The following is a 203,980-nucleotide window of genomic DNA, read 5'->3' as shown; positions in this document are numbered from 1 at the left end:
CTGTTTTTTACTTATAAATGGACTTAGTTTTTCTGCGGGGAAACATTACATTCACTCTGTGGTTAAAGTTTTTAAAATTTGAATATCTTTCTTAAACTATACTGGATTTCTACCAAACTTGGACAGAAGATTGTTTATGATCATAAGATAGTATCCAGAAGTAAAGTTTGCAAAAATAAAATTCCTTTTTTTCTGTCTTTTGCTTATAAATGGACTTAGTTTTTTTCTGCGGGGAAACATTACATTCAATCTGTGGTTAAAGTTTTTAAAATTTTAACAACTTTCTTTAACTATCATGGGTTTGTACCAAACTTGGACAGAAGCTTGTTTATGATCATAAGATAGTATCCAGAAGTAAATTTTGTAAAAAAATAAATCCAGTTAACATAAAATACAGTCTGCACTTTAAGTTTTTAAAACATCTATTCGATTCATAAACTATCCTGAAATGTATACCAAACTTGGACAGAAGCATCTTACAATCAAAAGATAGTATCAGTAGGAATATTTTTATTGATTGTTTTCCTCATTTTTGTTGAGCCTGGGAGTTACAGCAAAAGTAGGCGAGACACTGGGTTCCGCGGAACCCTTACGAATTTTAAAATATTGCTATTGAGATTAATTTTACAAAGCCAATATTAGTTTAACCTATTATCTAAAGAACAATTTTATACCACCTACGTCACTATTTTTACTGTAGGAATGTACTTTTCAAAATTGTTTTGAAAAAAGGAAGGAGGCCAAATACATACCCACCAAAATCAGGTTTTGTGATTTTTATGCCTGACAAAGACTCCATAATTGGTTTAATAAAAATGGATAGGTGATGGGGTCAATAACATTATTTGTCAATGGGATGCAATGCCTGCATTTAAATGCCATTAACTTTTTATTTAAAATACAGTTATGTTTGTAGGTTACCGCATTTGGTTTTTGGACTGAAAATTTATTTATAATTTTTATTATTATATATTATATACAGAGTGTGTTGTCCTCAATCAAAAGACATATACTAAAATTATGTACCCAATTATTTCCTTATGATACAAAAGGCTTTTGTATTGATATTTGTCAAAAACTCTACATCGATGACCTCTGAAGCTATTTTAGATGACCTCTGAAGCTATTTTAAATCAGTTTGGCATATCAAGGGGAGATCATTTGAAGAAATGAACGAACAAGGAAGTCGTTATAAATTATAATACTACATTGTCAAGAGTGTCTTGTTAACTTCGGAAATATTTCATAATATATTGGGTCGATTTAAAAGAAAGAACCAGGTGACAATGGAATTCTGAATAGTTCATCTTCCGTACAGTTTGAAAATGGAAGGGATACTAGAAAAACCATCTGTAAGTTATCTATTTAATAAATTTATTGTCAAGGTTCAGATTGGAATAAAATATGTGCATGAATAATGCACTGTGAGTGTGCAAGTAATTGAATACAGTATAGTATATGTAATAGATATATTGAGATGAAAAGTTTTAGGTTAATATACCGTGAAATATATTTATAACATTTCAGCTGTAATAGATTTTAATATGCTATTTACACTTTTCTTTTGTATCTACAAACGCAACAAATGATTGTAAGACTCTTTTGAACGACATAACAAGAGAATGGTCAAAAGTTTTTGTGGGTTTTTTTTAACCGAAAAGGGAGGGGGTAACCGTTAAATACTTTTCCTGGAATTTGAAATCATTTTTCTTTGAATCTACGAAAGAGAATATCTTCTTGAAAACACGTGAATATGAAATTTAAATCTCAATTGTAAATCTTACATTACTCAGTTAAAAGAGGCGCTTGCATTTATAGGTGGAGACCAGAAGAACTCAGTTACTCATAAAACGGATGGTCGATTTTATATTTGATTTTTGCCGAAACAAAATTCTCACATGATTGAACCTTTAATGATTATACATATCAAGTTGTTTATTTATTCGGGAAGGAAAGTATTTTTAATCCAATACACACGGAAGGTAAGTCTTTGTGTATCCTCAGGTGTTTAATAGTTAAAATCTATTTAAAAGTTGTGTCTGAATGATAGGATCGAGGTCGTTGAATGGTTTGACATGTACTTGTTAGCAGAACAAAGCATCTTACAAGGTATATACGATCATGTATCTTTAAAATATATATGTACAAATTGTAACGTGTCTTTAACGAGAGGGACTCAGATCAAGACCATTCAAATAGCAAGTAATGCAAAAAAGATATCTTTATTTTTAGACAGATTTTTATTTATCAAATAAACTTTCCTGGTATTAAATCAAAAGAATGTTTCTTATATTGAATTTTATCCCAAAGTTTATTCTATGATCTTAATGATAAACAGCTTATGTATCACTATAGTATATAGGTATGAAAAGAACAGATTTGCTGTGAGCACCAATTATAAAAATAAAAAGATGTAGTAGTGTTGCCTATGAGAAAATTCTACACCACAGACTAAAAGAGCGTCGAAGTTAGCAATGTCCATGTAGTGTATTTTACCCTCAAAGTCCTTTTGTTTCTAACTAGAAAATGCACAATGTCAGTTCCTAAAATCTCTGATGATTTTAATACAAATCCATCAGTTGTGATCATTTAGGGGAAGACCATTTGATATCCTTAATTTTATTGTAAAAGATGAAAATATATAACCTTGCAGAAGACAAGATGAAAATGAATATTCTGCAAGATAAAATGTTGATATCACTCGTGTTCAAAGCATAGAAACAAATTAAGCTTGCGTAGCAACAGATGAAAACTTCATCCTAATCTCGGTCATTATAACTGAACAGGTTCATATATATATATTAACCTGGTCAAAAGTCCATAATTGATAAATTTCTAATATCAGTGTGATAGTTGTGTAATTTATGTATAGTTTGTTTTCCATTTGTTCATATGGGCTTAAAGTGCTGTTCGATGAAGTAAAGTTTATATACTATCGTTACATAATATCATTTGTCATTTTATTAAATAAGTGTCATACTTAAAATACATGTACAAATGATGATAATTATTAGTCATTTAGTACACGTGAGGATTAATAAATCATTTACAGAAAACATGAAAAGGAAAGTGAATGTTAACAGGACTGAGGTTATTGTTTTCAAATTCGCATGTATGCATACGTCATTAGTGTATATATTTTATTTGCATTCATATCACGTCTCCTTATTTTTATATTGAGTATAATCACGGTGGGTATGGTTGTCCTGCGAGAGAACGTACTGTGCTGGTGATTCGGTCCTGACGGGTGCTGGTGGGTCCTGATTCTGTGCTGGTGGGTTTGTTTACATTGTATCAGAACGGCAATAAAACGACTGTTTTGTTGCTTAATTTTTCTCTGATGCGTCACAAGTACCATGCAAAGTATATTACAACAATATTATATTGCAAAAGTCGTGCAAGTTCGTTTAATGGAATTGTCCTGACGCGGTGCTGGTGATTAGAAAAACGGTCCTGGTTCTGTGCTCCGATGTCCTGGTTCTGTGCCTTTATATTTTAGTTAAAAGTGGCATATATTCAAGATCATTGATGCTGTACTGTTATTGACTAATTAACTGTTGCCTGCTTTCTTGAAATTGACATTGTTTTGAATCCGTTTACTGTTATTATGCAAGAAAAAATACCCCTATTTTTTTTAATTTTTTTTTTAAATTAACTGTAATCTTATTTATTGGCCTGTTAATGGAACCCTTCTTGTCCCCTTTTAAGATAAGAAAATATGTTTACGATTTTTGGGATTACGATAATTTTGCAAGATCACCAAAATACGTTGTAATTTATACAATACTTATATAAAGTAGATGATGTGGTATGTTTGTTGTCAATGGACAAGTTTCCTTAAGAAACCAAAGGAAGTATGTGTTAATAACCATACGTCATCGTAATACCTTCAACAATAACCCATTAAATAAAAATGTAAAAGGTTACCGTTTTGCATAAAAATGGTGAGAAAAAATATAGAACAAAGAACTTTCTGAGCGTTTGAATCATATGTCTTTAGCAGCTTAAATCACATTTTTATGTTTAAAATCTATTTAAAAGTATTTGAAACTAACGTTTGCTTTGTTAATTGTGCATTTCAAAATTCCCCAAGGGTTACTGGGAAATAGAAATATGGTCACTTGGTCTTCTCCTGACCGGCAGTAAAACGCTTGTTGAAGTGGGGCGTCCGTTTAGCTGTGCGGGATGTATCAAGTTTGCAGTCGCGTCCGGTCAGAATGGGGACGTTAAATCCGATATCTCGTGTAAAGAGAGTGCCACGCTCTTTGCACGTTAATAACCCTTGCAGCAACTCTTTAAGGGGTCCGTAGGTGGCCTGCTGCAAGGCAAAATTTCTGTTGCTATCCAATACATTCTCATTTTCCAGTGGCAGTCCAAAATTCCACGACTATTGGCCTCTTTTATGACAAGACCTACCTATTGTATTTATTGTGAACTTGTTCTCGTCCTGAATATGCATGAAATATTTGCCACTAGACGTTAAGCAACCAACAATCAATCAATCAATAGCTTCATACTACCAATTGAGTTTAAAAAAGAAATTCTTAGATTAAACACCTACATTTAACTTTAAAAGGTCATAACAGTTTAAAACAATACAAATCTACACACACACACAAACTGGCTTAATTTCAAATGGTTATCAACCTGAATCGCTATAAGATCATATATAAGCTCACCTGTGTCGAGGGGTCGTGTGAGGTTCATATATTGTCTTGTTGTCCGCAATTACAAAAAAGATCTTTTTTGAAATTACTTGACCAAATCAAAGGACTTAAATTATATACGTCCCTGACCAAATGTTACCAAATGATTTTTCAAGAGTGAATCTAGGAAAAACAATATTCATCAACAAACATGACCACTGTCTGTTAAAATGTATTCGAGGTTTTAGTTACAGCCGATTCCATCGAGTATATAGGCAAACATAATATCTTTGGTTAGCTTGCTTGTAAGCTAAACCGTACCCTCCTTTCGAAGTAGCCTGGTCCTACAGACAGAAAGATGTGTCATTTGTCGGACTGGTATACTCTTAAAGTAGGGTAGTTTACATAACCTAACTATGACTTTTCTGTTCATCGTGCAATATAACCAAAGATATTCCCTTTGTCTTCACACTCATTGAAATCGGCTTTAATATTGCAAAAGTTCAAGCAATTAGGGCAAAACTTTCCGAGTAAAAAAAATCAAAATGTCTTTCCACCTTGCACATTTCAGAACATCCAGATCAGATAACGAAACTGGGTCCAGCAACATTTATAAGCAATTTAAGATTTTGACCCTCACAGTTTCCATTCACCTTCCATTCATGATAATTAAATTGAACTGTAAAACATTTCTTGGTACCTTCTTAATTCCTTTATAAGTCTCATGTAAACATAATTATGACAATAAATGTTGTGAGCACAAGATTCACTGCACACTTGTAAAGTTCTGCTTCATCAAACGTTAAAATGTGAACTTAAGTTTTGAGACTTTTAATCGACACGATTGAGATTTTTGTATATGAGAACATGGTTTATCTATTAGTTGAAAATGCGGCATTAAACTAGCTTTCAGTACCTGCGAGCATTCGTTGTTCAATAATGTGTGTCTTTGTGTAATTATTTAATGTGATAAATTGTTGTGTTGGTTCACCACTGTAACAATGAAGGAAGAAATGAGGAGGGTTGGTTGGGCAAAAGTGGGGAGGGGTATGCGGAGCGCTGACAAACATGTCTATGCGGCATGGGCTTTGATCATTGTTGAGGCATCAATGTAAGGGGCATTTAATATCTTAATAAAACTATTCTTATTTTAGATACTATATATTGTTCTCTGATATTGGACGAAAGATGTTGCCCTTTTATGTAATTATGTTATACAAGTTACGATCATTTGAAAACACATATTAAACAGCCAAATGGGCTAAATAGGAGTAATAGATCCTATTGACAACAATTAGCTGCCCAATTTTATTGATTTTGTAACATTTGTTTCAAATATGACCAACTTCTAATCCAAAATCACCAGCACCGTATCAGGACCCACCAACACAATGACAGGACCCACCAGCACAGTATCAGGACATGAGTAAATTGAGAAAATGCTAAATTTTTATAAATTGCAATGTTTTTTGACAAAATAGTTTTGTCGTGTGGATTGCGGTATAGAAAGCGGACTCTATGAGCATTTTTGTTTTATTTTTTCAGTTCGAGATTTTCTGAAAATGAGCATTTTTGTGTTACGCTTACTGAAACAGTTTAGAGGGTCAACTTTTCAATGGTTTATATATGAACCCATAAGAAACAAAATTGAAAAATCTCAACTGTTTTCTTCCATTTTTTATTAGTGAAAACGTCAAAAATCATCATTTTCGTCTTTGTTTACATTTTTTCATTGATCACCAGCACCCGTCAGGACCGAATCACCAGCACAGTACGTTCTCTCGCAGGACAACCATACCCACCGTGATAATAAAAGTAAAGTTTTACGGTTGTATGTATCTATTGGCATACTACTTCAAGTTGGCTTTACATGCGTGTACCGTCACTGTGAAGTAAACTGGGGTGTCCAAATCAAATATCAGCTGAAAAGTCGGCTATTTCTTATGTCATACAAATGACCATGTCGTGATGAAATTTTGAAATTCGGGTGCTGATCATTTGCCTTGGAGTGAACAAACCGTGGTGATTGTCTCCAAATAGTAAAAAATTCCGACCACTTAAGTAAAGTCATCGTTGCTTTTGTAAGGTTTCTCGTGTCAACAAGAAGTGTAGATTGGGTTCTTGCATTTTCACAGCCGTTTTTTTTAGGTATTTTAATTTCATGTTACATTCATTTGTTATATAATTTTGAACTGGCTTTGCCAGGTACTAGTAGGACATATTAGGAAGCTACCATTTGATTTTTATGGAGGGAGGGGGGGGGGGCCTAGTATGAAATTTGAAAAACAGGCAGGACAGGAGTTTTGAGTAAAAAAAAAGGCAGGATGAGCAATTTCGTCAAAAAAAGAAGGCAGGATGACATTATGCAAAAAAGTCAGGATAAACTAAGAAAAAAAAAAAGCAGGACCAAAAAGAGTGAAAAATAAAAAGGCCGGACAGAGATTATAACTAAAAAAAATGCAGGACAGAATTTTTCATCCTAGGCCTGCACGGCCATAAAAATCAAATGGTAGCTCCCTTATTCTTAAGAGTAATTTGATATACAACTCTGAACCACAAAATTTCAAAATAATTGCATATTGGCCATCATTATTATACGTATGGTTTTAGGATAATATTTAGCTAACTTTACTTCCTAACAGGAAAAAGACTTTGAGATCATATACATCACATTTCGATGAAGTATCAATAAAATCAATTTTATCTCATTTCAGTTAATTCCGGGTAAAAAAACTAAGGTCTGGAGCATTCTGGATGAATCTACTCTTTCTTTCTTCAGGGAAAACAAGGTAATTTGTTTCTTTAATCTAGTAAAGTGTTCAGGGTCTTATGACCCTTTAATTTAACCCATAATTAATGTATATAACATAGTGAAATTTGGTTTATGGAAGAATATTACTCAATTTTTAGAGAAGAGTTCCCGGAGTCAAAAGTAATAATTCCTGATCTTCTTAACCGACTTTGAACTATTCATGTTAAAAAAAAAAAAGACTGAAAATATCGAACCCAAAAGTCAAAAAGAGACCAATAATATCACGAAAAAAAACCCGAAAACGTCGAACGATAGACTTTGATTTTTGGGGCCCTTTATAGCTAGCTGTTCGGTGTGAGCCAAGCTGTTTACTTTTATAAGTTGTGACTTTGATGGAGAGTTGTCCCATTGACACTCATACCACATATTTAAATACTTACTTTTCATTTCTTTTTAGAGATCTTCATGTATAGGTTCGATAGACCTTTCAGATATACAATTTGTCAGAATAGCAAGTAACTGCCAGTTTGAAATTAAAACAGAAAATAATTCACAAGTATATGTAAGTAACATGTGCATGGCGTTGTCTCCTTTAGGTTTTTTTTTGTGGTTTTTTTTTTAAAACATTTATATTTTGGCTATCGCTTTCCCAGAAACTATCATAAGTACTAGTAGTTACACGCTGTGACATAAACATAGATGAAAGTCAGGTCACGATCGCTCAACCGAGTTGACAGTTTCTGGGAAAGAGGTAGCCGGTAAAAAATAGTCTGTGGTTCTTTAAGCGCCGGTAGAAAATGACACGTATAAACTGTAAACGGGATGAAGATGTTTTCAGATTTTCAAATACTTTCATTTAGTTAGGGGGAAATCGTACATGTTAATGACAGCAGGACACACGGGGAATTTTAATGGTATGTTCTGTTTGTACAAACATGATTACATAAATAGAATTTATACATGTGTGTACCACTATAAAACTAACAATCGATTTGTCACGACATACTAGTAAATCGCATTTGTTCATTGTCTATTAACTTGTCATGAGGAAGTTGATGTAATGTCAGGGTAGTTTTTTTTAAAACACATTCCATTGAGAACATTTGCCATATCTATTAAAAAAAATGTACTTAGTTTAATTTATGAATTGCAAAAATCTTCGTGTACCTGTATAACGATTTAAATGTGTTGTAATATTGCACGATCGCAGTAAGTATTGTCTTGAATGATAGATGAACGCAGTGTTTGAGACGATAAAACTTAAAGTGTTTATTTTTCATTTAGTTATATAAAAATGATACATTATCAAGCGACATACAGATACGGCACGATGAAAAGAAAACAAATTAAAAAGGAACCTCAATTCATAATTTACAAATTATATTTTGTGTGATTTTGTTGCTTTTTATGGTTATTAATATCCTTTCAAAAATACACAAGACGACACAGAATTGACTGGTCTGGTATACAAGTAACAAGTCATTTTACATCATTTGTCAATCTTTTATTCTCTTTAGTGAATTTGGTTGCTTGATAGTGTAGTGACAGTTGTGTTAATTAAGTTGTATACAAATACATAACAAACAAATAACTTATATAGGCACTAGCGGTCATAATATTTATTATTCACTATATATGTGTAAATGACGAGATCTGACATGGTTAATAGCAGAAGTCAAGTGCTTGATTGGTAACAATTTATGCTGAAGTTCGTCAAAGTAAATCCGAAAATGAGTCCTTTTTATTGGACCACCTCAAATTAAAAATTAAAACAACAGCAGCAGACATTATAATGTGGTTTGTTACCAGGGGAGGTGGGAGGAAACTTTCAACTAACATAAAACTTAAGGGAGGCCTGATTAACGCAAGTGTGTAGCAGACATTTGAAATGGTTGGATACCAGGGGAGGTGGAGGGAAACTTTCAACTTACCTAAATCTCAAGGGAGGTCTGATAAACGCAAGTGTGTAGCAGACATTTGAAATTGTTGGATATCTGGGGAGGTGGGAGGAAACTTTCAACTAACCTAAAACTCAAAGGAGGTTTGATTAAGGCAAGTGTGTAGCAAACATTTGAATGGTTGGAAACCAGGGGAGGTTGGAGGAAACTTTTAACTATAAAACTCAAGGGATGTCTGATTAACGCAAGTGTTAAATGTCGCGCGCGATAAAAGCTGGAAACCAAGAAACGGATCCCAATAAATGGTTTATATTTTAAATGCGAAAATGAGACCAAGCGCAGTAAATTAATTTGCAATTTTCAACAATCAGACTGATTTAGATCTTCACATAATGTGTAGATAGTTTTTTTAATAATAAAAAAACATAAGTTAACCTCAATTTGTCTTTTGTTTTTTGTCGTTATGTTGCCAGCTCAATGACCTAGTTACTTTAAATATTTGATATCAGTATTAAAAGAATGATCGTTGTGATTACTGACGCGACCATACATATTTCATATATTAAACAAGGAAGTAAATCGTTCATTTTAATTAAATTCAGTTTTACTAGTTTTTTTACGTGCGGTGAAAATCGATTGTATTTTATTCTTCTATTAAATGTACTGAATGTACATATCGTTTTACTGACAAGGAAAAACTTATTACCATTTGAAAATCATCGCAGCTACATTAAGGCCGTTTTCACACTACTTTCGACAAGGGCAGATAACTCCGTTCAATCTCATTAAATATTCATGCGTCGTTGTACACGCCGCCATGATGGAGAAGAGAAAATGTCCAGTTTACCATCTTTTGATGAAGCAGCGTTGCAGCAATCGTTGCCTTAGGATGCGGAATGGTCCAAGTCAGGGTAATTATAGAAAAATTGTAAAAAGTCATGGATAAATTATATGATTTAGGCGATTTTCTGTCGAGTATTAAGCCCCGCCCTCTACGAATATTTAGCCAATCAAAAAATACCTGCTTCATTTAGAAGCTTGCATCAATATTTTTCTCGAGCACCTGTAATGTGACGAAAAATAGGAAATATGGACAGAAATGTGGAATTAGTGTTAATCTAGATAGATATTTAGTAAGAATTAACCCAACAACATCACAAAAAATGGAAACGGTAATTTTAAACGGAGTAGTCTGCAAATCTCAGGCCTCCGACTTGTGATGTTGTGCCTCCGACAGTGTCGGGGGTATAACTAGCCTAATTTATGCATTCTCTCGGTTAAAAGAAGTTATTTGCACTGATCCAATCTATTGTTTTCACATTTTTGTTGATTTTAATGAATGTTTGATGCATTTCCTTTACAAATGAAGATATACACAAAAAGGGGGGGGGGGGCACATTTGTTTCAAGATGGTGAAATTATACCCCCTTATCATGTTCATATAGTCTGCAAGCCAGGAAAGTGATATATTTATACCAGAATTGGTGCAGTTATGCAGACCATCTTGCTGAATGTGTGGTCAAGCCCTTTCAGTCATTCATTTTGTGATAGCTATATATGCAGCAATTAACTTAAAGCTCCTCTAGAAATTCTAAAAGTTATCGTTTAATAGGCGTAGCTCAATATTATCCTCGTCTCTTGGTTGTTCTTGCCATTAAGAATTGTGATGTCACGCTTTCAATGCTTGTTATTTTTACTTTGGCACTTTCCTATGACCGATTGGAATAGACTTAATGATTAGTTTAGTTAGCATATGTTTAAAATAGTTATCAAAGGTACCAGGATTATAATTTAGTACGCCAGACGCGCGTTTCGTCTACGCTGTACAGTATATTGAGTCAGTAGTTTCTAACGATAATGATAATTTGAGATACATGTACATAAGTTTTCATCTCTAACTGTACTTTTGCTTGTATGTTTAGGATGGCATTTACTTCCACACGTTTATATCTTAGCTTTTTTGCATTTGCACGTCTTGGTTGTGCACGAATCTTTTTATTAACATCTTGTGCATGTTTTGCTTGTAAGTGACAATTAAACTAGCATTCTTTGCAGCTGCGTGCAGTGATATCAAGGTCTCGGGCTATACCGATGTGTCTGCAGTGTCTTTAAGAGGCTCTAGATCTTCAATATTGTAACATGACTGCAGTACACTTCTAGTATATTCACAGAAAAAATATTTATAAATTAACTTTAAACTATGGTCCTTGGCGGTGATGTCATCTACTTTACACAATAAACGTGGTAAATCACCAGACGCCCTGCCCTGTTAACCACCGATATGCGCAACATAACAAAACTTCATTTTACAATAAGTGCAATTGATTTTTGAGATCTTCTTATTGTTCTTACAAGTAGTCAGTAAACTTCAATGTGTGAAACTGCTTTTTTAAAAAAATATAATAAAATTACCATTTTAATGACATGACAACTAGAAGGGTCTGACATACCTTACGAAGAGTTTAGAAAACGTGTTAATTACCCAGATCATATGCGTACAGTTGGACCATATGAGTATTTATCTTACCTCCTATACATTTCTAGGAATATGATCGGTTAAAAGCGTCCTCGTGGAGACTGTGTATATTTGATATCAGGTTAGTAGGGAGACGTGGCTTATTTCATACATGGTTAGTAGTGGTGTTTTGTCCCTGAATACTCTATATTAGGCAAAAGGGAGGTGGGGCTTATTTCATACATAGTTAGTAGTAGTCGCTTTATAAAAACAAAAGGTACTGAGAAAAAATCTTAACGGTTCAACAGCTACTAAATTGATGATTAAGATGGAAATAAATTCATGAAATGCATTTAAACCTAACAAGTTGTTATTATATACATGTATATTGGCATCTGTCTTTGTAGGATCGCCAGAAAAAGGTTCTTAATGCTAACAGTATTGAAGACTTGCTCATTTTGATAGTAGTCTAAATTTCACACGTTAAGATAGTCGCTAAGATAAATTCGTTACATAGTGTGCTAGTGACGTGATACGGTATATATGGGGTCAGTAAATTCAATATGGGGAGTCGAGCCTCGCTCTCACCCCATATGGAATTTACTGACCCCATATATTTCGTATTAGGTCACTACATGTAGCACACTATGTAACTAATAATACCCATATAGTCATGACCATACTCGTATGGTCCGGAACATATATATATATATATATATATAGTCAGTTTGAGTAATAATTATCACATAATACCCTATGGACATAATGCTTTTCATATCATCATTTTTGAATGCGTTTTATTTCATACTGGATACAAAAATTCAATATAATGTACATACAAGACATGGACACATATATGCCAGAAAAGAAGTCATGTGCCAGATACTTTGTATATACATAAACATTAATTAACATTTCCCGTCATCTACATTGTATGTTAAAATAACTTTAATATGGACATATCTCTTATTGTCATGTCATGATGTCACTATTAGAATGACTCGGTGAGAGCTTCAGTCCTTTCACTAAAACTGGGTACAATTTTACTATATCCAGAAATTGCATGCCAGAAAGGTAGGCAAGTGAGAAATAAATATTAAAATTCAAATGTATGCTAAGTTAGCCAGCTATGTTGACATGTCAGCTTTCAGTTAAATACATTCATCGTACATGTACGTACATTTGTACCAACATACATTTGTACATGTACATCTTGAATATAATAAATTTGAAGCCGGTTCTGGATGACTACCAACTTACTAAAATGATATAGTTATTTAAGCAAGATATTATATACAAAAAAGAAAATGTGATATGATTGTCATTGAGACCGCTCCACAAGAGACCAAATGTAACAGAAATTAACAGCTATAGGTCACTTTACTGCCTTCAACAATGAACAAAGCCTATACCTCATAGTCAGCTATAAAACCATATAGGTGTTCCAGACCACATGAGTATTTGGACCTGACCATACATGTATTTAAATCATTGATTGATTGATTGTTGGTTGCTTTACGACGCATTTGGGTTAAATTGAAATAAAGATTTATTTTTAGTTTTAAAAGTTGAAATTATTACCATAAGATGGATAAAGTGAACAAGCGAGCAATTGAAATTAGACATTTGATTAATTGTAAATCTGAATGCTATTTTTGTTCTCTCGCCCAAGGTAACACTTGCTACCACAAGTAACGTAATATTTTTTTATATTAACATGTTGCAGTTCATGCATGATCCTAAGCATTTGCACTTTTTGTAAAGTTGCTAAATATAATAAAACAATTGCCCTCCCACATTATATTTACTTCCCATAACTTCAATTTCAGTGGCCATAATTCAAGTGTCAGATGAATTACTGATCGACATGCTAAATATAAGAGATTAACAGATTTAATAAGCGTGACTTTTTTTAAATAGTTTGAATATAAACTTCTTATTTCAATTTCAATTGAACTTTTATATTAATTTGAGAGTAAATTTATTTTGATCTGTTATATGCATTTGTATCCAATAAACTTGACTAACTTCTTAATACTAGTCAGACTGTTCGCGTACGGTCGACCATATGAGTATTTTAAAAAAGTATGCATACAGTCCAAACGGTACGCGTACAGTCCAATAACTCATACGGTTTGGTACATAGGCATTATATAGTTTTTCCACTTTTGTTTATATTCATTATGTTATTTAGTTTTGTAATTTAATGTCGTTTGCTGATGTCAACTTTTTTATTCAACAGGCACATGCTATTTTTACTTTATATATAGCTTCCTAGAAGATCAGGCAGGGTATATATAGCTTCCTAGAAGATCAGGCAGGGTAACTCTTGGCATTATGCCATATTACCTGGCTGGTAACTGTTTATGTGCTATTTACATTAAAATTGTAGCACTTTACAGTTGCTGGGTAGGTTAAAATATCTCATCATTAAGAACATGGCAGCAATAAAGAAGATGAGGCATGAAAAAATGAAACTGAAATGATGAGTTCCTTGGGTCATTGCCTATTTCAATTGTTGATGTAAAAGAAGTCCATACTGACCATGTACTTGTAAGTTTTACTATCTGGAATATGCTGTTTTACTTATATTATCAGCACTAACTTATTTAAGACTGTATGAAGTCATATAATTGCTTATCGCCACTTCATTTTCTGTCTGATCATGTGTGGCAATCATACCACATCTCATTTTTGTTGAGTCACCGACTTTTGTCATAGAAGGGAGACATCACGATTCTACATTGCATTGGCAACGGCTTCCACAAATATTCACTCTGCGGTTAAAGTTTTGTAAAAAAGAAACTTGATTATCCCTATTTTACTTATAAATGGAGTTTTTATTCTAGTAAACATTACAAATACTCTGTGGTTAAAGTTTAAAATTTTAATAACTTTCTTAAACTATCCTGGATTTGTACGAAACTTGGACAGAAGGTTGTTTATGATCAAAAGCTAAAAAAAAAAGTCTTATGGAGGAATTTAAATAGAGAAAAATAGTCAACAAATGACCGAACAACGCATTAATTTTATATCACTTGGAAACCACGGTAATTCATTGTAAGCACTGTAATAAATGTATTCAATCGTAGAAAGCATCATACATTCAAAATTAAAATTAAACTGAAGAAGATATGTGTGAGGAATGAAAATTATTTGTTCTTATTGCTGACAATAAAAAATTATGGACCGTTATTTAATATGACAAAACACTATAATCCCTAGGTCACTCACGCTTTTTGCATTTTAAAAGTAAGTGTAACAGATGTTAAATTTAATATATTTGTACATTATTTTTTTATATGTAACCTTTAACTGTTACAATTGAGATACTTGTAAGTTCATATCATTTTAATTTAAACCAAATTATAGGACCATGATAGTTTTTTTATATCCAAACTTAAAAAACATATTGCTTTGATTCACTTTACCAATATATCAAAGATATATTATGATTTAAAAGATGGTTAAATTCGTGCTTATAGCATAAATTTGTAACAATATTATTTCATAAATTAATTGTAAATTCTTGCAATACAATCTTACCATGAGATTTTAAAATAATAAAATATACAATTAATGGGTGCAAAATTCATTCTATAACATTAAAGAGATGTTAAAGATATATTTATCTCTATATTTTGTTTAGTGTTTTTATGTTGCAAATATGTCAATGGTTGATTTTGCGGTCACAATTTAACAAATAGAATTTCTGTAAATTTATTCTTGCATATCTGACACTGAATACTGGTATAAATGGGGTTGCAAAAAAGGGTTATATTACTACTGAAATTTGGAGATTTTGTTATTGCATTGTTAGATTTGTAAGATCACAGACTGAAAACTCATAAGTTTGTAAAAGTAAAATCTATTTTTGTCTAACATTTGTCTAAGTTCATTACAAAATGTAGAGTATTTTTTCTTCCTTAATTTCTGTTGGAATATTATGCTTGCAATTTTTTTTCAGATATATCAGAGTATACATGGTACATTGTATACACTTAAATGTATCTTGTTAAGTTTAAAGATTATAGGTTCTTTTAAAATGAAAAGTCACATGTTGACAAAATTGTATTTAACATGATCATTGCAGATACATGTAGATTGAAAGATTTGCCGTTTTTAGTTAATCAATATAAGGTCCCATAAATAAAAACGGACACATCTTATATATCTTGAGTACTTTTATTCACTCACACAAAGTGTAAATATTCTTATAAATTTTAAAAACACCGGCTTTTATATTTAAAAAACGTATTATATCATCTCTCATTAAGCGCGGAAACAACCCTCGCTTTTCCCGGTACCGATTCAAAATCGTTATCTTTGTTGCGCTTTAAAATATTGCCGACAATAGAATTTTCGTTTAATTTTCAATATTTTGACCTAGCACAACCTTTTAATCTCAAACAAATGCCACCAACTGAGGAAAATTATTTTAAGAATTTAAATACGATCATGAATCTTGCTGGGGGTTTCTCCAATTTTGTTTCTGAGAGTCATACGAGGTAAGCAAAGATGACAAAATCACGGAATTTGACCTTCAAAGACGTAAAATCATTCTAAATAAACATTTTTAACAAACTGTTCTGACCCCCAGCACTTTTAAGTGACACTGGTAGTTGCTTAACCTATTGTTAAAATTTGGATGAGAATGGTGAAGGGTAAAAGGTTGTGCTCGAGCCAAATACAGACGACAGTTTTAACATTTGAAAATGGCATGTCACGTGACAGTGTTATGGTCACGGGGTCATATTTTTATGTTCAGTGATGAGAAATCAAACGGCCTTTCGTTATTGTCCATGTACGACTATGAAATATTTGACATTAAGCCGATTCTAACAATTCCGTTTTCACCCCCCTTTTTTCGTCAAATTTACAAAATTGCGTCCTTAATGTAGCTGCGTGTATATACATTACATTTAATGAGAAGAATATCCGTACATACACGTCTTACTTAGCTGTGAAGACGGACGTATTTAGTTTCACAAAAAGTCGAGTAATTTCTTATAAATCATTTTCATGGTTCAGTTGTTAAAGTTCAGTTTTTTTGTGTTTGTCTGTTTTTCTAATAATGTTTACAATGATTCAATTATATTTTATGTACTTTGGAATGATTATAAGGTGTATATGTCTGTCTGAATGATATCTGTTAACCTTGGCCTAATTTCTATGATTCATTGGTCAATGTAAAGTTTTCAGGCTTTGATCTGTTTCTTGTATACTATATAAGCAACAAGTCAACTATATCCGTTGTATGGAATGATTGTTATATATATAGGTGAACATGTATTTTTGCTTTGATTTTTCTGACCTTGACCTCAATTCTTGGGTTATGTTAAGTTTATGTGATACTTGAAGTAAAGCTTTATTTTAAAGGACTATCAGCATAACATCAATGGTCAGTAAAGCAGGCGGAACATTTCAGCGTGTTACTTTTGTTTTTCTTGATATGCTATTTTAGTTTGATGATTTAAGTTAGTAACTTGGTACTTAGTACCTGATTTTGGTGGACTCGTGTTGCTAAGTCTATGTTTTCTATGTTGTGTTTTGTGTACTGTTATTTGTTTCCCTTTTCTTATTCATGGCGTTGTCAGTTTTATTTTTAACTTATGAGTTTAAATGTCCCTTTGGTATACCTCTCTTTTAGAAAATCTTTAAAGGTTTCAACACGAGACAGCATTGGATATCGCTGAATATCAACTAATAAGAATAATGTCAGTCGTCCACCGATCTTCCGACTAATCTCCAATTGCTACATTAGCCTTGATATGCTGTAAGCCGCTAGAGGGTTCATAATTATTCGAGTTAGATATTAAATGGAGTTATTCAATTTCAATATGATAATAAACGAGCGTTTGACGAGTTCATTATTACTATTTAAATGAAATAACTAGAACGGTGGATATCAAGCGATATGCAATTCTCACACGTTTTGATACCTTATTCTAATATGGTACACATTTTCATGTTGTTAAAAATATCTGTTATTCTAGTCTTTTGAACATACCATTATGACATCATATGTCCTGTTCCTCTAGTCCTTTGAACATACCATTATGACATCATATGTCCTGTTCCTCTAGTCTTTTGAACATACCATTATGACATCATATGTCCTGTTCCTCTAGTCTTTTGAACATACCAGTATGACATCATATGTCCTGTTCCTCTAGTCTTTTGAACATACCAGTATGACATCATATTTCCTGTTCCTCTAGTCTTTTGAACATACCAGTATGACATCATATGTCCTGTTCCTCTAGTCTTTTGAACATACCATTATGACATCATATGTCCTGTTCCTCTAGTCTTTTGAACATACCAGTATGACATCATATGTCCTGTTCCTCTAGTCTTTTGAACATACCAGTATGACATCATATGTCCTGTTCCTCTAGTCTTTTGAACATACCAGTATGACATCATATGTCCTGTTCCTCTAGTCTTTTGAACATACCAGTATGACATCATATGTCCTGTTCCTCTAGTCTTTTGAACATACCAGTATGACATCATATGTCCTGTTCCTCTAGTCTTTTGAACATACCAGTATAACATCATATGTCCTGTTCCTCTAGTCTTTTGAACATACCAGTATAACATCATATGTCCTGTTCCTCTAGTCTTTTGAACATACCAGTATGACATCATATGTCATGTTCCTCTAGTCTTTTGAACATACCAGTATGACATCATATGTTCTGTTCCGATGTCAAAATTTCACAGACGGTTTTAAAAACTTTTTAATCTCGCTGTACGCTTCAAAAAGTAATAAAATTTGACAAAAAGGAGATTTTCATGCGAACATTGTGAGTGTTTTGTATAATATTGAAGAAATCACAGATGTCCATTGCCATGAACGAAATGTTACTGTACATCGTCTTAAGGGCATACGATACAGTTTTGATCCTGTATTTACAAGTTCATGAAATTTTGCATATAAGCTATTTTTTACCTGATTAAATCAAATATGTAATAAAAAATATACCTTTATGTGCTACTTTTGGTGTAAAATCAGGTCGAAATTTTGTATATTTGCTCGAAATTTAGATTTGTGGCCGTAATTTCTTTTTCGAAAGAAAGACATAACTTATTTGTTATAAAAGATAAAAACAAATCTTTTTTTGTTAAATAATCGGTAATTTCTGTATTTTATAAATATCTTTAAAAAATATGCAATTTTTTATTCAGAAATTACTCATGTTCATCAAATGTTCATGAATTGAGGAAAAAACGTAATTTTTATAATCCTGGTACTTTTGATAACTATTTACTGCATGTTTATCACAATTAAAAAAAATCCTCTATTTACAGTTTAATAAAATTTGGGTCGAATAATCTCCATGCAAAATGAAACCAAACTCCGTTTTGAAAAATAGGGGTCCATGAACTCGTTTTCAAATTAAATCAGTCTGAACGATAAAAACAGTCGAAAAATGCATCTTTTCCCGATATGTCACAGTTTGACGTCGCGAAAATAACAAATTACGTTAGCAACGTCATTACCTTCCCTGTAACTGTATCGTATGCCCTTAACCCTCTTGCTGCCGGAGGGACACATATGTCCAAACCGGCAGTGCCGGAGGGACACATATGTCCATGAATAAATTTATGCAAGCTTCTTATCAATGCTGTATCTCTTTCAATTAAAATACAGAAGATTAAACAGGGTCATGTTTTTCTCCAATTGGTCCCAAATGTAGTGGTCATTTTGTCGTGACGTCATATATCGAATGACGTCGTTGTTTGGCATGTTACGTCACAGACGTTGAGCTGTCGTATTTTCCGGCATATGAAATGCAACCTTGAAAAACGGTTGGCAGCAAGAGGGTTAACGGTTGAAAGTTATCAATGACCTCATAAAAGGCCAATGGACATGTAAAATCGTCTAATGATACTGAATAAAGCCAATCAAAATAATGCATATCTGTACAGTGTGATACGAGATATATATCTCTTCAAAATAGATAACAGTCCACAAGCATATGAGAAACACTTGTAAGAATGCCGGAATTTACATTAGCTGTCAAATTCATGTTTACCCATGGTGTAAAATAGTAAAAAGTGTTACCAAAATATAAAAATGGTCTATACGCAATCTAATTAACCATTTTGGTGACATCCGAAGACTGCCGACGGTCATATAAACCAATATAAACATAAAAATTGATAAAAAAGATAGCAAACACGTGCATTGTATTTTTATAGGTCTGTTTGATTTTGTATTGAAAGTTAAATGGAATACGTTAATTGTCGATTTTACCTGTATAACAATGAGTTTTTGTTGATCAAATCAGTTAAAAAATTAGTTAATGTTTTCAATCAATCTTTTCCTGTTAGTAGCTGAACACACCTTGCTTATGTGTAAAACATCTGTAACTTAGGATTTATATGGAAGTTCACATGAATACGGATTCAATGAGTTCGAATTATTTTCACTGCAAGTGAATTATTCATTAGGCGATATTTCTTAGCTTATTTTGAATGTTCAACAAATAAATCATAGTTTCCTCTTATATCTTGTGGGCTAGCTAAGGCACATATTAATTAGGCCGAAAGTAAGATCACACATATATATTTGAACTATACCTATCCTGTTTCAGACTGCAGAATCGAATGAGAAATGCGATGAATGGGTGCAAAAATTGACAGAAAACTCAAAATGTACCACAACTTATAGTGAGCCGATAAAGAGGTAAGTGTTGTTGTGTCAAAGATTTGCAGATTAGTGCGCAGGCATACTTAATTTTAAATCATTCTAATTAGGGAGAAGAAATTAAGGCATGAAGTAATGTTAAAACCACATTGACTAATGACACAACCATATTGGTGAAACCACATCGAGTACTGACAAAACCATATTGAGTAATGACAAAACTATATCAAGTCAATAAGAAACCATATCGTGTAATATCGAAATATTATTAAGTAATGACAATTCCATATTATGAGTTATATTAAAACATCATTACGTAATGTCAAAACCATTATTGAGGTTTATGTACCCTTCTGTAGCCATTTTTGTACGAATTTTTCAAACATCAATTGTATCAAAACTACAGATATAATGAATAATAGAGACAGACCATTTTATGACATATACTAGGGCGAAACTTGATGCAAAGCATTATTATTTACTGTTGCATAGCATTTCAAAGAAAAAGAGTACTTTGTGGCAAATAAATCAAGATTTTTATAGAAAATCCACAGCCTTTAATACAGAGATTTTTGTTATAAGATTTGAAACATAGATTACTCACTTGCTTTTCTATGATGTGCTAGTGTTTATTTTTTGCAAAAAGTTCTAAACAACCTGTAAATTCCAAAATACCTCGTGCTGAGTCACTAAAGTCAAGCGCACCCTAAAAGGTGTACTTGATTTGGTCCATATTTTTATTTGTTCTAACCAATAACTACATTAATAAACTTGTTTTAAGGAAATCAATGCTAGCACTGCATGCAATATTCCTATATATATCGGTCATCAAATTGCCAAATATGATAGAACAAGGATAAAGGCTGTGAATTTTCTATAAAATTTCCATATGTTTAGCATTGAAGCAACACAAGGGTACATAAATATCATTACGTTATTATAGAGATTTCCAATAAAATGACTTTACTCGACATAACCGACCTAACTCAACGTATTTCGTCCTACTGCCTTGAAGCATGACGGAGGGGAGCATACACTGCATGCATGTTTTGCTCTTTTTACATGCATTGTTGCTGGAATATGCCTTCAGTAAAAATCAACCCCAACTATTTTGTTTACTCTTTAAATATTTTGTCATTAAACTTTGAATGATTTTATTGACATAAATACTATAATAGAACAAGTAAATTAGCAACTTGTAATCAAACACACCCATTATTTCTTGTCATTTCACTTGACCCATATTTCAGTTCTTCTCACATTATGAATTTTAAAAACTACCAAGACGGCATTTAGCATACACATATTAAAATAACGAGTTCCGAAGCGAGAAGGTTGCCTTTTTATTCTTTAAAAAGATTTTACGTTTAAAGTTAATTCCAACACACCCGAATGTAAAAGGTGTACTCGACTTTTAAAACAAAATAATATTTTTCTATAATTTAAGGTGGTAGACCTAGGTTAAGGGAAATGACTCTTAAAATCAGCAGTACGTTTGTGTCAGCCATATTCATAAAAATGTTTTAAGCTTCTAGGATACATAGATTATTTTCAATCTGGTTCAGGAAAATGCTTAAAATACATTTATAAAACTTGACTATTACAAACGCATCACTGAATTAAAGAGTTATCTCCCTGTTCCAAGGTCTACCCTCTTAATTGAAGATAATTTGATGGGCAGAAATTCATATCAATGATATATTTTTCAGAAGTACTTTCTCGTCTTTACCTATACCAAATTATGGGGCGAGGTTTTTGTTTAAGTATACCTAAACTTGCATCCGAGGATACAGGGGTAGACAGCGTACCCCCCCCCCCCTTTCCGATCGCTAGAAACGTCACGCACGCTGTTCCTACAACCCCTATGTTTTAAAACAAAATCTTCGAAATTTCCTCCGCAAAAAAAAAATTAAACTGTTAACAAGTTAACAAACACTAACCACTATAAAAACTAATTCATTATATGTTATTCTTTATGTTTTTATGGCTCTTGGTCATATGCTTAGTAATATCTAGTATATTTGAGGATTAAAACAACAAAGCTATGACGTTACGCACGATATTGCGTCCCAATTGGTAACGTCATTTGACGTTTTACGTCGGTAATCGAGTATACTTTGTTCGTTTTGATTGTAATCATTTTTGATTGATATGGTCAAAGTCTTGAATATGTATGAAATATTTGCTACTGGTAGATACGCAAGCAAATGAACTTTTCGGACTTCTAATTTGGCTTGTGTTGTATTTTTCTTTATGTTCATTGTAACTTTTATTTTTTCGCTCTTTTCTTTTTAGTTTCTTTATCTCTTTACAATATTTAATTCTCTCTGTCTCGGATATGAAATTCTTTTGTTCTGTAATTAATATTTTACCTATTTAAAGTATTTATTGACAAATTACCATATTTTTTTTTTCGTTTTAGATAGTTTTTCTTTTTCTATTAGATTATAACTACTTTTATATATTGCAGTTCTTATCGTGGTTTCTATGATTCTATCTATTTTCGAAATTTGTAATTTGGTTATTTTGTTTTGTCCTCTGATCTTAAAACATAAAATCGGACCGTACTTGTTATTTAAAAACAATGCAATATCGTTCATATATCATATGATAATACGAACTGCTTTCAAATTCGATGGCCTAGGAGGATGATTGGCCTAATGAGTTCATATAAAGTGATAAAAAGCATGGTAATTTTAAGATACGCTCGTGGCAAGATTTGTTCGACTCCGATCCTAATCGACAGTTATTGCAACTATTTTAACTTAAGGTCGCCTGATGTTCGGCTTCTCCTACCATAAAATACAACAAATGTCGCTTATACATGTAGTGGTGTTTAACACCAAAACAAAGAACAAACTTTTAGAAATAATTTGAAAACACATATATGTATAGCGTCCCGAATCGAAAACGTTCAAAACGTAAGAAAATTGCTCAGTGGACAAACTTGCAAGACATTTGATTTGTTAAAAAACGAAGTCATTTCGACTTAACAGCTTATCAAAAAGTATGTTATCGTATTGTGGGGTGAAAGCACAATTACGAAAAAGCACTGTTTTATATGCTACAAATTGAATATTTTATAAAATGACGTTGAAACTGACAGTGTTTTTGTAAAAAGCGGCGATTTCGACATTGGACAATCTTGCAAGACATTTTCCCGAGGCCAATGCGTTTTTATTTGTGGTGCGAGTGCTGTAAAATTCCGGATTTGAAATGGTCTATCTAAGCACATTTGTAGGAATAATTTATAAAAACAAAATTTTTTATCATCTGATATTTTAAAAAGCGATAAATTTTGATAACTTAGCATTTTCAGAAACCTGACCATGGCGAGGATTATTCATTTTTGAAGAAATAAATTTTTACCGTTCGATCAACACAAAAAAACGCAATGGCGTCATAAATAATATTAGACGTTTATCATTTATGCGAATTTTCGCGGATTTTAAACTTTTTATTAGACCACAAAAAATCCCGCAAAAGTTATTTTGCGAATAATTTGTTACGTCTGACACGCATATTTTTGACGTTTTTGGTAATATTTGTATCATTATTTGAAACTATTATAAAAGGTAAAGAATATTTTTAATATTTTTGGAAACAGTAATACCTGCCTCATCTATGGATATAAATTTCATAAAGCTGAACTAGTTAGTTTTCATAGAAAGACTATTTATCAAATTGCTCTGTCGCATTTCACGGCATTGACGCAATAACGTGCTTAACGTCTATGTGAAAAAAACGGATGTCCAACGTTACTTTTTTGAACAACTGTCTTATCTCTTATGTATAGTGATCCTCTTTCTAATTCTCTGATCTTCCCGAAACTTGGCAGAAGCAACGAAGTGGGTCAGATCTTGGTTAAATTAAAGCCTTTCTTTTGTCGAATTTCGTTTGATTCGATGGCTGCATATTAAGCTGGAACAAGAAAAATGTCCAATGACGTTTTTCGTTGACTTAACGGCTGAAATGTAGTTTTAGAAGTAGACATAGCTAAAAAATTCTAAAAATTGTGAGATAATTATACCATCTACCGAAAGAACAAACATTTGCCTCTTTGTTCGTGAGTTCAAAAATTCTAGATTCTATAAACCCATCACTACACAGTCGTTTTTCAAGCGGTAGCCATTTTGTCCAAGTTGATATTTCATTTGTCCAAGCAATTAATGTGGGTTTTTTACCGGATATTTCAATAAGTAATTTATAATTTACCAAAACAAAAGTTAGATACACGAAAAGAACATAAAGTCTAGATTATTTTTTTATCAACTGCATGTTTGGGTCTTACAGAAATAAAATGCTACGAAACATTACAAAACGGTAGCCATTTTTTCCAAACGTCGAAAAACGTCGAAAAATCCAAACAAACGGGTTTTTTTCGACGTTACATATGCAAAATTTGTTCAATTGTATATTGAGAGGGGATAGGACCTCGGGAATTCGGGTTTTTAAACCCGGGATTTCGGGATCAGGACCCCTCCTACCCTCCCTCTATATTCCTGATACTTAAAACGAATCGCGTGGTGAAATTTAAAAAAAAAGAAGACAAAAACAGTTTCATAATAATTTCATTGAAATCATGCAACACCGTATTATACGGACGATTCAGAAGAAGATTAGTACATTTTAAAAGCAAGCAACTTCAAATGACTTGGAAAATAATTTTCAAGATCGGGTTATAATAATTTTATTCAATGGTTGTATTTCGACAAGTTACGTGTCAAGCAAATTTTTAATACAATTCAATTCAAATTGATCAAGGGTAAATATGGTTTTATTTACTTGCAGAGTGTCGGATATATTTGTATTAGGGTTGAATCAAGATATAAAAAAATTACAACGATATGCAACATGCAATTTAAGCAGCCTGTGATTAAAGTTTTGATATAATTTATTTATTGAAAACCGTATAATTTTGTGCCATTTTTCCTTCCTTCAAGTTCATTACTTACGGCAATATAACATTTTAAGGTGAATTAAGGGTAAAAATTATTTAATCGATTTCCACAACTTGAGGTAAATAAATTCATGGTAAATAGACATCACAAAATTAATAGAGACAGATTTGGAATCAACCAACTGCATAAAAAAAAGCAAATGAAACTTGCAAATTGAATAAATGAACGTCAAAAGTTTCAGAAAACTCTCTTCGACGTCGTGGTGTTGTAACGTCGTGTTGTAGGAACATCGTGCACAACGTTACTAGTTTTAAAGTTTTAAAATCTCATGTTTTTTACAATATTATTTTTAGCGTATAATTGTTCAAATTGTTTTTTGCATCGCTTCGCTTGTCAGTGTGAATTCAATTATCAAAAACTGCACCCTCTTTCAAATATCTTGGATCCGGCCATAATCACGAACTGTATTACACGAAAAAAAATCCTCAATAAATGATTGTCGTTTGACTTTGATAAATACTTTTTAAAAACAACAATGTCTGAACGTCAGGCATCTCGCATGTGATTTAAAAGTTTAAGACTACAAACTGAATAAGATTTTTCCCTTGATTTAGTAGCTTACTGAATACAGAAATGTGATACTAACGTGTAATCTAATGGACACATGGACACTACATAAAATCTTCTATACAATTATGACCACTAATGGTCCTATAGATACTTTGTACTTTTGACATGACAAAAGGTCTCGCTTTTCTAGTCTGTCTATAATTTATTTATTCTTAATTTGTGATATATTCAAAAATCAAGATGTAGTATGATTTTCAATGAGACAACTCTTCACAAGAGAACAAATGACACAGAAATTTTAACAACTATAGTCCCAACGAAGGGGTTTCAACAATGAGCAAAGCCCAATCATACAGCATAGTCAGCTATAAGAGGCTCCAAAATGACAAATGTAAAACAACAAACACTAACAGCCAAATTAATGTTAAAAATAAATCAACGAAAACACAACAACAAACGATAAGCACTGATTTAAAAGCTTCTGACTTGGGACAGTCACATCCGTACTAGGACAATGGTGTAACAGTACGAAATCATTATTATAAACGGGATAATTATTCTTTATTTATTAGTTGTAGCTGTTTTAAAGATAGTGTTCAGCAGCTGTGGATACTTATCATTTCGGTACATGGAGCTTATTTGGAAATACTAGAAATGGCTAGCTGTTTTTATGCTTCGTTTCAATCTCACGAGTCAATCCCTTTTTATCTGTTTTAAGTGTGATCATAATCATTTGATAATTATACTTCTATGATCTCCATTGGCTATAACTTGGATATTTATAAAAACTATGTATCATAGATATGCATGCGTAAAATAAGTTCTCGACATAAACTGGCTAAAATATAAAATAAGAATTAAACCTCACGTTATACTTACGACGAAGAAGCCTCCAGCTATATATAATACATGTACAATGTACTTACGACGAAGATTATGCCTCAAGCTATAGTACTTATTATGATGATGATACTGATGTATGTCTTATATCCAGCGACAAATATTACATATATATTGAGGATGATGAAAATTAATTATAATGATAAATACATATACCTTTTTAAACATGCCCGACAATTAAGAGTCGCATTTTCATATGCTAGCTAACAAGAGAGCGTTACCACTATAAAGCAACACTTGTCTTTCTACGAGTAAACCAATACCTGCTCTTGCTCGTGAAAGCATCATGCTTGGTGGAGAAGCCGAAAAATACAGCCTAAAAGTCATTCGATCAGGGGGTCCAACAGAATAATTGAATTTGTATTCGAGGCTAGCCTGCTACCATGCAGTCAATCCCATTTACAAGTTTATAATTATGAATATAAAATGTGTTTTTTTTTCAGTCGTGTAACACCTTCACTGGAGATCCTGTTATAGGATCTGTCGCATAGTTGTCACTTTTGTATATACCTCCAAAGCGAGACAAAGGTTGAAACATTTTGCTCAATCAATATATGCGATAGCTTTAGAATCTACTTCTAATTGAATAAATACGAGTAAAAGAAAATTCACGTAAAGACTGAAGTGACATTATAGTTGTCTCAAAAATGTAGCAACTATGTAAATTGACATTTTCATCCACTTTTAATTAGAAATGCTGGGAGACAGGATATTTTTAGCCAATTACTATAATAAGTTGATAGTTTACTATCCACAGTGGTCAATGCAGGTTATTAGTCATCCAGTGATAATCAAGTACACTTTCTAAATTACAATCTACTAGAACACACCCGTGATATCGCGGATATACTGAATTAAAGTATATAACTATGCGCAAGCCTTATTTTAGTATTAGTATTGTCATGATACTCATCTGATAAAGTTTATGCCGATTATAAGATATAGTTTTCTCTGCTTTCAAATTTTTATGTTTGAACCCGTGGAACTGGAACTTATCAATTATTGGTAATATTAATTATTTGGAAAACAAAAGGTCCTGGAATGGAGTATTTTTAATCAACAGCATTGTCCTATATTAGTTATAAATAAAGTTGAATTCTTTGATTCGCTGTTTTACGTCATGCCCGCTAAATTTATTTTTAGTATTCGTATTGTTATCTTAGAAAGTCTTACTGATTAAAATACTACAATAGGTAACAATTTGACAATTTAGTCGTGTCAACCCTGTGATTATGACCCGTGTATATAGCATATTAATCCTGAATACACCGTTTGTTGGTGCGCCTGTCAGATGCGGTACGTACAGATAAGGTAATAGGTAACAGGTGAATATACTATTGGTATCGGTATCGGACTCAACCCGGAACTTCTTAATTATTGGCAATATTAATTACGTGGAAAACAAAAGGGCCTGGAGTGGTGTAATTTTTAATCTACACCTTTGTACTATATTAGTTATATATAAAGTTGAATTCTTTGATTCGTCGTTTTTACGTGATGACGGCTGACAAATTGGACCTCGTAATTTTAGTATTATAGATATAAGGAATTGGTGTACACATTTATTTAAACACATTATTATCAACTACAATTTTCTTTCTTTAATGTTCGTTGACTTTCATTTGAAAGAAAAGTATATGTCAACTACTTAAATTTAAAGAAGTACATGACCTGTAATGTTTTTTTTTAAATATTCACTTCCCGTTGACGTACGTTTTTCCTGTTGAATTTGTTTTTAGAAGATTGTAAATTGAGGAGATTAAGTGCAGAAGAAGAGAACGTTTGAAATGATACTTAATAAAGTATGATGCAATCCCAGTTTTCAACTTTAAACTGAGACACGTTCTGATTAACATTTTAAGTTCATTTTTTTCTGAAATTACGACAAAATCTATATAAATTAATACCCACGGAAATTAAATATTATAAAACATTAAATCGAAAAGAATAATCTATCTGATAACGACAAACAAACTCAATACAAATATCAAATAATAGGTTCATTAAATTTTGCAATTATATCTGAAAGTCAAAGTCATTGTCAAAACCATGAAAGACAACTCCAATGATAGGTAAAGATACGTATTTATACGTGGTCCTATGACAGTGAAGTTTAGGCGGAAATCTCAATAAGCACGTGATATATAAAAATCATGATTTATTTCGTTTTTCATCATCTTAGAAATATTTGATATTGATAAAATTTATTATGATTGGGTTTCATAGTTAAGGAATACTTAGTTAAAACTTATGTAACGCATTTAATAAAATTAATTGGTTAGCAATAACCGGTCCCGTTACGTGCGTACGTCGAGTTAGGTACGTATGTCATTTTATAGGAAATCTCTAATATTAAAACAACATAAAGGAATATCAGAATTCCACATAAGACAGCTATGGCGTTCAATACTACAGGCCAAACCTTGTTATATACAAAAAGTTTCCTGATTTTATAAAATGTATGTAATTATACATAGTGTCAAAAAATAGACGAAGCTTGTTTGTTTAGCGAAATATTGCTTCAAAGTAAATAAATGCTGATGTAAACATATATATAAATGTTTTTGTCGAGCGATACATATATTAAGCGATCATACATGTCGTCGTCGGTCTCCACAAATGTTCACTTTGTGGTTAAAGTTTTTGAAATGTTAATAACTAGCCTGGATTTCTACCAGACTTAGACAGAAGGTTATTTGTGGTCATAAGACAGTATCCAGATATACATTTTGTAAATTAAAAATCCTGTTTTCCTGTATTTTACTTATAAATGAACTTAGTTTTTTTTACCAACAAACATTACATTCACTCTGTGGTTAAAGTTTTTAAAAGTTAATAAAAGAGGGACGAAAGATATCAAAGGGACAGTCAAACTCATAAATCTAAAACAAACTGACAACGCCATGGCTAAAAATGAAAAAGACAAACAGAAAAACAATAGTACACATGACACAACATAAAAAAGAATAACAACACGAACCCCACCAAAAACTAGGGATTATCTCAGGTAATAACTTTCTTAAACTATCTTGGATTTTCTAACAAACTTGGACAGAAGCTTGTTTATTATCATAATATAGTATCCAGAAGTAAATTTTGTACCAAAAATACAACCTTTTCTCCGTATTTTACTTATATATGGTCAAAGGGTTTTTTTCTGTCAGGAAACATTATATTCACTCTGTGGTTAAAGTTTTTAAAATTTTCGATAACTTTCTTTAACTATCCTAGATTTGTAACTGGGACAGAAGCTTTTTAATGATCAAAAGTTAGTATCTTTGAAGGAAATTTTGTTAAAATTTTGTACTTGTTTTCCCGTATTTTACTTATAAATGATCTTAGTTTTTCTTCCAGATAACATGATTACATACAGTCTGTAGTTCTTGTTCAATATAAGCGCATACTTTTCCTATATTTGCACATTTTTTAACATATATAACTTGAATATTATATAAGGCATTTATATTAGGAGATATCTTATGTGCGTATTTGCAAAATGCTAGACAAACTACACTTTTAAAATATTTTAAAGAATTATATTAATAAAGATCTGAACTTTTAGTTGAAAAGGTTTAGAATAAAGTTAAGTTAATAGTCGAATAAAAGTATTTATGTTTTGTTTCAGCACACCAAGAAAGAGTTCCATATTTAACAACAAGGAAGCACCAGGAGAGCATACAGTGGAGGTCAGAGCAGCTAAGAATATTTTTGAAAAAATAATGAACGTGCCTCAAAATAAGAGAGCTGTCTCGAGCATTCTCACTAAACCTTCTCAGGAACCACTTAAACCATCCAGAAAGTCGGATCCCACTAAACTCCATCCATGGTCCACTATAACGGAAGCAAAAACGCACCTGAATCATGTTAGTATTGAACGAGAAAATAAAACGGAATCTTTCTTAAAGACAGAAGCTACACTGAAAAATTCTGTAGATACCAAAACGAAGATAACCACAGATTCAAAGCCTAACGAAAGTGTTCAAAACAATAGTGGTCATAGTTTAAAAGCCACGGAGTTTGGCAGTTTGGAACCTGAGCCTGAGGCGAACGTTACACATTCGCCGAATTCTTTGAAGGATAGCGTTGACGACAAAATAACAACAAATATTACAGATGTAAATTATGAAAATATTGAAGAGAAAGATAAAAATGAAGACTCGAAAACCACTGTTTCAACCATTTCAGAAATGGCGTCTGCAAGTAATAATCCAGGCGTTTTAAAAACTGAAAACTCTGAACACAAACGGGATTCTGGTTACAGCACAACCGTTGGTGAGGGTGACCGAAATAGTCATGAAAACAAAGTCGACGAGTCTGTTTCTTCTGAATTTAAACAAGAAACAGAACAAACCCATAATAGCAATTCATCTGTCACCGAAGAGACAAACAACAATCAAAATGATATGAACACTTCTGAGCAAACGATCGACCATCAAGATGTTGACGAAGAACCAGTACAAACTAGGGTTGTCATGCGGAAGTCTAGATCAGTTGTTAGTGTTAGTCATGATGATACTATTTCTGTTATCGATATTGATGATCAAGAATACAGGAGTACAGATAGGAGAAGGACTGGTAAAACGACACAAGAGCAAAATCCTAGCGAAAATAAAGACATGAAATACGAACCGTCCATTGACACTGTCGAAAACTCTGAAACCAATACACTGCCGAACTTGCGTAAGAAGAAAGAAGTTCGGGAGATAAACAATACAGGTGGAGACGCTGTGGATGGAGGAGCAATTGGAGAACAAGTTGAACCTGTTCCACTGCGCCACGAAATTGTCGAAAATTATATAGATATTGATAAAATAATTTGCCCAGGAAATTTCCCAAATGTTCCAGTGCTGCCAAATAATGCTCCTAATAGACATGATCTCGTGTCTGTTCAAGAACTTAAAGATTTTTTGGAAAGTTATGATGAATCCAGTGATGAACATTCGGATATCGACTCAATAACCAGTGCTGAGGATCCAATCCAAAGACTCTTACGAATGGTTGAGGTCTAACGGGTTTATTTTAGACGGAGGACTTCAGTTGAAAGCTCTTAGCATAGTGGTCTCATATGTGGGTGTTTTTTAAAATGCAAGAATTATAAAGAACTGTTCATTTATATCTCAAGACTTGAAAAAATCCTGCAATTTTCGTTATTTTAACTTTTATTTGATATTTTCACTTTATGTTGATAGCAATACCATTGTATACTCTCTTAGTTTTTATATGTTGACATATCAATCTGAAAAAAAAAGATACGTCCAAAAAGGCAACTATTCATTACATGTACTTATGTGATCTAAGGTAAAATTAAATAAATCAAGAATTCAAAATTGTAACTTGAAAATGGAAGAGTATGAGTTGAGGATCAAAATAAGCTAAAAATACTCATAGGTCATGGAGCTCCTTTTCGAGATATTTGATTTATAAAATATGGCGGGAAAAGGCTGTCGGACTTTTACCTAATATTTTCATTGTTATTATTTGGGTCTCAAATCAAAAGAAAGAAAATCAAGAATCTGCTTAAAGGAGTATGTTCGATAAGGTCCTAAAATGGCCCCCTTTTTTAGCGTAAATTTCAAACACGGATTTATCGACCAACATCACGAGAAATTATAGCTAATACATTGACTAGCTAGGATATAAACCATTTTGTTGAAAATTTTACGTTTCTGCGTTTCATTATGACGTCACAAGTTGTTATCATGTTGATTTTTAACGAAAAAATGAATGAAAATGGGAAAATTACCATAGATTATTGGACAGGAAACATAGAGCGCATACGTCGACAACAAAGATCTTTTAAAATAATGTTTGTGAAGACGTTTCACATGTCTTATTTGAATTTTAAGCTTGTCGACGCCTGCGCTCTATGTTTCCTGGTCCTTTATTTGGTTGAAATCTAGCTGATTTTGTCAAATTTCACCGAAATCCCTTAAATTGACCTTTTATGGATGTAAAAATCAACGTGTTAGAAATTAAACTTTGACAAAAACTGTTCTGTTTAACTTTCTAACATGTCTTTAAGGCAACTTAAAGCATGTATTGTCATGCAACTATAAACTTTATAATTGGGGCCAAATATGGCCCTTACCGAACTTACTCCTTTTATCAAATGAACTGTTATGTGCTATTACGTCTTATATTATAACACATACTACAACTACGTTGATATTCGTATTGTTGATGTTATGTAGTAGTATTTTGGATCCGCAGAGTTAGTTGTTCTTTGTAGACCCCATACTCTCAACAGAAGAATGACTGTGAGAGTTGGTACTTGATTTTTACATGTTGTGGGGAAACTATCTGTGCTGACAATGCCTATGATGGCGCATGACAATGCTGTAGTTAAAGAGGCAGGCCGGGATCGACTGACACCTAGAATATCAAGAAACTCGCTATTTAGTTAATAAACAAAAACATCAAAGTAATTACAATATAATTTCAAAGTACACATTTTAAAGTCAAAATAAGTTGAAAACAATGGTAAAATACTACAAACCTTTTAAGTTAAATACCAAATAATAACAATAATATTTACTGTTAAAAAAAAACTCTGAATTAAAATATTGGTTACTTATCATACCTTTATTTAAATTTTTTCAAAATAAAATTAAAAGAAAAATAATTTTTAATCTAAATTATTTTCAAAACCAAGAGACTAACCTAGAATATCAAGAACGATTTATGAGCATTGCTTTTAAAACTTTACATGTGTCTTTGTTATATTAATCTTAAGATCTGTATATTTTTTGGAGATGATTCAAAATATTATTTTTGAGTTATCGAGTATTTTGCTAAACAGGAGAGAGTTTTTTTTACATGTCGCGCAGTATCTCAAAAATAATTTATGATTATTGCTTAAAACTTTACACACTTTTTTGTTATATTAATCTGAAGATCTGTATACTTTTTGGTTTTGATTCAAAATTTAATTTTAGTGATATTTAGTTGGGTTTTTTTTTAAAGGTTGGGGGGGGGGGGGGGGGGGGGTCACATATCCCGCCGTGTCTCAAAAACAATATATGGTTATTGCTTAAAACTTTCTCAGATACTATTTATGATTATTGCATAAAACTTCCACACAAGATGTCGGGCGTATCATGCATTCATGGCGCAGCTGTTTATTTACTCCAGTGAAGCTTAGATGTTTATATAGCTCGGTATATAGTTCATGAAACTTGTCCGTCCATTTTTTTCCCACAAAAAGTACATTTATTCTGGGGTCTACAGTTCCATAAGAGTATAGTACTGCCATAGACTGCCTGTTCAAGAATTCAATGCCCTATTTATATTATTGTGAATTCATTTTTTGTTGTACGACTAGTAATATGATCTGCAGAACATACAACAAAAAGTAACTGTATTGGCAAACAAACAAGCTTTACAATTTGTGGACGGTTAAATACAAGTGTAGATGTTGGATATACAAGCGATTATACAGACGTTTTGAAATATTTGATGTTCTGCTTACTTATCATTTTAAAATGCAATTATGTAGTATACTTTTCTACATGAGTATATATATGAATGTAAATATTATTTTTATGCCCCACCTACGATAGTAGAGGGGCATTATGTTTTCTGGTCTGTGTTTCCGTTCGTCCGTCCGTCCGTCTGTCCCGCTTCAGGTTAAAGTTTTTGGTCAAGGTAGTTTTTGATGAAGTTGAAGTCCAATCAACTTGAAACTTAGTACACATGTTCCTTATGATATGATCTTTCTAATTTTAGAGCCAAATTAAACTTTTGACCCCAATTTCACGGTCCACTGAACATAGAAAATGAAAGTGCATGTTTCAGGTTAATGTTTTTGGTCAAGGTAGTTTTTTATGAAGTTGAAGTCCAATCAACTTGAAACTTAGTACACATGTTCCCTATGATATTATCTTTCTAATTTTAATGCCTATTTATATTTTTTTATCCAATTTCACGGTCCATTGAACATGGAAAATGATAGTGCGAGTGGGGCATCCGTGTACTTTGGACACATTCTTGTTTTCATATATATTTCAAATGAATAATATATATATATATATATAATAAACCTATACATTATAAAACTTTATTTATCGACTTAAGATCTCAGTTGAATACCAACACTCTAAAGAGGAAGATTAATTTTCCCCTGCATTTGCTTCATTCACACGGTCTAAATCTAAAAGTTATCAAATACTACTGATAACCGTTTATGTGATTTCACAACTTTTCACCACTTTACACATGATTTCCATGAAATATACAGTTGTTCAGCGATAAGTGTTGCTGTTGAATGAATATTAGTACTTAATTGCAAATTGCTTTCTTGAACTTAAAGTTTGCATAGAAAGACAATGCGTACCAAAAAGTAAAAGAGCAAAAATACCGAACTCCAAGATAAATTAAAAACGGAAAGTCCTTTATTAAATGGCAAAATCAAAAGCACAAATACATCACACGAACAGAAAACAACTGTCATATTCCTTACTTGGTACAGGCATTTCCTTGTCACGGTATAAATTGTTAGATTGAACCTGGGAACAGTATATCTAATATATATGTTTCCGTTTGAACCTTATTTTATAGCTAGCCAAAACTCTCAAATGTATGACATTCGCAGAGAATTCCAATATTGGCAACAATGAGTGAATAAAACAGAGACATATGATAGGTGAATTGTCAAAAAGTGGGGGACAGCAATCACAATTGTGTTATATTCTTAATCACTCTAACAAATAACTAGTTTAAAAAAGACACAAGACACTTTATACACAAAGTATATTATCAAAATGAAAGACAATACAAAACAAAAACAGCACAATAACTAAATGGTGGGATGTATAAGTGCCGAGGCTGAGTCATGCTAAAATTATAGTAATGGTTATAAATATATAAAGACAAATACAAGGACAACGTCAGTACCAATAATCTATACTTGAAGACCATCATGTATTATTTGTGAAGTTGATACGGAATAATTATTAACCAAGTCTTGGTAGCTTCCGATGAAATTGTTAATTTTTTGGTTTTGAAAAATACGTTCTTTAACACAACCCTTGTTTATCAACTTTCTACTCCGAAACTGGTGACGTTTTATATAGTCTGAGTATCAGTATAGCCGCTTTGCAAGCTCTTGAATGATACCGAACAAGTTGGGAAATGTACGCAAAAGACAATACACAGTTAACCTATTCAACATAATTTTGGTTTAGATAAAAGATATCATTTTACATTTTTTTAAGTAAATTATTATTTTAAATTTCACGTGTGAAAATGAAACACCGAAATCTAAAAAAAACACCCAAGTATTGCTGCCTATTATAGATTTTATGATCTAAAGGAAATTCCTTTCCGGTAAATCTAGCAGCACAATAAAAGAACTCTTGATTATTAAAAGAAAATAAGATCATCAAGGCAACATTGGGTGTTATTAAATTTATTTATAACAATTAGACGAATCTTTACGGAGTTCGACAGAGAACCGATCGATTTTGGATTTCTTTATCAACATCATATGGTCCTTACAATTATAGTCCCTAATGTTGTGAAGCAGAAAGCTCGATAGTGATCCGGCGGCAGCGGTGTTAGCTAACTTCTTTAAAAAAAGCTTTATATTTTAGAAGGTGGAAAACCTGGATGCTTCATACTTTGTATATATATATATATATATTATGTACACAGCCATGTATCACCATCATTGATGGCGATCCGATGGATACATCTGTTGTAGGGTTGTCACTGACTCAGACGTACTTATTAATATAATTATTTTCTGTGACTGTATCTTACATTAATTTGTAGGATCCTTTACTATAGATACTTTAGCTGATCTGTAACAATAACATCTTCATGCCTTATATATCATGTACTGTAGTACGCCGCTAGATTAAAACTGACGTGGAAAGGTAACACATGGCCAGCGAAAGCTCTTTTTTGAGAGCCCAGGTGGTCGTGTGGTCTAGTGGGACGGCTGCAGTGCAGGCGATTTGGTGTCACGATATCACAGTAGCATGGGTTCGAATCCCGGCGAGGGAAGAACCAAAAATTTGCGAAAGCAAATTTACAGATCTAACATTGTTGGGTTGATGTTTAGACGCTGATATGGGTCGAGGGATGATACCCAGGCTGATATGGAAAAGGCCATGTATTAATCGCTTAATCATATACTTCCGACAATAGTTTTATGTAAGGCAAATAAACTGTTAACAAATGCAACAACTAGAACAGTAAAAAACTTTATAAAGAAGTTAAGTTATGAATCAAATATATATTATAATTGTCCAACAACAGCATCTCTACCTCCATATATATGTATGGTAACATTTTGAAACATTGAAAATTTAGAAGAGTTTTATGGTCATTATTACTCCAGGTTTGTTGTACTACATGTACTATACAATGATTCATAATTGCCAATGGCATTTGTTAACAAGTACTTAACCAGTAACTATCCCCACAAAAGTTCACGTTAATTTTGACGTCGTCATAAAAATTATCTGACGTCACAATGGCAAAGTAAACAACCGGTACCGGAAAAACCGGAAGTAATTTGCACGAGAAGCACTGTTATGGGTTTTTGCACGAGACGCCCCTGATATGGGTTATCAGACCGGGCTGATATGGGTTATCAGCCTGGGTGGGAAATTATGGCTTGTGTACTTCCGTTCGTTACACATATGCAAAAGCTATCATATTAATGCTATGTATATGATAAATATACAACTCGTCTAAACATCAACCCAACAATGTTAGATCTGTAAATTTGCTTTCGCAAATTTTTGGTTCTTCCCTCGCCGGGATTCGAACCCATGCTACTGTGATATCGTGACACCAAATCCCCTGCACTGCAGCCGTCCCGCTAGACCACACGACCACCTGGGCTCTCAAATAAAAGAGCTTTCGGTATATATAGATGCCTCATATTTACGAAGTTTCCGTCAGTCACATGTCCAATGTCCTTGACCTCGTTTTCATGGTTCAGTGACCACTTAAAAAAAGTGAAAATATTTTGAGATGCTAAATTCTCTCTTATCATATAAGTAATAGAATAACTATATTTGGTATGTGCGTATCTTGCAAGGTTCTCACGCCCGTTCACTTGACCTCGACCTCATTTCATGGATCAGTGAACAAGGTTGAGATTTGGTGGTCAAGTCCACATCTCAGATACTATAAGCAGGAACATGTTAGATATATTGTTCCCAGCTATCAGCAATAGGTCTAGAACATTCGGTGTATGGAAGGACTGTAAGGTGTTCATGTCCAATTGGCAGGTGTCATCTGACCTTGACCTCATTTTCATTGCTCAGTGGTTATAGTTTTTTTTCAAAAGGGCTTGACATGAACATCAAGATTTTTTCGCATGGTTTATTGTGTATTTTCAGTCTGTTTCACAATCCTAGTATTACAAGGCAAATTAAGACGCGGTTTTTTTTAAACATTTTTTAAACGGTCAAACTGTTCAAATCAATTTTATCGAAATTATGTTTTGTAAAAAAAATCTTTTTATTCCGACATCTAGTTAGATAAATGTCAACGGTTTTAGAAAAAAAATGTCACTCAAATGGATCGAATTTATACTTTAGACCATAGTTTCTACTATTAAATGTATAAATAAAGGCAACAGTAGTATACCGCTGTTCAAAACTCATAAATCCATGGACAAAAAACAAAATCGGGGCAACAAACTAAAACTGAGGGAAACGCATTAAATATAAGAGGAGAACAACGACACAACACCGAAACGCAACAGCACACAGAAACGGACCAAGCAACAGACAATTATGTCCTCGTAAATTTTCATCGGGATGTCGCACGTTAGACGCGGACAGGCTTCCACGGGTCTCTCGACCAACCAGGCCGGCAAACTATACCCTCGGTAAAAAATGTTTACGTTACACCACGAGAATAACAAATATAACATCATAAAACACCCGTCAATAATTCCTGGACCTATAGTGTCGGTATGGATGTGATATGACTTTCAAAAATACACAATAAAACATGTGAATTACTATCTTTATGTTCATATCAACCCTTTTAAAAGTTATAACTTATGTATATATAATTCTAATTCAGCTATCTAACGTCATTACAAACAAACTTTCTTATTGGACAAATTCACCTGGGGTCGAATTACAAAACATTACTCCTAAAAGAGGGACACAGTCAAACTCATAAATCAAAAATAAACTGACAACGCCATGGCTGAAAATGAAAAAGACAAACACTAGTTCACATAACACAACATAGAAAACTAAAGAATAAGCAACACGAACCCTATCAAAAAACTAGGGGTGATCTCAGGTGCTCCGGAAGGGTAAGCAGATCCTGCTCCATATGTGGCACCCGTCCTGTTGCTCATGTTATAACAAATCCGGTAAATATTCTAATTCGGTAGGTCACATTCATGAAAGGGAAGGGGATTGTAGTTACGACGCAAGGAACATATCCGATTTCATTTGTGAAGCGGTTATTCTATAACGGTCAACTAACTCGTGATGGCGTCCGTAAAATTGACGAAGGGATGATTTCAACTTCACCATTTGGAACTCTGGGTTTAGTAGCTTCCTTGTGAGCAGCAATCCTCTATTAAGAAAATCATGATAGGAAATGCAAGCACGGGAATATCGTATCAATAGTGGGAGATATATTTATACTCCGTATGCAGGTGTTGCTGGGATGTTGCTACTTAGAAATGGAAAGTTCCCAATTGGAAAGCTGCAATCATCTCTTTTGTCGTAAAGTTTTGTTTTCAACCGACCCTCAATGTCAATTTCTAAATGTAGGTCATTTATCTCTAGTTTGATGGGATGGATGCGTTCAACATAGTCACCAAATTTTAAATTATTTAGTAAGAAAACATCATTTATATAGCGGAAAGTAAAGATAAAGGATATCTCTCTTCATACATATCAGTCGACTGGCAAAAATCTCAAATGCTGTTTGTCAGTAACTTCGCCATATATTTCAAGTAAAAACAATTAAAATAAACGTTTAATGAAAAATAAACAAAAATTAAACTACATGGGGGGTCATTTGGGATATTCCCACTCAGGGGCACCCCGCAAAGGGTATCCTGTCCACAAGTACCTGTGTAAACAAGGAATTGATAATATGCGTTCATCCTAAAGCTCCCTAACCTTCAAAACTGTGCTACCAAGAAAAGAAGAAGATATAACTTTAATCTCTACAGCAACTGAAACAGATTTCATCATACATGTATTACCTGGGACTATTATTAGGCTGGTCACAAGGCCGTAACTAGGCATATTATTTTAGTGTGGCAAATTAATTGAACCGAGCGAAGCGAGGCGAAGCGAGGCGAAATTTTATTTTGGAGAGTATGAAATGAATGGTGCAAAATCCTACATTCTAGGCATTTCACGAGAGTTTGACAATGTTTAAAATTTTGGCACTTTTTATATAAATTTTCATATGTAAATACTTTTATTAAGACCAGAAGCAACTTGATTAAATCAGAAACATATAAATACAATATACATGTCTCTGATTACAATTAAATTTTAAATTTGTATGTTAGATAATCATCTAAATATCAATTTGTGTCTGTCGGCAGAACATAGAACAAACATCGATTCAGTAAAGTTTGCCAAATTTTTCTACGGCTGGTTTCGTCAAATCATTTCAGAATATTTGGTCTGCTGTCATCCTTATCGCGTGGAACATGGAACATGACAAGACCGCACAACTTATCGCCACGCATACATGCCCTTTTCTAAGTTTTACGTCGTTTCAGGGTATTCTGAGTTTCTAGCGGTAGCACGCTATTGATCAACACAATAATCGACGTCTTCTTCTGATTTCTTCTCAATCCGCAATTCGGTAGCAATATCGGTACAGAGACATATATTTATCTTACCTCCTATACATTTCTAGGAATATGATTGGTTAAAAGCGACCTCGTGGAGACCGTGTATATTCAATATTAGGTTAGTAGGGAGGCGGGGCTTATTTCAATATTAGGTTAGTAGTGAATTTGCGACTTAGGCACTGTTTGATTATTTCAAATATTGAAAGTTCTTTTTAATATTGTTATATCAAGGTTGTTTATTATAAATATCTATCGTTTACATTAGTTTTTTTAGTGCATATCAATTGAAGTAGGTTCTTAAAATTGAACACCTGAACACTTTAATACAGAAATAAGGAGATGTGTTATGAAAGCAAATGAGACAACTTTAGTCTAAATTCAACACATAAAGATAGTCGGTAAGATAAATTCGTTACATAGTGTTCTAGTGACCTAATATGATATATACAGGGTAAGTAAATTCCATATGGGGTTCGAGCTTCGCTCTCACCCCATATGGAATTTACTGACCCTGTATATATCATATTAGGTCACTAACACACTATGTAACTAATAGTATTATATGTCTCTGATCGGTAGTAACAGTTTTGTTTGCAAAAGGGAATTAAGATTTCCTGTAAGCACCATCATACAGTCGCAGTTCCAAAATATTAAACTCGCTTTTATGCTGACAAAGATTAAACAAACTAGGGATAGAATAAGATAAGATACATGTATACCATTTCTAAAGTATGATATGGGTATAGGGGAATTGAAATGGTGTTTATGCCGTTTACATGTAGTTCCGTAATTTCAAATTATTTCTGGAAATAGTCGGTGGTGTTTTAGTTCCAGAATCTATAAAGTTAGAGTTAGGGGTTGGGGAGTGTCCAATTCGGAAACCCAGAATATAAAGACACGAAATTCCGTAGTCCCGAATAAATAAGGCCGAAATCTCGTTTTAAAGGTCCTACCGTTCCTCAACCAGTGTCAAATTGGAATATAGGATGTTCTTTCAATTTTTAAGTTGAAAGAAAACATTGATAAAAACTAATCCATCATCATGTTTCATATTTTTTATATTTTAATTATCTGTAAAGAGAAACATTAAAGTTGGCCGGAAACGGAGAAATGAACATGAAGACACTTTCAGAACTGTCCCCTTTCGATGCCCAGTACTTGATTTGTCAGTCGTTTTTGGATTCGTTCTAATAAAGTTATATTCAATAGTCAGGCTCTGTTCACTAAAAAAAGTCTACTAGAATTATTCCTTCTTTACCTTCAGTATCACTTTTCTGCAAGAGTCAGAAATCCATGATGATCACCGTTACTAAGTTAAATTGCAATCGAGAAACATCACCCGTTAACTTGAGATGCCGAGTTAAATCCAGGAAGAATAATTTAAAGGGAATGATGACAAGTTATAGAAAATAAGGATGAGGCAGAATGACAATTATATTTATATATATATATATATATATAAAAAAATATTAGTGTCGAAATTTTAGTGCCTCACTGACTTGCCTCAATGGTAGTTACGGCCTTGTATAATGTCATATATATGTTCCAGACCATATGAGTATTTGGACCGTATACGCATACTCGTACGGTCCGACCATACGCGTACGGTCGGACCGTATGAGTATACGCGTACGGTCCAGTACGAGCTGACCATAAATGCCGGGTTATTTGATCATATGGGTTAAATTAAAACAATCTTTATTTTTAGTTTTACAAAATGTTATTGATAATTTATTACAATTACATAGATAAAATGAACAAACTAACAATTGAAATTAAGTATTTGTTTAATTGTATATCAGAATCCTATTTTGGTATTCTCGCCCAAGGTGACACAATTCATGTATTAACGTAATATTTTTTTACATTTTCGTGTATGCATTTCATGCATGTTCCTTTGCATTTGCATTTTTTTGGTAAAGTTGCTAAATATTCTAAAACAATTGACCTCCCACATTATGTTTACTTCCAATATCTTCAATTTCAGTGTTCATAATACAATCTGATACATGCATTTGTATCTAATAAACTTGACCAACCTTTAAATATTTATTTAGTCAGACCGTACGCGTACGGTCCGACCGTATGAGTATTTTGAAAAAGTACGCATACGGTCCAGACCGTACGGTCCAAATACTCATACGGTCTGGAACATATGTCATATATTATATAAATTTCTTGATTCGTGAACCGTCAGTGAGCAAATAATTTTACAGGCGGGAAAACAACAACAACTATAAGATTATTGAAAATGATATCGGGTAATATTGTCCATCTTATAGTTTTCTAATAATCCTGTGGGGTTTGGATGTTTATAGAGAGATGAAATTCGTTTGATAAATAGATCAGCGATTTTTCGACAAAACAACCCGTTCCGTGTATTAAAACAAGGGACATAACCAAAATAGTGTTGTTCAACAATACAAACACTGAAATATAACAGTTTAACAGGTCCTAAAGAAGAGATGAAAAAGTCTTAAACATACATGTAAGAAAGAGTGCCCCAATAAATCCAGATTTTAGAAAAATTGTCTGACAAAGGTGAAAGCTTTTAAGTTTTACAATATTGCATATTTTATAAAAATATTTTTTGTAGTAAACTCTTTCTAACAAATTTGCTGTCTATATTGTAATTGAGGTGTGTTACACATGGCATAAGGTTTGAAAAAACTCGTAAAAAATGGCTACAGAAGGGTACATAAACCTTAAGGGGCAGCCAGTGGGCCCCCACTTATGAAAATTTCTAGAGTCTGCCACTGGTTTGTAAACACTTGAGAAAACCATTAATATATTGGATGTACACTGTGAATGTTGTTGATATTGTCAAACCTTTAATGAGCACCCTTGTAATACCAACATTGATTTCCGCTATTAGTCTGTTAAATATTTTGTCACATTTCAAAAAATTGTGCAGAATTTATTTTTGTTTAAAATAATGAAATAATTGATATTGCAGACACAATTTCACATAACATTTCCTTGCATATAAAATAATAACCATCACTGGAAGTTAACATAAAATGTCCACCCCCTTTTTCCCCTGTTTGCACGCTTTACTTACTATGCTTGTCACATATATAATGCTCAAGTTATCTTAAAAATTTTAAAATAATTCTTAATTGCAAAAAACGTGAAACCCTGGTGGCGGGTTATAATGCAAACATAGTACAAAGAAACATAATACATGGTCCGAGACCACAATTGTCGTCCCTTAATTTTCCTTGTTCACAAATATAGTCCCTAGTCAGAAGTGTTGACAGTGGGTTACTTGGTATTAATTTTTATACCCCTTCCAAATTAATTTCTCCATGTTCAATGCCTCAAATTGCAAGAAGGGGGGTGAAATTACACTGTAAAAAAATTTGAGTCCAGAATGTAAAACACATTGTAAAAGTTTCTTTGTGAAAGCGCAGGTGGGATTTTTTTTATTTTCATTTATGTTCTAAAAGAAATGCACTATGAAATAATTGTGGTCTCGGACCACATGATAAATGTTTTAAACAAGTGAAGTTGATATTAATAACATATATATATGATCTATGATGACCATGTGGTAAACAATGTGCACTATGCTCACATTTAAATGAAACCAAGGTATTTTGTGACAACACCGGCAAAGAATATACCATTCAGGGACAAATAAATTGTAAAACCGTAGGCGTGATATATGCGATTAATTGTACAAAATGTGAAAAAGTTATATATGTAGGACAAACGGGTGATACACTATATCAACGAATGCTATTGAACTTTTCAAAAATACGAACAAAGAAAACAGAAGATCCAGTAGCCAACCATTTCATTCAGAACAATCATTCAATAACAAATTTAAAAGTTACCGCCATAGAAAAAGTATTTGGGACAGAAACTTACAGAAAAACTAAAGAAGCCTTTTGGATAAAAAAATTAAAAACTCTAGAACCTGAAGGACTCAACACAATGTATGAACGATGATAAATATATTTATATTGAAAAAGCGAAAAACGCGGCAAATGAACGTCATAAAAGTTATTATAACGTAATGTATCCAAGTGATGTAATTGTTGTTTCAATATTGTAATTTATTCCAATGAAGAAGGCCGTAATGGCCGAAACCTATGGTAATTTTTGTTATAGTTTTTATTAATATATATATATATATATATATCATGTACTGTAGTACGCCGCTAGATTAAAACTGACGTGGAAAGGTAACACATGCCCACCGAAAGCTCTTTTAATGAGAGCCCAGGTGGTCGTGTGGTCTAGCGGGACGGCTGCAGTGCAGGCGATTTGGTGTCACGATATCACAGTAGCATGGGTTCGAATCCCGGCGAGGGAAGAACCAAAAATTTGCGAAAGCAAATTTACAGATCTAACATTGTTGGGTTGATGTTTAGACGAGTTATATATATATATATATATGCACACGTATAAAAATTGCGGTTTTTATCCAACGCAGTCATAGGTTTGAACGTAGTTTTCAATTTAGACTCGTTTATATATATATATATATATATATAATAAAAACTATAAAACAAATTCCCATTACATTGCTTGGATACATAACGTTATAATAACCTCTATGATGTTCATTTACCGCGTTTTTCCCTTTTTTAATATAAATGTTTTTATATATATACAACTGTATTGACAAATGTGGACCTTATTTCCGCAATTCCATAAATTGATTGATGTAGTCTACAACACTAGACAACATATCTTTATTGGGATCTAGAATAGTTTTAAGTTTAGAGTTTGAGTCCAGCTGGTTACAATCCAGCCATTTTAAAAAGAGGGGTTTCCTAACCCAGGACAGGGGGGGGGGGGGGCAACTACATTTCCCCTTTCAAATGCATTGATCTGCCTCAAAATAAGGGGGGGGGTTCCAGTTCTAGATTGTGCAAGTAGTCCTCCAATTTAATTTCATTTTTGTCGAGCCTGCAACTTTTGTTGCAGAAAGCTCGACATAGGGATAGTGATCCGGCGGCGGCGGCGTTAGCTCACTTCTTAAAAGCTTTATATTTTAGAAGGTGGAAGACTTGGATGCTTCATATTTTGTATATAGATGCTTCATGTTACGAAGTTTCCGTCAGTCACATGTCCAATGTCCTTGACCTCATTTTCATGGTTCAGTGACCACTTGAAAAAAAAGTTCAGATATTTTGTAATGTTGTTATTATAAGTAATAGGATAACTATATTTGATATGTGCGTACCTTGCAAGGTCCTCATGTCTGTCAGAACGGTGAACATTTTGAAAACGTCTGGTTTTATAATTGCAATGTCTATGCCAAGCAGCAGGATGGGAGTAGAATTAGATTTGACTTATTTGACAATATTGAACAAAAACTGAAAAACAAAAACAAAAAAGGTCATTGAAATTCATTTCCTTATTTGATACATTGCTTAATGTTTCATCACTGTAAAAAATGAAAGATAGTACATGTAATAAGATTAAAACAATCTGGGCTGTGCATATTATCAATTTATTTACATATAATGCATCTCTCTGAATTTGATTTAAATAATTTGAATTCATATTTGATTGAAAGTACTTTTTTTTATATATATAATTCTATTTATTTTTGTTTGTGTGAACCCTTCTTAATTTGAAGATAACTGTATATTTATTGAAGGGAGATAACTCAAAAAAAATAATTACAAATCAAAGGGAGATAACGAAAATCTTTTATTATTTTTACTTATCATGAATCTCTCAACTAAATATATATACTAATTAATACATTGTCTTTAGAAAACAACTATCTTTATATGGTAAATAATTAAATGCCATACTGTAAATGAAATTTTGTTGTACAAAAATGACTTTACAAGTATCTATGCCAAAGTGTCATCTTATTGTTGAATGTGTGTATGATTGTATAAACTATGATTGTGTATTGTTTTTTAAGTTAGAATTTATCTGCTCAAGTTTGAAATATTGTTTTGTTTTATATGATAATGGATAATATTGTAACAGTGTTGTCTATGAATGTAAGGGGTCTTTTTTCTAATTCAAAAAAGAGAACAGATGTTTTTGATTGGGCGAAGGGCAAAAATGCTTCAGTAATTTGCTTTCAAGAAACCCCTAGTAATAAAGATATTGAAAAAAAATGGGAAGAGGAATGGGGAAATACATGTTTTTTCAGTCATCATAGTAACAAAAGTGCAGGTGTCAGTATTATGTTCAAATTAGGTCTTGATTTTGAAGTGCATAATTCTATTATTGATATAGATGGTCGTTATATTATCTTAGATTTATCCTTGTCAAGTCAACGCATTACTTTTGTTTGTTTGTATGGATTTAATACTGATGAACCTTCATTTTTTAATGACATTTATAAGAAAATGGTATCATTTTCAAATACTAGCTTTTTATTATGTGGGGACTGGAATGTTGTACAAGATACAAACATAGACACTTACAATATTATTCATAATAGAAACCCAAACTCACGAAAAAAGATTGAAGAAATAGTAGAAAGTCTTGAGTTATTAGATCCTTGGCGGACCTGTTATCCAAACGATAGAAAATATACATGGCGTCAATGCTCACCCATAAAACAAAGTCGGCTTGATTTTTTTCTAGTCACAGAGGATCTGTTTTCACTCATGAAAAATACTAACATTATTCCTGGGTATAAGACAGATCATTCTGCTATAACTTTCACCTTTTCTGCCAGTTTAGCAAAGCGGGGAAAGGGATATTGGAAATTTAACTCCCAACTGTTGCGAGATTTAGACTATATCAAAAAAGTTAAAACATGTATAAATGAGAGTATTTTAGAATATTATGAATCAGGCAACATAGATGATCTGTTAAATGTTAAACTCTCATGCAATGATCAAGTATTTTTTGAGTTGATAAAAATGAAAATTAGATCTTTGTCTATTGGTTACAGTATTGAAAAAGCTAGAGAGGAAAAAGCTGCAACACTTTTACTGGAAAATGACATTCAAAGTTTGGAAAATCATATGAACATATCTCCTGATGGTCAAATTCATGCAGCTTTAAACCAGAAAAAGTTAGAATTAGAAAATATAAGAGAAAGAAAAATTGAAGGTGTTTTTTTAAGATCCCACGCTAACTGGCAAGAGAATGGGGAAAAGTGTTCAGAGTTTTTTGGTAAATTGGAAAAGAAAATTTTTATTAAAAAAACGATAACTGAGCTCATAGATGAAAATGGAAAACATATATCAGATCAATCTAGAGTTTTACAAGAAGAAATGAATTTTTATAAAACATTATACTCAAGTAAAAATCTGGAATGTGATGATGATTCCTTTTTCAAGCACAATGTTAAACTCACAGAAGAAGAGAAGGATTTGTGTGAGGGTAATATTTCTTTTAAAGAATGTGCAGAATCTCTAAAATCTATGTCAAATGGAAAGAGTCCAGGCTCAGATGGGTATACTGTAGAATTTTACAAAGTCTTTTGGCGAGATATTGGACCTTTTCTTTTTAGATCATTATATTTTGGCTATGAAAATGGGGAATTTTCTAAATTTCAGTATCAAAGTGTCATTACGTGTATTCCAAAAGAAGATAAAGATAGACGTTATCTAGCTAATTGGCGCCCAATTAGCCTTATGAATACTGACACCAAGATTGCTTCTGCAGTTATTGCTAATAGAATAAAACCTGTTTTACCATCTATTATCAGTGACTGTCAGAAAGGCTTTATTAAAGATAGATTTATGGGTGAGAATACACGTCTATTGTATGATTTGATGCACTATTTGGAAAAGCATAACAAAACTGGTCTTTTACTACTAGTAGATTTTGAAAAGGCTTTTGACTCTATTGAATGGTCTTTTTTGAAAAAAGCATTGAAGAGTTTCAATTTTGGGCCATCTATATGCAGATGGTTTGAAGTATTTTATTTGAAAGCATCAAGTTGTGTTATAAATAATGGCCATCTTTCAAGCTTCTTTAATTTGGAGAGAAGCTGTAGACAAGGTGACCCCCTCTCCCCTTATCTTTTTATTATAGGTGTTGAGTTACTTTCTATGAAAATAAGGTCAAACCCCCAAATAAAGGGAACTTTTGTTCATGAAAATGAATCCCTTTTGAGTCAATATGCTGATGACACTTTCCTTGTTTTGGATGGAACTGAAACATCTTTGAGGGAGACTTTAAATTGTTTCGACTCATTCCAAAAAGTATCTGGGTTAAAAATTAATTCTTCTAAAACTAAAGCTGTGTGGGTTGGGAATAAAAAGTATTCAGATCTGATTCTCTGTCCTGATTTAAAACTTCAGTGGTGCTATTCAAATTTTAAACTTTTGGGAATTGAATTCTCTTTAGATCTTGATAGTATGCCAGAAATTAATTTCTCCAAAAAGATAAAGGAAGTGTCAGGCATTCTTAAGAGTTGGCAACATAGAAAATTAACCCTAATGGGAAAGATTACTGTTATCAAGACTTTGGCACTTCCAAAATTAATTCACCTGTTGACTGCACTACCCAACTTGCCAGAATCAAAATTAAATGAGTTGAATACTTTATTCTTTCAATTCATATGGAATGGAAAACCTGATCGAATTAGACGAAGTACTTTAATCGGAGATATTCCACAAGGAGGTTTAAATATGATTAATATACATAATTTTTAATATATACCTTAAGATTGGCTGGATAAAGAGGTTTTCATCCAATTTATATGGTAGTTGGCAATCATTATTATTAAAAAACCTTGAACAGTATGGTGGAGAAAGGGTATTGCATTTTCAAAAGGAGAAACTCAGAGAAATCTCTGATAGTCTTAGCAATCCTTTTTGGAAGGATGTATTTTTTAGCTTTCATGTAGCAAGGCCTGCTACCAATATTTCTGTTCAAGATATTTTGTCATTAGATATTTTAAATTTTGCACCTCTAGTAGATTTTCCGTATTTTATTCAGTGGCATAGAAGGGGAGTGCAGTCTTTGTTTGACCTTATTAACTTAGAGACTAAGGACTTTTGTAATTTTGATCAGATAGGACCAAGACTTCAAACAAATAATTTTTTAAAGTATTATGGTCTCATTGCTAACATTCCAAAGTATATGAGAGAATATATTAAAGAAAAGATTGCTCATGTAAATTTTGAAACTTTTAACTGTATTGATATTTTTTTGGAAAGATTATTGTGTAACTAAAAGGCAAAGTTTGTATACAAAGATCTTGTTGACAGAAATGTGCAACTGCCAACAGAAAAGTTCTTACAATGGGAGGAATCACTAGGTATTGAAATTGCAGATTGGTCAGAATATTATGTTATTTTAAGAAAATCATGTAAAGACACTTATTTAAGAACTTTTCAATATAAATTTTTACATAGAATAATTGCAACTAACACTTTCTTATATAAAGTTAAACTTAAAGATTCAAAGCTTTGTACTTTTTGTAAGGTTTCTGATGAAACCATGGAGCATTTATTCTATGAATGTCCAATAACACATTTTATATGGCAAACTTTTTCACAAAAACTGAAAAGATATTTTGTGAACTTTACATTATCTAAGAAGCACATTTTTCTTGGTCTTCAAAATGAGAGTTTACTGTTGAATTTGATTATTATTATTGCAAAGAACTATATATACAAATGTAAATTGTATGAAAAGAAACCAAGTTTTATAGGGTTATTAGCAAAAATAAGAAAATATCAGGAAAATGAACATTATATAGCAAAGAAAAATGGTACCACACCTTATTTTCAAAAATTCTGGGCCCCATTAGATTACATTTTTACTGATTAGTCACCATTACTTTTGATTCAAATCATATAAAATAAAAAATGAAACTTACAGTTCATAAAGAGCAGATCTTTACAAAGATAAAATTTTTCTTTGCAATACACAAGTTGATTTATGTTATGTTAATGCAAGTGCGAGAGTGTGTGTATGTGTGTGTGATTGTTTCTTTTCCACTTTTTATTATAATGTTAATATTTAAATAATATATATTCACATTTGAAGAAAAAAATGTAGTCAATTTTTTGTTGTATATATATATATCAAACGGTATTCAAACCTCTTAACACCATAGTCAGGTGGTGATGTAAAGGGATTGTAAAAGCCTGACTACTGAAAAAAAAAAAAAAAAAAAAAAAAAAATGTCTGTCAGACAGTTTTCACTTGACCTCGACCTCATTACATGGATCAGTGAACAAGGTTAAGTTTTGGTGGTCAAGTCCATATCTCAGATACTATAAGCAATAGGGCTTGTATATTCGGTGTATGGAAGGACTGTAAGGTGTGCATGTCCAACTGGCAGGTGTCATCTGACCTTGACCTCATTTTCATGGTTCAGTGGTTATAGTTAAGTTTTTGTGTTTTGGTGTGTTTTTCTCATACTAAATGAAACAGGTCTACTATATTTGTTGTATGGAATGATTGTAAGGTGTACATGTTAAGCGGGCAGATGTCATATGACCTTGACCTCATTTTCATGGTTCAGTGGTCAAAGTTAACTTTTTAAGTTTTGGTCTTTTAATCTAATACTATATGCCATAGGTCAACTATATTTGGTGTATAGAAATATTTTATGATCTTTATGTCAGTCGTGCAGGTTTTATTTGACCGTGACCTCATTTTCACAGTTCATTGCACAGTGTTAAGTTTTTGTGTTTTGGTCTATTTTTCTTCAACTTTAAGTAATAGGTCAACTATATATGTTGTATAGAGGCATTGTTAGCTGTACATGTTTGCCTGGCATGGTTCATCTGACCTTGACCTCATTTTCAAGGTTTATTGGTCTTTGCTTAGTTATCTTGATTAATGTTAAGTTTATGTGACAGTTGTAATAAAGTTTCAACATAATATCAATGATAAGAACAGAAGGCGAGACATTTCAGCGTGTGCACTCTTGTTAAATTTACTATAAAAATAAAGTTTTGAACTGTTATCAATATTTGAAAGTTTTTCAAGAGTGATGTTATTATACTTTTCCTTCACAATATATGTTTAAAAAAAAATTTGAGTGAATGTTTTATAAGTTTAAAAGGTTTATCAAAATCAACATATTCTTCTTCATCAATATTAAAGGAACACCAAATGAAAAAAGAATGGTGTCATACAATGAAATGCAGGATTATCATTTTTACAAACTGTACTAACACTTTACTCTTCTCTACTATTAGACTAAATATAACTCACCTGCTGTCATCAATATCATCCATAATTTTTACATTTATCTGGATTTAAATATCTCACCAAATCCTCCAAAGTTCTTAATAATTTTGAGATGGGGCCAGATTGACTTGGGACGAATCTACTTTGGCAGCATCCTTTTGAATCGGATTGACCTGATACTATTTAATTATTTTTTCTACTGGCTGTATACCTCTCAGTAACATGCTATTATCCTTTACATATACAGCTTGATAAGAGAAAGTTTGGATCAAAATTCAGCAAAGACTTTTTAGCTTAAGTTACTAAGCAAATTCAAACAGATCTTCTACTGTTGTAAACATTGAAGATAAACAAAAGGGCCAAGATTTAAGTATCATGATGTCACAGGACACAGGGCAACAGATGAAGATTGAGTCAAAAGAGTGTCATGGGACACTGATTTGAGAAAAGGACATAAATTTTGACACTTACATATAAGTTACATATAATATACTTATATCCTTATAATATTTATATATCTTTATTCCTTTATTTCATACCATAATAAAATTTGTAGGCTTATTGTCCATTAACACATGACTACAAGAAGGCATCATGATGTTAAATCTTCTGTGACATATATATACTGTTGGTAAGATACATAAAAGGAGTGAATACATACTTTCAGGCTGAAGTGTATGAACTCCCACAAAACTAGCATCAGTTTCCAAAGATTATTGGATTTATTCTATATTGAAATAAATCAAATTATTACACAATATCAAATTCTGAACCACCTTGAGGATTTCTTTTTGTCCAGTATAAAGTATTGAAAGTGAGGATTGAGTTATAAAAGTGAGTATAGAGTAACCAAAAGCGAGTATCAGGTTATAAAAAGTGAGTATCAAGAAGCAAAAAGTGAGTATTGAGTGATAAAAAGTGAGTATCAAGAAGCAAAAAGTGAATATCAATTTATAAAAGGTGAGTATCGAGTTATAAAAAGTGAGTATCGAGTAACTGCATGATATAAAAATCTGACCAAATATTTTAATGAATGGCTATTATTTATTTTGAATTTATTGAACCATAAAACTAATTATGGTTCAATAAAATCAAAATAAATTATTGCCATTCATTATAAATAAATTTCTATCAAAAAATAAGACTCAAAGAACTTTTTTATATTATTTATCTTGACAATAAGAAGGTACACACATGTTGGCGTATGAATACATAACGTCAGAGTGGGCGTGTCACCATCAAAATTGATAACATTGGAAATAAAACTAATAATTTTAACCAATCAGAAGACAGTAAATACACAAAATTTGTTTATAACAAAATGAAAATTAAAGTATGAAAGGAAATCCTGGGTAATATGAACTGAATTTGATATTTTCACTTCAATTTTTTAGAGGAAGTGATATAAATAATGTGGACATTTCTAGACCAATCTGGTTGTACAGTTGTATTAGAAAACTGAGTTATCTCCCTTTAACTGTTATAATATTTATCTGAACTAAATTAATACTATATATCAAACATTTTTGATTTTTGTCGAGCCTTCGACTTTAGTCGAAAAAGCGAGACTAAGCGATCCTATATTCCGTCGGCGTCGTCGGCGGGGTCAACAAATATTCACTATGTGGTTAAAGTTTTTGAAATTTTAATAACTTTCTTAAACCATACTGGATTTCTACCAAACTTTGACAGAAGCTTGTTTATGATCATAAGATAGTATCCAGAAGTAAATTTTGTAAAAATAAAATTCCATTTTTTCCGTATTTTACTATAAATGGACTTAGTTTTTTCTGCGGGGAAACAAAACATTCACTCTGTGGTTAAAGTTTTTAGAATTTTAATAACTTTCTCCAACTATCCTGGGTTTGTACCAAACTTGGACAGAAGCTTGTTTATGATCATAAGATAATATCCAGAAGTAAATTTTGTAAAAATGAAATTTCATTTTTTCTGTATTTTACTTATAAATGGACTTAGATTTTTCTGCAGGGAAACATTACATTTATTCTGTGGTTAAAGTTTTTAGAATTTTAATAACTTTCTTAAACTATCCTGGGTTTGTACCAAACTTGGACAGAAGCTTGTTTATGATCATAATATAGTATCCAGAAGTAAATTTTGTAAATGAATAAATTCTTTTTTTTCATATTTTACTTTTAAATGGACTTAGTTTTTCTGCAGGGAACCATTACATTCACTCTGTGGTTGAAGTTTTTAAAATTTTAATAACTTTCTTAAACTATCCTGGGTTTGTACCAAACTTGGACAGAAGCTTATTTATGATCATAAGATTGTATCCAGAAGTAAAGTTTGTAAAAAGATTACTCCGTTTTTTCTGTAATTTACTTTTAAATGGACTTAGATTTTCTTACAATCATAAAATAGTAACAAGAGGAATATTTTTATTGATTTTTTTCCTCATTGTTGTTGAGCCTGCGATTTACAGCAAAAATAGGCGAGACACTGGGTTCCGCGGAACCCTTACAAATTTTTATATTATGGGGATGAAGATAGTAAAAATAAAAACACATTCATGTCTACCTTGAAAGACAGTAACCCTACAGACATACTTTAATAAATTGTCTCATTGGCACTCATACCACATCTTTCTATATCTATATAATGTTTGAATCTATTTTCCATCATATTATTGTTAATTTTCTTGTTTTGAGTTAAACAATAAATGTAAATAGAAAATTAACAAATAGAAGGATTTGTATATATATTGAGCTTGAAATTTGGCTATTATTTTGTTTATGTAGCCTTTGACACTATTGTGTGCATTAATATTTAAAAAGGCAACCCTTCCCCCCACCCAAAAAAAAAATCAAAAGCAAGGGGGTCTTGATCTGTTGAAGAGCTTTCAAAAGATTACTATGGGCAGTTGGCTTTCACAACAAATTGAGCTACTGACTATCATGAGATTCTGAATATAAAAAATGGCAGTGTATGTATTATTACTATTAGCATTGAAATTTTGATATATATATATATATATATATACAACTCGTCTAAACATCAACCCAACAATGTTAGATCTGTAAATTTGCTTTCGCAAATTTTTAGTTCTTCCCTCACCGGGATTCGAAACCCATGCTGCTGTGATATCGTGACACCAAATCACCTGCACTGCAGCCATCCCGCTAGACCACACGACCACCTGGGCTCTACAAAAATAAAGCTTTCAGTGGCCATGTGTTACCTTTCCTTGTCAGTTTTAATCTAGTGGCGTACTACAGTACATGATATATAAGGCATGAAGATGTTATTGTTACAGATCAGCTAAATTATCTATAGTAAAGGATCCTACAAATTAATGTAAGATACAGTCACAGAAAATAATTATATTTATATATGTATATATATGTAAGAGCCAAATCTATATCCAGCCTCAAATATTTGTGTTCTTCTTGTCCTCAGGTCTTTGTCCTATAACATCATGAACTAAAATATATGGCGCTGTGTTCAGCCTAAAATCTGTGCCCTGAGACTTGTCAGATCATGTCACTACAAGACTTGTCAGATCATGTCACTATAATCCTTGTCAGATCATGTCACTACAAGACTTGTCAGATCATGTTACTACAAGACTTGTCAGATCATGTCACTACAAGACTTGTCAGATCATGTCACTACAAGACTTGTCAGATCATGTCACTACAAAGTGTGGCTGTTGTTTGTTCAAAATCTGTGTCCTATTCTTAAAATTGAATTCAGTAGTGTGACTTGACTTTGGACAAGTGCAAAGAGATATAGAAGGTTTCAGCTCTACCCTTTCTTATAGACTGGTCAGGTAATGTGACTTGACTTTGGACAAGCACATATAGATATAGAAGGTATCCACTCTATCCTTTCTTTACATTGGTCAGGTAATGTGACTTAACTTTGGACAAGCACATATAGATATAGAAGGTTTCTACTCTATCCTTTCTTTACATTGGTCAGGTAATGTGACTTGACTTTGGACAAGCACATATAGATATAGAAGGTTTCTACTCTATCCTTTCTTTACATTGGTCAGGTAATGTGACTTGACTTTGGACAAGCACATATAGATATAGAAGGTTTCTACTCTATCCTTTCTTTACATTGGTCAGGTAATGTGACTTGACTTTGGACAAGCACATATAGATATAGAAGGTTTCCACTCTATCCTTTCTTATACAATGGTCAGGTTATGTGACTTGACTTTGGACAAAGCCAGAATCTACAAACAGGTCAACATGGGCAAAATTATATCAATCAACTTCTTATTGCTCATTGTTAAAGGCCATATGGTGACCTTTAATAGATGTTTACAATTATGTCAATTGGTCTCTTTTGGAGAATTGTCTCATTGGCAACAATACAACATCTTATTTTTATATTCTTTGAAATAACATCTCATACATGTATATATCTTTAAGAAACATTGATTTTGGCCCATAACGTTTGCGCGCATTCCATGATTAAAATGTTTTTGATTTACATGTGTGCGCATTCATTTTGTATGTACAGGTAAAATAAAGATAATTCATAATAAAAATGACTTTAGTTATTATGAATTTTGAACATTTTTATAAATTTAGAATTATCCATATTGAATTCTAATAAAGTATATATAGTGATCATAAGGTATTAGTTTAAGATTCCCTAATTTTTTTTTAGATCCTTGGGCATCACTACTTTCAGGGGAATGCTTAACAGTCTACACTTAAGGAAAGGAAAACACATCATTGTAAATTGAAATTGTCTTGAATTTTCCGTTTTGATGTTTTTTTTAATGCATTATATAAGACTCTCTATGAGCAAAGATATGAATTGATAATTTTTAAATGCATATTATTGCTGTATATTACAGATAATTGATATATAATTATCACCCATGGAGAAGTAATTACAGTCAGACTGCCATGCTGTAATGTCAACATATGATCATCTGTAAACAATGGTCATTCCTGGTGAAGTACTGACCAGTGTACATGCATTAGAGATATAAATACTATAGGAAAAAGGTATGTATCATGAACAATTGTTATAAAAAGAATTGGTAATTAGGTTCTCAAATCAAGAATGCAGGAGCATCATTTTGTCTGTCTGTCTGTCAGTCTTCAATTTTTGTAACAGAAAAAGAACGAAAAGTATAATTTGCTGTTGTGCATACTTATAGCAAGGAATTATACAATTCCTTGATAATAGGTAAATGTGCATGTCATATTTTTTGACATAAGGCTCAGGAATGTTTGAGATAAACAATATTACCCACATTTTAAAAGAAGTCCAAGTCAATGTCAGAATAGTTAACTAAAGAAACTAGCGTGTCGCTTATCATTCTAGAGTTATGCCCCTTTACAACTTTTAAAACTGAAATGGAACAAAAGCATTCAAAATGATGAGTTGTGCATAATGTCTATTGCCATTAAAATTGTAAGATGTCTTAAAATAGGACTTCTTATTTGTTCCTAAAACAACAAGGGACAAATAGGTAGGTAGGTAGATGACTGTAATTGAGTTATCGCCTATACTTGTATGATTTTGCATAAAAAGTGGCCATTGTTGAAGGTGCAGGTGAGCAGCATAGTCTTTTGCTTTTTATTCCAGAATTATGGGTCTTCACCTTTTAGATTGAAGGTAATTTCAAATATCACACAACTCTCAGCACTTTATGTTTGGATATAACATCTACAAATTTTAGACTGCTGTTTAGATTGGAAAATTTAGGCCCCCTTTCAATATGAAATTTTTAAGTCTGATGTTCCAGTCTTATTGGACTTTTGACAGTTATATTTTAGGCTGATTTCTAAGTATTTCTTTGACACTAAGCTGTAAATATTACAGTTTATTGGATCAATACAAAAGTAAGAGGATTTGAAATTGAATAACATATGCTTTGACAGTTATCCAGTAAGCAGACTATTCTTACTTTTCTTATATAATTTTTGCAATAAAATGTTGGATTGGTTTTTTTTCTGTTCAGGAGTTCAATTACTTTTATAAATGTAATGAATTTAAAGTGTTTTAAATACACAATGTTTCATTCATAATAAAGAATAATTTTGTGGACTTCTTATTTTTTTGGCGGTGAAGGTAATGTGAAGTTTACTGAACAGGAAGCAAATTTAATGCTCTAAGGAAACTTTATCTCCAAAACACTGAAAAATGTATTATCAACCGGATCTTCTTGGGACCCCATGTAATACATGACTTTTGTGTTAGAGAGTACATTCATAAGATGAATGTAATTTGTTTTCATAGGATACTGACAGTTGTATATACTTAAGGGTTACAATACCTATTAATTGCACATTTGTAGAAATATTAGATTTGCCATAAATAGATTTTATTAAAAGCAAAGTATAATGTTACTGGAGGATTCTATCCATCTTTTTTTTTACAAATCTGGTGGTAGACTTAAGCATTATCTAGGAAAATAGGAAAATGTAAACCATATACTGTTACTTAGAAAAAAAGTCAACTGAAAATCTTTTCAGCCAGCAGCAATTGATAATGATTCATTTGTTAGAAAGATTATGTAAATATTCATTGCTTTTTAGTAAATAATCTGAACCTAATTCCCAGTTGAGGTTTGCCTTTTAAGAGCAGTAATGTCAATGAGACATTTTGTGGGAAGCTAATTGGTTCTAACTATTAAGAATGTTGTAATGTGAGATAATTCAAGGTCTTTCAACTTCCAATAACTAAAAACTTTATACATTTTTATTCTTGAACTAGAAGAGTTCTCATACCAGACAATTTTATCAACAATTTTACATAAGACTGGTTCCTTGAATATTAAGTTTTACAATATATATATAGTGACACACATTTCCTTTAGTAGTGAGTGCCACAAAATCAATGGTATCTATAACTAGCTTTTCCCAGTTTTTTCACTATTTTTGACAAATTTTGCTATTTTTCACCCAAAAAATCCATTATCCCACTCTTGGTAGACTTTTAGTATGTAACAAAGAAAGCCTTTTAGAAATAAAAAATATCAAAACAAATTCTGTTGCAATTTTTTTGAGGTTGGCCTCTTTTTTCATCTATTTTGACTAGACTACTAGGTAACTTTAATTTTACATTAATCCTCTAAAATTCTTACCCATAATAAATGACTCTGCACTGCTTGAACATGATTGGTTCATGTGGTCATGCTTTTATCTCCTGATTAATAGTGAAGTTGTGAATTTTAAAACTAATGAATTCCATATAATATCAGACCTTATGATATTGATAGTTTTCTATGAACATTATGATAGACATGTAGACAGAGAGGATTTTGAAAATAAATAACTCAGCCTTGATACATAATCACAAAAATAAATAAATAAATGGTTTGTTCTGTGGTAGTTTGAAAATAAATTACCTGACTTGCAATGTATTGAAAATAAATAACTCAGCATGTCTAATGGAAAGTATGAGATGGCACCAGATTCTTCATAAATTCATCTTTTTTTCCTCGCCGGGATTCGAACCCATGCTACTGTGATATCGTGACACCAAATCGCCTGCACTGCAGCAAATATATATATAACTCGTCTAAACATCAACCCAACAATGTTAGATCTGTAAATTTGCTTTTGCAAATTTTTGGTTCTTCCCTCGCCGGGATTCGAACCCATGCTACTGTGATATCGTGACACCAAATCGCCTGCACTGCAGCCGTCTTGCTAGACCACACGACCACCTGGGCTCTCAAAAAAAGAGCTTTCGGTGGCCATATGTTACCTTTCCACGTCAGTTTTAATCTAGCGGCATACTACAGTACATGATTTATAAGGCATGAAGATGTTATTGTTACAGATCAGCTAAATTATCTATAGTATATATATATAAGTACGTCTGAGTCAGTGACAACTCTACAACAGATGTATCCATCGGATCGCCATCAATGATGGTGATACATGGCTGTGTACATAATGTATATACAACTTGTCTAAACATCAACCCAACAATGTTAGATCTGTAAATTTGCTTTCGCAAATTTTTGGTTCTTCCCTCGCCGGGATTCGAACCCATGCTACTGTGATATCGTGACACCAAATCGACTGCACTGCAGCTGTCCCGCTAGACCACAAGACCACCTGGGCTCTTAAAAAAAGATATTCAAGTACGCCACTAGATTAAAACTGACGTGGAAAGGTAACACATGCCCACCGAAAGCTCTTTTTTTGAGAGCCCAGGTGGTCGTGTGGTCTAGCGGGACGGCTGCAGTGCAGGCGATTTGGTGTCACGATATCACAGTAGCATGGGTTCGAATCTCGGCGAGGGAAGAACCAAAAATTTGCGAAAGCAAATTTACAGATCTAACATTGTTGGGTTGATGTTTAGACGAGTTGTATATATATATATATATATACGAGTCTAAATTGAAAACTAAGTTCAAACCTATGATTGCGTTGGATAAAAACCGCAATTTTTATTCGTGTGCATGTCAAACAAATTTCGGTGTAGAAGGATCTAAAAACAGCACAAACAACATTTTCCGAAAGACCAAAAACGTGAAAAAGTATATTTAAACAAAATGCATTTGACTAACAGGTCGAACAACTGATGTTCTTAAAATATATATATATATTGTTCTAAATAGTTCTTAAAAAAATAAGAAATGAATCATAATTCAATGTGCTGTCACTTCTATTTATACTATCTCAGATAGATAGTTTTAAAAAACCTGTGAAAATCAAATTTGCAGTTGCAATCACCCATCTTACTCATCAGCTAACAGTAAAACAAAACTAAAAAATAGTGGACTTGGGAATAAAATTAGATTTTTACTGAAACCTGATGCATATTTATTGGAAATACTATTTTAAAGATGAGAAGAATCCATTAGTCCAAATGAGTATTGTCAACCTAGTCAGTACAATGTTACGATAAACAGCTATACTTACATTTCACTAATACTATTATCACATATTGTTGATGATCTCACTAACTATTTTCTAGAAATTAATTTAGTACATGTAACACTTATCATAGAAATAAATACAATCAAAATTCACTTACACTTTTTTAATTATCTAGCTCTGTTGCCCATCCCTGAAGAAAGTAATTATCATTATTATCATGATTATAGAAAACATATGACCAATGTCGGTTGTTTGTCCCAGTCTATTTACTTTCACAATTGTTTATCTTTCCTTAGAAACTTGGCAGGATTTATGTTTGAAGAGTCAGATGAAAAAAAGTGTAAGTTTGACAAAGCTTATTATTTCATTCACACTTTTGACATTATGAGAGCAATTATATCATGTCAGTACTGTGGCATGTAGGATGACCTTTTTTGTCATAAACTGATTAAGGTCCAAAGTGAAATCGCTAAATGTTCTTCTATTTTCTATTAAACATTCAGGCTTTAAATTTTCAACAAAAGGAAAGCATATCACTGCTTATGGGGTATATATCTCTCAGTTATTAACTTATTCCAGAGGTTGATGTTTTTAACTAGGGGTATAACGTTCTTAAAAGATAAATGTAGTTGTTTTAAATGTCTTTGAAACCCCATCATGACTTTGTTGACTGTTGAGTAAATTTGTGTTAAATTTTTTTTTTTATTATCCACAATTCCATTCTACTTTCCTTTCAAGCTATGAAATCAGAATATGTCTTTATCACGGAGAACTGAGATTTTGACTCTTTACCAATATATACCTTATAAATTTATTGATTTTGTGCAGTATGATGCCAATAGCTAAACAAAACTAAACTTTATAAAACATTAAATTCAGAAATGTTTGTGCTGTTTGTTATTATTTCGGAACAGTTAGTAGTCGTGATTTTTTTGTCACTCTAAAAAAAAATCAACTCAAATTTAAATTTGATAGCTGCATTAATTACGTCAAATCGCAATTTGTGTTTGTTGTTCAACAATAATGGATGCACCCCAAAAAATCTGAATTTACAGTTTAATATTCCATTTCTTTTACACAACTCATAAACTATATTGATTCAATATATATATATATATGCTTGTTGACTGTGGATTATGTCCTATATATTTGGAGAATTATTGAGATTCCAGCTATTATCTAAAAGAATAAAAACTTTCCCTTACAGATTGTCAGAACCAAATTAAAGTAACCTATAGCTTTGCATCAGAATAAAGAATTAATTGAACATATTCTTGCATATATCTTTCAAAACAGATCAATTTGATTACCAGTGGAACAGAAATTGACATACTCAGATAGACATATTGAAATCAATTCCTGTTATATACATTTTGTCTTTTGAATCATACAAGATATCATGTGATTCTGTATAATAGATGAAGTTTTTATTGGAAGATGTTATGTTGAGTAAAAGTGCATTATATATGTGTCAATGATTCACTGTTCAAGGTCATTGCTTGTATTTATATTTTTTCAGACCAGTTAAAGATTGATTAGTACTGAAAGGGATGAAGAATTGATATTGGATGGTTTAGTTCAGGATATTTTTTTTACCATACAGTCGAATAGCGATGTAGACACGATTTTGCACATTTCTTTTGGTTTGTTATCTAGAAACAATAAGAATTAATAGAAATGAAGTAAATTAAGGGGTTGTAATCAGGTTTCAAGCTGCCTTTTCAGAAACTAATTATTTGAAAAGTTTAATTAATATAAAATGAGACCTTGTGTAGACACATCAAAGATTTTTAAAACAATCAGTAAAACTTTTGTTTTTTGTGAAAATATCCAAAAATCATCAAACTTTAACAGGTGTATTTACACTTGTATGCAAATTTGTCCTCCATTACTTAAAATCACAAAGGTTCCCATAAACTTTGACATCATAATTCAAAACATTTGACGTCACAATTAAAAAGCGATTGTTGCTTGACTTCAAAAGGTGATTTGGAGTAGATCTAAGGTCATTGGAAGGCAAAATATAGCTTAATACCAATAGTGTGAATACTTTTATTGTTTGCTAGTTCCCAAGTGTATAGCAATGATTAAGGTTTCTTTTTTGCTCACCTGGCACACAGGGCGAAGTGAGCTGTCTTTTGTTGTAGTTTCTTTAACTTTTACAAAATTCTCCTATCAATCTACTGAGCCAATTTAAACCAAATTTCAGACACAATAATCATTGGCCTATTTAGTTATCTATAACTTTATTTTAAGGTGTGCCCAATCATCCTGCCTGTCAGCAAGACAAGACTTGAAAATAAATCAACATGACCAAAATTGCCAAGAAACTCTTTATAGTGATATGATTAATTGCCCTTATATGACAATTTTTCCCATCCAATATTCAGTTTAAATTTATAATACAAATATAGCCAGTCTATTTTAATTTCTTTTATTATTAAACAAAAGTCAATGGAAGAAAAATACAAATTAGATAAACATACATACCATAAAGAATATTCATTGACTAAAATAATGCTATCCATATATAATGAACATGAAAATTCTATTGACTCCACAAAAATAAAACCATAAAAAAAAACCAGGAGTAATGGGGTAATTTGAAACACAGTGTATTTTGTTCCGAGTATAGTTTCTAGTTCTTATAATTATGTAGATTGGACATATATATTTCATGAACAATAAACTTTCAAGTTCTGAATTTTGGACTATTTTAAGATTCCCTGATAGATTTTGTTGACAAAAGTTTATTTAACTATGTCGATCATTAACAGTTAAACTTAATATTTCAAATCACTTCATTGTTATAATTTTAAAGCATCATTTTGATTATTTAAGCATGCAATGATAGAAGATTGAACACAGAACAATCAAGAATTTGATTTGCCAGAAGTCAAAGAAACAGCAGACACAAGGTAAATTCAGACTACAAAATGTTATTCTGTTTACTATATAGTATATATCCTGACTGAATCTTAACTTTATTAAACAGGGGGTCAAAACATTTTGTTTTTCAAAACTGAAAAAAAGCACTCTACCAAACACTCATTGAAAATATTTCTGATACCAGAAAGATGATTTTAGAATTAATCTGTTACATATTATTTATTTATGCTATGCTATTTATATATATTTATAGCTGGTTATAGCTGTGTACAAAAGGAACTGTATTTTATACCAATGTTTTCACAACAATAAATCAGGTGTAAATAATTCACAGATTAACAATGGTTAGTAGCTATTACATAGAAATTATGATACTAATAGTGTATCAAAGATCTTGTGGTATATTCTTTGTTGGGATAAAAGTGTGGGTAGATTTATGGTCAGTTAACATCAGGGTTCAATCTGTGGTTTAACTTTTGTAGTCATCAAAAACATTGTCAAACTTGCATGATATTTTGTGAAACTTGAACAGAAACTTTTTTTATGATTGAGAGAGAATGTCCAAATCCATTTTTTTTTTCATTTTTTTTCTGATAAGTGGACCTATTTATTCTTGGCAATTTACATTCATATAGTCTCAGAATCAATAAATTTGTTAAACCTTTAAATGGCATGTATCCAAACTTTGAAATAAAATTTCCAAGATCAGTAAATAGCATCTGAAAAAAATGCTTGTATAAATATTTTTAAAAATGAAAGTTAAATCTAGCCAATATCTGATTGTTAATTTATCTTCAAAATGTCACCTGAACTGATCTATTAACCAAGAGAATTATGATTTCAAAAAGTTTGTGTTATTTGAATATGCAGGTAATGAACAGTTTGACTGGTGTTGAAAAATATGTTTTAAACAAATTTTATTTTATGAAAAAGATTCCTGTTTAAAAATTTGAGCAGAAATGGACCAAAAATCTGTCACAGTATAAAATGTGTTAATTTTTTTTTACCTAAAGAAAAACTTTTAAAAAAATATTTCATAATGAAAATGTCAAATCTAGTATTTCTATACATAAATAGCGAATACCTTTATGATGTCAAATGTGACCTTAAAGTGAATAGAAGAGAGATTATTTTGTAAAGTACATTTATGTGTAGTCTATCTAATTTATGAATGGAACCACCTAATCTCCTTCTCAATCTATTACCAATGACAAACACCAATGAATACAAACATTTATGTGGTTTATACTTACCTGTAAATAGTTGTGGTCAGATTATACAAAATCTCTCCAAAGACAATTTGTCTGTGATTATGTATAACAGGTGTTCAGGTGAAATTCCCATACAAAGATTAGTGGACCTTGTTTCATGGAATAATGATTTTTTTGTGAAGGATTTATTACTTTGAAGAAATGATCAGGTACCTTAGATATGTACATATATGTATGTCAAATGATAGAAACTTTTCTTAGGTCAGTCAGCAGTGTAATTTTGGGATGCTGATTTCAAAGTTCCTATTTAAACTTTTAATAGTCATGCCCCTATGAGTTTGAGAAATTATACAATATTTGTAAGACATGACTGTAGGAACAGATTGAATTGATATCATTTGAAATTTAGAATGAGTATGAATTAAGTGAATAAGGATATCAAGTCCATTTAGAGGGGCATTTGATCTATGATCATTAATCTTAAGATAGACATGTGCATATGAGAAACCATATGTGCTGGCCTGCTAATTTTTTAAAAGCATAATCTGTTTCTTACTGCAGTATTGAGACAAATATAAATTATGAATTTGGTACAATGAAATTGGATAATGTATATTTCTTATTTATCTCAATAATGCTTTCAACTTCTCAAATCATTCTAATTAAAGAAAACAGGAATTAATAACTTATATTCCTCCCCCGCTCTCAGTAAGAAAAGTTATTCTGAAGAAGAAAAAGGGAGATAATGATACAGCAATCTAACACGAAGAAGAAAAGAGATAAGAAAGTTAACATTATGTCTTATATAGAGAAACCAAAATCAAAGGATTAGCACATCTATAGCTTTTATTGCTGTACATCATCTCAAAGTCACAATGATGCCTTCAACAAAGAGCAAAAACTCACACGTCACTGCATGTTGAAGACAACCTTTGGCATATTTTCTTTACAGAAAGCAGAAAGAAAAAGTAAAAATTGTTGTATAATAAGTTCATTATTGATGAGAACAATTAAACCATAACATAAATATATTCTGAATGAAGACATAATCAATGAAGTTGAAATTTTTAGGATATAACTAGAAAACAATAACTCTGCTATCAGTGTGTGATAAGTCACATTAAGTGTGTCCCAATATATAGTATACATATAACATATACATTCTATAGATCATTATCATGTTGTAAAACTGTTATTTTTTATAATAAAAGTGACAGTCATAAAGTTCTCCATCAAAATTCCACAGGAACTCATCAAAATATGCCAACATGCACAAACTTATAGTAAAACTTACATATGCTTTTTTAAAATACTTAATCATCTCTGTCATTGTCTGTATAATAAGATAATTAGGGAGATAGGGACAAGATGAGTAGGAGAATAGGGACAAGATGAGTAGGAGAATAGGGACAATATAAGTAGAATAGGGACAAGATAAGTAGAATAGGGACAAGATAAGTAGAATAGGGACAAGATAAGTAGAATAGGGACAATATAAGTAGAATAGGGACAATATAAGTAGAATAGGGACAAGATAAGTAGAGTAAGGACAATATTGGTAGGAGTGTATGTGGAAGTTAAGCAGGAGAACAGGGACAAGATGAGTAGGAGAATAGGCACAAAAGATAAGTAGAATAGGGTCAAGAAAGGTAAGAGAATATAGGGACAATTTCAGTAGGAGAATAGGGACAACATAATTAGGAGAATAGAGACAAAACAAGAAGAATAGGGACCAGATAAGCAGGAGAATAGGGACAAGATAAATAGAATGGGGACAAGATAGATAGAAGAATAGGGGCACGATAAATAGGAGAATAGGAACAAGATAATTAGGAAAATAGGGACAAGATAAGTAGAATAGGAGCAACATAATTAGGAGAATAGGGACAAGATAAGTAGGAGAATAGGGGCAAGATAAGAAGGAGAATAGGGACAAGATCAGTAGGAGAATAGGGACAAGATAAGTAGGAGAATAGGAACAAAATAAGTAGGAGAATAGGGACAAGATAAGTAGGAGAATAGGGACAAGATAAGTAGGAGAATAGGGACAAGATAAGTAGGAGAATAGGGACAAGATGAGTAGGAGAATAGGGGCAAGATAAGTAGGAGATTAGGGACAACATAATTATGAGAATAAGGACAAGATAATTAGTAAAATAGGGACAAGAACAGTAGAATAGGGACAACATAATTATGAGAATAAGGACAAGAAAATTAGTAAAATAGGGACAAGATCAGTAGGAGAATAGTGGCAAGATAATTAGAATAGGGACAACATAATTAGGAGAATAAGGACAAGATAATTAGTAAAATAGGGACAAGATCAGTAGGAGAATAGGGACAACATAATTAGGAGAATATGGACAAGATAAGTAGGAGAATAGGGACAAGATAAGTAGAATAGGGACAAGATAATTAGGAGAATAAGGACAAGATAATAAGTAAAATAGGGACAAGATCAGTAGGAGAATAGGGACAAGATAAGTAGGAAATTAGGGGCAATTTAAGTAGGAGAATAGGGACAAGATAAGTAGAATAGGACAACATAATTATGAGAATAAGGACAAGATAATTAGTAAAATAGGGACAAGATCAGTAGGAGAATACGACAAGATAAGTAGAATGGGGACAAGATAGAGAGGAGAATAGGGACATGCTAGTTAGGAGAATAGGGACATGCTTGTTAGGAGAATAGGGACAAGATAGATAGGAGAATAGGGTCAAGCTAAGCAGGAGAATAGGGACAAGATAAGTAGGAGAATAGGGCCAAGATCAGTAGGAGAATATGGACAAGATCAGTAGGAGAATAGTGGCAAGATAAGTAGGAGAATAGGGGCAAGATAAGTAGGAGAATAGGGGCAAGATAAGTAGGAGAATAGGGACAAGAACAGTAGAATAGGGACAATATAATTATGAGAATAAGGACAAGATAATTAGTAAAATAGGGACAAGATCAGTAGGAGAATACGACAAGATGAGTAGAATGGGGACAAGATAGAGAGGAGAATAGGGTCATGCTAGTTAGGAGAATAGGGACATGCTAGTTAGGAGAATAGGGACAAGATAGATAGGAGAATATGGTAAAGATAGATGGGAGAATATGGACAAGATAAGTAGGAGAATAGGGACAAGATAAGTAGGAGAATAGGGACAAGATAAGTAGGAGAATAGGGACAAGACAAGTTGGAGAATAGGGGCAAGATAAGTAGGAGAATAGGGACAACATAATTAGGAGAATAGAGACAAAACAAGTAGAATAGGGACCAGATAAGCAGGAGAATAGGGACAAGATAAATAGAATGGGGACAAGATAGATAGAAGAATAAGGGCACGATAAATAGGAGAATATGAACAAGATAATTAGGAAAATAGGGACAAGATAAGTAGAATAGGGGCAACATAATTAGGAGAATAGGGGCAAGATAAGTAGGAGAATAGGGGCAAGTTAAGTAGGAGAATAGGGGCAAGATAAGAAGGAGAATATGGACAAGATAAGTAGGAGAATAGAGACAAGATAAGTAGGAGAATAGGAACAAAATAAGTAGGAGAATAGTGACAAGATAAGTAGGAGAATAGGGACAAGATAAGTAGGAGAATAGGGACAAGATAAGTAGGAGATTAGGGGCAATATAAGTAGGAGAATAGGGACAAGATAAGTAGAATAGGACAACATAATTATGAGAATAATGACAAGATAATTAGTAAAATAGGGACAAGATCAGTAGGAGAATATGACAAGATAAGTAGAATGGGGACAAGATAGAGAGGAGAATAGGGACATGCTAGTTAGGAGAATAGGGACATGCTAGTTAGGAGAATAGGGACATGCTAGTTAGGAGAATAGGGACATGCTAGTTAGGAGAAGAGAATAAGGACAAGATAGATAGGAGAATAGGGACATGATAGTTAGGAGAATAGGGACAAGATAGTTAGGAGAATAGGAACAATATAGTTAGGAGAATAGGGACAAGATAGATAGGAGAATAGGGACAAGATAGATAGGAGAATAGGAACAATATAGTTAGGAGAATAGGGACAAGATAGATAGGAGAATAGGAACAATATAGTTAGGAGGATAGGGACAAGATAGTTAGGAGAATAGGGACATGATAGATAGGAGAATAGGGACATGATAGTTAGGAGAAGAGAATAAGGACAAGATAGATAGGAGAATAGGGACATGATAGTTAGGAGAATAGGGACAAGATAGATAGGAGAATAGGGACAAGATAAATAGGAGAATATGGTCAAGATAAGCAGGAGAATAGGGACAAGATAAGTAGAATTAGGATAACATAATTAGGAGAATAGGGACAATAAAGGGGGAAAATTACCAAGGAGCAATCAAAACTCATAAGTTAAAATAAACTATAAAGACTGATGACTGATGAAAGTAACAACCAGACATCCTTAAAGCACTGCACAAATAGCTAGGGCTTTAGAAACACCAGCCCTACCTATAATGTGGGTTTACTTAGGTGCTCTGGAAGGATCAATAGGTAATTTAGAGACATAAAAAAGGAGACAAAAAATAAGTTTCACATGCCATGTTGTATTCTTCATGAATGGTTTGATAAACAGATTTACTTGAAATGACAGTATAATAACAAATGACATAAGGAAATAATTATTTAATTTTCGTGTTAGTGACGCAGTAAGAATAAACTGAATTAAATTAGAAATTCAGGTGTACACGTTACATGTTTAGTATATTAAACTATCAAAATATAACTAATGAGTTATGAACTCAAAACTTGCACAGGTAACTACTATTATTGATACATAGCTTTCATACCAGGTAAACAAGGTTTTACTATAAGATTAAAAACAAACAATCATATACTAGTACACAAAACATAGGTAAAGCTATCCCAGGTGTACCAAGATTGGGTTATTACAATGACTTTTAGATGTTTGATAAGGGCATGACTTGAATACTGGCCAATTTCAATTTTAGAAAGAAACATTATTGTTTCACTATGGAATTTTATAATTGGATGTATAATATATTTCTATAAGGTAGGGTTGTTTTGAACATATTCTTTAACTTTACACTTCTCTGTCAATTGTTTTTGATTTACTCAAAATCCGCAATGTTTTGAAAGTATTAATGTAAAATTTATTTTCTGGTTTGAAGATAAGATAAAGGTCAAGAATGAAAGGTTACCCCAGAGTTCACTTTAGAAAACTTCCTTCTCAAATTTTACAACCATTAAAATGGTAAACAATTGGATTCTTGTATATATTATTGTACAAATATAAGAATTTTGTTTAAGTATAACTAGTATCATCATTAAATTTTGTGATAATGTGTTCAAAAAGGACAAAATATACCAAAGTGTTATATATACTATATCTGTGTGTGTCATTAAATGATAACCATAAGATAGTAATGTTGGGACACTCCAATTTATGATAAAATCTCTTAAACTTTAAAAATATTTAAACTTAAGCACTCCATTTTTGATACTTTGTCCTTGTTTTAATCTATGGAGGTTGATTTGGACCATTCAGGTAGTTGATAATGTATAGGATGGTTGAGATTTTGTTGATTACATTTTTGCAATGTTGCTATTTATAAATCTGAGACCATTATTTGTATATGTACTGCATTTGTCCATAAGTTTAAAAATGCAATATTGAATGCATGTAAACATTTCTGAATTTCTTTTATTAACAAGGCAGTACCTATTACATTCACCTTTTTAAAGTACTCTTCTTGGAACCACTAATGAAATTTTTTCAGGCTTTTAAACTTTCTGTATTCAAACTTTAAAAATATATATGTTTGTCAAACCTGCCTCCTGACTGACCCTAATTTTGATTGTCTTTCAAAAACATTATTCAAGAAATGGCATTTGTCTACTTTCAGTAGACTAATGATTCCTATATTGGCTGGATTGTTCTGTCGGATCTGAATAAGACTGCCCATTAAGTGAAAAAGTTGTCACAAATGTACTACCATGCATGTATAAATTACCAGGTGAATGCTGTAAACAGAGTGTGATTAGACATTGGGAATACTTTAAATTTTCCTGGACTTTTATAACTAAATGAGAAACTGTATGTGAAAGGAGTAAGTGCCTATTTTGGCCGCAAATTTCAGGTTCATCTGAGGAAAGATTCTTGACACTTTTTAAACACTTACATAACTTTGACCATGAGCATCACTGAAGAGACATGTATTGTCGAAATGCACATCTGGTGCAGGAAAATTAGTACCCTTAATGTTATTACTACCACTGGGTTGATGCCTCTGCTGATGGACTGTTATTCCCCGGGGGTATTACCAGCCCAGTAGCCAGTACTTTGGTACTGACATGAAAATACGGATTTTTTTTGTGTTATTAAAATTTGCTGTTACAAAATGTTAGAAATTATTTTAAATTAAGGAATGTTTCTCCATTATGCAAAGCTCTGATTCCTTTCATGGATTTGACTATACTTTTTGGAACTTTTGGATTATAGCTCTTCATCTTTTATATAAGCTTTGGTTTTCAAATATTTTGGCCACTAGCATCACTGAAGAGACATGCATTGACGAAATGCGCATCTGGTGCAGGACAATTGGTACCGTTATTAAAAGTTATTAAAAGATTCAATTAATATATGTGAAAGATTTGAACTGATTTAGTCATTAAAGACGCTCATATTCAGGCTTAAATATTAAAAAGCTATCATATATGCCATAATATGTCACTTTTCAGATGTTTTTTGTCAAAAATGAAAGTGGTAGCATCCGTGTTCATCCTCAACCTTTATATATATGTTAAATCATCAAATACAATTTACATTTAAATATTTAGAGTGAACACAAATGTCACTGCCCGGCCAGGCCACATTCATTTAAGACGGAAATTGTGTAAAAATTAAATCAAATGCTAAAACTGTTAAAGATTTCAGTAATTTAGAATGACTATGATGCTAGCACCCGATACATGTGCCAAAAACAGCCCATATTTATGTAACAGAAGTATTCTACTTTCCAATAAATACCTTAAAGATTACATTTTAATAATTTTGTAAAACTGCTATATTTTTTGGCAAAAAAGGGTTCTTACTGAACCTACTCCTTTGTTTTTTGCTGTAATTAATGATAAAGCTGGGTTTTAAGTGCCTCTTTTGTCAAAATATTTATATTATAAGATGTTTGAAGAAATTGTACGCAGTATCCTACTGTACCATGATTTGATTGACAGAAATTCACATCCGCCAATTGATTCCCACCCTGGTTAATCACCTTTAAATCTCCATTGAACACCTGTTTTTTTTCTAATTTCTTTAATCTTGCACAATGCCTTCAGGTTTCACTGTGTAGGTGTTCATTTATGTAAATTACCTGAATTGTTAACATTTCACAAATGTTTTTGATAGATGATATATTAGATAATATCAGCACATAATCAGGTATACTTACAGACTTAATAATCATATTGTTAAATATTTTGTTAAATTGAATATGATTTATTCTTATATGCTTTGACTTTGTTAAAGTACATGTAAATAGTCAAAAATTCTTTGTTTTGTTTTTTAAATTGACCTTTGCTTTGTATATTGTTTATTGATGTGAAATTTGCCAAAAATCTAAAAAAAAATAAAAAAAATATTGTTTTAAAAATCTTTCATGATGATTGTTTATCATCCATTGGGTTATGAAAAAAGGCAAATGATAAATCATCTGAACATATATAAGTCTTAAATTTGTAAAAAAAAATCATTTTAGGAATTATAAGTAGGTATTTAACTTGGGGTAAGATGGACAATATTTGATATCTGTGTGTAATATAACTGCAAATAACTTTTGTAATCACCCTACTGAATAAAATCTAACAAGGATTATTTCACTCTTTCCCTTGTTTAGACATTCTGTATTCTGTAATTGTTTGCTCTTCAGATTCCTGGTAGAAACTGAGGAATTACATATTTGTAATCTTTATCTTTCCTTCTTCTGATCTTTTAAGGTGATTTCCATCAAAGGATGAGCACTTTTTAGCCCACCTGGCCCAAAGGGCCAAGTGAGCTTTTCTCATCACTTGGCGTCGTCCTGCGTCCGGCGTTAACTTTTACAAAAATCTTCTCCTCTGAAACTACTGGGCCAAATTTAACCAAACTTGGCCATAATCATCATTAGGGTATCTAGTTTAAAAATTGTGTCTGGTGACCCCGCCAACCAACCAAGATGGCCGCCATGGCTAAAAATAGAACATAGGGGTATATATATTGGCTTATAATCAAAAACCAAAGCATTTAGAGCAAAATTGTTTATAAGGTTAAGATCTATCTGCCCTGAAATTTTCAGATGAATCTGACATTCCGTTGTTAGGTTGCTGCCCCTGAATTGGTAATTTTAAGGAAATTTTGTTGTTTTTGGTTATTATCTTGAATATTATTTTAGATAGAGATAAACTGTAAACAGCAATAATGTTCAGCAAAGTAAGATCTACAAATAAGTCAACATGACCAAAATGGTCAACTGACCACTTTAGGAGTTATTGCCCATTATAGTCTATTTTTAACCATTTTTCGTAAATCTTAGTAATCTTTTAGAAAAATCTTCTCCTCTGAAACTACTCAGCCAAATTAATTGAAACTTAGCCACAATCATCATTGAGGTATCTAGTTTAAAAATTGTGTCCGATGACCCAGCCAACTAACCAAGATGGCCGCCACGTCTAAAAATAGAACATAGGGGTAAAATGCAGTTTTTGGCTTATAACTAAAAAACCAAAGCATTAAGAGTAAATCTGACACGAAGTAAAATTGTTGATCAGATCAAGATCTATCTGCCCTGGAATTTTCAGATGAATTGGATCATCGGTTGTTAGGTTGCTGCCCCTGAATTGGTAATTTTGAGGAAATTTTGCTGTTTTTTTTGTTATTATCTTGAATATTATTATAGATAGCGATAAACTGTAAACAGCAATAATGTACAGCAAAGTAAGAACTAAAAATAAGTCAACATGACCAAAATAGTTAATTGACCCCCTAAGGAGTTATTGCCCTTCATAGTCAATTTTTAATAATTTTCACAAAATTTGTAGATTTTCACTAACATTTTCCACAGCCACTACTGTTATAGATAGAGATAATTGTAAGCAGCAAAAATGTTTAGTAAAGTAAGATCTACAAACACATCACCATCACCAAAACACAATTTTGTCATGAATCCATCTGTGTACAATGTTTAATATTAACATAGACCAAGGTGAGCGACACAGGCTCTTTAGAGCCTCTAGTTTTGTAACTACTAGAATTTCTAAACAGGGATCTGCAGTTTTAATGAATATTCATTTGGTTGATAAAAGCTTGACATCCTTTTAAGTTAAGGTTATTTGGATGATGATGGCTTAACATCAATTCAAGGAATGGTTATTTGGTTAATGGCTGGTTATCATTCATTTAAATGAAAAGGTTGTTTGATTGATGATTGCTTTTTAGGAAAGTTTGTTTTTGTTTCATGGCTGCTTTAAATCCATTTAAGGAAATACTATTTGGTTGAGGACAGCTTGACATCCATTAAAGCAAAGGTTATAAGGGCCGATCCATATAGTGATAAGTCTGTCTGTAACAAATTGTGTCCACTCTTTATCTAGAGAAACCTTATGATTTCAAAGTTTATACTTGACATGTATATAAAACAACACCAGAAGGTGTGTCATAATTTTTTTACAACTTCCTAGGTCAAAGTTCAAGGTCAAAAACTTTGGTTTCAGTTAACAACCCTATGTCCTATGGTAAAGGTTGTGTCCGCTCAATATCTTGAGAACCATTTTGATTTCAAATGTTTATACATGACATGTATATAAACCAACACCAGAGGGTGTTTTATAATTTGTGCACATTTTCCAAGGTCAAAGGGGGACCTTAAAGGCCGAGTGGTCTAAGTAGTTACTAGTAACTTACTACTGTAATCACTAGCCAGTCAACACTGGGGTTATGAGTTCTAACCCCACTGATGCGGGTTCACTCCACTTTAATCTTAATTGACTAAGATTGTCAGTTTTGCTATCAGAGGTCGTTGGTTTTCTCGGGCACTCCGGCTTCCTCAACCAATAAAAAATGGTCGCCACGAAATAGCTTAAATGCAGTGCTTAAAAGTGCAAAAATCAAAAAATCAAAACCAAAGATTAAATACTGTGGTTTCTGTTGACATTTCCTATTGTAAAGATACAAATGTTTTACCACACATTATTTTCGGCAGGGCTCACAGAGATGGCTCTCATCTCAGTGATATCAACTTTGGTTGATGGCTGCTAAACATCCTATAAAGCAATGGTTGCTTGGTTGATGATAGCTTAACATCAATTTAAAGAAAGTTTAGTTGATTGATGATGGCTTACCATCAATTTAAAGAAAGTTTAGTTGGTTGATGATAGCTTAACATCAATTTAAGGAAAGTTTAGTTGGTTGATGATGGCTTAACATCAATTTAAAGAAAGTTTAGTTGGTTGATGATAGCTTAACATCAATTTAAGGAAAGTTTAGTTGGTTGATGATGGCTTAACATCAATTTAAGGAAAGTTTAGTGGGTTGATGATAGCTTAACATCAATTTAAAGAAAGTTTAGTTGGTTGATGATGGCTTAACATCAATTTAAGGAAAGTTTTTAGTTGGTTGATGATTGCTTAACATCAATTTAAGGAAAGTTTAGTTGGTTGATGATGGCTTTACATCAATTTAAGGAAAGTTTATTTGGTTGATGATGGCTGAACATCAATTTAAGGAAAGTTTAGTTGTTAATGGTGGCTTAAAATCAATTTAAGGAAAGTTTGTTTGGTTGATAGCTGCTTAACAATCAATTAAAGAAAGTTTAGCTGGTTGATGATGGCTTAACATCAATTTAAAGAAAGTTTAGTTGGTTGATGATGGCTTTACATCAATTTAAGGAAAGTTTAGTTGGTTGATGATAGCTTAAAATCAGTTTAAGGAAAGCTTAGTTGGTTGATGATGGCTTAACATCAATTTAAGGAAAGTTTAGTTGGTTGATGATGGCTTTACATCAATTTAAGGAAAGTTTATTTGGTTGATGATGGCTTAACATCAATTTAAGGAAAGTTTAGTTGTTAATGGTGGCTTAAAATCAATTTAAGGAAAGTTTGTTTGGTTGATAGCTGCTTAACAATCAATTAAGGAAAGTTTAGCTGGTTGATGATGGCTTAACATCAATTTAAAGAAAGTTTAGTTGGTTGATGATGGCTTTACATCAATTTAAGGAAAGTTTAGTTGGTTGATGATGGCTTTACATCAATTTAAGGAAAGTTTATTTGGTTGATGATGGCTTAACATCAATTTAAGGAAAGTTTAGTTGTTAATGGTGGCTTAAAATCAATTTAAGGAAAGTTTGTTTGGTTGATAGCTGCTTAACAATCAATTAAGGAAAGTTTAGCTGGTTGATGATGGCTTAACATCAATTTAAAGAAAGTTTAGTTGGTTGATGATGGCTTTACATCAATTTAAGGAAAGTTTAGTTGGTTGATGATAGCTTAAAATCAGTTTAAGGAAAGCTTAGTTGGTTGATGATGGCTTAACAATCAGTTTAAGAAAGTTTAGTTGGTTGATGATGGCTTAACATCAATTTAAAGAAAGTTAAGTTTGTTGATGATGGCTTCACATCAATTTAAAGAAAGTTTAGTTGGTTGATGATAGCTTAACATCAGTTTAAGGAAAGCTTAGTTGGTTGATGATGGCTTAACATCAATTAAGGAAAGTTTTTATTTGGTTGATGATGGCTTAACATCAATTTAAGGAAAGTTTAGTTGGTTGATGATGGCTTAACATCAATTAAGGAAAGTTTTTAGTTGGTTGATGATGGCTTAACATCAATTTAAGGAAAGTTTAGTTGGTTGATGATGGCTTAACATCAATTTAAGGAAAGTTTATTTGGTTGATGATGGCTTAACATCAATTTAAAGAAAGTTTAGTTGGTTGATGATGGCTTAACATCAATTTAAGGAAAGTTTTTAGTTGGTTGATGATGGCTTAACATCAATTTAAAGAAAGTTTAGTTGGTTGATGATGGCTTAACATCAATTTAAAGAAAGTTTAGTGTGTTGATGATGGCTTAACATCAATTTAAGGAAAGTTTTTAGTTGGTTGATGATGGCTTAACATCAATTTAAGGAAAGTTTAGTTGGTTGATGATGGCTTAACATCAATTTAAAGAAAGTTTAGTTGGTTGATGATGGCTTAAAATCAATTTAAGGAAAGTTTAGTTGGTTGATGATGGCTTAACATCAATTTAAAGATAGTTTAGTTGGTTGATGATAGCTAAACATCAATTAAGGAAAGTTTTTAGTTGGTTGATGATGGCTTAACATCAGTTTAAGGAAAGTTTAGCTGGTTGATGATGGCTTAACATCAATTTGAAGAAAGTTTAGTTTGTTGATGATGGCTTAACATCAATTTAAGGAAAGTTTAGTTGGTTGATGATAGCTTAACATCAGTTTAAGGAAAGCTTAGTTGGTTGATGATGGCTTAACATCAATTAAGGAAAGTTTTTAGTTGGTTGATGATGGCTTAACATCAATTTAAGGAAAGTTTAGTTGGTTGATGATGGCTTAACATCAACTAAGGAAAGTTTTTAGTTGGTTGATGAGGGCTTAACATCAATTTAAGGAAAGTTTAGTTGGTTGATGATGGCTTAACATCAATTTAAGGAAAGTTTATTTGGTTGATGGCTGCTTAACATCCTACCAAGGAAAGGTTGTTTGGTTGATAATGGCTAAACATCATTTTAAGAAAGTCTTTGTGTTTTTTTCCTATCCAGCTAATTGATATTCAAGATAAAATAATTTGTGTACATATAAGAATTGGGATCAACCTGATATATTATCCTTCTTGTCTATTTCCTTATTCTTAGAGATGACACCTTTAAAAGATCATAAATAAGGTCATATTTGTGACATTTAGACATTTATGAAGTTTAACCTTAACAAATAGTTGCCTTAAAGTACATGTATCATTAATTAACATCAACTCATTGTTTTGTAGGATTTTTGGTGATTTTAAGAAAAAGACAGTTTTTTTTTATTTATGACAGTGAATAGACTCCTTCTGATGTCATGAATAGAGGATTGGAAAAGGAAAATGTGACATAAAATAGGAAATTATTGAGATTATATTAGTATCTCACTGATTAAACTGTCACGACAGCATTAATTTTGACTGAATACTCTCTCTAATGAATTATATTGATTCTGTCAGGTACAAGAAAATTGATACTCTACCCTACATCACCACCTTAAGGAGTAATATAACCACCTTTACTATATTCCTCTATTAGTCTTTGTTGAGTTGGAATTTTCAGAAGTTGTGCAGAATTTGTCTTTGTTTCAAATATATAGAACTACTTGGCATGAGTAAAGTTTGATCATGTAGCCATGAGTTTCCAAAATATTTTATGGAAGCACCAATAAAGAATGGTGCTTTGAATCCCAAAGATATATTAATGAATGTCAATAAACTACAGTGACCTATAGTTGTTAATTTCTGTGTCATTTTGATCTCTTGTGGAGAGTTGTCTCATTGGCAATTATACCACATCTTCTTTTTTTTTTATAGGTATCAATTTGACAATCAGTGCTTATTCAGTAATATATGATCCTATAGCAACATATTTATTGATCTGGAATATCCAAACTATCAGACCATTGGTATCCATTTTCTTGACATACTCTCAATATTATAACTCATTCTAGCCAATAAAAGTATAAGCCACACCAATAAGCAACCTTTAAGAACTAACTTGTTCAGTAATAATTTCAGTACGGCATGTATGTCAGCTGAAACTGATAACTCTAGCCAAAAGGATGCCAATTTACCTACTGTAAGTTCAGAAATTATTGAGATATTTTTATTATTAAGAAAAATGCGACCGGGTAATCGCAATAATTTAACTCGCATTTTGAAATTTTTACATGAATTAAACAGGATTTTTCTCAATTTCCAAAAAAATAAAATCGCATTTTAGTCAAAAATGACAAAATTGCAATAATAAATGCACCCAATAATTTCTGAATTTACAGTATATTTTTTGTCAATCTATGTACAACTGTACTGGCATCTCAGGCTCGATTGTGCCCTTGAAACTTCATAATATAAATAAATTCTAAATGAAAAAGTGCTACAAATTTCACAAGGGTCACAGATTGTTTATCTAACAAAGCATAAACAACTGAATTCCAGGTTTGCATGTGGATATTAGGGTGGAGACGGTTGCATTGTATTTGGACTCTTAGTGACCTTTTCTAAGCATTTTATTTTAGACCCTCTTTGTACTGAATATACAGATCAAAGAAATATGTTAATCCTATTTGAATAGATTGCTTTTTCATTGGATTTTATTTGAATACACACAAGGTGTATAAAGTAATGTCAATATTTGTAAATAATTGTTTAAACCACAGTAAAAATCTGTTACAGTGGTAACAAGCTCCACACAACTCTTTCCTATGCCAGTTTGAGACTTTTTTTCCCTTTATTGTGTGTGTCCATTTCTTTCCTTCATAGAAGTATATCGTTTGTCTGTAATCTTTGAATTAGAATGAAGTAAGAGATGCTTGCCTATTCTATGATAAAAGAAATTTTCAACATTTGTTTTAAATGGTCATACAATTTTATCAAGGAAATTACTTAATTATGTATCCAAGAAAATACCATTAAATGAAGAATGTAGTTTTAGTCTACATTTAACTTCAAATTTTAATGAAAACTGCACATTTGTATTTATACATGTATTTCACATATTTTCATGATTATTAAATGTGTATTTTTATAAGTTTTTTGAAAATGCAAGTCTCAGGTCTATATATTAATTTTCATTTCTTTCCATCATACACCAAAAACAAATTTCTGCCATCATCCTTTAGTTCATGAGGTTTGATGTAAATAAGAATTACGTAAATATTGGCCATAGGTTAATGGAAGAAATAATGAATTGATTCTTTCAATCGTTTGAGGCAGTAGGGTCCTTTGATTGTTCAACATCAAACTGATATTTTTCTCTTACTTGTATAGAAATTTATCAAAAAACCTGACAAATTGTCAAAATAAGAGGAGTTGTCCTCTTTCTTTGTCAGAAATAAATTGGTCTTTTTCCAATCTATCGTAAAACAGTACCTGTTTACATTTTTGGCACTGCATTTACAAAATAGAGAGATAAAGTTTGTAGTCTGGAGAGATTTAAAATGTATTTTTATTTGTTATTAACAACAAGTAAAAATGCATGTCTTATTGTAGTAGTAATTTCCAAAAAGGAAAAGATTAGCCATTTAACACATGTTCACTGGGTATACTGATCGGGAAACTGCTGAAGTTTCTTAATCCTGAGGAATAATAAATGAAAGTAACCTATTACAATGGAAGAATAGGGCTCCTTGAGAATCAGATCCAAATTTTATTTGTCCCGTTTTTGATTTATGGTTACATGATTTTGCCATGTTGTAAATAGACAAAATAACATAGAGATCAAATAAAAAAGTAGATGAATGAAATAAAAAAGTAGATTAAAGGATTTTTAAATTGATTAACTTAAATTGCCTCATTTTTAAAATTCTAATACAAGAAATTGTTAGTCAATTAATATACCTGTTTGAAATATTTAACTCACAACTGCCACATTTTCTATCCTTTTGATGTTTTTATGTGACAATAATATAATATTTATAATTACCAAACTGGATTAAAATTCATCAAATTATTGAGTTGCTCAATTAGATATATGCTTAATTAAGTAAGATTTGATTTACTTTTTACAGCTTCAACCTATAATTATCAGCTGATAAACAAGAAATCATTGCCATAGCACTGGATATTTTTCATGGATAATATTACTGGAATTTATTCAATGGAAGTAATAACATATTCATAACAGATTTTTGAGTGTGGAGTTTATAAAAGTTTTAACAAGGAGTATTGTATTCAAAAGTGACAACCAAAGTTTGAAAACAAAGGGTATGTACAGTTCAATTATGGGTAGGAGATTGTAAGTTGATGATTGTTTATACCAAAATAAGGAACAGTTGATTTCATAATTATTGTTCAATTTATTCCTCTCAAAATTTTAATAGCTCAAAGTTGAAATGTAGATATATAAATATAATATATATATGTGATAGCTTTATGGCAGACATTCTTTATTGGATAAGTCATGGTTATACTATGGAAGTATTAATATTATATTGATATAATTTATATATGATACTTCAATGGTTATAAAGATAACACCTGATTGTCTCAAATTAAGCCTAACAACTTTAGTTCTGCATGTTCTCGGCTCAGCAGTATTCAAACCCTTGTTTTTGTGACATTGTGGCTTTACCCTGTCTGCATGTATATTGTATTCTTAAGTGCATATAAAAAAATCAAAGAAGACATACCTTTTGTAGAAATAGATTATTTCTGCAAATCTTTGATACATTATTTCCTGTGACAAGGATATAATACATCATAATTGATATGATTACTAATTATTTTGATAAATATATTAATATTAATATATGTATTACATGAGTTGATTTTCCACCGCTAAAGCAGGATATTAAAGACACGAAAAATACAATCTCAGTAAAAAGGACTTACTTACAGGTTAATAGTATTGCAAGAATGGACAAGGGGTCATTCTAAGTAATTTAAGTTATGGTTATATATGGTAAGTAATTATTTTGGGAAATGCTTTTTATGTGATGGCAAGTAATATTTGCCAAATATTTCTGTATTATAGAATCTATTTGTGTGTTTAATGAGTTCTTTTTCAAAAAAATACTATCCGGTGTATAAATTGTCAATTTTTTCATAAATATAATTTACAATATATGGCATAACAGATGTCTGCCATATGAAATTAGATTGTATGATATACTGTAACAATTACACCTTATGTAATATGTAATAGGTCTTTCTTTAAGGGGATTACTTTAAATATGCCTGGACCAAGTGAGGGATAGTTGTTATATATTCATTCGTTTGATGTGTTTAAGATTTTGATTTTGCCATTTGATTACAAACTTTTAAATTTTCCTCAGAGTTCAGTATTTTTATGAATATTTTTTTTTAAAGTTACATTAATTTGTTGATTGAGAACTATTTCATTGATATAGTGACAATTTTCCTAGATTTCACAGCTAGCTTTCAACAAAATATAAATTTTACTAAATAGCTATTGCGTTGGGTTGTTTGCTTTCAATTCAACCTACATGACCTACTGAAAGCACTTGTATTATAATTCATTTTTATGTCAACAAATTAAAAAAATATCACCAGCTTTTCATTAATATTTAAACTTTCTAAAAATTATTTGATCTATCGATGGAAGTATTATATTTCATAACACTTCCATGATGAAACAGAATCAAGATGAATTGATGCATTGTCATTTGTTTGTTACATGCCAAGTCTAAATCCAGGAATTTAGAAGCAATAAACCAATAATCTTCTTCAAACCATATAAAGTGCAAAAATATACATTTTGTACTGACAAGATTATATATAATCTTTTGATCCCCCTTTTATGTATGTCTTTGGAAATTCTCTCAACTGCAGGGGTTTTCAAAAGAAAATTTCCTAAAATACATGCACATGATTAGCATTATTACAAGAAAGGATGATCAGCATGACAGACTCTGGTTTAAGATGTGCAATTAAAGCAAAACACCAAAGTTTAATTAGAATAAACTTAATCAAATGATTTCAACTAGGTTTATCAGATAATAAGTAGGCTCCATGCAGTGGCAGATCCAGAATTTTTTGTTAGGGGGGAGGGGGGAAGGGGGGGCTGCTGACTGCAGTCATGCTTCAGTGATTCCCAATATAATCAACCAAATTTTTCCGACAAAAGGGGGGCCTGGCCTATGGTAGCTGATACAAATTATCTTTCACTCCTTAAAATTATCTCTCTGTCAACGGTCTTAAATAACAGCTTTGTTGCAATATATGAAACACTTAAAAGTTCAGGTAGTATAATATGGGACACATCAAAATTAGTACAGGAACTAAGGAACTTTATGACTTCAGTGGTTGAAAAAGTTGTTGTTTCATGTACAGAAATCGAAATTGTTTCTTTTATTTGAAAATTATTCCATAGAAAAAAGTTGTTTAATTTTAAATGACTTAAATGGAAATTATAATTCACATGGTATAAATGGCAATACTGGGATGTTTCAAATTTGATTTTTTGCTTATTTTAAAAAAATGGCCAATTCAACATTGAACATTATATCAATTTGTCATTTTTTTGCAAAGTTTCCCTTTAAACTATACAATTTTTACATCTAGGCTCTACATTCTACAGATACATTAGTTTAGCTGAACAAGAAAACTACTGGTTGAAGAAGATAATGATAGCTTCACAGTATCAGTTACATTTATCTTCTGATTTCTATTTTATTTCTATCAGTTATTTATTGTAAAACATTCAGAAATACTTGACATTTCATGCTATCAATGGTTTATCTATGTGTTACCTATGAATTGCACCTCATCAATATCAGTAAATAAAATAACAGGTTCTGTGATGATTTCAATCAGGAAAATAATTTTGATGCTGATCACACTTGGTTTAGTTTGACCTTGGAACTAATCATTTGCTTGCTAAAAAGTCAGTTGTCTGTTTATAACAAAATTGAGCTGTTTCCAATTTCAACAAAACTGTAAGTATATATTTCAATTTCAACAATACTAAAAGAATACCATATGTATACATGTTCATATCATTAAAGATACATTTGCTGACCTGAACTAAAACAAGCTTGTTTGGAATGATTAAGGGGGGATAACTCTACTTATTTAACAGTATCAAGGATGTTGATGTTCAATGAGACAATGACATCAGTCAAATATGACAGCTCCTTTAGAAATCTAGTCTGACCTTTTAAAATTTAATTTAGAAACTTAATAATTTGAGCAATCAGTTTCTGAAAACATTTTTTTGGTTTTGGATTGGTCGTATAAAGAAGAAGGTTTTGACAGATATTTCTAACTGAGTGTGCAGAATAGAATATCATTTTTGAAATGTTGTCAGTTTCGATGTAAGAAAATGTGATATTTTGTGATTAGTCTGCAGTATCTTCTATTGACATGGACATACATTGTACATAAGATTGATTTCAGTATAATGGTAAGAATTAGGATTTCTTATTAGATTTTATTGAACATTTCTTTACAAATGATATCTTCAATGACAGACAAACTTTGTTAAGAATGAAAACCAAGTTTGCATCAGCATTTTTTTTAAAGATGCATCTACCAGTAATATTTTATCTAAATTGATTCAACAAACATTTTTCTAAAAGTTATTGGAAATTATTACCCTTTCACTAAGCCATGACATATACATGTTCAATATGTTACAATGAAGTTGTAAATGAGAGGAAATTTTACCTTTGCTTTTATCAGCTTTTGAAATGTTATTACATAAATTGTTTACATAGTTACATGTAATATGTATTTTTTATATGAGTGGTAGCCATGATATGATAGATTTCTTTACATCTTGATGAAATTCTTGACCGGACAATTCAAATTCCATAGTGCTAAAGATTGAAACCTTTCAAATATGTACTCCGACAGTGCTTCACAAAATCTTGGGATGCTTAATTTCTGTTAAATAAATAACAACACAGGTAGATCATTTTCAGAACACATTTATTTAACTGAATTGAATGCTGGCCAACTTTTATTTTGGGTGTAAACATTTTAACTGTTAAGTCTAATTTACAAATGAAAGACAAATCTGTGTTCCTAATTAAAGATTTACTGTTTAAATTTTGGTTCTAAATATCTTATGTATATATGTTTGATTAATTTTAATAGATTTAATGAATCAATATCTTAAATGTTAAGATACCCTTTAATCAAAGTTCAAGTGTTAAAGTTAACTTGTCTTCAGTTTTTGAATACTTTGACAGTAAGATCATTATTGTCTGAACTGCATGTAGCATGAAATGGTTCACAAAACAAAATTTACCCTTCTTATACTTAACTTGATATGTATGGAGAAAAAGTTGTAAAAGAGAGGAGAATAGTCTTTATATACAGTCTGAACTTTGGGAGAAACTCAAAATAAAGCCTTAATTGTGTTGACTTGATATATTACAATTAAGTGAGAATGCATTAAATATGAATCCTCATTTGTTACCATTTGTTTTTTAAATTTCAATAGCCTTTAGGTAAAGGGTGTAGCTGCAGAATTCAAAGTTTGATTGAGCCTAAGCTTAGAGCATATGCTATTTATTTTCAGAAATGATGAAATGTAAAAAATGATTAATACTGGAAATTTAGCAACTTTTATAAATAATCAGTTCTCTTATAACATGAAAGATCAATGAAAAAGTGCAATATTCAGACATGCATGACTATAGATATTACTGTGATTTAAGATATGATAAGGTCAAACTCAATGAAAAGGAAACCCAACAATATTATACAATCAAAGATGTTTTGATTAATACTACGAGTGTGGAGGTTGAGTTCTTAATCTTGCCGCAACCTAATGTGTCAGTCTATGTCTATTATCTCTTATGTTGGTTTTTGTCCTTTAAAGAATTTTGGTGTTAATGGGAAATTTTCTTGAATCAGTTTACTCCTTTAAAATTATTTGCAATTTGGATGACTTTGCATTTGACCATTTGTTGACCTCTAGATTTCATTGTGTGTTGTTAGGTTGCTGTCTCATTGGTCTATGTCATATATCTCTTGTTTATCATATTTGAAGGTTAAAATACAGCTTTCAATGATAAACAAGAGGTCGTACCATTATGTCAAGGCTCTAAGTTACATAAAGTCTACAATGTTTTATACCATAAGTCAATGCTCCAATCATAGGTGATAAACACCAATAAATACAAAATAAAAAAATTCCAGAATCAGTCCTACAACTGAAGAATTGGGAGACATTTTACTGTATCCTCTCAGTACTGGATGATAGATAAACAAATCATTAGCAAGTGGTAACATCACATGTCTTATCTTGATTGTAATGATTGAAGATAATGTCTATCCTAAGGTTGTATTTCATCAAGATAGAGTCTTTGATAAATTAAATTTTATTTAAATGTTCAAGGCTTCATTAGCTTCAAAAAGGTTTATTTATTAATCTAATAATATAATCTGATATTCCTGTATACAAATAATTTTGCTTGATATAGGCCTTATATTCTGTTTATGATTTACTGTGTACATCATAATCAGACTATAAATAACTTTCATATTTAGAGAATTTTTGTTTATTTCCAAACTGGTTCTGATTCTAATAAATGCATTTCATTTTATTTACTTGAGGATTTAGAGCTTGCCATACTCTGAAGCATAAATAGGCATCTTTTGTTTAGACTGTATGTTGCCCTATAGCTGTCTTTCAATTATACATGTATCAGTGGCGGATCCAGATATTTTCATAAGTGGGTGCCCACTGACTGAGCTAAGAGGGGGCCCGCTCCAGTCACACTTCAGTGATTCCCTATATGAGCAACCAAATTTTTTCCTGAAAAGGGGGGGCCCCACCCCTTAATCCGCCTCTGTGTATCTGTCATTTGGTTTCTATCTCATTGATAGATACCCATATTTCCATTCACTTCAAGCTCTTAACTAGTTAACGAGAAGATAAGCTTCATAAGAGAGTTTTACATATATTTTGATATAACAGTAAATAAACCACCTTTATTGAGTTTTACCACTGTGATTTAAGTAATAAATCTAGTGTTTTATATAACATTTTAAACTTTGGCCAGCCAGATTATGTTTGAATTATAATAGTATATAATAAGGAAAGTGATACTTCATTTTATGTGGTTAATCTGGAGCCATGTCTAAAATGATGATTACCTTGAGTCCTTGACCCACAGAAAAGTTAAATTGACATAGAAATTGAATGAACTGTGTACTTCATTGATTCAGACCTTTCATTGAAATTCAGATCAATTGATCTTTTTACAAATTCAGTGGACACATTATTTATTTATACTTTCTTCTCCTGTGGTGAAAATAGTCAGCTTGAAAAAGGTTTTAAAATAATACTACCATCTTTTATTAGATGTTAAAAGTTCAGTTTCCAATATAAGGACTTAGCTCTATATTCTTTTCCAGAATGAGATGGTAAAGTTTTGTTTTTGTATTTAGATAATGCCATGTTTAATAAATACCTTAATTATCTATTTTGTTAACAGAAACTAGTTGTACCATCTGCCCTGTAACCAGTGCTTTTTAAATGGCATAATTTTAATAATACATGCAAAATTTGAATTTTAAATGATCAGTATATGAATCATGCAATTAAACTACAATGAAGGATTCAAATCCTTCAAGCTCAGATGACTGATAGGCTTTTCTGTTCAGGCCTTTATGGTTTTGAAGCTCCTAGAAATGGTATATATTGGACTTCCCAAACATTTGGTGTCAAACACATCTCCTGGTAAGGGATGTTATAAGCTGTGCATGAATTAATAGGATTTTTTGGGTGTTTTCACCAAAGGAAAAATTGAACCCCTGACAAAAAAGTATCTGGATTAAGGATGGATTTAGGAATCTACATCCACAATGCGGTAAAAAATATATACTGTAATTTAGAACCTTCCAAAATATCCTTTTGATAGATCAACTCTTACATATCTATATCATTGGACAGTCTAAATTTCCTTGTCATTGGACAGTCTAAATTTCCTTGTCATCGGACAGTCTAAATTTCCTTGTCATTGGACAGTCTAAATTTTCTTGTCATTGGACAGTCTAAATTTTCTTGTCATTGGCCAGTCTAAATTTCCTTGTCATTGGACAGTCTAAATTTCCTAATCATTGGACAGTCTAAATTTCCATATCATTGGACAGTCTTAATTTCCTTATGACAGTCATTAAAATAACAAAAAGGCATCTGTATGCAAAAACTGAAATTAAGTGGGAGAGTAAGCAAGGATTGTTTCAAAGTATTAAATAACACATTTGAATAAATTAGTCTAAGATTAATGTCTATGTTTTTACATGTAAAAAATTATTTGATAGGTAAATAAGTATGTAAAGCGTAAAAAGTAAAGGCTAGGTTTGACCTAATTATGATTGCAAGATAAAAGGATTACCTTTAGGGTAGATTCATTATCTTGTAAAGAAGAGACATAGTAGATCACAATCTAAACAAATTACAGGAAATATACTTTTATGGTAATGATACCCCTAATTTTCTTTGGGGAAAAGTCTTTGTATAGATTAATTATCTCCAGTCTTAGATCTGGTTGTCAACCAGGAAATAGCTAAAGTCAGACAAGAAAAAGGTATTTATTATCAGTAATTTCTTCTAATCCTATTTTGTTGGCTTACCTAGTATAGAAAACAAAATGAGGTAATCTTGTGAAATATAGTTGATCTAATGAAAGAAAGTTGATATATCTCAATTCTAATGCAAAAATAGCAACATACTTAATTTAAGACATTATTTCTGTTGTAAAATTTCATTAATTAGAAATTTTGTGAACCATTGTTATTATACTTGGAATGGTATGAGGTTTAAGCAATATTTTACAATTTCAGATGTTAAATTAACTCCAGGCAATTACTAAGGCTTTGATTTGTACTCTCAAAAACGAAATGAATAAAAAAATAAAATCATAATCATCGTTAGGTTATCTAGTTTAATAAAAGTGTCTGATGACATGTCCTGTCAACTGGTATAGCAAGAAATAGAACATGATGGTTTTATGCAAGTTTTGTCTTTTATATTGAAAGTCGCCATATTAAATTCAGTAGGTTCTAACAGTGGCAGAAATGTCACATAATTATGTGAGATCTACACATTGTTCATTTACATTAAAACTGTCAGACCACTCCTTATAGGTCTATAGTAGGAGTTATTGAACCTTGCTGTAAATTGACTTTTCATTTTAAGAATATAATATCATAAGTCTCAAGTGTGAAGTTGTGACTTTTAAATCCAGATAGATACTTGTATTGGTCCTGTAAAATAATAAAAAAAATGAAAGTTGTCTAAACAAAGGATGCTGACTCAAATATTCGCATTTTTTACCCGTAGTTAAAGAAAGAAATTATTTCTTTATATTGGTTTTCCATGAATTTTGTGCTTATCCCTTGTGCTTATAAGAAGATGAAAGTTTTCAAGTTCCTATCCCATCACCTAAACACTTGTGTAAGCGTGCACTACTTTTAAAGTTAACGGAAGCCATCAAGTATTTCCTATCCCCTCAAAGGTACGTAGTATTCATAAACAAAAAATATGTTTTACTTTCATTCATACATGATTTGAAGGTATGTGTGTATCAATATACTTCTTAAAAAAATATGTTTAGGACAGATTTGATATTGGATGTTGCATGTAAAAAGAATTTGAAGATATTTTAAAATTGTAAGATTTTTTTTATTTCACCAAAATTAAAAGAACACTTATTTATATAACAAATAAGATGAACAAAATTAAAAAAATATATAAGTTAAAAGACAAATCAAGATGTAATAAGTTGAATTTTAACTCAGAATCAATTTTGATGTTATTATTCAAACAAGGAAGCTTTTAATGTTCTTGAAGTAATGAACTCTATACTACTAATTATTTTCAGAAGTTTGAGTATCAATTTTTTAACAAGTGATTTGTTTTGATGTGATTTTTAATAATTTATTAAAATAAATATTAACTTTGCCATTTATATTATTGAACTTTCAAAGTGCATACTATAAGCCAATATTTAGCTAACTACCCAGCTCTAACCTCTCTTTTTGAATAGTCCTTTCTTAAAGTCTTTACTTGATGTACACCAGATTTTGATGTGAGTTACTCCCCCTTTGGACTGGCTTGGAATTGTTTGCTGCAACGAAGAGTAAAGGTAAAAATCAAATACAATATATATTACCGTAACACTATAGCAAAACATAAATGTGTTTGGCTATTACCATTGATTGAAAAAAAAGTATAACTTATCAGTTAATCCCCCCTTTTTTTTGGAAAATAAAAACCTTTGAAGTAAAACACTTGTTTGGAACCTCGCCCCTTATCCTTGGTTGGGAAACCCCAACCCCCTTTTAATAATGTTAGGATCCACCCCTGACCAAGCATTGATAAAGTTAATACCTGTGCATCATGTAATGATTCAAATTGTGATCTTCAAGTAGCTTAAAATTAGGTATTAAAACACTGGACTATGCACATTTTTGTTTTGATAATAGCTTAGGTAGTTTAAACCAAATTCTTTGACTGAATATAGTTGTGAATTCTAAATTGTTCCTAACACTGAAACTTGATTCCTTGATATTAAAGCAAAGAATAAAAAAGCCTTGCACATATGGTTTGCTAGAAAATGGTATAATGCTATTAAATATTTACTCAATAATTGTATTAGCTTTTCCTATGAAAATTATAACAATTCGGAGGATTATAAATTGATTTTGGTCCTTAAATAACAAATAAAAGTTGGCATTAATATACATAGAAACATTTGCCGTATTTACCTTTTTGCTTGAATTATTAATAGGCATTATAATACTGCCCAGTGATGCGCAATATTCATAGTACTACGCTTTATTGTATGTGATAGACACATAGTAATTAAATTCATCTTCTCGCTGCTTGCTTGGTTAGCATATATCCAAATAAGAACTAGAGATACTTGTATAATTGATATATAAATGTGTAACTGGATGTACTTTTTCACTTAAGGTAGGAATGCTTTTAATTTTTTTCTTATTAGATTATTTTGAAAGTCCAATTATTAACCTTATATTGCAAGGACTGTGTAATTCACCTTAATACAAAGTAGGATGACATTACTTCAAGAAATGTTTGTGTGAAATATGATGTAAACTAATCTTTTGTATAAAAATGATAGAGCATATATACTGTAGCTTTTCTATGATTGGAAATTTATTCAGTTAATATTATAAACTGGACCCAACTGATGAATATCCATTTCATAAGTGGAAAAAACTTAACTTCCCTTTTAGGCTACATCAAAGAATCAAAACTTATATTATCTTAGTTTGATGAACATATTTTGAATTATGTTTGAATGGCTCATAAAGCCTGAACAGGTTACGGCTGTGTTAAACAGTATTATTTGCAAACAATTCTCTTCTTTTTTACCTAAGTAAACTATAATAACACACCACCACTATTCTCTGCCATGTTTCCTAAATGACTTCCTTTAACATTTTGCACGGCGAATGACCTGAAATACGTTACTTATTATTAGAAGTCCTCTGATACAAATTATCGTCTTAAATGATGCTATGATGATCTGGTATGAAACAAAACACATGAAAGATGGAGGTCAGGAATCTGACCAGATTTAGGGTTCTTTTTACTGTCCTTTTAAAGGAGTAGATGATTTTTACATGTATTTCTCGCAGAAAGAACAAAAAAGCAACCAAAACTTTTTTCACAAATTTGTTGCAAAACATTGATATTCATCTGATTTTGGAACATTTGATGTGGCTAATTTTTACTTCAATGGTGTAATTTAAAAAAGAACTGAATGTTTGTTCAGAAAGGGAATTGCATTAATAATAGTCAGCTAGACATGGAGGTGTTGAAACTTCTGCTTTATCATTTGTCCATTGACAGAACAAGCAAATCTATATTTATTAGATATTACTGCTCTTCATCTATAGTATAATTTAGTGTTTCCTCGTTTTCTCAATTCTTTGAAATCTGCTGATTTAAAAAAAAAAGAGGTTTTCCCCTGCAAAGAGAGATTTCAGCTTGTATTAAGAGATTGTATGGTCAAGGAAACCTGATTTTGTCTTAATTATTATGATCCAAAGTTGAATATTTGAAAAGTTGAAATGAAGAAGGTAATTTTCAATATTCCAGAAGATGAATGGGTAAGGAACCCAGTACAATGTTTATACTATCTATTATTCATGTATAAAAATATCCTTAAAATGTCACATTTTCTACAATCCATAAAATATCTAACCTACTCCAACTTAAGAAGATGCCATATGGAAAGTATCTTCTAACTAATTTCATATTCAATCTCCTATAAAAAGGAAATATTATTAAATCATATGGGATTTGCAGTCTTTTATTGAAGATATGATATTATTGATGAAAACACTGTTTTCTTTATAATTTGAAAATAACAATAATTGAAAAAAAAATAATGTGTTTATTAGTCAGAATGAATACGAAATGCACATCAATCTTTTGTTTTATACTCAGGGGGTTTAGGGTAATTAGTTTCTGCAGGTATATACAAAAAATTAAAATGACTGATTATTGGTTAAATAAGTGCTCAATATTTGGAAACGGCAAAATATTTACCCCAAAACTTGATGCATTACTCATTCCATGGTCCTAAGAAAGCTTGTTCAAAACATACCGGATATCATTGACTCTTAACATCTACCGCTTCATTTAAGTCTGTGCCTTGGATGCATTTTCAACACTCTTGTCAAATACTGTATAGCCTGATTTCACCAAAATAACTTGATTTATTTCTGATGAAGTGTTCCTTTTTATCATTGCTGTGCCCCTTGCAAACTAAATTGGAAGGGTATATAAATATAGGAATCATCTTGTCTGTCTGTCTATTAGGATTCATGTCTGGCACATAATTTTTGTGCCATGGAACTTAGGTTGATTAAATTGAGTATGCAAATGCATCATAGACTTACATGGGGAGCTGTTATATTCCATATCAGTTAATTTTGACCTTGACCTTGACCTTGACATTTGACCGTTATCAAAGTATTCATGTCAGGTTCATAACTTTTGAACTGTAAAACTTTGGTATGCAATTGCATCTTGAGGGTTAGGTGTCTCTTATACAAAGGTCTTGTCACTCTGCCCTCATCTTTGATCTTTGACCCTTATGAAAAAACCTTGCCTGATTTGTGTCATGCACATCACTTTTGTACCTGAAGAAAATAAGGGCTATTTCCTTGATTGCTTGTTATTTTCTAGCATTTTTTTATCCTGTTTTCATGTAAGTCCTTGTCCTGGATATGCATGAAATATTAATCACTGGACTTTATGCAAAACAAGTCTATCATCATATATATCACCTCATGTATTTTTCAATTTTATGGACTTTGCATAGTTTATTGTGCTTGAATTTTTTTTTATAAATTCCATGTTTATTCTGTATTTTAATGTTCAGTGCTGGGCACAACACTTTCAATTACAAAGAAAGTAGCAGATTTTCAATAGGAAGTACTGTGCTGTTCATTTACACTATCTATACAAAATACATTGAATGGAAAGTATTATGCACCGCTCAAAACATTATGATACAGAAGAAGCATGGCATTTATTAAAAACTTAACTTAAAGTACAAGAAATTATGCAAATTCCATAATTAAAAATAATTCCAAGTTTAAATAATAACCTGCTATTTGTTGAAGTTTTAATTTTTGTCTGTTTATAAATGAATATTTAATTTGAAATTTAAAACTAAAAATTAATCATTAAAAAATATTTATTTCTCACCACAAAAATGTATCTTCACAAAATCTATTTTACCACAAAACTTTTACTCACACAAACAACAAAGTTTAAAAATATTTACATTTTATCGATGATTTAGTTGGGTTCATTAATCCAATCCATTTCAGTTACACCATTTCAAGATATTAGAAAACAGTTTATTGTCTTGTTTTAGTGGAAAATGAAATAAGAGAAATCTATTAGAGTTTTTTATCTAACTAATTCGAGCATATACATGTTAACCACATTAGATAGTCGAACCTGTCTCTTTGAAAGGCACATCATATTCACATTAGGAGGAATACTTAATGGCAGATATTATTTCAGCTTGGATTATGAAGACATTGATTTTGTAAATTTATAATATAGTCGGTTAAAAAAAACAGCATTCAAATTGAAAATGTCTAATTTAGCTGCATGTATTTGATGGTTTTCTTGCAGAAGGAACCATATTTGATTTTTATTTTATTCATTTAATTGATGCATGCTAATCTTTTGCTTTCATACATCAATATTTAGTTTAAGCAGTGATTGTGTTTTTTTTCAAGACAGTGATATGTCTAGACTAATTGACATTTGCAACAAAGATATTGTAAAACATAGCTGAATATTTATTAATGAACTTTTCCTGTAATGAAATGGGAGATAACTCTAGTTATATGAAAAATGAATTTATCAATTAATTGTTGGTTTCTTATGCTAAAGACATTTTCATGACAAGGAAGAAAGACAAAAACACAAAAGTTCTGACAATTGAAAAGAAGGGCATTTTAAGAATTTTGAATAACCAAAGGGTACCTTTGAAGGGACTGCTCATGAACAAGTTTATAATCTTTAACCTGTAAATAGTTTTGGAATATTTTTTCATTGGGCATTTATTTTTATTTTGATGGCACATTTCATACGTACCTGATAAAAAGAAAACAGAAAGTTCTGTAAGGAGGATTTTACCTTAGGTCATGTACCCAAGAAACTCAAGGGACCCTAAAGTTAATTGTTTCAAAGACAGGAATATACAGTGATATGTAAATTAAGCAAAATCAGTACTTTGCTAAAATTCAGGTTTTGATCATGCAGTCAGTGAAAAATTTACACAGGCTTTTCTCATGTAAGGTGCATTTATAAATATATTGTACTCGGAACAGCTTTGATGAATATGAATTAGCATTGATTTCCATGCCCATCCTATCTTCATTGATATTGACTGCACCTATATTACCTCAGGACCGTTCTATGTACCTGTAATGTACTATGCTAATTCCACAGTCTGTAAAGGTTAATACAATATAATATATAGATTTATTGCTGGAAGGGGAAGGAAGCTCGTAATGGAACAAATAACATAAAGTTTACAGATCAGTTCTCAGATTGCATAATATTATCAACAATTAGGCCACAATTATATTATTTGTTTAAATTAATCAGACAATAGGGAGAAATTGGGGTTGTTAAGGTTTTCCTGTAATGAAATGGGAAATAACTCGTTATCTGAGAAGTGAAATTATCAATTAATATTATTTTATATAAACAGAAATTTGCTTTGTCATTGCTTTTTGTCTCAACATTTATACTTGGAGGTCAGCTCAATTAGATTTCTTCCTGTCTTAACCTTTTTCACCATTATGATGCCTTTTGACGCCACACCTTTACTCCATAATGATGAATGACGCCTGTGTAGTGCCTCAGTTGAAATCTCTTACCTACGGAAAAACTTTGTCAGACTTAATAGAATTTGTATCTAATATAAAAAGGATATTCATGATCTGACTGGAATTTCACTGATGAAATATTAGTTTTCGCAATGCATTAATACCTTAAATCTGATGATTTTTTTTGAAAAATTCCTATGCAAATCAAGTTTGTAAAAAAATAAATCCATGGGGGAAAGGGTAGACTAGTGGAAGAAAAAAAAAGCTGTTAAATTAGTAACTTTTTAATCTAGATTCCAAATAATGAAGCTTTCTGTTCTGAATATACGCTACAAATCTGGATAAAAGGAAATATAGGCTGATAATCTAAGAATTAAAGCATATTGGCCTTACTACAATTTTCATTCATAAAACTTGTGTATAAGTGTGGGTGGTTGGAATGTTTGATTTTGAATTGCATGTAACCACAATAGTATAAATTTAGCACTGTAGATTTCATGTCAAATAAAAAAGATTACCAACAGGTTTTATAGCATTGATTTCTCATAGGTAACTCTGTTAATTTATTGAAATTCCTGATGAAAGGTTTTATGAGCATTGAGTATTAGGAATATTGAATTCTTGTGATCTGATGACTGTACCTAGGTTTATTAATGGTATTCCACCTTATTAAAGCTTTATTTTCAAGTAACAAATTAAAAATGATGTGGGCTATATAAATGTGAATAAGTTAGCGACCTAAAACCCAAAATAACCCCAAATCATCTACAAGTCAACCATACAGACTATAACAATGTACAGGGGGCTAGCATATAAGTCTTTATAAGCTATGCCCAATATGTACAGATTTCATCTTGATTATAGTATAAAAGATAACAGTTTTTTTTGGCAAATAAAGATAAAACCTTTCACTCAACCTGTACTCATTTCTCTCAGTCAGAGATGGACAAAGATAATATGGGATAGGGACATTCACAATATTTATGGTTTTATTTTTAATAATTAAAAAATATGAATATATATGTGATTTGTAGGGTTAAATGTTAATTAAAAAGAAAGCAACCAACCCTTATCAGTTTACTACAGAGAAGACTATGACTCCTTTACAGTTACTCCCTAGAATGTGTCTTTGGTAAATTATTTTTTTATTAGTTGTTTTAGCTTGGATCTAACTGCATGCACAATTTATATGCTACCAGTACTTTGTGTCTTTCATAGTGTATTTGTTAGTAGTTTGTTTGGCTTTTTATCAATCTGATGTGTCAAGCCTTTTTCAACTGATTTTCATAGTTTTTTCTTGTGTTGTGCTGTTGGCCCACTGTTCCAGGTTAGATGTAGGTTGGGCTGCCACAAACATGTTTAAGATTGCTATAATATGGATATGCCTGTCCCTAGTCAGGAGCTTGTAATTCAGTGATTGTTGTTTGTTATACAGATCATATTTGTATTTTTGTTGGTAGTTTTTGTACATAAATCAAGCCTCAAGTTTTCTCATTTGAATTGGCTTTTGCTCATTCTTGAAGGCAACCTAGAGTTGCACACATTCAAGTCAGTTGGTTTCTGGTGGATAGTTGTTTTTATTGGCAATCAATACCACAGTACTCCTTTCTTTATATTTTAAACATGAGCCTGTAAATTCAGTTGTTGTAGTTTGTTTATGTGTTACATATTTGTTTTTCATTTATTTTTTTACATAAATATGGCCTTTAGTTTTCTCGTTTGAATTGTTTTACATTGTCTTATCGGGGCCTTTTATAGCTGACTATGCGGTATGGGCTTTGCTCATTGTTGAAGGCTGTACGGTGACTTATAGTTGTTAATGTCTGTGTCATTTTGGTCTTTTTTGGATAGTTCTCTCATTGGCAATCATACCACATCTTCTTTTTTATATTAAACTGCAAACATCCATCTTAGGGGCACAAGTACAAGTTTACTTATCATTTTGTTAACTAGAAATTGAGTCATGTTGATGAATAAATTCAGCAGTAAAATTTTATAACAATGCAAGCATTGACCCTAAGAATTTATGTTGTGATTAATTGTAGTTGTTTTCCAGAGAATAGTTCTAATCTGGAAATGTGAAATTATACATTCTTGTGTTTCTATAGTTGGCCTGTATACTGGTATATATTTGAAGTAAAATTTCTCTGAGAAAATTTTCTTCACACTGTTAGTATATTCCTGTTTCTCATTATCTTTCTCATGTCCATTTGTACAGAAAAGTTGATTCAGTACAAGTCTAAATTTTCCAATATCAGATAAGGCTGCAGTCGGATGGATAAATCTCAGTAAATATTGAACTCCAAAACTGCTGGTGTAAGTGATTTTTTACTAGATCGATTAATGTTGAAAAGATAGGATTGAAAATAGGAGTGATTGAAGACTGATGGGATGTTAGTCATTTATACATAGCTAGATTCCAGATAACTTGTCATTGACTATACTTGCTGTTACTCAGGCAGCAGAAGTGGAAATTTTGAAGCAAATCAGAAAATAAGAAAGTATACATTTCTTGATAAGCCAAGGAAAAGTGTTTTGAATTCTTATGTTCTTTGTATGGGATAATCATCATATTCACTTCCCCAAAATCACATAATACCTTTGACAATCATAGTTATCATTAGATATTACAGTGACTTGACTGTACGTGTTGCTCTCCAACTATTACAATCTGATCAGAGCAATTTGGTGAGAACTTTGAATAAGTTGTAATAGGTGGAGAGGAACACTAACAGTCAAGTCACAGTAATTATTTGTTTGCCTCTTGAGCCTCAGCAGCCTTTGTTTTCAGTTTTTGTTTAGAACATGAACAAGTTAAGAAAACAGCTTGAACCATTCTCAAACCAAACTGGATACTTATAGGAGGCTTTTCTTAAGTTAAATTGTGGCAAGCATGCTGCATGCAAACCTCTTAAATACTGTAAATTCAGTGCATTATTATTGCAATTTTTTTTAAGTTATAGACATAACTGTGAGATCAATTATCTTGTTTTCAGCAAAATCAGCATATATATGTCGTGTACAAGTTGCGATTTTGTACAGGTTATAACATGTACAAAAATATTGTACATGTTATAACTTGTATGATGCAAAAATACAAGTTATAACATGTACAAAAGTACCTCATACATGTTATAACCTGTACAAAATATTGCTTAAAAATGGTTTTAACTTGTACAAAATTTAAAATAAATCTTAAAGAAGTAAAATATACATTTAAATTCACCAATGCATAAAGAACAACGATAAATAGGCCAGAACGTGTCTTTTTCTGTAAAGGACAATGATCACAAAGTTTCAGAAATATATGTTTCAGGAATAATGTTGGTAAAATGTGTTTTCATGTAATTGTATGTTTTATGCAGTCCATTACTAGACCGTTGGTTTTCCCGTTTGAATGGTTTTACACTAGTAATTTTGGGGCCCTTTATAGCTTGTTGTTCGTGTGAGCCAAGGCTCTGTGTTGAAGGCCGTACTTTAACCTATAATGGTTTACTTTTTAAATTGTTATTTGGATGGAGAGTTGTCTCATTGGCACTCACACCACATCTTCCTATATCCATCATGGTTTAAATAAGTGTGAAACTATTTACCAAAAGCTTGCATTCCTCAATTACATTAGATATATACTAGTTTCTAAATTCTTCCAAAATATTTAAGAACGATTTTTAATAATTTTGGGAAATACTCCTCCCTCTCGTTTTTATAACATGCAAAGACTAAAACAATGTCTTATATGCTTACTCTGTAAAAGCAAAAAAAAGTTGAAATAGGTTTCATTGGACCACACTTTATTGTCAATATCTTTGGATCTACTCTTCCACATTATTGGCCTTCAGCATGACTTATGTAAATTTATAAGTCACTTTTTGTTTATAAACTATAAGATCATTGCATGAGGCGAATGTCATTTTGATGTTTTAAATATATATCCTCTACTTTGAAAGCATTTATTTGTAGCCTTTGTATGTTGTCTGCTCCATTAGCGGGTTGTTGTCGGTAGACACATACCCGATTTCAATTCCCAATATCCTTTTATGTCTTTTAGTGTCAACTAGAATGAAAGTATTTTACTATTGCCTTCAAAGTGGACACTCACAATTATAATTCATCAAATAAAGATATGTCCATAGATAGTCATAATAGGATCATAAGACATGTCCTAAGATAATATCGTAGGACAGGTCTTATGAATGCTTCGAAATACCGACCCCTGGACATTAATAACTGTATCAAAAAAGGACAAAACACACTAACATGAAGGAATAATAAAAAAGTTATGAAAATGTTATTGAGGTCAATATCATCTGTTGCGATAAAAGAAAAATATCCTTATTTTTCGATTTTGTACAGGATAAAACCATTTTTAAGCAATATTTTGTACAGGTTATAACATGTATGAGGTACTTTTGTACATGTTATAACTTGTATTTTTGCATCATTCATACAAGTTATAACATGTACAATATTTTTGTACACGTTATAACCTGTACAAAATCGCAACTTGTACACGACATATATATTGGTTGTTTTCTGTCATAAGGTCAGGTTGTTGTCTCTTTAACATATTCCCGATTTCCATTCTCTCAATTTTATATATCAAATTCAGAGTAGGAGTTCTTATTCTTATTGCAGTATTCACCTGATTGCATTATTGCATTGATAACAAACTTGTAATAATTTAAAATTAAAAAACAATATTAAATTCTGTGATTCTAGCTAGGAGCAATCTAGTAGATGATTGACCATGAACAAGCAAAAAGTATTAATGAAAGCATTTTTTTTTCAAATTTTTTCATGTCCATTTTGGGGAAAAACAGTCTAGGTCTTAAATCTATTAAGAATTTATGGATTTAAGTATTTGTCAATTGTATACGGAATATAGTGTTAATATGTATTGTTTTTCTTTCAGAAAGGCTGAAACCCAAACTAGACACATGAGTTGAAGAATGATTAAGAATTTACCTTTGGTTATAATACTGGGATTCTATGTTTTAATATTCACAGGTAATTATAATATGACAAATATATAATTACACCCTATGCAACAAAGTTATGGTTAAATGTTTTTTTCAAGGGTTGATTTCAATATCGTAGCAGCTACATTATTATTTAGCGCTACAAAGATTTTGACTACTGAACTTGAAGCTAGCCTAGCTGCTATCTAGACCTATTTAGCAGCTCGGCTATAGCTACATGTTCAGTAGTCAAAAATCTATGTAGCCCTTTGAAGCTGCTATGATATTGAATGCAACCCTGTCCTGATTTTTACCCATCCATCTGTAATCATTTTGTTGCTGCATGTTATAACACCTCCATCTTGTTTAATAACCATTTATAAAATCAAGACAAATCTAGATGAGAATTTAAGTTTACATTTAAGTTAAATTGTCTTCAATTTTTTTGTAAAGAAATTGACAGAATTGTAAAACTTACCTTGCACTTTTTCTTTATTTTGAAGAATTATTCTTGCATTGATGTTCAACTTTTCTATATGAAGATAAGAAGATATGGTATGATTGCCAATGAGACACTTTGCTCTCAAATGCAAAATAAATGAAGCTTAAATACATATATAGTTTCTAAATATAGATTTAAAAAATGATATGAAACTGATTACTTTATAAACAGAATTTATCATCCTGCAAAAAAAATATTTATTTACAGATTTTACCAATTAGCACATAATATGTTAGTAGTTGATCATTTGCACTTTTCTGCACATTATGAAAAACAGTCATCTTTTCGATTTTTATAAAAGTAAAATAAAAATAAAAAATTATGTATGGGCAACATTATTAATACTTCCTCCATCCTTCTTTGCTTTAAATCGCCAAGTTATGCAACATACAATCAAAGTTTCAAAATTTAGGCTGTCTTATCATTAGATGGGTGTCTTAAAAAGGTATAATATAGGTGAAAACTTATCTGGGAAAAGGGCAGTAACGTTCATATTCCCAGGATAATAAAGTATTAAGCACTTTCGGAAATTAATCATTAAACTTTAAACTGAAAGTCACCTTGTTGTAAATTGTCTTCAAAACAATCCTCCTAAAATCTGAATGTACAAGTTGTAAAGTAAGATAGAAGTTTTCTTTGAAATTAGCTACACAGTAATTTGATGGGCAAAGAAATAAGAAAATGCCTGTACCAAGTCAGGAATATGACAGTTCTTATCCATTCGTTTGATGTGTTTGAACTATTGATTTTGCCATTTGATTTGGGACTTTCCTTTTTTCCTCAGAGTTCAGTATTTTTGTGTTTTTAGTTTTTATGCTTAATGTCCAGTGACAAGTTAACATGCATATACAGTATCAGAACAAATGAAAAATACATTCAGTAGGGAAGTCAATTCTGCAAGTTGTTCGATCAGAATGAAAGGGGAAACAACAAAATCATCCATTGAAAACAGATAGAGTTTAAGGGTTGATACTGTAAAGTACTTTGATGATGCTAGTCACATATGACCATTACACCCCGTCACACTAACATGAAATAATAGTATAACATCACAACAGAGAAACATACTATAAAATATCAATTGAAATGGCTTATCTCAATAATAAAAAACATATTAACAAAAACAAGTAAACATATGAAAAAAACCAAATTTGATCTATGTCACAATGTAAATACAATATTAATATAAAAAAAAAAGGGGGGGATTTTTTTTTATATAAAATTATCATTTCAACCCATAAGGAAACTTGATTATTACCTGTTGCCAACCATAAGTGTCATCAAGAATGTTTTTTAGCAAAACTTCAATATTTTTATCTTGTACCATAGTCTGTGAAAACCACATTAACTCAACATATTCTTCTTCCTATCACAAACTAGATACATAAATACTCAATGAAATCATTATGGGCCTTTTTATCAACAAGTTTAGAAATTCCACGACAATCTACATTCTAAACCTTTTTTAAACCACAAAAATGTATAAAAATTTTAAAACATTATTTGTTTTATTAGTAAAGATATTCTAAAAGTTATTTACAAGATTTTTACAATTGATTACCTAAGCTCTTTTTCATTATTGAATTGTTAGAGTAAATACTTGACATTAGGTGTTAATTCGATTTCATTCAGTCAAATTGACGTGAAAATGATTTTGATGTTTTGATCAGTTTCAAAATATTGATTGCTGATTCATAAGAATATTTGCTCATTCATTCAGATGACTTTTTCCATGGCCCATTTATGATCATGACTATAGAGAATTAAGTCAGTTAGATGTATGCAATACTTTGCTATATATACTATGGTAGTTTTGATTTTTGGAAAATATTTTTGAAACTAAAAAAAATGAAGATTTTTGATGATAATATAAGCTTTTGGATACTAATATTTTTTGAGAAAGTTTTGTTTTGTGCTGGAAGAGGTATTGGTATTAACTGTAACCCCTTTATAGGTAAGACATTTAATGTGATATATACTTTGGTATGTTTACATATGTATATACATGTATATGTATTTGTTTAAATATATTTTTTCACTTTTTTGGTCTTTTGGAAAATGTTATTTGTGCTGTATTTAGACCCTTCTACAACGAAATTTGTTTTACATGCACACGTATGAAAATTGCGGTTTTTATCCAACGCAATCATAGGTTTGAACATAGTTTTCAATTAGACTCGTTTATACTTTTTCGTTTGGGCTTGTATCATATTTCCCTCCGGTTTATATGATCCGTTCATCCTATATTGACTCTTGAAATTCAAGAGTCAATCTAAAAATGAGGGTACATTTTATATGGCCTTTCAAATACCGTTTCAATCCCTAACATCACTGAAGAGACATTTATTGTCAAAATCTGGATCTGGTGTTAAAAAAAACCCGTTGACACCTTATGTTTGTGGCATAACATAATGGCCAAAAGTTAATTGTTTTCTGTTTAGTATTAAATTTATATTAAGATCCATTTTGTTACATCTTGTGATCAATTTTATTTTGCAATCGCCAAAAAGCAGGGTTAAAGGACATCAGTTGTTCGACCCGTTAGTCAAATGTGTTTTGTTTAAATATATTTTTTTCACTGTTTTAGTCTTTTGGAAAATGTTGTTTGTGCTGTATTTAGACCCTTCTACAATGAAATTTGTTTTACATGCACACGTATAACAATTGCGCTTTTTATCCAAAGCAATCATAGGTTTGAACGTAGTTTACAATTTAGACTTGTTTATATATATATATATGTATATACAACCTGTCTAAACATCAACCCAATAATGTTAGATCTGTAAATTTTTCGCAAATTTTTTGTTCTTCCCTTGCCGGGATTCGAACCCATGCTACTGAGATATAGTGACACCAAATCGCCTGCATTGTAGCCGTCCTGATAGACCACACTACCACCTGGGCTTCAAAATAAAGCTTTCGGTGGCCTTGTGTTACCTTTCCTCGTCAGTTTTAATCAAGTGTCGTACTACAGTACATGATATATAAGGCATGGAGATGTTAATATTGTTACAGATCAGCTCAATTTTCTATAGTAAAGGATCCTACAAATTAATGCAAGATACAGTCACAGAAAATAATAATATTTATAAGAACGTCTGAGTCAGTGGCCCAATTTCTGGCTGCATATGATGACACCATTTATAAAGAAAATACAATATAAAAAAGAAGATGTGGTATGATTGCCAATGAGAGACAACTATCCACAAAAGACCAAAATGACACACACATTAACAACTACAAGTTTCCTTGCTCATAACAAAACATGATATACTGTGATTTAATTTTTTAATTGATACTAATTTTCATGGATATTTTAAATGTTCTACAAAGTACACATTTTCTAAAGGATTATATACCAGCTGGTAAAACCCCAAAATTAAATTACAAATGTAATTTCCTTGTTTCATGAAAAAATTTGTATCCATGAAAATAAAAGAAATCCACAGTAGCCAATTTGTAATTTGTCCAATCCAAATGAAATCCTTATAAGTACTCCCTATAACATTTAACAATACATTCCTAATAAGTGTTTGGTAGCGACATGATCTATTTATTACACAAATGTTTTAATTTATGGTTGATCGTTTCAAGTGGAATGTTATAATAGTATTTTTGAGTGTTTTTCAGAGGGCTGTGGTAGAACTCCTTCTCAACCATCACCACCAGTAACTACTCCTGGACCAAGTGAAAATTCTACAATACCAGAGAATCACAGATTATCATGTACAGAGAATGAAACTTATCAGACAGCCTGTCTAAACGGTGGATCATGCTTTGCCACATATGTAGAGTATAGGACAATACAGTGTGCGTAAGTAGTTTTTAAAGAGTTTCATTACCCGGTATGTGGAATACAATTTTTCTGAGAACAAGACACATACATGCAGTACCAACTGGTTATTATACCCCCGCTTTAAAAAAAGGGGGGTATACTGTTTTACCTCTGTCTGTCAGTCTGTCTGTCCCATGAATATTTTTTGTCGCATTTTTCTCAGGAACTACAATACAAGGATTTCTGAAATTTGGTTTCAGGGCTTATCTAAGTCAGCTATACCGTGTGATGAGTTTTCAGATTGATCACTTGACAACTTCCTGTTTACCGAACACTTGTATGATATTACACATGATAGCCAAGTTGAAATTTTTCGTCACATTTTTCTCAGGAACTACAATACAAGGATTTCTGAAATTTGGTTTCAGGATTTATATAAGTCAGCTATACTGTGTGATGCGTTTTCAGATTCATCACTCGACAACTTCCTGTTTACCGAACACTTGCATATTTTTACACTATTTATATTATCCACTTGCGGCGGGGGTATCATCAGTGAGCAGTTGCTCGCAGTTTCACTTGTTTGAGATACAGTCAATTGATACTAAAAAAAACTGATACATAATGCATTATTGTATATAATTCTGAAAAAGTTGCTAATTGCTGTTATGTTGTCACTTAAACTACTCAGCGTCTAATTCATATGGTTATGTGTGTAGTAATTTCTTCCCTATTCAAACCAACTATTAATATATCCTGCCAGGTCAAACAAACACTGATGTATCAATGGTCTTACTGCTGAAGAGGAAAAGTCTGTCTACAACATAATAGAACACTTCTATATCCATAGTGAACCCTTTTAAAAAGAGTTCAATTACATGCAAAGAAACAGGACATGAAAATATGATTTTAAGTATTATCAAGAAAAGAAAGTATATTTCAAAAGCATATTGACAACAGATATGAGGTAAAGAAATAACAAAGCAGAACAGAATTATAATTGCTTCATCTAAAGGGTCAGACATTACTCTTTAATCCTGAATGGGAAGCATGTATCTCTAAGTAAGTGACTACCATTAGCAGAACATGTCAGTAAACATTTTACTACATAAAAAAAAATGTTTATTTTCTGAAGATGTTTGGTCTCTTATTCAGTTTGTTGTATGACTTTCAGGTGTCCAAAGAAATATGTGGGTGACCGTTGTCAGATGATAGACCCTACCATTATATTTGGTAGTAAGTATAAACTATTTAAGTTGTTGACAAAGGATATGATAATAATCATTTTTTTTTCTATGGCCACTTTAAAACATATGTTAACTTTATATGATTTGAAAAGCTAAAAATGAAACAAACTTACTTCACATTACAAATTCATGTAAATAAAACGTGTAGGTTGGTTCAGGATTTTCCAAAAAAAAAAGTTAGATCCTGAAGGGACCTATCTCAACTGTTTGTCAAAAATGATATGATTGAGTGGTCATTGGAAGAATGAAAACACAATTTAACAGTTTCAATTGATAATCGTCCCCCCAAAATTTATTTTGATGATTTGGGCCAATTTATTTATTGATTTGATTAAATAATTTGATTTTGACTAAAAAATGACCTGACAATTAACACAGTCATACTTGATTATTGATTTTGTATAGTTAACATCAGTTACTAAATACATCATTATGTGTCAGGTATTGTCTTGACCAATTTATCTGAAAAACTATAAAATTGATGAATCAATTAAAGTAAAAAACCTGGGTGGGGACCACACATGTAATAATGTACTTTAGTATGCTTGTCAGACACGCTCAATTAATTGAACATTTATAAAAAAAAAAGTAATAGCAAACATGCAACTAATTGTAAAATAGGTTGTTTTTAATCATACATCATGTAACTTTCAGTTATGGTCAGGTGAATTTTAAAGAAACATGTGATGAGCTTCAAAACATAGTAAATCATATCAGACAGCATGAAGGAAGATTATTTTCTGAAACTTGTTTTTAGTAAACATACATACTTACCTCGCTTCAATTTTAATGAATGAAGTATACAGAGAAACAGAAATATAAAAAAGAAGATGTGGTATGATTGCCAATGAGACAACTGTCAACAAGAGACCAAAATGATGCAGAAATTAACAACTATATGTCACTGTACAGCCTTCAACAATGGGCAAAGCCCATCCCGCATAGAAATGTTTATTAACCACCCACTTTTTATACATCTCTCAAAATTATGTTATACAAATGTCCGTGTGTCCGTCTATCCATCCCTCTGTCTGTCCGTCCATCTATCCGTCTGTCTGTCCGTTGTAAACATGTCGCACCGTAACTTGAGAACGACTTATCCAAATTTCATGAAACTAATATCATAGTTTTTTCTTATGATGTTCAAATGATCTGTTTACTTTTTGGTGAAAATTAAATTAAAACTTTTTGAGTTACGGCACTTTGTAACTAAAACAAGGGGGTGTTTTTTTCACATGTCGCACCGTATTTCAAAAACGATTTATGATTATTGCTTAAAACTTTACACACTTCTTAGTTATATAAATATTAAGATCTGTATACTTTTCTGTGATGATTCAAAATTTCATTTCTGAGTTATTGAGTATTTTGTAAAAAAGGGGGAGGTTTTTTTTACAAGTCGCGCCATATCTCAAAAACAATTTATGATTAGATTATTGGTTAAAAATTTACACACATCTTTGTTATATTAATCTAAAGATCTGTATTCTTTTTGGGGATGATTCAAAATGTTATTTTTCAGTTATTTAGTACTTTTTTTAAAAGGGGGAGGTTTTTTTTTACATTTCAATCCGTATCTCAAAAACAATTTATGATCATTGCTTTAAACTTTACACTCTTCTTTGTTATATTAATCTAAAGATCTATACTTTTTTGTTTTGATTCAAAATTTTATTTTAGTGATATTTAGTTTTTTTTAAGAAAAAAAAAGATGGGGGGGGGAGGGGGGTTTCATATGTCCCTCCGTATCTCAAAAACAATATATGGTTATTGCTTTAAACTTTCTCAGAAACTATTTATGATTTTTGCATAAAACTTTCACACAAGACGACGGGCTTATCATGCACTCATGGCACAGCTGTTTATTTTCAGATGCAATAAACAGATAAATTGTTGCTATGAAATTAGTCTTGATGCATAATATGAATAAATTAAAAAGATGTACAGGTCATTTTCACTTTTAAAAATGGTCAGACATCAGCTGCACTTCTAGTTATTACAAACAATTTTGAATTAATTTTGAAAATTATTTAATACAATATTGTATTTTATCAATAAATTGGTTTTTTTTAATATTGTAGGAGAAAATGAAGAGAAGGTGACAAAAGCAGGCTTAGCTGCAGGATTAACTGCTCTCATCTTATTTTTAACAGTATTAATATTTATACTCATCTGGCACAGAAGGTAAGTGCTGAGAATGTACCTATATGAGAGAAAAAAAAGAAACTGAAGTTTATTTGTTAAGACTTCAATCTAAAAACAACTTGATATTTTTTTATCTGACAACCCTGCATACCATCTGGTAGCCACTAAAGGGAACTCTACAAGCACAAAACTAAAGAGGAGTTGCTTCAGGAGGGAGCTCTTTATTTAATTATCTTTTAAGAATTATAAAAATAAAACATGGTAAAAAATGCAAGAAATATTTATAGAAGCAAAACTGCATGGTATAAGTAATGAATACAGAGTGATATGACAATTGTGAAATTTTGAGCATGAAAATCTCTATTTTGACTGATTTAGGGTATTTTAATGGCATTTATTTTCCAAAAACTTGAAGGACATCTATTTCAACACCATGAACCAATATATTTTTGGTCAAAGGAGTTGTCAATGTTTCTGATTTCCCATTTCCATTCTCAATTTTATTCTGAGAAGGAAATAAAAATCTTTTACATGCTTTGAAACAGCTAAAGCTGGAATAAGATGGAATTGGAGCTTTAACACTGTTCAGGGCAAATAGAAAGTAGAAAAGCAATTGCTTGATATTTTAAAATCAAATGATTGCATTTTAGCTCAAAGAAGATATAGCTAAAAAACTTTAATGCTAAATTGAAATATCTGTAACCAGTACTCCTTTTTCTGTTGAATAATGAAAAACTGGTATTTATTGCATATTGTAAGAATTACATGTAGATAATATGAATATTTCATAAAAAATCATTCTGTTTTTCAGATACAAAAGAAGAAAAGATAGAGAAAAACAAAACAAAGAAGAACAAAGGATACAATATAATAATGGTGATCTCAATAATGGCAATTACAAGGTTTGTTGTTAATGTACATGTACAATTTAAGAGTAAAACCACTGATCTTGGTCTTTATATACTGATAATTCAACTTGCCTAATGTTTGAGTCTACTCAATTATGTAATTATATAAGATAAATTTCTAAACTTCAGCCTCATTTTTCTGGTGATGATATAGATACTTGTCATTTGTTTTAAATAAGAAAAAGAACTCTAATGTGAATAAAGGATTACCTACAGATTTATGCTATCCAAATGAAACAGTATTAAGGACTTGGCAAAATATTTGGACTCTTAATTGTCTATTTACCATGAAAAATCTTCAAAATGATCCAGAGACACAAAAATAAATAAAAAAAGTGGAACACATATGAAACAAAATTAAAAAAAAGAAAAGTTTTTTTTAGATAATTAGAGCTATAATTTCCATAGGGTACCAGTGAAGTCCCATATTTTATTACTTGAAGAATAAAAGACTAGGAAAATATTGATAGCCGGTCCTGTTTTAGAAATGTTTACATTGTATTACATTCCCATAAGATATATATGGTCATTTGGCAAAAATTTGTGTTAAATGCAGTTTGAAATATAAAAGCATCTATTTTAAATAAGAAAATCAGTTTATGAAGGCCCCTTCTAAAATGCATTGAAATATTTCTCGTTGGTTAGGTATATGACTTTAATTTTCTATTTTTTTTTTTGCCTAACTGAGCTCTCAATAAAAAAAAATCCAACCTTGTATTGTTAGCTCACCTGGCATAGCCATGTGAGCTTATGCCATCACTTGGCGTCCGTCGTCGTCCGTCGTCGTCGTCTGTCGTCGTCGTAAACTATTTCAAGAATCTTCTCCTCTGAAACTACTAGACCAAATACTTCCAAACTTTAACTGAATGTTCCTTAGGGTATCTAGTTTATAAATTGTATCAGAAGTTTTGATCCATCAACAAACATGGTCGCCATGGCTAAAAATAGAACATAGGGGTCAAATGCAGTTTTTGGCTTATATCTCAAAAACGAAAGCATTTAGAGCAAATCTGACATGGGGTAAAAATATTCATTAGGTCAAGATCTATCAGCCCTGAAATTTTCAGATGAATCTAACAATCCAAAAACTTAATTGGTAATTTTAAGGAAATTTTGCAGTTTTGGTTTATTATCTTGAATATTATTGAAGATAAAGATAAACTGTAAACAGCAAAAATGTTCAGCAAAGTAAGATCTACAAAAAATTTAACATGACCAATGTTGTCAATTGACCGCTTAAGGAGTTATTGCCCTTTAAAGACAAATTTGCTCTATTTGTTCATCAAACTTGCTTAAATTAAAAAATCTTCTCCTCTGAAACAACTGGGCCAAATACTCTCAAACTTTAAATGAATGTTCGTTGGGGTATCTACTTTCTAAATTGTATCCGAAGTTTTGATCCATCAACAAAAATGGCCGCTACGGCTAAAAATAGAACATAGGGGTCAAATGCAGTTTTTGGCTTATATCTCAAAAACGAAAGCATTAAAAGCAAATTTGTCATGGTTAAAAAGGTTCAATAGGTCATGATCTATCAGCCCTGAAATTTTCAGACGAATCTAACAATCCATTGTTGGGTTGCTGCCACTAAATTGGTAATTTTAAGGAAATTATGCAGTTTTTGGTTATATCTTGAATATTATTAAATATAAAGATAAACTGTATTCAGCAGAAATGTTTGGCAAAGTAAGATCTACAAATAAACAATATGATCAACATTTAAATGGCATTTTAAAGCAAAAATAATAATTGTGAAAGGTTTAAGCCAAAGGTTTCAGGTGAGCGAATCAGGCTCTTGAGAGCCTCTTGTTTAATAAAGAGTTTGACAAATATCTGAGTACAGTTTTGTACCATCTTTGCCATTAAAAAAAATGTAATCAAATAATTGCGCTCTTGTACCCTCATACTTACTTGTGGACAATTTATTGCTAATGTTTTATGATACTAACTTATATTTAATTGACAAGTTGTTTTATTACAGCCTGCCTTAACTAGCAGAAACAGGGATAGTTATGTTGAATCAATACCATTAACGTCCTTACCTTATAATGTAAGTACATCTCCTAAGTTAGAATCTAGAAAATTTCATACCTATGTTATTATTAAACTCAATATGTAATAACAGCAAAACATAGTGACTATAAAAGAGGGGCGAAAGATACTAGAGAGATATTTAAACTCAAAGATCGAAAACAAACTTATTTTTTAAGGGTCCAGCTGAAGGACACCTACAGGTGCAGGAGTTTCTCGATACATTGAAGACCTATTGGTGGCCTTCGACTGTTGTCTGCTCTATGGTCTGGTTGTTGTCACTTTGACACATTCCCCATTTCCTTTCTCAATTTTATTACAATGCCATGGCTAAAAAAGAAAAAGACAAACAAACAAATAATAATACACAAGACACAACATAGAAAACAAAAGACTAAGCAACACAAACCCCACCAAAAACTGGAGATATATAAGATTGCCAATTAGACAACTCTACACCAGAGAATAAAGGACAAGGACGTTAACAACTATAGGTCTTCAACAATGAGCAAAACCCATACTGTTTAGTTAGCTATAAAAGATCATGAGATGACAAAATGTGAAACAATACAAATGAGGAAACCAATAGCCTGATTTATAAAGATTTATAAATTCCAAAAAGAAATCCAAAGATCTTTAATTTAGTGTATTACATGTATAAAATGACAAGAAATGGGATAGATAAGAGAAGAATCTCAAAAACAAAAAGTTGAAGCTCACTTGATGAAGATTGGCATTAACACACATTAGATGGAGACTTTAAGAAGGTTACAGTGTTTAAAGCCAAGTAAAACAAGAAGAAAAGACAACAAGATGTTACAAATTCTTGGTTGTAATGTCTAATATGAAGTTTTATTGGCAATTTGTAAATTTTCTCTTTGATCTTACTGCCTAATATTTCTAAGATCTTGTACAGGACTTGATACTCGAAAGTATAAGTCAGTGATATCATGTATCAGTGCAGCTACATCACATGATCAAGTCCATCCTGTCAATTTATTAATAAAATGCATGTGACTCCATTCATACAACCTATTACCTATCTCAACATTTTGTATGGGTAAAAGTTGCTTACAAACTATTTAATTTTACTTCATTTACTTCATTTTGTTTACTTAACCTTAAAAAAACATACAGTAAAGACAAATTGCCAATAAAAAGCATTTCATTGTCCTAGTGGGCTTGCTTGATATTCTTGCTGAAAAAGTCAGTATCAAAAACAAAATGCCGCTATTCTATATCTCACACCTAAGGATAGTTATAAGTTATAACATAAATATATATTTGATAGAATGAGTAAATTGTAAGTATAATAGCTTGTTGATCAATTTCACATATTGTCTGTGTACATGTAGATGTCACTGAAAGTGTGTCTAATAGAATTGCTGAACTAGAAATGCTGTGCATATTAAGGTTTATTCACTTTGTTATCTGTTTTTTAATGACAATAATCTGTTCTTTAAAATTTGCAAAAACACATGACGATCTTCTTATGTTTTCTTTGAAGAAAACAACTTGTTTTAAATAAGTGGGTGTTAATTGTTGTGTTCTAAGCTTGAAATTATGTTATGTAATTGATCATATTGAAGATGATAAAATGACTAACATTGAATTGGAAGCTTTCTAATTAAAAATACTGCACATCTGTAATGGTGGTCATCAACCAAATAAGGAGAGATTTTATAATGTATCTTTTGAAAGATTGAGCAAAACAAACAAATTTTTACATTTGCCAGTAGTCAGCTCGATACGACTGTAAAACTTCATGACTCAATATATACATAACTGGTTCCAAAGCCGTTAGCCTTAATATAACTTAACATGAAGCCTCATAAAACTTTCACACTGCTATATTTTCTAAATATGAATTAAACATTGAGTTGTCTTATCTTTGCTTTCAATTAAGAATTGAATTTTATCAGGGTTGTGTTGACAGAAGAACATTTTGTATGAAACGTGGTGTGCTTTGTCCTAAAAATTAGGCATTCTTATACAAGCTGTAAAAAAGGGCATTATTGTAACATTGATGTAGAAACCACATGGGGTCAACAAAAGTGCATTTTATTGGAACACAAAACATTATATTGAAATGCCCCACAATGGTTGCATGGTAATCAAAGTTTCATCATTTTATGGTTGATTGATAGTTGGTGTTTAATGCCATTTTCAGGAACTGGAGTGCCTGAAGAGAGTCTTGAGATTATTTAACACCCTTACTTTTTGAATGAAGATATGTTCGTTTATGCTTTTTCTTTGTATCTAAAAGTGCTCACTTTTCTTTTGCAGCAAACAGAAGTAACAGAAGAAATCCATAAAGAAGAAGAAAAACCTTTACAATTAAGTCAAAACTCTAGTTTTTCAGACAGTGATAGTAGAAAATTATTAGCATCTATTAAATTCATGGATGATGATGACAGTGGTGCTTCCCCAGAATTTGTATAGCATAACAACACATATAACATTTCATTGGATCTGAAGCGTGTCATGTGATATCTGCATTTAATTCATTCTCCGTTTAATATCTACAAGTAGGTTTCATGTGTCAAAAGCAATAGTAATGTATGCAACTTTATGATTTCATATCAAAGTTATTTATCCTTTATGAGAGGCAATATTAACATCTTAACTAAGCAACAGTATCAAGGGAGATAATTCATAGATGTTCATGCAGGGAGATAACTGGATATTTTACTAACTTATTAGTATGGATTACAGATATTCATTTGGCAGTGAAAGTGATATACAGAAAGAAATTTCAACAGTGATAGAATTGTTCCTATGGTTGAATTACGTTTTAATATTGCACTAGAAAATGTTATGTTTCTGATTTAAAAGTGAACGAAATCATATTTAGATATATTTTTTATTTGGTGGTTATCTGTATTGGCACATTGTAAACATTAATATTCTGATGAATTTCTGAAATAATAGATAAATAATGTGATCTGTGAATTTTTGAATGTCTACACTTGTTTATTTTACTGTGAGTTATGAAAAAAACACTTAATATAGCAGTCATTTCATTTTAATTCAATTCATTATAATTTATTTTCATTATATATTATCATTTCATTTCATTGTAAAATAGTCATGGTTTATATTTAACAAAACATTGTACAATGAGCAATTTTATCAATAGCATTTTAATACAAAGTCACTGCCATAGATTCTGATTAATATGTTAATATGCATTTATTTATATCCATTGTTTTTTTGTACAATCTATGTTTGTTTTTAATAAAATGTCTTTGTAAAAATTATTATTAAAATCATTAGCTCATCTGTCCTGAAGGACTGTGTGGGAAATTTCATCTTCTTCTAAATTTTATATTAAAATTCACTCAAGACTCTCACGATCTCACACAACTTGTTTTGGAGGAAGTATTTTGCAAGGGATGTATTTTTGTGTATTTCCAGAGTAAGCTAAACTCACTTGTTTAGATCTGATCTCAAATGAATATTAGTATCAGGGATAAGAAGAAAAAAAATAAGAACCTCTAAACCCAGTGTTTAGCCCAGAAATCTTGCCTTTCTTGAATACTTTAATAAATAGGGATAATCTGAATTTAACAAACATCAGTAAGATTTACAATCAAGGGGACATTGGCTGAAATTATCATTTAAATTATTTCCTTTATTGACGAATTTTTCCAATTTTGCATTTTTTCTTACAATCGTCACATTTATAATAGATAGTCTGGAAATTTAAAAAGCAAAAATAATCAACAGGAAAATACTTTTAATAGGCTTTCATGGCTGAAATCTTCAGTTGACTCAGTATAGGAGATATTGCCCTTTAATGCAGATTTATTTTTTGGCATGTTTTTGTCTATATCTTTACAACTATAGAAGATACAAATGTAAATCAAAACTTAATAAAACAAAAGTGATTAGCATAACAAGATCTACAAATATATCTACATGACTGAAATGGTCAGAGTTACTAGTAATGGCCTTTCATGATGGTTTTTACAAAAACATGGTTGTTTTGGAAGATGCATGTAAGCGACACAGGCTTATTAGAGCCTCTAGTGTTTTTTTTTTTATGTCAATGGACCTAGGACAAAGAAATTTATAAAATATCAATGTATTGTGACACAAAGTTCAAAGTTCAAAATTGAATTTTCATTGTTAAATCTGTAATAATTTAATCAATAAGTAAACTATATTTGGTGTATGGAATAAGAATAAGGTTTACATGTCTGTCTGTCAAGGTTTATCTGACCTTGAACATATTTTTATTGTTTCTAGGTCAAAGTTTTTTTTCATGGTTATATCTGTTTCTTAGATTCTATAAGCAATAAATCAAATTTATTTCGTGGTTTTGAATGATTTCATGGTGAAACTGTTGTATGGCAAGGTTCATCTGACCTTGACCTCATTTTTGTGGTTCATTGGTTAATGTTCAGTTATTGTAACAAGGTCTCTGATTTAAGCTAATTGGGCTCTCTATATTTTGTGTAAGGTGTACTGTCAGGACCTAGCATTGACCTCATTTCCATCAATAATGTGAAGTAAATGTGATATGTGTAGGAAAACCTTAAAATTACAGAATTACAAAATAAGTTCCTTCACAGTGAATACAAAACCTGTACACTCTTGTTAATCTTTATAAAAGCATTTTAATTTAATCTATGTTCCCTGATTTCTAATCTCACTATTTTCTGTAAAAAGACTTAACATAATTATTTATTATCAACATTTTGTTTTTTGGCATACAAATTTTTACAACCAATTAACAAATGTATAACTTGTGTTAATCTCTCCCAGCTTACAGTCATACATTTGTTTTAAAAATCTACTTGAATTTTATTAGACAAATAAAGTTGTACAAACTATTTTTTTGAATATTTTTTTGTATGCAGTGCAATTTGTTTAATACATGGATATCATTTTGTGATGTCCTGTATTTGTTATCACAGAATATTTATATATTTTAAAAAATGCATGTTACTGTTCATTTCATGTTAATTTTGGTCTCTCTGTACAGTCTGTAACACAAGCAGCAACAAGGTTTACTTTTCTATGGGAATTGAAAGAATGATTTATTTTGTATCTTGACATATAAAAAGCTGATAGAAAATATCATATTTGATGGTTTTCCACAGATAATCACTAACATTTTTGTTTCTGTATAAATAGTAAGAGTTCATGAGCTCTGATGAATTTATCTTATTGTTTAAACATTCTTTCATTGTTGTACGTTTTTGTAAAAAAGATGGTAAATATTTATAAAATAAATGAAATTTGTTACTAAATGATTTTTGTTATCACTATTTTAATTAAAATGAGGAAAACTTTTATTTTCAATACTGAAATATGGATTGTTCTAATAAAGCTCAATTTCCTGAGGCGTAAGGTTCTAATATTGTTCTACTGCTCCAGAAGGTGTTGTATTACTAGTTCCTGTGGCGTTTATTCCGGTTATTTTTCTACTGCTCCAGAAGGTGTTGTTATACTAGTTCCTGTGGCGTTAAGTCCTGTTATTGTTTTACTGCTCCATAAAGTGTTGTTTTACTAGTTCCTGTGGCGTTAAGTCCTGTTGTTGTTCTTATGCTCCAGAAGGTGTTGTTTTACTAGTTGCTGTGGCTTTAAGACCTGTTATTGTTTTACTGCTCCAGAAAGTGTTGTAATACTTGTTACTGTGGCTTTAAATCCTGTTATTGTTCTACTGCTCCAGAAGGTGTTGTTTTACTAGTTGCTGTGGCTTTAAGACCTGTTATTGTTCTACTGCTCCAGAAAGTGTTGAAATACTAGTTCTTTATGTGCTTTAAGTCCTGTTATTGTTCTTCTGCTGCAGAAAGTGTTGTAATACTTGTTCCTGTGGCGTTAAATCCTGTTATTGTTCTACTGCTCCAGAAGGTGTTGTTATACTAGGTCCTGTGGCGTTAAGTCCTCCTGTTATTGTTCTACTGCTCAAGAAGGTGTTGTTATACTAGTTCCTGTGGCGTTAAGTCCTCCTGTTATTGTTCTACTGCTCCCGAAGGTGTTGTTTTACTAGTTCTTCGTGTGGCGTTAAGAACAGTTATTTTTCTATTGCTCTAGAAAGTGTTGGTTTACTAGTTCCTGTGGCGTTAAGTCCTGTTATTGTTCTTCTGCTCCAAAAGGTGTTGTTTTACTAGTTCTTTATGTGCTTTAAGTGCTGTTATTGGTCTACTGCTCCAGAAAGTGTTGTTATACTAGTTCTTGTGGCGTTAAGTCCTGTTATTGTTCTACTGCTCCAGAAGGTGTTGTTATACTAGGTCCTGTGGCGTTTAGTCCTGGTATTGTTCTTCTGCTCCAAAAGGTGTTGTTTTACTAGTTCTTTAAGTGCTTTAAGTGCTGTTATTGGTCTACTGCTCCAGAAAGTGTTGTTATACTAGTTCCTGTGGCGTTAAGTCCTGTTAATGTTCTTCTGCTCCAGAAAGTGCTGTTTTACTAGTTCCTGTGGTGTTAAGTCCTGTTATTGTTCTACTGCTCCAGAAGGTGTTGGTTTACTAGTTCCTGTGGCATTAAGTTTTTGTGTTTTGGTCTGTTTTTTTCATACCTTATGCAATTGGTCTACTCTATTTGTTGTATGGAATGATTGTAAGGTGTAAATGTCTAGTGGGCATATGTCATCTGCCCTAGACCATATTTTCATGGTTCATTGATCAAAGATAAGTTTTTGAGTTTTGGTCGTTTTATCTAATACTATATGCCATAGGTCCACTATATTTGGTGTATGTAAATATTTTATGATCTATATGTCAGTCATGCAGGTGTTTTTAATCAGATCTCGTTTTAACAGTTTATTGCTCAGTGTTAAGTTTTTGTGTTTGTGTTTTTCTTAAACTATAAGCAATAGGTCAACTTGTTGTATGGAAGCATTTTATGTCATCTGACCTTGACCTTATTTTCATGGTTCATATGTGAAAGTTGTAGTAAAGCTTTATATTAAGGAGTAACATCATAATGTCAATGACAAGTAAAGAAGGCGAGACATTTAAGTGTGTGCACTCTTGTTTAATTGGGGATGTTTTATTGTTCTTCGAAATTTTAGTCGGAGACGTTTTAGTGTTTTCATTCAAATTCAAAAAGTTAATGTGATATTTTACCTTTATCAAAATTTTTAATTACCCTTTTTAGCTCACCTGGCACGAAGGGCCAAGTGAGCTTTTCTCACCACTTGGCGTCCGTCTTCCGTCGTCCGTCGTCGTTAACTTTTTACATTTTGAACTTCTTCTAGAGAACCACTGAATGGAATGAAACCAAACATGGCATGAATGTTCCTTATGAGGTGCTGACCAAGTGTTGTGACTTTGTAGCCGATCCATCACCCAAGATGGCCGCCAGCGGGGGACTTAGTTTAACATAGGACCCTATAGGAAATGCATATAAATGACTTTTTTTTAGAGAACCACTGAACGGAATGAAACCAAACATGTCATGAATGTTCCTTATGAGGTGCTGACCAAGTGTTGTTACTTTGTAGCCGATCCATCATCCAAGATTGCCACCAGCGGGGGACTTAGTTTAACATGGGACCCTACAGGAAATGCATACAAATGAATTCTTTTAGAGAACCACTGAATGGAATGAAACCAAACATGGCATGGATGTTCCTTATGAGGTTCTAACCAAGTGTTGTTACTTTGTAGCTGATCCATCATCCATGATGGCCGCCAGCGGGGGACTTAGTTTAACATAGGACCCTATGAGAAATATATACAAATGTCTTCTTTTAGAGAACCACTAAATGGAATGAAACCAAACATGGCATGAATGTTCCTTATGAGGTGCTGACCAAGTGTTGTTACTTGGTAGCCGATCCATCACCCAAGATGGCCGCCAGCGGGGGACTTAGTTTAACATAGGACCCTATGGGAAATATATACAAATGTCTTCTTTTAGAGAACCACAGAATGGAATGAAACCAAACATGTCATGAATGTTCCTTATGAGGTGCTGACCAAGTGTTGTTACTTTGTAGCCGATCCATCATACAAGATGGCCACCAGCGGGGGACTTAGTTTAACATGTGACCCTACGGGAAATGCATACAAATGAATTATTTTAGAGAACCACTGAATGGAATGAAACCAAACATGGCATGGATGTTCCTTATGAGGTTCTTACCAAGTGTTGTTACTTTGTAGCTGATCCATCATCCATGATGGCCGCCAGCGGGGGACTTAGTTTAACATAGGACCCTATGAGAAATATATACAAATGTCTTCTTTTAGAGAACCACTAAATGGAATGAAACCAAACATGGCATGAATGTTCCTTATGAGGTGCTGACCAAGTGTTGTTACTTGGTAGCCGATCCATCATCCAAGATGGCCGCCAGCGGGGGACTTAGTTTAACATAGGACCCTATGGTAAATATATACAAATGTCTTCTTTTAGAGAACCACAGAATGGAATGAAACCAAACATGACATGAGTTTTCCTTATGAGGTGTTGACCAAGTGTTGTTACTTTGTAGCCAATCCATCATTCATGATGGCCGCCAGCGGGGGACTTAGTTAACATAGGACCCTACGGGAAATATATACAAATGTCTTCTTTTAGAGAACCACTGAATGGAATGAAACCAAACATGGCATGAATGTTCCTTATGAGGTGCTGACCAAGTGTTGGTACTTTGTAGCCGATCCAACATCCAAAATGGCCGCCAGCAGGGGGACTTAGTTAAACATAGGACCCTACGGCGGGAGATGCATTCAAATGGCTTATTTCAGAGAACCACTGAATGGAATAAAACAAAACATAGCATGAATTTCCTTATGAGGTGCTGACCAAGTGTTGTTACTTTGTAGCCGATCCATCATCCAAGATGGCTGCCAGTGGGGGAATTTTGAATGAAATCAAACATAGCCTGAATGTTCCTTTCCTTACGAGGTTGTGTTGTTACTTTTAGTCAAATTTTATATTTTTTGATATGATTTCAAAAACCCAGGAAGAATCAGGTGAGCGATACAGACTCTTGAGAGCCTCTAGTTTCTTCAACTTGGCTGTATAGTTCATGGCTCATGCCAAAGTCAAATCATAGATTTTAAAACTGGTACTCCGAAGAGAAAAGGCAAGTGTCTAACTGTAGGCATTTGTCTTGCTGCACTAGCACCTTATTAAAGTCCAGATAACCCACAGACCAGTTGGCTAGTACAAGCAAACAGGTACTTTTGTATCATTTGGCATTTTAAAACTTTTGGAAAAATTTATAATGATGGACTTTTACCTGTTTTACCGAAAGCTTTTTTGTTTTAATATATTTTTAACACCTTTCAGTTAAACACACATTCTGGCTGCATAATGTTTATTCAAAGATAATTTCTTTTTACAAAATTTACATCACAAATTTTGGCTGATTATAACTTTGGCTGTTACCCATAATTTCAAGAAATAATATGAATAACCACTTGATATTGAAATTAAAAACTACAACTTCAAAATTGGTTTAATTCTAAAAGCAATTCATAGTTCATGTCAAAAAGTTATGATCTTCTTTTCAATGTTGAAATGTTTATTCATGCCCAGCACTTTATGATTAAAATTCTTTTCATCAACTAACAAACTTAATTTACATAGGGTAACTTACACATAAAGTATCACCCAGATCTTACAAACTTGTCTTTAATGGAGCAGGAACTACCCACTAATAGACTATCAACTAGTCTTAGATGCATGATTTTATTCATTAGTTGTTAGTGTCTTTGAACTAGCTGTCAGTAACTGTGAGTATTATCAGATCTGTACTAAGTATTTTTTTCTTGTTGGGATATACAAGTACCCCACCACATCCTCTCTGTGTTTCTATTTGTATCCATCTGACAAGATAAGCCTTTGTCAACTGACTTTTTTAGTTTCGTTCTAATGCCACTGTCGCATGTTAGGGAGAGGATTTGGATCCCGCCACACTGTTTATGTATGTGCCTGTCCCAAGTCAGGAGCCTGTAATTCAGTGGTTGTCGTTTGTTGATGTGTAACATATTTGTTATTCGTTTATTTTTTTGTACAAAAATTAGGCCGTTAGTTTTCTCGTGTAAATTGTTTTACATTTGTCATTTCGGGGCTTTTTATAGCTGACTACACGGTGTGGGCTTTGGTCGTTGTTGAAGGTCGTAAGGTGACCTATAGTTGTTAATTTCTGTATCATTTGGTCTCTTGTGAAGAGTTGTCTCATTGGCAATCATACCACATCTTCGTTTTTATATTATCAGCTCATTAAAGCAATAAAACCCGAGATTACAGCAAAATATAAAATTATCTAATTAAAGTTAAAAAGTTCAATAAGAGACTTTAATAACAAACAGATAAATTAATGTTACTCTTAATATAAATATGATCTAAATAAACTCATCACAGATACCAGGACCAAATTTAGCATATACGCCAGACGCTCGTTTCGTCTACAAAAGACTCATCAGTGACGCTCGAATAAAAAAAAACCGGTTAAAAAGGCCAAATAAAGTACGAAGTTGAATTCCATAAAGTTTGGCCAAATACAGCTAAGATAATATATGCCTGAGGTAGAAAAGCCTTAGTATTTAAAAAAAAATCAAAAATTATTAAACAGTAAATTTATAAATTTAACCATACCAATGACAATTCATGTCATTTGGGATTTGTCAAGGGATTTGTCACATTCTTAGAAAATTCTCCTTCTTAACCACATTAAATTTCAACAAAAATATATGCCTACAATTTCCTGTTTATTGTCATTGATCAATAAAAAAATGCATCAGTATATTTGAGGGAACATCATTTGAATATAGATATAGGAAGATGTGGTGTGAGTGCCAATGAGACAACTCTCCATCCAAATAACAATTTAAAAAATAAACCATTATAGGTTAAAGTACGGCCTTCAACACGGAGCCTTGGCTCACACCGAACAACAAGCTATAAAGGGCCCCAAAATTACTAGTGTAAAACCATTCAAACGGGAAACCCAACGGTCTAATCTATATAAACAAAACGAGAAACGAGAAACACGTATATATTACATAAACAAACGACAACTACTGTACATCAGATTCCTGACTTAGGACAGGTGCCGAAACATTTGCAGCGGGATTAAACGTTTAAATGGATCCAAACCTTCTCCCTTTTTCTGAATCAATAGCATATCATCACAACATAGAAAAACACACGATAAAATATCAATTGGCAGACTTAATATTTTCCCTCGCGATCCCCGCCCATCTACCCGTCTCAATGAGCTGGTCTCAATAGGTAACTTCAAATTCGAGCATCGAAGTTTAGATATGTAATATCTGTTCTTGGGTAATAATCGCAATAGATACGGTTCCAAACCAAACTCGAGTTTGAATAAAGAATAGAGTTCACCCCTAGATGCATTATGTATCTGCAAGAACCAATGCTGATAGTACTGATCTGTTAATCGCTGTTTAACCATACTTTCAATCTAATTAAAATATTGATCTCTGATTACGTTATACTCATATGTAGTACATTGTATAACGTAATCAGAGATCAACATTTTAATTAGATTGCCATACTTTTTAACCAATCAATATTTACAACTAATTGATCGTTCCATAAAGCTAAGACCTGTATCATCAATATAGATTTAACATATTGAATCCATCTTAATTTGGTAGGATTATTTTCATGTAGCTTAATCATAAGTCTTAGAAGGATATTTGACAGTATAAGAACCAACAAGAAGCAACTATAAGCAGTGCAATTTCGTTGATACTTATTTGTGCATGGAAATAGACATGTATGCAGTCTTAGGTTGCATAGTAGATATCTTGAAATTATTAAAAAAAAACATAAGCCGTCTGTTGCCTAGGATTATGTCTGTTGCTAAAGAGAAAAATTCATTATCATGTGGAGTCACAGATTTTTTTTGTTTTTGTTTAAGCACTGAAAAAAAACATACTTTCAAATGCAATGCACAGTTTAAAAATCATATTTTTAGGGCAATATAATAAAATTCCCCCTTTTGGTTTTCACCCTAGCAATCTTCTTTTTGCAATAAAAACATAGAAAACTGACATCACAATATATGTAGCTACGATTTATACAAAATTACAGATAGAGAAAAAAGATGGTAAAATACTTACCATTCTCATCCGATTATTCAGTCTTCAAAAAAATAAAATGCTACTTGAGATTGAACTCCGTCTCTAAGGAATATATGTGTTGCGAGTCAGAAATCATTTTGCTGTAGCTTTTTCATTCTTATGACTAACACTTGTGCCCAGAGTCTTGACTTTATAATACAACCTTGAAGGTTCATTTTTGAATAAATTGGGGACTCATCTTCGTTCCTTCACTGGGAAATTAAGTTGCAAAATTGGAAGTCCGTAAAATGTCCTTCAAATTTTTTTTTTATATAAGGCCTACACATTTTTGAATGCTTACCCAATTTTTTTCTCTTATAATTGTTTGTATTTATGTTCCGGACCATATGAGTATTTGGACCATACGCGTATGGTCATGACCATATGCGTATACTCATATGGTCCGACCGTACGCGTATGGTCGGACCATATGAGTATAATACTCGTTTGGTTATTAACGGGCCGGACCATATGAGTATTTGGACCATATAGGTATATATATTTTTTTCAAATTACATTATAAACGTTTCAATAATACAAAAACTTTATCTAAAAAAACAGTGATGGTTTAAAACATGACAATTTTTGTAATTTTATAATAAAAAAAAATACGTAAAATTTAATATTGATGCCATAGTTAGTTTTCATCGCTAGTAATTACATTCCTGCATTTAGGTTTGGATGACATTCACTTCCACACGGTATCATAGCTTTTTTGCATTTGCAAGAAATTTGTGCACGATCTTTTTCATTTACACATTTTGTTTGCGAGTGAAAAACAAGCCTTTTTTGCAGCTGCGTTCAGTGATACCGAGGTCTTTGGCAATTCTGATGTCTACGGTGTTTTTAAGAAGCTCTAGATCTCAAATATCGTAAAATGACTGCAATACACCATCTTCACAACACAACTTAAATAAATTAATAGTATGCTACTTTCCAGTGACTTCTTATGTAACAGTTCATTAAGAAATTTTTGGAATTTAATTTTTAAGTCGACATATTGCCATTACTCGTAATAACAAATCGGTAATGACCATCGGTATAAAATGTGTTTACTTTAAATTTGACAATTAAGTAAAATCAGAGACATATAATACAATATATATGTCTCTGGTAAAATTAAGTAACTATGTGAAACTTTTTATTATTATTTAGCTTTATCTTTTTATTATAATATAATGATAAAATTACCTTTATGATAGCGTATTTTGAATGAACGGTCATACCATATGAAGAGTTTAGAAGTATGAAAAGTAAACTGTAACAGAGTGTTAATTACCCCGACCATACGCGTATGGTCGGACCATATGAGTATATACCCATATGGTCATGACCATACGCGTATGGTCCAAATACTCATATGGTCCGGAACATTTATACTTTCAAGAGTACAATTAGTTGCATTAATTAATATGACTATCAGGGTTTATATGAAGGCAATTTAAAAATGTTATGTGATTTAAAACAGTTTTCAGTGCTGCATTTATTTTGAAATTGGTGTTTTTTAATACACACAATCAGAGACATATAATACAATTTTTATTCCATAATCTGTCTCTCTGAATCAATTATAAACCCCATTGTAATAAGTTGTTGGTCCATGGTGATCCCAAAATAACTATATTATTTCATAATTATAGTTCAAATCAATTTAGCTATTTTTCTTAAAAAAACCCAACCCAATTTCATATCATAATGTATGATAAAAATTAAAGTTTCTACGTTTCTGCATATGAAAGTTAAGTACGAGCTAGTAGAGGTACGAGTCGGTAAAAATCGGGTACGAATTTAATTTTAGGTCGAGTTAACATGTACCTTCAGAACAATTCTTTGTTAACGTAATTTTCAGATATTTTTGATATTACATATGCATGAACATGATTAAGTTTCTAACAAACATTGCTCATGGCTTTGATTTTTCATAAAATAATTTAAAAACTGAACACAATAAGCTGTGTGTGCTCCAATGTTGGAGGGATTTACGTAAACAGGTAAAGATGAAGACGTCACTCCCGGAAGTTCATTTCATGTTTATGTTTTTATGGTCTACAAGTACAAGAAAAATAACAATAATTGATACTTTTACATATTCTATAAACAATGGGGGCTTTAACAAGTCGACAGGCCAATGGAAACGAAGATATTGACACTGCTTGTAACAACGTGTATAGATACCCACCGAAATCAGGTAACACAAAAACACTGACAGCTACTCAGCCTCTGATCATGATGTCAAGAAATTTTTTATAACCATTTATAGAATCCACTAATACTAAATAGTAATGATAATAATATTTTATTCAATAAAGTATCTAGCATTTATGAGTTTTACAATACACAATACATAAAGACAATACACTAACACATACTTGATTAAAAAGAATGACATTTGATGAGCCCTTTGTTTGTTTGTTTGTTTATTTTGTGTCATTTGTTTTTGTATGTTATATGTTTTCGTATCAACCACATTTTGCCGGTTTCGACAGTACACACGTACACTGTGGCGTATTTTCTGTTTTTATTTTTGGAACAACAACAACACAACAAGGAGACACATGTATGACATGTTAAAAGTCACTTTTACACCGTGTATCATTGTACAGCGGATATAGGTACTAACCAAGTGGACGTGAGCGATTTTGATCTTACACGGTAACAAAAATCTTTGTTTTGTTCACATACTATCAATGTGTACTTCAATCTAAACATAATTGCTGTTTTAAGAAATGATTTGGTCGTAGGTTGATGGTTAGATCTTAGAGATGTCTCATTATTTTCCCAAAACAAGAGGGATTACTAAAACTTTGTAAAATCATGTGCAAATACTTGTCAGAGAAGTTGACCCTTGTCTCATCCAATATAATTCTATATTCATTGCAACTCTTTTTCTGATAGAAGGTCAATGTGTGTGTGTAATAAGTATAGCTGTTTCAATAATTGGCATTAAAATCTTTCATACATATATTATTTTTCGATATTTTATCCCTAAAAAAGTGTTGTGTACGGTGTTTAGCTGACCACATAAATCCTTCTGTACGGTGTTTGTTTATGTGTTACATATTTGTTTTTCATTCATTTTTTTACATAAATAAAGCTGTTAGTTTTCTCACTTGAATTGTTTTACATTGTCTTATCAGGGCCTTTTATAGCTGACTATATGGGGTATGGGCTTTGCTCATTATTGAAGGCCGTACAGTGACCTATAATTGTTAATGTTTGTGTCATTTTGGTCTTTTGTGGATAGTTGTCTCATTGACAATCATACCACATCTTCTTTTTTATATTGAATATTGAACAAGCAAAACAAAGATTTTCGTTACCGTGTAAGGTCAAAATCGATCATGCCCACTTGCTTAGTACCTATATCGGGTGTACTGAGTATACACAGTGTTTTCAAGACTTAAGAACTTATTAAATTAAACCTACCTTGTTCGGCCTTCTAATGTCAAAAATACACATCACTAGAATATAGTCATGATAGTTGTTGAGAAAAATTCTGAGGGGTTACATGAAGAATAGCTAAATCATCTGCCTTTTAGACATTGGATCTTTTTAACATGGTGATGGTTCTTATATAAAATGGTTGTTCAAAATCTAATCTATTTATTCAATATTTAATTGACAATTCTTTTTATACATCCTTGATACATAAAGATGAAAACTGACTTAATCTTTAACATTAAATCCCAAATTTTGAAAACTGCATTTTATTTTCAAAATACTGTCTTAGTAGAATTTTAACCCAGACTGGCAGTACTAGAGCAAAGACTTTAGAAAATACTCATTTCCAGATTTCGTAGTCATTTCCTGTCCATCACGGTGTGTACTAATCAAATTTTAAATCCTTTGAAAAACATGTGACACCGTTTTTTTTACATGCAAAAATAGCAAAGTACTAGTAATCGGGAACATTAAAAGAGTGTTATAAGCCTTGACAAAAAATCTCTGTAGACACCTATAAACATTGACAGAATATGCCTTTGAAGTAAACACCTGAATAAAGACCCAACAGTGAAAACTGTAAACAGTGAAAATTGTTTTTTGTACGAAAACTCATCACATGAGGCTATGTAAAAAAAGTTCCTGTTATTTTATCAATATCAAGGATAACCCATAAAGTTTTAAAGTTTGTTTCCAATGGCACTGATGAGTCTTTAGTAGACGAAACGCGCATCTGGCGTATATACTAAATTTAGTCCTGGTATCTATGATGAGTTTACATGTATATATACATGTATGTGAATCTCCATATGGGAGTACATTAATTCCCTTTTCAGGGATCTCCTCCTGTTGAAGAGAAAAAAATCCCATGTATTAAATATTTCATAAATAAAAAATTTCAAGCACCAGATTTAAATACTATGTTTACAAACATTTATTATTGAAGACTAAAAAACCAAAGAGTAACAAACATATACGGTGTAACTGACATTTCCTGATAACCTGTGTAGATTTTGATGTGGCAGATGGCTAATTATATGTAAGGAGTGATGTCACCTCATGATCAGGTGCCATGTTGAATAAAATTCCTCAAGTTTTATAAGAGTACATGCATGTACAAGTTTTAGATGTTTCTTTATACATGTTATAATTACACATGTATCTTTCAGGTAACTATTTTGGAAGTCATTTCATTATGGGAGGAGAAAGATTTGATATGAGTCAGCCAGAAGCTTATCTGTTTGGAGAAAATCAGGATCTCAATTTTCTTGGATCAAAGCCTGTTGCTGTAAGTTGATTGAAATTGTGGGAAAATAATAAATTTACCTTGTCATATTTTTTATGACTTAAACAGTTAGTACTGCACCCCATGAACTTTTTAACAATTAATATCTCTCACATGATGAAAAAAAAAACCAAAACCTAAAGAAAGACCTTGAAGAGTGCCTAAAGTAAAGCCAAACCAGGACAAGGAATCAGAGCTACATACATGTACAAAATGTATGCATGAGGCCTAGGGAGAAGCAGTCCTTGTTTTAAAATAATTATTAAATTTTGTAACAGCAAATATAAATCAAACAATATGTATACATTTCCCTATGCCTATAATTCCATGACCATGTTGACAGTACAGAATCATAATGACCTCCTAAACTTATGTTTGTACAGTTTACCAGCAGAAGTAGAACCTGTGATGAAATGGTGATACAAAAAAATGTAGTAAAAAAATTAACAGTTCCAATTTTACTCCACCAGATGCCCATTTACAAATATTGTCACCAGTGATGGTCAAGGCTGAAATATTTGAAAGTCCAAAACTTAATACAATTGTTGAGTAGCTGACAAAACCAAAAATGACCAAAAGTAAATCCAAACCAAGATAAGGTCTTTAGATTTAGAGCTTTGCAGGTAGGAGATGCATTTATGTGTGCCTTAACATTCATACAGCAGGATGAAACATCTCTTGAGTTCTTTGTTATGATTACAATTTGATTTGTATATGATTTGTATATGATTTGTTTATTGTTTTATTTTCAGTATCCTTATCCTTCATCATCAGGTAATGAACCTACCAAAACACTTAAAAGTCTGGTCAACATTAGAAAGGATTCTCTTCGCTTTGTCAAGTAAGTCCATAAACATATAAATATTGTTTGGCAGAGAGAAAAAAACTCTGTTAACTTTAAGAGAAGCTACTGTTATCATATTTTTGACAAACTGATCCGGTATCTTTCTTTTCCTTAAAAGAACCGTTAGTAGGGATAAGAATATACTAATTTCTCATTTGAGTTCTTGTCAGTATAATACATGTAAAACACATCACAAGATGCACTGGTCTTGTCTAAGTTATCGAAAAACTAATACTGTAAGTTGACTGAGGATTTAGGCTGTACCTTTTGTGAGTGAAGCAACACAACAGGGGTCCAGTTTATGATATTTATATCCCTGCTGTAAGTGCTGTTAAAGTTTCTTGTTTTATGGAATAGCATAATCATGGTCTCAAAGCAGCCTTTATTAATAAGAGGACTTCATAGTAGAAAAATCAATAAAAAAAAATCATTGTCACTTTTTTAAATTCCTGCATTTGTGCAGAATGCATATATCTACTTCCATCTTTAGGTTTTGGTCATGAGACTTTGAGTAGTCTGGTAAAATATAGGAACTTGAGGAACGAACACAATACCAATTTCATTTTTAATAATTCTTTGTCTTTGAGTTTGATATGAATAAACATTACCTGATGATCACGTTTCCTTGTTTACATTGAACATGACGTCATAACTTAAATAACGTCACAAGTAAAATCCCTAACAACAGATCCAAAATCGAAACATTATGGTATTTCCAAATCCCTAACAACGGATCCAAAATCGAAACATTATGGTATTTCCATTTCATTTTTAACAGATTTTGAATAAAAAAATAATTTATACAGACTTCGTCCCCTTTCACAGGTAATGCCTGCCTCATATTATGGTGACTTGAGTAACCATAATAAATGCCAATTCTCAAGGCTAAATAAGTATTTTATAGGCTAAATATATACAAACTGAAATGTCAAGGTAGAACTGTAATCTGAGTGATACCAGTGTAACTCAAGTCACAATAAATACACAATATCTTTTCAATTATTGAATTTGCTATTTTAGGGTTGATGAAGCTGAAGTAGAGGATGATCAGAAGACCACACACAGATATAATGTAGAATTTGTCTTTGATTCAGATGTCAAATGTGCTATTACTATCTATTACTTTGCAACAGAGGAGTTTAACAATGGGCAACTTGTGTAAGTTTTATAATTAATGATACAGGGTTATCAATTCTGTACAACTTTCAAACTCATAACATATCTCAATCATGGTTGAATAAATTAAACAATAAGTCATTTCAATAAATAGGTCCTGCAGAATGATTTCACCAAGATAAAATGTGAGAACTAAGGATGTATGTATCATAAAATATTGTCCCCCATGAAATAGTGTCTTTGTCCATGAAATTTTGTCACCTTCTTCTGGACAATATTTCACTATGAAATTCTGTCAGTGGACAATATTTTATATAAAATTTTGTCCGACAGACAATATTGAAATACTGGCTTTGAAAATATTTCTTAATCAAATTAGCACACAATTAGAAATAGTACACAAGCATGCATCATTCACATTTTTAGATTTATGAATGAAATGGTTTTGTATAGCAAGGAATTTATAGTATTACTAATAGTGAGATTCAAATTTGCATAGATACATTACAAATGGTTAATTATAGATTAAAGAATTGTCTAATGTATAAGTTTCATTGTTTTACATTATAATGTACTACAAATATAAGTAATGTACTGACAATCGCTTATTTTGTAAATATATACACAGGCGTGTTTCGCAGGAAAAACAAATCCTATATACAATCTTTTACATGAATATATGTTGATAACCTCCCCTTCATGAGACAAAATTCCATGACAATCTGTCAATGAAATATTGTCTCAATGCTTGCAAAATATAACCAAAATATAACCAAAATATAACCTCCCTTTAACAGGACAACATTTCATAGTATTCATCTGTGAAATATTGTCTCAATTCTCACAAAATATAACCTCCCTTTAACAAGACAAAATTCCATTGTATTCATCTGTGAAATATTAGTCTATTTACAGACAATATTTCAACATGAAAATTTGTCCTTCTCTAGCCATTTTTCCATAGACGAGGACAATATTTCATGATACATAGTTATGAAATATTGTCTTGTGGTACAATATTTCATAGGACAATATTTTGCTTTACATGTATGATGTACACTGCTGAGGAGCCAAACAGTTCTAGAATTCAGGAATTCATTATGTTTTCTTAAATTAACCTTATTTTTGGGGTTAAATGATTTATTATAAATGATAGAAAAACTGCATACATGTATCTAAGAAATTTGAAAAGAAAAAATTAATGTGGGATATAAATTTTTCTGGTTAAATTTTCTTGTACCCCTCGCTTACAATAAGTCACCTGATTTATTATTCTACTTATTGTAACAAATTTGAAAACAATTCTTATTGAATATATTGGAAGTATTTGCAGCTGTCCAGCTACCAACGACAACAACAACTACAACAATACTTTATTTTAAGAGGGTTTATACACAGTTAGCTATATGAATAATCTTCCCTCAGGCCCTCATCATGAAAATCAAAATGCAAACATATTCATTGCATATATATATCAGTATAAAAAGTCAAGTATGATAATAATGTTTAATACAACTTGATAAAATGTTATGAAAAAATAAGCATGATGACATAATCAGTTTTCAATATTATTTATACAGCTAGGTTGTTTCAATAAATGATCTGTTATTTTGTATTTGAAAGCATTAACATTTGCAATATTTCTTAACAGTATTGGCAAATTATTCCACAAGAATGGTCCAAAATACATAAAAGATTTTTTGAACAATTATGTTTTTGGTTTAGGGAGTGTGAGGTTTCCTTGAACAGCGTTTCTCAAGGGGTATGGATTTCTGTCTGAAACATAATGAAACTTGTTAGTAAGATATGATGGGGCATCATTTTAAATGCACTAATATGTCATCACAAACTTGTGATATGTTATTCTCTGTTCAACTGTCATCCAGTTTAAGTGTTTGAATACGGGCTTGGAAGGAGTGAAAGGGTCTGTTTCTAGTATTAATCTAGCAGCTCTCTTTTGTAATTTTAATATCCTATTTAAACCCTCACTTCTACAACTACACCACACTATACAACAATAATCAATAAGTGGCAAGATATAACCATTATAGAATAATTTTCTGCAGTCTAGATCTAGAAATTTCTTAATCTTTAATAGTAGATATAGTCTAGATGAAATTTTTGAGCAGATCACATCAACAATTAATTGATCATACATGATAGTTATAGGAATTTATAATATTATTTTATAATTATAGAATCAACTCTAAATATCCTATAAAGTCAGACACATACCATTATAAGAAAGGGGCCAATCAATTGTTCTCACAGACAGGTCATATGATAGAACCAACCAATTATACCGAAGAAGAGGTAAGTCCCAACCAATCAGTTGTTTTCACAGTCAGTTCATGTGATAGAACCAACCAATTAAACTGAAGAAGAGAAGAGGTAAGTTCCAACGTTTAGAACAGTTCTCAAATTCAGTTCATGTGATAGAACCAACCAATTAGAGGTAAGAGGTAAGATCCAGCCAATCAATTGTTCTCACAGTCAGTTCATGTGATAGAACCAACCAATTATACTGAAGAGAAGAAGTAAGTTCCAACCAATCAGTTGTTCTCAAATTCAGTTCATGTGATAGAACCAACCAATTAGAGGTAAGAGGTAAGATCCAGCCACTCAGTTGCTTTCAGTCAGGTCATGTAATGGTACCCACCAAATTTTATAAGGAAAAGCTTGAATCAAATGGCTATAAACTTTACACTGTTGTTGTGATTGATGAATATAAACTTGATTTTGACTTTGAAATTATTTTTGTTTTTCAATCTAGAGCTGGGGGGGGGGGGGGGGGGGGTTTAGCATCCATATTTGATGCTATATTTTTAAGAATATAGATATCATCTGATTTAGTCCATTTAAGTTTACAATTAGGGCATATCATGTTCACTTAATGCAGCTGTGTATTATATTGTAAATTTATTATCAGATTTTTATTATTTAAAATGAAAATCATGGGACTATATGAGAATTGCAATAATAAGAACTCACATTCCTTTATCAAATACATATATTTATATATATATATGTAGCTTTTTCTAAAACCACAATATTTAAACTTGCATTTCTCTTTAATTATTGGAAAATTGCAATAACAAATGCACACAATAATTTCTGTACATACAGTAAACAGTCATTACAATTACTTTTGTTGTTTCTCCAACTAGTACTTTGATTACTATGTTTTTACTTACAATTACTTTGTTGTTTCTTCAACTACTACTATGATTACTATGTTTTTACTTACAATTACTTTGTTGTTTCTTCAACTATTACTATGATAACTATGTTTTTACTTACAATTACTTTGTAGTTTCTTCAACTATTACTATGATTACTATGTTGGCACAGGACGTTTGCGCTTTTTCATAGGACATTTGCGCTTTTTTATTTGGACACTTGTGCTTCAAATCATAGGACATTTGCGATTTTTACATAAGACATTTGCGCTTTTGCAATATTTGGTTTTTATGACTATTCTAACCTGGCAGAGTTAAAGTCATATTTTCCTTTATGGTTATAAACATCAAAATCACTTCATAGCACATTTCATAGCACATTCATGTCATAGCACTTTGACATATATTTAAAGATAATATAGAGCTAAAAGTAAATATTTTAAAGATATTAAATCATGTATAGCCATCACAGATCAGTTTTCGCTTGATATCTGATGTCCAAAGAGTGAACAAATTTAGCCCTTGTTATCTGTATTGACTGGTATTGCGCCAACATTTCAAATAAATAATTTAGTTTCTCTTTCTCAATTCTTGCATGACTGGGGTGCCGATCATCATAAAAACGAATCTTAATGTAATTCGCCGACTGTTGTTAAATGATGCTCTTCAAATATATATTTAAAAATAAATTGGATGAGTTGAGTAGAACTGTTCATTATAGTGGATATGGAAGGAATCTGGACCATTTGTCTTACTAAAATGAATTGATAAATACATGTTTAAGTTAAATTTATTTGCAGGTGAATACTTTAAGGAAAAAGCACAAATGTCCAGTCAATTTATTACAGGTGAATCGAAATTAAAAGCGCAAATGTCCATAGTATTTGAAGCGCAAATGTCCTATCGTTTTACAGGTAAAAAAGCGCAAATGTCCTGTGCCCGTTTTTACTTACAATTACTTTGTTGTTTCTTTGACAATTTCTTTGTTGTTTCTTCAACTGTTGATGTGTGTCTTTTTTGTTTATACACATCAAATATGTATAATATTGATTAAGATTACACAGTGAAACCTGGGTTAACCGAACCCTGATAAAACCGAATTTCAGTTTAAACCGAACAATTTTAAAAGTCCCACACAATTTCCCTATCAATTAACAATCTAACCTGAAAAAAACGAACCCTGTCAACACCGAATTCTGAACCCTTTTTGAAGGCTCGTTAGTAAATATCTATTGTAAAATTACCTGTCAAAATCAATCGATAGCAATCAAAACAAAAAAGTATTTTTTTGCATGATTTAATTAAACAAATACAGGATGGCAGAGTATCCCCGAGGGTATTTGAGGTTAAATTAATTGGTGAGTTGTTATTACAAATTAATAAACATGTTTGTGTCCATTTTTTCAGTGACAAAGGATTTTTTTGTAAAGAAACGTTAAACTTGTCAACTGCCCCCATCGCCATTTGACAGTGACTGGGAATCTAAGTTGGTTAGTGAATTAATGGCTGAGAAAATAATTATAAAAGCAAAATTGCTCCATGCCGGACATCATTAAACTATTTATAGTTTCTGAACGACAAGTGTGATTGACGGAGTTGCGTTTTATTTATAAACAAAACTGAAGCAATACGATTATCTTCATCTCCTGATATTTTTACATTTTTATGTAAACCAACATGAAAAAAATTGTTGTTTGTTGTGACACCTAGTAATGCCTAGCTATTATCCCTTGTCGTTTTGGTGTCGACTTCTTTCTACAATCCGAACACCTGTGAAAACTGAACAAAACGCAAAGTCCAATGGGTGCTTGGTTTGAACAGGTTTCACTGTATGTGGTTTCTTAGCTTGAAGCATTTCACACTACATTGGGTTCTGAAACCATTAAAAACCAGCAAGTTGTCTTCATCCATTAAACTATGACAGGTTTCTTCTGGTTTTAAACTTGATGTGACTTTGTCAACCAATAACTTGGATTTGATTCCTTCAACCATTTTATAAAGAACTGATATAAATTAAAAATTGTTGCAATAATCATCGAAAACAATATTATACAAATTTCATCCATGTAAATACAAATATTCCATATAAAATATATAGGACAAAACTTATTACATATGAATTGACACATAGTGAGACTTTTATGTGTATGATTTCAGTGGCAGTATGATCCAGCTAAGGATATCATCCCAGTGGTTATACATTGTGTAGTAGAAGATGAAGGTAATTATCTAATCATTTAAGTCCTGTCATTGTATTTCAGTGTTTTTACTAAACAGTAGTAAGGGACGACATCAAAAGATCAATGAAGGATACAAAACTTAATTCAAATAGTTTGGGGTAGGGGGTGGGTTAAACTTGCTGAAAGTTTTGTTTATCCTACATCGATTTTACATATATCCATATGGGTCAATCAATTTTTCCCAAATTAAGTTAAGAGGGGGGTAGGGGGGTCAGTACAAAAACTATCTGAATTAAGTTTTTTATCCTACATTGAACTTTTGAAGTGGTCCCTAAACTGTGGTGTGTCAAATTGTATCTCTTTATATTGAAGACATTTTTGTCAATACTGCATTTTGATTTTGGCATGATGGAATTTGTGATTCTTTTGTTTTTTGACAACCGATTAATATGTAAAATAGATTTTGTCTTGACACCTGAAATTGTACAAATTGCAAAAGCCAAAAATAACCAACTCCATTTATGAAAGTGAAAACAAAGAATTACAGTAAAGTTGGACTTTTTCATTAGGAATTTATTTTTGTTAATTTAACAATGAAAAAAAATTAAAAAATATTGCAATGCATAAATTTTATCTTTTCAAGATGATCAGATTTAAACGCAAGAAAAACACAAAAATATAACCTCACAAACTAGTTTGACTGTAGAAATCATAAAATAAAAGTCATTTTATTTTCCACATGCTGATGATAGTACTTTGTATCAAATTGCGAACATGCTTCGTAAAAACCGTTCCACGGTCGTAGAACAAATCGCAATCAAAAATAATTTCGGGCCAATCATACCAATATTTCGGACCTAATTTCTATTTCAAAAAACAACGGCAGACATTATCTGTTAACAAAACTCTGTTCGTTACCGGTTAATAAGTTAAATAAAATTTTGGAGGATTGCAACACAATTTCATATAGCAGTCCTAAGTATGAAATTGTTCAAATTATTATGGCATATTGTTATTCTAAATTATTTCCCAAAATTGATCGCCCTGAAGATCATAAAAAACATTTTATTAAAATTAAGTATGTCAATAAAGGCTTTGATTTTGTAAATATTTCCGGTATATTTAACGACCATTCTGTCAAAGAACAAATTCCTGGATATTTTGACAATACTGAGCTACCTCTTATTTGTTAACTTTTATTTACAAGAAATCTAACCGGAAATTTGTGTTTAATTATAGTCAATTGTGTAAAGATGTTAATATCGGTGAAAATACACCTACTTCATGTAATTGGAGTAATTCGGAATATATTTATGGACCCATTTTCAAGACCGAGAGTTAAAATCATTCCTCAGTAAAGGACCTAAATATCCTCCCCCGTCAATTATTAATTGGAATGAGTGTCGTAATATCATCCATGACTCACTCCATTACTTACTGTATGAAATGGATAAAACGGGAAAAAGCTGACAAAAAATCTTTGGACTCTTTTTTTAGCTCACCTGGCCCGAAGGGCCAAGTGAGCTTTTCTCATCACTTGGCGTCCGGCGTCCGTCGTCGTCGTCCGTCGTCGTCCGTCGTCGTCCGGCGTTAACTTTTACAAAAATCTTCTCCTCTGAAACTACTGGGCCAAATTTAACCAAACTTGGCCACAATCATCATTGGGGTATCTAGTTTAAAAATTGTGTCCGGTGACCCCGCCAACTAACCAAGATGGCCGCCATGGCTATAAATAGAACATAGGGGTAAAATGCAGTTTTTGGCTTATAACTCAAAAACCAAAGCATTTAGGGCAAATCTGACATGGGGTAATATTGTTAATCAGGTTAAGATCTATCTGCCCTGAAATTTTCAGATGAATCTGACATTCCGTTGTTAGGTTGCTGCCCCTGAATTGGTAATTTTAAGGAAATTTTGTTGTTTTTGGTTATTATCTTGAATATTATTTCAGATAGAGATAAACTGTAAAAAGCAATAATGTTCAGCAAAGTAAGATCTACAAATAAGTCAACATGACCAAAATGATCAGTTGACCACTTTAGGAGTTATTGCCCTTTATAGTCAATTTTTAACCATTTTTCGTAAATCTTAGTAATCTTTTAGAAAAATCTTCTCCTCTGAAACTGCTGGGCCAAATTATTTGAAACTTGGCCACAATCATCATTGGGGTATCTAGTTTAAAAATTGTGTCCGGTGACCCCGCCAACTAACCAAGATGACCGCTATGGCTATAAATAGAACATAGGGGTAAAATGCAGTTTTTGGCTTATAACTCAAAAACCAAAGCATTTAGAGCAAATCTGACATTGGGTAAAATTGTTAATCAGGTGAAGATCTATCTGCCCTGAAATTTTCAGATGAATTGGACAACCTGTTTTTGGGTTGCTGCCCCTGAATTGGTAATTTTAAGGAAATTTTGCTGTTTTTGGTTATTATATTGAATATTATTATAGATATAGGTAAACTGAAAACAGCAATAATGTTCAGCAAGGTCAGATTTACAAATAAGTCAACATGACCAAAATGGTCAGTTGACCTCTTTAGGAGTTATTGCCCTTTAAAGTCAATTTTTAACCATTTTTCGTAAATCTTAGTAATCTTTTAGAAAAATCTTCTTCTCTGAAACTGCTGTGCCAAATTGATCCAAACTTGGCCACAATCATCTTTGGGGTTTCTTGTTTAAAAAATGTGTCCGGTGACCTGGCCATCAAACCAAGATGGCTGCCACGGCTAAAAATAGAACATAGGGGTAAAATGCAGTTTTTGGCTTATAACTCAAAAACCAAATAATTTAGAGAAAATCTGACATGAAGTAAAATTGTTAATCAGGTCAAGATCTATCTGCCCTGAAATTTTCAGATGAATTTGACAACCTGTTTTTGGGTTGCGGCCCCTGAATTGGTAATTTTAAGGAAATTTTGCTGTTTTATATTGAATATTATTATAGATATAGGTAAACTGTAAACAGCAATAATGTTTTTCAAAGTAAGATCTACAAATAAGTCAACATGAACGAAATGGTCAATTGACCCCTGTAGGAGTTATTGACCTTTGTAGTCAATTTTCAATCTGCTTCCTTTGTTTAATATTCACATAGACCAAGGTGAGCGACACAGGCTCTTTAGAGCCTCTAGTTAATTGAGTAATGAAGATAGTTGATATACGTATTCAACATTTTAAAGAACATTTTACTATTAACAATAACCACAATAAACCTATTTCTCGTATCAAACATAAACTAAAAGAACTAGCCAAGGAATTTGTTTTTGTACCGGACGATAAAGCTGCTAATAATATTATTATTGTTTGACGTAAATTTTACATTGAGGTTCTGAAAAAGGAAATCACAAATTCACCAACATTCCAACCGACTCCATAACGAAATCTGTAACAAACATAAACTTTTAGCCACCGCTTTACAAGCAGAGCCAAATACAATGAAAGTCCCAATTATGTATGTGCTTCCGAATCTACACAAAACCCCTTACAAATATAGATTTATTTCGTCTTCAAGCCATTGTTCAACTACTAAATTGTCTATTCTTCTTACCAGCACACTTGGTACAATTAAAAACCTTATAATAAATTGTTTAAATAAGGCCTTCGAAAATAGTGGAATTAATTACTTTTGGAGTGTCAAGAACTCGTTGGAAGTACTTGATAAATTGCATGCTTATATTGGTGATTTTGAATCTGTTCAAAGCTTTGATTTTTCTACCCTGTATACCACATTACCTCACATTCTCATTAAGAAAAAATTCACACGCCTAATTAAATGGGCATTCCAAAAATCAGAATGTGAATATATATGTTCAAAATCTTTTAGGTCATTTTTTAGTAGCAATAAACAAAAAAACTATGTTAATTGGACATGCTTTGATACTATATATGCCCTTGAATTTTTGTTTGCTTTGGGGATTCCGTATATCGTCAGATTATCGGAATTCCAATGGGGACTAACTGTGCACCACTTATTGCGGACCTTTTTTTGTATTGTTATGAGTTACAATTTATGACAAAAATAAGCAAAGACCCATCAAAACAACATCTGATTAACAAATTTAATAATACTTTTAGATATTAGGATGATATTTTGGCTCTCAATAATGAAGACTTCAGTATGTTTATTAATGAAATTTATCCTGCTGAACTTACTTTAAATAAAGCTAATACTAACAATGACCACTGCCCTTTCCTCGATTTTGATATCTATATCACTAACGGAAAGCTGAATACTAAAATTTATGATAAAAGGGATGATTTTTCATTTCCTATCGTTAATTATCCGTTTTTAGATGGTGACGTTCCCTTGTCACCATCTTACGGCCTTTATATATCTCAACTTGTACGATTCGCTCGTGTACATGTATGTAACAATGATTTAGATTTTAACGAGAGAAATTTATGTATTACTGAAAAATTATTACACCAGGGTTTTCGATATCACAAACTAGTCAAAACATTTACTAAATTTTATCATCGGTATAAAGACATCATTCGTAAATATAGCTCAACATGCAGACTTCTTATACATTCAGGTATTTCACATCCAATTTTTTATGGAAATAATCTTTATAAAGCACAAAGGTGTCAGTATTCACCTCTTAAACTTACAAAAACTTTGAATAGACTTATTAAGAAGGGATATAATTACGATACTGTTGTCAAGTCATTAAAGATTGCATATTTTGGCGTTAATATTGAGTCACTGATAAGGTCTTTGTGTCGGAACTAAACACATTTATTCTAAAAACAGTTGTTGGCATGACACAGGTTATGCTCTTGTCATATATTTTATGATGGTATGATACTAAACCCCTAACAGGAAGGATTGTGCCTGATGTTCATAAGATGAAATCATAATCTTTTAGTCAGTTTAATTGAAGTCTGGAGCTGGCATGTCAGTTAACTGCTAGAAGTCTGTTGTTATTTATGTATTATTGTCATTTTGTTTATTTTCTTTGGTTACATCTTCTGACATCAGACTCAGACTTCTCTTGAACTGAATTTTAATGTGTGTATTGTTATGCGTTTACTTTTCTACATTGTTAGAGGTATAGGGGGAGGGTTGAGATCTCACAAACATGTTTAACCCGCCGCATTTTTGCGCCTGTCCCAAGTCAGGAGCCTCTGGCCTTTGTTAGTCTTGTATTATTTTAATTTTAGTTTCTTGTGTACAATTTCGAAATTAGTATGGCGTTCATTATCACTGAACTAGTATATTTTTGTTTAGGGGCCAGCTGAAGGACGCCTCTGGGTGCGGGAATTTCTCGCTACATTGAAGACCTGTTGGTGACCTTCTGCTGTTGTTTTTTTATTTGGTCGGGTTGTTGTCTCTTTGACACATTCCCCATTTCCATTCACAATTTTATTAGATATATGATCACACCTTATGAAAAGATTCCTTTGAATTTAAGGTTGCTGCATTCAAGGTTAAAGTCACTAAATAATCTGAAATGTGGTTTCTGGATGCTTAATTAATTATTACACAAGGTATTGCTCCATACTTAGATATATCGTCACATATCTAAAAAAAAAAAAAAAGCAAGATCCCTATTAATTTTGAGGTCGGTATCTCCAAGATTGAGGTCAAAGTTACCTAAAATAGACAAACATTTGTGCTTAAAATGTTCTCCAGATGCTTAGATCAAATAATCAAATAAAGAAAGTTTAATCTTGCTTTAATATTTATTCTCATATGAAAAGAGAAAGATTTGGATTGATTAACAGTCACTAGGTCAAGGTTAAAGTTACTAAAAATGATATAGACCAATATCCCTTCTAGAAATAATAGCCAAAAAGAATTGTATCTTTTAAAAGAAAATAGTATAAAAACTATGCCATCAGGTTGTTTCAAAATTTTGCCCTTTATATGTTCAGTGTTAGATATGTGGGCTTGGTCACAAAAGGCTCTTAAATTGTGATTCTGTTTTTACATTTTAATTAAATACCATTTACAGAACATCCAAACCATGCCCATCTTACATTTGGTATGGTAGAGAAAAGTTCAGCAGACAGTGGATACATACTGAAGCCATTGAAACAAAAACAGTTTGTTGATGGGTTGTCATATCTACTGCAAGAAATATATGGGATTGAAAACAAGCAGGTGGATAGGTCCAAGGTGAGGAAACAGTTTAAAAGTCAATTATTTGCCACTATTTACTTATATATCTCTTTTTATTTTTGTTGTTAGGTCAATGAAACTAAAAAAGCAAATTTAATAATGCTTTATTTTGTTTCAGCTAAATTTTATTAATAATAAAAGTACATAAAGTATAAAATGTTTTGATCAGTTAGTAGTTATACTATGATAAGTTATATATACCCTGGTTCTGATCAGTCAGTAGTAGTTATACTATGATAAGTTATATATACCCTAGTTCTGATCAGTCAGTAGAAGTTATACTATGATAAGTTATATATACCCTGGTTCTGATCAGTCAGTAGTAGTTATACTATGATAAGTTATATATACCCTTGGTTCTGATCAGTCAGTAGTAGTTATACTATGATAAGTTATATATACCCTTGGTTCTGATCAGTCAGTAGAAAAAATACAATGATAAGTTATATATACCCTGGTTCTGATCAGTCGGTAGTAGTTATACTATGAAAAGTTATATACACCCTGGTTCTGATTAGTCAGTAATAGTTATACTATGATAAGTTATATATACCCTGGTTCTGATCAGTCAGTAGTTATACTATGATAAGTTATATATACCCTGATTCTGATCCGTCAGCAGTAGTTATACTATGATAAGTTATATATACCCTGGTTCTGATCAGTCAGTAGTTATACTATGATAAGTTATATATACCCTGGTTCTGATCAGTAAGTAGTAGTTATACTATGATAAGTTATATATACCCTGGTTCTGGTCAGTCAGTAGTAGTTATACTATGATGAGTTATATATACCCTGGTTCTGATCAGTCGGTAGTAGTTATACTATGAAAAATTATAAACACCCTGGTTCTGACCAGTCAGTAATAGTTATACTATGATGAGTTATATATACCCTGGTTCTGACCAGTTAGTAGTTATACTATGATAAGTTATATATACCCTGGTTCTGATCAGTCAGTAGTAGTTATACTATGATGAGTTATATATACCCTGGTTCTGATCAGTCAGTAGTAGTTACACTATGATAAGTTATATATACCCTGGTTCTGATCTGTCAGTAGTTATACTATGATAAGTTATATATACCCTGGTTCTGATCAGTCAGTAGTAGTTATACTATGATAAGTTATATATACCCTGGATCTGATCAGTCAGTAATAGTTATACTATGAAAAGTTATATACACACTGGTTCTGATCAGTCAGTAATAGTTATACTATGATAAGTTATATATACCCTGGTTCTGATCAGTCGGTAGTAGTTGTACTATGAAAAGTTATATACACCCTGGTTCTGATCAGTCAGTAATAGTTATACTATGATAAGTTGTATATACCCTGGTTCTGATCAGTCAGTAGTTATACTATGATAAGTTATATATACCCTGGTTCTGATCAGTCAGTAGTAGTTATACTATGATAAGTTATATATATACCCTGGTTCTGATCTGTCAGCAGTAGTTATACTATGATAAGTTATTTATACCCTGGTTCTGATCAGTCAGTAGTTATACTATGATAAGTTATATTTACCCTGGTTCTGATCAGTAAGTAGTAGTTATACTATGAAGAGTTATATATACCCTGGTTCTGATCAGTCAGTAGTAGTTATACTATGATAAGTTATATATACCCTGGTTCTGATCAGTCAGTAGTAGTTATACTATGATAAGTTTTATATACCCTGGTTCTGATCAGTTAGTAGTTATACTATGATAAGTTATATATACCCTGGTTCTGATCAGTCAGTAGTAGTTATACTATGATGAGTTATATATACCCTGGTTCTGATCAGTCAGTAGTAGTTACACTTTGATAAGTTATATATACCCTGGTTCTGATCAGTCAGTAGTTATACTATGATAAGTTATATATACCCTGGTTCTGATCAGTCAGTAGTAGTTATACTATGATAAGTTATATATACCCTGGATCTGATCAGTCAGTAGTAGTTATACTATGAAAAGTTATATATACACTGATTCTGATCAGTCAGTAATAGTTATACTATGATAAGTTATGTATACCCTGGTTCTGATCAGTCTGTAGTAGTTATACTATGAAAAGTTATATACACCCTGGTTCTGATCAGTAAGTAATAGTTATACTATGATATGTTATATATACCCTGGTTCTGATCAGTCAGTAGTTATACTACGATAAGTTATATATACCCTGGTTCTGATCAGTCAGTAGTAGTTATACTATGATGAGTTATATTTGCCCTGGTTCTGATCAGTCAGTAGTTATACTATGATAAGTTATATATACCCTGGTTCTGATCAGTCAGTAGTAGTTATACTATGATAAGTTATATATACCCTGTATCTGATCAGTCAGTAGTAGTTATACTATGAAAAGTTATATATACCTTGGTTTTGATCAGTAAGTAATAGTTATACTATGATAAGTTATATATACCCTGGTTCTGATCAGTCAGTAGTAGTTATACTATGATAAGTTATATATACCCTGGTTCTGATCTGTCAGTAGTAGTTATACTATGATAAGTTATATATATCCTGGTTCTGATCAGTCTGTAGTAGTTAAACTATGAAAAGTTATATACACCCTGGTTCTGATCAGTCAGTAATAGTTATACTATGATAAGTTATATATACCCTGGTTCTGATCAGTCAGTAGTAGTTATACTATGATAAGTTACATATACCCTGGTTTTGATCAGTCAGTTATTGTTATACTATGATAAGTTATATATACCCTGGTTCTGATCAGTCAGTAGTAGTTATACTATGATAAGTTATATATACCCTGGTTCTGACCAGTCAGTAGTTATACTATGATAAGTTATATATACCCTGGTTCTGACCAGTCAGTAGTAGTTATACTATGATAAGTTATATATACCTTGGTTCTGACCAGTCAGTAGTAGTTATACTATGATAAGTTATGTATACCCTGGTTCTGATCAGTCAGTAGTAGTTTTACTATGATAAGTTATATATACCCTGGTTCTGATTAGTCAGTAGTAGTTATACTATGATAAGTTTTATATACCCTGGTTCTGATCAGTCAGTAGTAGTTATACTATGATAAGTTATATATACCCTGGTTCTGTTTTATACTTTTTGACTCACTTTTGATAGAATAATAGCCTTAAGACTTACAAAACAAAAGTACAGATCAAGGTTTCGTCCTTCAAAATTAATAGATAAGAAAACTAATAAAGGAAGCACTTTTCCTATTTTAGCTTGATCCAGATGATGAAGTTGATGATAGTGGTGCTGAATGTGTGATATGTATGTCTGACATGAGAGACACTTTAATTCTACCATGTCGTCACTTGTGTCTGTGTAGTGCTTGTGCAGAGTCATTGCGATACCAAGCCAGTAATTGCCCTATCTGTCGATCTCCATTTAGAGCTCTATTACAGATCAGAGCAATGAGAAGGAAACAGGCTATTCCTGTCCAGGTATAGAGCTACTATCCGTTTAATTCTTTGAATAATTATCTAAGTATCAGTTTCAGCAGTATATGATACCATTTATCAATAAAAAAAACCTGAATTTTAACTTCTACTCAGATACAAAACAATGCTCTATTCTAAATTCTTCTAGAATAAATTTAATTTTAAATTTTTAATAAAACTTTCATTATAAACACAATTTTAATGAATACCATATTTTGAACCTTCAGTAGTTTATTTCATATTCTATGTCTGTATCAGTAAAGCACTGCTCAAACTTAAATGTAGTGATTGACTTTTTAACAGGGAGAGAATAATGAAGAGAACCCAGTCAGCCAGGATGGTGTACCTACAGGATATTTTGCAGTGTCATTGATAGAAGCATTGAATGGTCCCTGTAATCAAAATCTGATGGGAGATGGTAGGTTCTAGTATTTTTTTTTACTTTCATTATGAAGATATTTAGTAGTAGGCATTTGATATAATTAAATTTCAGAATCAGATACAAATTGGGTTTGGGACTTTTCTAATATTTTGATCTTGAGCATCAACGACGTTTATTGTCAAATACAAATTGGGTTTGGGACTTTTCTAATATTTTGATCTTGAGCATCAACGACGTTTATTGTCAAATTGCAAATCTAGTACTGCATGCCAACTTTTTTATCACAATTTAGGTGTGAACTACATGATCGGTTCCACAGAACCCGTTATGAATTTAAGAATGAAATATTATTCTTTCTTTGAAGAAATTCATTTCTAATTAATTTTTTATTTGGTTGCATTTAAGCCAAGGAAGTATTGTCAACCACGTGACATTAAAGTGATACTGAATTAACAATACTCTCAGCATAACACATAGCTGAATAAAGCAACATCAAGTTCAACTACTCTATATTTCAGATTATTATCCATCTGTTAGAATGATTCCCTCAAACGAAAAAGATTCACATCACAGAGACAAGAAAAGGAAAAGGTTAGTGTCACACTATATCTCCATATATTAGATATTGCTATTCAGGATGTTCTCTTTTTCAAAATAACAAGCTTTTTTAAATACTATTATAAATAAATTGATAGTTGATAAATAAAGGAACTAAATAAGTAGAAAAGAATCAAGGGTCTGTGTGCTTGTTTTTGAGATAGAAGCTATTGAAAATTTGGCGGTAAATGATTATATCTAGATTTTTCATACATTTAATAACTTTAATTTCAAAAACAAGAGGAGCTAACATCCTTAAATGACACTTATTGGGTTACTAACAAGCAAAGTACATTTAAGTTCTTGATCTATTTTTGCCTATTATTCTAAAAATCAATATAGATGGAGAGAAAGTTAAATAGATAAAAATTGACAAGTTTTTAATAGTCAATGTTAACACAAACAGCAGCAATAGCAAGTGGAAAATAGGGTTCTAAGGAATCAGTTACAATTATTTCTCTATATTTATATTTTGCATTATTACAGACAAACATTACAAGTAGATTCTGGGAAAGATTCTGTAGTGACAGCCAATCTGAAATTAGATGATAAAAAGTTACTTGGAAATGAAGAATTGAAAGGAGGGAAGGAGACAGTTGAAGTGGTCAAAACTAAAGATAAACTGAAACCACATGTACCAAAAATGTAAGTATATTTATACCTATCTTTTATATTGAAAGTTATAGGTTTTATATGAGTGAGAACTTGATATCCCTTGATATCAACTTAAGGTATTAAATTTCAATAAATAAAAGGCTCATAATTTTATATTATTGTGATTAAATCAAGAGTTTTGATATCATGCAATATCATTTTCTCTAAGATTTTGTAAATATAGATTCCACAATTGCAACAAGTGTGACAATATTTCTCCACTTGAGACAGTTAAATTTTAATATTTAAAGCGTGAGGCTTTGCCAAGCATTTTAAATAGTTAAAATTTAACTGTCGAGAGTAGAGAAATATCATAATACACGAATTGTAGTGGTGGAATCTGTTTCTCTAATGATTTTTATCCTTCTTTTTCAAAGATTTGTAGACAGTTGTGTACTATTTATGTGTTGTCATCAGGTATGATTGCTTTTTTTCATGACGTCACAATAGGAAAAATCAGAAGAAACAAAGAAAATTTAACGTCACAATAAAATTTCGACCAATCATTTGCTGAGAGCAAATTTTTCACTAGAGATCAGAAATATTTTTCTCACATGAGTCAGGAAATGTGAAAATAGCATGAAAATTAGAGAATGTTATTTCTATTATGGTAAGAAAGAACATTATAGTTAACATTATTCCTGACATATCCACCTTAACATTTTGAAAAATAAATCTGCTTTTGGTTGACCTAATTTATAACTTATGAGAATGTTGCAATCCATTAACATATTGAATTATTTTAGGTGAACCAAATTAACACATATTTCGTATGACTTATTCGTTGTTCAGTGCAATTCAAAGAAATTGAGTTCTGGTCCATTAATTAAAATTTATACAAAAGTTTTTGCTTTTTGTCTTATATAAAAAAAAAACCTATAGCATATAGATAGAAACTTGAAAAAAACAAAAAAAAAAGTTTTTTCATGACCAGCTACAGATGAAGTTTGATTTCCCCCCCCCCCCCCCCCCCCCCCCCCCGTCTTATGATATTGTGTGCAGAGTTATGGTCCTTGGATTTTGAAACTTCATGAAAATAGTAAATTTTCCGCACTTTCTTTTGTCATTTTTGAAGAAATCGATTGATATTTGGTATATAGATTATCCATGACAAGGTACAGTCCAAGTTCAAATTTTGTTGTGGTCTAATGATTTCATGCAGAGTTATGGTCTACAGACTTCAAAAATTCACTTAGTGTAAAAAATTGGTTTTCCATATTTTTCTCGTCATGTTGAAGATATTAAATTGATATTTGTTATATAGTTAACACCATGAGAAACTTAAGATCAAGTTAGCATTTTGTTCCAGTATAATGATTTATTCACCTGAAGTTGACTTTGTTTTGCCATGCAATACTCTCTGAATGCTTTATAGATTAATCTGTTTTATCTTACATGCATCACAATTTCACAAAATCACAGTTTGACAAATTTGTGTTTACTTTGACAGATTCTCAGAAGACCCAGACAGTACAGATGAATCCAAGGTTGTAAATGTCTCCAATGATTACAGTTCCGATACACTTGAGAGCAAGGTATGTAAAACAGTAGTCTATTCAGTTATTTAATATGATAAAAGTTAGCTAGCTGTTAGATGGATAAATCAGCATGTGCATTGATGACGTTGCCTTGGTGATAGTACCGGTAGTGTCTTGGAGAGGCAGTAATGGTTTAAGGGTTAAACCTGATACAAACTTCTAGTTGCAAAATGTTTTACTCCATACAAAAGTTTTGATACATTGTTATCCTATTTTGTAACTTTAAATGATAACAGAAGTTTATACCATGTCATGTTATGTTTAGATTTGAATTAAGAAAAAAAAGTGCAGCCTTTCTGTGCAAGTCTGATTACTAGTTTTGGTGAAATTTTCTGCAAATCTATGCATACAAGAACTCTTTTTCATGGTCATTATACAAATTTTAAACTATATGAAAAATCTTACAAATGACAAAAAATGAATGATATGTATTTTTTTTTATAAATTGCAACACATTGTACAGAAACAAAACTTACCTAGATACTGGAGGCATATCAGGAGATATGGAGTTATAACAGGGAATAATGTATGAAAAATGGCAAAGGTTCTGAAAATCCAGATATTTTTGCATGCATTTATTTATTGAATGCTTCATAATATAATTTTAATGGAGTGAAAACGCGTTGACTAAAGCACATTTCATATGAAGTGTGTAAGGGTTTCATTTTCAAAATGTGCACACAATCAACACATTCACAAACCTCTAAAATTATTTAAAAAAAAAATGCATTCAATTAATATTCTTATAACATGTATAATTACATTTTTATGTGGTTATGTGCAGTCTTGTTTTAATAAGTATCTTTGAACAAATATTATCATAAAAACATAAATGTATAAACAAAAAATTGAAAATGAAATCATTTGATTGCAAGCAGAGTTACAGGTTAAAAAGTTCTAAATATTCCACCTCTCTCCAGGGAAAAGAGACTGGAATATACCTATTCAAAATGTATGTCTGTCACATCTCTTTTTGCCTTTTATTTGGAAAATGCTGCAATCATTTTAAAAATACATTATTTCAGGGCACACCAGATGTTACAAAGTTGCGAGTATATGATCTAAATGAGTCTGAGGCAGATAGTGATTACGACATGAAGACACATCCTATAACAGGTACCAGATGTTCTACAGAAGATTTAGCAGATGATGAGAGAGAAGATACATCTGAAGCTGAGCAAGAGCCAGAACCTGACTATGATGATGAACCAATAGGTAGACAAATATACTTAGCGGAAAAATATAACAGATAGACACAAACTAGAAACACAAAAATGATCAGTTAAAAAATAATTCAACCAAAAAAAAACCAAACATCATTACAAATGATACAGGAGAGTTAAATTAAATCATTTACTTAAGGTGGTACCCAACACTTTCACTAAAATTAATTTGGCTCGTTTAATTTTTATAAAATTTTGTCAAAGTATTTACTTTGACCCTTTAACAAAACTATAAAAATTTAAAAAAATTTGAACCAACCGTTTTGTCAGAAAAATTACACTGGTTATAAAGCAGTTTGACAAACACCAATTTTGATCATTGAGAAGCTTTATATTCCTTTTACAACACAACGTTATCTCCCTGTAGTGTTAGGTACCACCTTAAGAACAAACTTTCAACCTTTTTGTTTTTACCTGTTTTTTTGTGATGATGATGTTCAAAAACTGAATGTTAGCACAGTACTTAAAATTTAAAATTTCATAATTATGCAGGATTAGTGATAGAATCTAATACGACAGAAAAATTTACCATTTTGAACATTATTTTTAGCTCACCTGGCCCGAAGGGCCAAGTGAGCTTTTCCCATCACTTTGCGTCCGGCGTCCGGCGTCCGGCGTCCAGCGTCCATCGTCGTTGTTAACTTTTACAAAAATCTTCTCCTCTGAAACTACTGGGCCAAATTGAACCAAACTTGGCCACAATCATCATTGGGGTATCTAGTTTAAAAAATGTGTAGCGTGACCCGGTCAACCAACCAAGATGGCCGCCACAGCTAAAAATAGAACATAGGGGTAAAATGCAGTTTTTGGCTTATAACTCAAAAACCAAAGCATTTAGAGGAAATCTGACAAGGAGTAAAAATGTTTATCAGGTCAAGATCTATCTGCCCTGAAATTTTCAGATGAATCGGTCAACCCGTTGTTGGGTTGCTGCCCCAGAATTGGTAATTTTGTGGAAATTTTGCCATTTTTGGTTATTATCTTGAATATTATTATAGATAGAGATAAACTGTAAACAGCAATAATGTTTAGCAAAGTATGATTTACAAATAAGTCAACATGACCGAAATGGTCAGTTGACCCGTTTAGGAGTTATTGCCCTTTATAGTCAATTTTTAACCATTTTTCGTAAATCTTAGTTATCTTTTACAAAAATCTTCTCCTCTGAAACTACTGGGCCAAATTAATCCAAACTTGGCAATAATCATCTTTGGGGTATCTAGTTTTAAAAATGTGTCAGGTGACCCGACTATCAAATCAATATGGCCGCCACAGCTAAAAATAGAACATAGGGGTAAAATGCAGTTTTTGGCTTATAACTCAAAAAACAAAGCATTTAGAGGAAATCTGACAGGGGGGTAAAAATGTTTATCAGGTCAAGATCTATCTGCCCTGAAATTTTCAGATGAATCGGTCAACCCGTTGTTGGGTTGCTGCCCCTGAATTGGTAATTTTGTGGAAATTTTGCCGTTTTTGGTTATTATCTTGAATATTATTATAGATAGAGATAAACTGTAAACAGCAATAATGTTTAGCAAAGTATGATTTACAAATAAGTCAACATGACCGAAATGGTCAGTTGACCCGTTTAGGAGTTATTGCCCTTTATAGTCAATTTTTAACCATTTTTCGTAAATCTTAGTTATCTTTTACAAAAATCTTCTCCTCTGAAACTACTGGGCCAAATTAATCCAAACTTGGCAATAATCATCTTTGGGGTATCTAGTTTTAAAAATGTGTCCGGTGACCCGACTATCAAATCAAGATGGCCGCCACAGCTAAAAATAGAACATAGGGGTAAAATGCAGTTTTTGGCTTATAACTCAAAAACCAAAGCATTTAGAGCAAATCCAACACGGGGTAAAATTATTAATCAGATCAAGATCTACCTGCCCTATAATTTTCAGATGAATCTGACAACCCATTGTTGGGATGCTGCCCCTGAATTGGTAATCTTGAGGAAATTTTGCTGTTTTTGGTTATTATCTTAAATTTTATTATAGATAGAGATAAACTGTAAACAGCAATTATGTTCAGCAAAGTAAGATTTACAAATAAGTCAAAAATACCGAAATGGTCAATTGACCCCCTAAGGAGTTATTGTCCTTTATAGTCAATTTTTAACAATTTTCATAAAATTTGTAAATTTTTATTAACATTTTCCACTGAAACTACTGGGCCAAGTTCATTATAGATAGAGATAAATGTAAGCAGCAAGACTAGTAAAGTAAGATTTACAAACACATCACCATCACCAAAACACAATTTTGTCATGAATCCATCTGCTTCCTTTGTTTAATATTCACATAGACCAAGGTGAGCGACACAGGCTCTTTGGAGCCTCTAGTTTTAATAAGCATGGTAACCTATGTTTGATTTTATGTTTTTTTCCTAGTTCTTTCCTAGATGTACTACATTTTTCAAAATCACAAAGTGACAATATTATGTGGAATCTATTGACTTAATTTGGATTTTTGTTCAATTTAAGCATATTTCTGTAAACTCTGTAAAAACCAGCTGAATTTTAAAACACTTTCTTTCATTAAGGAAATTTTAAGCTTTTTAATGATAAAAATTAGTGCTCATTAAATTGTTCTATATCCAATGAAATTTTTCCAATAAAGTGTGTGGTTCAATTTTTTAAAATTTTTATATTTTTATATAAGGTTGTATATTGGTATCACATTGTCGTTGGCGTCGTTGTCAGCATTGTCCGAAGATGGATGGTTTCAGGATAATATATTTAGTATAAGTAAATAGAAATGAATAAAAATTTTACACAATGTTTATAACCACAAAAGGAAGGTTGGGATTGATTTTGGAGGTTATGGTCCCAACAGTTTAGGGGTTAGGAGCCAACAAGGTCCCAAAACAAGCATTTATCTAGTTTCAGGACAATAAGTTGTTCATAAGTATTTCAATTACTCTGAAATTGTACCACAATGTTCATACCATAAAGTAGAAGGTTTATATGGATTTATTTTAAGGGTTATGGGGCAAACAGTTTAGAAATTAAGGGCCAAAAAGGGGCCAGAAACAAGCATTTTTGAAGTTTCTGGACAATAACTTATGTTTAACTGTATGGATCTCTCTGACATTGTACCACAAGGTTCCAGATAATGAAGGGAAGGCTTGGTGTCAGTTTTGGGTTAATATCCCTGAAATTTAGGAATGAGGTACCTAAAAAGGGCCAAAAAGAAGCATTTTTCTAGTTTAGAGACAATTACTTGTGTTTAAGTGTATGGATCTCTCTGAAATTATACTACAAGGTTTCCTTCTACCAAGGAAAGGCTGGAATTGAGTTTTGGGTTCTTGCTGCAAGCTGGGTTTCAATAAGTGAGGGACCAAAAAAGAGGCCCAAATAAGCATGTTTGTAGTTTTCAGTCAATAACTTGTGTTTAAGTGTATAAATCTCTCTTACAAGTGTCCATACTACAAAGGGATGGTTACAGGAGGTAATGGATCAAATCATTAAGTAATTAGGGGCAAAAAAGGGGTGAAACAAGGTCTTTTCTAGTTAAAGGACAATTTAGACAATTTAAAAGCCGTAGAAGTGAGGTAATCCAATTAAAATTTTAAGAAACTGTCATATATGTGTACGATTTCTTAATTACCTCCCTTTCACTTCTTGAAAATTATGTATAAGGAAATGATAATTGTCTTGAGATGTGTAGCTGTTAATTTCTTTTTAGAAGTTACTGTTAATTAATATTTATTTTAACCGTAACTGTAAGTCATTTTATATTTTAATACTTTATGATGTAATTAATTAAATGAGTAGTTATTGTTGCAAACTCAATTAGAAATTTGTATTGAGATTATTTTTGGAATACAGGATTGGGGGAGGGTGAAACAAAATTTGGAGGGGTGGGGGTAAAATTTTTCTCATTTCAGATTTCAGAAATTGAAAAGAATTTTTCTTCAAATACTTTTCATTTGACGGGATTAATTTTCAACAGCATAGTGTATTGCTCAAATACAAAAACAAATTTTAAAGTTCATTAGACAACACTCATTCTGTGTCAGAAACCTTTGCTGTGTCAATTTTTAATAACAATCCAAATTCAGTGCTGTATCAAGCTTGAATGTTGTGTCCATACTTGCCCCAACTGTATAGGGTTCAACCTCTGCGTTCATTTGGTTATCATTTGCCACTCATGGGTTGTAAGTTCCTCCTTAGTTTCTTCCCTTTGAAATTCTTACTTTTAAAAGAGAAGTGGAGAGATATTATGCAAGTAAATAAATCAGTATAAAGATATAATTGTTAAAAGAACAAAACTTCATGTTTTGTAAATTTATTTTAAACAGGTAAAAAAACAGAAAAAGATGCAGACAGTGATGGCTATATTCCAACAGACTGTTACCCTGTTGGTTCCACACCAGAAGAGAAACCAGTCAACAGAATAACTTATGTTAAAGGTCTCAGCAAAAGTGAGGGAGCAGTCAATAAAGACACTCATGGTTATGAGCCAATGAAAGTCAGCAGTGAACTATCCTTACCTGGGACGGGGTCCAGTACAGAAGGATCAAGTTTCAGTAGTAATCACAGTTCTGGTGCCCTGTTACCAGCAGGAACAGTATCTGATGATGACAAATCTTAAGATAGAAACAGGAAATACAAAGTAATCTCCCTTTGTCTGTGATCTGTGGCCAAGTTGAATTTAAGCTTGGACAACAACAAAATAAAATGTGATTATTCAGATGATTAATTGGTATATGTTATATGTTCATTCATGTAGGAACTTTGATTAGTTAGTTCTCAACTTTTTGAAAGCAGTTGGACATTTTCTAACCAAAATTACACAGATTCTTCTTCTGGATTAGAAGTTGGGTACCTGCTATTTTTATTTGAGATAGACACAAAAAGAATTTAGCTGGATTAAATATTTATGTGAGTACTGAAGTTTCCCCAAAATCAACAAAACAAAAATAAAAAAAACCCAATACAACACATTGCAAACCATATTTGCAAAAAGTGCTAGTCTCTTTAGAAAACTATAATAAATACACAGAAACTTATAAAAATATCAGTAAAATCTACAAATAAGTCAAAAACTGTAATCGGCTTCTTATGTGATTGTTTTTTTCTTTTTGGCAGTTATCTTTAAATTTATAGTAGATTGAGATAATACAGTACACATGAAACATATTAAGGGTCAATGTACTTAAATTTGTTTTATAATGTTCTATGATTGGATCTTCATTTTTAACTGGTCTCAATCTAACTTAAAGAAAGATGTCATTGGTTTCTTATAGTTTTAATGACTATCATGTTGTAAATTTATGTTGTTAGCATTCAGACTCATTGGACCTAATAGTGTTTTTTTTTCAGTTTAAAAATATCATTATTTATAACATGTATTTGTGTGTGTTTTTAATTGTATTGCAAGAATTATAAAATGATGGTGCTGTTGTTTATTTGTATATATAAGATATAAATCTGTTCTTTAATTAATCTTGATTTAAAAATCAAAAAAATCAAAAAAATTAAAATAATGAATTATACATTGATATGTTTATATTTTGCATAATTGATTTAAGCATATAGAGTGACTCCTGACTACTGATTATTTTGATAATGATTGAAATGCTCTAAAATTGTGTTGTTATAATTAATATACTTATTTCTAAAATTATTATGAATTTGTCTTGTCTGTGAGAAATATTGTAAGTATTCTAGCCTCCCCTTACTTGCAGAGTTGGGGTAATTGTAATTGTAATCGTTAATCAGCTGTAATTGATTACAATTTTTCAAGTAATCATTGTAATCATTAATCAGCCAAAAATCTGATTACATGTAATTTAATTTAAACAATTACTTTTCAAAATACCCTATAATCCTGATTACTTTATGATTACATTCTGATTACAATGAAAAAAATCTTAAACTGTGTTTATGGTCAATAAAGGAAACTTTTTGTTATTTTTATTCAATTTATATTGAACATGTTTAATGAGATAGTTTGGTTTACCTTTTTTTTTTTTTTTATATATTAAACATGACAATTGGTTTGTATACTTCAGTAAAAATAAGCAGTTACAGTATAGAAAAGCCATTTAATAGCCTAGGAAGAGAGAAGAGACATATAATACAATTATAGGTTCTGGCCTTAGTTAAAGATATTTTACATATATTCACAATTTAAAGATGTACATATTTGATAATAACTGTTGTATTCAAGCAATACTTTTCTTTAACCCTTAATCATAATCTTAACATGTTAATGTTGTGATTTTTGTCATCTTTGAATTGACAGGTAGGAAACCAATTAAGGTTTGTTTTTATTGCAATTACCAACTGAGTATAGCTGTAGGACAATATATATGGTAAAAGATAAATCAGACATGTGATAATTTATTCAATAAGCACAAAATTAATTAAAAGTTGGACAAATATTTAAAATAAGAAAATTTTGGTATGTATTTGGACTGGACATGTAAAATGCAATGATTTTTAGCACTTGTATTTTGTTTACAATTTGATTAAACTGGTACAATTTCATCCATATTTCAACTCCCATAAACTGCACCTTGAAACACATATAAATTAAAGTCTAGAATATGTCAGAAGACAAACAGCATATGCTTTTTATAAAGCTATATTCAATTGAAGTCAAAATAATTCAGAGATACATGATGATAAAGTGCAATGGGTCGTAACCAGTGACACAATGTTCATGTATGTATGAAGTGAACTTTTGAGGTTTATTAAATAGATGAAGTTGGAAGTTATTATTTTATGATATAGCAAACACAATACTTTCTAAAAAATGCTATAGTTATATATTAAGTGTTTATTTATTCACATCATGCAAAATGTTTTTTTTTTAATCGTACAAATGACAAAGTAATTGTAATTTGATCAATTACATTAAAAGTAATCGGACCCATCTCTGCTTACTTGGGACTTTGTTAAGTGTTTTTATCACAGGAATTTTCCAGTTATGAGAAATTGGAAAATATTATCTTTGGTTTATACATTGTAGCATCCTTTCATCTGACAGTAAAAACCTTGCCAAAGCGGATTTTTTGCTTTTGCTTTGCAGATGAATTTAATTTGCAGCCACTTCAGAATTCAGAATGGATCATTGAATCTGATGGCCTATGTTTGATCTGCATGTTAAAAACCTTTTCACAAAGTAATGATGGGTCTGTAGGTCTGTAGCTGACAATCCATTTCTGAGATTCTTACAGCAATAGGTTACATATATTTGCCGTATTGAATGATTGTTAGGTGTACATGTGCATCTGACCTTGATTTAACTTTCTTGGTTCATTGATTACCATCAACTAAGTGATTAGGTCAGCTTCTCATATGCAATAAGCAATAAATCAACTATATTTGGTCTCAAGAGTGATTATAAGGTGTACATGTATGTATGGCAAGGTTAATCTGAGATCTGGTCTATTGAAACTATTAGGATTTAAGAACCTTGATTCTAAAGCTTTCATAATTCAATCAATTAACATCTGTTGAGGAGGCAAGACGTTTCAGTATATGGATTCTCTGTTTCAGTTATCTGAGCGGCACCAAAAAGTTAAAATTTTAGCTGAAAATGAAGCTTGATGAAGATAATCAAGAAATAATTTCTTTTTGAAATAGTCAGTAGTTTATTTTTGTAACCAGAGATTATGTATATGGAAAAAATAATACTTTATTTCAATGATTATGACTTAAAATTGTTGTGTTTGTGAACATTTTATTTTCATTTGCTAAATTAATTGTACTAAACGTCTGTTGACAGTGTATTACTTGCAGATTATGTTTTCATGCACCTTCCACATTTTGCTTCATATTTTATGCATTTATTAAGGTTGACAGAAGTAAACAGATTTTCAAATCTTGTGAATTGAGTAAGAAGAGACTAAACAATGTAACAAACAACACCTATATAAGCAAAAAGATGAATGAAATTAGCTGGGAAAAAGTTAGGGGTCATCAATTTTAAAGTAAAGTAGTGATACGGAAAACATGAGTATATCTGTAGCAGTCAAACTGACCCCTTTGACATGAAATTGTCCATATTTGTATATCAGACTAACCTGCTTTTGTATAATTTTGATATAATTTGGCCAACAAGTAGTACAGTGTAAAATCTGATTGAGGAAAAGTTGGTGGATTATTTTTGATTTCATTTATTATTCTTTTTAAAAAATACATTGCAAATATCACTGTTCTGTCTGATTTTCATATTCTTTTCTGAAAACACTTTCCATATGTTTATGCATGAAGGTCTTCAGCAAAAATCCTTGTTTGGTTACAAACCGATAAAAAATAATGTAACCAACATAATAACTTTTTAAAAAACTTTTTTCCTTTGAACATACAAGTTATAAAAAGATCCATTTGAATTTATTTGTCTGACATTAGACACATGCACCATGATTCTATTGTCAGCCTCTTAATGTGTACAATTGATATAAATTGTATTTTTGGAAAAAAATAATCATTTGTAAATAAGTCTCTATAAGTCATTGTAATTTATTGTTATATGCTGCGAAATAATTGTTGTCAATAAAAGCACAAAAAATCTGATGTTTTATATAGATCTGAATGCTAATTTCATCAGGGAACTTCCATAAGTTCAACCATTTTCCAGACTTATTATTAGATCCTGTGAAAACACTGAAGTAATGTTTATATAGAAGTAATCCTATAAGTTGTATTTGTATATATACTCTCCAGCAGATTTATATAACACTCTAACATTTGTAGTGCTCATAATGTAGATGTGTGTATAGCAAATAATAAATAGAGATGCAGTGGAATCCTTGTGTTCACTAGGCCACTTATAATGCTCATTAACCTATTTGGTCATATCTGCAATGTAAAATAAATAGACAGAACTACATAACTTTTTGTTTTAAAAGAGAAACACCATCTGTTTTTTTGTTAAATTATATGTAATTTGTGTTTTATATAAATATTCTATAAATACACATTTTTTTTTAGAAATAACTCATATTTATCAAATGATCATGAATTAAGGAAAAAAACGTCAATTTTTGCTGTATATGTATCAAATTTGAAAAAATGCATTATTGACTTTTTCATAAAAATTGGTACAAATGATTTTCAGATGTAATCAAACCGAATGTCATTTTAAAAAAGAGGGATCAATGAATTTGTTTTCAAGTAAGATAAGTTTGAATGATAAAAATCAGTCGAAAAATGCATCTTTTCCCAATATGTTACCTTTTGATGTTGCGAAAATAACATATTACATTAGCAACATCATTATATCCCCTGTTACTGTATCGTATGCCCTTAAATACAGATGACATACATTTCACAAAGCTTGGCTTAAAAGTTTTGCAAGCAACTCAGTCATCTATATTTGTTTTAAATTTTTTTAAAAATCTTATCTAGCATTCTCTACATTTCAGATGAGAGTATTTGATAATTTGTAAGTTTCTTTAAGACTTCACATGCATCTATAATTAGGGAAATATGTAATGGTTAGACAAGGCCATGATTATTAAGTTAACAAATAGTTTGAAAGTTCTTAGTGGTCACACATATAACGCCATTCAATTGACAAATAATTTTGTTTGAAAAAAAGGAAGTGTATGTTATGACTCTGTTCCCATTGTCAATATAGGAAAATCTGATTAGTTAGAACTGAAACTAGAAGTCTTACTATTGTTTTTAAGGGTGATGTAAATGCAAATGACAGTTTTCAATGTTTTCACCTTTGGGCTGCAGAACTGATTTGTATAAACCCGTTGTTTGATGGAAATGGGGAATATATCAAAGAGACAACAACCCGACCAAAGAGCAGATAACAGCCAAAGGCCACCAACAGTTCTTCAATGTATCGAGAAAATCCTGCAACCCGATGTGAATCTCAGCTGGCCCCTACATAAGAGTCTGTCTAAGATTACCTTAGTTGTATTTGGAACACCTTTTTTGGAATTTTGGGAACTCAATGCTTGTTCGGATTTATTACTGTTTTAATCTTAGCGTCATTCATACAGATACAGATATAGAGGATGTCGCAATCGTTGTTAATATGGAAAATGGGGTCTCCCGTGCACTGCTTTGTTTGCATGTGTTGTGACTGTGTGTATTTTGAGCCAACTAGTAGTAATTTGAAAAATGTTTTAGTACTTCAGTAATTTTATTTTGTTTTAACCAATCTAACTAAAACTCGAAATCAAAGTCTCTACAGTGTCGCCTGACTGATTGGACGCAATCACTGTCTTTACAAATACTGAGTTTGAGTATTGTGGTGTTTTTATTGCTGGAATGTCACAATATTTGTTGCGTGGTATTCTTCGAACTTTTGGCAGTTATGTTTCTCTTAGGACGTGCTGTTTTGAGAAATTCGTCCGGTTCAATAGCGCGAATAAGCCCCTAATCCACTTTGTACATAAATAACAACTTCTAGCTTGTTCGTCTTGCAATTGTTTGGAGGTCTTGTAGTTCCAGTTGGGCAAGCGTATTGGAGACACACCCGTCCTCTCTTGACTTGTTATTTATGGTGATAAATCTTTCCACTTGTTTATGTTTGTTAACGTGTAGGGGTCACATACTATGTCTCCAAATTCCACCGTTGATCAATAAGTGAGGGACCAAAAAAGAGGCCCAAATAAGCATGTTTGTAGTTTTCAGTCAATAACTTGTGTTTAAGTGTATAAATCTCTCTTACAAGTGTCCATACTACAAAGGGATGGTTACAGGAGGTAATGGATCAAATCATTAAGTAATTAGGGGCAAAAAAGGGGTGAAACAAGGTCTTTTCTAGTTAAAGGACAATTTAGACAATTTAAAAGCCGTAGAAGTGAGGTAATCCAATTAAAATTTTAAGAAACTGTCATATATGTGTACGATTTCTTAATTACCTCCCTTTCACTTCTTGAAAATTATGTATAAGGAAATGATAATTGTCTTGAGATGTGTAGCTGTTAATTTCTTTTTAGAAGTTACTGTTAATTAATATTTATTTTAACCGTAACTGTAAGTCATTTTATATTTTAATACTTTATGATGTAATTAATTAAATGAGTAGTTATTGTTGCAAACTCAATTAGAAATTTGTATTGAGATTATTTTTGGAATACAGGATTGGGGGAGGGTGAAACAAAATTTGGAGGGGTGGGGGTAAAATTTTTCTCATTTCAGATTTCAGAAATTGAAAAGAATTTTTCTTCAAATACTTTTCATTTGACGGGATTAATTTTCAACAGCATAGTGTATTGCTCAAATACAAAAACAAATTTTAAAGTTCATTAGACAACACTCATTCTGTGTCAGAAACCTTTGCTGTGTCAATTTTTAATAACAATCCAAATTCAGTGCTGTATCAAGCTTGAATGTTGTGTCCATACTTGCCCCAACTGTATAGGGTTCAACCTCTGCGTTCATTTGGTTATCATTTGCCACTCATGGGTTGTAAGTTCCTCCTTAGTTTCTTCCCTTTGAAATTCTTACTTTTAAAAGAGAAGTGGAGAGATATTATGCAAGTAAATAAATCAGTATAAAGATATAATTGTTAAAAGAACAAAACTTCATGTTTTGTAAATTTATTTTAAACAGGTAAAAAAACAGAAAAAGATGCAGACAGTGATGGCTATATTCCAACAGACTGTTACCCTGTTGGTTCCACACCAGAAGAGAAACCAGTCAACAGAATAACTTATGTTAAAGGTCTCAGCAAAAGTGAGGGAGCAGTCAATAAAGACACTCATGGTTATGAGCCAATGAAAGTCAGCAGTGAACTATCCTTACCTGGGACGGGGTCCAGTACAGAAGGATCAAGTTTCAGTAGTAATCACAGTTCTGGTGCCCTGTTACCAGCAGGAACAGTATCTGATGATGACAAATCTTAAGATAGAAACAGGAAATACAAAGTAATCTCCCTTTGTCTGTGATCTGTGGCCAAGTTGAATTTAAGCTTGGACAACAACAAAATAAAATGTGATTATTCAGATGATTAATTGGTATATGTTATATGTTCATTCATGTAGGAACTTTGATTAGTTAGTTCTCAACTTTTTGAAAGCAGTTGGACATTTTCTAACCAAAATTACACAGATTCTTCTTCTGGATTAGAAGTTGGGTACCTGCTATTTTTATTTGAGATAGACACAAAAAGAATTTAGCTGGATTAAATATTTATGTGAGTACTGAAGTTTCCCCAAAATCAACAAAACAAAAATAAAAAAAACCCAATACAACACATTGCAAACCATATTTGCAAAAAGTGCTAGTCTCTTTAGAAAACTATAATAAATACACAGAAACTTATAAAAATATCAGTAAAATCTACAAATAAGTCAAAAACTGTAATCGGCTTCTTATGTGATTGTTTTTTTCTTTTTGGCAGTTATCTTTAAATTTATAGTAGATTGAGATAATACAGTACACATGAAACATATTAAGGGTCAATGTACTTAAATTTGTTTTATAATGTTCTATGATTGGATCTTCATTTTTAACTGGTCTCAATCTAACTTAAAGAAAGATGTCATTGGTTTCTTATAGTTTTAATGACTATCATGTTGTAAATTTATGTTGTTAGCATTCAGACTCATTGGACCTAATAGTGTTTTTTTTTCAGTTTAAAAATATCATTATTTATAACATGTATTTGTGTGTGTTTTTAATTGTATTGCAAGAATTATAAAATGATGGTGCTGTTGTTTATTTGTATATATAAGATATAAATCTGTTCTTTAATTAATCTTGATTTAAAAATCAAAAAAATCAAAAAAATTAAAATAATGAATTATACATTGATATGTTTATATTTTGCATAATTGATTTAAGCATATAGAGTGACTCCTGACTACTGATTATTTTGATAATGATTGAAATGCTCTAAAATTGTGTTGTTATAATTAATATACTTATTTCTAAAATTATTATGAATTTGTCTTGTCTGTGAGAAATATTGTAAGTATTCTAGCCTCCCCTTACTTGCAGAGTTGGGGTAATTGTAATTGTAATCGTTAATCAGCTGTAATTGATTACAATTTTTCAAGTAATCATTGTAATCATTAATCAGCCAAAAATCTGATTACATGTAATTTAATTTAAACAATTACTTTTCAAAATACCCTATAATCCTGATTACTTTATGATTACATTCTGATTACAATGAAAAAAATCTTAAACTGTGTTTATGGTCAATAAAGGAAACTTTTTGTTATTTTTATTCAATTTATATTGAACATGTTTAATGAGATAGTTTGGTTTACCTTTTTTTTTTTTTTTATATATTAAACATGACAATTGGTTTGTATACTTCAGTAAAAATAAGCAGTTACAGTATAGAAAAGCCATTTAATAGCCTAGGAAGAGAGAAGAGACATATAATACAATTATAGGTTCTGGCCTTAGTTAAAGATATTTTACATATATTCACAATTTAAAGATGTACATATTTGATAATAACTGTTGTATTCAAGCAATACTTTTCTTTAACCCTTAATCATAATCTTAACATGTTAATGTTGTGATTTTTGTCATCTTTGAATTGACAGGTAGGAAACCAATTAAGGTTTGTTTTTATTGCAATTACCAACTGAGTATAGCTGTAGGACAATATATATGGTAAAAGATAAATCAGACATGTGATAATTTATTCAATAAGCACAAAATTAATTAAAAGTTGGACAAATATTTAAAATAAGAAAATTTTGGTATGTATTTGGACTGGACATGTAAAATGCAATGATTTTTAGCACTTGTATTTTGTTTACAATTTGATTAAACTGGTACAATTTCATCCATATTTCAACTCCCATAAACTGCACCTTGAAACACATATAAATTAAAGTCTAGAATATGTCAGAAGACAAACAGCATATGCTTTTTATAAAGCTATATTCAATTGAAGTCAAAATAATTCAGAGATACATGATGATAAAGTGCAATGGGTCGTAACCAGTGACACAATGTTCATGTATGTATGAAGTGAACTTTTGAGGTTTATTAAATAGATGAAGTTGGAAGTTATTATTTTATGATATAGCAAACACAATACTTTCTAAAAAATGCTATAGTTATATATTAAGTGTTTATTTATTCACATCATGCAAAATGTTTTTTTTTTAATCGTACAAATGACAAAGTAATTGTAATTTGATCAATTACATTAAAAGTAATCGGACCCATCTCTGCTTACTTGGGACTTTGTTAAGTGTTTTTATCACAGGAATTTTCCAGTTATGAGAAATTGGAAAATATTATCTTTGGTTTATACATTGTAGCATCCTTTCATCTGACAGTAAAAACCTTGCCAAAGCGGATTTTTTGCTTTTGCTTTGCAGATGAATTTAATTTGCAGCCACTTCAGAATTCAGAATGGATCATTGAATCTGATGGCCTATGTTTGATCTGCATGTTAAAAACCTTTTCACAAAGTAATGATGGGTCTGTAGGTCTGTAGCTGACAATCCATTTCTGAGATTCTTACAGCAATAGGTTACATATATTTGCCGTATTGAATGATTGTTAGGTGTACATGTGCATCTGACCTTGATTTAACTTTCTTGGTTCATTGATTACCATCAACTAAGTGATTAGGTCAGCTTCTCATATGCAATAAGCAATAAATCAACTATATTTGGTCTCAAGAGTGATTATAAGGTGTACATGTATGTATGGCAAGGTTAATCTGAGATCTGGTCTATTGAAACTATTAGGATTTAAGAACCTTGATTCTAAAGCTTTCATAATTCAATCAATTAACATCTGTTGAGGAGGCAAGACGTTTCAGTATATGGATTCTCTGTTTCAGTTATCTGAGCGGCACCAAAAAGTTAAAATTTTAGCTGAAAATGAAGCTTGATGAAGATAATCAAGAAATAATTTCTTTTTGAAATAGTCAGTAGTTTATTTTTGTAACCAGAGATTATGTATATGGAAAAAATAATACTTTATTTCAATGATTATGACTTAAAATTGTTGTGTTTGTGAACATTTTATTTTCATTTGCTAAATTAATTGTACTAAACGTCTGTTGACAGTGTATTACTTGCAGATTATGTTTTCATGCACCTTCCACATTTTGCTTCATATTTTATGCATTTATTAAGGTTGACAGAAGTAAACAGATTTTCAAATCTTGTGAATTGAGTAAGAAGAGACTAAACAATGTAACAAACAACACCTATATAAGCAAAAAGATGAATGAAATTAGCTGGGAAAAAGTTAGGGGTCATCAATTTTAAAGTAAAGTAGTGATACGGAAAACATGAGTATATCTGTAGCAGTCAAACTGACCCCTTTGACATGAAATTGTCCATATTTGTATATCAGACTAACCTGCTTTTGTATAATTTTGATATAATTTGGCCAACAAGTAGTACAGTGTAAAATCTGATTGAGGAAAAGTTGGTGGATTATTTTTGATTTCATTTATTATTCTTTTTAAAAAATACATTGCAAATATCACTGTTCTGTCTGATTTTCATATTCTTTTCTGAAAACACTTTCCATATGTTTATGCATGAAGGTCTTCAGCAAAAATCCTTGTTTGGTTACAAACCGATAAAAAATAATGTAACCAACATAATAACTTTTTAAAAAACTTTTTTCCTTTGAACATACAAGTTATAAAAAGATCCATTTGAATTTATTTGTCTGACATTAGACACATGCACCATGATTCTATTGTCAGCCTCTTAATGTGTACAATTGATATAAATTGTATTTTTGGAAAAAAATAATCATTTGTAAATAAGTCTCTATAAGTCATTGTAATTTATTGTTATATGCTGCGAAATAATTGTTGTCAATAAAAGCACAAAAAATCTGATGTTTTATATAGATCTGAATGCTAATTTCATCAGGGAACTTCCATAAGTTCAACCATTTTCCAGACTTATTATTAGATCCTGTGAAAACACTGAAGTAATGTTTATATAGAAGTAATCCTATAAGTTGTATTTGTATATATACTCTCCAGCAGATTTATATAACACTCTAACATTTGTAGTGCTCATAATGTAGATGTGTGTATAGCAAATAATAAATAGAGATGCAGTGGAATCCTTGTGTTCACTAGGCCACTTATAATGCTCATTAACCTATTTGGTCATATCTGCAATGTAAAATAAATAGACAGAACTACATAACTTTTTGTTTTAAAAGAGAAACACCATCTGTTTTTTTGTTAAATTATATGTAATTTGTGTTTTATATAAATATTCTATAAATACACATTTTTTTTTAGAAATAACTCATATTTATCAAATGATCATGAATTAAGGAAAAAAACGTCAATTTTTGCTGTATATGTATCAAATTTGAAAAAATGCATTATTGACTTTTTCATAAAAATTGGTACAAATGATTTTCAGATGTAATCAAACCGAATGTCATTTTAAAAAAGAGGGATCAATGAATTTGTTTTCAAGTAAGATAAGTTTGAATGATAAAAATCAGTCGAAAAATGCATCTTTTCCCAATATGTTACCTTTTGATGTTGCGAAAATAACATATTACATTAGCAACATCATTATATCCCCTGTTACTGTATCGTATGCCCTTAAATACAGATGACATACATTTCACAAAGCTTGGCTTAAAAGTTTTGCAAGCAACTCAGTCATCTATATTTGTTTTAAATTTTTTTAAAAATCTTATCTAGCATTCTCTACATTTCAGATGAGAGTATTTGATAATTTGTAAGTTTCTTTAAGACTTCACATGCATCTATAATTAGGGAAATATGTAATGGTTAGACAAGGCCATGATTATTAAGTTAACAAATAGTTTGAAAGTTCTTAGTGGTCACACATATAACGCCATTCAATTGACAAATAATTTTGTTTGAAAAAAAGGAAGTGTATGTTATGACTCTGTTCCCATTGTCAATATAGGAAAATCTGATTAGTTAGAACTGAAACTAGAAGTCTTACTATTGTTTTTAAGGGTGATGTAAATGCAAATGACAGTTTTCAATGTTTTCACCTTTGGGCTGCAGAACTGATTTGTATAAACCCGTTGTTTGATGGAAATGGGGAATATATCAAAGAGACAACAACCCGACCAAAGAGCAGATAACAGCCAAAGGCCACCAACAGTTCTTCAATGTATCGAGAAAATCCTGCAACCCGATGTGAATCTCAGCTGGCCCCTACATAAGAGTCTGTCTAAGATTACCTTAGTTGTATTTGGAACACCTTTTTTGGAATTTTGGGAACTCAATGCTTGTTCGGATTTATTACTGTTTTAATCTTAGCGTCATTCATACAGATACAGATATAGAGGATGTCGCAATCGTTGTTAATATGGAAAATGGGGTCTCCCGTGCACTGCTTTGTTTGCATGTGTTGTGACTGTGTGTATTTTGAGCCAACTAGTAGTAATTTGAAAAATGTTTTAGTACTTCAGTAATTTTATTTTGTTTTAACCAATCTAACTAAAACTCGAAATCAAAGTCTCTACAGTGTCGCCTGACTGATTGGACGCAATCACTGTCTTTACAAATACTGAGTTTGAGTATTGTGGTGTTTTTATTGCTGGAATGTCACAATATTTGTTGCGTGGTATTCTTCGAACTTTTGGCAGTTATGTTTCTCTTAGGACGTGCTGTTTTGAGAAATTCGTCCGGTTCAATAGCGCGAATAAGCCCCTAATCCACTTTGTACATAAATAACAACTTCTAGCTTGTTCGTCTTGCAATTGTTTGGAGGTCTTGTAGTTCCAGTTGGGCAAGCGTATTGGAGACACACCCGTCCTCTCTTGACTTGTTATTTATGGTGATAAATCTTTCCACTTGTTTATGTTTGTTAACGTGTAGGGGTCACATACTATGTCTCCAAATTCCACCGTTGATCAACGAGCGAGATGTCAGCTGTTTTTGGCAATCTTGTGGGGTCAAATTTCTTCTTATTAAAAGCCTAGTGTTAAATTTGCTTTCTTTGCCACGTTTAATATGTGGGTGGTCCATTTGAGGCCCAGGTACGTGTTATGCTTGACTTGTTGTAGTATGAGTCCATTTACACTAGATTTTATGGCTTTTGTTTCTGATGCTTAGGATGTAGAATTTTTTGGCATTGAACCGCATTCCCTAGTACATCAACAATGTACAAGCTTCTGACAAAATTATTAGGCCTTAGAAAGAGTTATTTAAAAGTTATCCTCTTTGTCCCTTCGCCAACAATTAGCGCCTGAACTGGGTAGCAGAAGAGTCAATTCCTAGCTCGTCCCCCTAAACACCTGCCTTAGTATATTGCACGTTTTACATGCTGGAAAAATTAGACCTAGTTAAGAGGACCCTCAATTAGTCTTCCCTTTTGCGCAAATAGTTATTTTCTTTATTCGTTAACCATTTGATAAGTTTATGTGATCTAACAGTTAAACCTGGATGATTTAGGCTGATTAATCATCATTCTTTATGTCAAAGTTACATCTTCAAATGCCATCAATGTCTCCCACGCAGTCTTTTTTTCCTTTTCAAGCATTCAGAGAACCATATCGCAACTGGTAAAGACATATATTACAATAAATGTGTGTAATTTGAAACGTCATTGATATATATTTATCCACAGCTTTTTGCCATCCCAAACACAATCCATAGTTCCTCTACCCCTGTCACGGAATAGTGAAACAGTAACGACTATTCGAATCATGACTCGTGCAAGTTCGTGTGTCATAACATTAGACACATGCACCATGATTCTATTGTCAGCCTCTTAATGTGAACATGGTGATAAACTTGAAATAAATCTCGAAGTAGATAAGATAGAATATCCTGAGCATTTGTTATAAGAATCAAGAGCTACATTTAGGGGAAAGGAGATACACAGGAGAATACAGAGTCAAAACAAGATTACGACAATAAGAAAGAACTTTTAAGTTTTCATTCGCAACAGCTTGCTCAATACATTTTGAGGAAAAGGTAGTTGTAGCAACAATTGTCAGGATGTTCTGTGTTATCCACCACATGGTGATGTCTCAAGCTTAGCATCATGTTCACGAGAAGAGGCTGACACTTGAATCAAGTTGCATGTTTCTGATGCAGTGAAACAGATTCAACTGAGTCATGACTCGAACAGTCGATACTGATGTTGCTGTCATTGCTATTTCGCTTTTCAGTGACATAAGGGCAGACAAACTTTGGCTTACATTTGGAAGTGGGAAAAGCTTCAGATATATATCTATCCACGACCTTTCAAATACTCAAGGCATTCAAAGATTACACGTTTGCTAGAAAAGGAACAGCGTTGGTGACATGGTTGGTGTTTAAAGATGTGACTCTATCATTTAGAATGATGATTGATCAGCCAACACCACCAGATATGGATTTGACAATGTCATTGATAGAACGATACGTGGTTTTGTTGTAAGATCGAACAAACTTATTAGATGGGGTTAACGAAGCAAGAAAAAAATGTGTTTTTGGAAAAGGAAATACTTATTGAGGCTATTCCCACGACTCGGTCTAGTCTTTTTCAGCAAGTAAAACGTGCAATATACCATGGCGGGTGCAAATGAGTAACAAGCTTCGTATTGTTTTCTATGCTAACTAGTTCATCGCTATGAATGGCGAAGGGGAAAATATAATCCATGGGAACCTTTTTGGACAACTCTTTGTGAGGCCTCTTCATCTTATCAGGAGCTTGTACATTATACTAGTAGATGTAAGAAACAATACCAAGATCTTTGTAAATTTGGAAAATAAGCTCTCCGATTGTTAATAAACATGTATTTGCGGCCATAAATAAGTCATTCTAAAGATGTTTAAGAACTTTGAGTGATTTTATTTTGTTTTTATCAATCTATCCAAAACTCTACATTGAAGATATGGGTTGAGGACTCATCTTTGTAATTTACGCCATATTGGGTTTCTTTCACCGGAAGTGTTAATTTCGTATTTAAACATATAAAGCTGAATAGAATTAGTGATTTTTAGGAATACTTACAGCCAAAAGTTTAATGACCAGCCAAAATAAAGCAGTTTACTTACATTTTGAAAAAAGTTGAATATTAAAATGAAAAATTATCAATAATTCTATGTCCGCCGTATTAGATATCACCGGAAGTAAGGGTTTTAAAGACATATGTCTAATACATTGTATCCATGAGAAGCACCAAAGAAAGGATCTTGCACAATATAATGATAGTAACAATACTGTAAAACACATTTCAATTACCCTCCCTAAAAATAAGCTTATTCTAGTACTTTATCCGCCATGTTGGATTTTACCGGGAGTAGGGTTTTTGAAGACATCTTATCTATATCATATATCCAAAAGTAGTACACAACAAAGGTTTGGACCAAATATTATAACAGAAGCATGTTAATAACACCTTTTCACATACTAGCACTCAATATTGGGCGAATTAAAGTATGATGTCCGCCATTTTGGATTTTACAAAAGTGAGACATTTTTTTCAAATGCCTCCCTATCTGAAATGAAAGGTAAATAGTTAAGGAAGGTCTTTGCCAAATTTCATGCTTGTAGCAGGATGTGCACAATTCTTCTGAAATATGCTTGTAGCCGCCGGACTATTAAGGTGGAACAGCTCTTCTTTAATATACATTTTTTTTTATCTGTGTTACCACTTTTGCAGAAAGAAAAGGGTTAATGTTAGAAATGAATTTTATTTTAGTCTACCATACTGTTACAGTGACAGCGGTTATCAAAGGTACCAGACTTATAATTTAATGCGCCAGACGCGCGTTTCGTCTACATAAGACTCATCGCTGTAGTCCGGCGGCTACAAGCATATTTCAGAAGAATTCGTTATTTTACATATATATGTACATAAATCCAAGCTGATATGATGTTCTATGATTTTGTTTCCTATCATGCATGGAAGCAATAATGGCTCTGCCACGTAAATAAACCGTTTGAGAAAGATATTGTTATCTTTTCAATTGTATCTTCATGTGACGTCCCTCACACTATGGATGAAAGGTTGGACTTGTTTCAGGACAATAACTTATGTATAAGTGTATGGATCTAATTGAAATTGTACCCAATGCCTCAAAAGGAAGGTCGACTTTTTTTTGTTGAGCCTTCGACTTTTGTCGAAAAAGCTAGACATGTAAATCCTACATTCGGTTGTCGCTGTGTCGGCAGCGTCCACAAATATTCACTCTGTGGATAAAGTTTTTGAAATTTTAATAACTTTCTTAAACTATCCTGGATTTCTACCAAACTTTGACAGAAGCTTTTATGATCATTAGATAGTATCCAGAAATAACTTTTGTAAAAAAAAATCCTGTTTATTGATATTTTACTTATAAATTGACTTAGTTTTTCTGCCAGTTAACATTACATTCGCTCTGTGGTTAACGTTTATAAATTAAAATTTTAATAATTTTTGTAAACTATCCTGGATTTTTACCAAACTAGGACAAGAGCTTGTGTATGACCAAAAGCCCGTATCTAGAAGGGAATTTTGTTAAAACATACTTCCTGTTTTCCGTATATTACTTAATTATGTACGTAGTTTTCTTCCAGTTAACATTACATACAATCTGAAGTTACAGTCTCTAAAACATTTATAGCTTCATCAAGTAGGCGAGACACTGGGATCCTCGGAACATTTACAAGTTTTTAGGGTAATGGTCCTCACCTCAAGATTTTAACGACCCTGATTGGCTATACAGCACTTGCACGGTCGGTTTATACATTTCTGATACTTTGTATACATTTTTATACCATACCATGAAGTGACACTTATTTTTGAAATGCGCATCTGGTACACTTATGACTATCGACAGTGTAAATGTATATAATCTTAGTTTTCCCATTTTTAAATTGTTTTATTTTATAGGTTGCCATCTACTCCTTAGTTTTGGATTTTAAAACTATTTGACCTCGAGCATCGATCATAGAAGAAATATTTGTAATCGAAATTGGTATATAGCAAGACAATTATGAAAGAACATAGCGAATTAACGTCTTTGACGCAATATAGAATGAGACATGGAGATGATGAAAGGACACACACTTGTATTACACATAAATCACTTTAAATGTTTTACTGTAAATGTAACATTGTTCCTCTCTTTAGACAATGATAAGCTGATTTTTCATTGTTTGCTTATCAAATTTTCAAGAAGATGAAGTGCGTCCGAATTTATGCATATAAACAAGAAGTGTTTGGCATATTAGACATGTTTTTATCGTCATTATTCAAGAGAGCAAACTATGCAATGGGCCTTGCGACAAAATCATATCCCGCCAAAAAACACCAAACTATGTTGTTGTTTTTATCTGCAATTCTGGTGTCTCAACTTAAGAAACATAAAGATGCATTTTATAAAATGTCATACACCGTATATGTGCATATACGACAGTTCGCTAACACACTGACTAAATTATGAATAAAATATGTCAGATATTTAAACAAAAGTTAAGCTCAATTCTTTATTGATATAATGTACAAATATCGTTCATTCTCACACTAAAAATACAAAATAAAAAGTAAAGATATAAATGAAGATTTTCTCTCTCAAGTATCAACTATTATGCAAACTAGCAAAATTCATTTGAATAAAAAAAAAACAATGGTTATATCTAAACTCTACTTATTCATTAGACTGTTACACAATTGTTTTTCTCTATGGCTGTTCTTTCAAATGATTTAAGATTAGTCACAGTACTTTTTGAAAATATGTATCGTTATTATATATAATTAAAAATGTCAAACAGTAATTTTGTGACAAGTACAAATTAAATGAGTATACAATATAACTGAAAATTCACACATATATACACTTTCATTTAATGACGGAATCCTAATGTCTAATACTTTTTCACGTAGGACCCCAATTTATTCAATTGTGATGACGGTGGTAGATTGAGAATGAAATCAACTTTTCTTCAGCAGACAAATCTTGAACAAAAACCTTTCTGTACAAATTACTAAACAAATCTTATTCAGTTCCCTAGAAAATTTTGATATCTTATCTGAACCTGTCAGGAATATGATAGTTGTTTTACATTCGTTTGATGTGCTTGAGCTTTTATGACGACGATGTAATATGACTTAATTCAATTGTGATGTTATGATACTATTTCCCAATTATGCATTTGAAAGATCTGCCATAGATTTAGAGAAAGCAAAAATCTGCCATAGATTTGATTTGTTTGACGTTTTAATGTCACATTGCTATAGATTAGAAATCTGCTATAGATTTGAGTCCTACATATTTTCCAGGTAAGACAATAGTTTATATTACATTTATAAATGAATTTAATTATTATTTCACGAAATGATTCAATAACATCAGAATACTACACTCTGATTAATCTCTCAATTTATGGAAATGTATTTTGATAATTTATTATAACAATAATTATATTGTGATAAATACTTTTTTCAGACTTATTAGTCTTTCCAGAAAATGCCATTTGGAGTATGACATGTTAAATGTATGGCACAGCGGGAGGGGGACATCTCTCATGTAATGAGTTGAAGTGAAGATCCCCGCTGGAATAAATTCCTTTTTCGAGTTTAAAAATTTATTGCAGATTGAGAATTTAAGTTGGAATATACAACTTATATATAGGATTGTTGATCACATAAAAGTTTCTGAAACAAATTTAGATTTTTTTCAAAGATGTATTTTAAACTAGTCGGAAATACATTAGCTATTTGTCAAATCTAAATGTCACTACAAGAAATAGCGTTATCCTGATAGCTACACTATTTGTCAAAAAATATCTGAAAGGTTAGGATTTTTCTGTTATTTAACATATATGAGCAGGTTGGGTACTGGTATCACAGCTGCTTATCTTTACGAAAATTACTAAAGTGCCCCTCCCTTCCCCGAGTTATCTCAACAAGTTGTTATCACACATAAATATATATACATATATATATTTATCACACTTTCTCAATATCAATCTATTCATGACATCTTTTTTGGTGGTCTAGGTGGCAGTTTGTGCAATGGAGCTGCTGGTCTCGTGTTACTCGGAATTGGTGCGGGTGGCCGTTTTGAAATTGGACTAGGTAATTGTGGTTTATTTCCATTGTTTTGATCATCGTTTGTAGGTATATTTGGAAGAGGTCGACCGGTAGATGGAGGAGGTCGTTGTGCTTTGGAATATGCCGGTTTGCCATAATCTGAATTTGGTAACGGAAGAGGTGGTCGATTTCTAACTGGAGGAGGTGGCGTTACATTCACCGAAGGTTTGAAGGTATCTGACGACCGCGGAGGTAACATCGGTGATGCGTCTTCCTCTCTTTTTACTTTTTCCAAAAATTGGTCTTTCAGGGATATTCGTTTTTCTGCACTCTAAAATAAAAACAAAGTACATGATAATCTTCCTTATAACATGAATATTTTTTTCTACACGAGTTTCTTTTGCGATTTGTCATTATATTTCGTTCTTACAGAAGGTTAAAGAGTTGTCTCCTATTTGCCACTGCTTTTTAGCATCACTCTTTTTATACTACATTTCATAACCATGCTAACATTCACCATCCTACATTGTATCTCTTACCCAATGATTTGCATTATTCATTCCGACGGCCTTTCACCTTTTCCTCCTCACGGAAATGTACATTGATAAATGTGTTTTTTCATCTTTGATCTGTTGTTTGTTGTATGTAGATTTAACAGCAAGGCTTATGCTAATCGGATATTCTTATATGTTCTTTTTATTTTTCCCAAACAAAGAAATCAAGAGTTACGACTGAATACAAATTAAACTGTGTAACACCGATTCATGCTTATGTGCCGATCTAAGGTTAGGTCTTTAGTAGGAGTCTTTGTTTTAATAGATGAGTTTTCGTGTCACATAGTCGTATTTGGCACAACTTATTGGAATTTTGGGTCTTTAATGCTCTTCAACATAGATTTTTTTTGACTTTTTAACTGTTTTGATCTGAGCGTCACTGATGAATCTTATATAGACGAAACGCTCGTCTGGCGTATTTAATTTTAATCCTGGTACCTTTGATAACTATTTACACCACTGGGTCGATGCCACTGCTGGTGGACGTTTCGTCCCCGAGGGTTATACTAGCCCAGTAGTCAGCACTTCGGTTGTTGACATGAATATCAACTATATGGTCATTTTTATAAATTTCCTGTTTACAAAACTTTGAATTTTTCGAATAGCTAAGGATTTTCCTACCCCAGGAGTTAATTACCTTAGCCGTATTTGGCACAACTTTTTGGAATTTTGAGTCCTCAAGGCTCTTCAACATTGATTTTTTTTGGCTTTTTAACTGTTTTTGATCTGAGCGTCACTGATGAGTCTTATGTAGACGAAACGCGCGTCTGGTGTATTAAATTATAATCCTGGTACCTTTGATAACTATATACTCACAATCTCGTTTTATTTATAGATAATAGAAAAAAACAAAGGATATGGGGTATACATCCATGACACAAAATCAAAACATTCACAGCAACAACAAAACACTCAAAAAGCAAAGGAACAGTGCTTTTATAATATATGTATATGTTATATTTGAATTACATGTTAATGTCATATTTTAATTAATCAACCCTAATATAAATGGAAGTGAGATATATTAAGTAGCAAGCATTACTTATACAACAGAAAAATAAAGAGAGAAAATTCGAGAAAACCATCGATACAGACAACTCAAAAATGAAAAAAAGATAAAAGAAATTTTAAGTCGATGCATATTAAACTATTTGACCAAAAGGGCAAACATATTGCTCCAAAAATATATAATCATATCATGTGCTATACCAAAAATCATTTGGTGGATAAAATACGTAAAAGTTTTACCACTCTCTAAATTGACGACTGTCGTATAAGTGAAAGGTTTGGCTAGCTATATAACCCGGTTTATCAACCATGTTTCACATAAGAAAAAGCCTGTAACAAGTCAGTAACATGACAGTTGTTATACATTCGTTTGATGTGTTTTAGCTTTTTATTATGCAATTAATTAGGGAACTTCCGTTTTGACTTTTCCTCGGAGTTTTTGTGAATTACTTTTTTTTGGTATTTGGTTCACACAGGATTGATAGCTAAAAAGTATGACATTATTCAAGTTTGAAGCCAGATGCATTTTACACATTTTTCGTTAATTGTTAGATCACAACAAAGAGTAATATTAAGATACGCACCCATGAAAACTTATGCTTTGATGTCCAAATGTATACTCGAGCAAAATGTAGGCAAATTGTGATCAAAATTTTATGCTTTTCATTAATTAAGTGCAAAGTTTAGACATCTCGATAATGTCACACTTATGACATTTGCCATGAATGATTCTCTTCGTATTTTACTGCGAAGTGAGTTAAATATTGAAAGGAACAACACGAAAACTGCCAAAACGGAAAAAGTGAGTAACAAGTTTATAAACTACAAATTTACATAAATTGTGTTTAATATGAATAATCATGCCAATACTAAAAACTGGCTTCTAGGTAGTTTGTATACTTAAAACTGACGTATAGTACATAAATAAACTGCAACTGGTCTGATATTTACCAAATCGTATGTGGCCAAATTCATTTTAGAGCAAAAATTTAATTAAAAACAAAAGGATATACAAACAAGAATGTGTCCCCAGCACACGGATGCCCCATCCGCACTATCATTTTATATGTTCAGTGTACCGTGAAAATGGGGGCATATATCAATTTTGTTATTTAAATTAGAAAGATCATATCATAGGGAACATGTGTACTAAGTTTCAAGTTAATTGGACTCCAACTTCATCAAAAACTACCTCGACCAAAAACTTTAACCAAAACTTTAACCTAAAGCGGGACAGACGGACGAACTGACGGACGAACGAACGGTTCGACGCACAGACCAGAAAACATAATGGGACATTTAAACAAAAACAAATACAATTGCATTTGAATTCAACTTGTTACAAACACTAATAAGTTTGCGAAACTGTAATAGACCGGGTGTTCGTTTAAGAAGCGGTGCGGCTCGATTGATTTTTTTCCCTAGAAAAAAAGAATGTTAATTAATTCAAAGTTGCTTATTTTATAGTTGATGTAATTATTATTTTTTACATTCCGAAAATTATTTTTAGATTAAGGTTTGCAAATGTTTTGACAAAACCTATCTGCCTAGACCTTTGAACTCCATGATTTTCATTTTTGTCATTATATGCCGATATTTGTTAAAATGACGTTGATTGTACAAACAAAAATCGTATGCATTATGTATATTTGTAAATAAAATTGGCAATCATTATCACCGAATAATGTGAGTGATGATAATGTATATGATTGTTCACAAGTTGTTCGTTAAAATTACCAAATTATCTCATACATTTATATGAAATAAAAACAGCAGAACTTGTTTTATCTTGAATTGGGTTAACCAATGTTATTCATTCATTTGATGTGTTTGAGCTTTTGAGTTTGCCATTTGATTACGAATAGTCCGTTTTTAGTTTCCCTCGGAGTTCAGTAGTTTTATTATTAAAGAAATAATTCATGGGGGCTTGACAAATATTTTACCCTGAATTATAGCGAGGGGTAAAATATCGTCACAAAGGAACAACCCGTGGTAAAATCTAGAGATATTTAAGCCCCCATGAAATATTTCGATTCTAATAAAACAACTAGTATCTCAGTTGTTTGTCAAAATTCATTATTATTCGTTGGATACCAATTTTCGTGGTTTTCGTGGGTACAGGCAAACCACGAAATCAAATGTTCAACGAAATACATATTTTCAATAGATGTTTCAATTGATGTTGTATACAAAGATTTTCAAACAACGAAATCAAATATTAACGAATATGCAAGTTTTAAGCAATCCACGAAAATTGATACCCACGAAAATAAATGAATCCACAGTATGCGAAAATGCCATGTTATAGAAAGTTTGATTTCTGCACTTAATAACCCTATTCAACTAATTTTTGGAGGTCGGGAATTTGATATTTTAAATGTACACATTATGACCTTTCATTTGATATACAACAACCCTATTGTGAAAGATTTTTTTTTGCACTCAATGACCCCATCAAACCATTTTTTTGTGGACGTCAATATGAAACTTGAAATGTACGCTTTATGTTCTTTCATTTGGTAATACATCATGATGAGATCTACCTATTGTCCAGATAAGGTCATGATATCTTTAAAAACAACTAGGGGGGCCCATGTCGAAAAAACTCAATAAAAGGGAGATAACTTCTACAGGGGATGATGAAATCCTACACAGCCTCATCTGGTAATACTTCATGATAAGGTCTATCTATGGTCCATATTTGGTCTTGATGACTTCAACAGAAACGGGGTGAGGCCATGCCAGAAAAATGTTGGATGAAAAAACGGAAGAAAAACAATAAGGTCTTTCCTTTGTAGAGGAAAGACTTTAAATACGGCTATTCTTTTGGATCGAAGCGCTCTAGGTGGAGGCAGATATTTGTCGTTCCCATAAATTAGCGTACTATTAAATTGGCATAAAAGAACGCAGCAAACTGAATTAGTGACATGCATAAACTATTTGTACATAGTTTTGGATGAATTTAAATAATAATTTACGTATATGTCTCATATGAATACAAAAATATGGCTGATGACACATTTTAGCATCGTTTGTTTACGTTTTACTGGTTGTGATGATTTTCAGTTTCACAAGTGTGCATTTTCCCGTGAAATGTTAATACTCTGACGTCGTGTAGCTCATTTATAAAAAAAAAACCCAACATATGACGTGGGAGTACGGTCCGAACAGCCCAAGCAATATATTCATATATTACCACGGGTGTGTACTCAAAGCGTTTGAAGGACGTCATGTTAGAGTTTACTTTTTCAATGTAGATGTAGTATACATTTGTGTCTTTATCTTGTAACTTCCACGTTATCGTCAAATTGATTATAAAGTAAAAAAAAGCATTTGACCGAAAGTTTTGAAAAGGTGTTTCAAAGCGGTACCTTAATATTAAAGAAAATTACAAAAACAATCATCTATTAACGAACATGGTCTCTACCTTCTTTTTTTCACGGTAAACTTATATATAGTGACTCGACAGAAAACATGCAACACATAAAGCAACACAGTTTTGTGTAAAAAGTTGATTAGTAAGCTTGATAGCACGATTTCCAACAAAAACAAAATATGTTAATAATATGCGAGTCATTCCAAAACAATACATAGAGTTTTAGCAAGTGTGACATGTATTGCATATGTGTATTGACCAATAGTTAGAAGGTGAAAAGATGCTTATAGCTATTAAATTATTTTTTGGAATAATTAGGAATAACTATACACTAATAGTTTCATTGAAATTAATAGAATTAATGTAAATACTACGTTGGACTTAGTAAACTGGAAAAAAAGAAAATAAGAAGCACACGAGGCATGCCATGACCGACAAATACAAGGTACATGAACTAATACGTATTATGAAATAACAACAATCTTTAGTTAGTTAAGAAAGAGCAAACTATTCAATTCAATAAGAATGGTTAAAACATACTGGCTTACACATATTGAAATGCAAATAATATATAATACGTACTCTGCGGATGTTTAAAATCTGTTAGAAAACAAATCAAAATTACAAGGGCATTGAAATGATATCAAGAATGTGACAAAAGAAAAAAACAGTTAAGTTTAACCATATTTATTTGCTCAAAGCTGATAGCAAAATGATCAGACATAAAAAAAAATCCTGCTTATGTGATCTCCACAATGCAATTTATACAACGTATATATATTTTTTTTAATCAAAAGCAAAAGTTCTGTAAATAAATTGACGCATCCGGGAAGCCAACAAAGAGTATTGAATATGGTAGTTCTTTCGTAAAAATTAAAGGATATCAAAAGGATTAAAACTTCTCTTCCGATCCATATCGATAGTTTTTGATATCATATTTCTAGATAAACCAATAATAATAAATGAAATTGAAAAAAAAAAAAAATTAAAAAAAATGAATTAAGTTTAAAATGTTCGTTCGATCTTAACACGTTGGGAACAGTCCGGACAATAAATAATTTAGACATGTTCAGTTTTTTAATCAATTTATAGATAAATCCACTGCGATTAACTCAGTACAGTTTAGACGGTTCGCTTGCAGGAAATTCAGCATTTCAGAGTATTCAGTATGATATTGATGTGTATATGTAAATGTCATCTACTGAACAATCTTAATATCTTAATATAGACTAAATTGAAGCGAAATGTCCGAAGAATACTGAATTTAATGCAGCGGATACATCTAGAAATTACAAAAACTGAAGATGACGTACTAATTTGTTGTTCAATGTTTTTAGAGCAGTTCTGATTAAAATGACCGTTTCAGATCAAAATTACTTTACTAGTTTACATGCAAATCAAATCAATGCAGAGGTCAAGAAAGACACCGTACATCTAAAAAAATCTACTAGATATTAAACTTACTAGGACAATTAATACGAATTATATAGGAGCTGATCAAGATTACCAATGCACTTTTTAATTTTAATCTTAATATTGAAAATTGTTCGATTTTACAAATTGACAATGTCACAGACTTCAGAGTTTGAATGGTGACGGCATAAAATATTGAGGAGTTATCAACAACTTGTGAAAAAAAACGACCATTTTCAAACTTGCACTCTTTTGATTTTAAACATTTTTGTACAACATTACGCATCAACCTCATATCGCTAGGGTCCATACAAAGTATCGATATTGTTTGAGGTGACATATAGATTCATTGGGCCGGGTGTATTAATATTTATCATATATTGTATTTTTATAATCTGTACAAATTTACACATATCACTATAATCAATAATTTAATTAATAACATTTATGGATCACCTAACAGGCATAAGCTCTTTGCCTGAATATATATAAATAGAAGTACAAAATTATGGAAGGACAAACATTATCTTTATCTACAACATAATGGATGCTACGATCATCAAAATATAATTACAATATAATACCTCTGTTGGTTCAGATTGTCGTCTCTGTACTTCATATACTGGTGTTTCCTACAAAACAAATATTTTCAATTTCTTTGAAATGTTTTATTTCAGTATAGATGATTTACACTTAAAATGCGAATAGATTCATATAGTTATATAATTAAAAGCAAACATAATTAATATTGTTTTTTGTGTCTAAGTGGAGCTGTTTATCAGATTGTAATGTTTTTGAGAATTTTATTAATTTCATCCTAATTTATATTGGTCTAGAAAACATGAAACACCTCACATTAAACAAACGCTAATAAATACGACGAAAAATATAACATTATGTTCATGATCAGGTTCATAAAAGAAATTGAAATATATTCCTTTAAGATAGTAACGAATTATACTTTACAAATATCGATTTTAGACAAGATTGAGTCGTTTTTATTATACGCAGAGAACTGTTTGGGATTGGAAATTGTGAGTTCGCAAACCTTAAAAAAGAAGAATTACACTTCCATGCAAAGGTAGAAAATATAATATAGAACCTTTGTTATGAGAGTTAATAAGTCGAGTTGCAAAAAATCGTCTTTTTAACATGTTTGTAGAACAAAATGATATAGAAAAGATAGGCGACAGGTACAAAAGAGACATTCAAACTCCAAAAGCGAAATCAAACTGTAAAATATACTGAATCGTCATCACCACTCTCTCATCATGCATGTGGTTGGTGAACAATGAAGAAAAAAAAAAATCACAATTGGCTGTCAAATAAACAAAAATAATATAAAAGATTCAGAAATAAAATATTGAAAAAGTTTTTCACATACCTCTGAAAGTTTGGATTTATCTACACTACACTGTAGTTGAAATAAACAAAAATATATGTATAGTGCGATTTCTTTTACTAACACGTCAAGTTATAATCAATTAAATTAGAAGGAAATGATGGTATATTTTACTTTCGTTTATCATGTTGAAATTACAAAGTATCCCATTCCAAACCATCCGCAGCTTCCTACTTCTGAACATGTAAAACTCACCAAAGATACCAGGTTTAGAATTTCGAACGCCAAACAGAACGTTCGTATAAGTGAAACTCATCAGTGGAGCTTGGTTTTAAACAGACACAAGGTCAAATTCATTACAGAGTTGAACAGCATGAAAAACCAAGAATTTCAAAAAGTGCAATATATATCTTAAACAATGTATGAGTGGGGTTAGACGAACTTTTGTATTTCCAATATATCAATATTTATTTATAATTAGTAAACTGTACTTACATCAATACAATCACTGTCAGATGCACTCTCCTCGTGCATGCTTCCTAAACTGCTATCTCTCCAATCCGATTGGGTACTCATTGTACTGCCTCTTGATCCTCCACTTGATGAGCCTGATTTGAAAACAAATAACTATATATTCATATGTATATCGATTCAAATAACGTTTTTCCCCTAAATTTTCCTTTATTTTTCCCTGGGAATTGTAAAAATATCAAAGCTTTTGAAATCTAGTGGAGCATTTTTCCTGTTATAGACAAAACTAAAATAAATGTTACTAAAATAAGGCAGTGGTCACATTGACATAAACTCGGTGTTGTGTTAGTGTAATTTACACGTGAAGTAAACTCAGTAATTACGTTCCAATAAAACTCAATGTTTACATGTTTTGTTTACTAACAGTCGATAGTCAATGTAGCACTTGTGTGGGTTAAGTGTACACAAAACTAGAAATTAAGAACATGAATTTTACCATGTATATTTAAAGAACAAACTTTTTTTATATAATAAAAATTGATATTTATAACAATTATTAATAAGGTTCTTTACATAATTATTTGTCTAAACTTTATGTATTGCTTTGTTGTAAAAAAAAACTTCAAGTAGCTTTATTAGCCCCTTATCAAGACTAAAGCATCATCATTGCCAAACACGTTATCCATTTGAAAATGTCTTCCCGAATCGACTGAACGTACACATATATATTTTCCAATGGTCTTTTCTCAATCAACGATTCACTCATAAATGCATTACTTAAAAGAGTGTGCGGTAAATGGTAAGGTTTTGGTAGTATCTCAAATCAGGTAATATGCACTTAGAAATATAAAAAAGCATCAATTTGCAATGCACAAACTGTTATTTTAAGCCAAAGTCGTAGTATATGCATGCTAGTATTTGGTCATTGCTCTTGATTTTTTCCCCTAAATTTTCCTTTATTATTCCCTGGGAATTGTAAAAATATCAAAGCTTTTGAAATCTAGTGGAGCATTTTTCCTGTTATAGACAAAACTAAAATAAATGTTACTAAAATAAGGCAGTGGTCACATTGACATAAACTCGGTGTTGTGTTAGTGTAATTTACACGTAAAGTAAACTCAGTAATTACGTTCCAATAAAACTCAATGTTTACATGTTTTGTTTACTAACAGTCGATAGTCAATGTAGCACTTGTGTGGGTTAAGTGTACACAAAACTAGAAATTAAGAACATGAATTTTACCATGTATATTTAAAGAACAAACTTTTTTTATATAATAAAAATTGATATTTATAACAATTATTAATAAGGTTCTTTACATAATTATTTGTCTAAACTTTATGTATTGCTTTGTTGTAAAAAAAACTTCAAGTAGCTTTATTAGCCCCTTATCAAGACTAAAGCATCATCATTGCCAAACACGTTATCCATTTGAAAATGTCTTCCCGAATCGACTGAACGTACACATATATATTTTCCAATGGTCTTTTCTCAATCAACGATTCACTCATAAATGCATTACTTAAAAGAGTGTGCGGTAAATGGTAAGGTTTTGGTAGTATCTCAAATCAGGTAATATGCACTTAGAAATATAAAAAAGCATCAATTTGCAATGCACAAACTGTTATTTTAAGCCAAAGTCGTAGTATATGCATGCTAGTATTTGGTCATTGCTCTTGATTTAAACTCGTGACCGTCTTATTCAAACAAAACTAATGAATAGAGAAAAACACAAATACACAAATATGTTTCACTAAATTATCAACTCGCTATAATATATATCTTTTTATTAAATATTGCGTCTATACAAATGTATGCTATTTGAAACAAACAGAAAAGATAGAAATGCATTAATCCTTAACATTTTAATCCCTTTCTTCGTCTGTAAGCACGCTGCTTCAGCCTACGTTTTTTATTGCAAAATGAAGACATCTTTTATATCTTGACATTACTGCAAATCATCAAAATGGCTTTCAAAGAGGAGAAACAATTTAATTTATTTTCTTCAACACTAAAAGCCTAGTAAGGTATAGGGAAAAACTGGATTCAGAATATTTTCTTCAGTCACCTGCATGACCAATTTTTTTGTTGTCAAATAGGGGATCAGAACCTGTTTTAAGGAAAAAACCTTAACCCCCTCCCTCCCTTCTTTTTTTAAAGTAAACTTGTCGTTCCTTAAGTATTAGAAAAGTTGTTCGAGAAATTTGAATTCGATTCTATGTAATGAACATTTAAATAACTCATAGTTTACAAATATGAACAAATCTAATGTAGAGATAATTGAACTAGGTGTATGGATGTGAACAAATTTAATGTGAACCAGTGTACATTACATAAAACTAATTGTAAATATGTGGGTACATGACGTTTGGTGTGAACACGGCCTAACTCTTTATCTTTGACAAATACTCACTTGAATTACTTATAGTGCTATCCCGTCCTAGAGTGTGTGCCTTACGATCTCTACCCACAGAAGGATGCTTAAAAGATAAAAATATTAAAATTAATTATTTGAAAAATTAAATTCTACTCAAACATTTTGCAACCTATACATTACTTTAAGTATCTCACAGTAATAGTTTCCCAGTTTAAAAATAAATTTTAAAAATGCAGAAACTCCACGGGCCAGCTGAAGCTGTCTGCGGTCGCGGTATTATTTTCTCTCGCTGTTTTGAAGACCCATTGGTGATTTTAGACTGTTTACTGCTCTTTTGTCTATTTATATACTATTGAATTGTTTTTGAACTAACAACGTAGCTGTAAACTCATGCATGTTTGGTGTGAGGAACTTGTCAATTTCATAAATCATTTTACACCAATTGAATTCGGAAAATCATTTCATAAAAATTAAAACGGTTTCTAGTTGTAGACTGAATAATCATATCTTACCGTGATTTGCATTACATATATTTCCTCGGCTGGGGTTTTCTTTCTTGGAGAAACTTTCTGTTTTAATTTTGTAAAAATGCTTTGTCGCTGTTGCTGTTGCTTTTCTGGTTTAAAGACTGTTTGGTACTGGTTTCTGAGTTCTTCTATTGCGTGTTGTCGCTCCTTCAGCGATTTCGATTGAGCAGCCTTATTTCTATCCACCCAGGAAGAGTACAGCCTTTCAGCTTCGTCTACGGTAAACTCGCCATTCTTAACGGCATTGCCAATTTCTATTAGTTCATCATGAGTTGAAGATCCTAATGTTGATGCTGTTTGAATAGCTATAATAACAGAATGATAACGAAATCAGGCATAAAAAGTATATATGTTATTCTACTATAAAGACTTCTAACAAAATAACTGAAATACTTTGAGAAATAAGAAAGTACTATGTACAGGTAAAACAAAGAAAGTCTCATCATTGTTCATCTCTCAGGATCAATTTATTTTTCTGAAAAAAAAACCCTTAAATATCCATTTCAATACATTTTTCATTAAATCTGCCAAGAAATCCTTTGAGGGAATGAGTTGATAGTTAACTGTTTTCCTAATATATAATCTTCTCGGAAATATATAAATTTTCAATTTTTAACATGTTTGTAAAAAAAGTATCCAACATTTATTTTTAAGATGTGGATAAAATGCATACTTAGTTAAGTTAAACGGAATGCATTCTATTTTATATTGGAGCGGAGGACTCCGATGTTACAGAAATCTATGCATTATGTCACTTTTGCCAGATTAAAAACCGTCTTCTTTTTATTAGCAAGTGTGTTGTTAGAATTGTAATCTAAATCTTTATGTTTTTCAATTTAGATTCGGGTTGATCTGGAAGTTGAAATACAGTACAGAGAATTGCCGTTTTAAATTTTTTATTTTGATTTAAAGATGCCTTTTGTTTGTTTTATTGTGATGCAGTTTGGTTATTACATCACTAATACATACCATGCAATTTTGATACCTTAAAAGCTCATAAGATCTTTTTTTTTAGCAAAGCGACCCCACAGTACTTACGCTTAGAACTAATACCCATGAATTCATCTGGTTTCATTCCACCATATTGTTCTTCTTCTTCTGTAGGTTCAGGAGGAAGGGGTACAGATCGAATTGGTCTTGGCATAGTCGCTGGAATTATAAAGACATATCACACATTTACACAGTTGCATATCAAATAACATAGGCAATCTTATGGTTTTACAGAAAAAAATACGTCTTATTATTTGAGGTATCTCATTTAAAAGTATGACAAATGTATCTATCAAGTGGTTGTTAGTACACATAAATGGCTTGAATTAATTTTCCGGAAATGGACAACGTACTGACAGTTCCTTGTTCGATTAGTTTCAAAACAGCTTCAGCTTCAGCTTTAGCATAGTGTTGTCACAAATGTCCGCGAAAATCTTACACTTACTGTAGCCACGATCTCGTCCTCCGTTCTTCGATTATGACATTATAACCGCTTATACATCGGGAGCAAATGCTTTAATTCTTATTTTCGTTGTATAGAAAATCGTAATACTCGTGATTAAGTTTAAGAGTTGTATTTCTTAATGTTGTGTTGTTACCTATTACAGTTATGTCTATCAATTTCCTGAAAACTTGTTTACATATCAAAATTGGATTCTTGGCAAGTAATAATTAAGGATTATAGAATGTTCAATTTTTTTTATGAATTAAATCACTTAATTGTGATCAATTGTACTAGTAGTAAGATAAAAGGCATTAAGCGTTGAATGACATTTTGATTTAAAGGGTTTTGAAAAATGGTAATGAATCTTGTTGTGGGTATAATGTTTAGTATGTTTCATCTTGTTTCAGATTTTACACTACAAGTGAAACCAATACAGCGAAATAAGCAGAGCCTCTTTAATTTTTTTATTTCGAGAAAACTATAACATATGAAGCCACATCCAGATTTATCGATGTTATATTCTTTCAAATCGGAAAATGATGTTAAAAGTGGCTTAACCCTAAAATAAAATCTGAAGATTGTTCATGTCCTTCATATCATTATATTAAATGACGCATAACAAAATACAATCAATGGTTTCCGATCTGAACGCGAGTTTGTTTGTCTTTAAGCGTTACCAGGTTAAAGTTAATGTTTCCTTATTTATTTTTCCAATAACTTGTATATTTTTCTGAATCTAAACGTCTTAAGGTCAGATTGAATAAAACATTTCTATAATTAATGATTTTCCAAATTGATATTTCGAAGAATTTCGGAGCATTTAAAAGAAAATTAAATTGGGATCAACAGGCTTTCAATATATATATAGTTTTATACATTAGCACAATGATTGTAGCTAGTTATTAAAGGTACTAGGATTATAATTTATTACGTCAGACGCGCGTTTCGTATACGTAGGATTCATCAGTGACGCTCAGATAAAAATAGTTGTAAACCCAAGCAAGTACAAAGGTGATGGACCCAAAATTCCAAAAAAATGTGCCAAATAAGGCCAAGGTAATCTATGCCTTGGATAAGAAAATCCTTAGTTTTTCGAAAAAAATCATATATGTAATGGTTTCAGTGTAGTAGTTAACTACAGCTTGAATGTGTATTTGAAAATGTGAATGCAATAACATGAGCACAAAACTGCAGCTAAGGTCCTATTTCTATTCTTATTTCATTGTAGAATCCAATAAATTGACAATCTAATTTTATAGATATTTTGAATAACAAAGTAAATCAGTTTGTACTCTTTGCAATTGATCATTAAAGATGATTATATCAAATATTGACTTTAGCGAGGATTCCGTCCGGATTGTCACAAACTCTTCAGCAGTTACATGAAAATGAATTTTCTATCTAAGGAATAGACTATTTTAGCTGTATTATGCAAAACCTTTTAGAATTGTATGTCTTCAATTTACTTTCTCGGTCATTTTTACTTTTTCTTTTATAATAAAGTCACTTATTATTCTTCTGTATATAAAACGTGCATATGTCGAACAAACTTTCAGCCTGGTAAATAAGATGAAGTTGTGTTTAACCTGTGGAAATTCGTAATGTTTTTGAGATAACCATTGATATGGTCATAATCATATATCAACCCTTTACAAAGTTATCTTTTTTTGTTTCATTTTACAAAACCTTTAAAAATATTGGGTATTTTCGGTGAAAATTGAAAGAGTAGTTTAAAAATGTGTGTAAATGTTTTGATACAACAGATACAGTTAAGTCTGCCTTGTAAAATATCTTGACTTATATCTAGAAATGACAAAGAGGTTCGATTGAAAACAAAACTTTACGACAAAAGAGATGATTTCAGCTTTCCATTTGTGAACTTTCTAAGTAGTAACATTCCAGCAGCATCTGCATACGGTATATATATCTCCCAATTGATACGATATTCCCGTGCTTGCATTTCCTATCATGATTTTCTTGATAGAGGAGTGTTGCTCACAAGGAAGCTATTAAATCAAGAGTTCCAAATTGTGAAGTTGAAATCATCTCTTCCTAAATTTCACGGACGCCATCACGAGTTGGTTGACCATTATGGAATAACCGTTACACAAATGATATCGGATATGTTCCTCACGTCGTAACTACAATCCCCTTCCCCTTCATGAATATGACCTCCCGAATTTAACAATCTACCGGATTTTTTTTTTATCTCATAAGCAACACGACGGGTGCCACATGTGGAACAGGATTTGCTTACCTTTCCGGAGCACCTGGGAGCACCCCCAGTTTTTGGTGGGGTTTGTGTTGTTCATTCTTTAGTTGTCTATGTTGTGTCATGTGTACTTTTGTTTTTCTGTTTGTCCTTTTTATTTTTAGCCATGGCGTTGTCAGTTTATTTTCGATTTTTGAGTTTGACTGTCCCTCTGGTATCTTTCGTCCCTCTTTTGATAATCTTTTTGATACATATATTGTACCAATTGTTAAGTTATATGTGTAGTTAAACAAATTCATATCATGTTTACTTCAAAACAGAAACACTTACAGGACTTTTGTTCTAATTGAATTCTCTCTTGCGTTGGTATGGTTTTAATACTTTTGCTTCTTGAGTTTTCTACAATAGATACATTAAATATTCGAGAGATAACTATTTTTACATTGAAAACTAATACTAATATACCTCAAATTTTAAATTGAATAATTCAGTTTCGTTTGTTACAAATTGAATAGCACATTTTGAGGGATTACCATGAACAATTTATCCCGGTATAATATTCTGTCATTAACTCCTTGATACATTTCAAAATCTCCTAATTATTTGATTTGTATCCTTATTATCATATCGTATAGCCTCCTATGATATCCTACTATCATTTAATTGTTCAAATCAAATTGATTACACAAAATTTTATTAACTTTCCTTAAGCCTCTGGCTGAATTTTACACCAAAAACCTTCATTGTGAAAGAAACATAGTGTGTGCTTACAAAAGTGTTGTTTAATATAAACATTGAATTTCCTCTTTACCTATTGCCTGATTCCGATCTCTTTCAAGCTCTTCTTGGTTAGAGTAGTTGTTATCCATAGCCAAATGTATATAATCAACCATAGTTTGAGTTTCCTGAAAGATAATCATATCAACATGTTGGCCATGGTTGCGTAACGAATAAAATCACGAAAATACTGAACTCCAAGGAAAAATTAAAACGGAAAGTCCCTTATCAAATGTCAAAATCAAAAGCTCAAACATATTTAACGAATGGCTAGCAACTGTCATAATCCTGACTTGATACAGGCGTTTTTTATGAGTAGAAAAAAGTGGATTGAACCTAGTTTTATAGCTAGCTAAACCTCTCACTTATATGACAGTCGCATCAAATTCTTTTATATTGGCAACGATACGTAAACAAAACAAACATACATAAAAGGTATAAAATGTCCTAAATAGGAGCACATCAGTCAACATTGTGTTATAATCCTAATCACTAAAAAGATAAATATGTAACAAAGAAGCACAAAATGGCATATATATCAAGCATATAAGCAAATATTAAAGACAAGGATACACAAATTTACGATGGTACAATAACATCATGACGGGATGTATACTTTTTTTTCAAAGTTTTGAAATTAAAAAAAATACCACACATTCATGATTCTCTGTCTATACATGTATGCATAATGTGCGTAATATAAATATCGATATCTTCTGATGATTGTAGATTTTAGTTTTCGTAAGTACAATTTAAAAAAAAATGAGTTCTGTGATTTTATTTCTATTACAGATTTGTAAAACTTTATTTTTCACAAATATCTGTATAGTTTTTTATGAAGCGTGATGACATTCAATCGTATATTCAAATTAAAGAGTAAAACACTTCGTATAATGTATTTGCAAAATGTGTATTCCGTCAACGACTGGGTCGATAACAAACTTACAAAATGTGTTCTCATATGTTCAGCTAGATCTACATGACCGTTTAATTCGGCAAGATCAGCCGGGTCGTGTCCTTCTTTGTTTTCTATTTGAAAGGCGGCACTAGAACCTGGGGTGTCTAAGATATTGCATGTAAAATCCTCTAATCCATGCTTGGCTGCAAAATGTAGTAATGTTGGTATCTCCTGGTCACTTTCGATTACTGTTGATAATATAAATAATGTAAATAGATAAACATTATTACATAGTGATAATAAGTTCAAAAGATACGTTATCAAAATCTACTGGTATGTTGTACTTAAAAGTTTGAAATTCAAATGCATAGTGTTCCTTAAAATAACCATATTTTACATTTAAAAAAAATATTCATTACGGAATGGTACATTACTAGCTATCATAATTGGGTTGTACGCAATTAAAAACAACTGTTATGCATTTGATTTCAAACAATGATGGAAAAACATAATGTTACCTTTAACATAAATTGACTCTTGAGCAGGTATACACTTTCAATACAAATAGCCTAATACTTAGCCCGTTTCTGTTTGTGTTACATTTTAATGTTGTGTCGTTGTTTTCCTCTTATATTTAATGCAATTCCCTCAGTTTTAGTTTGTTACCCCGATTTTGTTTTTGTCCATGAATTTATGAGTTTTTAACAGCGGTATACTACTGTTTCCTTTATCTAATACACAAGAAGACACCTTTTTGTTTAAAAATTCTAAATGTAGCAGAAACTTTACTAGTCATTTTGCATACGTTAAGCTCAATGTTTGCAACAAGCGGTGCACTTGAGTTTACCCAATGTTTTTTTTTCTAATTACATTCACGATTTTTGTGCGATGTTTTGTAAACTATTAGTTCTTTTCATCGATTTTGATTTGGTTATGGTTTTGCCTTGTTTTGACATATATAATGCAAAGTCACTTTATCGTGATAAAAAAGTTATTTAATTTTCTTATGCTGAAAAGATTATATTATTATTTCATAGTTCATATATGTTAGTTTTGTGAACTGTTTTTGTCATTCGAATAATCTTTCCTGTGAAAATAGTTTTGCCTTTTCTGCAGCTTACGATTTCTTATCCCCAACTTGGTATCATCTTTTTCTTGGACAATTTTGTTAGTTGGCATTTGAAAATTTGGTATTTCCAAATGTTAACGCATCACTATATCAATAAACACGAAATATAATGAACAAATATATACAAAAAACTCACGTTCTTGAAAGGGCATGTCCTGAGCCTGAACTTTCATCAGTTCAGACAATGTTCCATCGCTAGGAATACTTTTGTCGAATAATTCTAACAATTTACTGTCTAAAACTTGTTTTTCATTTGCATCCACACCTAACACTTGTGCTAAAAAGTCTAAACATTCGTAAGCAGCTAGATTAGGCTTCACAATTTTCAGAACACAATCCGCTGTTTTCTCACTATCACATAATAACGATATCCGTACGTCTCCAGATTTTGGTAATGCTGAAAAAAGACTTTTATTGTGATTTGTGGAATTTTAGTAATAGTCACTTTTTGTAAAGATTAGGGGCGGGGAAAATTCACACCATTGTATTGTGTTTAAAGTCGTATTATAGCCCTTTTGTTCTGATTCAGCTTAGATTACAACTAACTAATCAATCAATCAATCAATCAATCAATCAATCGCTCAACTGTATGTTGGTATCTTGTATTGACGTATAGCAAGGTATAGCAAACATCTTCTTTCGTTCATGTAGGATATTGGCTTCACATTTTGTAATCCAAATATCTACCATTTTGTCTTCAGAAGAAAGTTGTCTCATTGGCAAACATACCGCATCTGCTAATATTTAAATCGGAATAACTAAAAGCAATCTCAGATTATTTAAGGACGTTAATTCAAATAAGCAAGTATATATTTACTTATCCCGAGTTAATATAATTCATTTGATTTTTATGTATCAATACGTATCTACATATTCAAACCGTCCTGGAATGATGAACACGGATTTATATCCGAATTTGATGAGGAATTAACTACTGCCAATCTTTCATAAAACAGCAATATATAACACAGACATAGGAATGTCATTTGATGGACATTTTATTTTAATTCAATATCAGGATTATTCCATTTCAACATATTATTTTCGTAGATTTTGTTTTAGGATTCAAATTTTGAATAAAACAACGTATCACTTTATAAAATGATGAATACTGATATACATCGTGAAATACGTTACATGTTTCCTAATACAATAATATCTTAAATGTACAATTTGTACAAAGTAAAAATACAAATTATAATTTGAACAATTTTTTTGTACAAATAATAAATTGTACAAAAGGATAACGTGTACACAAAATAAATATTAATGAAGAGTAACATCACATACAACCCAAGAATATGTTAAAATTCATATGGACTAAACTAAACGTCATGAGCTTTGATATGTAGACCCATCTCTAAATACTTGAGTTGTTATTCTTCTATAGAACAATGACTGCTTTTATTTTGTTAAATACGTCATTTAATTGACTCTTAAAGAAAAAACGATATTCACTTCGATCGGTTAAATAATCAATGTTGTTCTCTGGCAGTGCACTTTTTAAATGCAAATATGTTGTTTAAACTGACTTCTAGCACGAAAAGGAATCCTGTGACGAATGATATGAAATAAAATAAAATCAAATGCATTAAAATGAATGTAAAATATTCATTCTAATATATGCGTGGGTCATTTTTAATGCAGGAAATTCATGCTATTGTTTAAACATAGATTTATATGAAGATATGTATAATTTTGATTTAAACCGGTGTTGATGATTTTGAGATATGATGTAATTGATTGTACAAATTAAACACTGTACTTACATGGTACCCGGAAAAGATATGTATATTCATTTATTGACTCTTTTGCGTCAACTATCTTATCAAATTCGTTGAACGAGACCTGAACAGTGCCACCTGGTGGTTTCTGGAATATAATCGCAACATTTTCGTTTGCCTGCAACAAAAACAAATTTAGCTATATAAACAATCATTAGGTTCTAACAGCCCCTTCTTATGGACCATTCACAGTTGGTTAAAACTTGCATTTTAAAATACAACGACGATAACAATATCGATTATAGAATCAAATGGATCAACACGTGTTTTCTTGTTTTGAATTTTCACGAATTTACGAGATTATTGTAGAAATATGACCGACCTTCAGTTATGTAATAAGAATAGCTTTCCTCAAGAGTAAGTTTTGTAAAATTCATATTTGGCGCAAAAATAACGTTCATTCTTTCAAGGTACATACAATAAGCCCATTTTCCGCATTTTTGTTTATATTCAGCACAAGATTATTCTCTTTTCTTGAGAAACAAAAATCCTTCAACCAATCATCTCTTCTTTGTATGACCCTTTTCTGTTTTCTTTTTATCTGTGATCCACTATTCTCTAATCTGTTAAACTAATCCAGACCCTCATTAAATGCATATGATCGTTTTCTTAAATTTTTGTTTATTCAAGGACAGGAAAGAAAACTTTTGAAGACTTGCACTTCACAGTATCTAATTACATTACAAAAAGGAAGTATTACTTTAATATGACTAGAACCAAAGGCCAAGCGAGAAAAGGGACATTTGTTTTGCGTACACGAAGCAACATTTCGAAATAACTATTTATCTAGAATACAGCGCTTTCGTTTCTGGTTTTAAGCTTACAAATATTATAACGTCTTCTAAAACTAAACAGAGACCTCAAATTGACAAGATCAGCTTTGCAGACTAAGAACAAATGTTTATTTCGGTATTCTGTTTGAAACAAGGAAAAGGAAAATGCACTCCAAAATAAACAAAAGTCTTGGCGGAAATAACTAATGAAATAAAACAGAAAGCTTTTATCAAGTTTAAATCTTTGATTATTGTTACAAAACAACACGGAAATCACAATATGAATCATTTTTGTATTTGGATCTTTGGACTTTCATCTCATTATAGAAAACCTTTCTGATATGTATGTTGGATTCTAGCTAGATGTCTGACTCCGACTAGAACTACGTTTTCAACATATCCGCATGTTGGCCAATTAGTGGTATTCGAAACTAAATTATTGAAATTCGACAACATAATGAAAACGTTTTTATAGATAATATAATTACAAACGAAATCAGTTATAACTGAACCTTTAGAAGGAATAAGAGCTCCATGTTTGCAAGTAAATGTTGAGGAATTTCTTCCGCAGGAATAATTACTTTAGCTGTATTTTGTAAAACTTATCGGAATTTAAGGTCTTTAGGGCTTTTCAACTTCCTTACTCGTTTAAAAAGTTTTTTGAAAAGCGCTTCATTTTTTTTTCACAACCACTGAATTTGTGCTATTGAGATTTCCTCCTCAATGATATTACTACTAGTCAGCTCCTTTGTGATGACATGAATGTTCATTTATATTATCCTAATTATAAATTAACGGTGTTTAAATTTTAAATTTTTCGAAAGAATCAGGATTTTGAACAAAAGGAATAGAAAACCTTGGCTGTATTTTATTTTGGAACTCCTTAACTTCGTACTTTGGCCTTTCCTCTGTTTGATTCGAGCATCACTATTGAGTCTTTTGTCGACGAAAAGCGCGTCTGGTTATCAAAATTTTAAGTGTTTTTTGTTTATACATATGGCATAAACTGTAATGTTGATCATGTGTTGATGCTGATTTGTGTTGACTAAATTCTTATACTTCAAGCTGTCATGTTTAAAGTTTTGTGTTGACTAAATACTTATTGTTCAAACTATCATGTTTAATGATTTGTGTTGACTAAATACTTATGGTTCAAGCTGTCATGTTTAGTTTAATGTTTTGTGTTGACTAGATACTGTTGGTTAAAGCTGCCATATTTACTGATTTGTTTTGAAAAGATACTTATGGTTCAAGCTGTCATGTTTAATGATTTTTGTTGACAAGATACTTATAGTTCAAGCTGTCGTGTTTAATGATTTGTGTTGATTGCATACTTATAGTTCAAGCTGTCGTGTTTAATGATTTGTGTTGACTTCATACTTATTGTTCAAGCTGTCATGTTTAATAATTCGTATTAACTAGATACTTATGGTCCAGGCTGTCATGTTTACTGGTTTGTTATGTTTGTGTTGACTAGATACTTATGGTTCAAGTTGTCATCTTTACTGATATGTGTTGATTGCATACTTATTGTTCAAGCTGTCATGTTTTACGATTCGTATTAACTAGATACTTATGGTTCCATCTGTCATGTTTAATAATTCGTATTAACTAGATACTTATGGTTCAATCTGTCATGTTTACTGGTTTGTTATGTTTGTGTTGACTAGATACTTATGGTTCAAGTTGTCATGTTTACTGGTTTGTTATGTTTGTGTTGACTAGATACTTATGGTTCAGGCTGTCATGTTTACTGGTTTGTTATGTTTGTGTTGACTAGATACTTATGGTTCAAGTTGTCATCTTTACTGATATGTGTTGATTGCATACTTATTGTTCAAGCTGTCATGTTTTACGATTCGTATTAACTAGATACTTATGGTTCCATCTGTCATGTTTAATAATTCGTATTAACTAGATACTTATGGTTCAATCTGTCATGTTTACTGGTTTGTTATGTTTGTGTTGACTAGATACTTATGGTTCAAGTTGTCATGTTTACTGGTTTGTTATGTTTGTGTTGACTAGATACTTATGGTTCAGGCTGTCATGTTTACTGGTTTGTTATGTTTGTGTTGACTAGATACTTATGGTTCAAGTTGTCATCTTTACTGATATGTGTTGATTGCATACTTATTGTTCAAGCTGTCATGTTTTACGATTCGTATTAACTAGATACTTATGGTTCCATCTGTCATGTTTAATAATTCGTATTAACTAGATACTTATGGTTCAATCTGTCATGTTTACTGGTTTGTTATGTTTGTGTTGACTAGATACTTATGGTTCAAGTTGTCATGTTTACTGGTTTGTTATGTTTGTGTTGACTAGATACTTATGGTTCCATCTGTCATGTTTAATAATTCGTATTAACTAGATACTTATGGTTCAATCTGTCATGTTTTATGATTCGTATTAACTAGATACTTATGGTTCAATCTGTCATGTTTTATGATTCGTATTAACTAGATACTTATGGTTCAATCTGTCATGTTTACTGGTTTGTTATGATTGTGTTGACTAGATACTTATGGTTCAAGCTGTCATGTTTACTGATTTGTGTTGACTGAATTCTTATTGGTCAAGCTGTCATGTTTTATGATTCGTATTAACTAGATACTTATGGTTCAATCTGTCATGTTTTATGATTCGTATTAACTAGATACTTATGGTTCAATTTGTCATGTTTACTGATTTGTCATGTTTACTGATTTGTCATGTTTGTGTTGACTAGATACTTATGGTTCAAAATATCATGTTTAATGATTCGTATTGGAAAAATACTTTAGGTTCAAGCTGTCATGCTTACTGATTTGTCATGTTTGTGTTGACTGAATACTTATGGTACAAAATGGCAAGTCAATTTAAAAGTGTTGACTATAAATTCTTATAGCTCAAGCTGTCATGTTGACTGATTTATGTTCATTTGATACTTTGTGCTTTATGTTTTAGTTGTATCTATTTTTTATGAAAATATGAAACTTGTCATATAAGCTCATTCTAGTTATCCACTTGTGCTTATAGAGCATAACGAAAAAGAAAGGATATAGTGTTTCTACTCATAACACTAAGTCACTTTGCTCTATTGTGTATTGCTAATTGAAAACATGGTAGTTGTTATCCTTTTCGGTTAGATGATTCATTTAACTTTCAAAAATGAATTTGATACCATTCTTGAAGAACAGACTTTTTGTTATTTTGCTAACAAAGATCATGCTACCTATGAAGACAAAATAGTGGTATACTGATTATTTGCATTAAAAGAACCAAAGGTTGAAAAATAAACAATTACCTTGTACACACAGTTTGGGACAATTTTAGCGGATCGCTTCGATTTTCTTAAATGTCTTTTCTTCGGTAAAGGCTTCACTATTATTTCCGGCACACGAGACTGTTCCTCAAGAACTTCGAAAATACTGGCTATAGTTTCAGTACATTCCTGTTTAGTTTCAAGACTCTGAAATAGTTTCCAACTTTTTGGGTCAACTGCTAATGCAGTTTGAAGGCGTGAGATATCATCATTTTCTACGTAATACTGCAGACAAATTATGCACGGGTGATTCACCAATATTTTTTGAAATCTTTCTATTTCTGACTCGCTGTCAAAGAATTCTATCATACAAGGACTACATAATATTACTACCAATTTGTATGTAGATAATTCTGTCAAATCAATAATCTCTCCGATATTTTGAAAGTTTATCTTTAATTCTGAATTTCCTTTAAGAAATAACTCTTCAAGGTATCCAGCAAAGTCTTCGACATCTTCACAGTTAAAGAGAACACAAATGTCTTTCATTTTTACTTCCTTCAAGTGAACATGATATAACTTATCGCAGCAACATTTTAATGAACATTACACTCCTCAATCTTTTATCACACTCTTACACAAACATCATGAGTCTGGAATAGAAGGTATAATTAAGTATCATTTCATTGTATTTCAGAATATCATATGATGTTGTATTTGTATCATCCTCATAATTAAATATAAATCGCGCTGTATCTGAAATTGTCTATTAATACGAAAAAGTAGGCTTTACAGGAAATCGTTCGTAAAACTGTTTTTGAAATTGTTCATGTGTGTAAGAGTTTTAGTTCTATTGTGTATTAAAAGAATCAAGAATAATTCGTTTTCCCCAGTTTTCTGCTTTAAAAATAAATCTAAACAGGTTAGTTCTAGGTATTTCACAATATATCCCCTGTTATGCCCTTTCACATTATGAACTTTTTTCTTCTATGCTTGTATTTGGTTTCAGATCAGTTGAATGCTCTGGATGGGCCTTTTTTTCTTGGTCTTCAAATTTGGTTCATGTTATGTTCATTAAATATGTGTATTCTAGTCTCGGTTTCTTTAAAACATAAAGAGAAGAAAGAGAGAAAAGAAACCAGTGCCAGAATGATATTTAGGAAGTAATAAAAACTACTGTTGCTTTGGTTCCAGTGAATGGTCCAATTCAAGAGCCAGTGAATGGATTCAAACGAAATTAAGGATACTGACAAGTGTTTATACGTACCGATTAAAAATTTCGAATTGCTTCAAAATTGACATTGAGGGGGAAAGTTTTGCTTAAATACAGAAAAGAAAACATGCAAAAATGCTGAACAGAGAACACTTGACACGAACTATTAGTTTAGTGTCTCCAAATGAGCCATGGAGTCAAACAGGCCCGTAAACTGGTCATATTTGTCCAAAATTTAGATGGTATTTGTTTAACGAGATATTTTAATGTAACACGCAATACGAGTTGTACTGACACCTGTCGCATGTCCCTTTGAAGGTATATGCTATCATTGCTGATCAATAAAGGCAACAGTAGTATACCGCTGTTCAAAATTCACAATCGCCGCCTGCGTAGATCTACGTTACATTGTATAGTTTGTTTCAAAAAATTTACTATAAAAAATCTTATTTTCATATGTAGTGGTCACATTTATATGTATGTGGTCCACCTCATATTTTTGTTGTTACTAACAAACTCCGACAGGTTTGTCATAATTCTTTGTTGATTAATGGAAACAGATTTTCTCTTATGTCATTATACATATTATGTTTTTTACACACCAGCCTATAAAAAGGAAACATAGTTTATGACAATCATACATATACCAAATGTATGACAGCCGTTCATTTTTACAACAGAAGTTTCATTCATTTAATGTCGAGTGAGAGGTTGTTTTTGAAATTCATCATTCATTTACAAAGTTTCGAAATAGAACAAAAATATTAGTATGTTACAAGATTTGTTTCAGTTAAATTGATTTATGACTATAGAGTCGCGGTATACTACTATTGCATTATTTGCATCATTTTGAATCTGACTGTAAACCTTTAAACACAAAACTTCACAACAGAAATTGTCTAATGAGAAGTATCATCCCATATGCATCAAGTATAGCTGAAATTGCTGAAGAGAAGTAGATATCTAAGAAAATATTTGTTAAATTTTTCAAACATTAAAATCATCTTTATATTATAAACTTATTTTTTATCAATTATTCAAATTGAAAATATCTATTGTTAACTATATTTTTTCAAATTGATGAAATATACGATTTTTCAAAAGCACACAAACAATGCAAAAAGCAGTGGTAATTACTTTGGTGGGCAGAGCTAATAATTATACAAACTTGGCATGAGAATAGGACAGTTTGTTTTTCATACAAACTGACAGCAAATTACTGAATCAAATGATTGGTCTTTATTTTTTCGTGTGTATATTGAACTGTAATATGATCTCCTTTGAAATTCAAACTACATTGTTTAGAATTATGATTAAAACAACTGAATTTTTTCAGTCGGGTATATATTTACGTTTAGATCATGTTAATAAAATTTTGACCGAAATAAGACCAAATGTACAAAATTTTATATGTGAGTTTAGCAAAAATTAGAAAATTAATTGATAGAGGTGCAACAAAACAACGTAATTTAAAAATGTATTTTTTTTAACATTTATGTTTCCGAATTCTTATACATTCTAACGGACTGTTATCCAAATAAAGGGGTCACTGATCACATCCGATACTTTACATACAGTTAATAGTTCGTTTGAGTTATATAAATCATTTTTTTTTATTTTTATAAATAATCAAATTTTAAAATAAAGTTCTTTAATTCGTAGCATGTTTATTTATCTTTATAAAAAATCATCATATACTATTACTTTAAAAATAAAAGTTATTATAATCAAAAATTTCGGAAAAGGTCAATAAGCAAGCAACCTTCTAACTTGAAGGATGGATATGCGTTTTTTTCTGAGTCAGAACTGTTTTTGTAATTTTTCATCAATATCAATCAAATTATCCTTTTTAAATTTAACACTATAATGTTTGAAGAAAATCTGGATTCAGAATTAAAAAAATCATATTCTAGACCAGAATATTCTTTTACCAAAAAATCTAGGTTATCATTATCCCTATAGGCTACCTTGAAGTTATATGGTCGTCCCTATACAAAAATCTAGAAGTTTAAACGTATACGATGTTATAACAGAAAACGAAATACCTTTGAGAGTGTGGTGTATGTTAAATATAAAAAGGTATTGTTCAAACTAAAACAGGAAATCAATCTTCTATTTGTTGTTTAAATGCAAATATCGAACCTGCCTGTTTTAATGACGGTTAAAGAAGTGGTATTGAATTGATTATCCAGGATATAAAACTAAAAATATTTTCGAGGCGGATAAAAAGAATGATATCATTTTGCTTAAGAAAAAAATATCAGTAAAATATAGACATTGTAATAGTTATCAAAGCTACCAAGCTTATAATTTATTACGTCAATAAATGAGCCGTTTCAACATTTTCTTCACGAACACGATTGAACAAATAGGGCTTGTCTTTGCGACTAGCTGATGTTGATAACTTTTAAACGAGTTTTTACATTTTTTAGAGTGAGACGAAATAACAAAATGTATACTTGTTGTCGTAGAAAGTGAATTGGACATTGACTAAAGAAGACAAGAAAAAGAGACAACTTTCTACATCGACTATCCATAATGAAAACACCAATAATGTAACAAAAGATAACTGAATTGGAATAAAGAAATGTTGAAACACTGTGTACGCTTTCTAGAAATCCAACGTGTTTTGTGTAGACATTTATTGTATGAGTATGCCAAACTGAATATTTGGTGAATGAAACTAAGTCAATAAAATGAGCAATGGTTTTAAGCAGATATTTAGCTAAAATTGGTTGAAATCCAGGATTTTCAAAAGTGGCAATATGCTAACTGAAAGGTTTGCCAGGTAGGAGGGCTATGTACTAAAACCCACAATAGATTTCAGGATTTAATATTTGTAAGCTAGACGCACGATTCAAAAACAAAATAATCCTCAGTAAACTTGCAAAAAACTTTAAACAGCCAAAAAAAGTACGAAGTTGAAAATCATCGAGAACCCAAACTTCATGAAGATTTTCCCAAATATTGATTTGCTAGAAAATCTATAGTTTATCGATTTGTAAACAGTTACTTTGTGATTATGACAATATCATTGATAATTTGTGTTAACACAGAAGTGCTGACTACTGGTCCGGCATTCTGGTGCTCTGGGGTTATCGCTAGTTATATCGTAATTGTAACTCTAGTAACCATATCAAATTTGGTTAACTCCATGAGAGTCTCCCCACATACCTCCCAATATTTTGATCATTATACTCCGCAACAATAGAAACGACCATAACTGTTTTGTCTATCTCAAGTAATAACAGACTGAAAAGTTTCCTTCTAGTAGAGTACAACAATATTTAATGTATTACAGCCTTTTAGTATGTGACAGTTTTCTTTACTCGTCAATATCAGGTAGTTTTATGTGTTTAAGATAGGTAAAATCTAGGTGATGTGAATCATTTACTTTAAATACACATACAAAGATAAGTTTGACATCGACTTATTGTAGTGTGTGTATAAGTGTACTATTTATTTTGACCTTCTATTATATTGATCCGAAAGTTAAACTAAGTTTTATGTATAAGACTCACCGTATAGGCTTAATTCAGACAGTAAACAATTTCCATCTAGATATGAAGTAGCTTATATGTTTTATTCTGGCTGTAACACAAACGAGGAAGTAAGAGATATGTGTCACATGAGTAAGTGAACGGAAGGTACACTTCATTCATAAACGCGTTAAAGAAAACCATGTACAATTCTTTTTATTGTAACGGTATTTCTAAGAAAAAGATTGTTCTAATGGACATGTACTTTATTTTTAAGTAAGTCTAATTTATCTGAGACTACATTTGGAAAATCTCAGAATAGATGCAATTCTGATAGAAATTTGAAACAATCGTGATTTGTCAAGTGATAAAACTTTGGATTAAAACATTCTAAATTAAGAATAAATCCTCTCGACAAATAACGCTTATATAGATATGTTAAATCTTTAACGACGATCTGTTTATAAAAAAAATGTACATTATATTTGCTTGGCTTTTTTCTTTCTTTTTTGTTTTCTTTTAACAAACAACAAGAAAAGTTAAAAACACATTCCAACAAAAAATCCTTGAAGATAATGTACTTAATTTTTTTTCTTGATATTTTTAAAATACAAATTGTTACATGTTAAAAATACAAAATGTTTATGTCATTACAGTCAGTCTACAGTCCGTTTATTAATAAATAACTGGAAAATTAAACACCACTTAACGTTGCTGGTGATACTCTCCATTTTCTTTCTGTCAGTCTTTGAAAAATTTCAATCATTTTACAAAAACATATCACAAATTGAGCGTTATTTCATATAGAATTACAGTATGCGTGAATTCATACCCTTTTTGTACCTCTTTAAAATCATTGCATATAAGATATAAAACTTACTAGGAAGTAGTTTGGACTAAATCTTCTTCCGTCTGATTGATCATTTTAAGTGTCATACACATTATCTATTTATATATACAGAATGTATTATCAGCCTTGTATCACCATCACCGCTGGGGATCCCATGGATAAATCTGTTGTAGAGTCGTCATAGTTCAGACGTACTTATATATAATATATATAAATATATCTTGAACAAATCAATATAAATAAAATATCATGCAATTGTATTCCTGAAAAGTCTTGCAAGAAATCATTGTATGTAATGAAACACGGTGTCTATCCTACACAGTACTGTCAGTTTAGGTATTTAAACACCTGCCAATAAGACCCGTCGTTGAGTCATTGTCTTTACTCTGTGGGAGTTATTAGTACAAATACTTCTACACTGCATCTTCTCAACCCCAAATCTTTAAGTATCTTCTCTTTCTTAAATAAAATCTAACAGAAACAATGGTCAGCCTTATCATAGATACCAGGTAAGCGCTATAAGCTCTAAAGTGTTGGTAAAAAAAGGTAAAAAAACAAAAAAAACACCAAACTGCAATGTAAATTTAATACGGAAAATCCCAAAATAAAAGTGAAAATCACAAGCAGCTGTCATATCCTGACATGGTATAGGCATTTTCTTACGTAGAAAATGGTGAACTACACATGACTATATATTAAACTCTCCTTTGTATGACAGTCGCATAAAATTCCATTATATTGACAATGATGTGCAAACCAAACAGACTTAATATGTTAATGTTTTGTTAATACATACGACCAAAAGGAAAATACTTTTCTTGACCGAACATTTGTAAGTTACACATATAGATAAATTGCATAGTTTATGTGTCAACACAGCAACAAACTATGGCTCATATTGGCATCAAAGTAAGAGTTTATTTTTAATGGAATTTTGATAATAGATATAAGAAAGCATCCCTGTTGCTTGATGTACGTTATTGGCTACCAATTATTCCACATCGATGTAAGATGAAAACAAAACATTGACATTTTTATTTTCGTAAAAAGGTATGCACATCTTGACGTAAAAATTATTAAAAGTTGGCAAATCCAAAATAGTTTTAAAAAGTTTCAATTCATTTGGCATAAAAAAAAAACTAATGCCCAGACTCCTATAAATATAAACCCCGAAACCTTAAATGGTGATCTAAACATAGGAATAAAAATATCATTAAATGAAAGTTTATTTATAATAAGCAGATGAAATGTTGGAGATCGAAACTATTAATTTTCTGTACTGGTCAACTATTTAGATAAACAATAAAAAAAAGTTTAGTTGCTTATAAAAATCCAGAACAATAGTGGAAATCAAACTACTTATTTTCTTTCACGTCTGACATAAAAAAATAAGAAAAATTTGAAAAATTCTAATATGTAGACTTTTCAATGGCCACCAAACGACTTTGCATATAGGTTAATATACAATAATAATTTGACCGTAAAAGTAAAGTTCAAATATTTTAATGCTTATATGATCATGTTGTGTTATTAATAAAAGCATACCAATTGGTGTTTGCGAGATTGTCGTAACCTGTACCAAATGACTACATATATTAAAATAACCGTATCACACAACACTTTTACTATCTATATTGATAACCTTTAAAGAGATAATTATAAAAACCCGTATATATATAATCACTATTAATTGTGTACATCAAATTGCCCAAGTTCATTGTTCGATGAAAAATGGAGAGATCAAGTAAGTGATATTAGACTTCGGTCAGAAGTATTTGAAAATTCACTTTTTGTTGAGTGGTTTCTTTCTATTCTTTTGTAGTGGTTGGTAGTTTTATCATTTCAATGGTGTTGCTGTTTACACATGAAAAGTTCAAAAAGCTGGAAACATTTGAGCAATTGAAAAGTCAACCAATCCCTTACAACATGTGCAAAACTTAGGTTCTGAATACATTCACAAAAACAATTTTGGCTAAAACGATTTTAGATTAAAAATCTTATTTTCTGCCAGCATAGCAGATCTCTGCACTGAAAACGTGAAGACGAGAAAATATAACGAATTCTATATATAAAATCTTATTTAAATCATATAATTTTATAATCATATTTACAATTGTTTTGGAAACTCATAATCAACTCGAATATATGGTCTGACAAATGGAACATGTACAGTAAGCTACGAGTTATTGAAAGCCGGATGATTTTGGATAACTCATGTTGACCTGTTTGTTTATAAAAATTCCTATGTAAGGTGTTGTGTTAGTGTGCACATCTCAATCCTTCAGCCTTCGTGATTTATTGTGTAAGTAGTTGAGGATTTAGATGGGGACGGGTTCCGAGGGGTTGAACCCCCTTTTATGAACCGATCAATGTTATAACCCCATGTATTTTAAAAATGCCTTTATCCGCTTCTGGTAATCTAGACATCTTTAAAATAGGTGCAAATCATCAAAATGGCTTTCATCACTGCAATTCGATTCTATTTAATGAACATTTAAATGACATACAATTTTGTGTGAACAGTGTTTTTTCTGAATGAAAGGGATATAAGGGGATAGGTTGAGAACTAAACTTAGAAACAAAAAGAATGGTATTTGCCTGTCGTTCTTCGACTTATGCATGTAATTCGATTCTTCTCTGTGTATCTTCAACTTTTAAACACAATAAATATTTCAGTCGAATTGAGTTGAATACACAAGTTTCAAATAATGTCTCTTTCAAAGACCGTATATTGGCTATTGTACGTTTAGAATAACGCATTATATGTTATATATAGCTGATATGTAAATTAGCTTTTAATCAAGATATATATATGTGTATTTTTATTATTATAGTTTACGTGTTAGATTTACTGTTCATAAAACTTTTGAATTTTTGACATACTAAGGCTTTTTTTTTTTACCTCAGACATAGATTACCTTAGCTGTATTTGG

At 31.5% G+C, this 203,980-nt stretch overlaps 4 protein-coding genes across 27 annotated transcripts; 3 read left to right on the top strand and 1 right to left on the bottom strand.

The window, feature by feature from the left end:
- The first annotated feature begins 1,063 nt into the window (after window positions 1-1,063).
- On the top strand, window positions 1,064-32,297 carry LOC134724950 (uncharacterized). Of its 4 annotated transcripts, none has more exons than XM_063588360.1 (5): window positions 1,074-1,352; window positions 7,361-7,435; window positions 7,856-7,960; window positions 20,358-20,449; window positions 30,407-32,297. In XM_063588360.1, exons 1-5 carry the CDS (start codon window positions 1,326-1,328, stop codon window positions 31,788-31,790), a joined length of 1,683 nt encoding a protein of 560 aa, XP_063444430.1. In that variant the 5' UTR covers window positions 1,074-1,325; the 3' UTR covers window positions 31,791-32,297. The 4 variants fall into 4 exon arrangements, with proteins under 4 accessions (XP_063444432.1, XP_063444430.1, XP_063444431.1 ...); XM_063588359.1 differs by lacking the exon at window positions 1,074-1,352 and adding an exon at window positions 1,704-1,982; XM_063588362.1 differs by lacking the exon at window positions 7,856-7,960 and having other exon boundaries at window positions 1,064-1,352.
- Window positions 32,298-42,948: 10,651 nt separating this feature from the next.
- LOC134724947 (pro-neuregulin-2, membrane-bound isoform-like) lies at window positions 42,949-114,331 on the top strand. Of its 17 annotated transcripts, none has more exons than XM_063588349.1 (13): window positions 42,949-43,073; window positions 56,520-56,673; window positions 60,807-60,850; window positions 62,030-62,153; window positions 63,352-63,428; window positions 80,366-80,561; window positions 99,583-99,677; window positions 103,761-103,944; window positions 105,080-105,141; window positions 107,234-107,336; window positions 108,109-108,199; window positions 110,187-110,255; window positions 112,523-114,331. In XM_063588349.1, exons 7-13 carry the CDS (start codon window positions 99,620-99,622, stop codon window positions 112,676-112,678), a joined length of 723 nt encoding a protein of 240 aa, XP_063444419.1. In that variant the 5' UTR covers window positions 42,949-43,073; window positions 56,520-56,673; window positions 60,807-60,850; window positions 62,030-62,153; window positions 63,352-63,428; window positions 80,366-80,561; window positions 99,583-99,619; the 3' UTR covers window positions 112,679-114,331. The 17 variants fall into 17 exon arrangements, with proteins under 17 accessions (XP_063444419.1, XP_063444423.1, XP_063444413.1 ...); XM_063588345.1 differs by lacking the exon at window positions 60,807-60,850 and adding an exon at window positions 63,653-63,743 and having other exon boundaries at window positions 43,017-43,126; XM_063588346.1 differs by having other exon boundaries at window positions 43,017-43,126.
- Window positions 114,332-124,283: 9,952 nt separating this feature from the next.
- On the top strand, window positions 124,284-156,825 carry LOC134724946 (probable E3 ubiquitin-protein ligase MGRN1). The gene is made up of 14 exons (XM_063588340.1): window positions 124,284-124,480; window positions 126,903-127,021; window positions 127,771-127,859; window positions 128,883-129,020; window positions 131,177-131,291; window positions 134,315-134,378; window positions 140,298-140,461; window positions 143,680-143,901; window positions 144,202-144,316; window positions 144,799-144,871; window positions 145,364-145,522; window positions 146,982-147,066; window positions 148,095-148,284; window positions 152,601-156,825. The coding sequence occupies exons 1-14, from the start codon at window positions 124,393-124,395 to the stop codon at window positions 152,891-152,893; spliced, it is 1,914 nt and encodes a 637-aa protein (XP_063444410.1). The 5' UTR covers window positions 124,284-124,392; the 3' UTR covers window positions 152,894-156,825.
- A 13,794-nt stretch (window positions 156,826-170,619) lies between these two features.
- On the bottom strand, window positions 170,620-201,243 carry LOC134724945 (uncharacterized). 5 transcript variants are annotated; one of them, XM_063588336.1, is made up of 15 exons: window positions 201,078-201,243; window positions 195,548-196,158; window positions 191,468-191,600; window positions 189,835-190,095; window positions 188,618-188,817; window positions 187,706-187,799; window positions 187,225-187,293; window positions 184,286-184,396; window positions 183,233-183,552; window positions 182,757-182,823; window positions 180,368-180,480; window positions 179,915-179,944; window positions 179,115-179,162; window positions 177,700-177,717; window positions 170,620-172,510 (listed from the first exon to the last, which is right to left on the bottom strand). In XM_063588336.1, exons 2-15 carry the CDS (start codon window positions 196,052-196,054, stop codon window positions 172,121-172,123), a joined length of 2,361 nt encoding a protein of 786 aa, XP_063444406.1. In that variant the 5' UTR covers window positions 196,055-196,158; window positions 201,078-201,243; the 3' UTR covers window positions 170,620-172,120. The 5 variants fall into 5 exon arrangements, with proteins under 5 accessions (XP_063444406.1, XP_063444405.1, XP_063444407.1 ...); XM_063588335.1 differs by lacking the exon at window positions 201,078-201,243 and adding an exon at window positions 200,240-200,361; XM_063588337.1 differs by lacking the exons at window positions 177,700-177,717; window positions 201,078-201,243 and adding an exon at window positions 200,240-200,361.
- Between the last annotated feature and the right edge of the window lie 2,737 nt (window positions 201,244-203,980).

Source organism: Mytilus trossulus, chromosome 7, assembly GCF_036588685.1.
Source record: "Mytilus trossulus isolate FHL-02 chromosome 7, PNRI_Mtr1.1.1.hap1, whole genome shotgun sequence".
Taxonomy (NCBI): domain Eukaryota; kingdom Metazoa; phylum Mollusca; class Bivalvia; order Mytilida; family Mytilidae; genus Mytilus; species Mytilus trossulus.
The sequence above is the reverse complement of the archived record's forward strand: the minus strand, read 5'-3'. Positions and strand labels throughout refer to the sequence as shown.

Excerpts from the sequence above, each read along its gene's own strand:
- LOC134724947 (XM_063588341.1), top strand. The coding sequence starts at position 101,979 with ATGAAGATTTTTGATGATAATATAAGCTTTTGGATACTAATATTTTTT. Across the intron at positions 102,085-103,760 it reads TAACTGTAACCCCTTTATAG|AGGGCTGTGGTAGAACTCCT; the intron begins GTAAGACATTTA and ends AGTGTTTTTCAG. Across the intron at positions 103,945-105,079 it reads TATAGGACAATACAGTGTGC|GTGTCCAAAGAAATATGTGG; the intron begins GTAAGTAGTTTT and ends TATGACTTTCAG.
- LOC134724946 (XM_063588340.1), top strand. The coding sequence starts at position 124,393 with ATGGGGGCTTTAACAAGTCGACAGGCCAATGGAAACGAAGATATTGAC. Across the intron at positions 129,021-131,176 it reads TTTAACAATGGGCAACTTGT|AATCAACTCTAAATATCCTA; the intron begins GTAAGTTTTATA and ends TTATAATTATAG. Across the intron at positions 140,462-143,679 it reads AGCAGGTGGATAGGTCCAAG|CTTGATCCAGATGATGAAGT; the intron begins GTGAGGAAACAG and ends TTCCTATTTTAG.
- LOC134724945 (XM_063588336.1), bottom strand. The coding sequence starts at position 196,054 with ATGAAAGACATTTGTGTTCTCTTTAACTGTGAAGATGTCGAAGACTTT. Across the intron at positions 188,818-189,834 it reads GGACATGCCCTTTCAAGAAC|TAATCGAAAGTGACCAGGAG; the intron begins GTGAGTTTTTTG and ends TATTATCAACAG. Across the intron at positions 182,824-183,232 it reads TATATGTAATGCAAATCACG|CATCCTTCTGTGGGTAGAGA; the intron begins GTAAGATATGAT and ends TTATCTTTTAAG.
- LOC134724950 (XM_063588359.1), top strand. The coding sequence starts at position 1,899 with ATGATTGAACCTTTAATGATTATACATATCAAGTTGTTTATTTATTCG. Across the intron at positions 1,983-7,360 it reads TAATCCAATACACACGGAAG|TTAATTCCGGGTAAAAAAAC; the intron begins GTAAGTCTTTGT and ends ATCTCATTTCAG. Across the intron at positions 7,436-7,855 it reads CTTTCTTCAGGGAAAACAAG|AGATCTTCATGTATAGGTTC; the intron begins GTAATTTGTTTC and ends ATTTCTTTTTAG.